Source organism: Tenrec ecaudatus, chromosome 3, assembly GCF_050624435.1.
Source record: "Tenrec ecaudatus isolate mTenEca1 chromosome 3, mTenEca1.hap1, whole genome shotgun sequence".
Lineage (NCBI taxonomy): Eukaryota > Metazoa > Chordata > Mammalia > Afrosoricida > Tenrecidae > Tenrec > Tenrec ecaudatus.
In genome coordinates, this window is record NC_134532.1 from 72,022,718 (window position 1) to 72,311,075 (window position 288,358).

Below are 288,358 nucleotides of genomic sequence, written 5' to 3' on the forward strand. Positions count from 1 at the left end.
CTTGGATAAAATTTTACTTGCATGGTATATCAATGATTTCCATATTCTGCTGGATCATCTTTGTTTGTAATGGCACCTGTTCTAGTTGGCTGACCAGGTATGAACTTAGCACAGATGGGTGGGCACTACCTGGGGCATTCCATCCATTCTAGGAGCCATGTTTTCTGCCAATACCTTCAGTGCAGCTTGGCTTTATCTCCATCAACACCATTGGTTTGTACCATTGGCTACCTCCTGAAATGGTTGACTGTTCTTTTTGGTACTGTGAGTCTTTATATTCCTTGCACCTTCTTGTAATGAAAGCTTACTACATCATTCAACATTTTGCCCTTGTTATTAGGTGCTATCAAGTTGTTTCCGACTCACAGCAGCCCCATGTCCAACAGAAGAAAACACCGTCCAGAGAACTTACCCAAAGAATCCTAAATATAGCAACTAAAGTCAGGAATTGCTTCTTCAGTCCTTTCTGCTTGAGAAATGCCAAGTATGTTTTGCCCTTTGGGTTTTCTAACTCCAGGTCTTCGCACATTTCATTGTAATCCTTGCCCATCTTGAGCTGCCCTTTAAAATCATCTGTTCAACTCTTTCACTCCACCATTTATTTATTCACTAAATTCCATAGGGGAAGTTTCCAAGTCTCTTGTGACATCTATTTCAGTTTTTTCTTTTTTTCTTACGTCTAATTAAATCCCACCACCCACTTTGGTCAATAGTGTTCTATTCTTGCGATGGTCTCTAAATTCTGGTGGGATATACTCAGAATTATCCACTTGTTCTCATGGACTTGTTTTAATTTTACTCAGCTTCGACTTGAATTTTCATATGAGCAGTAGATGTTCTACTCCACAGTTGTCCCTGGCCTTGTTCCAGTGCATGATTGTGAGCTTCCTCATCAGCTCTTTGCACAGATGTGGCTGATTTTATTCCTTTGTATTCCAGGAGAAAGTTGAATTTGAAAAATTCAACTTGAAAAAGGTATTTCCAATAAATAGGTGGGTCTTACAAAATTCTATCATGGGGTCTCTAGTATCATTTCTGTCACCAAAGCTGTATTTTCTAATTACTGATCCTTTTCTTTGTTTCCAACTTGCACATTCTAATCACCAGTAATTCTCAAGGCATTTTGATTGCATATTTGATCTAGTTCAGACTCCAGAAGTAGGGAAAATCTTGAATTTCCTTATCTTTGGCAGTTAGCAACTCAGTGAATATTTGCTTTTTTATGTAAAAACACAGTACTAGATAGCAAAAGAAGAGAGTTGTGGGTTGAATCGTTCCCTAAACCATCGGACACCAAATCCAGAAAGTGCAATTCTCTTGAAAAAGGTGTCATCAAGAAGCAGAACTAACTTTTTTAGTAGACTAATTTAGGCACTCTAAAACACTCTAAACTCATTTTGCTTCCATTTATTACAGAATTAAAGCAATTCTATTTGATAACAAATTTGTATTCTACAGATTGTTATCTGCCATACAGGGTGTTCATCATTTTTGTATTCCCAGGTGCCACATTCAAAAAGGTTTATTTATTCATGAGTTAAGGTTAATGACTACTTTTCTAGCTGTAAGACACCAGGAATTATGTAATGAACTAGAAAATAAATGGAAAGACTAAACACATTGCTAGGCCAATCCCTTGGAATGTACTATGAAACAATGAGCTAAACCTCTTTACCTTCCTAGTGCCTCGACCCTTTTAATACAGTTCTTCATGTTGTGATGACCCCCCCAACTATAAAATTATTTTTGTTGCTACTTCATAACTGTAATTTTGATACTGTATGAATCGGGCAACCACTGTGAAAGGGTCATTCAACCCCCAAAGGGGTCGCGACCCACGGGTTGAGAACCACTGCTCTAAACCAAGAAACCAAATTCCACGAGGTGTTTGGATGTATACATGCAACCTCAACTGGCTCTCTCGCTCGCTCTCGCTCTCCTCATTTTTTAAAAACATATTTTCCAGTTGAACTTACACAGGTACAAAATGTATTGACAGCACTTACAATAGTCAACTATGGGACCCAGCCTTAACCAATGTTATTCTTCCATCCAGGTAAACTGAAACTCCGTACTCCATAAACAATAGACCCCCTTTCCCATCTCTAGGAGCCCGAGTGGTATAATGGTTAAGCATTGGGCTACTCACCACAAAGTCAGCAGTTGGAAACCACCAGCTGTTCTGAGGAAAAAAAGTGAGGCTTTCTACTCCCATAAAGAATTACAGTCTCATAAACTCACAGTGGCAGTTCTACCCTGTCCAAGGGGATTGCTATAAGTCAGAAATGACTCCATGTTTTTTGGACATTAGTTACTATGCCACAAGGTGTGTGTGTGTGTGTGTGTGTGTGTGTGTGTGTGTGTGTGTGTGTGTTTTATGTAGTCATCTGTTTATGAGCATTTAGATTGTCTTCACTTTGGGGCAATGGTGAATAGTAATGTAATGAGCATTAGTGTACAAGTGTGAGAATGGAATTGCTAGGTAACATGGTAGCTCTTGGGTTGGTTGGTTTGTTTCTTTTCATCTCTGATAACCATTAATAAACATTAGTGCTTTATATGTGTGCCTTTCTTATCTTTTATATGAGGGAAGTAATACAATATTTGCCCTTTTGTGACAGACTTATGTCATTCAAACATAATGTCCTGAAAGGAACCCTGTTGACACTATTGGATGCGTGGTAGACTGCTAGCCACAACGTCAGCAGTTTGAATCCACCAGCCACTCTAGAAGAGGGAGAGGAGGCTATCTGTTCAGCAAAGATTTCCAGGCTCTGGAGCCATGTAAAGGGTCCTTTGAGTTGGAATCACCTCTTCAGTGACAGTGGAAATATTTCCAGGTTCTGTCCACTTGTAGAACCTTACCTACTGCTATTGAATCAATTCCAACTCATAACAACCTTATGTGTAGGGTTTCAGAGATTGTAAATCTTTACAGGAACACACAGCCCACTCTTTCTCTTTTTGAGTGACTGGTGGGCTTGGAATTACTATGTATACTCGAGTATAAGCTGACCCAAATATCAGCTGAGGTGCCTAATTTTACCCAAAAAAGCCATTAAAAATGTGGTGAAAATCTCAGCTTATACACGAGTATATATGGTACTAACCTTTTGATTAGCAACCTAATGCCTAGCCCACCAGGCTACCAGGGATCCTTATTCATTTTATAGCACACATCAAGACTTTGCTTCTTCAGTAATATGTGTGTATATATGTGTATGTGATATGTGTGTGTGTCTATTCACAGATATCTAGTGTGACCCTATAGGGCAGGGTAGTACTGCCCCCTTTTGGTTTCTGAGAATGTAACTCTTTATGGGAGTAGAAAGCTCCGATAGAGTTTGGTGATTTTGAACTACTGACCTTTGAGTTAGCAGCCCAACTTATAGCCATTGTGGCACCAGGGTGTGTCTGTGTGTGTGTGTGTGTGCATGTGTGTGATTTATCCATTCATCTATTCATAAGTATTTTGATTGTTTTCTCTTTTTGGTAATTGTGAAGAGTAATATAATGAACATTGGTATAAAAGTGCAATAATGGAACTGCTAGGTCATATTGTAGTTCTATTTTTAGGTTTTTAAGGACACCTCACCCTGTTCTCCCCAATGGTTGTTCCATTTTGCATTCCTACCTGCAATGAATAAGGAATTCAGTTTCCTCACATCCTTGGCAACATTTGATATGTTCTAGTTGTTTTTGTTATTGTTTTCTCAAATTTTACCCACCCATATATCATTGAGTTTTTGATTGGCATTTATTGAGTATATTGTTGTGGTTTTGATTTACATTTATTTATGTTCTTTTTCGTGAGCCCCGGGGGCATTGTGAGGCGCTCTGCGTGGGTAGTGGATAGGGTTGGGCAGCTTGTTGCAAGGTCAGCTGCTCTCCAAAACAAAGACGAGGCTTTCTACTTTCACAGAGAATTACAGTCTGGGAAACCCAGAGAGGCAATTCCACCCATTCCTAAAGCATCGTTATGAGTCAGAAGTGACTTGATGACAGTGAGTTTGTTTTTGTTTTATGTTCTATTTGCCTGGAGAAACAAAGGAAGAAAGAGTCAGCAAGAAGAGGAAGATAAGGAATGGGTCCTTCACTATTTCCATGAACGGCGGTCTCTATTGCATTGAGATCAGAAGAACTGGATGGTTCCCAGCTACTACCATTGCCGAACATTTTGGTCGAGGATTCCATAGAATATCCTGATAAAGAGGGGAAGTTGTGGATCAAGATTTCAAACATTCACAGACTCCAGGCTTTCTGGAGCCATAGAAGCTAAATAAACACCTGAAACTACCCTGAAATAACATCTAAACCTACAAGCACAAATATGCGATAAAGCCTTCTTAAAATCAAATAATAGTTTAGCTTAATAAGTAAAACATGTCTTGAGAATGATGCTCTTCTAAGATCAAATTGAGAAAAGCAACTCAGGGGAACCTATCCTTACAAATCTTAAGGCGCAATGAATTTATGTTAATAGGAAGGGAACCAGAATGAGCAATGTTCCTGAATTACTCATATAGAAACTGTTGAACTAGTGCATGCTTTGATGTATATATTCTTTTTATGTATATATTCTCTTTTTAAATCATTTTATTATGGCTTCATACACCTCTTATCACAATCCATACATGCATCGATTGCGTAAAGCACATTTGTACATTCATTGCCCTCATCATTCTCAAAGCATTTGCTCTCCACCTAAACCCCTAGTATCAGATCCTCATTTTTACCCCTCCCTCCCCACTCCCCTCTCCCTCATGAACACTTGATAATTTATAAATTATTATTTTGTCATATCTTGCCCTGTCCGACGTCTCCCTTCACCCACTTCTCTGTTGCCTGTCACCCAGGGAGGAGGTCACATGTAGATCCTTATAATCTGTCCCCTCTTTCAAACCCACCCTCCCTCCATCCTCCCAGTAACGCCACTCACACCACTGGTCCTGGAGGGATCATCCGTCCTGGATTCCCTGTGTTTCCAGCTCCTATCTGTACCAGTGAACATTCTCTCGTCTAGAGGATGAAGGTAGAATTGGGATCATGATAGTTGGGGAGGAGGAAGCATTTAGGAACTAGAGGAAAAATTTATGTTTCATCATTGCTACATCGCACGCTCATATCCTCCCCGAGACCCTTCTGTAAGGGATGTCCAGTGGCCTACAAATGGGCTTTGGGTCTCCACTCTGCACTCCCCCCTCATTCACTATGATAAGATTTTTTGTTCTGATGATATTTGATACCTGATTCCTTTGACACCTTGTGATCGCACAGGCTGGTGTGCTTCTTCCATGTGGGCTTTGTTGCTTATGAGCGAGATAGCTGCTTGTTTACCTTCAAGCCTTTTAAGACCCCAGATGCTATAGCTTTTGATAGCCGAGCACCATCAGCTTTCTTCACCACATTTGCTTATGCACCCATTTGTCTTCAGTGGTTGTGTCAGGAAGGTGAGCATCATAGAATGCCAATTTAATAGAACAAAGTATTCTTGCATTGAGGGAGTACTTGAGTGGAGGCCCAATGTCCATCTGCTACCTTAATACAAAACCTATAAATATATGCACATAGATCTATTTCTCAATCCTCATATATAAATATATTTGCATATGTACATGCCTTTATCTAGACCTCTATAAATGCCTTTTGCCTCCTAGCTCTTTCCTCTATTTCCTTTGACTTTCCTCTTGTCCCACTATCATGCTCAGCCTTCATTTGGGTTTCAGCAATTCTTCTTGGTTACATTACTCTTGATCACACCCTACCAGGCCTCCTACACCCTCCTCACCAACAATTTGGATCAGTTATTCCCTTGTCTCTGGGTTTGTTAACACCACTACTTCCCCTCCCCCAATGTCCCCCCGGAACTGTCCCGTTGTTTTCTCTTCCAGATTGTTCATCCAGCCTATCTTATTTAGACAGACCTTCAGAGATAATAAAATGCACAAAAAACAAGACAGAGCAAAACAAAGCAACAATATACAACAATATAACAACAACAAACCAATGACAAAAAACACAAGAAAGAAAAGCTTGTAGTTAGTTCAAGGACTATTTGTTGGCCTTTAGGAGTGTTTTCCAGTCCAGTCTGTTGGGGCTATGCCCTGGCCCCAAAGTCCACCTTCAACTTTCCCTGAGGATGCTCCATTACCTTGCTGTTCTGTTGCACCTCTTAGTGTTTTGCCTCGGTGTGGTGGGATCAGATTGGGTGCAAGTCCCACACTGTGTCTCTGGTGTTGTCCCCTGTAGGGCTATGGGTCAGTGAAGGACGTCGTGTCTCATAGTGAGGCCGGCTTGATGTATATATTCTAAGCAACATTAAAATGGATAAAATGTATAAAATTTATTGAGCCAAGTATTTGTTTATGCTGAATTTCAAACAGAAAGAATGTCCTTTGAATGTATATCCTATAAGCTTAAACTAATTAAATGTTTAATTCTTCAATTGAGTTCTGGCAAAATGCCCCCAACCCAACAGAAGTGCCATTTCTGAGTCTAAAAAGAGATATCTAAGAATATATGCTTATCAATATTCTCTCATTTTTCTAAAATGAATTTCCATTATTATTAACTAGTTTTATTTTAAACAATATACCTTCCCCCAAAGGAGATTGTGATAAAGGATGAGTAGGTGATGTCTAGTAATATAAGAAAATGATTAGGGCAAAGAATGTACAGATGTGCTTTATACAATTGATGTATGTATATGTATGGACTGTGATAAGAGTTGTATGAGCCCCTAATAAAACGTTTAAAACAAAAAAACAACAACAAAAAACATTTTAATGTATAGAATAAACATTTCTTTAATGTATTTTTTTCTTTAATGTATTTTTAAGTAGAAATTATTTTTAGTGTATCTTCAGAATATTTATTCAATCTTTACAGTCTTAGGTAGAAATCTTGGGTTCTGGTTTAGAAATCCTAAAATTATTCTTAAGTATATATACGAAAGGATCTGATACCAATTTAATGAAAGTAATTAAAGCAGAAATCACTAAAATTGTCACCCAAAATATCAATTGTCTTTTTTTTAATTTAATCATTTTATTTGGGGCTCATACAACTCTTATCACAATCCATACATACATCCATTGTGTCAAGCATATTTGTACATTTGTTGTCATCATCATTCTCAAAACATTTGCTTTCTACTTGAGCCCTTGGCATCAGCTCCTCATTTTTGTCCCCTCCCTCTCTGCTCCACCCTCCCTCATGAACCCTTCATAATTTATAAATTATTATTATTTTTTCATATCTTACACTGTCTGATGTCTCCCTTCACCCACTTTTCTGTTGTCCACCCCCAAGGGAGCAGGTTATATGTAGATCCTTGTAATTGATTCCCCCATTCCACCCCACCCTCCCTCTACCCTCCTGGTATCGCCACTCTCAGCATTGGTCCTGAAAGGGTCATATGTCCTGGATTCCCTGTGTTTCCAGTTCCTATCTGTACCAGTGTACATCCTCTGGTCTAGCCAGATTTGTAAGGTAGAATTGGGATCATGATAGTGTGTGTGTGGGAAGGGAAGCATTTAGGAACTAGTGGAAGGTTGTATGTTTCATCATTGCCACACTGCACCCTGACTGGCTTGTCTCCTCCCTGCAAGCCTTCTATAAGGGGATGTTCAATTGGGGTCTTGGGTCCCCAATCTGCACTACCCCTCATTCACAATGATTTGATTTTTTGTTTTTTGATAACTGATGCCTTTGGCACCTCATGATCACACAGGCTGGTGTGTTTCTTCCATGTGGGCTTTGTTGCTTATGAGCTAGACAGCCACTTGTTTACCTTCAAGTCTTTAAGACCCTAGAGGCTATATCTTTTGATATCCAGGCTCCATCAGCTTTCCTCACCACATTTGCTTATGCACCTGCTTTGTCTTCAGTGGTTATGTCGGGAAGGTGAGCATCATAGAATGCCAATTTAATAGGACAAAGTATTCTTGCGTTGAAGGAGTACTTGAGTGGAGGCGCAATGTCCTTCTGCTACCTTAATACTAACCATATAAATATATGCACATAGATATATTTCCCCATCCTCATATATAAATATATTTACATATGTACATACTTTTATTTAGATGTCTATGACTACCCTTTGCCTCCTAGTTCTTTCCTCTATTTCCTTTTACTTTCCTCTTGTCCCACTATCATGCTCAGCCTTCATTTGGGTTTCAGTAATTCCTCTCATTTGCATTACTACAATTGTCTTTTTTAAAAAAACAAAAAACTTTTTATTGCCTTACAAGTCAGTAACTAATGAAATTGAATAACTATAAACATCATATTTCTAAATTCTCAAGCATAATGACAATACCAGAATGTGCTCCTCTTCATAAAAAATACCTATTAAAGCTAAAATCTACAACTTCTGCCAAGAGCTTTAATATTCTCAAGCACACTCAGTGCTTGCATAGGCAGAAACCATTTCATATGAGCAGGCTGAAACCCCAGGATAAACAAAGAACTTTAAAAGAACTAAGTCGGAGGCCTGACCTAAAAACCTACCACCTAGCCACAGTGGACAAAATAGCCTGGTACTGTGCAACGATAGATACATAAATCAATGAATCAGAACAGAAAACCCAGACATAAATGCATCAGCCTATAGGCAACTAATTTTTGACAAAGGACCTAGAAATAGCCAACAGGAGACAATCAGCCTCTTCAATAAAATGGTGTTGGACAAACTGGATTACCATATGCAGGAGAATGAAACAAGACCCATATCTTTCCCCAGGCACACACACAATTAAACCTCAACATGGATTAAAGGCCTAAATATAAACCCCAACACTCTCAGGATCATCAAGGAGAGGGCAGGAACAAACTTAAGAACCCCATTGCATTGTACTATCAAGTAAATGGAGGAGGCACACACAGCAGAGGACAAGATAGATGACTGGGATATGCTGAAATTACATCACTTATGCACATCAAAGGACTTCATCAGGAGAGTGAGACAAGAGGCCACAGATTGGGAAAAAAAATGATTACCAACACACATTGGGCAAAGAGCTAATTAGCAAGCTATGCAGAACTCTACAACAGCTCAATTTCACCTAAAAAGGAAGTACAATGGCTAACAGCACATGAAAAAAATGCTCATGATCACTAGCAATCAGGGAGATGCAAATTAAAACTACAGTGAGATGCCACTTTACACCCACAATGCTAACCCAAATAAAAACAGAAAAAACAGCAAAAACTGGAGAGACTAGAAAAATTGGAACTCGTGAACACCGTTGGTGGACTTGTAAATACATGCAGCTACTATGGAAAATGATACGGTGATGCTTAGAGCAACTGGAAATTGAAATCCATATGATCCAGCAATACCACTATTAGGCATTTACCCTAAAGAAATGAGAGATGCAGCAGAAGTGGATGCATGCTTTCCCATGTTCATAGCATCAGAGTTCACAATAGCAAGAAACTGGAAGCAGCCCAAATGCCCAAATGTGGAAGAATGAATAAAGAAGCAATAGTACGTACATACAATGAGCTACTGTGCAGCCCTCAAACACAACGATGAAAGCATGAAACACTGCATGCCATGGAAGGACCTGGAAATCATTGTGCTGAGTGAAATAAGCCGATTACAATAGGGTAAGTATTGAATGAGTCCACTGCTATCAGGAGAAATACCAATTAAACAAATCCAAAGGGACCAATTCCTGAACAAAAGCAGAGAAAGCTACCTCCTGAAACATCCATCACCTCCCTTTTATGCACCTCACAAGAATCACCTTGAAGGAGGAAAGTTCCCATTGTCTGGGGTCACTCCTTCAAGAGGGCAGACCATACAAAGCTATGCACTTGCGACTACACAACACAAAAACAAAGCTGGGATAAATCAATGGGCCCCATAGAAATAAAAGGGGAACCTGCCAGAAAACCAAGCCAAGACCAGGGGACAGGACCATCTGCATTTCACAGGAGACACTGACAGTTCTGTTGGTGAGCTTGGTGGGTGATTAGGGAGAAATAACCTCACAGCAGGAAGGGATTCAAAACAATGATTGTAGGGAACTTAGTAAGACAATGGACCAGATTTTATGTACCTGGGTAGGCATATGATTACATTTCTACCCACCCTTCGTGAATTGAGCCATGGACTAAACACCATGATGACTTTGGATGCTGACCTTGCTGGCAGTGTGGCATAACCCAGGTGCTACACCAGAAGGACTTACCATAGAGGCCTGGCAGAATGAACTGAGCCCTGCCCCAAAGGTGCCTTCACCCTTGCACTGAGGACTGGGGTGCTCAGATGGGAGAGGAAGTAGACAGTGGCAGCCCTGGACCTGTGGAAGTGGTGGTCAAGGGAACTTGGGAGGGGGGAACCCCGGTTTGGTGGGTGTTTAATAGAAAGGGACCCAGAATCACCACATATTTAGTACCTCCAAGCCCCTCTCACAGTGACATGATAGGCTTTGATTTGTTGAACTTGGAAGACTTGATTCAGGAAGTTTCCGCCTGGAACCAACCCCAATACTTAGGATAAACAGAGATCAATTGACTGGGAGATTGAACTGTGGGAAGTAACGACTCAGGGGTAGCTGTGCGCGGTGAACTAAACTTGCATAGACTCCTCATGGCAACAGTGTCCAGAGTGTTGTGTCATTGAAAAACTGATATGTTACAGTGCAATCAGCTGATACTCCAGGGGGATGATTGAAATGTTTTACTGTCTGTTTCTATGAGTTGTTGTTTTTCTGCCTCTCAATGTAAGAAGATCAAGGCAGTGGATCTAGATAAACTACAGTCAGTCTGGTCTGGGACTCAGTGTTCTTCAGCTGGGTTTCTGTAATCAATTATTTCTATATACAAAGGACCGAGTCATCTGAAAAAAAGACAGAAAGCAGATGTGTTTTAAAATTTGAAACCCTACTCTCCATTTGGCAAAGTGTTCTTAAAACAAAGCCAATAAGAAGGCCTTACTAAACCCCTTAATTGTGTTAAGGCTGAATGCAAGAACTTCCTGAGAATCTCTTGAGCCTGCCTTTGCTGTTGGCATATCCTGTATCTTGATAGCAGGGAGAGACCACCACCACCCCACCCCCAGTGGGACTGGACCTCAGGGGGGAAAAAAAAACTGAACATGATACTTAATCACCAGGCTTAAAATACAAAAGGGAGAATGTGAAATAAGATTGATATTCATCCTTTTTTGCTATTTTTATATTCCACCCAGGTCATGGCAACCTGGTGGCATAATGGTTATGCATTGAGCTGCAAACTACAAGGTCAGCAGTTTGAAACCACCAGCCACTCCCCTGGAGAAAGATGAGGCTTTCTGCTCTCATAAAGTTACAGTGTCCAAAATTCACAGCGGCAGTTCTCCAGGGTTGCAGAACAAGATTGCTATGAAGTCGCACCCACTCAATGACAACGTGAGGGACCCAGGTCAGGCTGGGTCAGGCTGGCCAGTTGCGGATATAGAAAGCATCTCAGGAGGCCTCCGGTAGTATCCCAGCAGGCAGTGCAGCCTGGTGTTGCCAAGCATAGTTTAAAATTTCAAAGGGTCCAGGAAAGTTTATGGGAGAGAGCCAGCTCCTGACCCACCCATGGCTCCTGGAAGTAGCCACTGTGTCACCAAATACCTGATTGGAGCTCATTCAAAGTTGAGGCGGGCTTTTGCATTGCACATGCGTGCAACCAAGGAAGGCGGCGTGGGACCTGAGGGAAGGGACAGACTGCAGAAGGAAGCCATTCCGAGGGAGAGGGTGAGGACAACGGGACAAGTACCCCACTTGCCGCTGCGACAACGCTGGCAACTGCTGCTCCAGAAGCTTCGCCAGCAGAGGGGCAAGGGGACTCCAGAGGAGGAACAGCAGGACGGCGGCAGTGAGCCTGGCAGCATTTCCATGGGCCCGCAATCCAACGTCAGTCTCCGGGCTGAAGGAAGGGCCTGATGTCAGTGAAGGAAATGGCTGACATGATGGCTGAAGGCAAAATGCATGCATAAGCTAATGTGAAGAAAGCTGATGATGTCTGGCTATTACAAGATATAGCATTTGGGGTCTTAAGGCTTGAAGTTAAATAAGCGGCCATCTAACGGAATCAACAAAAGCCCCATGGAAGAAGTACACTAACCCATGAGATCACCAGGTATCAATAGGATCAGGTTTCAGGCATCAGAAGACCCAAAGCAGACATTTCGATGCAAACGACCAGCGTTGGAATGGAGACCCAAAGCCCATCTATAGATAATTGGACATCCCCTCACAGAAGAGTCAGAAGGAAGGGACAAGCCAGCCAGGATACAGTTTAGCACCACCGAAATACAAAATTCCTCTAGTTCTTTAATGCTTCCTCTCCCCACTATCATGACCCCAGTTCTACCTTACAAATCCAGCTAGACCAGAGCATGTACACGGGTACAGATAAGAGCTCTCGATACACAGGATCCAGGCCAGATAATCTCCCCAGGACCAATAGTGAGAGTAGTGATACCATGAGAGTAGGAAGAAAAACATGGAACAGATCACAATGAACAACACACAAACCTCCCCTTCTCTCCCCAGGGGGACAAAAAACCAAACATGGGTGAAAAGGGACAGCAGACAGTGTAAAACATGAAGATTAAAATAATGTATAAATTATCAAGGGTTCATGAAGGTGGAGGAGGGAGGGGTAAAAAGAAGCTGATACAAAGGGCTCAAGTAGAAAGAAAATGTTTTGGCAATGATGATGTCAATATATGTACAAATGTGCTTGATACAATTGATGTATGGGTTGTTATAAGAGCGGTAAGAATCCCCCAATAAAATGATTTATTTAAATTAAAACATTTTTGAAAAGGAGATGGCCAAGGACATCGCATATGATGACATCCATCAAAAGTTGGATGCCTCCTTGTTCCATCCTGGGCATGTCTGAAGAGTGGCATTAGGGCATGAGGTAGAAGTACCACTTCCTGGGGGAGGGAGTCAGTAACCCACCACCCATCAAGAGCTTCAAGGAAATGAAGTTCCCTGCAGCCATCCTGAGAGACCTGAAGAAGAAAGGCATCTACCACCCAATGCCCATTCAGATCCACCCAACCCACCATTCTGTCTGCCAGGGACATGATCAGAATTGCCTTCATCGGCTCGGCAAGACCCTGATGTTCACGTGCTGCCCATTGTCATGTTCTGCCTGGAACAAGAGAAGAGGTTGCCTTTCTCCAAGTGGGAGGGACCCAACGGGCTCATCAGACACATGCCCTTTGCGGGAGCTGGCTCAGGAAACACATGGCATCCTGGATTACTGCCGCCTGCTGCAGGAGGACAGCTCCCCGCTGCTGCGCTGAGCACGCTGCTTCGGGTTCATGTCTGTCAGAGAGCAGATGAAGGTCATCCTACATAGAGTGCCACCTCTGGGTGCCTCGTGGATCCGCTATAGAAGAAGATGTCAGCCTCCACATGTCACTACCTGGCCCTGGACAAGGCCAACCCAAGGCTTTGAGGAGGACATCCGCACCATCTTCTCCTACTTCCAGGGCCAGTTGCAGACTGTACTCTTCAGTGCCACCATGCCCAAGAAGATTCAGAACTCTGACAAGAGCGCCTGGTGAAGCCTGCCACCATCAACATGGGCCATACAGGACCGCCAGCCTGGGCATCATTCAGAAGGTGGACTATATGAAGGAAGAAGCCAAACTGGCATACTCGCTTGAGTGCCTGTGGAAGACACCCCCACCCGTGCTCATCTTCACGGAGGAGGCGATGTGGGTGCCATCCATGAGTACCTGCTGCTCAAGGGGTGTGGCCTTCCATGGGGCCAAAGACCAAGAGGAAAAGGCCAAGGCCTTTGGGCATTCCAGGAGGCAAGAAGGATGTCCTCGTGGCCAAGATGTCGCCCCCAAGGTGCTTGGCTTCCGTACCACCCAGCACAACATCAATTGTGACATGCCTGAGGAGATCGAGAACTTTGGGTACCATATCCGCTGCACAGGGCGCTCTGGAAACACTGGTATTGCCACCACCTTCATCAGCAAGGCCTGCGATGAGTCTGAGCTGATGGATCTCAAAGCCTTGCTGCTGAGGGCCAAGCAGAAGGTGCCTCTCATGCTGCAAGGGCTTTGCTGCGGTGAAAAGTCCATGCTGGACACCGGAGGGGAGCGGGGCTATGCTTTCTGTAAGGGTCTGGGCCATCGAATCACCGATCGTCCCAAGCCAGCAGCCATGCAGACCAAGCAGGTCAGCAACATTGGCCAAAAACTCCATGGATTTCTGAGCCATCTGTCTATCGCCCTCCAACAGGCTCCAGTCCCTGGAGCTCCAGCCACCACCACCCCCCCCCCCCCACAAACATACATGCACACATTGGCGGCTGGACAAAAAGCCAGCATCCCTGACTGGCGCCGCTCCAGCTTCATCATCACCAAGGCCAGGGGAAGAGTGAGCAGCTCTTCCATTTTGACGTTCACAATGATGTAAAGCTGCTGAGTGACGCCACAATAGAGAGGAGTCACATGCAGGCGTGGCGGTGCTGCAGAGCTGGGATGAGGGGGTCCCGGCCAGCTGCTGGAGCCGGGTGACTCCTGAGAAGAAGCGGGACAAGTATATCATCCAGTAACTATCCATTTCACAGACTCGGCTCCTCTCGCTTCCCTCGGGAGCCCTGTGGCGCTGCCAGTGCTTTGTTGTTGACAGTAAAGTGCCCCTTTATGGGTTTCAGGAGCAAGGCAAGGGGGCAGGAAGCACTAGAGCCAAATGTGATTACAAAACTCATTTTAAAGGCGATTTAATCATAGGAGGGGGGAAAAGATAATTTTCTAAAAGTGAGTGTGGTAACGATGGCACGATTCTTGATATGATTGGACAACTAGTTGAATGATATGTGGATTATGTGCCCAAAAAACTGTAGAAAAAGAAAAGAAAAAGGTAACATCATAGGTTACCTCTGGAAGGATCTGAAACAAGACAATCCATTTGATACATCAAGATTACGTTGATATCAATACACAAGAAAAAGACTTTACCAAGAGGATGACATTTACGCTTCTTGAAAAAAACTAAAGCAGACTGAATTATAAAACAAATTCACTGAATCAACAAAGGAAATTCTGCCCTTTTTTTAAGCCCCAAAGATGTGTTTTACTTCTGATATGCAACTGGTTAAGAAAACAAAGCAAAACTAGAAAGGAAGCAAAGCACAGTGTTCAGCAAGCAGGCACCCGAACGACTCTAGGAGGCATCGTACTCACCCTCTCTGACAATCACTGCCAGAGCAAGGAGTGAGTCTATCTGTCCACACAAGAAGCTGCCATTAGGACCCGGGGCTCCCCAGGCCTGGCGGGGCGATAAACAGACTTGGAATGATGTATAGAAAGCAGACTGACTTGGAATGTTGTATGGATTTTTTTCTTCTTCTATTTCTCCCCTTCGATCTTTTATTTTCTTTTTGTTCTGTCTTCACTCTTGCAGTTTTGTCTGCCTATATAAGATAGGCATGAGAAGCAAGTCTGAGGAGAAAGCAAGAGGGCTGATAGTTCTGGGGGGACTTGGTGGGAGGAGGAGGCAGCAGGGGGGAAGGGAGCAGTGAGCAAACAATGCCACGGACAGAGGAACTACGAGGGAATTAAAATCAATGGTGGGGGTGGGAGGCACAGGGACCCTGGTGGTGTTGGAGCAACAGTAATCTAGCCGAGAGGAATTATGGAGACAAATGAAAGTTGAACATGATAGTGGGGGCAGGAGGAAGATAAAAGGAAATAGAGGAAAGCTCTAGGAAGCAAAAACATTGATAGAGGTATAAACACAGTTGTGTATATATGTAAATATATGAATTCATAAAAATGGAGGTATTGGCCCTTATACATATATTTATATGGCAATGTATTAAAGAAGCAGACAGACTTGGGGCCTCTTCTCAAGGCCCTCCCTCAATGCAAGAACACTTTGTTCTAATAACCCGGCATTCGGTGATGCTCACCCTCCCAACACGATCACTGAAGATAAAATGGGTACATAAGCAAATGTGGTGAAGAAAGCTGATGGTGCCTGTATCTGGGGTCTTAAAGGCTTTAAGGTCAACAAGCAGCCATCTAGTAGAGAAGCAACAAGTCCACATGGAAGAAGCACACCAGTCTATGTGTTTATGAGGTGTCGATGGGACCAGGTAACAGGCATCAGAAGACCCAAAACAAATCATCATATTGCTGAGAACAAGGGAGATCAGAATGCAGATCCAAAACCCATCTGTAAACAATTGGACTTCCCCTCACAGAAGGGCCACAAGGAAGGGATGTGTGGTATATCACCAATGAAACACACCAAATTCCTCTGGTTTCATGAGGCTTCCTCACCCCCAATATCATGACCCCAGCTCTACCTTACAAATCTGAATAGACTGAATATACTGGTACATATAAGAGCTCTTGACACACGGAATCCAGGACAGATAAAGCCCTTGGGAACAGAAATGGGAGTAGTGATAACACGAGTGGAGTGGGAAGGGGAGGGGGAAAAGGGGGAACCGATCACAATGATCTGATCAACGTATAACCTACCCCCCTCCAAATGGGAAGAACAAGAGAAACGTGGATGAAGGGAGTAGTGGTTGGAGGAAGATATGAAAATAATGAAAATTTACCATTCATCAAGGATTCGTGAGGGTAGGAGGGTGGGGAAGGAGGGAACAAAGAAGACCTAAATACCAGGGCTCAAGCAGAAAGAAAATGTTTAGAAAATTACAATGGCAACATATGTCCAAGTGTGCTTGATACAATCGATGTATGGATTGTTATGAGAGCCGTAAGAACAGATCATCGATCACTTCAACTCTCTTCACATCATACTACAGCCATCAGAGCACTTCCTTCGTTGAAGAAGTGATCGATGATCTTTTCCTCTATGGTTTCAAGAAAGAAATAGCAGCTTCTTTTTTAAAATCATTTTATCGAGACTCTTACAGTTCTTATAACAATCTATACATCAATTGTATCAAGCACACGTGTGCATATGTTGCCATCATCATTTTCTAAACATTTTCATCCATTTGCCTTAGCTACTCTACACCTGGCAGCAAATTTCAGCGTGTCTTCTGACACCTACTTTGATTTCCTTCTTTCCTGTCTTCTTAACGACCTTTCGCTTTCTTCATGTATAATGCCATCCCACAACTCATTAGAGCTTTTATTAGTCGTGTTCAGATCATCAAATCTGTTCTTGAGATGTTCTTGAAATTGCAGTAGGAAATACTAATGTCATTTTGGCTTTCATGGACTTTTTGTTTTCATTTTTTTCAGCTTCAACTTACATTTAATTTTTGAGTAATTTAAGGTCTGTTACACACACACACACACACACACACACACACACAGGGCCTGATGTTAGCTGCTGATCTCAAGCTTCTCCATTGTCTCTTCCCACAAATGTAGTCAATTTGATTTCTGTGTATATATATATATATATATATATATATATATATATATATATATATATATATATATAAATCAATCAATGCTCATGGAAGCAACAGTCAAGCAATCAAGTGATTCATTGCATTAGGTAAATCTGCTGCAGAAAACCTCTTTAAAAAGTTGAAAAAGGGGGAGACCCTTTTCACGAAGATGGCGCCGAAGGCAAAGAAGGAAGCTCCTGCCCCTCCCAAAACGGAAGACAAAGTAAAGGCTTTAAAAGCCAAGAAGGCTGTGCTTAAAGGCGTCCCCAGCCACAAAAAAAAAAAGAAGATCCGCACGTCACCCACCTTCCAGCGGCCCAAGACCTTGAGACTAAGACAGCGGCCCAAATACCCTCAGAAGAGCGCCCCCAGGAGAAATTAGCTGGACCGTTATGCCATCATCAAGTTCCCCTTGACTACAGAGTCTGCCATGAAGAAGATCAAAAAAAACAACACACTTGTGTTCACTGTGGATGTCAAAGCCAACAAACACCAGATCAAACAGGCTGTGAAGAAGCTCTATGACATTGACGTAGCCAAGGTCAACACCTTGATCAGGCCTGACGGGGAGAAGAAGGCGTATGTTCGACTGGCTCCTGACTATGACGCTTTAGATGTTGCCAACAGAATTGGAATCATCTAAAGTGAGCCCAGCTGGCTAATGCTAAATATAAACTTTTTCAATATATAAAATAAATAAATAAATAAAAAGTTGAAAAAAGTTACTTTGAGGGCCAAGGTGTGCTTGACCCAAGCCATGGTATTTTTATTTTGCTCAGATGCATGTGAAAGTTGAACAATGAATAAGGAAGACCGAAGAAAAATGGATGCAATTGTGTTATCGTGTTGATGAAGAATATGGAAAGGACAAACAACTGTCTTGGAGGAAGTACAGCCAGGATGCCCCCAAGAGCCAGGATGTTGAGCCTTTATCTCATGTACTTTGGACATGTCAGGAGAGACCAGTGCCTGGAGAAGGCCATCGGGCTTGATACAGTTGAGGGGCAGCAAAAAAGAGGAAGGCCTTTGATGAGATGCACTGACACAGTATCTGCAATAATGGACTCAAACATAAGAACAACTGAGATTGTTCGGAACGGGGTGGTGTTCCATTGTGTTGTGCATGGGGTCACGATGGGTCAGAGCCAACTCTACAGCACCTAACAACACGCTGGTCAAACTACAAAGGCCTGCTTTTCTCCAAAACAGCCCCAGAGCATTGTGGGGACTAGGTTGCTAAACAAAGTTGTGAGTCAAATGCACCAGTTGTTCCCTGCGAGAAAGAGATGGCGTGTGCTCCCATATGGATTTACAGTCTCAACCACCCCACATAGGGTCTTCATGGGTTGGAATAGACTCCGTGGTCATGGGTTTATTTTCTTTCGAAGACTAATTAAGACTCAATTGCCTTCCAGCGGCTCTGAGTCCTGACAACAGCGTGTGTGTCATGATAGAACAGCACTCTATAGGGTTTTCAATGACTGGGCTTCGTTTTGGCTTTTGCAGAAGTAGATCTCCATGCACTTCTGGGTAGAAATTCCAACCTCTCCATTAACAGCCAAGTATGGTGACTGCTTTGCAAGACTCCTCAGAGACTAATGAAAAGGCTAGACCTAGCAGCTACTCCTGCAATTGGTAGCATAATATACGATTAAGTAATAAAGTAGGAAGAAAAGAATTATGAGGAGCCAAATGGCCAACTATGGTTCTGAACTCACCCAGAAGTGACTTGGAAGAAAGGCCTACTGACCTGGTTCTGGAAGGTCACAGTACTGAAAATGCTATGGAGTACAATTCTTTTTTTTTTCCTTTTTTTTCTGAGTACAATTCTACTCACAAGACATGGGCTGCACTGAGTTGGAACACACTTAACAGCAGCTGGGTCTTTATGAAATAGTAAATAGATCTTGGATGGTGTAAACATTGCACTGCTAATGAAGAGTTTACGCCAAGGCTGAGTCCACTTGCTTTGGTTTGGGTACTAGTCACAGTTTGCCTGATGGTGCTGGCTAAGTACAGGAACTGCCAAAAGAACAAACAAATCTGTCTTGGAAGAAAGTACAAACAGAAGGCTCCTTAGAGGCAAGGCTGGTGAGACATGGTCTCACATACGGTGGGCATGTTTTCAGGAAAGACCCGCTCCCTGGAGAAGGACTCCATGCTTGGTAAAGTGGAGGGGCAGCAAAAACGAGGAAAGCCCTGGACAAGATGCATTGCCACAGTGGCTGCAACAAGGGCCTGGTACATACGAACAATTGTGAGGATGGTGCGGGACTGGGCAGTGTTTCATTCTGTTGTACGTGGGCCGCTATGAATTGGGAGAGACTGGACAGTGCCTAATAGCAACAGCGTTTGGTGGGGTACTGTGGGCAAGCCTGCAGTCTAGTGCAGGCTCTGGAGCTTAGTAGTTAGGTGACTGCAGGCAAATTAGTTGACCTCTTTGAAATCAGTTTCCTCATCTGCAAAATTGGGTTACTATCTGTACATGCGGTGACAAGAATGAAATGAAATGGTTTGTGTAGGATGCTCACTACCATACCTGACATAAATTCAAAGATTTCTTGGGTTTTTCTTTTTCTCATCAACTAAAGAGCCCAACCGTCAGAATCCCATCGGAAATGAGCCTAATGAGTTGTTTTAAAGGAAGAGGGAGGGGATAATGGTGGCTTAAAAAAACAAAAACAAAAACCACTAGGAGTTAAGCGCTTTCCACATAGTCCAGGCAACTGAGTGCTGCAGTATAAAACCAGATATCTCAAGTGTGCAGATCCATACTTTGTGTAACTACAACCCCCTTTGTGGAACTGAGTGTGCTGCTAGAACACTGCACCGTTCTGAAGCAGAAGGGAGCAAAGAGGTATCGCCAGACGATAAAAGATGCCAAGAAGCCAGGGCTCTCAGCTTTTTGGCCTTGAAAGGCAAGAAATAGGAATGAATTTCAATTGTATCAGAGGCAAAGTTTGAAGGCTGCTCCTCTTTTCCTTAAATGTTCATTTTGTTTTGTGAGCATCTAGGAGAATAAAATCTGGCTATGGCTTGAGAGCAATTAAAAATATTGGCTTGTGAGCGCCTAAGAAAAGGGGATCATCAACATTACATACCAATGATCACACCTTCTCACTTGGAGTTCCAACACCTGTGTGTTAGTCTGGGTAGACTAGAGAAACAATTCCAGAGGCATTCATATGTGTAAGACAGAGCTTTGTATCAAAGAGCAATTGTACATTAAGAACACATCCCAGTCCAGATGAAGTCCATATGTCTGATATTACCTCAAAGGTCAAAACTAGCCCATAAATTCCTCTGGACTCACACAGCCATGCAATGATGCCAATTGCAGAAAGATCACAAAACAGTGGGTGGAGGGTCTTGTGGAACCAGTGGTGGTGGAAACATCTCAGCGCAGGCATGGGTTTCCATGTGGCTCCTCCAGTTCCAGGGGTCTAGCTGGATCAGTGTAGCTCCATGTGTCTTGTCGGCAGGAAGACGAAGCAGAGAGTCTGGGTCTGACTTCCAGTGAGCTATTCATCTCCATAGCACCTCCAAATAGGGTCATCAAGCTGCGAAACCCCACCCCATCACTCTTTAATAGTCTCAAGTGGACACCAGATGATGTAACTACCGCAACCTGTCATGTGCTTGTGTAAAAGGATTTCAGTTAGGGAGAAAAGTTATTCTTGAGAAATGGTTAGCACCCCATAACCTCTTTGCCACCAGGGCGCCTCTTGCCTTGCTGATGGGCATGTAAAATGATAGACACTCTAGAAAACAGTTTACTAATTTAATAACAATAAAACTAAGCACATAACTACAATATAACCCAACCATTATACTTTAGGGCAGGAGTCTAAAAACTTTTTAAACAGGGGGCCAGTTCACAGTCCCTCAGACTATTGGAGGGCTGGACTATAGTTCAAAAAAAAAAACTATGAACAAATTCCTATGCATACTGGACGAGTCAGCTGTAAGCAGGACAGGCAGCGGCGGCAAAAACACCCGGCGGGCTGGATAAATGTCCTCGACGGGCTGGCCGCGGGCCATAGTTTGAGGACCCCTGCTTTAGGGTATTTATCCCAGAGAACTGAAGACTTAATTTCACATAAAACCTGCCCTTGCAAGTTCATAACAGCTTGATTTACATATCCTAAAACTGGAACCACCAGACGTCCTTCAACAGGTGACCCGTTCAACAGTGGCACCTACCATGGACCAGTGTGCAGTCTCACTCAGGAACAATGGAGCTCAAGGAGAGCTTTTATAAGTACAGATGCATACGGACGGAGTACTGCGATACTGAAAGGCTCCCGGGTGGCGTCGTGGGTGATACTTCCGGCTGCTCACCACGAGGGCAGCAGCTCGACTCACAGGCATTCCTTGGGAGGAAGACGAGGCGCTCTGCTCTCGAAAGAGTCACAGCCTAGAAACTCATAATGCTACTCTGACCACAGGAGTTTCTATAAAGCAAAACAGAGTCAGTCGCAGGCAAGCTTTGGATTTTTTTTGAAAGTGCTGTTGAAATGGGCGTGTAAATAGAGGTTATAGGTTGTCTTGCATTCCCTGCAACTATATGTTGGAATCTTAACCATTACATATGTGAGCATGATCCCATTTGAAAATGGGGTTTTGTGAGTTATATCAATAAGACCATGTCAGTGTGGGGTATGTCTAAGCCATTAGCTTTTGAGACCTAAAAGAAGCCGATCCGGCATGGAAGAAAGCAGGCAGGAAGAGGGGAAATAGATGCCCTGCCACCAGAAGATAGCCAAGGAACTGAGACACGGAAGTTGGAAACAAAGCCTTTGCTCAGGGCCAATGGAGAAAGCGAGCCCGAAAGCCTTCCCCTGGAGCTGGTCCTCTGAACTGAGATTTCAAGCCTCTTAAACGGTGAGAAAAATCGACTTCTGTTTGTTAAAGCAATGCGCCCGTGGTTTTCTGTTTCAGCGGCACGGACAGGAAGGGGTGTGGCGATAGAGATTGGGAAGAAATAGGGAGCCAACTGATAATGGTGAGCGCAAGAATGAAGAAACAGTTCTAAAACAGGTGGTGGTGGTGATGATGGTACAACGCTTTGTGATGTGATTGAATTACCGGAGTGTCTGATATGTGAATCACATGCCAATAACACTATGGGGGGGTGGGATTTACAGTCTGAATCCTAAGGAACAGAGTTCTATAGGGTAGTCATGAGTGCGAATCAAGTCGATGGCAGGTGTGTGTGTGTGTGTGCATGTGTGTGTGTAATACAAATATTCTATCATAACATCATCATAAAAAGAAATTACAATAGCTTATAAATTCTCAAAGCTTGTTTGTTTTTTTAGTTTCTGACTTATTTCAAAATAGATGCTCTGTACTGTTTTTCTACTTATTTGTGTGTTGGTGGTAAGTGTCCCAGGTTCATGTAAGGGCGGGGCCTTATGCATCTCGGTTGGCACTCTGAAGATTGACTGAATGCATTCTTAGGAAAACAGCACAACTTTCAGATCTGCCAGGAAGAGGAGTACTCACTCCTCCCATGCCTTTAACTGGGGGGAGGAAGTCTCGAATTCAGACAGAAAAGAGATGGACAGAAGCAAGGGCGGTCTCCATTTACTGGTTTCAAAGATAATCAGGAATTAAAGAACTGAGTGACTTTGACAATAAGAACTCCTGTATAAGATTTTATAATCTGTATAAGATTTTCTAATCTGCATAAGATTTTATAATCTATAATGTATGTTACATTCTTCACTCCTTAAACTGAACAGATCTAAATTCCTTTCCACTGAATTCTCTTCTTTTGCAGTTTTAAAAAAATTTTTATTTTAATAAATCATTTTATTGGGGGGATTTTACATCCATTAAGTCAAGCACATTTGTACATATACTGCCATCATCCTTTTCAAAATATTATCTTTCTACTTGAGTCCTTGGTATTGGCTTCTCATTTTGTTCCTCCCTCCCCCACCTTCCCACCTTTGTGAACCCTTGATACATTTAAAATTATTATTATGTTCATACATTACACCGTCCACTCTCTCCCTTCGCCCATGTCTCTGTTGTTGGTCACCTTGGGCCAGGGGGAGATGGGGATCATTGTGATCGGTTCCCCTTTCTCCCCACACCTGTCCTGGATCCCCTGTGAGGAGAGCCCTTATCTGTGCCAGTGCCAGGCTCTTCTTTTGCAGTTCGTACAGTAGTACTGTTCGGGAGTCAGACCTGGCTCGGTGGCACTCAGTGATTTAGGAAGCATGGTGTCTGCAAGTAGATAGAATTTGAATTCCAGATTTATAGGTAAACTCAGAATGAATTAGTTATTTATAGTGATGTGATTTCTTTTATGGTGTCCTAGGGTGGTGTAAACAGTTAACACACTCGCTGCTAATCCCAAGGTTGGAGGTTCGAGACCACCGAGAGGTGCCTGGGAAGAAAGGAAAAGCCATCTACTTCTGAATACAATCAACCACCTCATACCCTGTGCTCTCCCTGGACCTACATAGGGGTCAACATGAGTCAGAATAGACTCAATAATTGATTTGGCTTTTTTGGGTCTGTATTTCCTTTATAAAACTAGTAAATACTAAGCACTTTGGTTTCAAACCAGAACTTGAACATAAAAACAATAATGATACCCTCCCACTTCTTCCACTCACCGCCATGGAGTGGATGCCCACTCATAGCAACCCTATAGGACAGGGTAGAACAGCTTCTGGGGATTTCCAAGACTGCATGTCTTTACAGGGGTAGAAAACGCCATCTTTCTCCTGTGGAGCAGCTGCTGGTTTTGAACTGATGATCTTGCAGATCGCAGACCAATGTGTAACCACTATACCACCAGGGCTCCACTGTCCAGCTCTTTTAGTTTTTCTTTACATATCTAACTTATCAAGGGCTGCTATAGCAGAAATGCCACAAGTGAGTGACTGTAACAAACAGAAATGTGTTTACTTAACAGTGTAGGAGGTAGAAGTTTGAGGTCAGGGTGCCGGTGTGGGCTCTGTAGGGCCCTGTCTCTTCTGAGCTTCTGATGCTGGGCAATGTTCTTATGGTTTGGCATCTCTTTCCCCCATGTTTGCCCGGCTCCCTTGTTTAATCTCCTTTATATCTTTATATTATATCCTTTATATCCAAGAGGCATGGCGCACACATTCTGCTTCATTCACCCATAACAAAAGGAGCTTTGATGGTAGGGTGGGCTACTCCTCTTGGGCTGCTAACCACAGGGTGAGCACTTGGACTTTACCAAGGGCTCCACGGGGGAAAATGAGGCCAGCTCTCCCCAGAAAGTCTCAGAAACCCTAGGGAGCAGCTCGACTCTTTCCTAGAGGCTTGCTCCGTGGCGCACTTGACAAAGAGAACCCAGACCTAAATGGGATTGTAAGCACCTGCATCAGAATTTGCAGCACATATTTTTGGAAGTTGTCATTCAAGCCATACATCATTTCTCAAATTTATCATCTGGAGAATTTTGCTTGCATGTGATATTATTGGCATCGTGTGATAATTTCCACATTCAATTCGACCATCTTTCTTTGAAATGGGCACAATGAAAGATGTTGGCCAGGTAGTGAGTGGCCTTCCACTGCCTGGCAGAGATAGATGCGTGTTCCCGGCATTGCATCCATTTATTGAAGCAGTTCGATTGGCATTCCATAAATGGCAGGAGCCAATGCTTTCAGTGAAATGTCTTCCTTTAGCACCATCAGTTCTTGCTCACAGGCTCCCTTCTGAAGTAGTTGAACACGAACCAATCATTTTCACCGCAGCAACTCTGTTTATTCTTTCCTTCTTCTCTGGATGCTTCCTGCATCCTTCAGTGTTTGCCCATAGAATCCTTCAACGTGGCAACTTGAGGGGTGAACCTTTTCCTCCATTCTTTCAGGAAATTGTTCTGTGCTTATTTTCTGACTCTAAGTCTCTGCACATTGTATCACAATACTGTGTCTAGTCTTCTTGAGCTGCCCTTGGAAGACTACTGCTAAGTGATAAAACAACAACAACAAAACAGCATGACATGTTTGATCTCCTCTGGTTTCCCCACTGCCATGAGGCAAAGCTCAGGCATGCCTCTACCCTCCGTCTTTCTCTACCCATGTGTTCCACAACACTATGTCTATGTTCGGTTTGCTAATTTGTTGCAATGGGGACACAGACGCAAAGACAAAACTCACAATATGGGGATTTATTAGGGGAAGCTAACAGGTCATCACAAGTCAGGATCAGTAAAGAGTAAGGAGACAGTCATTGTTCCACAGCAGCACCTCTTTCCAGCCAGCAACCAAGTTTCTCTCTGGTCCTCAGCACCTCAGTCACATGGTCGGTCCCTTGGCCTAATGCTCTGCCTCTGTCTCACATTCTCAACACTGCTCCTTCTCTCTCTCAGGGTCTCCTTGCCTTGGCCACAGTCTTAGCCTGACTCCTTTGCTTTGTTCCATGGTCTTTGTACTGCAGCCCCTGGTGCCTCTGGGCTTGCCTCCACTACTTTAGACAGAATCACAAGCATGCTCTGCTGGTTGCTTTTCTTCCTTGACTGGTCCCAGGAAGTTCTTTCTCTGAGTTCTTGCTTCCAAGGTGCCTCTAATGAACAGAAGAATGGGTTTGATGGAGGTGCGGTATGTGCCTTTCGGGCAGACTCTCCTCCCAAGGAAACAAAAGGCATGACTTGCTTCACATCCTATGCTAAAATACTGATTTAATCCCACTTTAAACCTGACCATTAAATAGCAGAGAGCTCCCTCCAAAATGGGATTATAGCCACAGGCACAGAGTCCAGAATTTACAATATATCAAAGAAGGAATTATGGCTAGAAGAGCCATGTTAACTGACTACATCTCAAATACATTTCCTTTATCATCATTTCCACTCACTTTAGTTATCATGTGCTCAAGAATAAGTTTAAGAATCTCTTCTGACATCTATTTTGGTCTTTTCTTTCTTTCCAGTATTTTAAATTACCTTTTGTTTTCTTCATGACTGATGTCCTTAATGTCACCCCACAACTTGTCTGGTCTTTGGTCATTGTGTTCAGTGGGTCAAATCTGTTCTTGAGATGGTCTCTAAATCCAGGTGCGATATATTCAGATCATACTTTGGCTCTCACGGACTTGTTTTCATTTTCTTCAGCTTGAACTTGAACTTTCATATGAGTACTGGAGGATTTGTTCTACCGTCAGTCCCGGGCTTATGCTGACTAATAATGAGCTTCTTCGGCATCTCTTTTCAAAACTGTAGTAATTTGATTGCTATGTATTCCGTCCTGTGAGGTCCACATCATCATCTGTGTTGTTCAAAATGGTATTTCTGATGAATAAATTATCGGTCTAAAAGCCCTAACCTGCTGCTACTGACTCATAGTGACCCTGTGTGGGTTTTCTGAGAACATGAATCTTACAGGAACAGATATCCTCATCTTTCTGCTGGATTTGAACCTGAGACCTCATGGTTAGCGGTCTAATGCTTACCTGACTGTGCCACCAGACTTTCATGGTCTAGCAGAATTCTATCATGCCATGTCTGGCATCCTTATTGTCCTCAAAACTATCATCTTTTCCAAGTACTTTTTTTTTCTTGGTTCAAGCTTTTTCATGTTACTCACTGCCATCGAGTCAATGCTGACTCACAGGGACCCCTTACGATTTGGTAGAACTTCCCCCTGTGAGTGTCCAAGACTGTAACTGTTTACATAAGTATAGACGGCCCAATCGTTGGGTGGAAGAAGATGTCAGACAGGGCAAGATATGACAAAATAATAGTTTATAAAATATTGAGGACTCATGAGGAAGAGGGGAGTGGGGAGGGAGGGGAAAAATGAGGAGCTGATGCCAGGGGCTTAAGTGGAGAGCAAATGTTTTGAGAATGATGAGGGCAAAGAATATACAGATGTGGTTTACACAATTGATGCATGTATGGATTGTGACAAGAGTTGTATGAGCCCCGAATAAAACGATTATAAAAAAGAAGGCCCAGTCTTTCTCCCAGGGAGTCGCCAGTGGTTTCAAACTGACAGCCATGCAGGCTGCAGGCCATTGTGTGAATACTTCACTTTAGTCACCGATAATGATCAATGCATTTTGATTGCATACTTGTTTGATCAATTTCAGACTACAGAACCAAACCCCAAACTCAACTCACTGCCAACCCTGTAGGACAGAGTGGCATTGCCTTATGAGTTTCAGAGAAGGTAAATCTCTCTGGGCGTGGAAGGTGTGTCTTTCTCCCTAGAGGGGGTGGTTCGGAATTGTCATTAGCAGCCTAACTTGTAACTCTTCCACCCCAGCACAACTCCAGCAGACTACGGAAGTGGGTATAAACCTTCAATTTCTCCATCTTTGGCATTTTAAAAAATCGTTTTATCGGGGGCTCGTACAACTCTTACCACAACCCATACACACATCCATTGTGTGTCAAGCACATTTGTACATTTGTCGCCCTCATCATTCTCAAAACATTTGCTTTCTACTTGAGCCCTTGGTATCAGCTCCTCATTTTTCCTCTCCTTCCCCGCCCCCCTCCCTCATGAACCCTTGGCAATTTATAAATTATTATTATTATTTTGTCATGCCTTACACTGTCCGACATCTCCCTCCCTTCATCCACTTTTCTGTTGTCCGCCCCCCAGGGAGGGGGTTATATGTAGATTCTTACAATTGGTTCCCCCTTTCTACCCTACCTTCCTTCCACCCTTCCTGATGTCACCACTCTTACCACTGGTCCTGAAGGGATCATCCGCCCTGGATTTCCTGTATTTCCAGTTCGTATCTTTACCAGTGTACATCCTCTGGTCTAGCCTGATATGTAAAGTAGAATCGGGATCATGATAGTTGAGGTTGGGAAGGACGCATTAAAGAACTAGAGCAAAGTTGTATACTTCATTGTTGCTACACTGCACCCTGACTGGCTCGTCTCCTCCCTGCAACCCTTCTGTAAGGGGAGGTCCAGTTGTCCACAGATGGGCTTTGGGTCCCTACTCCGCGCTGCCCTTTGTTTACAATGATTTTTTGTTCTTTGATGTCTGACACCTGATCCCTTCAACACCTCGTGTTCACACAGGCTGGGGTGCTTCTTCCATTGGCATTTTTTTTATTAAATATTTTTATTGGGGGCTCTTACCTCTCTTATCACAATCCATACATTTACCCAGTGTGTCAAGTACATTTGCACAGAATGGCATTTTCTGTTGGTATGTAAATTTAAGCTGTCTTTTACTTACAGGCATATGGATATTAACCTATCACTTTGTACTTCAGGATAAATCTTGAAATGTTCTTCTTGATAAGGAATACCATTGTATTTTTCAATTTGGTGTTCCGGGCAGAGTAGGGCATGATTGTCTGTTCAAATGGCCAATACTAGTTGCTTTAGGACCCTTGGTGGTATAGCGGTTACGAGTTTGGCTGCAATCGACAAGGTCAGCAATTTGAAGCCAGCAGCTGCTCTTTGGGAGAAAGAGGGGCTTTCTACTCCTGTAAAGAGTCACCGTCCCAGGAGATCAAGGGCTGCTCTTGCCTGTCCTGCAGGGTCACTCTGAGTCTGCATGGACTCAATGGCAGCTAAAATTCATGTTACCTTATTAATGGGTCGGATACTGATCTTCGAGAGTTCCATGTAGGTATCTTCTCAGAAATACATACATATATAATATTATATATAAAGAGTTCCATTTAGTCCTTGTGAGGTAACTGAAAAATCCCCTACGTTGTAGAAGGAGAAACGGATATTGAAGCTAAAACACCTTGTACAGCATGGCAGCACAAGGTGTGTTCAATTGATTAAATGAAATTATATAGGATTAAAAGATGAGCCTGAGAGCTTATTATGCATCTGGAAATAAGTGAAGGCTCCTCCAAGGAGAACAGACAGATACTATTCAGAGCCTGCTATAGGCAGGAAGTCCACTGCCCTCATCTGCCTTTGGCCGAGACGGAATGCAGGGGAGTGGGAAGCCTGAGAGTGCTTTGCTCTGATTGGAAGTTGTCCCCTGGGGGAAGCTGGAGGTGGGAAAATTAGAAGAGAAACATATTTTTTTTGGAGAAACATCTTATGTGACTGATTTGGAGGGCATTTTTGACGTTCTCTGACTGGCTCTGTGTTGAAAGGGAGGTGAGCCTACTCACGAACACCCGAGGAAGTGAGCAGGCATTGCATATTGTGAGCTGACTTCTCCAGAGATTCGGGGTGGAATCCTTGGCTGCAGAGGTTGTGAATCAGTGTTGTGATATATGTTATACCCATAGATTATCACTTTATATATTTAATCTCTCAAGAGGAACAAGAAGCCACTCAATGTATCTTAATTCTGGTAATAATAGGTTGCTTATATTTTAAAATAATCTGGATAAACTACGGTCTAAATTGTCTTACTATGTGTAAATACAATGAGGTTCTTTACCATGAAAGCTTAAACATTAAAGCAAGAAAGATGTGTGTATACACACTAGTTCTGAGAAAATTCCAAAGATTAGTAACTGTATTGGTTCCTATATTATCATTGTTACACAAGAAAATCTGTTTCAAAATGTGCAACTATGCGAGACTCACAGTTGTCCTCCAATGATAGGCTCCCATTTAAATCTTATAGAAGGAAAAAGAAGTCATCTCATTGCCTCTATTAGCCTGGCTCCTCTTGGCTTCTATGGCGGCTGAGCTGATTGATGGGCGGGGAGGGGAGGCTGAATTTATGAATGCTCCCATATGTAGTGCAACAGATGGCTTCGTGTGGCTCTTCTAGGCGTAGACTACGCAATTGCCACCAAGCAGCCTTGTCCTGACGGGTCCAGGCAAAACCGTGGGGGAAGATACTGACAGAATCAACTTCAGCTGTGAGTCATTGTTAACAGAGTTCATTGTGATTGCCATCCTGCTGGATACAGCCTGAGCAATCTCAGAAGCCAAACCAAATCAATCTCACTGTCGTTGAGTCAGTTCTGACTTAGTGACCCTATAAAGCAGGATAGAACTGCCCTTGTGGGCTTCTAAGCCTGTAATTCTTTATGGGAGTAGAAAGCCTCTTCTTTCTCCAGGAAACCCCTGCTTGTTTCGAACTGCTGACTTTTCAGAGCTCAGACACAGGAGCGGGACATTTACTACCAGTAAAAGAGAGAATTCAGGAGTGGGACACATAAGACAGCAAGGTCCCTCTGCAGTGATGCTCCTTGATCGGGGAGACCGCATTGGCACCAGAGGCGTGACTGAGGGGCTGCAGGAGTGGAGACAGACCGGACAGTGGGGTTCTCAGCCCACAGGGTAAAGGGAGCTACGTGCTTGGGGGCAGGAGGCTGGTTTGTGAAGTAAAAGTGGACACTTCATTTGAGACATGGGTTTACTGACCCAAGGAGCTAAAGCTAAGTGACTTCAGATTGAGGTTTATAGCAGAGGTGCATGTCTTACAGACGTTCAATTGCAGCCCTAAAAGAGCACTGTAATGTTCCCTGAGAACGGAGAAGCCAGGCCAAGAGGCTGAGGACTAGAACAGGCCTGCCCGGGGCCACAGCAGAGAAGCCATTGCTCTGACTGAAGGATTGTATCCTGAGTATTTCTCACCTGAACGTAATCCGCCAACTTTCCTAATAAGAGCCCTGGTGGCAGAATGGTTTTTCCTTAGGCTGCTAACTGCAAGATCGGCAGTCTGAAACCATTAGCCACTCCACAAGAGAAAGATGGGGCTTTCTACTCCCATTTCAGAAACCACAGGGGCAGTTCTACGCTGTCTAATAGGGTTGCTGAGTCGGCATCGACTTGGTGGTAGTGAGGTTTAATTAGCTTCCCTAAAAAACCCATAACCATAAGCATCATTTCTGAGTTCTCTGTGGCCATTGCAATGGACCCAGCCACATGCAATTGAACCAAGTCATAGAAGTAGTGAGCCGTGGGAGGTATGATCGATGTCAGAATGGTGGTAAGAAGGATGGAGATAACACTGAAGGCACAGTATGGGACTTGTGACCGATCTGACCCCACCACCCTGGGGCGAAACACTCAGGGCTGCCATTACAAGATGGCGCCGGGCAGTCAGGGCGGAGGCCCAGTTAAGTGGTAAACAACCACTTAGAGCATGCGCACTGCTTAGATGACGTAGTCATAACTCCACCCTGGAGTATGCTAATAAAGGTTCTGGCGAACGCACCAATCAATGCACAGCACGTCCCCATAGAGCGCATATAAGCAGCAGTAGTTTGGGGGCTTCGGGGTCTTTTTCTGCATCTGCAAATCGAACCCACATTAAACGCCTGTGGAAGAATCCTGTTGTGGCGCATCCTTGTTGCTGGCGAGACTGAGCGTGCGACAAAAAGATATAGCATCTGGGGTCTTAAAGGCTTGAAGATAAACAGCTACCATCTATCTGAGAAGCAACAAAGCCCACATGGAAGAAGCACACCAGCCTGTGTGATCATGAGGTGTTGATGGGATCAGGTATCAGGCATCAAAGACCCAGAACAAAAAATCATATCGATGTGAATGAGGGGGAGGGTGGAGTGGAGACCCAAAGCCCATCTTTAGACAATCAGACATCCCTTCACAGACGGGTCACAAAGAAGATATGAGTCAGTCAGGGTGCAGTATAGCACCAATGAAACATACAACTTTCCTCTAGTTCAGTGGTTCTCAACCTTCCTAATGCAGAGACCCTTTAATACAATACAGTTCCTCATGTTGTGGTGACCTCCATTCATAAAATTATTTTCATTGTTACTTCATAACTATAATTTTGCTACAGTTATGAATTATAATGTAAATATCTGACATGCGGGATATATTTTCATTGCTACAAATTGAACATTATGAAAGCATAGTGATTCCTCACAAAACAATATGTAATTATATGTTGTGAAATATTTATTTCTAATTACAAATAAATGAAATTGTGTCTTGAAGCATAGTGTAGCATGGGTAACAAACAGTCTTTAACACCAGGTACTCGTATGTGGGCATATCTGCATGTGGGCGGGCCCGCCTGGAGATGGATAGAGGAGCAGTGTCTCAGTTCCTAAGACCATTGGCAATATGTATTTTCTTATGGTCTCAGGAGACCCCTGTGAAAGGGTCGTTTGACCCCCAAAGGGGTCTGGGCCCACAGGTTGAGAACCACTGCTCTAGTTCTTTAATACGTCCCCCCAACCCCCACTCTCATGACCCCAATTCTACCTTACGAATCTGGCTAGACCTGAGCATGCACACTGGTACACATAAAAGCCCATGACACAGGGAATCCAGGACAAACAAACCCTTTGGGACCAGTAATAAGGGTAGTGGTGTGAAGAGAGAAGGGGGTGCATTAGGGGAAAAAGGGGGAATTGATCACCATGATTAACATATAACACACATACACACACCCCAGTGGGATGAACAACAGAAAAGTGGCCGAAGGGAGACAGTGGACATTGTAAGACATGAAAAAAAAAAAGATAAATTATCAAGGGTTCAAGAGGGAAGGAGAGTGTAGAAGGGGGGCGGTGAACTGATATCAAGGGCTCAAGTAGAAAGAAAATGTAGAAAGAAAATGTGTGCTCCCTTCGGCAGCACTTATACTAAAATTGGAACGATACAGAGAAGATTAGCATGGCCCCTGCACAAGGAGGACATGCAAATTCCTGAAGCGTCCCATATTTTTTTAAAAAATTAGAAAGAAAATGTTTTTTAAAGGATGATGGCAACAAATGTACTAACGTGCTTGACACTAATGTAACGGATTGTGATACAAGCTGTACGAGCCCTCAATAACATTATTTTTAAAGAGAAGAAGAAGGATGGAGAGTGGAAGCAAGCCTTGTGAATCAGCTCGGGAGAGGAGCCGAGGTCAGAAGTCACCTCCCTCTAGTTTTCTCCGTAAGCACCAGCTGCAGTGAGAAGGGGGCGCAGAGTTAAGGGATCAGTCGCAAGTGAGGAGAAGCCTTTTCCGCCTGTCGGACTCTGGTGGCTTGCTCCTTGCTGTGACGCCGGAAGATTTGCCACCAGTACTTCTGCAGCCACCAGCAGGCCCCGCTAGCCCACAGTGGCCAGGTTTCAGTAGTGCTTCCAGGCCAGGACAAAGGAAAACAAACGAGTGATCTACTCCCGAAAATTGGCCCATGAAGACCCCTCTGGATCTCAGCGAACTAAATAACACATTGTCCAACATAACGCGACGTCGAGGAAGAAAACCTCATACTTTGTAAGGAGTGAAAGAAATTAAGTTTAGGGGGTTGTTGGTTGTTGTTGTTTTGAGAACTGATACAGCTCCAGTGGGCAGCACTAAGTAAAAATACAAACCCCTCTCACTGCCAAGTGGCTCCCACTCCTGTTATTCCATTGTTCAAGGGGAAGGAGGCGTCTTTAGAGAGAAAATAAGGGAAGTAGAGTTAACATCCATTGTGAAGCTGAGATGACCTTCTATTGAAGTTCTTTGAAATGTAAACAGAGATCACTTGGCTGGGAAAGAGATTTACCACCTGGGTGAATGGTGCCATTTGGTTCAGTTAAACCTAATTGCTGTCAGTCAAGAAGAAAGGGCTCCAAGAAGTTCCTGGGAAAATGGAATTACATGGACTTTTGGAAGTTTTCTCAGACAGGATGGTAGTCATGAACACATTTTTTCCCACATGCCCAGTCTCTTAGGAAATCCCTTTTCCTCGTGGAAAGGCGATGCTTTCTGCTTGACCTAACCTTCCAGGCAAGGCTGGAGAGACTTTGGACTTGTTAGCAAGAGAGACCAGTCCCAGATGAAGGTCACCAGGCTTGGTAAAGCAGAGGGTCAATAAAGGAAAGCAAGACTCTGCAATGCTCCTTCAAGGGCGCAAGAGGGAGGTGGGCTCGGCGGCGAAGGACACCGCATGCTGTGCTGATGGACGTGGGCCCCAGCCCATGACCGCTCACTTGTTCACACGTGTTCTCGGGTTCTCCCTGTTCGTATGGTCGAGAATCTGTGGACTCAATTGTCATAAAGTCGTTAACTAAAATAAAAGAAGGCTCTCAGTGAGATGGAAGACACATTGGCTGGGCAATGGACTCCAACAGGGATGGCAGCCGTCCTTCTGATCTCACTTGCACAGGATCACTGAGTCCCCATCGACTGGACGGCACCGATCAGCATCTGTTAGCGAGCAAGACCCTCACCCAGACCACTCACTGAAACAGAGATGGAAACAGTAAAGCTTTATTCAGACAAATTCGAATCTGGACCCTCACCTGCAACTGAGGCAGGCTCAGTCTGTAAGGCGAGAGCCCCGAACAGCTTCAAAGGGAAGTTATTATACTTCCTTGTGGGGCGTCTTGCCAAGCAAGGGGAGGGGGAAGGCAAGTTCTTGTGTGAAACTGGCAAAGTATTCTCAGGAAGGTGAAACAAAACAGTTTTTAAGTCTAACAAAGTAAGTTCTACATTTAAGGTCAGTTTGTCCCCAGTGATCTGCCAAACGATACTGTAGGTAGGCTAGGCAGCTTCTTGGAGTGTAAACATCCTGGGCTGGGCTACACCTGTTTCAGGCTGCAATTTAAAATTTTTCCATTTCTGACCGGGGGGTGAGCTGCCTGTTACTGTTACAGGGCACCCATTCCTGACCGGTCAGGGGGGTGAGCTGCCTGTTACTGTTACAGGGCACCCATTCCTGACCGGTCAGGGGGGTGAGCTGCCTGTTACTGTTACAGGGCACCATTCCTGACCGGGCAGGAGGTGACCTGCCTGTTACAGGGCACAGTGTCACAGCATCAACACAGGGTTTTCCCTCTAATTGCTTGCATTGTGAATTACATCACTAGAAAGGTGTTTTATTGGCATGTTCCGCTCCTTTCGCTTGTGTTTGTGGGAAAATGAGATTAAAAAAGAAAGGAAGTTTTCCACAGACATTTGAAGCCCTTTTAGAGAGTGAAACGTGATATGGAAGTTCATACAGCATGATTCTGGCATAAATGTGCGATCACCATGAGCTCAGACAGATGCAGTGTATTTCTCTGTAAACGTCAAAACTGAAGTGCTGGCCAACGAATGGAAAATGTGCTTATTTCAGAGCAACTGGCGATAGGAAAAGGGATGAGAAAAACTGTTCACAATTTTAAAATCATGTGAGGTGCCTACAAACTAACAATGCAGAAAGGAGGTGAAGTCCTGAGATTCCTGAGAAACTGGGAAGTGAGGCAGTCATTCACCCTTAGCCTAGTGGGTTGAGTTGTGCTTTGGGCTGCTACTGCAAGGTCAGCAGTTCAAAACTACCAGCTATTCAGCTGCAGAAAGATGAGACTTTCTACTCCTGTAAAGATTTAGTCTCAGAAGCCGCAGGGACTGCCCTTGAGGGTCAGTATGAGTCAGTAGACTGGATGGCAGAGAGCTGTTCTCTGGAGGTATTTGACAATTTGAATGCTTGGAGCGCTCTCATGGAGCAGAAAGGACAAAAACCAGAGTTCAGAGCTACCGAAGAGGACTCTAGTCCTTCAGTTCGGACCTCGGCCAGGGTGATATGGTTAGGTGCTATCAAGTCGGTTCAGGCTGACAGTGACCCAAGGCCTCATCCTTATAATCATTGTTACACTCAATCCCATTGTTATAATTATATATCAATCCATCTGATTGAGTGTCTTCCTTTTTATTTAACTTCTCACACTGACCTTCTGCCAAGCATGATGTTGTTTTCCAGCTATTAGTGACACCTGCTACCATGTCCAAAGCCCACGAGAAGAAGTCTTGCCATCTTCATGTCTAAGGAACATGGTGGTGGTACTTTCTCCAAGATGGAGTTGTTCATTCTTGGGTCAGTCCAGGGTATATTCGGGATTCTTGACCAACACACAAAGACTACACTCTAGGAGAAACATGAATGAGAAATAGATCAGCTCCCACAAAGCCTAAAGACCAGTTTTGAAAGTGCTAAACTCACAGTTAAAGTGTTCTACATCGGCAAAAAGCAAAAATAAATAAATGCGTCTTTTTGGAAGGTGGTATAAACAATCAGGATCTCAAACTATTACCACAGTTTTTAACACAATGTCTGGCATTTTATTATTAAAAATTAGCCATGCTATAGTGAATATTTTAGGCTTTGTGAGCCATGTGTGATTTCTGTTACATTTTTAAAAATTAACTAAGCAAAAATATAACAATATAACAGGCAAAAAAAATCAATAAAACATACAAAAGGGAAGACTAAGAAAAGATTGAGATGTTGATAACATCAGGTATAAACCTTCAAAAATGTAATTGCTATGCTTTAGAAACTAAAGGAAACAATGGCTAATTTCAGCAGAGAAATTGCAAATTATTAAAAAAAACATTCTGTATCTGGGAAAAAACATATAACCAAAATTTTAAATATAATAAAAGTCTTCATCAGCAGACTTGACAGAGTAAAAGAAAGAATGAGTGAACTGAAAAATAGGTGAGAAGATGATAACCTTATTAAGGTACAGAGAAACAAAAGAATGTAAAAGGCAGGTAAGTGCAAATGATCATTATTTTCAAGACCGGACATTTACCAAACATGCTGCTACTCTAGGCCATAAAGCAAGTTTTAGCAGGTTTCACATAATTGGAACTAGAGCACATTCTCTGACCATAGAGGAAATGAACCAAAAATCAGTAATTTAAAAAATCACTAGGCAGATGTAAAAAAAAAAAAAAATCACTAGGAAATCCTTCATGTTTGGAAATTAATCATTGTGATTTTATGTGAACCATAGGTCAAAGAAGTGTAAATGACAACTGAAATATATTTTTAAATGGTAAAAAATATGTGATTGAGGTGGTTATTTTATTGTGCCAACCTGGCCAATAAACACATGTGGGATTAATTGAAGGGCGGAGAGATAAATGGCTCACTGAACCTTACCTTTCTTGTCTCTTGCTCTTTGATCATCAGACCAGTGTTTGGCTGCCTTGCTTGTTCTGTGCCTCAATCTGCAAGCTACACTACCCATAGGACACCTAACCCCATGGACTGTGTTGCTATAATCTGAGGTTCCTTCAAGACCTGCTTCGCCACACCATTGGAATTTATATCTCTTGAGCTGGGGACTGTTAGACTCTGCCATCTGTCTGATTGTTGGTGACCTGCCTTGCTGTTTGCTGCCTGTGGCCGAATAGCCTGAATTGCTCTACAGAGGACTACCTGGCAGCCCTCAAGACTTGAAGGACTGCCAGTGTCTCACAACTGTCTCATGGGAGTGAGTTGCCGCATTGAGCCATTTGTGCTGTTTTAGAATTTAATTAACTGTTTATTTCTTATGTTATACATCTATCGATCTGTATAAATATAAATAAAATTATTAGCATCCTGGTTTTGTTTCTCCAGAGAACCCTGTCTAACACAGTGATATCTCAAGGTTGTGAGCTAAAGCTAAAATTAATTACTCATTCAAGTATTCATCCTGGCAAATTACAGAAATAATAACAACATACAAACCCATAAAAAATAAAAGGAAAGAAATTTTGAAGGTAATAGAGATTAGTGGATTAGAAAAGAGATATAATAGAGAACACAGATAAAGATAAAAGATAGCTCTTTGAGAAGGCTAGAAAATAAGTCTGTGGTTAGGCTGATAAGAAAAGACACAGCACAAATACCGTGGCAGGAATAGAAAAAAGAAGACCACAACAGAATAAGCCGCCCTTTAAAAAGTGATAAAAAAAATCTATTTTAAATGTTTATTTTGCTGTTGTTGACAATATAAAAACAGCAAAACACCAAAAACAATTCAGTAATTTTTACCTGTACAATTCATTCCCCCATTTTTTCTGAGTTGTTTCTTCATGATTAACATAAACTAACTACTCCCCAAGATTCTATGTTATTTTTCAAGTTGTTTTTATCACTTGGATTCCATTTGGATAGGTACTAAGAGAGTATAAGGCAGGCATTTCCTACTAGTTAAGCTAAACTATTTTTTGGTTTCCTGGGGATATTTTTGGTGATTAAAGCTCCCAGGGCAATAGTTTTCAGGGGTTCATTCAACCTTCATGGGTCCAGAAATTCTGGAGAATTCTGCTCTATTTTTTACCTTTGTGGAATCTTTGATCAACATGTTCAGTAATGGTAGCCAGACATCATCTAGGTATTCTGACCTCACGTGGCAAGACGCGGTTGTTCCTGGAGAGACCATTAGTCACACATTCCAATTCTCTCCCTATGCCTGACTCTGCTCTGTTGTTCCAGGCCAATTGATAGTATCCAATTGTCATCTCTTGGATGCCTAATTTCAAACTGTTAAGACACAGTATCCTAGGAAGTAGAGCAGAAGCTTTGAACGTGTTGTTAGGTCAGTTCATTGGGACGGCTTATGAAATGATGATCCAGAGCCTCCGAACCAAAGAATCAAATTCCATGAGGTTTTTGCTTATAACTAAACAGCCTCGGCAGAGCCGTGGTGTCAAAGTGGTTATTGTTAGGCTACTGACCTCAAGGTCATCAGTTCGCTCCTCCAGAGAAAGGTGAGACTTTCTATTCCCATGAAGTTATAGTCCCAGAAGCCCATGGGGCCAGTTATATCTTGCTCTATAGGGTCGCCATGAGTCATAATTGCCTTGATGGCAGTAAGAAGCCCCCTCAGTGGGAGAAAGACAGGGCTTTTTACCAAGGAGTTACAACCTTGGAAATTCACAAGGGCCATCCTGCCCTGTCCTATAAGGTCACTATGAGTTAGTATCGCCTTGATGAGAGTGAGTTTGGCTCTTGGAAGTACTCTCAATATTGTTCTTAGGGACCACCAAGTGGGTTCCAACCCATGGCAATCCTATGCACAACAGGATACACTACCCAGGCCTGTGCCGGCCTCACAACTGTCCCTACGCTTGAACCCATTGTTTCAGCCACTGTGTAATACAGATTGCTGAGGACCTTCTTCTGTTTTGCTGTCCCACTACTGTATCATGCGTGATGTCCTTTTCCAGGGACTGGCCTCTCCTGACAACATGTCTAAAATATGTAAGATGAAGTCTCACTCCTGACTGCTGCTTCCACAAACATTGATTGTGGGTCCAAGCCAAATGAAGCCATAGGCAACCTTTTCCCCATTTATCATGTGTGGGAAACTCACACGGACTATATTCCCTAACTTATAACAAGGAATCTGGAAAGCTAAATTGGAGATGAAGTCCAAGCACGTTATCCCGATTTAAATGTCATTCCCACAGAGTCTCCCCTAACAGCTGTGCTGCCTTAAAGTGAGCACGTGGTTGCTTCTATCTCCCTGTAAGCAGTGGTTCTCAGCCTTCCTAATGCCATGACCCTTTAATACAGTTCCTCATGTTGTGGTGACCCCCAACCATAACATTAGTTTGTTGCTACTTTATAACTGTCATTTTGCTACTGTTATGAATCGTAATGTCAATATCTGATATGCAGGATGTATTTTCATTGCTACAAATTGAACATAATGAAAGCATAGTGATTAATCACAAAAACAATATGTAATTATGCATGTCGTAGGTTGTTAATAAGCCTTTCTCCAATCCTGATGCCACATCCTTCTTCATATCATCCAGCTTCTCTGATGATGTGTTCAGCATCCAGATTGAGTAAGTATGGTGAGAGAATACAACCCTGTCACACACCTTTTCTGATTTTTAACTATGTAATACTCCTTAGTCTCTGTTCTCACAACTGCCTTTTGATCACTGTACAAGCTCTGCATGAGTACAATGATGTGTTATGGAATTTCCATTCTTCTCAGAGTTACCTATGGTTTATTATAATACACACAAGTGAATGCTTTGCATAGTAAATAAAGCACAAGGGAATATCTTCCTGGTATTTCCTGCTTTCAGCCAAGAACCATGGCATCAGCAATGATATTCTTTGTTCCATTTGCATGTGATAACAGTGATATAGTTTTATAATTTGAGCATTTTGTTGGGTCACCGTTCTTTGGAATGGGTACAAATCTGGGTCTCTTCCAGTCAGTTTGCCAAGTAACTGTCTCCCAAATTTCCTGGCACAGATGACTGAGTGGCTATGGTTTCTAACTGTTAACGTTGGGGTTAGCAGCCCAATATATATGCTACCAGGTCTCCTGGCAATGTCCCTAATAAATCCCCATAATGGGAGTTTTGCCCGTAATTCTGTGACCATGGCAACAGATACTGGAACCGAATAGAGAAGAACAGTGTGCTGGGAGGAACCATTGGGATCACCGTAGCTGGAGGTTGGCGGCATGTCGGACTTCCGCACTGTGATAATCCGCCCCGAGCCGGTGTCTGGATGGATCCTCCTTCCCCTCTGTGTAGCCAGAGGAGGACAGATGTGGCCCTCATGCTATTTCCACACCCCCGCTGACAACATCACCTCCTCATAATTATCTGGTTTTCGTTGTTTGTTTGTTTGTTTGTTTATTGAGGTTCTCGTGAGTAAAATGCACAGCATAGAATGGTGCAGCTAATCATTTGCTGAAGCCAGCATTCGCAGATGTCCACTCACAGGTGTTCTATGTTGTGATTCAAAACACTACCACACAGGCGGCTATGGAAACAGAGAAACAGAGATCCAGTCTATGTAAGAACCCACTGATGATGAGTTGTAAGAATGGAACCCTGCAGTCAGTTGAGGACACCTGAATTGGCAAATATAAAGATGGTACATGTAGAAAATCCAGAGAATCTACAGATAAACTATTGTCTTCAGATAAAAGATCTATATTTTAAAAGTAATTGTATTTCTGCACCCAAGACAATAAAAAGTAAAGTGACAAATAATATAAAATTTTGCATTTATAACACATCACTTATTTAATAATATGAGTTTAGGAGACGTTTACCCATAAACCCATTTGAGAAAATAAGTATCTAAATAAATTGATTGGTGACAGTGGAACAGCATAGAATTGGGTAAACAATGGGTCAAGTGGCCTATCCACATTTTAAAAATCCCTGACCTCATTCCCAAATACCAATTCCAGGTGAGTTATAAGTCTAAGCACAAAAGGTAAAATATGATGCTTCTTGTAGACAATGTAAGAGAATATTTTTATGACTTTCAAGTAGGCAAAGTCTTCTTAGATAGCACACACGAAACGCTAAGCACAATATAACAAAGTTATGTTCTGTTTGTGAGCATCAACCACTTGTGATGTTTCCATTTCCATAGCATATAAAATGAACAAGCCACTGCCATCGTGTCAATTCTGACTCAGCGCCACGGTATCTTTTTACAGGAGTTAAACTTCTCACCACGTGGCTGGAAGCCCATTGTGTAACCCATTATACCACCAGGTCAAGTACACATTAGTCCTGAAAGTGACTTCTTTATTTTTCAGTTCTCCCGGGAGTGCCGGGACCCCTGGTGATGCAGTGGTTATGGAGTGGTTGGCCTGCTAACGCCAGCATTGGAAACCACCAGACACTCTGGGAGAATGATGAAACTTTGTACGCCGTAAACTTCAATCGTCTCAGAAACCCAAAGGGGGCAGGTCTACCCTGTCCTCTGGGATCCCTGAGTCCGAGTCAACGTGATGGCTGGGGATTTGCATTTGGTGAGGAGGCTCTCTGTGGCCGACTTGCCCAGTGCGGTACATGGCTTGGTTTCTGGACTGTTCTTTCCAGGGGTGGTGTTGATTGTGAGCATGGAGAGAGCGTGCTTAAGAAATTGATAGAGTTAGGACGTGCCTTTGTCAAGGTCTCAACTTTGTTAGAGAAGATGCTCTCTCAGCCTGCTGGAGGGCAGACGCGTTATCTGGGTTGCACGGACTAGAGCTGACTGATAACTGTGTGGAAAGTGTGTGTATATAATATATATATATGTATATACATGTGTGTATATATAAATATATGTATGTGTGTATATATACATACACATATATGTATGTGTATATATATACATGTATGTGTGTATATATGTATGTGTGTGTATATATATACCAGGCACAGGCAAACTGACAGGGAGTTGGAGTGCACCTATGGGTACAGGCCTACAGTGGACAAGGTTGGCCTTGAAAGTCCTATGGGGAGGTGGATGGCCATGAATCCTGGATCTGGAGCTGTGAGGTCACTGAAGGCTGGGGCACAACGCTGCTGAGCCCCCCCTCCACACGCCTCATACCGACCATCCTGACAACATCAGGAAGCAAAGCCTTTTGAGAAAAAGAAACACCCTTCTTCTGCACGTCCCTTTAGCGCCCTCTACCAACAGTGTCACGTCACGCTGTCAGGTGATGGAGCCCTGGTGATGCAAGGGGTGAGTGCTCAGCTGCTAAGCCAAAGGTAGCCATTTAAACCCACCAGCAGCTCCTTGGGAAAAGAGACCTGGTGATTCGTTCCCAACGAGACGACAATCTTGGAAAGCCAAGGCCTAAGAAATACAGTCCATGTACAACTAATCCAAAGATATGTCGCATTGGGTAAATCTGCTGCATAAGATGATATTGAACAGCAAGGATGATACCTTGAGGACTGAGATGCTCCTGACCCCAGCCATGGTATTTTCATTTCTCGCAGACGCTTGTGAGAGTTGGATACATAAGCAAGACTGAAGAAGAATGGGCACATCTGAATTGTAGTGCCGGTGAAGACCATTGAAAGCACCATGGACTGCTAAAAGGACAAAGAAGTCCGTCTTGGAAGAAGTACGGCCAGAGGGCTCCTTAGACGGCAGGATAGGGCGACTTCATCTAACACACTTTGGGCACGTTGTCAGGAGAGACCAGTCCCTGGAGAAGGACAGCGTGCTTGAGAAAGTCAAGTCGCTGGGTAGAGAAAACGAGGAAGGCCCTCAAGGAGAGGGGTCGATGGACACAGTGGCTGCAGTGGACTCAAGCCTTGGAACAGCGTGAGGACGGTGCAGGGCCGCGCGGGGTTTCGTTCTCTTGTGCGTAGGGTCGCTGTGAGTCAGAACCGACTCAGGGGTTCTTAACAACGACAGCGCAACGACAGCGACGACTACCTACGTGACAGCGCACGTTCAGAAGAGGGTTTGGGGAGCCGAGAGACAATAAGCTGAAAATGGACACGGGGTAGAAGAAAAATCACCAGTAAGGCACGATCCGCTAAAGGAACGTTTCAGGCGCAGAGCTGTTGTCCTTCCGTCCTTCCGAACGATGCAGTCCTCATAAGAATGATAAACTGACTGACTTACTGCTGTGTCGGGCAGTGATGTTCGATGACGGGGCCCTGGGAGCAGTGCAAGGACAGCCTGCATCACTTGGGCTGTAGCTTTACCCGTACTGACGGCCATTGAGTCGATCCTGACTCACAATGGCCTGATGGGACAGAGTAGAAGGGCCCCTACGAGCTTCTGAGCTCTATTTGCAGGAGTGGAGAACCTCATCCCCCCCCACCCCCCCACCCCCCGCCCTCCCCATGGAACTGCTGGGGACTTCTTACTGTGGATTTTGCAGTTTGTCCACCCTGAAACCCACTCTGCTAAGACCTCATAGCTTTAACCTGATAACGAGGGAAAAAGTATGTCCTTGAATGCAAGAGTCCAAAAGGGGAACTGGAGTAGGCTGCAAAGAGTCTAAAATGAAAGGGATGTCCGTGCTTATGGAATGCAGACTCAGGAAAGGAACACCCAGGGGAAATAGCCCCGGAACCTAAACTATGTAAGTCAACATGGAAAACACACGCACACACACATATCAAAGCTAGGGGAGGAATCTGACCTATCAAATGGCTCTATGGATCAGAGAGATAGAAAACGTCCTCTGTGGAAACAGGGCATGTGCTCCACACGGCTGCTCAGAGCGCGATGTCTGGTTGCTCACGTTGTGTACTGCACAAGATTATCGCATGCTTGAGTTCAAGTCACATCACAGGTCTGGTGGTAACCAGTTTCTAATGTGGCCGCCCGTGAACTTGTCCTCGTGGGACTGTGCCCATGTATCATTCCCTCCCACACCAGGCAAAGCTGATTGTGTAACTAACAGGACGTCTTGGAATGACAGAGATAATTGAGAAGTCTACCATCCAAGTACTAACCAGGCCCAACCCTGCTTAGCTTCCGAGATCAGACGAGATCGGGTGCGTTCAGGGTGGTATGACCGTGGATAAGAGAAGTCTGCCTTCTTTGTCAAGTTGATGGAAAGAGAAACCCACTTGGTGAGAAACTGAAGCCTCTGGCCCACAGTCATCTCAGAGAGCCATGTTGGCCATCGATCCTGCAACCCTAGTTAAAGCTTCATATGACAATAGCCATGCCTGATGTCTTGACTGTGATTTTAGTAGAGACTTCAGGCCAACACTACTTACCCAAGCTTCTTCCAAACTCCCGATCCACAAAAAGCGTATACAATATGTGACCATTTTAGGTTGCTCGATTTATTGGGTAATTTTCTAAGGCAGCAACAGATAATTAATACAGACATCTTCATTATTTGGAGTATGTACTATAGTTACAATGGTAATTTTCCAGCATAAGGCATTAATGTATTTTCTTTTAGCAAAATCAGTATATTGTCATTGCCCAACATATGGAAGGAAAGTTATTTTATAACCTGATTGACATGTTGCATTCCCCTTTCTGAAAGAGGGTCAAATTGGATCATAAAAATGTCACTGGCTGCCACCGAGTTAAATGTCAACTCATAATGACCCAACAGGACAGAGTAGAACTGCTGCCACGCTGAGGCTGTCAATCTTGACAGAAGGGGACAGCCTCATCTCTCTCCTGTGGAGCAGCCGGTGGGTTCCAGCTGCTCTCTCTGTGCGTCACCTGCTATGCCACCACTTCTCTGAACACTGAAAGTGGGGTGATAAACAAGGTCTTCCGTTACTAGAGGTTTGCTGTCAGGGCAAAGCAGCCTCAGACAACTGAGGGGTCCGTAGGCACAATTGTCCGGTTATAATATATAAAGGTCATAGTAAAATCATAGAAGATAAAAGAGAAATAAAATAAAGGAGTCAGACACATTCCATAGTAGCATGCTCACCTCCAGGACGGCCATGATCTCAGCAACCAGGTTTGCAATAAAGAGAGAGTCTTTATTGTCTAGGGATATTTGTAGGTATCCACAAGACATGCACATTCAGTAGTTGCATATGTCACAAGGTGGGTGGTAACCACAGTAAAGTCCCTGAACTCACAGGTGACGAAACCTAATACTTGCATTGGGGGAAGGCATAAGGAGGATGGGTGATGCTCCGGGAGGAGGTAACAAGAGAATGTCCACTTCTACAGGGAGATAGAATCAACCACGTGCTCACTTTAAGGCAGCATAGCTGTTAGGGGAGAATCTGTGGGAATGATATTTAACGGAAGCTAATATAAATATACTTGGACTTTATCTCTAACTTACCAACATGGTGGCTTTCCTAGCATGGAATACTAGCTTTCTAGATTTCCTCTGTTATAAGTTAGGGAATATAGTCCTCATCATATTTCCCGCCGTGTTAGTTTCCCACAGTTGGGCCGTTTGAAGCAGTCCTGGAGAGGGAGGAGGAGACTCACTTCCTTCTCTCAGGACCAGGACCTGCAGTGTGTGACAGGACCGCCACGCCACTTGGAAGAACTGGGGAAGTGGTGTCCTCTTTTTATCAAAGTAAAGAGGGAGCAGGGGTGTAGCCAAGGTAAAGTATGGAATGCAGGACAGAAGACCAACATTAATATTTATATTAAATGCCTAGAGAAAGGAAATCTACATAAAAGTAGGAAATAGATTAGTAATTACCCAAGTCTAAACATGGAATGAGGAGAGGGAAAGTGACTTCTAACGTATTTGAGAAATAAAAGAACATTAATAATATGAGCAAAGAGAAAAGACCGAGAGCCATAAACTCGAATGAATAAGAATTGCCATTAAAAGATATCACAGGAAACACTTGGAAAGTATCAATATAGCATTAATATATTTCTATCCGTAATTAGGAATTTCTTTTCCGGGTGATGGAAAGGTTCTAAAGTGTGATTGTTGCACACCTCTGCGAATAGAGCAAGGATCTCTGAGTTGTACATTTTCAATGGGTGAGCTGTATGATATGTCAATTATGTTTCAATAAAAACGATAGTAATAGCTCCTACTCTCTTCTAGTCAAAAGGACTGTGGTTTTGAGGAGAAGTACCAGCCACCCATGAGATCACTGAGGTGAGATAAAAGGACACTCGCTGGAGACCGCCAGGACAGGATAGAAATGGACAAATTTAGTTTTATGGAACATTCGATTTCATACAGAAGAGGGCGCTGTCTACCAAGTAAAGTTTACATTTAGCTACTAAAATTAAGCAAGTACTTGAATCCGTGTGCAAAACAAAAGCACTGTCAAGAACAGCAAAAGTTTGAAAGTCTCTTTAAAATATAAACAATTTAAAAATTAGTGTGAAAAATAAATTAAAAAACTAGTGTGCATTCCATGGACACAGGGTGAGAGGGAGAATTTTTGCTGTAAAATCTTTTATGCTTTTGCATTTTGAATTGTGTTATTGTGATGTTTATTTGAAGTTTTAAATAGAGAAAAATAATACTGGGAAAAGAAAATGAGTTTGTCATTTTTTTCTTGGGATAGGAGGTGGAGCATGACGAGGTCTCGAAGACAAGGGTATGTCCACAAGGACTGCTGTCGGGTCCTCTTCATATATGTGAGGGCTTATTCCAAACAACGCATGTTGAAACACGCCTGTGGTCAATGGATGCCTGCACCCAAGTCCTCTCACTAACACATTTGAGTCTCATTAGGGCGTCTTAAGAACAATTTCATTAAAAAATAATTTTATTGGTGTATGCTTCCCATATCATACAATTGTATTGTTCAATCATATTAAGAAGATAAGTGTAAGGAAACAGAGGAAAGATCCAGGAGTCGAAGCTATGGATAGAGGTCTAAGCATAGGTGTGCACATCTGTAAATACATTAATTCATAAAAATGAGGTATTGGCACATGGACATATATTTATAAGGCAATACACTGAGGTAGTGGATGGACTTCTGGCCTCTGCCCATGCCCTCCCTCAATGCAAGAACACTTTGTTCTAACAACCTGGCATTCTGTGATGCTCACCCTCCAGGCATAATTGCTGAAGGCAAAATGGGTGCGTAAGGTAATGTGGTGAAGAAAGCAGATGGTATCCAGCTATCAAAAGATATAGTGTCTGGGGTCTTAAAGGCTTGAAATTAAGCAAGCGGCCATCTAGCAGAGAAGCAACAGTCCATATGGAAGAAGCACATCAACCTGTGTGATCACGAGGTGTCCACAGGATCGGGTAACAGGCATCAGAAGACCACAAACAAACAAATAAACAAACACCCATTGTTGAGAATGAGGGGATTCAGAGCAGAGACCCCCAAACCTATCTGTAGACAATTGGACATCCCCTCACAGAAGGGTCACAAAGAAGGGATAAGTCAACCAGGGCACATAATAGTACCGATGAAACACACAATATTCCTCTGGTTCTTTGAGGTTTCCTCACCACCACCCCCTCTATCATGACCCCAGCCCTGCTTTCCACTGCAGGCTAGACTGGAGCATGGGCACAGGTACAGATATGAGATAAGAGCTCATGACTCACAGAATCCAGGAACAGCAATGGGAGTAGCGATACCAGGAGGTTAGGGAGAAGGTAGGGAGAGGAGGTGAGCAAGAGGGAACCCAAAGCAATAATCACCACCCCCACACCTCCCAGGAGGATGAACAACAGAAACCATGGGGGAAGGGAGACCACAGTTGGTGTAAGATAAGAAAACAATAATTTATAATTTATCAAGGGGTCATGAGGGTGGGTTGGGGAGGGAGGGGAAAAAGAGAAGCTGATACTAAAAAAGAGAGAGAGAGAGAGAGAGAAGCTGATATCAAGGGCTCAAATAAAAAATAAATGTTTAGAAAATGATGATAGCAACATGTGTACAAATACGCTTGATACAATTGATGTATGGATTGTTCTAAGAGCTGTAAGCATCCCCAATAAAATTATCTTTTAATGCAATAAACATTTTTAAAAAGATCTATGCAGTCATCACCACAATCAATTTCAGAGGCAAAGATGGCAAGGCATCATCTTACCTACTTTGGACATGTATGTTGTCAGGAGACAGCAGTCCCTGGAGAAGGACGCCATGCTTGGTAAAGTGGAGGGACAGTGAAAAAGGGGAAGGCCCTCATGGAGATGGATCTACTCCATGGCTGCATCAATGCGCTCGGGGATAGGAGCGATTGTGAGGCAGGTGCAGGACCAGGCAGAGTTTCCTTCTGTTGGGCATAGGGATGCTATGGGTTGGAACAAACTTGATAGCACTTAACAACTAAGTGCTACTCTTTGACTTCACCTTTCGTCCAGTTACTTTTGCCACTCTATGACTAAGAGCAAGTTTCATAGTCTCTCTGACATCTACCTTGATCTTTCCCTTTGTTCCTGTCTTTTTAATGACCTTTTTCTTGCTTCTCGAATGATGTTCTTGATGTCCTCCCAACAATGCACTGGGTTTTATGTTATTAATCTTCAACGTGTTTAATCTGTTCTTAAGACGTTTTAGAAATTCAGGTCAGAGAGACTCAAGGTCATACTTTGATTTCAATGAACTTATTTTCATTTTTTTCAGCTTTGCCTTGAACTTACATATGAGCAATTGATGGTCTGCTCCACCATTAGCCCCTGGCCTGGCTTTAGCTGCTAATATTGAGCTTCTCCAGTGTCTCTTCCCACAGATGTAGTAGATTTGATTTCTGTGTATTCCATATGGAGAGAGTCCACATATAGTGTCACTTTTCGTAGTGTTGTAGAAAAAAATTTGCTATGCACAATTTGTCTCCACAAAATTCTATTGTGGGAACTCCAGCTTCATTTCTTTCTTTCATTAAAAAAATCATTTTATTGGGGGCTCATACAATTCTTATCACAATCCATACATACATCAATTTTATAAAGCACATTTGTACATTCATTACCCTCATCATTCTCAAAACATTTGCTCTCCACTTAAGCCCCTGGCATCAGCTCTTCATTTTGCCCCTCCCTCTCTGTTCCCCCCTCACTCATGAGCCCTTGATAATTTATAAGTTATTATTTTGTCTTATCTTACACTGTCAACGTCTCCCTTCACGCACTTTTCTGTTGTCCATTCCCCAGGGAGGAGGTTATATGTAGATCCCTGTAATCGGTTCCCCCTTTCTACCCCACCCTCCCTCCAGTATTGCCACTCTCACCACTGGTCCTGACGGGTCATCCATCCTGGATTCCCTGTGTTTCCAGTTCCTATCTGTACCAGTGTACACCCTCTGGTCTAGCCAGATTTGTTAGGTAAACTTGGGATCATGATAGTTGGGGAACGGGGCGTTGGGTGGGAAGCATTTAGGAACTAGAGGAAAGTTATATATTTCATCTTTGCTACACTGCACCCTGACTGGCTTGTCTCTTCCCCATGACCCTTCCATAAGGAGATGTCCAGTTACTTACAGATGGACTTTGGGTCCCCACTCCACACTGCCCCTCATTCACAATGATTTTTGTTCATTGATGTCTAATCCCTGATCCCTTTGATACCTCATGATCACACCGGGTGGTGTGCTTCTTCCATGTGAGCTTTGTTGCTTCTGAGCTAGATGGCCACTTGTTTACCTTCAAATCTTTAAGACCCTAGAGGCTATATCTTTCGATAGCCAGGTTCCATCAGCTTTCTTCACCACACTTGCTTATGCACCTACTTTGTCTTCAACAATCATATGGGGAAGGTGAGCATCATGGAATGTCAGTTTAATAGAACAAAGTATTCTTACATTGAGGGAGTACATGAGTGAAGGCCCCATGTCCATTTGCTGCCTTAATACTAAACCTGTAAATATATCCACATAAAGCTGTTTCCCCACTCTCATATATACATTTACATATGTACATGCCATTACTTAGACCTCTATAAATGCCCTTTGCCTCCTAACTCTTTGCTTTATTTCTTTTACTTTCTTCTTGTCCCACCATCATGCTCAGCCTTCATTGGGTTTCAGTAATTCCTCTCGGTTACATTACCCTTGATCATGCTCTACCAGGCCTCCTACACCCTCCTCACCACCAATTTGGATCACTTGTTGTTCCCTTGTCCCTGGGTTTGTTAACATCACTACCTTTCTCCCCACCTCCCCCTCTCCCATGTCTCCCCGGAACTGTCAGTCCCATTGTTTTCTCCTCTATATTGTTCATCCAGCCTGTCTTATTTAGACAGACCCGTGGAGATAGTAACATGCAAACAGCAAGACAGAGCAAAACTAAGCAACAAAAGACAACAAAATAACAACAAAAGGCTAATGACAAAAACAAACAAAAACCACAACACAACAACAAAAAAGAAAGCTTGTAGTTAGTTCAAGGACTGTTTGTTGGCCTTTAGGAGTGTTTTCTGGTCGAGTCTGATGGGGTGCCAAGTCTTGGCCCCAAAGTCTATTTTTGGTATTCCCTGAGGACTTCGTTGCTCTGTTCCCCTTGCTGTTCTGTTGCATGCCTTTATTGTTTTGCCTTGATGTGTTGGGATCAGATCGGCTGCAATTCCCACACTGTGTCTTCAGTCTTGTCGCCTGTAGGGTTATGGGTTAGATAGAGATGTCGTGTCTCACAGTGGGACTGGCCATATGATATTCTCTGTGAATTGGCTGCTCTGAGTGGGAATCTCGTTGTCAAGGTTTTGGTGGGCCAGGATGTACTCCACTTTCTCTTCTTCCCCCTTCATTTGCTCCCATGTGCTCTGATCAGACATGTCCCTCTCCCTGAACTGCAGCTTCAGCGCTGTTCTCTGAAATAAATTCTTCTGTGGGGAGGGGCAGTTGTCCATGTAGCTGGGATTGGGGCCGGCCCCTTCCAGCTTCATTTCTATCAACAAATATGTATTTTACAGCTACTGTTCCCACCTAGAGGTTCCCCAAAAGTGACCACCTTAGGAATGTAGTTTTATTCAGCACCCATAAGGTTGCATTGAGTCAGAATTTATTTGAAGGCAGCTAACTAGTTTGGTTTGGGGTTTAACGTGGCTCCCACTATGCCTAACTTCAAGTATTTTTGCCCTCCTTACTTGTCTGCAATCCGAGTGGACTGTATAACCCGGAGGGCATAGAGTGTGTACCTTTCAAGACTAGGTCCCAGAGTGCACTGCAGCCTCCACCAGGCCTCTTGTTCCCCCAGCTCTGGGGAGTCCGCTGCTATGCCACGGGGGTTCACAAGCAGTCCTGCAAAGAAGTGAAGCGAACACACCTTGCTAACAGGCAGCAACTCAGAAGACTGCAGTCTGAGCTCATCTGTCTCGTGAGCTCATCTGATGCGTCTCTGAGAGACGCATTGCTAGATGCATTGCCCAGTTAGTGTGCTCTCAAATTACTGACCATGGAAACTGGGAGCTGGAGGGAAGAAGATTGCTACGATGGTGCAAATGGCTAATGCCTTTTGCAACTCACTGAAATGGTGGTGGTTTGATTCCACCCAGAAATAAGTGGCTTGGAAGAAAGGCCTGGTGGCCACTGAAAATTCAGTCACTGCAAACCCTGCGGGAGGATAGCGGCACTCTGTGCACAGGGGCTTACCAAATGAGGCAGGTTGATTGGAAGGTAACTGGTTTTATTAATTGGTCTACAGGTGTTCATTTTCACAAACCAATTGTGTGTAAGGCCAACATTAGGGCTGCTAAGGGCGGGGCCTGGAGGTGGTGTGATGCAGCAGTAAATGCCTCCCGCCACACTCTGGCTTCTGCAGATGCCACAGCGCACACTGATGGGAATGCCCGGGCTCCTGCAACCCTTGGGCAGAACCGCAGTTTGAGGCATTTCTGTTGGGGCAAAGAGCCCTGGGAGTATCATGGAGTGCATGTGGGCTGCCAACCGCAAGGCAGGTAATCCAACCTACCAGGTGCTCCTCGGGAGAAAGATGAGGTTTTCTGTCCCCGTCAAGATTTACAGCCTCAGAAACCCTATAGAGCAGTGGTTCTCAACCTTCCTACCACCGCGACCCTTTCACACAGCTCCTCATGTGGTGGTGACCCCCAACCATAACATGATTTTCATTGCTACTTCATAACTATCATTTTGCTCCTGTTATCAATCAGGTGACCCCTGTGAAAGGGTCGTTTGATCCCCAAAGGGGTCGCGACCCACAGGTTGAGAATTGCTGCTCTATAGGGTTGCCATGAGTTCTGACTGGATAAGTAGTGGGTGGGGTGGTTCATCAGAGGGCGTGGTTTGTATGTCGCTCCCACCCCTCCTCTGCAGGAGTTATATGCAAATACCCAGTCCACCATTAACCACACCAGCTGGGGAAAAGACCAGTAAAGGAGAGGATGTCTTCAAAGCCGACAATCTCATTCTCCATGAACTTCCCACACAGGGATGCAAAATGCTGGTCTGAGTGAGCCACGGGGCAGACTTAAGGCAATTCCTAGGGGTTTATGATTACTGGAGGTGACTGCCAGGTGCTGGTTTGCCGGGTGCTGGTTTGGAGTGGTTTCGAGGTGGGCTGCTGATTGCAAGGTGAGCAGTTCAAAACTGTCACTTGCTCCTCAGCAGAAAGTCACAGGCTTGGAAACTCAACAGAGGCAGTTCGACCCTATCCTATATTAGTCCGATGGCACCGAGTTTGGTTTTGGAGGTGCCCGAAGGGGCTCCGGTGGGTTAAACTGACAAGGGAAAGATGAGTGGGTCTGAACCCCTCAGCCCCAGCAGCTTAGTCAGAGGAAGATGATCCTACGCTTCCAGTGTTCCTTCAGGCGTCCTCAAACTACGGCCCGCACACCACATGCGGCCCGCCGAGGACAGTTATCCGGGGTGTTTTTGCCCCGTTTGTTTTTAACTTCAAAATAAGATATGTGCAGTGTGCATAGGACTTTGTTCATAGTTTTTTTTTTTAAAACTATAGTCTGGCCCTCCAACGTGTCTGAGGGACAGTGAACTGGCCCCGTTAAAAAAAAAAACCTGCATAGTTTCACAAGCCTATGGAGCAGTTCCCGTTCTACAGGATGGCTGAGTCAGACTCAACCGCAGTGGTTTTGAGTTCAGTGATATCAGAATGAGCTCTGGTGATGTGACGGGTTAATCAGTGGGCTACTAATCTGCAAGGTCAGCAGTTCAAACCCATCAGCTGCTCCACGGGAGGGAAAGGAGGCTGTTGTCAAAACCTACAGTCTCGGCAATCGCCTGGAGCTGTTCTATTTTGTCCTACCAGGCTCTGAGTCACTATCGACGTTGTTGTAGCTTAATTTGGGGGGAGATGTCTAAAACTCTCATCGAAATGAAAAAGCCCTGTCCATAAAGTAGGTCGTTTCCCAGGTCATGTTTTACACAGAAACCCGTTTTCTAATGGGGGATGTCAGTTTCTCCCCCAACAAAGCAGTAGCCCGGCAAATGGCGGCCTAAGAACATACGCACGTGGACACACTCATTTCAGCATTGGGTCATGATTCAGCAAGACTTGTACTGCAAAGAACATGCGGCCCTCTGAAAGTGCATTTAAAGGCAGAATTGGGTTTGGCGACTCTTAAGGGTTGAAAATATAAATGTTTATGTACTTGATAGTAGACAATCATAGTATCCATATGGACCATTTAAAGCCTTGAAGCCAAACTTGTTTGAAAAATTTTATTTGGTAGCAGAAAATGTCTACAACCGGATCTTTACAAAAGAATGTATGCAAGAGACAAGAAATAAATTTGTACATCAGGTTTTGCTGTCGGAATTTGGGGTAATTATCAACAATTGATTTAGCTTAGAAGAGTTCACCCAAAGTTGTCTGTAAAGCAAGCAGAAGCTACTGTTATCCCATGACTCAACAGTTTGTTACAACTTGGGTTCGAAACTGCACTGGGCTTCAGGAGCGGCATCTCTATGGGCTAGAAGATGCATGGAGTTATTTCACACTTTAGGACAGCCAAACACACTTAAGATAAACAACAAGGGTCTCAACAAGCATGGCTATGGACTTCTCACCATCTTATCAAGTCCACGATATCGACAACCAACATTCAATCATGGCCTTTTATCTCAGAGTTGGCAGTTTTCAAAAGTACATACATACACATTTACATATACTGTATTAGACATTATTGACAATAATTGTTACCATAGGCCATACGGGGAGTTTCCAAGAGTTTGTGGGAAAATGGAGTTAAGGGATAATGGAATTTCTCCATGAGCTTTTTGAAGCTCTGTGTATTCATCCAGTTGATTTGGTCAAATGCACAGTCTGTCACCAACCCGCCTGCATCTCTCACAGCAGTGGGCAGACCTACTAACAGGACCCCACGATGGAGGAGGACTGTGTCTGCAATCATTCAAAGTACGAATACCAACACCATCAACAGGCCCAGACAAACAGGCACCGAATGGGTCTGGGAACCCCCAGGAATTGCAATGTGTCTGGTATAGGGTACAGGCATAGTTACTATTTTAACAAAATATATATATATATATATAAATCTCATTTTCCAAAGAGGAAAGCAATGCTCATCCCGCAATTAAAAACAAACACTGGTATTCAACTCCCAGGCTAAGAACCTTCATGAAGAATGTGACCCTCCTTAATTAAGTAGTCCAGAAGAAACTGACTTATGATTTAATTATATAAGTGTAACAGTATTTATCAAATGCAGTCTGATTAAATACGATGTTTTAATATGTATATAGACATAAATACACATATTTATATCTACATATATATGTACCTCTAGTACCTTTATGGGATTCTTTAAAATGCACCCAGTAGCTTATCTGATATTGATAAAAATACAGGTACTAAGTTTATAGAGTGTAGATAAAAACACCTTTGCCAGCTTACTTCTGTGTCACCCGTGGGTGAAAATAGCTTATTCATCAAGTTTAAATTTTGATTTCTAAAAGAACTGTGCTTTGGTATCTAAACCTTATAAAAGCTTAGTTTTTCCAAAATAGAGAAAGCAGGGAGTGTCAAACAGGGCCAGGGGTGCAGAAACACCAAACCTGGAAGGTCAAAGCTGTCATGTGATGAACTGGGGACATTCAACAGATGCCTGGCTGTAACAGAGCCTCTGGAAGCCACGTTAGGAGGCATGAAAAAGGTTTGATGCAAAACTTGCTTTTGTAAATATATCTTTTAAAAAGTTGGTTAAATGTGAATGTCAGTGTTTTACAGACCCCCATTTTACAGTCCTGGAGACTAATGGCAATAAAGCCCACTACCAGGATGATTTGTTACTGTATAAGACCCTGTATACAATTGCTTTATGTAAAGAAATGTCCTGAGATGTGTGTGTAAAACCGGTTACTGTTTTTGTACTAGCTTGTATCTGTGCCAAACTTTTCTTAAAAGTATGAAAACACAACAAGGCTTCTGAGTTTTGCCACTTATAATCCTAATTTCATATGCGTTTTATTCAGAAATCTTCGTATTCCGAGTAGTGGGTTAAGATTATAAGTGGACTCATGGTGCTGAGAAATTGTACTTTTCAGGCTTTGCATATCGGGGTCATATTACAATTTTATTATAAGACTCTACTGCTAACAGTTTGGAAAACACTGCTGTGTAAGAATTCATCATTCAATTTAATTTATGAATATAATATTTAGTGAGTTATTTTAAAAGAGCTAATTCTTTTCAATTCCTGAATTATGTTTCATAAAGAGCCAATTTCTATAAATTAAGGTGCTGCATCTCTTCATAAAAAGTAACTTTAAAAGTTGAGAAATGACTCTAAACTTATTCATGATTGCTTGGGTCTCCTCCATAGGCAACTTTAAGTCACAATTCTTATTTTGAATTACTCGGATATTTACTGTTGTGTTTTAAATCTCGAAATATGTTCTTGTGGCAGATAATACACTTTAGTGTCTCCACTGATCAAATATAAGTGTGTGGATTGTTTAGGCATATTTGGACGATTTGATTTGGTCATTTTATTACAAAGCAGCTTGCACACCAAACTCAAACAAATTTTTTATTTATTTAGAAATCAACTTCAAAATTCACTTCTGAGCTTGAGCTTTTGTTTAAAACGGAGACATTTAAAAGCATCGACAGGACAATCCATCTGGTTACATACATTTCTCACACGTGGATCGGAGGAACACGCTCATTACATTGATTAGGCACAGGTCCATGGTCACACACACCAGAAATCAGGGCCCGCTTCTCCTTGGGCAACAGTCGGCAGTCTGAACAGAAGGGGTCACCCTCCGGCTGTGCGTGCTCTCGTCTCTCAGTCCCCTCCCAAAGCAATTAGTAAATCTTACACCAACACAGAAAGAGATGGCATATAACCTAGCTTAAAAACAAAACAAATAACTCTACCTGCTCTCTAAATTACATTGCCAAGGTGAGGCAGGCGAGTTTAAATTGGAGCCTCACTATCATTTGTCGTCTTGATATCCGTGTCACTGGACCCTGTTCTAGGTGAGAGAGAGTTAGGAGATGCCCCCGGCTTGGGAGGGGTGCATGATTATAAGATTTCACATTATTGCAAGTTTCCAACAGTTCTTGAATGGGGGCAGTGAATACGAATCACAGTAGAAAATCCTTAATTCTTTTACTGGAAAAGCTACATACAAGGAATACTTATATCCTTTTTAAAAAATGAAGATATAAAATTTTAATTGCATAGGGATTTAAACATAAGGCCAAGAAGGATAATAAGTAAAAAAAAAAGTTCATATAAAGGGCACTATGGTGTTAAAAGCTAGGAAAGAAATAAGCCTGAATTGCTGCCTAGTTATAAATCACAGTATGTTGCCATAACTAACAGTGAATGTCAACTGCTCCGTTAATTCCACCTCGGAAACCACTATTATTGTTGTGGGGTGTGCTGTTGAGTGGATTCTGACTCCTACTAACCCTACAGCACAGAGCAGAACTACTGCCCCAGAGGGTTTTGCTAGGCTGCAATCTCTACAGAAGTAAGACGGCCACAGCTTTCTTCTGCGGAGCAAGCCGGTGGATTCGAACTGGTCACCTTTCAGTGAGCAGCTAAGCACTGAACCACTGTGCCACCGGGGCTCCTCAAACCAATATTCCAAAAGCACAACTAAAGCTCATTATCCATACCTGATCAGTGTATTAGCACATTAGTGCCTGGCACGTACCTGATTAGTTATATAATCTACATCTGTAACTAACATCAAGTTTAATATATGTTAGCAAGTGTGCGTGCATCGTCACTGCTGGTCACCAGTGATCTGCAGGCTTACTTGACAATGTCAGTATTCCGTCTTTAAGGAGTGTGAGACCCCACTCGGCGGAATCTTCACCCAGTGACCCCCAGACATTGTAATGAACATGAGAGAATAGAATTCCACCATGAACAACTACCTGTCCGTGAGCCAGAGAGCTGGTTCCTGAAACCTGCACAAGCATCATTCCTTAGCATGTTGGAGGGCTCTGGGTGACGAATCCGACTCTCCTCTCTGGATTTCAGCTGAGGGTGATCATCTGAGGTTTCAGGCAGAAAGTTAAATTGTGCATCTATTGCTCACTTTGATGTGGTTCAGCTGTAGTTTCCACAGCAACTTCCAGCTCTAAGTAGCTTAATGAACTTAGTATTGTTATAGAGAGTAGTGTGAGGGAAAACAAGGACTCCCAAAGGAATGACATGCTAAGGTACATTTGGGAAACCCAAACTAATGTTTTAAATGAAAAAGTGCAAAAATACAGTCATCCTACAAGTGTGCTAACTGTGGAACAAGTGTTGTCCGGGAGCTAATCAAGACTATTTCCCCCCAATATTTACACGCTTTTGATTTCTCAGATACCACAAAGCACCGTTCAGGGTGTGAAGTACTTGATAAAGGACTCAGGGTCTTTGGACCCCAGCTCTGCTCACGTTGAGGATCTCCTAGGGCGGAAGGGCAAGCCGACCGCAGTCACCCTACTGCGACGACCGTTTTGCTCCCAGGGTTTCACTTGGCAGCTCAGTTCTCCGCGGTTGGAAAGCTCGAAGGGAGCGCTTTCATTTCATGCCCTTGGTGGGTGTTTCGGATTCCGTGGACTGCCTCCCATCCGTCCAGGCTTCGCGGGTGTTCTTTAGCGCTAGGGTTTTCTGCTGGTCAACCACAACATAGTCCACCCTCTCATCTGCTACACTGCTGCCAGAGCCATTGCTCTTTTGCTAAGAAAATAAAATAATAATTACCTAACACATAATAGAAATATTTCTGAATGAAAATTATTTTCCAGACAGGCGCGCGCGCACACACACACACACACACACACACACACACACACTGTAAATACTCTTAAAGTTCCACTGGGTCACCCACAAAAGTAATCACTTCAGCTCTAACAATGTTGTTTCTTTCCCCCAACTCGGTATCATTTGTTCCTTCGATTTAAAAACGTTGGGGTATCAGAATTCAAACTACTAATGCTCTCAGCTGAGATAAAATTCGGACCCAGTAAGGACATGCACGGCCTTTTCAGACGCTTGGGTGGTGTAGTGGTTAGAAGTTGGGTGTTAACCGCATGGTCAGCAGTTCGAAACCACCAGTAGCTTGGCGGGAGGAAGACAAGGCTTTCCACTTGTCTCAGAAACTAGCAGAAGCGGCTCTAACCCGTCCCACAGGGTTGCCACGAGTTGTAATGGACCTGATGGCAGTGAGTTCTGTGACCTGTTCATCTCAGAGGCACAGCTTGCTTCTCCGTCTAGCATATGCATAATATTTCTTCTTTATATTCTGAGGATTCCCTTTCAGAGGTTAAAAATGTTTGGGGAGAGTAAGCAGCCGGAGGGGTCTTCTTCCCCTTAAAATGCAACTTGATTCCAGCCAACAAATATATGAAGGGGCTTTAAAAAGTTGGTGGACAAATGGAATTGAAAGACAATGCAGATGTCCATGAACTTTTTGAGAAGCCGCCACTTACATATGAAAGCATTGGTGGACTCTGGCAGGAGCCACAGTGGTGTAATGGTTAAGGTGCTCAGCTGCTAAGCAAAAGGGCAGCAGTTTGAGCCCACCAGCTGCTCCACAGTGGAAAGATGAGGGCAGTCTGATTCTGTAGAGATCACAGCCTGGCAAAATCCATGGAGCATTTTTTCTACTCTGGCCTATTGGGTAGTTATGAGTCGAAATAAAATGGATGGCAGTGGATTTGGTTTGTGGTCTGTACTTCCTAGAAAATTGGACAAGCAGGGGGAGCAGTATGTTTCTGAATGGTAAGAGACTAAATGTCCATCTGAGCAGTTCCTCAGGACAATAAGTCTTGGCATCTTAGGAAGCTGGTCCTAGGACCTTCCTGCTAAGTTAAGGATGCAGAAAGGGACAAAAGTGGTCCCAGGACAGTAGCATCTCCTGGTTTCTAGAAGAAGCAATTGCATATTGTTTTGGATAAAACTGAGGCCCCTCGAGGTTTCACACAGATGCTTAAGAAAATGAATACATAATAATATTTACAAAGCACATCAGATAATAAGTCCCAGCACCTGTGAATTAGCATACACAATAAACAAGAGATTGATCGCTCCAGGTTTCAGGTAAATAAGTTATTCTTTACAGAGTGTAACATACACACACACGTAAGTAAGCATTTTAATGGTAATCGCTTTTTAAAAAAAAGTATATAACTTTTATATCATTAGACTGAAAAAGATCTATTTATTAGTCTTCCGAACTGTGTTACTTGTGATTTATCAAATAGCATCAACAATCAACTTTCAACTTAACAGAGCTACGCTTTGCTACTTCACATTCAAATGTAAGCTAACTATACTTCCAGAAGCAAGGTTTTGCTTACCTTCCGTGGTGGGGTGGATTTTCCAGAATCTAAATCTAAATCTAGGTATTCCACTTGCTTGTCCCCTTTGGCTTTGATCATGGGACTGCTTCCTCCATCAAGGCTATTACTGCCAAAGAGACTCTGAAAGGAGAGGACAGAAAAGAAAAGCTGTCAAGCACTTAGGAGACCTGCCGCTCATCGTGTTTGTCACAATCGTGTTCAGGAGAGCATAATGAATAAATGTCTGCTAAAAATTAGACAATCTCTTAAGGGTGGAGGATAAATAATATATATAGATGGAAATAATCTTAAATGGTGCAAGCAGAAAGTAGTTTCAAAGTCAAAAGTGGTTCAAAGTCATATTAGGCCATCAAGCTAAATAGTACATCTAGACTCAATTACATTTCTAACTACAAGATTGAAGTCCTGTTGTTACTACATTCATTAAGAATCTCTTATGTCTCATTGACAGTTTCTCACACTAAACTTAGTCTACAATCAGTAAGTGTTATGAATAATGAGTCCTGGCAAAGCCTACTTTGTCCAGCCATCTGGAATCTCTACCCCTTCATTTCCGGCTTTTCTCCACCTGACCTCTGCCCTTCTCGTAGGAAGTGTATACCAGGAGGGGACCCCTCCATCAATCTAAAAAGATCAAGTGAAAAGAGAGATAGGCACTAGCAATAAGCATGCCCATGAGATAGAAAATTTAAAAGGACATAGACTAACGACCACTTGATGACTTAACGCTAAACAAAAATGAAAGGACAAGCTGAGCTTGCGAAGCCGCAATCGCTCTCGACTTCACTCAGCAGACAGTCTTCTCGAGGAGCGCCAGGTGCTTGTTGCCACGCCCGGCTGCTCTCAGCCCCAGCTAGACATGCTCCTGGGCCCTTGGGGGCCAGCCCCTCTGTTTCAGGACTTTCATCCCTGTGCTCTCTGGCACGTGGACAGCATGTTGCTGTCCACTGACCATCTCAAAAACTTTCGAAGAAAATGATGATGAGGCAGACACGAACATTTTTAAATGGCGCACATCAGTATCTGTTGGTTCCACTTCTCGTTGCTTCAGTTAAATAAGGTACACTGTGTTTGGGAAAGGAATCTGTTAGAACAAGAATGGAGTCTATTCCCTTTGGAGGTAGCAGGGCTGCTGCCACTCCCCATGAAAGGCCCTCCTTGCTCCGGGAGGACCGTGCCCGAGCTGCGAGCAGGACAAGGCCTAAACTTCAAGGACTCACAAACTGTTGTGCAGTCACCCACCTGCCAACTCAATGTTCTGACCCTACTTGGAGGAACAGATTTAAAAACCCAAATTCACAAAGCTAGTACTATTAAAATATTAAAAATATATCTATTGAGGGAAAATAGACAGGGCACCCCAAAGTGCAAGCAAATATGACGCTCAGTTAGTATAGATTCCATCCACCCCTCTCTGACATATCTAAAAAAAAGGAAGCCAAAATTGTAAAGCTTTATTTTTCTGTGAATGACTCCGTATTTTGCTTTCACATAAAAAAATTCAGCAATGAGTATGCGCGTATCTAACTACTTAAAATTCTGTATTTAACTGTGCCAGTGAGATAACACATTCCCAGAAGTTCCCCAACTGAAAATGCTTAGAGGTATTGACAACAGTCTTACAAAATCACAGAAGGAAGCCGTGCATTTATATGATCTACATGCAAAGTCTTATCTAGGCCAGGCACAAAGGATTGCTAGCTATGCTGTTTTATGTAGAAATCATTATGGGGGGGAGGGAGGGAAAAAAAAAAGAGGACCTGATGCAAAGGGCTTAAGTGGAGAGCAAATGCTTTGAGAATGATTGGGGCAGGGAATGTACAGATGTGCTTTATACAATTGATGTATGTATATGTATGGATTGTGATAAGAGTTGTATGAGTCCCTAATAAAATGTAAAAAAAGAAAAGAGGAGAAAAAAAATGATTAGGGCAAAGACTGTACAGATGTGCTTTATACAATTGATGTATGTATATGTATGAACTGTGATAAGAGTTGTATGAGCCCCTAATAAATTGTTAAAAAAAAAAAGAAAACGGAAAAAAAAAAAGTAAAAAAGAAATCACTATGGGAGTTGAACAAAATTTCATTGACAAATTTTGTGTGTCTCCGGTCTCTCTCTCTGCTCTGGACCCACCCTGACTAGGGATAGCGCCTCCGTTGTATCATAAGAGTCCAGAGAAACCCTTTAAGTCTAGGAATCTTAATAAGTGTTCTGTCAACTAACCTACCAACCAACCTACTAGTGCCATCGTTTGTTGAAGATTTAAAAGCATGCAGATCATTCCATGCTTTTGTTCTTCATATGCAGCCAGTGTGTGTCTCCAGCCGTGGGGCGGCAGTAGCTGGATTTCAGGAGGCACCATTAACGGTTCATCTGAGGAATGCCTGCCTTCTGCTCTTTGCGCCAAATCATGGTTTCTATGTGCAGTCTAAGAAACGTGTCCTGATCCAGAATTTCCATTCATAGAATTTAATAATCCTGTATAAATCAGATTTGGTCAGTTTCTCCCAAAGACTTTTACTTTCTTTCTTTTTCTTAAAAGAAACTATCCAACCACATGCCAGGCCATGGTTAAAGTCTATCACTATGTTACGACCCCAAATTCAAGAGGTTAACAAAGTACTGCTGTGATCATCACATTCCTTCCTAAGAGGTGCTGCACCCTGAGGGGACTGGCGCCTGGGGGGGGGGGAAGCCGTGGATCGGTTTGTGGAAGATAGGAGGTTCTCTGCTTCTATAAAGATGGAGTCTCAGAAACTCAACGATGAGTTGGAATTGACTTAATGACAGTGGATTCGGTTTGGGTTTTACCAGAAGAGCCCTGGAAGTCCAGTGCCTGGCAACAATCCCAAGTCAGTGGTAGAAACCCACTACTGCCTTTGTGAGGAGCCCTGGTGGCAGAGTGGTTACACGGTGAGCTGCTAACTGCAAGGTCAGCAGTTCGAAACCACCAGCCACTGCCATGGCAGAAAGGTGAAGCTTGGTATTTCTGTAGACTCGGGAACCCACAGGGCAGTTCCATCCTGTCTTGTAGGGTTGCTACCAGCCAGAAGTGAACCTGAGTCTGAGCTTGTTTTTGATGGGCTCTGTGGGAGAAAAACCTATTGATCAGCTCCTGTCACAATTAGAATCTAGGAGGCCTAGGGGGCACCTCTGGCCAAACTGGGTTGCTATGATTTGGAATCCACTCGGTGGCTCAGAACAACATCACATACCTCTGTTTTGTCGAAAGTTTCTCCGACTTTCTGGTTGTCTTTTAGTTTTTTCCCTTCGCTCCACACTTGTCTGTTATAGATACTCTTTATTACACATTCTTCCTAAGATTTCCATTTCATTTACGCTCTTTGACAAAAGGATATTCTCTAGTATCTCTGAAAACCATTTGATGACTTGTGTAATAACGAAACGCTCATGTGACCACCTGAAGATGAAAACTGGTCGCGAGATCTACTCTGCCATGACATTTAGAATTTACACACTCTTAAGAGAGCATATTTTAATTAATTAGTTTTGTGTTTGGAATCTTCAAATGGGATTGTCTTACGAAAAGAAAGCCACTAAAAATGTTACTCATCAAAATTTTAACATTAGTTATTTGTTCATTCTGGCAGAGACGGGGCCTGGTTGTCCAGTGATGACTCTCCACTTGTCCCAGTGAATGGGGTTTTTGGGTGGGTCCTCTGCTCCTCAGGAGAAAGGCTATATCTCCCAGTCCCTTTTAAGTCTAAGTGGGGCCATGCAGACTACATTCTGATCAATGGTCTAGAGAAGGCAGCTTCTGGGCACCTCCTCTACATGGCAGGTAAGTGGCATCCCTTGCTGCTGCCTCTCCCTTCCCTGCATTTCGCAGCTTGGAATGTGAATCCACGCGCTGGAGCTTCCTTGTGTTAAGGGAGGGCAGATTCGAAAGCCAGAAGCCTGGACCCCAAGGCTTCCACAACAGTCTCTGTCCCAACGGCCTTAGATTCACTCTCTCTGGACTTTCACAAAGGAACCAAGGAAGTGTCTGTGTTTTAAGTCACTTTTTAAAAAGGCCAATAAACAGGACAAGCATTAAAGCTGATGTAAGGAAAAGCAAAAGCAAAATAATATTGCAAAAATTAAAATTGGTTTGGATGGTGACACTTTTTGCAACTACCTAATTTCTGGGAAAGATAATTCTGTTACCCAAATCTTCATGTCTTATGGTAATACAACTAAACTGATACAAATTATGTTTCAAAGTAGGTCTTCTTTAATCCGTAAGCCTATCGAAAGGTGTCACCAGAGAAGCATCATCGAAAGGCCTTCTTTCTCAGGCTCTGTCACCATCAGAGCACCAGGACGTCACAGGCCAGAGTAGCGGCACAGAAAGCGCTGCTGCAGGAGCAATGTCCTGAGTAGTCAGCATCAGACCCAGCACATCCGGAAGGAATTGCCACTGGAAAGCTTCTTGAACATGAAACTAGCTCAACTTACAGATGCGATCTACACTTGGACCTTTCCTTGGGCCCTATGATGCTGTTTTTAACAACGTATCTTTTATTCTTTTTCCTTAAATACATAAAGAAAGACGTAAGGGTAACAAGACGTAAAGACTGATGGCAGGATGCAGCCTGAACATTCTTAAACGGTCACGCAGGAAGAGAGGAGTGTAGATGAATACTTTACATACTGGGTCTTCGCTGGACAGGTTGGGGTTCATGGGGACATAATTCTCTTCGCTGTCATGCGAGTCACTGCTTGAAGTTGTGCTGTGCACAGAATCCGGTCGGGGGGACATGGGAAACCTCGAGGAGCTAATAAGCAGAAATGATCATTACCTACATAAATCCTGATGAAAATTTCAAAACCGCTTCCAAATTAAAAATGCGACCGATGGTTAACATTTTTCTAGAAATAATCATTTATGCATATAACCATATGCATACACATTCACTATAATATAATTAATTTGTTGAACACGATCAGAAGCCCAACCCATGTATGCAGCTAAACTACACAAGTATATTTTTAACAAACACCAAATGATCTTGAGTTAAACAAACAAACAAACAAACAAACAAGGGACATGGAAATAAGTAAAAGTTACATATAAAGATTTAAGAATCCTATTTTGAGAAAAACTCACTGAATGAATATATAAAAATGAACACTTATTAACACACATATTCAACAGAATTGCAACTTTACATTTCATTCCCATTTCTGTATATAAATAAATCTGTATCAATCTGGCTTTCTAAAGTATTCACTTACACCTCCCACCCCTATAGCACCTATAAGAAACACCATATTTTCCAGATCAGTGGTTCTCAAACATTTTTGGTCTCACAAACCCTTTACAGTTTTAAAAAATGATTGAGAACTCCAAGGGAGTCTTGTTTATATTGGTAATATATCTTTTGATATTTCCTATACTAGAGATTAAAATGGAACATTTTGAAACACCATGAGGGGGCTTTGAAAAGTTGGTAGAAAAATTCCATGATCTTTTCCACAAACTTTTAGATGCCTCGTCGCCTCTTAATTACTGTTCCAAGGGAGATGTCATCCGCCATCACGTAGCCTCTGTAAAACTCTACTGTATACTTGTGAAAGAATGACAGTAGAGTATGTAGATAATATTTTGGTTTCTTAATGAAAATGTTTTGAGTTCACAGAACCCTGGAAAACGGGGCTCTGCTGGCCAGCCTTTGAAAACCACTGTTCAGGTAACAAACAATTCCAGAGCGTCGTGTTATTCATATCAACTGTAGACTGTAAATGAAGACTTACTCTCGAGCAAAACTCCTAGTGATGGGAGATCTCACAGGAGCTTGCAACTCTTCCCACTCTGGCAGAGGTTTTATTTCTAATGGTGCTGGTTTGGCTGCATCGAAGAGAAAGGGAGTTTAGTGTTTGGCACTTTGGAAGTTCATTGAAATGCATGGAACTACATCATGCTTCTCTAAGCATTTCATAATGATAAGCACCCAGTAAGAACAAGAGAATAGGAAGCCAGTCCCGTTGCTTGATGTATACTTTGCACTATTAATTTTTAAAGTACTTTTATCCTAAAATATAAGGATCTAATCTAACATGTAAACATGTTCCTGTAACTCAAGATTAAAGCATCACTTATACAATTACAGCTAAAACAAGAATGTAGAAGATATTAAAAACAAAGTTCTGTTAATACAATCTTTTAAGTTCATGCTTCCTACGGAACAAAACAATAATTGTATCTTTAGACTCAAACGCTGTTGGAAAGAAATGAAACAATTACATCAAAAACCTCAGTTTCATTTCTCCATTAAACGGATCCTTTCTTTGACCAAATTAGCTAACCATCGCGCTAACGTGTTCACTAGCTGCAGTGGAGTGGCTACGCCCTATTCTCCCAGTCACCACAGCGCATCACCAGATCAGGGCGGCCCACAGAGCACTCAGGCTTTGCTAAAGCTCGGAAATAGTTTTCAGAAATTTGAAAAGTGAGCAAAATAATCACCATCTGTTAATTTTAGGGCTATTTGTAAATAATATATGAAACTTAATCTGTTATATTTTAGGCTACTTAACATATTAGACGAATCTTTTAGTTGTTCACACCAACATTATAAAGGAAAGCTTTTTGGTTTTGGTTCCCCCCTTCAGCTGTTCGTATTGAATGTACATTTACATCAGTTCTGTTGGCTACCAAACTATAAAATAGGTGGTGGTTTTAGAAGGCTACACAGATTCACTGGAGTTGAAAACTAAGTACTTCTGTCAACTCAAAGCCAAAACTTCAATAAAAATCTGATTTATTATATGTGAATGGATTCTGCTCATTGATATATATTCAAACTAGATATATACCTTAACACATTGTCTTGACTAAAAGCAATTTTCTCATTTTTAATGTCTTTTTTTGAAACTTAAAAGGTGAGCATCGTAAATTTAGCAATCACACCATAGAAACGAGTCTGTATTCTGTCATAGAACAGATTACACACATTTTATGAACTATACAGGCAGAAGACAACTGAAATTCACAAGCCACTGACAAGCTTAAGGAAAATGTACTGATGCTTAAAAACGTAAAGGAACAATGCAAAAGGACAGGGCTATGTTGAATTTTTACATGCTAGTTGTTAATAACATACAAGAAACCTCATTGGGTATTATGGGAAGCATTCACTTTAGAAATAACATGCTGGGAAGCTTTCTTTATAACAGAAGTCATATTCTTCTCCTTCATTGTTTAAGACACACTTTAAAACGAAATAAAATTAATCCCCAATGTCCCATACAGCATGCGGTGCTAAAGTACATACCCTTTCTTCTCGGAGCCAAGTCACCTATGGTTTGTGAATCAGTTCGCTCTAAACCATGGGGTTTGGGTCTTAAATATTTAGGACTTTGACCTAATTGGTAAAAAGAAGACTCTCTTAATATACTGTTATTTTTAACTTGGAAAAGTGGCTCCTGTGGGAAAGCAACAGAGCCCTGTGCAGAAAGGTTACATGGCACAAGCACAAACAAAAAGTTTATGGAGACAATGTTTCAACGTCGCTACATACCATCCATGCTCAGCACAGTGGAGAGGCGGAAGCCGCATGCAACAATGTAAAGAGCAAAATGTTACAACAGAAGGTGGGTTGTTAGTGGGGATGCAACTAGCCAGGTTAGTTGGCATTGCTCCTTCCATGGAGGAAGGAAAACCACGTGCCTGTGGCTTTTCTTTCTTTGTTAACTTCCTTTTATATCCTTCTTTAAAAAAAACCAGCTTTACTGGCATATCATCCACATATTATGCAATTCAATAGTTCAATCACATAGCTTTTCTTTCACCATGCCTCAGAAAATCAGATCATGGTTTCATCTACCAGATCTCCTTGGAGAGTCTCTTAAGAAGCAGCAAGGTCTCCTTCCTAAAAACGTTACCTTCCTAATCTCATAGAGGTGTGTCCAAAAAACACCTTCCTCTGACTGTTCTTCCACCCCCTAACCAGCAATCTTTTAGAGAAACAGGTAAGCAACTCCACATTTGCTAATCCAAGACCAACACTGCTTCTTGCCAGGGGGATAGCCATGGCTGCCATTATGTTGAGGCATTGAATGTCTGTATCTGGGCATTGGGGATTATTTTGCTTCATATTAAGTGCATAAAAATCAAATTTTCATTGCTATCATGCTCCTTTCATTTACCATATATACTCAAGTATAAACTGCCCTATCAGCCGAGGCACCTAATTTTACCACAAAAACTGCATAAAAATTGTGCTGGACAACTCAGTTTATACATGAGTATATACGGTAATCTCTGTCACCTACAAGTTTAGCTGAAAGCCCTCCAAGAGGATTGACGACCAGCAGCTTAGCCTCATGCCTTTCCGCAATGGAAGTCTTCAGTCCAGGGTGGCACTACCATCTGAACCAATCATTCAAACCATTCTTAAGGGCAGGTGCCTTGGGACACACTGCTTACAGGGCGTGGCTGTGAACAGACGGCTGGAAGTCAGCAGCTCCATGGGGGAACGACCTGGTGATTAGCCTGGGAAACCTCAGAAAGCAGGTTTACCTTGCCACGTGGGGTCGCTGGGTCGGAATCAACTCGGTGGCACACAACGTGTTACAGCATCACTTGGTAGTTACAGAGTTGCACCAACATCTCTTTGATAGTAAAATTAGAACTTGCTGGTTAAATGCTGACATCTAGCACTTATCAGCCCTGGTGGCCTAACGGTTCACATGTTGGTCTGTAATCTGAAAGGCCCCGAGTTTGAAACCACTACCCACTCGCCAGGAGGAAACAGGCTTTCTACTCCCGCAAACAGTTCCAGTCTCGGAAACTCCAAGAGGAGTTCTACCCTGTCACATTGACTCCTTCACCTTATCCACCCAAACCTAAGGTTGTCCTAAAATGTGATTTTGTGAGCTTATAAAAAAATGAGAATCCTCTAATTGTCCAACTTTCTAGGTGGGGCAATCAACTCCATTGAGTTTATTCGGAAGTGAATCGGTCCTAGCATAATTCTGGGCCATGACCCATAAAACTCACCAATGCAGTGCCCACCCCAGCAGACTACTGTTTCTAAAATGAAAGAAGAGGGAGGCTTATTCAACACCCCCAAAAAGTCAGTTAGAGGGTAGTTCTAGTGTGAGAACACCACATTTCGTTCAGAGCTCAAAGAGCCTTAGCGATCACATCCAGTGTCTTCAAATTCTGGAACAGCTAGCCTCAGAGAAACAGAGAAGTGAAGGGGTTTGCTTAGGCCAACAACGGACTGATGGAAGGTTTCTGGTGTGGTATGGTATATCCTTTTCTCTTTGGGAAACCCTTTTTGGGAAAGAAGGATTCTTAGAAAACTCAGCATTTCAGAGTAGGAATATTTGTCAGTCTCCACTTCTCTCAGTTTCCAGATTTCCTTGCCTGCTTCTGCTATGATCACAAACTAAGAAACTCAACCAGAGGACATGAATGCACTGATTACGTCTCGTGGACAGCTGGTATTATGCTGAACACCCAGATGTCGTTTGTGGGGGCACTGTATTGACTTGGATGCCATCCATGGAAAATGTGATGATTAGTAATTATAAAATGCTTTTAGAACTACTTTTGGTTTGTTGGAATTTGGGCAATGTGTCCTCAGTCCAAATCTCGTTTGGGTAAGATTCGTTTTCATTTGCTCTTTGGCAAAATTCTGATTTTCTTACTCTGGGTATCCCACAATGGCCGCTTTGTGCATTTCTTAACTTTACAGGTCCCTGCTATCTTAATTATGTTTTCTAGTTTCAAAGGCCTTTCACTTGCTTGACAGTTTATGCCAATTATCCCTCGAATCAGTGAAATCAAACTGCCTATCTAACCTCCAAACCTGTGCCATGTGTCACCTTCCACAGCCCCAGCAATGGCACCATTTCCTGGCTCCTTAGGGTTGTATTATTGTTAATAACCATTTCCTTTGAGCCACTAGATTTGTTCTTCAAAAGCTAAGGATGTACCAAGCGGCAACAAAAAAGCACTTTGACTTTAAGCACTACTATGGAAAGAGCAGACCGCTGCGGTCAATGCCTGTAGGAAAGCCAGCTGCACAACCACAGCCCTGAAGGACCAGGACCTTATGAATAAATAAGGGTCTTTAAAAACCTATGCCCTGAGGAAGAAAAACAGTGCATGAACAAATAGACTTCCTGGGCAGGCGGAGAGAATAATTTTAATAGAAAATGAAGAGCAATTCAACGCCTCTCCTGCTTTAGTCTTCTGCATCCAGGAGAATGCTCTGCAGGCTGAGAGGATCGCAGAAATCACTGTGAGAAGCAATTACAGGCCAGGTTACATCAGAGGAGCACCACGTGGTACCAGGTCATTGCAAATTTCAATGAACTACAATTCAAGACAGTCAGTGATGCTGGTACAGATGTTAACCGAGTCTTCATTCGTAATTTGGAGCAGTCTTGGAAAGCACTGAAGATGCCACGGAGTGAGATACAGATACTTTGGGTTTTTTATATAATTTTCTCCTTCTGAATTGTGCTCTGATCTGGTTAGACCATCCTCTTATCTTTTTCCCACTACAGCTTCTTAAGGAGGCCTGGAGGTGCCCCAGTTATGTGCTTGGTCACTAAGTGAGAGACTGGTGGTTCAAACTCTTCATCTCCTACCCCAGTAGGAGAAAAGATCTGGTGGCTTGCTGTGGTGAGGGCTGTACAGTTCCTCTGACTGAACTATAACAAATTGTATGACATGTGAATTACATGCAAATCAAACTGTTAAAAGGAAAGAAAGAAAAAAGGATTTATATCCCAGGGAAGTGTGTGGGGCAGTTCTACTCTGTCATATAGGGTTGATATGAGTTGGAAATTACTTGACGGCCCACAATTAAGCACATGTTTTCCCCTTTATTCTTTTATCACCAATATACTTAATTTATTCTCTAACCAATGTCTAAAATGTCTACACAAAGCTCAAGCAGGAACACATTCTCAAAAACTTGAGAAATACCACTATACTTAAACAATCAACATCAATTGAGGGCTTATTATATGCTAGGTATTTTAACAACTCATTCAATCCTCATACCAGGTACAATTGAAACAGATTTCGATGATTTTACCTATGACATTGAGACTTGGTGAGGTTATATACCGTATATACTCAAGTATAAGCCGACCTGAATATCAGCCGAGGTACCCAATTTTACCACAAAAACAGCATAAAAAATGTGCTGAAAAAAACTCAGCTGACTTTTCACGAAGATGCCAAAGGCGAAGAAGGAAGCTCCTGCCCTCCCAAAACGGAAGACAAAGTAAAGGCTTTAAAAGCCAAGAAGGCCATGCTGAAAGGCGTCCACAGCCACACAAAAAAGATCCGCACGTCACCCACCTTCCGGCGGCCCAAGACCTTGAGACTAAGAAGGCAGCCCAAATACCCTGGGAAGAGCGTCCCCAGGAGAAATTAGCTGGACCATTATGCCATCATCAAGTTCCCCTTGACTACAGAGTCTGCCATGAAGAAGATCGAAGATAACAACACACTTGTGTTCACTGTGGATGTCAAAGCCAACAAACACCAGATCAACCAGGCTGTGAAGAAGCTCTATGACATTGACGTAGCCAAGGTCAACACCTTGATCAGGCCTGACGGGGAGAAGAAGGCATATGTTCGACTGGCTCCTGCCTATGACGCTTTAGATGTTGCCAACAGAATTGGAATCATCTAAAGTGAGCCCAGCTGGCTAATGCTAAATATAAACTTTTTCAATAAATAAAGACAACAAAAACTCAGCTTATCCTTGAGTATTTATGGTAACTTGCCCTGAGTCACATTGGTAAAGAAAGGAAGAAGTGGAATTTGAACCCAGCCTTCAGGTTCCTGATCTTACCCGCAGATCTTTATTCCTACAATCCTTGTAATTATTCTCAGCAGAGTACTGCCATTGTACTTTTGCATACAGTAAGTTCTCCTACCCAAATTTTAAGGACTTCAAGTTGGAAGATAAAAGATAGCATTTTATCTTGCCTCATCTTACCAAATATGAAGGGGTTTAAAAAAGTTCCTGGAAGAATTAGACGGAGATAATGGAATTTCCCCTTTGAGCTTACTGAAGCCCCTCCTAACAGAGGTTAAGCACAGAGGCAGCCCTCTAAAAAAGCTCCACTGAATCAAATAACTAGCTATGCAAAGTCATGACACGTCCCTGGAGGCTTTCTGGTAGGATCGCTATCTCTTGTTGTTCACCATCAAGATGTAAAATGCCAGTGGTTTTGAGATGTATACAATGTGAATTAAGTGATTTTCAAAGCTGTCACATGATCTCAGGGAGCATCTCCGAGGCAGAATCCGATGTGTGGATCCAGGGGCACGATAATGCAGTGCCTGACAAGTCTTCACAACATTTTCCATAATCATCCTTGTTTAAAAATTTATATTTCCATGGAAAAAAATTTTTTATAATAGCAGTGATCTTTTTAACAGTACATTTATGAAATGTACGTGAACTTCGTACCCTGAGCAAAGCTTAGGGTTGATTTTAGGGCAAGAGTCTCAGCACACAGACTCTGTGCTGAAACGTGTTGTGCTACCTAGGCACTTTGTTAGCTCTGTTTTCCTTAATGTCCGCCAAAACCGAATTCAGCACCTATGTTCCACACAGCATTAAAAGTCAAGCAAAAACAACACTCTACTACAGCATATGAGGAGGGAAACAAAGCCAACGTGCGTAGGATCGTCTTAGTCTTGTCTATTTCTCTAGCATTGCTGTTTGGTGTCCTTGTGTCAGTTTTAACTCAGAGCAACTCTTGGGTACAACAGGATGGAACACTGCCTGGTCCTGTGCCCTCTTCACCACCACTGCTGTGTTTGAGCCCGATGTTGTGGCCACGATGTCAGTCCATCTTGTTGAGGGTCTTCCTCTCTTCTACTTGTCTCTTATTTTAGCAAGTTTGATACTTTTTCCAGAGACCCATCCCTCCTGACAATATGTCCAGGTAGGTGAGGCAATCAGTTTCCTCTTCTCTGTTGTTAGATGCCATTGAGTTCTTTCCGACACAGAGGGACCATATGCACCATTCTCCCCACTGTTCCTATGCTCCAGCCACGTGGCAGACAGTGACAATCACCTTCTTGAGGCCCTCCCTCTCCCTCACTGCCACTCCCCTTTACCCAGCATGGCGTCCTTCTCCAGGGACTGGTCTCTCCTGACAACATGTCCCAAGTAAGAAAGATGAAATCTGCCACCTTGCCACCAAGGAGCCTACGGTTGTACTTCTGACAAGACAGATTAGTTTGTCCTTTTAGCAGTCCATGGTATTTCCAACGTCCTTTTCCCACACCGCAATTCAAATACATCTATTTTTCTTAGGTCTTCCTTACCCATTATCTAACTCTCACATGCGTACAAGGCAATTTAAAATGGACTGGGTGAGACACACCTTGGTCCTCAAAGTAACGTCCTTGCTTTTCAATACTCTAAAGAGGTCTTGGGCAGCAGATTCACCCAATGTAATGTGTCTTTTGATCTAGACTGCTTACTTCCGTGAACACTGACTGTGGATCCCAGCAAGACAAAATCCTTGATAACTTCAACCATTTCTCCAATTATCATGATGTTACCAGACTGGGAGGATTTTGGTCTTTTTACCAGGTATCAGCCATACTGAAGGCTGCAATCCTTGTTCTCCTGGCAGTTTAATATTCTTCACCAACATGATAAATCATCAGTTCTTCTGTTAGGTTTCTCAGGTGGTAAGGAACTCGGTTCTTGGCTTTGCATGAGAAAGAATTCATGCCGAAGCCTGGTTTGTGATCCAAGTGGGTTTTTATAAAGTTTCAGGTTTTATAGTCGCAGAACATGGGCGACTCACAGGACTCACGTGCGACGGCCTCAGGCCAGAGAAAGAGAGAGAGAGAGAGAGAGAGACAGAGAGAGAGAGAGAGAGAGAGAGAGAGAGAGAGAGAGAGAGAGAGATACTGCAGCACGGCCAAGCAGAAAGTGGAGCAGCAGCCAAAAGAGAGGCTGGTGGTCTTCAGGTTCTGACCTTCAGTGCCCTGGACTGGGAGGCGTGGTCCACGGTTCTGGTTGACCCCTTAGGCTGAATTAAGCCCACCTGGGTGTACCGCCTCCCGAGTTCAAGGGCCTGAATTTGGAGCATGCTCAGTAGACACCCCTAGTCCCTGCTCTAGCAACCTAACATTTCTTCAGTCCTTTCTGCTTTATCATGATGCTGCTTATGGGACCAGTGAGGATGCTTATTTTCTTTTATGTGGAGGAGTAATGCATACTGACGGCTGTCGCCTTTGAGCATCAGTAAGTTCTTCAAGTTCTCTGCACTTGTGGCAGGTAAGCTTACATTATCTGCTGACTGCAGGCTAATGAGTCTTTCCCAAATATGAATGCAATATATAGTCCAGCTTCGTGGATGCTTTATTCAACATCCACATTGAGTAAGTAGGTTGCAAGGCCAGGGCACGAGGCGCACTGTTTCATATTTAAACCACACACGGTAACCTCTCTGGGTTCTGTTCTAAGGATTGCCTCTGCTCTAGTGATAATTCTATGTACAGGTTTAGCATGAAAACAATCAAGTGTTCTGCGATGTCCATTCTCTGAAATGTTATGTATAGTTTATTATGATCTATATACCATAGGTTCTCAAACTTAGTTGGCATTGATTTGATCACCAAGGCCCTATTTTTTAACTTGCAATCATTTTTCATTTCTAGCTTCCGCATTCCACCCACCAGTAATTATCAGTGCACGTTGCATGCTTGCTCGATCAACTTCACATTGCAGAACTTGGTAAACATGTTTGCTTTTTTCATCCTCAGCATTTGTGTACATTTGAAGAGTAAGTCATGGTAACTGGTCTCCTTGCGATGGTCCTAGCCCTGTTAGCGCTGTATTTTAGGGTAGCTCTAGATAGCTCTTTTTGAGAATGAATGCAATGCAATGCAACTTATCTAGAACAGCAGACCATGTGGTTATGGCTCAAACAGCCAACACACATCAGTCAATTGATGCTCACAAGAACCTACAATAGCTAGCCTCAAGCAGCCCATGTCATTTTCCACAACTTCTACTTTTCTTACACTCACATGTCGTACATTCTATGTTCTGATTATGCATGGATGTTTACAGTTGTTCTTATCTTGTGCCATGCCTTACCAGCAACTGAGGGCCTCGAAAGCACTGCTCCCTCCACGGCATTAACTGGCGCCGACTCTGAAAAGGCAGCTCTTCTCGTCGAGTGTTGAAGGCCTTTCAACCTGAGGGGCTCGTGCTCTTTGTCCTTGACCAGTTTTGTGGCTATTTATAAGGTTTCTGTGGCTAATGTCTCATCAGTGGAATGCCCATTCCTTCCTCCCCGATATAAAAGAGCTAAGTCCCGGGTTCAAGAACAGTGATCCATCACTAACATGCTCTCATCACAGGAAAATATGGAAAGCAGCCACTGAGCAGTCAAAGAGATAGGTGAGTAATTCAAAGCATCCGTGCCACTTGTATTTTAAACTCTTCAGTGCTCTGTGAACTCAATCATAAACCTACCATGTCCAGACATACCTTTGTACGTTGCATGTAAAAATCAAAGTGACAGATAGGACCAACACATACTGACAGACAAATGAAGATCAAGAGAAAACAGAAGGAGAAAATTGAGCAAGTGAAAAACCAGTGACATGCACCCAAGCTTTCTCTGAGAACGGTCCCTGAATACTGCTTTCTGCCTGGGCTGTCTGGTGGCTGTGGGTGTCACACAGAACTGTCTGCCTAGCGGGTTAGACCAAAGGTAGGTGCCTGACCCAAGAGCAGGCAATCTGTGGCTTGGTCTCCCGTCAATCATGTAGCCTGGTGTGAAAGACAAACTGGGCTAATCAAATTCTCTTGTAGCAATCCGAAACGAGTAAATAATGAATGAGGCAATTAGCGGCAGGTGCCAATGCTGCCTGAGCACACAGAAAGCAGCCACGAGGCTGAACCAAGGCCACAGAGAGGCATCAAAGGCCAGAGCTCTTGGACCAGACGGAAAAAGAGAAGGGACGAAGGAGTATGCAAACTGGCCGTGAGAGATCAAAGTGGATGCAAGGACTTGCCTTGGGGAGCGAAACCCAGACCAAGAGAGGAAATAAGAGAAAGGAGAGAGAACGAGCAGGAGTCCCCTAGAATTTCCTTCGCTCCCCAAGAACTCGGTAGCTTATGTGCTGTGTCGTTTCTCAAAACACAACAGAATCTTTTTTCCTAAGATATTCTGGGTGAGTCTCAGGCTCTGTTCCCCACAATTGGAACATAGTTAGAACCGACAGTAATGATCCAGGTTAATGAGAACTGTGTACAAACAGGACAGGTTCGTCTAAAGCGAATCCAGCACGTGAGACTTTTCAAATGCGGAGGCCCCTGCGGTGAGGCAGAAATTGCGTCACCCTTCGCCCAGGCAGGACACTCATTTACGTGGTTCTCACAAGGGAGCCACGCCAACAGCATGCCACCACATGGCGTGCAGTGTGTGTTTGAACTATTCCAACCCCAACTTTCAACAACCTGGTATGTATTAGCAATGGGTGGAACGTTTCTTTCCCACTGAGTTCTTAACAGAGCATGCTTCTTTAGAACAGACTGTTACTTCAGAAAGCCAGTATGGAAGGAGAGACGAGAAACACTTTTTCAAACCCCGAACTTATTCAAAACTCACTGCCACTGAGTCAATCCCAACTCATAGCGACCCTCTTGGACAGGCTCGCACTAGCCCCTTCGAGTCTCTGAGACTGTAACTCTTTACGGGGCAGAAAGCCTTCTCTTTCTCCCAAGGAGCTGCTGGTGGTTTCCAACTGCTGGCCTCGAGGCGTAGGTGGGACAACTTTAAAGAAGTTGTTAGACTGGCAGGATGGAAAGAATAAACAGGCCCATGTGGTTGGGTGCCACAGAGTCGGTTCCAACTGGTCGTGACCCCGTGTACGACAGAGCAGAGCTCTGCCCCGCTTGGCAGTCCTCTCACGGAACTTAAGCAATCAATCATACATATAAAATGCAAATAGATGACTGCTGTTTAAACCTCGATTCTTTTATTTTCACAAACTATGACCTTATATTTTCACAAACCAACAAAGGACTGGAGGCCAGTAGTTGGTGCCCTGTGTAGATGGGGCAAGTGCCCGTTTCCCCTTAATGTCTCCTGTTGCCCACCAATCCCTGTGGGGCTAGTTTGTAACCTCTGCTCTAGAGATAAAGGACCTAAGCCTCACCTGGGCATCAACCTGTAACACGATCATCGTTAACCTATACATAGCAACACTGGTCTACCCAGGTACTCTGAAATACTTCAGAATCTCTCCCTCCAATGCCAGCCTGGACCTCAGGACATTTACATGTGGTTATCAATGGGCACCCAGATCCTTTCTTGACTCCATGCTCTCCTTACCTTTTCTGTCTGGCTTGAGGTTTCTGTCCACGGGGGGTGGTTCACAGTCTGCCACCGGCACTGGCCTTCTGGGCGGGGTCTTCGGGCTGGACCTGAAGCCCATGTGAGCAGGAGGAGGCACTTGCATCCCGAACGAAGAGAAGTCAAATGTCCCCGGTGTCATGGGCACATAATTGGCTTCCTGACTTGGTTCTGTGAAACTGCTGGAATGTTGCCGCGGAGGGGAGTTGGGATTCATTGGGACGTAATTTTCATCCAGTTCCTCGCTTGATACGCTTCCCACGGTAAACACATTTTTCATTTTCTAAAAACAAACCACCACTGCCGTTAAATGGGCATGCACAAAGGCAAGCCATACCAATTCCCAAGGACAGGAGGGTACGGTTATTTCACGGTCTCCTTTGGTCGCAGGGTGCTAAGAGCAGGTTCTGCCAACAGTAATCTCTTTAGGGTGCCAAAGGAGATTATACTTACAACATGGTTGTGGAAGCCTTCAAGTGAACTACATCGATCACTTGGAAATGTGCGTGGAATATCATAGCAGTCTTGAGAGCTGGCATCTAAAAGAAAGAACAAGCCATCATCGTTGCTTCCATCTTTGTCACGTTTTAGAGTGAGGAAGGAATGACGCCCTCATTTATCCCTCATTTCCCACACACAATAGCTCAATCTCTTTACACACACACACGCACGCACGCACGCACACACTTTAAAACGAACGCTCACAGATCACACAACGGTATCCTCAATTAGTAAATTGAACACAGATACTCCTAAGCTAACCAATACCAGTATCTGATTATAAGAGTGAGTAAATGCATAGGCCTCGAACAAGATAGGGTTATCTGAAGATGGAGAGAAATACCTCTATTTTCTCATCTTTTGCAGAACCTCGGGGGGGAGGGGGGACCCTTCTAACCAAGTTTTTCATGTGCTTCAAGAAGGGAACTAGAAAATAGTAATAAACAGCTAAAGAAGTATCAAGTTCCGTTCATGATCTTAAATCTTCATGTTCCCGAAGATTTCAAAATTGGAAATTATAAAAGAGATCAGGTTGATTAGCTGGACAGAGATTGGTGGGATGTCAAAGGATATGGCCTTCCCCCTTCGGGCCTGAAACTAAACTCGCCTCTGCATCCGAATAACTAACCATTTCAGCTCACAAGGACAGCGTGTGCCCAAGGACAAAGTGTAGAAGGCTAGGAAAGGAGGAGGAATGGAGACAGCACACCCAGAGAGGAAGTGGGAGAAATGATGGCACACTGAAGGGGACTGCAATGCAACAGATGGGTTGAACCAGAATGTGTATGAATTGTTGGATGTAAAACTGAGACCTGCTCTGAAAACTTTTACCTAATTCTTCATAAAACAAACCAAACAAATAAACAAAAAACCCCCCAACAAAACCAACTCCTACCTCCTCCCCAAACAAGCCAATAACAAAACATTTTACATTCTCCTGGATGCGATGATCCTATTGCAAAACACACCAGGAGATTTTAGAGAAAAGTTTTAAAACATTGGCCTTCTCATTTTAGGAATTTAAGAATCTCAGAAAACTAGCCAGACCCAACTGGCTCCTTTCACAGCATGTAACTTTTCGTGGCAGTCTTTGCGAGATGGTAGAGGGAAAGTGCATCCAACTGTAGCAGTTCTAGAAGTGGCTAGAGATAATTGGGAAGGGAGATTCCATGCATAAAACTAAAAGCAAACCGACAAAAAGCATCACGGCCTGGGTGGAACTGAACACTGCTTGTCAGACTCAATGAGAAAACTTCCCTTAGAGGAAGGAAGGAAACAGAACTCGGCAGATGTGACAGAGAGGTGTCCGCATTGACACAGAGATACAGGAAACTGTAACCCAGGGTGCTGGGTGGCTGGTCCATTTCCTGCTCCTCTGCCTCAGCAGGGGTCTACCCATGCAGGAAATGCAGCAAGTGGGAGCAAGGAAGGCATTTCGAAGGCTGTACTTGTGCAGAGGCGACAAAATCCAACTTTTTCCTCTGCAGCAGAGCACGTGCAGGCCTCCATCCTTGCAAGCTCGCCTTCTCTTCCAGAGAGTTGCTGAAACTAGTGGCCTGGTTCTATGAGTAGGTGACTCCGCCATGAGATGGGGAGGGGAGGGGAGGGGAAAGGAAGGGAAGGGAGGGGAGGAGTGTGAGGAGGAGAGGACTATCATTTACCATTACTCTAGACACAGCACAACAAATCCCCAGAAAAACGGATTCCCGGTCGTGACATGTAACAGCGGCTAGCTATGCCAACCAGAGCTGACCTTGCCGTAACCGGTTGAGCTCCACAGTGGAGATGGTATTGCTGCGCGAGGGCTGCGCGCCCGCTGCAGGGATGCAGTAGCTGCTGTCAGTGTCGGAGGCCGTGCGCGTGAGACCGCACGTTTCCACAGGAGACCGGTCACACACGGGATGCGGTTTCGGAGGCCGAGGTGGAGGAATATCTGGAATAGTTTCGAGCTTGGACGTCTGTCCCAAGGCCCCGTCGGGAAACGTTCGTGGAATCTGGTAGGTGTTCCCGGGCGTTGGAGGAATGTCGTAACTGATAGATACATGCCTCAGCTGAGTCTCGATGCTCGACGTCCCAGAGGGGGTATTAAACACGTAGAGTTCTCCGTCGGCTTCAGTACTCGATGGAGACGCCTTTGGTAAGACATCCTGGGAATAACTCCGGGGCATGTTATAAAGGCTGGAGTCTACAGTAACAGACGCAGCACGCGAGGGTGGCGAGTCGTACAGCATCTGCTGCTGGAAAAAGCCATTCACCCCGTGTTTGCTCTGGGAAGAAGCGGGGGCTTTGTGCGAAGGGAACTTGTCATTGCAGTCTGTTTCCAATGAGGAGGGTTTTGCAGTGTCAGCATGGGCTCTGAAATCAAGATGGCCAAAAGGAGAGGGGGGGGAAATTGAGTATGATAAAGATGTTGAGATTGCATTTCAGTAATTGTGTGTATCGCAATCAAGTGTGATCTGTCAGATTCCAAGCACATTTTTTTTGATTTTGCTTTTATGATTATACACCAGACAACATAATTGCTACAACAAAGTCAACAATAATTCCTATCTCCCTAATTCCTATCATCTATCTCTTTATACCCTAAACGCCTCTTATTAAATCCACACTTAAAACTGCCGTACGGCAGGCAGAAACCTAGTGGCAGTCCAATTTCTACATCTGTTTGGATGTTCCCTCTCCCGCCAATGGACACCTCACTGTTCTGTACAATTAAACAACACCACGGTATTAAACCATTTCATGGCGACCTACACGGAGGCGGCAACTTAGTAAGATACATTCCTTTCTACTCATTAAAAAAACAAAATCATTTAGCTTCTATTACAAAGAGGATCAAGACATAAGGCAGATTTGACCAATTTCTAGCAATAATGATTCCTGAGAAATCATCCTGGAGAAGAGTTGATGCTTTGAGTACCTTTTCAACCTTCACATTTCGGGACATCACAAAATTGGGCATACGCCAAAGTGACACGAAAGATATCAGCAACTCATACTTCTTTAATACGAAGATAGCCCCCACTGTCTATGCGTGCTTTTCATAGTCCTGTGAAAATTTAAACTTTCTACTTCTTGAACCATTTTGGTTTCTGAGCGGTATCTGGTGCTGGGCGTAGCCTGCGTTCATTCAACTTGCTCCGGCTGGGATCAGAGGACCCATGCTGTGGTCCTCAGATACCGCCTCTCCCCTCCGGTAGTCCTGTGCCTCAGTTAACTGGCTCTTTCTTTTCTCTTCTGCTGGGTCAGTCCCCAAAGCCTGTCTCACATTTGCTTTAACTTCATCTTCCACTGAAGGACCACAACTCCCTTCTTCACACCAAACTCTTGACTTCTAGATTTTCAAACTGCTTAAAGGGCATTTCTGCTTTGCTTGAAGTGTCCCAACCCAAATTCACTTTACTTCTCCTGCCCAGGTCTTGGTTCCCCTGCCTTATTGCCACCATCACCATCTCATGCTCAGCCCAGTGTCTTTGCTGAGACTTATATAAATTAGTCGACTACATCACATCCCTATTCCTGGTACTATGTATGCTGTTATAAGATCAATATTTTCAAAACAGTTCTCATGTCACTCATCTACTCCGAGACAAACCTATGAAGAGTCCATATAACTAGTGGGGACTACACGAAGGCCACACAGTGCTTCACTTGGTACTGAGACAACTAATCATTCAGTTCCAACTTTGTTGTCTCATCTTATTTCCCACTTTCACAGAAACAAACCCTTTACTCCAAGAAGACTTTTCCCTTGTTATCTAATCCCCATCACCCCATCAAACCCATTCCTACCTCTCCTTTTCAAATTACTAATGGCATTCTCCTGCCTCTGACCAATTGGGCATGAATTCGAAGCCCATTGCTCCTATGACACATTCTCTGTCTTAAAAATACAGGCACCATCTCATCTTGGAGTTCGTAAACCCCCTAGGCATATCTAAATGCTGCACCTCATTTATTCAAACATGCAAGTTAAGAGCGGCTACAGGTATACTGAGTAGTAAGTGCAGAACATAGCTGAGCTGTGACTTTCAGTGCCCTTGCTAGTTTATAATGTAGTGGTGAGCACACAAAAATATCAAGCCATTTCCAATACTCAGATTGAGATGTGGAGGCAATGACCAGCATGCTATGGAAACCTAAACCTACCGCCACTGAGTTAATTCTGACTCACATCCTCTGCAGGGTTCTGAGGCTGCCAATCTTGACAGGAACAGGCAGTCTCATCTTTTCTTTGAGGAGTGGTTGGCAGGCTGAGTTGCAGATCTTGCTTTATTAGCCGAATGCATAAGTAACTTCACTCCCAGGGCTTAAAGCAAGCCTGGGGGTGGGTGGGTGGGTGATGGTTATTCTGTCCTAGGAGTCTGAAGACTGCTTCCTAGAGGGGCACAAGTCTGAGGGGAGTCATGTAGGACGAACAAGAGTTTGCAGGGAAACTCTTATAACAGTTGACTTATTCTATAAATACTTATTTTTGATAGACTTTGACTTCCTAAATTTTTGCTTCTATACTCTGAAGGCAACTTTAGTTGAAGGGATGCTGTCTACTATGAACATAATTAGCTGGGATTCCCATAGCACCTAGCAAAATGGTGGGCCAACAGTAGGTACTTTACAGATATTTCAGAGACTTCGTGGCACGGTGGGTTACATGTTAGGCTGCTAAGCAGAGAGCCAGGAGTTTGAAGCCACCAGTCACTCGGTGGGATGAAGACGAGGCTTTCTTTTCCTGTACAGATTTACAGTCTCAGGAACCCACAGGGGCAGTTCCACTCTGTCCTAGAGCATCTCTGTGAGTTGGAGTCAACTCGATGGCAGTGAGTTTTTGAGTTATAGGTATTTGTTATTCTGTGTTCGCATCTGTAGAACACAGCTCAGCAATGATTTTTAGCATACCATAAATATTCAGGTATAAGCCGAGACTTTTAGCATTTTATGCAGTTTTGCGGTAAAATTAGGCACCTTGGCTGATATTTGGGTCGGCTTCTACTCGAGTGTATGCGGTAATGTCTTCAATTACAACAGAAAAGCTGTGATACCAGTATATCACGGGAAGATATAATACAAAAATTAAAAAGTATCGTGAAAAAATGTCGCTTAGCTGTTGATTTTGAAAAACTGGACATGGAAGGTAATTTCAAGGGTCCATGAAGTAAAAAGTTAGTAGCACATCTTACAGAGTTGCAAGTGTACAGTTTTAAATTACCACAGCACACAGACAAAATCAAGTTAGAATCGGAGATTAACCAGTGATGATTCATGTAATTATTCTTTGTTCTTACAGGTAAAATCCCATTACAGCAAATACCAAAAAGCCCATGTTTGGAATACCTGTGGATCTTAGCAAATTATAAATATATCATTTTGAACAAGTGTTTTGTCTGCACCTAGACCGTGTAACAGTAACTTTTTCTACATGAAAAATAATTGTTTTTCTCATGAAGATAATTTATACCTTACAACCTCCTGCTTAGAAACATCTTTTTCATCTATTAGGCATGTTTATTCTCTCCTGTTTACTCTGGAAAGTCAGATGAAGTACCGGGGTAAACCCCTTGGCCGGTCTCACTGTCACATAGCTGTTGATGGTAGAGGCGGGCTTCTCACTTCTCACACAGTAACATTGCTCTCCAACTCCCTCTTGTCACTTCAAGCATTCAACATTAGATGACAAGAATGACTGACTTAAAATACTGCCTATGTTAGAAGAGGTGGGAATGCGACAACAGGGTGGAAAGTGACAGGAAAACTGAGGATTTGGGAAAGAATTTATGACTCTTCCTGCCAAGCACGGACTTCCCCATACTTACTCTTCCTTAATCCTCTGTGAAAGTAAAACTTGAGTACTTCATTGCTAGGTAGGGAGGCCTGAAAGGCAGCTTTTAGCCATGTATTTCATTTATCAATGTTCATTATCATCAGTAGAGTCCATAGAGTTTGCTATATTGGGATTTTACGTATCTGATTAATTTCTCACACAGATCCAAAACAACACACTCACTGCAATGGGAGCGTTTTGCTTTCAAAATCTTCCAGCAGTAGATAGTCCTCGCCTTCTTCAGAGACCAAAGGTGGCCCTGGGCTGGTTTACAATCACATAAGAAATGGAGCAAGATCACCGTTTAGAAACCAGTGAACTGTGTTAAGCAAGTCATGTCTGTAACAAAGACGAAGCACGTATAGACAGAATTCCCAAGGAGCCTTGTGGATGAAATAGCTCCTTGGTCAGAGATGGCAGAGATTGGATGCTTTCAATAAAAATCCCCCAAATATCAAAAATCATCATGGAGGAATACAAACCAAAAAGATAATCCTATCCAGATGGCTGAAAGTGGGATGCTTAAACTTACACAGACACACACGCATGCACACACACGCACACACGTGATTTACCTCATGGGTTCAGGCTTCTTGCTTTGACAGTTGATTAGCAAGAGGTAGTCTTGCGGATCCTCCTGGATGCCAAGAGGTTCCAGGTGCTGTGGAAGGTTAATTATCTGATAAGGAGGAGGTAGACTAGCAGAAGCTGGCTCCATCAGTGTAGATGGTGGTGCTGTATTTATAGCTAAAGGTAAATCAGCTGCTTGCAAGGACGGGCCAGGTGGCTTCACAGCATCTGCAACAGGAAAGTTAAACTCTGATAGTCTCTCCAATTTCAAGACCTTTTTAAAAACCCAAACCCCCACAAAAAACCACAAAACTTTGGAAGTTTGTAAATAAACCGTTTAAACACAAAAAACCAGAACGTTACACGGTAATGTCACAGTTAAGACAAATTATTAGCTAACTGGCTACCTAGGTCAGAGAAATAATTGAGTCTTGGCACAGAAGATTTGAAGAGTAGGTTCAGTTCTCTATGCTAGATGCTCTTAAAAAAATAAAGCATGGTTAACACTGCCTGGATCAATTTTCTTCTATGATAATAAATAAATGGTTTCCTAAGTCAAACCAAGTTTTCGAGGAGACCCATTTTATTGTGTGGCTTCTATAGCTGCTTGGTGCGGTGGGTACCAGGGTCAATGTTGTATATGTTTTTTTTTTTTTTTTTAATTTTAACAATTTATTAGGGGCTCATACAATTCTTATCACAGTTCATACATATACATACATCAATTGTATAAAGCACATCTGTACAGTCTTTGCCCTAATAATTTTTTCTCTTTTCTTTTTTTACATTTTATTAGGGACTCATACAACTCTTATCACCATCCATACATATACATACATCAATTGTATAAAGCACATCCATACATTCCCTGCCCCAATCATTCTCAAGGCATTTGCTCTCCACTTAAGCCCCTTGCATCAGGTCCTTTTTTTTTTTTTTTCCCTCCATCCCCTTTCCCCCCTCCCTCATGTGCCCTTGGTAATTTATACCTCGTTATTTTGTCATGTCTTGCCCTATCCAGAGTCTCCCTTCTCCCCCTTCTCTGCCGTCCCTCTCCCAGGGAGGAGGTCACATGTGGATCCTTGTAATCAGTTCCCCCTTTCCAACCCACTCACCCTCCACTCTCCCAGCATCGTCCCTCACACCCTTGGTCCTGAAGGTATCATCCACCCTGGATTCCCTGTACCTCCAGCCCTCATATGCACCAGTGTACAGCCTCTGTCCTATCCAGCCCTGCAAGGTAGAATTCGGATCATGGTAGTTGGGGGGAGGAAGCATCCAGGATCTGGGGGAAAGCTGTGTTCTTCATCGGTACTATCTCGCACCCTAATTAACCCATCTCCTCTCCTAAACCCCTCTATGAGGGGCTCTCCATTGGCCGACACTTGGGCCTTGGGTCTCCACTCTGCACTTCCCCCTTCATTTAACATGGTGTATATGTTTATTTTGCTGTTCATTCTTTCACTTTCTACTTCTCAGCAGACTAGGCAGAGCAATACTCAAGTTCAAGGAAAGACTTCACGGCATGACTCTTTCTTTACTCACAGCCACTTTGCCATTCATGGGTTTCTCTAAAATCGTCACTAAAAAGGACTGCCAAATGAAGACAGAGTTATTAAGTATTTACTATGTTCTGAGAAGAGGAGACATTGCTACGTTGTCTATAAAGAAGCAACCTGACAACCTAGACATTAAGTCCCAAATAAAATTATTCTTGGTCACTGATATAACCAATGGCCAGTGATATAACCAAGGGCTTGGTTAGATGACTGACCAAGTATAAGTTGAAGGGCCCAGAGAGAAAACCACTCTGTGATCTAATTAGGAACATAAGGCTATATGTGATACAGAACAAGGGAATGCTTACGTAAGGAAATACAGATTTATTTATTGTTTCTTCATAAGGTAAGATAAGGTTGAACTGAAATGGAGGTTTTTCTTCTCAACAATACATTAAGACCCTAAAACATGGCAAGGGAGTAAGTTCAGAAAACACCAAGGAGGAGCTCTAGACCCTATGAGTCTAAGTGTTTTTGATAAAATTTTAATATCCATTTATATAATACAACAAATTTTGCTTAGCTCATTTTATATCTCTTCATACTAGGCCGGGAAATAAGTACATGCCTTAACTGTAACGCTCAAATACTAACTTCTTAGTATGGCTACATAACACAGACTACCTCCAACTGTTGGTTTTCAAGACAAACAAAAAGGTTTCAGAATGCCCATGTTTCACTAAGACTTGCATGTAGTAAATGTTCAATAAATATTTCAGTCGCCTAGCAGAGAGGCATCAAACACTTTCTCTACATCAAATTCTAAGTAATGAAAGCACTCAAATTTGCAAGGCCCGTTCAAATAAATGTATATGCAGCTTGGAATTTCCTCTACAAGAAATTGGCTAACCATCCTGTTGCTCTTAGCCGCCATCAGTCATTTTTTTTTTTCATCAGTCATTTTTGACTCATGGAGATCCCACGTGTTACATAATCGAACTGCTCCCTAGTGCTTTCTTAAGGAAGCAAACCACCAGGACGTTTCTTTCATGGTACAGTGGGATGATCCTTTAGGTTAGCAATTAAGTATAAACCATTTGCTCTAGCTAGAGACCTTGTGTCCACTACTAAACTCATGGCCATTGAGTCAAATCCGTTTCACAGCGACCCTACAGGATAGAGGAGAACTGCCCCTCTGGGTTTCCAAGGCTGCAAACCTTCCTGGCAGCAGAAAGCCTCGCTTTCCGAGGCTTGGAGACCTTGCTATCAGTGGCCTAATGTGTAATCCACCACACAGCCAGGGCTCCTTTAAGCTCTACTGGACTTGAATTATGTCGGAAAACTTTCAGTTAAGAGAATTTGGTCTCAGTATACAGAAGTTGTGTTAATATTAACCCTTTTACATCTTATGGTACTGCTCCATGCAATGCCAGTCTTCATAACCTTATTCTAGGTGCTAACCAGCTGTTTTATTAAAGTCAGAAGACAACAGAAAAAGGAACTCTCGGATATTACATAACACAATGCCCTAGTGTCAGGAGGTATTCACGAAGCCTTCAATATAAACACAACTTAACATAAAGAAAATTAAAACCCTCACGACTTGACCAATAGGTAACATCACGATAAATGGAGAAATGATTCAAGTAGTCAAGAATTTTCTCTCGCTTGGATCCATAATCAGTGCTCATGGAAACAGCAATCAAGAGATCAAAGGACACACTGCATTAAGTAAATCTACTGCACAAGACTTCTTTTGAATTTTTCATGAAAAGATCACTTTATTGGGGGTTCTTACAACTCTTGTTACAATCCATCCATCAATTATATCAGGCATATTCATACTATGTTGACATCGTTCTTTTCTAGACATGTACTTTCTATTGAACCCTTGGTATCAGCTCCTCTTTTCTTCCCTCCCCCATACTACCCTCATGGCCCTTTAACAGATTATAAATTATTATTATTTTCATATCTCACACAGACTGCCGTCTCCCTTCCATGTTTTCTGCTGTTCTTCCCCCTGGAGAAGGGTGTATGGTTATGTGTCGATCATAGCAATCGGTTCCCTCTTTCTCCCTTCTTCTCCCCACCCTTCCTCCTACCCTCCTGGTATTGCTACTGGTATTGCTACTCCCATTCCTGTTCCGGATTCCGTGTGCTGTGAGCTTTATCTCTTATCTGTACCTGTGCACATGCTCAGTCTAGTCCAGAGTGAGAGGAAGCACTGGGGTCATAAGAGTGGGGGTGAGGAAGCCTCAAGGAACCAGAGGAAGATTATTTGTTCCATCGGTGCTTAACTGCACCCTAGTCGACTCATCCCTTCCCTGTTACCCCTCTGTGAGGGGATGGGATGTACCATTGTCTACAGATGCGCTTTGGGTCTTTGCTTCAATACTACTCGTTCTCAACAAAGTTTTTGCTTGTTTGTTTGTTATGGGTCTTCCGATGCCTATTACCCGGTCCCGATGACACCTCATGACTTCTTTAAAGTGCTGATGAAAAGCAAGGATGTCACTTTGAAGACTAGGTGTGCCTGACCCAAGCCATGGTATCTTCAATCGCCTCACATGTAGGTGAAAGTTGGACAGTGAATCAGGAAGCCCAAAGAATGATCAACGCACTTGGGTGATGGTGCAGATGAAGAATACTGAGAGTACCATGGACTGCCAGAAGAACAAACCAACCTCTTTGGGAAGAAGTACAGCCAGAAAGCTCCTAGAGGAGGCATGCATGGAACGACTTGGTCTCACGTACTTTGAACATGTTGTCAGGAGAGACATTAGGCTTGGTAAAATGGAGGGGCAGCAAAGAAAGAGGAAGCGCATGGACAAGTTGGACTGACCCAGTGGCTCCAACAATGGGCTCAAACCTAAGAGTAACTGTGAAGAAGGCGCAGGACCAGGCAGCATTCCCTTCTGCTGTACATGGGCTCACTGTGGGCCGGAAATGACCCGACATGACCTGATACAACAGAACGAATCCTGTTACATTTCACAAGATCACGGAAAATCCTTCACTTTCGAGCAGAGTTTAAGAAAAAGACAAGCAGCATGCATGAGGGGCGGGCAGAGAGTTCGGGAAGCAGGTAACGAATCCCGCAGGTTGTGCGCTCCAGGTATTTTTTCTGTTCCTCTCTCCCAATCCGGCCCGTGCCTAGTCACCCTGCAAAACGCAGTTCAAGTTTAATTCTGAACCAGACACTGGAAACCCTTCACAGGAGGCAGCAGCAAGAACTCTAGTTTTCTTTTGTAATTCCTAAAATAGCCTTTCCAGCGGGTGGGTTTTAGAGATACACATTTCTTTCTGTATGTTTTCTAACCGTGATAAGGCTAGCCACTAAATGGACTGAGTGATTTGGGGGGTGTGAGGCAGGAAGCGCACCGCAGACCAAGACATGTCTCCAACCTTGTTTTACTAGCACAGTGGGGCGACTGCATATTTAAACCTGCCGTGCCTCCCACCTGCAAAAGGTGAGCGTTTGACCCTCTTCGTAACGGCAAGATTCTTTCATTTTCCTGACTAGTGGCCTTGAGATTCAAAGGTTCCTATTTTTAAAGACAATCTTGCTCACCATCAGGCGCCACCAGCTGTTGGCGATAAGGAGGACATGGCAGTCTGCTGCTGTCCGGATTCACAGCCTGGGAGACCCTCTTGCCCTACAGGGTTGCTATGACTTGGAGTCTCCTAGAAGGCAATGGTTCGCCTCCTGCTCCCTTGTAACAAGCGAGAACCTACGGCCATGCCCAAGAGCAAGAGCTGGAGAAAATTCATCACTTTTTACTAACAAGCCCACGAAAGGAAAGACCATAAAGAGACACCAAAAGAAAGCCCGACTACTCCAAACAACATGGGTAAACAAAGGCTTTAAAAAAGGGATACGTTGTCTCAGATAGTATACTATCTTTAGAGCTATGGTGTTTGGAGTTATTTTACTCATATTAATCTGACTGGCTCCTTAGCTCCGATACCCACCCCCACTGCCAATGAGTCTGCTCCTACTCACAGCGACCCTCAACAACAAGGGAGAGCTGCCCCTGTGGGTTTGCCAGGCTGCAAACCTGGATGGGGCTAGACAACCTTAGTGCAGTTCAAACACACGTAGGCTCGGCTTTATAAAGACACGTGATCGCCTCCTTTCTAAGAGGACAAGGGTCTACTCAGGCTACTTTGTGGTCTATCTTGCTTCGGTTTCTTAGCGCTATTTTTAAGTAACGTTGGCATCAAGTTTCTGAGAACCAAACCGTGGTTTAGGATTGACTTGTGTGTGTAAAATTGTTTCCCATCGCACGGAGAAGAGTATAATTAGCATTCATTAACGGTCTAATAAGTTGCTGGAGCAAATTCTTCGTTAAAATTTACTGAGAACGTGAATAGCTACAGCTCAGGAAAGTCTTCGTGCGCTTTCCGTCAGGGGGTGGTCGGGCCTTCTTTCGGTGTCCATTCAAGAGATGTAGATTATCACAGAAGGTAACGAGGTGAGGAGATTCATAAATAATAAACCGGCCCCATGACCCCCTGGCCTTCTGCATAGTTTTAGTCTGTTTCAGATAATGTCTCCCAGCACTGAAATGGTAGATGAGCTGAAGCCTACGGATGCAGGTCTCCTCTTTCTTATTGGTAAGTAAAGTATTTCTTTCAATGGGGGCAATGGTTTAGTGGTAGAATTCTTGCCTTCCACACAGAAGATGTGGGTTGGAATAATGCAGCATCCCCAAGCTTCTCTGTTAGTGGAAGCCTGTGTGCTGCTGCCCGCATGCTAAACAAGCTTCAGTGGAGTTCCCAGACGAAGACACGGTAGGAAGCAGGTCACCACTGAAGCTGGCATGAGGATCAACTTTGAAAACTCCATGGGCCACAATGGTCCAGTTTACACAGTGGGATGGCGGGCTGGTGCAGGGAGGCACAGTTGGTTTGCTCCTCTGTGTATGGAGTTACCCTGAGCCAGGAGCCCCATGGGCTTGGAGGTACCTACCATAAACTTACAAGGCTGATGTGTGTGCTGCTCTGGCTTAGTAACCATTAACTTTCAGCTTGTGGCAATAAAACTAGCGTTGCCCATTTTCTTGTCAAGAGATAAGCTAGAATTCTTTAAAGATAAGCTACATCTACTCAGAAAGCTTTTTTTTGGTTTCTGTTAGAAAATGGTTTTTTAGCTTTTTGTGTGCAAGCAAAAGTAAAAATAAATCAAGGTTACACCGTTTCTATTGATTTATCTGGCCTCTTATAGAATTTTCTGTGGGAATAGCTAAGCATCTTGAATAGCTACTATGCCTAATTGAATTAATAAATAAGAACTTAGAGAGTTCATGGCGAGCTTGCTGAGTTATAACACCATCTTATGAGCCTACCATCTTTTCCATCTTTTTATGGAATGAGATTTTATAAAGATAAATATAAAATATGAATAAAGGCCAGAAACAGCAGTAATTGCAATTTTCAGTGAAACAACCTGCAGTTTCACCAAGTGATTTAATCAAATACTGGAGACCCTTAATCACAGCTCAGCCTGTTTGTGTTTCGGGAAGGAAAATAATTCTATCTTCTTCCCATTTCTCATGTCCTTCTCCTTACTAGTCAGAGAAAACATTCTTGAAGACTAAAACTGAGTCCTCCGGAAGTTCGAACACATGCTGCGATTCTTATCCAGAAACAGTTTACGGGAATTTTTAGGGATCTAGGTGCTGTGGCCCATAGATTTTGTACTGCTTCTGAAATGATGGCGAGCTTAATACAGAGGTCAAAACTACTGGCAAGAACTGCTCCCAACACTTGGACAGATCTGTTACACCTTGAATTTATCATATGAAAGTGTAGTTAATATGAAATATAAATGACACACGAGAATCAAGACTGGCTGGAACATTTAGAGGGAGCGGGGAGTTTTGGTGGCAGCTATTTGGTCTCAGAGGTGTTCCTCATCAAGCGCTCCCACGTTATTATAAGAGGAACACCTTAGCTATTCACGGAGAACTTAGATGCCACATGAGTGCCTGCTCACAATGAACAGCTGGTGATCCCTTGTGCCTCCAGATGTGCTGACCTAACACAGACACATACACACACACATATCACAGTTTGTTAATAGCCTTCCTCCAATCCTGATGTCACGTTCTTCTTCATATAATCTAGCAATGCCTGTGCAGTATTCTCGTCAGGAATCCACAGCAAGCCAGCAGACAAACCCCACAGGAAGACATTCTATCAAAACAAAGTTCTAATTATTCAAAAGAGCCAGTGCCGTAGACAAAGAACTAAGTTTTGTAGATACACAGTTATATGTGCCGATCTAATGTACTGCTGCAGATTCCTGACTGGAATACTTCACAGGTGCTGCTGTCTGTGGACCTGTTTTAGGACAACCCATTTAGAGGCACACGGAATGGATACATATACATAAGAGAGTGCTTGAGAAAGTTCACAGAAAATTTAAATGACAAGATAACAGAATTCTTCCATGAACTTTTTGAGGCATGCTAGAATATATGTATGTGCAATGCAAATGTCAGATGAGGGGGAAATGCTAACAACAGGTGAAGCTGTACTGTTTACACTGGAAGTTTTGCTAAATTTAAATGGTTTCCGAACAAAATTTTAAAAAGAAGAAGATACATACTAAGAACTACCTACTGCCATCAAGTTAATATGAACTCTGCATCCTGCACGGCAGAACACAATTACCCTGCGGGGTTTCCAAGGCTATAACCGTACGAGAGAGACTGCCACATCATTCTCCCACAGAGCAGCCACCAGGGATCCTCTTGAGATAGGATGTGAGCAAGAACCAAAGATGCTGAAGGAAGAAGTCTCAAAGGACACTGAATACATTATGAGAAAACAAAGTTGCAGCAGTTGACGGGAATCCCCATTGAAATGTTGCAGCAAGCTGAAAAAGCACTGGAAGTGCACCCTATGCCAGGAAATTTGGAAGACAATGAGCTGGCCAACTGACTGGAAGACATCCACATTTGTGTCCATTCCAAAGAAAGGTGACCCAAAGAATGCTCAAACGATGGAATGCTATCATTGATATTGAACGCAAGTAAAATTTTGCTTAAGATCATCCAACAATGGTTGCAGAAGTACATTGACAGGGAACTGCCAGAAGTTCACGTTGGATTCAGAAGAGGATGTGGAACAAGGGATATCATTGCTGATGTCAGATGGAATTTATATACGTGCATACATGCTTGAAGCAGAGAGTACCAGAAAGATGATTTTTCTTGTTTCTTTGACTCTGCAAAGGCATTAGACTCTGTGAAGTAAAATAAATTGTGGATCACATGGAGGAAGCACACCAGCCTGTGTGATCATGAGGTGTTGATGGGATCAGGTATCAGGCATCAAAGAACAAAAAATCATATCATTGTGAACGAGGGGAAGTGCAGATTGGGGACCCAAAGCCCATCTGTAGACAATGGACATCTCCTTACAGACGGGTTGCTAGGAGGAGACGAGCCAGTCAGGGTGCAGTGTAGCAATGATAAAACATACAACTTTTCTCTAGTTCTTTGATGCTTCCTCTCCCAACTATTATGATCCCAATTCTATCTTAAAAATCCAACTAGACAAAAAAAAAATCCAACTAGACCAGAGGATGTACACTGGTACAGATAGGAACTGGAAACACAGCGAATCCAAGATAGACGATCCCTTCAGGACCAGTGGTGAGAGTGGTGATACTGAGAGGGTGGAGGGAAGGTGGGGTCAAAAGAGGCAACTGATTACAAGGATCTCCATATAACTTGCTACACGGGGGACAGACAACAGTAAAGTGGGTGAAGGGAGATGTCAGACAGGGAAAGTTATGACAAAATAATAATAATAATTTATAAATTATCAAGGGCTCATGAGGGAGGGGGTACTAGGGAAAGAGGGGAAAACTACCAAGGGTTCAAGTAGAAAGCAAATGTTTTGAGAATGATGATGGCAACAAATATACAAATGTGCCTGACACAACAGATATATGTATGGATTATGATAAGAGTTGTACGAGCTCCCAATAAAATGATTTTAAAATAAATAGATAAATTGTGGATAATCTTGAGGGGAATGGGCATTCCAGAGCACTTCATGTGCTCATTCAGAACTTGTACATAGATCAAGAGGTAATTGTGCAAACAGAACAAGGGGCTAATACTGCATGGTTTAAAATCAGGAAAGGTGTGTGTCAGGGTTGTGTCCTTGCACCATACTTGTTCAATTTTCATGCTGAGCAAGTCATCAGATTGCTAGATTATATGAAGAAGAATGTGACATCAGGATTGGAGGAAGGCTTATTAACAACCTGTGATATGCAGGTGACACAACCTTGCTTGCGAAGATCAAGGATTGTGGCCTTTGGTTTAGATTACAACTCAATGTAAGGAAGACCAAAATCCTCATAACTGGACCCGGAGGTAACCTTATGATAAATGGTGAAAAGACTGAAGTTGTGGAGGATTTTGTCTTGTTTGGATCCACAATCAACGCTCATGGAAGCAGCAGTCAAGAGATCCACAGACATACTGCATTAGGTCAACCTACTGCATAAGACCCGTTTAGAGGATTGAAGAGCAAGGACGTTACTTCAAGGACCAAGGATGTTACTTCAAGTACCTGACCCAAGCCCTGGTATTCTCCAGACACGCGTGCAAGTTGGGCAATGAATAAGGAAGCCCACAGAAGAACAGATCCATTTGAATTGCGGTGCTGGAGAAGAATACTGAAAGTACCATGGACTGTCAAAAGGACAAACAGATCTGTATTGGAATAAGTAAGGCCAGAGAGCTCCTTAGAGGCCAGGTTGGCAAAACTTCTTCCTACCTTGGATATGTTGTCAGGAGAGGCAAGTCTTTGGAGAAGGATATCATGCTCGGTCCATTGGAAGGGCAGTGAAAGAGGAAGGCCCTCAAGCAGATGGACTGACATGGGGGCTGCATCAGTAGGCTCAGGAATAGGAACAATTGTGAGGATGGCAGAGGGCCATGCAGTGTTTTGTTCTGTTGGGCAGAGGGTGGCTATGGGTGGGAGCTGACTCAGTGGCATACAACAACAACAAGCAGGGCTACTTATATAAAGACTAGCACAATCCCAGTTTCCCATGCCCTTCTCACAGTACCTAGTGTGTGTGTGTGTGTGTGTGTGTGTGTGTGTGTGTGTGTGTCTGCATTAGGGCGCACTTGACCTGCAGTGGGCATATTAAGTCCTAGCCACTGAGGTTCTTTTCATGGTAGTTGTTCTGTTGGGTTCCAAGCAGATTAAGTAAAAGAAAACCAGATGTATCGAACTAATAAGGCAATGATGAGGTTGATATGCTATGATATAAAAAATATGATACCGTTATATTACTAGATTTAACAGAATCTTAACATACACTTTAATTTTTAGAAATTCAATTTATAGCTTCTCTGGATACATAGTTAAGGCACATCCTTAAATCCTTATTATTTACATACGTGGAATAAGAAGACCTGGGATTTTTAGATAGAGATAATAACATCCAGAAGATTCTCAGCCAGACAGACTGACACGTGGCTGCGACAATGGGCTGAAAGACAGCAGCAGTTCTGAGGATCCCACAGGGCCAAGCAGTGTTTTGTTCTGTTGTGTAGGGTCGCTATGAGTCAGAACTGAGTCAATGGCTCTTACGAACAAAAAGAACAAGATGCAAAGAGCCCTGTCCTAATTTCCTTGTCTTGGAGTTTCCCCTCCTGCACACATTTTGGGAAAGATATTTGCAAAAGATGGCCTTCCATTTTTTAACTGTCCACTAAGATGGGCCCGCTATTGTTTTGTTGTCTGGATCCAACTTTCCTGGACTTGTTCCCAAGACAAACAATGGAAGTAGATCAATCACTGGGTCAGAGTACTCATTCTTGAGGGTTACCGCGCTATTTTTAACCCAACTGTCCAGGTAATTCAAAGACAATTGAACTTAATGAGGTACACGAAATAATGGTGATATGATTAAACAAAAATGGTGAAAAGTGGTGTCACCTGGCAATTTTTGCAAGAGGACCAAGTTGGGATAAATAAGCGAACAAGTTAACTATTCTTTTTCACTCAACATTACTGAGGTTCACGGAAGTGGTGCGTTTACTTACTTCACCAAGCACAATGAAGAAGATCAATTTGGAATAGCGGCCTATGTGTGTGGCCACCATGACTTGGACATTTTGAGAAAAGCAACTTAGAAACCACTTTCTAATCTTGTGCTCCGAAATTAGAGCAAAAGAGCCATTTCACTGAGTTAGCTGCACACAGCCCGCAGGCTGCTCCCAGCACTTGTTGAACATATTCAGCCGCTTCCACCCCATTGCAGAAACAAAAATAAATCTGCACCTCTCCAAGAAAAACAAAAGAAATTAGTCCTTCCCCTCAAGTCTACCCACAGTCATAGGGACTGCACGCAGGTCAATGAACTCGGTTTAAAAACAGAGCCAGGCTGCCAGCATTCTGAATACGCAGTAACAGCCACGGTCACCTGGGGCAGCGGAAATAACATGGTAAGGATATTTTGAGAGGTTCCTGGAATCAAAACACAGGTCAGATTTTTCCCCTTTCCTTTTGTTTCCAGGAGAAAATTAGCTATTCTCCTAGGGGTTAGGGTACTTATTTTCTCAGACTGATGCCCAAGCACCGTCTATTTCTTCCTACTTTTAGCTGGCAGCTAGTATAGTGAACATTTTTCTCGTGTTACTTAGCCACTTTTTAAGACAAGTTTGGGAGCATATTCAGTTTTCTGAAATGGGAAGAACACAGGGCTCAGGGGACATATCTCGGCAAAAACAAAAAATACTTATTATTTCGTGATTGGCAGTAAGAGCTATTTGGAAGCAAGAGACTACCAAGCAGAAGCAGGGCTAATGGAAGAACAAAGACATTTTGGCCTTCATCTTGTCATACTAAACTGTATGAATATGATTGTAACAGGGAATAGCAAATATATGCTATTTAGAAGCCAATAAAAAATCTCTAAACACAGGAATTTTAAAAAGGCATTTATCAATGTTGCCTATTACATATGCATCACAAAATACAGTGGGCTGGCTTTACAAGTCTTTTTGCAGTTTTTGATACTGTGTATCATAAGCCAAAATGATAGAGTACAATCAAATGCTTCATGGTTCTTTGGCAATACATCATGAAGGCTTGCTGGTCTCTCACAGATTGACCCGGTGAAGCTCACGTCTTTCACACAGTGCAGTGAGACACATTTCAAACTGGGTAGTTGGGGGAGACAGTCAGAAGAAATCAGTAAGACATTTATGGCAACAAATGTACAAATGTGCTTGACACATGAATGGATGTATGGCTTGGGGTTAGAGCAGTACGAACCCCCAATAAAATGCTTAAAAAAATAAGAACAGAAGCCATGGGGAAAGGGAGACAGTGGCCGGTATAAGATATGAAAATAATAATAATTTATAATTTATCAATGGGGTCACGAGTGCGGGAGGGAGAAGGAGGGAAAAAGAGTTGCTGATACCAAGGGCTCAAATAGAAAGTAAATGTTTATAAAATAATGATGGTGACATATGTATAAATATGCTTGATACAATTAATATATGGATTATTATAAGAGCTCCCAAGAAAATGATCTTTTTTAAAAAAAGGCAATTGTATTTAAACAAAGCTCACAAACTAAATTTAGAAAGAACTGGCAAACTAAAGTTCTCTGGAGCTTGTTGTAACAGATAAAGAACGGTGACTTGTGAGAAGAGCAGCTATTTTGGGGAATCAATGGACAGATCATGTCTTTTAACTTTTGCTCCTCACAGTCTTTGTGCAACTCCGCCTTTGATGGATGCTGTGAAAATCAAGGATTCACACATTCCGTTCTAGTCAACCTAACTGTATTTCTAATCTACTTTAGAAAGACCTGCAACTTCATCCCTTAAAGCCTGCAGCATTAATCTGAGACACTTAAACATTTGTGAAGAGGGTATGCCTCCCTCCCTCCCTTCCTTTTCTAAGTTGCAGTATAAGAAATGTCTCCGTATTTTTCCTTACAACAAGCTGTTAGAACTAACATTTCTCTTATTTTCTCAAGGCCACACACAGCCTTTAAAATTTTTACATTTTATTTTATTGGAGACTTGTACATCTCTTATCACAATCCATCCATCCATCATGTCAAGGACATTTGTACATATGTTGCCATCATCATATTAAAAACATTTTCTTTCTCTTTGAGCCCTTGGTAATCAGCTCATTTTTTCCCCTCTCCCTCTCCTACCTGCCTTACCTCATGAACTCTTGATAATTTATAAATTATTATTTTTCATGTCTTACACTGACTGGTGTCTCCCTCAACCCACTTTTCTGTTGTCTGTCCCCCCTGGGAGGGAGTTATATGTGAATCATTCTGATCTGGTCCCCTTTTCTCCCCCCATCTTCCCCTTACTCTCCTGGTATGGCTACTCTCATTATTGGTTCTGAGGGGTTATCTGCCCTGGATTCCTGTGTTTCCAGCTCTGATCTGTACCAGTCTGGCCGGGTGCTCACACAGCCTGTCTGTGGTACAGAGCTCCCGTGAGGAAAAGGGCACAGCTTGGGCTACACGGCAGTCATGCTGGAATGAGAAAAGTAGCCATGCTCATGTAACCATCTCTCCTTTCACTTCTCTCTTTACTGAGCCTTGGAGATTGCTTTAGTACAGAGTTTTGCCTTTGTGTTGAAGGCTGCTAACTATTAAAACAATCACCAAAAGAGGTTCATATAAGACAGTGGTTCTCAACCTTCCTAATACTGCGACTCTTTAACACAGATCCTCATCTTGTGGTGACCCCCCCAATCATAAAGTTATTTTCGTTGCTACTTCATAACTGTAATTTTGCTACTGTTATCAGGTGGCCCCTGTGAAAGGGTCATTAGATGCCCAAAGGGGTGACCCCACTGGTTGAGAACCACTGATATAAGAAACTAGATTTTAATTGTGTCAGCACCGAGTTTTTTAAACTAGTGTTTTATAATTAAAAATATTTAAAAACATGGAAAGGGAATGGCTCTAAGGTTTTTATTTCAGCCTTTAAAAACAATGAAAAAATTTAAGCAATCTAAATAGTCAGCAATTAGGAAACTGGCGAAATCAATTATGATACATCCAGAGAATGCGAATATGAATGTAGTCACCAAAAATGCCATTATAAAAGAATATTTACTAGCATAAAAAGATACTTATAACGAATGGCTTATTTAAAATGAAAACAAAGGAGATTTCAAGATATTTATAATATAATCATTAAAAAATTACTGTGTAAGCAGAGATTAGCTTGCTTTGGGGGTGGATTAACAATTTATTTCCATTTTGGGGGTATTTACTCTTATTTTCTATAATGTCATATATTTTCTTGTAGTAGGGAAACGAAAAATTAAACATAAAATCCTCAAAAAAAACAAAACAAAAAAACTACTGTTAAAAAAAAACAACAAAAAAAAACTACTGCGTATTTGAGAGTATTCAACTCACCCAAACATCAATGGGCTTCCAAAAATTAGACATTTGTCTCCTTGACTAAAGAATATACACGTTTTCCCACAGGAAATCTGATTTTCTTTGTTAGAAAATGTATATTTTTAAAATGCTTTGCTAGAAAATATTTTGGAGACACAGGAAAGGTAAAAAAGGGACAGAAGAACATCTGCTGGTTTTTAGATCAGATGAACCTACGCAGATAACCAACGGTGTCTGATGTCTGCCCAACACCCCCAAATCCTAAATGTACAAGGTAACAAGCAAAACAAGAAAAGGAAAGAAGAACATAATGAAGACTTAATGATTTTAACTGAAAACCCATCACATGATGAAATATGGCACCTATATTAATATCAATCATTTCTGATTTAATAGCTATTAAAAGAAGAACGATTTCATTTGGCTTCTGCTGAACACAAATACAAACTACATATACAAGAAGGAGCCCTGGTGGTGTTATGGTTACATTGAACGGTTAACCACAAGGCCAGCAGTTCGAAACCACTAGTGCTCAATGGGAGAGAAAACGAGACCTTCTATTCCCATGAAAAATTACAGTCTCAGAAACCCATTCCACCCCGCCCTCCAGAGTCATGGAACCAACTCCATGACAGTGAGTTTGGTTTGAGTTGATAGGAAAGAGGGAGTGTAACTGGAATTTTAAATACTATCTAGTAACTTCACAAAAATAACTGAAGCTTTAATTTTACTTGTAAAATAATTTCTCCAAACTTTCATTCATTAGCGCTCTTTATAAAGACAGCTACTTCATTAGCCACCTTCTGGAATCCCTCCTTCCCTCTTTTAGGATTGTTTCCTAGGGCATTTGAACTCTGGCTCTGATGGGTTTCCTGCAGCTCACCAGGTCAGCCCCAGCCCTGGAAGGCTTTGCCTCTCAGGAGGCTGACCGGCTGCTAGGGAGTGTCATGATTAATCTGCATTACACAGAGATGATGACTGAGTCACTTCCATGCAAATCTTGATTGTTAGTGCATCCCACCCCACCCAGCCCCCAAACAATTCTTCGAATCTGAAGCACTCTAGAGCTGAGTGGTGCCAGTAGTTATGGACAGGCTGTGTGTGAACTGAAAAGTAGGCAGTCTCCCAATCTGCTTCCCAAAGACTGCAGCATCGAAAACCCTACGGGGCAGCTCCACTCTGAGGCAAGTATCAGCCATCAGCAGTTCTGCATTACAGTAAGAGAAACTACAGAAAAGGGCCCAGGCTGTCTGTCCTCTGTCCAAGGAAAATATGTGAGATCCAGAAGAGCAAGGCAGTGGGGGTGAGTTCCAGCCCTCAAAGGTTGTACTGGACTCAACACGCACAGAAAGGGACTTCCAAAAGGGCATCGAATTCCAAGGAAGGGAGGTTTTCCATGAACTCTCTGAAGCATCTTGTATAGGAACTCAATAAACGCTCTGAAATAAAACCTATAAAAAAGCTTCCCCCCGCCCAACTACTTTTAAAAGGTTGCATGTCTTTCCCTCACTAATGTTAAGTTACTATTGTGAAAGTTCAAACAAACTCGAACATCACGTGGCTGAGCAAGCCATGAATTTTAGGTCAGTTCTGGAATATTAGCAGTAAAGGAGTTAAACGGTTACTCAGTTTAGGAGCAAAGTAGTAAACTGTTACTCAAACTGAGTGGCAACAACAAAAAACAACTTACCTTCTTCTGTGGGGTTGAACCCACAGATGTCACAAATACAACGAACCCACTTATTCATCTCCTCCTCGCTGTCTGCTACCAAGTAGAAAATCCGGTCAATAGTGTTGATGTCAAAAATGTAGCTGTTTTCAAATTCTTTTTTGTTAAATGTCAATCCAGCATCGACTTGCTGACATAAATTTAAATCAATAATACGAATAGGCTTCTTGGCATGATCATTCTTGTAGTATTCCAATACATCTGGATCTCCCGTTAAGCGGCCACTGCGTAACACAAACCATCTCCTCTTCCATGCCTGGGGCGAAACAAAAATACAAATTTAGGGTTTAGAATTAATTTGAGAGGAGTTTTTCAAGGAAATACACATTTATCAATCAATTTCATAAATGAACTGCCCAGAAAAAGACAAATTTTTGTTTCTGTAAAATAATCTCTGAAAATGTAACGGCTGTGTGTGTGTGTGGGTGCGCGCGTGCATCCACCACCTGTCCGTCAGTTTCTTGTACTATAGTACTGGCCGGTTGCTAACTTACCAGGAGCTATGCCATCCATATTTCAAATGCCAACAGTGTGGTGTATGGTGGTGGGTAGACATCAGTGGAACCTCAGATAGACCAGGAAGAAAAGCCTGGTGATCTACTTGTAAAACTTTATGGATCACAGTATACTATTATTGATATAATGCTAGGAGATGAGGCTCCTAGGTTGAAAGACACTCAAACACTAAAAATACACAGTAATGGACTCAAGTGTGCTGTTGACCATGAAGATGATGCAGGACCAGGTACGTTTTTGTTCTGTCTGGTTCTACTGTACACGCGGTAGTGATGGCAGGCACCACCAATGGAAGATAAGCCCAAATCAAACCCACTATCATCAAGTTGAGTGTCTCATAATGCTCCCAAGACTACAATCTTTACGGAAGATGGTTGCTATTGCTACATCTTTCTCCTGCCTACATGAAGGGTCTTCAAATAGTTTGCTGAAAACAAACAAACAAACAAAAGGAATTACAATAAAATCTTTGCACGAACTTTTGAAGCCCCCTCATGCAGAGGCCACACAGAATCCTTCAATGTGGCAAATCAAGGCTTGAGTTTTTTCTTCTTCCTTCACTTTGAGATAGGCTGAGCATGTCCCTCCTTTTGGACTTTCTGATACCAGGTCTTTATACATTTGAGAATTTTCACTTTATCTAATGGACTGCTCTTTGTTATGTTCTGTTCAGATATTTTAGTTCATCATGTCTTCTATTTACTCTATATTTAAAAACAAGTTGTTAGGTAGCTTAGCCTAGGGAATTGGGAAGTCCATTTACGCATGCCCAGGAGAGCCAGCAAAGGACAAAAGCTGGATTTTCCAGCCAGGGGGCGCGGATGGGCGTTACACCTGGAGCAGCCCACCTGGGCCAGGTGACTGCAATTAAGCCAATGGGATTGACCTGGGGTCGTTCACCACGCCTCCCCCAGGAACCCTTAAAAAGGCAGGAACGGGGGGGGGGGGGGGGAGAAGGGTCTTGTCTTGGCTTGCTTGTGCAGTCTGGTCGTCTTCGTGGGAGGGGAGAGATCCTTGCATGACCCTGAGCAGTCTCTGCCAGGCCGCAAGGTCAAAGGAATCCTATATAGGTGCCGCGTAAAACCTGATGCTTCTTTGAACTTTCATTAAATTCACTTGGATCACGAGCCCGGCTTCGGCGTGAAATCTTTCTCGCGCAGAGCCAAGGACTGAGGTAGGAATTTAGGCCAGAGAGAGAAACCTAACAAAGTCTCTTTTGTGTCGTTTTTAGTGCTTTTGTTTTTCTTTATGCATGATGTGCGTGATGTCATTCCACAGCACACCCGATCTTTGGTTAGTGTGTTCAATGTGCCAAATCTGTTCTTGAGATGGCCTATGAATTCAGTGGGATATATTCAAGGTCTCTCGTGGACTTAATTTTTCATTCAACTTTATATATGAGGAACCAATGGTGTGTTCTATAGTTGGCCTCTGGCTTTGATTTAGCAGAGGATATTGAGTGCCTCCATCATTTCTTTCCACACATGTAGTCAATTTGATTCTTGAGTATTCTATCTGGCAAGGTTCACGTAGATAGTTGCTGTTTATCATGTTGAAAAAAGATATTTGCAATGAAGACGTCACCGGTCTTCCAATATTCTGTCTTGCACTTTTAGTTTTGTTTGTGCCACTGAGGTCGATTTCCCAACTCCCGAGATCCTTCTTTGTTTCCAGCATTCACATTCCAATCGCCACTAATAAGCGATGCATCTTAATGGCCTATTTGATCAATTTCAGACTAAAGAAGATGGTAACGATCTTTTGTTTCTTTAGCCTTGGCATTTGCGGTTGGCGAATACATTTGAGTACCAGTCACATTAACTGCTCTTCCTTCCAGGATAAGCGTATCATCCTATCACTGACAGTGCTGTACATAAGGAGAGATCTTGGAGTGTTCTGCAGGATGATAGATGCAACACCTTTCCTCTTGAGTATATCATTTCTGGCATTGTCCACGGATCTGGTTCGAAATGTACGTCCAGCAGTAGTCCAGTTCAGCTCAGTAATGTCTATGATACTGGTTTTCAAGAGTGCCATTGTGCCGGCATAATTCATTTATAATGTTTTAAATATATTTTTCTTTCTTTAATCAGTTGCTTTTCTCCCTTCTTATTATACAGGATGTCAAACTTCTTCTTGTCACAAGGACATCCTCCTTCCTAAACCTGGTATCTTCTTTCTTTCAGTCTGCCTGACTAACTCCAGCCTGAAAACCGTCCCCTCTCTGACCATCCTCAACCCATCCACTCCCTCCCCCCAACGTCAAGCAGGGCATATTGCACTGGAAGCGTGATTGCCTCTAGAATGGTTTTTAATAATTTCACCATCCTACCTAGCTTTGTACTTAATTGTTTGGCATCTCACTCCCTAATCAGACTGTAAAGTCTAAGAAGATACTGACCCTGATTTACTGACCGTGACTTACCCAATGCACAGCATGATGTCTTGTACAATATTTGACTGCTCTAGAGGTTGAATAATTTCCCTGAGTTCATGCTATAATTTTTTACAGTATTAGCTAGATGATGACTAGAAATGAGTGGTGCCCAAACCTCTCCCATTTGAGAAAGCCCCGATGATAAACACGTAAATAATAAAGCACACACAACTAAGAAAACTTTACCAAAACACATGCACAAAACACCTTGGGAAAATGGCAAAAACAGAGAAGAACGGAACAAGTCCTTTTGCTACAGCTTATGTCCCGGTGATCAACCTGTGTTTTCTGGCTCCCGCGATCCATTCCCTCGCTTCCCGTTTGCAATAATATTGTGAAAATACAAAAGGCGCTTAGAAACGAAAACAAACAGGCAAGGCATGAGTAGCAACGAGCTGAGGTGTGCTGGATCTTTGGGCTAGTGATAACAAGGGGCGGCGTAGATATGATCCAAGAAAGGCCCCCTCCAAGGGGGAAATTAGAGCACTAAAACACAGAATTGAGCCACCCAGCACCTGCCACTTCTTTATTTTTAACACAGCCCAAATGTGAATGTTTGTCTCAGTCACAAAATGAGTCACTCTCACTGAATCTGGCACAGATCAAACTGGAAAACAAAAGCAATTACATAAACTACACGCTTTAATAAGGCAGATACAAAGGTTCTCTGGGTGATAGTACAAAGCACAATTTAACCATGGAATAAAGCTTGATGCTCGACAAGAGAACTGACATCAGCACCCTTCATAATCACAGCACAAAAGCGTCTCTATGTTTTGTCAAAGCACAAAACGAGCCCACATAAATCAGTCTTTGTTATCTGAAAATATCTGGGATTCTTAACGCGTGTCCTATTTTTATCCTGCTGCAGTGGTGGCGGCAGAGAGAGCAAGCTGTCCACTGCCTGGCCAATCCCACAGAGCAGTCACAGCTAAAGCGAGCGAGTTTTCTAGAAACCTTCAAAACCAAACACTCACAGCAACTTTACATAAAGCATATATGGGAAGCGAGCAAGCAAACAAACAAACACTTTAACAGTGTGGCTTCCATTACAAACAGATTTGCTTGAGAGAAATCTATGCAAAACTTGTATTTTGCAGCTTAAAAGTACCAGACTCGGAGACCAGTGTCTCAAGATTCATTCTGGCTCCTATTTAAAACCTTAAAGGAGGAAAGCAAGTACAAATAAATGGCTCCCAGTGGAAATACACTCAGCTCAGAATGTCTTCAGGTCAGATTGCCTAAGTAAATACCCATAATGCTTGTGGCATTTGCATCAGCTTTTTACCGTGGTCCAATGCTCAGCAACTGCCTCCCTCCTGTGTGGAAGATACCAGGTCCACAATCACTGGCAGGGCACATAGTCCTCTAACTGTGTCCTCCTACTCCCACCGTCTAAACACATATGAAATGCTTGCCTTTACCCTTGATTCTGTGATCCGTCTTGTCTGGACCCTGACACATGCTGCCACCCTTGGATTCAGCTCAGAATGCTTTGAAGCACCAGCTGCCCCCCTCTGAATCCTGCTTCTACTCTGCCCACCGGCATCTCTATATGTGAGTCTCGGAGGGCTGGAGCCACGTCTTCCTCATCTTTCTTTTCCCATTGCCTAACATCAGAAGGTGCTCAAGTCAATGTCTGCTGGAGGAAAATAATTCCTTAGAGGAGGAAAATAGCAAGAGATTATCTCACTAATGTATGTGTTACAGGGACACTAACATGACTGTAATCTGGCCAGCCGCTTTACAATATGGTTGATGGGAGCTGTAAAACAGGAGCACACGTTTATAAATAATAATAAAATAATTCTACAGTTATTTTAAAATTTTATTTTAAAACTACTATCCTTTTAAATACTCTCAGTATTTAAGCAAAATTGCATATGCAAAACTACAGATACATTTTACCATACTCTATGGAGTAATTGGCAAATTGGCAAGAAAGTACAGATAGATTCCCATCCTTTAGTGAAAAGAATTTTTTTTTAAACTGGACAAGCAGTCCAAACCTTTACCTGCAATTATATTAAAGATAGGCATTAAGGGGGCCTGTTGTGCCACTAACAAATGACATTAATTCCATAGAAAAACAAATATACAGTTAACGGTCACACGTTTCTCTTCCAAGTTCTTTGTAGTATAAATGATAGTCCACATGCTTGGTGTGATGACTGCCAAGATGCCTCAATCCCTCTCCTTACTTTTGTCGGAAGAGCTCATCACTGAGGAAATAGCCAAGATGTGGCCAAGCCAAAAAGAAGGGCTGAGAAGCTGATGAAATCTGCAGTTCTCAAGCTTGAAAGCACTCTAGGAACATCTGGAAAACTTAAAACAAAGCGTCGGTGGCTGGACTTCACCCCACACAGACTAAAGCATCCTCTCTCGGGGGTGGGAGTCCAGGTAGAGAGGGTGGGCAGCCCTGGCATAAATATTCAACCAACCAATCAACAAAACAAACCAACCAAGAAAGCCAGCTTCCGTCGAGTTATGACACCCCCATGTAGAACCGTCTTCCCCACCGTGCTTTCTCGGCTGTTATCTTTTGGCAGGAGATCACCAGGCCTTTCCTCTGAGGCATCTCTGCATGGGTAGGGACTGTCAGCATTTTAAGCTAGATATTAGACCAGTGCTTAATCATTTACACATGCGGGGACTTGGGAGTTTGTTTTGCTTTTCAGTTAAACATGGATTATTCTAATGTGATACAAGCGTTGTTGAAACCATGGGAAGAATTATCTGGTTTCTTTAAAAAAAATTCTCTCTCTCTCTTCAGTTTGTTCCTTGCCCTATCATCTCATATCTTTGCACTTGCCAATTCTGTCTACATCTTCCTCCTTGTTCTTGTTCACAATATTTATGCCCCTGATGAATAAATATATCCCTGGATTCATTGGTCCTACTAGAAACCTAACCCATTTTTTCAAATTATCTGTCCAAACTCTCTTCACAGTTCCTTCCCTCTGGACCAATGGTAGGCAGTCACATGCTGCCTGCGACAAGATGTCCTATTACTGTCTACACTCAATCTGCCTCGCTGCCAGCGAGTGGATTCCAAATCCCAGAGACCCTACAAGGTAGAGTAGAACTGTCCCTGTGGGTGTCCAAGACTGTACCTCCTCCTGGGAGTAGAACGACTCACCTTTCTCCCATACATTCCACCTAGATATCAAATTTCTTGAGAAAAGACCGCTTTTCAAAATTTTCTTTTATCGACACAGAGATTTATACATCGGAAACCCTCAAAGTTCATGAGATGCTTTTAACTTTTTATTTTTATTAGATGACAGACAACAGTGAACTTAAAAGAGAGAGAGAGAGAGAGAGAGAGAGAGAGAGAGAGAAAGGAGGTCAGAGTTGGCTATTAGGGCAGAGGTTAAGCTTCCACGGCGTGATGACAAACTGGGTTCTTCCTAAACCACACTTACTTGCTTGACCAATCTCTCACTACCAGATGGACACAGGGAGTATCCTTTGAGAGCTCTCCTCCACAATGTTACAAATTGTTTAATTTAGTTTAAAATGCTCTGTCTTAAAAGGGTGCATAAGGAAATGTGGTGAAGAGAGCTGATGGTACCTGGCTATAAGGTCTTGGGTCTTAAAAGCTTGAGGTAAAACTAGCGGCCATTTAGCAGGGAAGCAACAAAGCCCATGTGGAAGAATCTCACCAACCTATATGAACATGAGGGTCGACAGGATGAGATATCAGGCATCAGAAGACCCATAACAAACAATTGCATAGATGAGAATGAGGGGGGCACAGAGTGGAAACCCAAAGCCCATCTGTAGACAGCGGACATCCCCTCACAGAAGGGTCACAAGAAAGGGACGAGACAGCCAGGGTGCAGTACAGCACCGTTGAAACAACATTCTTCTAGGTCTTTGATGCTTCCTTCCCCCCCACTATCATGACCCCAGTTCTACCTTAGAAATCCGGCTAGACAAGAACAGATACACTGGTACAGATAAGAGCTCTCGACACACAGAATCCAGGACAGATAAACCCCTTAGGGAGAGCAATTGGAGTAGTGATACCATGAGGGGAAGGGGCAGGTGGGGGTAGATGGAAGACAAAGGGGGAACTGATCCCAATGATTAACATATAATGCTCCCTACCTCACCAGATGACAAACAACAGAAACATGGGTGAAGGCAGACAGTGGATGATGTAAGATAGGAAAAATAATAATAATTTATAATTTATCAAGGGCTCATAAGGGAGGGGGAGCTGATACCAAGGGCTCAAGTAGAAAGAAAATGTTTTGAAAAGGATGACTGCAATATATGTCCGAGTGTGCTTGATACAATTGATGTAAGGATTGTTATAAGAGCTGTAAGAGTCCCCAATAAAATGATTTATAAGACAAAGCTTTCTGTCTCCCTCAAACATCCATAAGTAGCCCAGCTCAAGATCTCTTTGAAGCTTCCCTCAGTTTCCCATGGGGTAAGGCCCTTGTTCCTGCTCTTCTGAGCACACACCTCTAACTTACAGGGACACTGATTGGTGCCTATAGGTCTTTTTAGGGGTCTAGGTTGACCATGAGCCAAAGGACAGCACGGTCCATATCCCAAGCCAACGGCCCTTCCACCAGGAAACATAGCCATTATCCTTTTACTTGTCACTCTTGTTGGGTACCACTGAGTTGGCTCTATTTCACAGCTACTGGGTTCACAACAGAGGGAAACATGGTGGTCCCGCGCCACCTTCACAACTGCTGTTATGTCGCACCATTGCCTCGAGGTCTTCCTCTTTTGTCACGGACCCTCTGCTTTTCTGAGCATGACGGCTTATTCCAGGGGCTGCTCTCATCTGATGACATGTGCAGAGCTGGTTAAGACCAAGTAAGGCCATCCTTGCTTCTAAGAGGCATTGTGGCTGTACTTCCTTCAGGACAAATGTGTCTGTTCTTGGGGTCACCCATGGCACATTCAATATTCCTTTGCTATCACCATCGTTCATAGGTATCCATTCTTTGGCGTGGTCTTCTTTATTCACTGCCCTATTTTCACATGCAGATGAGGTGACTGAAAACACCACAGCTTGGGGTCAGGTGCACCTTAGTCCTCAAAATGACATTAGCTTTTTAACACTTAAAAAGCATATTTGCAGAACTTGTAAAAAAATTTAATAAATTATTTTATTATAGGCTTTTTCATCTCTTATCACAATCTATACATTCCTCCATTGTGTCAAGCACATTTGCACATATGCTGCCATCATCATTGTCAAAGCATTCCCTTCCCATTTGAGCCCTTGATAAGTTATAGATTATTATTTTCATATCTTACATCATATGCCATCACCCCTCACCCACTTTTCTGTTGTTTGTCTCCCTGGGAGGGGGGTAATAGGCTGATTCTTGTGATCAATTCTTCCTTTCTCCCCCACCTTCCCCTTATCCTCCTGGTATCTCTACTCTCCTTGTTGGCCCTGAGGGGTTTATCTATCCTGGATTCCCTGTGTTTGGGGCTCTTATCTGTAGCAGTGTGCATGTTCTGGTCTAATCTGATTTGTAAGGTGGAACTGATGTCATGATAGTGGGGGGAAGGAAGCACTAGAAGCAAGTTGAGTTTCATCAGTGCTATTCTGCACCCTGACGGGCTCATCTCTTCCCTGTGACCCCGCAGAACATTTTTCTAATGGTGTTCTAAGCCAGGTCTTTCCGCTCCTGTGAAACGTTACAGTCTTGGATACTCACAGGGGCAGTTCTCCCCTGTCCTCTAGGGTCACTATGAGTGGTCAGAATAAACTTGGTGGCAATGAGTTTGGAATTTTTAAGTTCATGGGTGGCAGGAGAGTTAAGTGGCTGACTATTAACGTGTGGGTCGGTCAGAGCGCACCCAGAGGTTCCTCGGCAGACAGGCCTGGCAATCTGCTTCAGAGCGGCCACAGCCTTGAACGCCCCGTGGAGTGCAGCTCTGCTCTGTACAGAAGACACAGTCCTCAGCTGGAAGAGACTCCCCAGCAATGGGTTGGAAGTAGAGGGGGAGAGATGCAATGGAATATTTTTTTAATTTGGAAATTTCTTAAAAGGTATTTCATAATTGGAACTTAATGAAAGATTACTGCAACTTCTTTAGTGGAATTGAAACTGTGTAATCTCATAACTTGCAAAATGGCTATGGGTCAAAGATGCATGTTTCACAAGATAAAAACACTATTTTTAAAATAAAATAGGTTTTCAGGTAAATTTCACCAGCATGGAAATTGCTAAACACATTATGGTCTATTTATATGAAAATAATCCTAAACTGCCCACAAGATACTGCTAAATGAAAAAAAAAGGAAGCTGCAAAATTTGACAGTACTCCAGCCCCATTTTTCCTGAAATAATTGTGCATTTGTACAACCACAGTATGCATAAGCTGTATCTATTTGTGCGTTTTAAGAACAAGCCTGGAAGGACACATATCAAATTGTAAACTGTGGTTAAGGCCAAGAGTAAGGTTGAAGAGTTCAGACAAGCTTCGTTTTCTTACTGTATCACAAGCCAAGGGGCTTCCATGAACAACTTATACTTACTTATAATTAAAAAGAATATTACTGCATGTTTAAAAAGCTTATGTGCGTACAGAAAGTCTATTTTATTACTTGACAAATAGTGAATGAATGAACCTTTCTTCTAAATATAGAATCTGGAAGGAGTCTTAATCAGGAAGCAACTTGGACAAAGTACAGCTGTTTTGTTTTAAGGACTGGGACTTAGAGGGTTAAAAAAAGAGCAAAAACAAAAACACCCCATGAAAGTTGTGATCCCTTGAAAATAGAGGAAGAGTCTTCTCTTTCCCCTTCCTCCTCAATAGCCTTTGAGAAGTCTGTCAGTAAAAGGCAACACACTAGAGAGTTAAATATCTAAAGTGGCCCGTTGGGCCATTTTATTTTTTATTATTATTTTTCTACCTATTTAAGTATTAGGTTTCCCTAGTCATGTCACCAAGGTACGTACAGTCAAGAAAAACAAATTAACCAAGAAACAGACAAAAGAAAAGTATTTGCTTAAAAATACTTGGGTTGTTTTCCAGGAAGCCCCGTCTCTTTGCAGAAAGCAAAATAAGGAAAAAACAGGCTCGGTGGAAGTTTCCACTCTACTGGCTCTATCATTACCATCATCTGTTCCAAACACACACAAGCCTAAAATTTCCTGTTTTCAAACTATTGTCACCATTTTCTAGTCTTGCGCTGTCTGTGCTAACTTTAGCCTGGCTGTTTAAGCCCACGAGACCACCGCAATAATGCTGAAGGATGGCTAGACGCGGGCTTACAACCGGGACGCGAACCTTTTTCAGTGGTACAGTGTGCATACATTGCCTGGCTGCAAACAAATCAGCAGGCGCTGAAACAGAGAGTAAAACAAACAAACCCCCTCAAAGCTAATTTATACATAATTCAGTGGCTAGAAATTTTTTTCCCAGGAATTTAGAGTTATCAATAATAGTGCAGACTTGTTGAAATTGCTGCTAGCCATCAATCTGACATAAAACAAAACAAAAAATATGAACCTAACAGCTTAATGCTCTAAAAGAGTTCTTACTCCTTTTCTAGGTCCTGGGCGACTTTGAAAACCTGATGAAAGCAATGGAACCTTTTCTCAGAAACAGGCGCATAGACAAAGGCATTGTACAGTTTCTGGGTTTACAGGGCCCCTGCGGCACAGCAAGTGAGAACCTTTGAAGTAGGTCTTTGCTGTAATACTTTTGAATACAGAGATGAATTAAATATTAGGCTGGACTGTCTTCAACCCACCCAGGGTGACTTGGTTACCAAGTGCCAGGAGAGCAGCTCATATAGCGGCAGTGATACCAGCATGGCAGGGCAGGGCTGTTCTTTCTGTTTAGAAGTAGGTAGTTTCTCCCATCATGGCCCCAATTGTCAGAGCCCTGGAATTACATGTCTCCAGAGTTTCCTGGCCCAGGATGGAGAGAAGTCAGAGCCCAGCTAGGAGCAGACCCAAGATAAGCTTGCAACATTCCCAGTAAATGGGGATGAAGGATGGGACTGACAGCACAGCCACTGGGCCAGCGTTGGAAAGAAAGACCGCCTGCCTACTCTGGATTCGTCTGATCTCACTCTCTCAACCACCAGTAAGGATTAATACGTTCAAGTCAGGGTAGGACGAGAGGAAAACAAAGGCAGAGAGTCCAGTTTTCTGGTTTACATTCTTGGCCTAAGCAAAATGTATCTAGAGTTTACATGCAACCAGGTCATATGCGACAGGAGTTGGAGCTGGTAAGAGAGAAAGTATCTGAACGTATCTGGCCCTGTCGTCTGTGCATCTCCCCTAAGAACCCATGGAGGCAGATGTGGTGCAACTGTCCGGGCAGAAGCCTACCAATCTTGCTGAATACAGCCGAAGTACAATTAATTAAAGAGTCCTGGGCATTATCATGCATTCCGATGCTGATAGTAAACCCTGGTGGTTTTGTTGGCCAAGTGTGCTGTTGGCTAACCAGAAGGTTAGCGGTTCAAATCCACCAGCTGCTCAATAGGGGGAAAGTTGAGTCTATGTGCACCTGTACAGATTTACTGGCTCAGAAACTCTGTATAGGGGGTTGCTTTTTGTTGGAATTGACTTGGGGGCAGTGTTTTGGTTCACCTAGAGTAAGAATTTATAATGTACCTACATGCCTAGGCATCAAAATATTCAAAGACATGTCTGAAAAAAAAATTGAAGTATTGAACTGTAAGTACTGTGAGCATTCATCCCAGAATCCCCAGGTTTAAGCACTGTCAGCCGCATGTCCTGGGAAAGCTCTCAGTTCCAGGGAAATCTAGTAAGTGGTCACAGGAATGGTTTGATGAAATAACTTATGTTCCATCCTTCTGAAGTAGTCTTATATAGCCATTAAAAGGTTGCCTGTGGATAGGAATGAAAACATTGTTTTACCCAGGGTCTGTAAGATTTCCCATCTATTGGGACATCATGGTGAGGAACTCATCTTTTCCATGTGGAACCGGATGTGAAGAAATACTTTTCTTCTTTTCTGGTTTCCTGGTCACCTGTCCCAGGACTACACTTGTGCAGACCTGTCAGAGACTTCCCTCTTGGACTTCAATCCATCCTCGTGTACAGCTCCACTTTTCCTCCCCCAAGACGCTGTTTTATTTCTCTTGATTCTGAATGTTTACTACTGTGCATAGCAGGTAAAAGACCTGTTTGGGAACTATTATCTGAATGAATGAAAAAATGGCTGAAAGTCTCCTGGTGACCTTTCTTCTTTTTAATCATTTTATTAGGGGCTCATACAACTTTTATCACAATCCATACATACATCAATTGTGTAAAGCACACTTATACATTCATTGCCCTCATCATTCTCAAAACACTTACTCTCCACTTAAGGCCCTGGCATCAGGTCCTCGTTTTTCCCCTCCCTCCCCACTCCCCCCTTCCTCAAGAACCCTTGATAATTTATGAATTATTATTTAATCATATCTTGCCCTATCTGATATCTCCCTTCACCTACTTTTCTGTTGTCCATCCCCCAGGGAGAAGGTCACATGTAGATTCTTATAATCGGTTCCTCCTTTCTAACCCACCCTCCTTAAACCTCCCAGTATCACCAGTCACATCACTGGTCCTGAAGGGATCATCCGCTGTGGATTCCCTGCATTTCCAGTTCCTATCTGTACCAGTGTACATCCTCTGGTCTAGCCAGATTTGTAAGGTAAAATTGGCATTATGATTGTGGGGAGGAGGAAGCATTTAGAAACTAGAGGAAAATTGCATGTTTCATCGTTGCTACATCGCACCCTGACTGGCTCCTATCCTCCCCGAGACCCTTCTGTAAGGGGGTGTCCAGTGGCCTACAGATGGGCTTTGGGTCTTCACTCTGCAAGCCCCCCCTCATTCACTATGATAAGATTTTTTTGTTCTGATGATGCCTGATACCTGATCTCTTCAACATCTTGTGATCGCACAGGTGGTGTGCTTTGTCCATGTGGGCTTTGTTGCTTCTGAGCTAGAGGGCTGCTTGGTTACCTTCAAGCCTTTAAGACCGCAGATATTATCTCTTTTGATAGCTGGGCACCATCAGCTTTCTTCGCGACATTTGCTTATGCACCCATTTGTCTTCAGCGATCATATCGTGGAGGTGAGCACACAATGATATGATTTTTTTGTTCTTTGATGCCTGATACCTGATCCCTTTGGCACCTTGTGATCACACAGGCTGGTGTGCTTCTTCCATGTGTGTTTTGTTGCTTCTGAGCTAGATGGCCTTGTTTATCTTCAAGCCTTGAAGACCCCAGACGCTGTATCAAAAGTCTTGATTACCTTTCTAATGCTGTCTTTGTTCTTCACCAACTTGGTGCTTAGTTACAATGGTTGTACTCAAGCAAACTGCAGGCCTCCTTATTGCTCATAGAATTCAGCCACAAAGTCTATCAAATCTCCACATCTTTATGGCTCTGTCAATGAAAATTGAAACTAAATGAAGGAACAAGCAGCTATGTATGAGCCCTAGGACTGGATATATAACAATGTAACAGTAGGAGCTTACCACTTCAGATAGTACCTACAGTATTTTGAAGGAGTCCAGAGTTTAGTTATAAAACTTCCTATTAAGCAAATAAGCCCACATGGAAGAAGCACACCGGCCAGTGCGATCACGAGGTGCCCAAGGGACCAGGTATAAGGCATCATGCAAAAAAAAAAAAGATATAAGTGTGTGTATGTATGTGTATATATGTGTATATGTATATGTATATATGTATGTATATATATCTATATATATATCATATTAAATGAAGGGGGAAGTGCAGAGTGGAGACCCAAGGCCCAAGTGTCAACCAATGGAGATCCCCTCATAGAGGGGTTTAGGAGAGGAGATGGGTTAATTAGGGTGTGAGGTAGTATCGATGAAGAACACAGCTTTCCCCCGGATCCTGGATGCTTCCTCCCCCCAACTACCATGATCCGAATTCTGCCTTGCAGGGCTGGATAGGACAGAGGCTGTACACTGGTGCATATGAGGGTTGAAGGTACAGGGAATCCGGGGTGGATGATACCTTCAGGACCAAGGGTGTGAGGGACGATGCTGGGAGAGTGAAGGGTGAGTGGGTTGGAAGGGGGGAACTGATTACAAGGATCCACATGTGACCTCTTCCCTGGGGGAGGGACGGCAGAGAGGGGGGGAAGGGAGACTCCGGATAGGGCAAGATATGACAAAACAACGATGTATAAATTACCAAGGGCTTATGAGGGAGGGGGGAATGGGGAGGGAGGAGGGGAAAAAAAAAAAGAGGACCTGATGCAAGGGGCTTAAGTGGAGAGCAAATGCCTTGAGAATGATTGGGGCAGGGAATGTATGGATGTGCTTTATACAATTGATGTATGTATATGTATGGATTGTGGTAAGAGTTGTATGAGTCCCTAATAAAATGTAAAAGAAGAAAAGAGAAAAAAATGATTAGGGCAAAGACTGTACAGATGTGCTTTATACAATTGATGTATGTATATATATGAACTGTGAAAAGAATTGTATGAGCCCCAATAAATTGTTAAAATTTAAAAATAAAAAAATAAATTAAAAAAAAAGAAGTTCAAATTAAAAAAAAAAAAAACTTCCTATTAGACACTCACTCTCACTGGCATTGAGTGAGTTGATGCCAACTCACAGTGACCTTATAGGACACGGTAGAAGTGCCCCCGAGTTTCTTTATGGGAGTAGAAAGCTCTGTCTCCCGCCTACTATAATGACATAAAAATATATACATACGTATATAGTATAAGTATATAGTATGTGTAGTGTATGGCGTCCCTGGGCGGCACAAACAGTTAAGCACTAGGCTATGAACCAAAAAGGATGAAAGCTAAAATCTACCTACAGGCCCCTCCAAAGAAAGGTCTGGTTATCTGCTTCTGAAAGGTCATAATCTTGAACACCCTACGGAAAGCAGTTCTAATCTGAAACACTTGGGGGTCGCCATGAATCGGAATTGTCTTGCCGGGCAATTGCCACAGTGCCTAGCATCTGTGAGAGGGCTGCAAAAAGTTCATGTAAAAACAGAGTTAAAAGATGATGGAATTTTTCCACAAACTTTCGAAGACCTCCCTCATAGAAGTATGTATATGTATGTACGTGTACATGTGTGTGTATTTGTGCATTTACAGAAGCAGCCCTGGGTGAGACAGGACTGGGTAGTTCAAGAGCTCAGCTGTTCCCCAAAAAAGGTCAGTTGTTTGAATCCACCCACCACTCTTATCAGAAAAGCATGTGGCTGGCTGCTGTAAAACTGTGTAGCATCAGAAACTCTGTAGACAGTTCTACTCTGCCTTGTAGGGTTGCTCTGTGTCAGAATTGACCTGACGGTAGTGTGTATACATGCATATATACTTTTAAAAATGGAGATTATTTTAAAAGCGTAACATTAAGATCTAGCAGGAATTTTTAAAAAACGAAGTTTAAAACAAATAGTTCTCTAAATTCAATTTTGTTGTTGTTAAGCTACCCAATCCAAAATAACTATTTCTGGAGCAGAAGGAATCTTTTGTAGTTTCTTAGCCAATACACTCCAACTTTTCATTTTCCCCTCTCAGTTTCCTATTGGACAATTACCCACAATTTCTAGTCAAGATTACTACTGATATATTAAATTGGATCACACATCAAAACCAAACTCGCATATTAAGAAGCAGAGGAAACACACCCAAGCATCTGGAAAAGAGGTCAATTTTCCACCGTGAGCTAAGTGCACGATGGGGCAAAACAGTCCGTTTCTCTTTGATAGAAAACTCAGTCTGAAGCTCCCAGAACAAAAGAGAGATGTGGCCATGAAAGCTTTCTCAGAGAGGCTTACTTCCAACGAGCGATAAATTACGCATTCTGCAGTCATTGGCTATAAACACATGAAACGCACGAGGCAAGGAAGAATAACCTCATCCAAACCGAACAAAGTGGAATGCAATAGAAAAAGCGCTCTGCTGATAATGAAATCAGGCTCGATGGGGCAGCAAGAAAGCTCAGCATAAGTGCCCTGACTGGACAGGCGAGCAGCGCTCTCCCAGGTGAGGGCCTGCCACCCTTCTGTAAATCAACAGTCTTTGGAGAAAATGCCTCTCCCCTCCTGCACCATGCAGACAATGATCTCATCACACAAGAAAAGCTGTTGACATTTACCTCTCTTTGTTTTCAACAAATTCAAGTGCTATCTTCTCCAGGCTATGGCGGGTCTGCCCAGCTTTCTTTTTCCTGTCTGCTTTCCATCTCCCTTTACACCACCCAGGCCTCATGACCTTTGACCGACAGGAAGTAGACACAATGGACTGAAAATAACAGCGGCCATAAGGGTTTGTGCGTATATGAGTTAATGTTTGGGAACTTGCTTATAGGAAAGGTTGGTGCAAAGAGACAATGACTGGCTACTTGGCTCAGAACACTAACAGTGCTGGTTGGTAGGGCAGGGCTCATCCCAAACCTTAAGCAACACTCTTCCCTAAGCCAAATCGTTCAAAAAGCTTAAAAAGGGGAAGAAAGAAAAAGTACAATAATGCAATCACTGATTGCTATAACGAACAGAAGATCACCTAGCAGCTTTAAGCACATTCGGAACTTGGGAGACAATGAGAATCATTCACAGAGTGCTGCTGGCATCTGGTTACAGAACCGCAATTAAGTGCGTCTGACCTGCCAACTCCGAAGTTCTCGAAAGTCTGTAAACGCTAAAAATAGCCACATAAACATGTTGACAGCATTTTTAAAATACAGGATCCACACTGTCTTCTAAATATAAACCGTGAGTTCGGAGGGCAGCGATGGGCTCTGGTTTTTCAGAGATGTGCCCACAACATCCCACACTTCACCACAGACGTTCCAATTTCAGCATTTTACTTTAAGTATACAATTGCTGGCATTTAACTAGAGGGAAAGAGCCGTGGGTCTGGAATGGGGGAAAGTAAGCAGGAAAGAGAAAGATGGGGCCTCTTTCCCCATTCATTAGAGGGCTTCAGAACACAACAAACACCAACCCTGGTGGAGGGACCGGACCCACATGGGATTCTGAAAGGGGATATCCTGCCTGTATTTTTCCATCCACACATCCACTTTCCAACTCTGGCTGCCCCTGTCCCTTCCTCATTCCTAAGACTGAAGATGCTCCAACATATAAGTATAGAAAGGAAGCCAAGTAGAGCATATACATATACATAAGAGTCCCACATCTCAATTGGTCTATGAATGTAGGCGTGTCGACTAGAACAATTCTAATTCTTTTCTACTCCTGAAAAGTGAGAAATGCTAATTTAAAAAATGTCAAGCTTAAGACCATCAAGTTTACATCAACTGGAATTGGGGAGGTAAGGGGAACAAGAAACATTTTATTAGTGGCTGGGGAACACATCTCTTTGGGCAACATTAAAATAAAGTGAGGTTGTTCCTTAATACATTTTTAAAATTAGAATGGATTAAATTTCACTTACTGCCTTCAATTCCGAGACCCTTTTATCATTTTAGCAGCTATGAAAAAGATAACAAAAACAGACTTAGCCCTATACTTAAGTGTCATAAACTTCAAATATCGCTGCCTCTTGCATTGTGGGACACTCTCTAGCTCCAGAAGTTAATTCAGTGTCCACAGTCTCCTGAATAAGAAGGCATAAACACAAGGGCACTCTTCTCTGAAACAAATTTATCTAACTAATAAACTACTAGCAAACACAAAGTGAGCTGAAAAAATAGGGGGGGGGGATTATATATAGTCCCAATATCATTTAAAAATATTCATATTTTCCCCATATTCTGATAAAATCTTTATTCACACAGTTTTAAATAGATAGCCTTTTAAAAATAAATGAATTTATTTGGTTTAATGGTTTAATGAATGGCACATCTTAGTTAATTTTTCACTTACAGTGACTTTTACCACGTTTTGCTAACAATAAGAGGATTATGGCAGTCAAGACGAAGAGCCCTCATTGAAAATGAAATGCTTTCTAGAGCCCAATAAAGAAATGTATTTAATGACTGTAAAAATACAAGGCATTTATTTACCCTGCTCTTTCTAACTTATCACCCTAGATACAGTTCTAGTAATTAAGATATTTAATTATAGCTCAAGGAATTTCCTGTTACATCATGTACAATTTGGTAGAGTATGCAGTTGGGTCACTAAGTAAATAATGATTAAAACAAATGTGTATAATCCTCCTGACAGAAATGTTATCACTTGCTTACCAATAATTAACCATATTCTCACACTGAATAGAATTATTTATTAAATCGATTAGAGGAAGAATGAAAAAAATCTTGATACTTCAACATATTAGTATTTTGAATTACCTTTTCTACCAGGCAACTTAAATAGTTACCATTTAAAACTCAAAAGATGAAACAACTTATTTAAAGCTGTTTACCATGGGCAAAAACATAGTTCCAAAAATGGAGGGAAAGTAGAAGAGAAACAAAATATCTCTAGTTAAAATTTGAAAACTGGAGCCAGGTGACATAGTCGTCACACATTGGGCGGCAAACCACCAGGCCAGCAGTTCAAAACCACCGTCCACTCCTCCCGGAAAGATAAGGCTTTCCACTTTGCAACGAGTTACTGTGCCGGAAACCCACAGGGGCAGTTCTACTCTGTCCTATCAAGTTGCTTTGAGTAGGAATTGACTCGATGGCAGTGAGTTTGGGTTTTTAAAATTATTTTATTTTTATGCTATCCCAGTAAATTCTGGTTGATTTAATCTCTCTCTTTATTTTATTTTTTCTCCTCTACATTTTTTAGGGGCTCTTACAACTCTTATCACAATCCATACATATACATACATCAATTGTATAAAGCACATCCATACATTCCCTGCCCCAATCATTCTCAAAGCATTTGCTCTCCACTTAAGCCCTTTGCATCAGGTCCTCTTTTTTTTCTCCCTCCCTCCCCGCTCCCTCTCCCTCATGTGCCCTTGCTAATTTATACATTGTTATTTTGTCATATCTTGCCCTATCCGGAGTCTCCCTTCCCCCCCTTCTCTTCCGTCCATCTCCCAGGGAGGAGGTCACATGTGGATCCTTGTAATCAGTTCCCCCTTTCCAACCCACTCACCCTCCACTCTCCCAGCATCGCCCCTCATACCCTTGGTCCTGAAGGTATCATCCACCCTGGATTCCCTGTGCCTCCAGCCCCCATATGTACAACCTCTGCCCTATCCAGCCCTGCAAGGTAGAATTTGGATCATGGTAGTTTGGGGGAGGAAGCATCCAGGATCTGGGGGAAAGCTGTGTTCTTCATTGGTACTACATCGCACCCTTACTGATCCATCTCCTCTTCTAAACCCCTCTATGAGGGGATCTCCAGTGGCCGACAGTGGACCTTGGGTCTCCAATCTGCACTTCGCCCTTCATTCAATATGGTGTGTATATATACATACACACACACACACACACATATATACATATATCTATTTTTTTATTTTGCATTATGCCTTATACCTGATCCCTTTGGCACCTCGTGATCGCACAGGCTGGTGTGCTTCTTCCATGTGGGCTTTGTTGCTTCTGAGCTAGATGGCCGCTTGTTCACCTTCAAGCCTTTAAGACCCTAGACACTATCTCTTTTGATAGCTGGGCACCATCAGCTTTCTTCACCACATTTGCTTATGCACCCATTTGTCTTCAGTGATCCTATCATGGAGGTGTGCAGCCAATGATATGATTTTTTGTTCGATGCCTGATAACTGATCCCTTCAGGACCACTCGATCACACATGCTGGTGTGTTCTTCCATGTGGACTTTGTTGCTTCTGAGCTAGATGGCCGCTTGTTTATCTTCAAGCCTTTAAGACCCCAGTCACTATCTCTTTTGATAGCCGGGCACCATCAGCTTTCTTCACCACATTTACTGTTCACCCACTTTGGCTTCAGCATTGTGTCGGGAGGGTGAGCATCATAGAATGCCAATTTAATAAAAGAAAGTATTCATGCATTGAGGGAGTGTTTGAGTAGAGGCCCAAGGTCCTTCCGCCACCTTAATACTTAACCTATAAATATAGACACATAGATCTATTTCCCCATCCTCCTATATATATTTCCATGTACATGTCTTTGTCTAGACCTCCATAAATGCCCTTTGACTCCTAGCTCTTTCCTCCATCTCCCTTGACTTTCCTCCTGCCCTACTACCATGCTCCGTCACCACCTGGGCTACAGCTATACCTCTTCTCTACGCAACCTTACCCTTGATCATTCCCCACCAGGCCTGCCACTCCCCCCTCTCTACCAATTTGGGTCCCATGTTGTTCCCTTGTCCCTGTGTTTGTTAACACCACTTCCTTACCCCCGACCCCCCCCACCCCAAACTAACTACAAGCTTTTCTTTTGTGAAGTGTTTTGTTCTTTGTCAGTGGCTTGTTTTTGTTGTTTTGTTGTCTGGTTGTATACTGTTGCTTTGTTTTCGTGCATGTTAGTGTCTCCACAGGTCTGTCTGAATAGGACAGGCTGGATGAACTATCTGGACAACTATCTGGAGTTTGGTTTTTAAAGGAAGAAAACTATAAAAACCGACCTGGATATTTAGATGAATAATTGGCCAAGAGAAGGCAAAGAAAAGAGGTTTCCATTCAAAGAATAAACTAAGTTTATGTGACCTAAGGTTGGATGAGAAAAATGACTTTTTGATAACTGGATTAATTCATTGTGGAGCAAGGAAAAAAACTGAAGAATAAACTTACCATTTACCTGTCCCCTGTAGATAGGGGATTCTAATGATCTCAGTTTGGAAAAGTGAATCAGAAATAAACACTACATTGCAGCCATAAAGAATCCCTCTTAGGTGGGAAAGGAAAATAGATAATAATAAAGAAATGGGCATTGGGGGCACAGGGCACTAACCCACCCAAGGGGAGGGTATTGTTTATATCTCCTCAGGGAAAGAAGGTCCAGTCTTCAACCCAGTGCTCCAAGATATGAATGCACAATGTCGGCATGGAGTAGGGAACCAGTAGAGAGGTCTGGGGGGCTGGCCCCCATCCCAGCAGCTAAGTGGACACCTGCCTCTTGCCCCAAAAGAATTTATTTCAAAGGAAGACATTGAATCTGCAGCTCCAGGAGAGAGACATATCTGATCAGAGCACACAGGTGTAGATGAAGGGAGAGGAGGAGTGGAGCACATCCTGGCCCACCAGGCCATGAGGGTGATGTTCCCAATTAGGGCAGCCAGTCCACAGAGAGGACCACATGGCCAGCCCCACTATGAGACATGACGCCCTTCGGTGACACATAGCCCTACAGGAGACAACACCAAAGACACAAGTGTGGAAATTTTGTGTTTTGCAGTATATGGTTGCTTGGTTTTGCTCTGCCTTGTTTTTGTGCATGTGTTATCTCCGCAGGTCTGTCTAAATAAAATAAGCTGGATGAACAATCTGGGGGAGAAAACAACGGGACCGACAGTTCCAGGGGGACATGGGAGAGGGGGAGTTGGGAGGAAAGGTAATGGTGTTAACAAACCCAGGGAAAAGGGAACAACAAGTGACCCAAATCGGTGGTGAGGAGGGTGTGGGAGGCCTGGTAGGGCATGATCAAGGGTACTGTAACCAAGAGGAATTGCTGAAACCCTGGTGGGAACTGAGCATGATAGTGGGACAGGAGGAAAGTGACAGGAAACAGAGGAAAGAGCTGGGAGGCAAAGGGCATTTATAGAGGTCTAGATAAAGACATGTACCTATGTAAATATATTTATATATTAGGATAGGGAAATAGATCTATGTGCATATATTTATAGGTTTAGTATTAGGTAGCAGAAGTACATTGGGCCTCCACTCAAGTGCTCCCCCAATGCAAGAATACTTTCTTCTATTAAACTGACATTCTATGATGCTCACCTTCCTGACACCACCGCTGAAGACAAAGCGGGTGCATAAGCAAATGTGGTGAAGAAAGCTGATGGTACCCGGCTATCAAAAGAGATAGCATCTGGGGTCTCAGAGACTTGAAGGTAAACAAGTGGTCATCTAGCTCAGAAGCAATAAAGCCCACATGGAAGAAGCATGCCAGCCTGCATACTCACGAGGTGCCGAAGGGATCATTTATTGGGCATCAAAGAACACAAAATCACATCATTGTGTGCCATCTCCATGAAAAGATCACTGAAGACAAATGGGTGCATAAGCAAATGTGGTGAAGAAAGCTGATGGTGCCTGGCTATCAAAAGATATAGCCTCTGGGGTCTTAAAGGCTTGAAGGTAACCAAGCGGCCATCTAGCTGAGAAGCAACAAAGCCCACAATGAAGAAGAACACCAGCCGGTGCGATCACGAGGTGTTAAAAGGATCAGTTATCAGGCATCATCCGAACAAAAATTCTTACCATAGTGAATGAGCGGGGGAGCGGAGGGGAGGCCCAAAGCCCATTTGTAGGCCACTGGACACCCCCTTACAGAAGGGTCTCGGAGAGGAGATGAGCCAGTCAGGGTGCAGTGTAGCAACGATGAGAAATACAACTTTCCTCTGGTTCCTAAATGCTTCCCCTCCACCCCCATCATGATCCCAATTCTATCTTACAAATCTGGCTAGACCAGAGGATGGACACTGGTACAGATAGGAACTGGGAACACAGGGAATCCAGGGTGGATAGTGCCTTCAGGACCAGTGGTGTGACTGACGATACTGGGAGGTTAGAGGGTGAGTGGGTTGGAAAGGGGGAACCAATTACAAGGATCTGCATGTGACCTCCTCCCTGGGGGACGGACAATAGAAAAGTGGGCAAAGGGAGATGTCGGACAGGGAAAGATATGAAAAAATAATAATTTATGAATTATTGAGGGTTTATGAGGGAGGGGGGAGTGGGAAGAGAGGGGGAAAATTAGGACCCAATGCCAGGGGCTTAAGTGGAGAGCAAATGTTTTGAGAATGATGAGGCAATGAATGTACAGATGTGCTTTACACAATTGATTTATGTATGGATTGTGATAAGAGTTGCATGAGCCCCTAAGAAAACAATTTAAAAAAAGAATCCCCCCTAGTTCTTTTTAAACCTCACACACGAGGAGGGGAGCCCATGTGGCTTAGGGGGTTGAGCTGCTATTCGTGAGTGCAGTAGTCTGGAATCGTGAGAAAGAGGAAGCTTTTCACGCCTGTAAGGATTTCTAGCCTTGGAAGCTCACCAGGCTACTCAGTAATAGAGGGTCACTACAGCTCAGAAAGGACTCAGTGGCAGTCAGTTTGGTTTTAGTTTGAATACACAATGTCTGATAAAAATTTCTTCTGTGGCCTTTTTAAATATTCACGGTGGTCTTTTCTTTCGTACTCATTATTTATATTTTATCTTTGTATTATTATTATATTTTCCTTATGACTTTTGTGTTGTTTTTTTTTACTGTTTCTGTTGGGGTTTCCACTTTGTGAAGCACAGAAGCAGTAGATGCATACAGAGAAGAACTGATGCAAACGTTTATAGGGGACGTAGGGGTGGGAGGGTGGGAGACAGGAAGGGGGAGGAAGGAGGGAGTGGGGAGGGAAAACTAGGACTGATGCTGATTACAGAACTCATTTTAAAAGTGATTTAACTATGGGGGGAGAGAGAGTTTTCTAATATTGATTGTGATAATGATTGTGCAACTCTGATTGAGATGAATAAACTATTGAATTGTGTGATATGTGCACTCAGTGCCAATAAAATTTTTAAAAATGGAACAAATACATTGTAAAAATATATTTTCAAAAAATTAAGGGCTCATTTATGCATACATGGGTCACTAAGAGATTTGATATAATGGCAACTAGCAGTAATTTAAGGTAGTCAAAAAGTGGAAATGAAAATATCCATCAACTGAATAAACTAAATGTGATGTGGCCATAGGGTGGAATATTATTCACCAGTGAAAAAGAATCGGGAGTACTGATTACATACTGAAATGTAGATGAAACTTGTAAACATCATGCTAAGTGAAAAGAGTCAGTTAAGAAAGATTATATAATAAATTATTCCTTTCATATAAAATTTCCAGAATATGAAAACTGATCAGAAAGAGATGTTGCACTGCAAGGCTTGTGGTTCCAACGCATCTGCCATTCCACCATAGAAAGATGAGGCTGTGTGCTCCTGTCAAGATCAACAGCTTTGAGAACCCGATGCAGGGTTGCTATGAGTTGGATTTAACCCGTGGCAGTGTTTAAAAAAGTTTTTTAGGAATGAAGTGATTTTCCACGGTTGGAAGGATGAAGAGTTGGGAGTGATGGATAAATGAACTGGAGTTTCTTTAGGGGCTTAAAAATTAAAAAGAAGTTAATTGTGGTGATCATGACACAGTGTTTTAGTATACTAACGACCACTTGGTTGTGTACTTTCGATGGGTGAATTGTGTGGTATGTTAATTATATCTCAATAAAGCTAGTCCGTTTTTCCACAGGTAGGGTTCAGTAGATGGTGAATGAAGGAATGAGTCCTGATACACAATGCCTGGTGAGCATCATCAGGACCCTTGATATCACCAGGCTTTAAGTATTGGGCTGCTAGCCTAAAGGTTTGGAGTTTGAACCCCCAAACTGCTGGGGGGGAGAATGACACGGCTGCCGTAACAGCCTTGGAAACCTCAGGGGGTAGGTAGTGCTACTCTGCCCTTTCTCTTGATGGTGCTTACCGGGCTCACCATTACAATCACCTAGGAACACTTACTGTGTCCGCCGGTCCATTACCAATTAGAACCTTATGAAATGTTCATCCATGTTTTCATGATAGAAACATAGCAGAAAAGTAAAATGAATACTTTGACAATGCATTAATGGAAAGAATTGCTCTTGTTGGTGAGTTTTCAATTACGTAATACATTGACATCATATTTTTACTCCTGCATGAATACACTTACCTTCTCCTCATAGAAGCAAGCGTAGGGCATAAAGGTACAAGGCAGTTCCAAAGAGTCCGCAGAAAAGTGAAAAGATAAAGCAATGTTTCCACTACCTTTTTGAAACCCCTCACATATTGAATGCCAGGCCTTATTTTTTTTTTGGGGGGGGGGTGGCTCCTTTCTACTCCATTCTTTGGCCTGCCCCCTAGTGGTGTGCTTCTGAACAACAAAAACAAAACGGCAGGAACTACAAAACATCAGCAAAAATAAACACAACGAAACAAAAACCAAACCTCAAACAGCTCTGCACATCCAGAAACCAGTCACTTCAGAACAGGAAGTTAAGGTGTGTATTCACATTAAACGTCTTTGCCACAGAGGGCAAGTGTGTGGGTCAACTTACGCAAGTTAACTATTTCCTGTGCACTTTTAAGAAAAAATTCCACATTTCTAGATTGCATATGGCTTTCCCTGGAGACAGAGAATTCACTGCTGCAAGTTTCTAGGTTGACGTGGCCTGGCCACTTTATTTTGGGGAGTTCTTGACACGAGTGACTAAAATAAAATCATCCCAAAAGGATGACTTTGGAAACACAAGGGTTGGTGCTCACAGCCCTCAAGTCAGAGAACAGGTAAAGTGAAAACGAGGCTCTGGCTGGCACCGCGGTGCCAGGCGTGGCTGAGTGACTCGTCCAGGGAAGCATGCTTATCTTCACGGGGATCTTTCTGTGTGGGTTTCGGCTGTGACCTCATCACCGGCAAAAGCCGACTCTTCTCTAAGCTGGCTGCCTGTTCTATCCTGGCGTTTCACACTGACATAACCAAAAAGAAATGAATCGTGTTGTCATCACGTCAATGCTAAGGCACTGCGGCCCCGCGGAACCGAGTGCAGCTCATTACAGAGGCAGGCCGGCACATCTTTCTCTCGTGAGGCAGCTAGTGCGTGAGAAGCATTGCCTTTTTGGTTAATAGCCTTGCATTTAACCAGTGCCCCATCAAGGCAGGCTCCATACCCTAACACATCCAAACCAAAACCCACTGCCACTGAGTCAGTTCTGACTCATAGCAACGCTCTATGGACTTTCTGAAAATGTAAATAAATCTTCATGGGAGCAGACAACCTCATATTTCTCCCGTGAAGCCAGCTGGTGGGTTTAAACTTCTGACCTTGCGGTATCAGCCCTACATCTAACACACCAGGGCTCCCTAGATAGTTGTTTAAATGCAACTACTACTGACTTAAGTAAACACCTCACCTTTATGACTAGTGACACATATTTGCAAAACAGCCAGTCCGAAGCCAGCTACAAGCCACAGTGAATGAAGACCAAAAAAGGTTCCCTGAAAGCGACTTACAAACATCTAACCCAGTTTCTGGGCTCTGGGGGTCCTTGTAGTTCCGTGTCTCATTCTCAGGAACAGGTGGAATATACCATACATCAAAATGAGAACACACAGATCTATTGCTAGAGAGCTGATTCTATGCTTTCCTTCCAGATGTGAATACGTGAACAAACATTAGAAACTCCCAAATCAGCAGGAATTCTACTTCCCAGAACCGCATACAAATCAAATAAGAAAACCCAGACATACAGAAACTTTATTCTGAGCGAATAAAGGCATTAAAATAAACAGAGCTTACTTAATTACCATTTTTAACATCCTTTATAGAGAGCATTTGTAAGGCGATTCTGGCAGGACCTAAAAGCAGTTAGCTTTCAGTGATTTATGACTCCATCTTAAATGTATGCAGCGTCAGCCCAGTTCCCTCCCACCTGATTTCACTGGTTAGCTAGAGAGGCCGCCTCAGGAATATTAATTAAATGCTCAGGGCACAGGAACACAGGCAGTGCAGGTTTTATGTCCCCAGATATTGTCTAGGGACTAAGTCACAAAGGTTATAACAGGTGGTATGGATAGACAGCCCATACTAACCTTTTCCTTGTGGACTAAACTCTTCAACAGAGATTATCAAAGCAGACAATGAATACAAGCCCTGTCCTTATAGAACTGGTCCCAACTTCTCTGTCATTGCTTATAATATTTAATAGAAAGCAAGCAAAGCCATTTCAAAAAGCCTTAGTTCAATCATCAAGGATCATGTGTTATCCTGTCTACGTGGATATGGATCCTTGGGTTAAATTTTTATCCCTATTTTTCTCGTTATTTCTAGATAGTAAAACTGCTCAAATAATCATCTTTCTTAATGGTTGCTATACTTAGACAGTGATATCACTGCTAAATTTTAAAATATACTAACATGATGTCACTGCTAAAGCATGCTCATACATCTAATTTAATATTCTGGAGTCTCTTCAAATGATTCCTGAAAATGAGTATCAAATGAACAAAACAAAGAAGAGGCAGCTGTTCATTTGGATGTGATTTGCAGCATGTCATGTATTTATAGCTAAATAGAGCAAAACAGGCTATTCAAGACAGAATGGTTCCCATTCCCAACTAATTAATTACATTAAAAAATTAGTAGTCTATCATTAAAGAATTATATTTACTCAAAAACCACACTTGTGTGTGCTGTGAAATTAACCTTACAGCATTAAGTCTAAAATCGCACTGATTTTTAATTTACTTTTTTTGCTTGTTTGCTTAGCATCCTGTGTCCTCCTTCTAAGCGATTAGCAACTTGAGGGCAGGGGCCGTGTGTGACTGGGTCACTAGCCAACAGCACCACCTCATATTCAAAATAAACACTTACATGTGACATAACTTTTAGACACTTCTATTTACAGTGTCTAAATTCTATTTTCGGCCCTATCCGGGCAAGTACTATCGTCTTGATAGTCACTTTCTCTCCACATTGTTGCCTGGCTCCCTCCTTCTTCCTAGTGTGGAGATAGTCCAACAGTTTCAGTCCCTCAGCTCTGCACACTCAAGTTGCGAGGAGGCAGCACCAATTTCACGGCACCTACCAACAATAGAAAACTCATCGTTTTATCTGTTAAATGTACTTCATTGAGACTTAAAAAAAATCACTAACACCAAGATAAATCAAATGCTATCACTTACAACCTACGTGTACTTCAGGAAAACGTTAAGTGAATGCATTCACTCATTCAAAGCCATTGAGCACCTCCAAGTGCCACTGTCAAGGTGCTCAAGGACTACGAAGCGTTTCAAGAGAACAAAAACCCATCTACCTCCAGGAACTTAGTGGAGGGAGAAATAATTTTTAATAGACTTTTTAATTCTATAATTGCTACAAAGGAAACCCCAAGTTGACCTGAAAGTTCTACCCTTACCTACAAATGCCAAGGATGTGGGAAGTTGTTAAAAACACTCTCATAAGAAAAAAATGATTAGGGCAAAGACTGTACAGATGTGCTTTATACAATTGATGTATGTATATGTATGGACTGTGATAAGAATTGTATGAGCCCCTAATAAATTGTTAAAATTATTAAAAAAAAACACTCTCATAAAAGTATTGTCATACACTCCCCCCACCAAGCAAGCAAACGAACAAAACAACAACACAATGCCATCAGGTCCTCTGACTCATGTGGACTCTATGGGACAGAACAGACCCGAGCCTGTGGGTCTCCAGCGCAGTCAATCTGTATGGGAGTAGGAAGCCTCATCTTTCTGCCACGATGCAGTTGGTGGTTTCAAACTGCAGATCTTGCAGGGCCAGAATCCACTATGCCACCAGAACATCAAAGGTGAAGAAAGTTATTTAAGAACCCAATGAATGTTTAATGGTGGTGATAGCAACTACGACAAAAAAGGCAAGGGACTAAAGGGACGAATCACTAGTCCTGAAAGGCAAGTGCATACCACATGACGCTTCTGCACATGTGTGACAGGTTTTTGAGCAAACACGTGTGTTCAGTAACTGACTTGAGACTGAAAACTTATTCCTGCAATGGGAATTCAGCAAGAAAAAGGAATGATCTTGAAATGGGAAAAGGTGATTTGATCAATGTGGTGGGATCCCAAAAGAGGGAGGGAGGAAGGGCAAGAGCAGATGAGGTCCTTGGGGTGAGAAGTCCCCAGTGTTCTTCTCAGTCTTTCTGCTGACCATCAGGCTTACTCCTGTTCTGCTCTGCTTCCCTTTAGTTCTCTAACCACCAGCCTCTCCTCTTTCCCATTTCCTTCTTCTTGCCCAGTTGTGCGCTTTTTAAAGTTCCACATCTAAAATATTCGTCTGGCTGGTCTTCACTTAAAAAGCAGTTATCACATTTTATGTTGTAAGCATCGTTTTAACATTTGAAGGAGCCCTGATGGCATTAAGGGATAAGCATTGGCCCGGCAGTTCAAAGCCTGTCAGTTATTGCTCAGGGCAGGAGGAGGCTTTCTGCTCCCATCAAGATTTACAGCCTTGGAGAACGTAGGGATGGTTCTACTCAGCACTAGAGGATGGCTTTGAGACAGAATTAACGGAGCAGCAGTGGGGTTTTTGTTTTTTTTTCTTTCAGTAATAAGCAGAGAACATATTTATTATTAAGCTGAGACTGACAGGTTTTTTATACTAATAATATTGACATTTTACATGGATATTTTTAAGCATTAAATAGTTTTTATCACAAAATGGTGTTTAGAAAATAAGCACAGGCATTTAAGCATCTTAATCAAGGTTTCAGAGCTCGTATGTAGAGACGGTTAAACTTAATCTGGTCACAAAACCTGCACTGTGCTACCTATATCTTTTTGTGCTTCCCCGCGGCACCCCTTCCCCCCCCCCCCCCGATCTTTTGATGCTATAAACATCATGTGTAAACTGACACATCCTTAGGACTCATGCTATTAGGGAGCAATCCCTACAAACAGTCGATGATCACATCGATCATTTATTGACAAGCTTTGCCTTATCTCAGTGAGATGGAAAATGAGGGATAAGGCGTTGGCGGAGGTATTACCTCAATCCTGTTCTTACTTCTACAAGAAGCTGTCACTCCCACCGCCGGCTTTCTGTGTACTGTCTTGCCCTGTGCGCATTTCCTGCAGCAGGTCCACCGTCACCATTCAGGCGATCCTTTTCACTGTTAACTGTCTTCGCCTCAAGCACAGAATGTTCAATTTGTGCAAAAACGAACAAACAAAAAAACATAACTTGTCTCTTTAGGAGGGGTTTGGTTTCTTATATTTGAATATCCGTTTGCCTTGACTTTTTTAAATGTTTTTTTTCTTTTCTGGTAAAACACTAAAAAGAAAATGATCCTTCATTCTTGATATAGAAAAGTGGCCGTGGATAATTTGGACATTCATAAACCGAATGCAAGATCTGGCTTAGATGGAATCTCAACACTTTCCCCATTGTGATAACCTTCATCACAATAATCATGGTCATCGACATTTATTGAGCACTTAGCCCTGCTGACGTCGTGGTGACATGCTGGGTTGCTAACCATAAGGTCAGCAGTTTGAAGCCACCAGAGGCTCTGTGGGAGAAAGATAAGGGCTTCTACTCCCAAAAAGACTTATAGTCTCTCCTGGGGTGAGGACCAGGCAGTATGGCAGGAGCCAGACCAACTCCAGAGATACATACGGTAGCCAACTAAAAAGGAGGGGAGGAATGGGGGAAAAAAATGAAAAGAAATGGGTAGCGGGGGCACAGAAGACTAACCCACCCAAGGGGAGGGTATTGTTTTATCTCCACAGGAAAGAGGGACCAGACTTCAACCCCGTGCTCCAAGATGTGAATGCAACATGCTGGCATGGAGTAGGGAACCAGTGGAGAGGTCTGAGGGGCCGGCCCCAATCCCAACTCCATAGACACGTGCCCCACTCCCCAGAAGAGTTTATTTCAGAGGACAGCACTGAATCTGCAGCTCCGGGGGAGGGACATGTCTGATCAGAGCACACGGGAGCAAATGGAGGGGGAGGAAGAGAGAGTGGAGCACATCCTGATCCACCAAGCCTTGAGTCGATATTTCCGCTCAGAGCAGCCAATCCACAGAGAGGACCAGATGGCCGGGCCCACTATGAGATATGACATCCCTCACTGACCCATAACCCTACAGGAGACAACACTGGAGACACAGGGTCTGAATTCCGCCTGATTGATCCCACAACACCGAGGCAAAACACTGAGGGCGAGCAACAGAACAGCAAGGGGTACAGAGCAATGAACTCCCCAGGGAATACCAAAAATAGACTTTGGGGCCAGGGCTTGGCGCCTCAATAGACTCGACTAGAAAATACACCTAAAGACCAACAAGACAGCAGATGGGCATTGGGCCTCCACTCAAGAACTCCCTCAATGCAAGAATACTTGTTTCTATTAAACTAGCATTCCATTATGCTCACCTTCCTGACATGACCCAATTGCTGAAGACAAAGCGGGTAAATAAGCAAATGTGGTGAAGAAAACTGATGGTGCCTGGCAATCAAAAGATATAGCATCTGGGGTCTTAAAGGCTTGAAGGTAAACAAGCGGCCATCGAGCTCAGAAGCAACAAAACCCACATGGAAGAAGCGCACCAGCCTGTGTGATCACGAGGTGTCGAAGGGATCAGGCATTAGGCAGCATCAGAACAAAAAAATCATATCATTGTGAAGGAGCAGGGAAGTGCGGGGTGGAGACCCAAAGCCCATCTGTAGGCAATTGGACATCCCCTTCGGAAGGGTTGTGGGGAGATGAGCCAGTCAGGGTGCAGTGTAGCAACAATGAAACATACATCTTTCCTCTAGTTCTTTAATGCTTCACCACCCCTCCCCCACTATCATGATCCCAATTCCACCTTACAAATTTGGCTAAACCAGAGGATGTACACTGGTACAGATAGGAAATGGAAACACAGGGAATCCAGAGCGGATGATCCCTTCAGGACCAGTGGTGAGAGTGGTGATACCGGGAGGGTGGAGTGGAAAGGGGGAACCGATTACAAGGATCTACATGTGATCTCCTCCCTGGGGGATGGACAATAGAAAAGTGGGTGAAGGGAGTCGTCAGACAGGGTAAGATATGACAAAATAATAATTTAAAAATTATCAAGGGTTCAGGAGGGAGGGAGGAGCGGGAGGGAGGGGTAAAATGAGGAGCTGATGCCAGGGGCTTAAGTGGAGAGCAAATGTTTTGAGAATGATGAGGGCAATGAATGTGCTTTACACAATTGATGTATGTACTGAATTATCTGGGCTAAGAGTTGTATGAGCTCCTAATAAAATTATTTAAAAAAAAAGAATTATAGTCTCGGAAACCCAGAGGAGCAGTGCAAACTTGTCCTGTGGGGGTCACTAAGGGACAGAATCAAGTCAAGAGAGTGAGTTTATTTGCTTAAAAATTCTTTTTGGGAGTACTCTGTATATAACGTGGTCCTCACCATAACCCTATGTAGTAGGATTGCAACACTGTCATTCATAATGGAGAAAATAAGTCACAGGGAGATTAAGGAGCTTCCTTAAGGTCACACTGTATTGGGAAACACAGAATTGGAATCACAGGAGTCTGACTCCTAAATCCAAGCCTCTGAACCACATGACATTATAATTTTCATCCAGGACCAAGGGTAGAAAACTTGTTCTCTAAAGGATCAGACAGTAAATTAAACATTTAGAGTTTGCAGCTACACCGTTTTTTTTGTTCCATATTCTGTGTTTAGAAAATGTAAAGAATATTTTCAGACAAAATCAAGCCCATGGGCTGTAGTTTGCAGACCTCTGGTATATAAATTTGTTATTTCATCAGATATCTCAGTACTTCTGTTTGTTAGTATAGACAGGTTCCTTCAGAAGCAGATACCCAAAATTCCACATAGTAGCTAAGCTTAACAATCCACAGCCCACACATGCTCCGTGGCAATCATGGGTAGCCACTGAAGAGGAAAGAAAAGGAAAACCCAACATCACAGAATTAGAGAAGACACATTAGCCATGCAAGGACATAGAGCTCATAGGCATGAGTCAGGTGTAGCTATCTCATTTAAATTAATACAAATCCCAAAACGTGTGAGCCCTAACACCCAGTACTTCTCCAGGAGAAAACTCTGGGCACGCACCTTCTTTACCTTATCAGGTAGCTAGAGCAACTATCATGATTTTCATATTACATAGATGTCTTCTTCAAAATCCCTAAAAAAAATACGAATTCACGGTTGCATTAAGGAAATATTTATGTTCCCAAACAGATTGTGGTGATGACTGTAAAACACTTCTTATGGCAACTGGACTATTGAATTGTATGACATGTAAATTATATGCCAATAAAACAATTTTTTAAAAGAAAAAAAATAAGAGTTGTATGAGCCCCTAATAAAATGTAAAAAAAAAAATCATGACTCTCAGTGTCAGAAACTGAAAAAGAATAGCTTATTAGGTCCTGGCTCAAAATACCTGAGGAATTTGGGAGATATTAATCATGAACTTCAACAGATATTCCATAAGGGCAGGACCCTTAAGAAGCATATAAAATATTAACATGTTCGCCACTTACCATTTCCTTAAGATTTCAGAACCTCTAAACTATTGTAGGAATCACATATTTTACATTTTTTCTTTTAAAATTATAAAGCTCTACTTCAGCAATCATTTTGATAAAGGCATCTGAAAGAATTTAAGCAATTTTTATTGGCTTTTGACACTGAACCAAAAAAAAAAAAATCCTTGTCTCTTAAAAAATTACCCCTTAGAAGAATTTAGCATTTAGATAAAAATTTGTTTCCATTATGTGGACATACACGCCTTATTTTATACAAAACATACATGTTATATGTTTTTGCATAACAGGTAAAAGATTGTAATATTTTCATGAGTGTGCTGTGCAATGATTCTTACAAATATGTAGCTGACTCCAGTTCTATTTCCTCTGTTGAACAGATTTAAGGTTAAGGTGTCACCTTGGTGTCTGTTCACACAGAAGCTTGGTTTCCAGCAGCAGGCCCTCACTAGCCCACTCTTTTGACTTTATTTTTTTAAATCATTGTATTGGGGGCTCGTACAACTCTTATCACAATGCATCCATCCATCCATTGTGTCAAGCACATTTGTACATTTGTTGCCATCGTTCTCAAAACATTTTCTTTCTACTTGAGCCCTTGGTATCAGCTCCTCATTTTCCCCCCTCCCACCCTCCCTCCCTCACGAACCCTTGATACATTTTTTTCATGTCTTACAATGTCTGATGTCTCCCTTCACCCACTTTTCTGTTGTTCATCCCCCAGGGAGGGGGTTATATGTAGATCACTGTGATCAGTTCCCCATTTCTCCCCTATCTTCCCTTTCCCCTCCTGATATCTCTACTGTCATTATTGGTCCCGAGGGATTTATCTGTCCTGGATTCCCTGTGTTTCCAGCTCTGATCTGTACCAGTGTACATCCTCTGGTCTAGTTGGATTTGTAAGATAGAATTGGGATCATGACAATGGAGGGGGGCGCATTAAAGAAGTAGAGGTAAGTTGTATGTCTCATCGTTGCTATACTGCACCATGACTGACTCATCTCCTCCCCTCTCTTCCTTGCTTTCTAAATGGTTTTCTGCCACCTGGCTTCCTGTGAAGTGAGACCAGCACCCAGGGAATCTGGTGTGCTCGAGTGTCAGCGAGCACCTGCTGTGAGATCCGTCAGTGCTAAGACTGGGTAGACCCTCAGTCAGTCTTCCAGCGTCTCCAGGTACAGCCCAGGTATAAGGAACTCCACTGCTCTAAGACTGGGTCAGGAACTTCCCACCCCCGGCAAGCACACAGTTTCAGCTACCTCTTTTACAATTACTGGAATATCACTACACTGATTCCTTGATCATGGCTTGTATCTTTAATGCATACTCAAATGTAGGATTTGGGAAATACTGAAAGAGAACTGAATGTGGCTGAAATTCACCTTTGGAAATGTCACGAGACATGTGTGGTGTATGCATGGGCAGACTGTGCCAGAATATTTTAATATAATTTTTGTCATTTCTGCACATTATATACATGTAGGTGCGTGTTATTCATGTGGGTGTGCTTTTTGTGAAAAATATGGTAGTACTGTTATTTTTTCTCTCTCTCTCCCCATTTTGGTGCAGGGGGAGGGTGAGCGGAAATAAAATTGAGAAACAGATTCACTGCGAATTTCTTCCTATCAACTTTGGACCATCTGTTTAAAATAACTAAAGTTATTTTCAGCAGCCAGGCAACGGGTTACTTTTAAAATCAAAACCAGATGCCTCCCATTAAACATCACCCCGTTATCAAACAGATGAGCATCGCTTGCATAGGGGAGAATCTGGTGGGCATTGGTTGCCAAGACTGACATAGCAGGAGATTGTTCTGAATGCCATGCGGCAGCTCAGGACATGAAGTAATTCCTCTCTGTGTTTTCAGCAGCTGCTAAATGAAGTAGAGAGAATAAAGTAACTTGGAGAGGGGATTTTTATAAGGATGTGGGGCTATTTGCTATCACACTGAATATAATTTGGTTGTTGTTAAGAATCTGTGTGTTTCTTGTGCTAGGAAAAGGTGCTTTAAATTCATTTTTTCCCCTCCAAACATAGAAACAAATGTAGATCACCTTTGATTTTCCTTTGTCAAGTACAATGTGTTTTAAGGAGACAAACTGAGATGAATGTTTTCCCTGGGCTATGCACTCTTCCCCTGAGTTCTTGTCTGTGCTTTGAAATCATGACCTTGCTCCCACAAAAAGCGTCTCTGAGTCGAGGGCACTTTGTCCTGGCCAGACCAGATAAGGGGCTACGTTTAATTTGCAGAACAGAGCTTTCTTGATAGAGGCTGAGAGGAAAGTGCTTCTGGGCAAACTCGAACCTCTACAATCTTCTGGATGAGCTGCCCAGTACTTTAACTGCTTATGCGTTTGGACATTTCTTCACTACTGAAGGGACCCACTGAACAGCACCTTAAGGAAAGCATATTCTCTGTCACAGAAGTTCATTCTTCTCCTCGCTGACTCGGAATAAAGAACAGTCACATCGACTGAGCATTGTGGTGCACATTGATCGATGCTCATCCAAATCCTTTCACAGCCAAATGTGGCCCTGAGGTGACCTCTCCCCAGTGGAGAGAGTGTGCCTCCTGTGGGTCCAGAGGCACTGGACAGACTGACACCACACACTTTCCATGCCCTTCCCTCCAAGTGGGACTCCATGTCTGTGACCTAGATAGGGACTGCTCAGGTGGAATCCGGGATGGAGGGAGGGCTCACCTGCCTTGCAAGCCTGCAAGGGCTTACCTTGTGATCTGACCAATGAAGGCGTCACCTCCAGTTCACTGGACGCTGGGTCTCTTTGTCCCAGCAGCAGACACTAGTGTACTGCTGGGCCCGATACATTAGTTATCTTACTACGTGAGCCTCTGAGGAAAGCACTATTCTTCCCGTTTTCTACATGAAGACGCTGAGAGTGGTTTTCCAAAGGCTCCACATGTTAGCCAGGAGAGAGACACTACGATGGCCACCGGCGCTGTGAGGCAAGGCTCACACCCTGCCCCGCTCCAAACGCTTCGGCGCCGCTCACGAGAAAACTGCCTGAGCTGCGCCTCCGGTGCCTTCTCTGCCGCTGCCTGCCTTGAGTAGGGCCCCGAGTGTGCAAACAGCTAAGTGCTTTACGACTCACCAAAAGTTTGATGGTGTGAACCCACCCAGAGGCACTTTGGGTGAGAGGCCGGCCTAGCAATCTGCTTGGGACAGCTCACAGCCTTGAAAATGCTACGGAGCCACGGATCTCTGCAGACCCAGGGTCACCATGAGGTGGAACTGACTGAAGGGCCGTCACCAACAATCACTTACCTGTTTAGAACATTTATAATATGAGCTGAGAAAGTAAGGGCATTTCCCCCTCGTTTCCTTAAACTGGATTTGAGGTGCCCTGACAGGACAGTGGTTACATGCCGGGCTGCTGCTAGTCACAAGGTCTGCAGTTCAACTCTACCAGTGACTCCCTGGGAACAAGATGGAGTTCTCTGCTGCCTTAAAGCAAGACAACCCTTGGTGAGAATGATGATGGCAACAAATGTACAAATGTGCTTGACACGATGGATGGATGCATGGATGGATGGATGGATGGTGATAAGAGTTGTACGAGGCCCCAATAAAATGATAAAAAATCCAAAAAATAATGTGTGTGTATATATGTATATAAAATGATGACCCCAGAAACCTAGTGGGCAGTTTTACTCTATTCTCTAGGGTCCCTAGATTTGGGGATCCATTCGATGGCAGTGGGCTTTATAAGTAATCAAATGCAGACTGGTGTGTGGAATGAAGTTTTCCACTCCTCTGGGTAAATATGTAGAACCGTGGCAGCTAGATTGTGTAATAAGCCTATATTTAGCTTTGTAAACAAAACAACATGGCTTGACTGACTCGCAAACTGGTTGTACTGTTCTATTCTGCATTCCCACCGAGAGAGAATAAGAGTTCTGGTTGCTCCGTATCCTTGCCAGCCTTTGTTGGTGTTGGTGATTTAAACTCTAATAGCAGTGTTTAACAGTGGTACTTCATTGTTGTTTTACTTTGAAGTTCCCAACTCGTGATGTTAAGCACCTTTCTACATGCTTATTTGCTATATGTAGGACATAAACTATTTTTGGTTTGTTTACAAATACCCTTGGCTCTACTGTTAGCTAAAGAACTAAATTTATATAAAACCCTCCATATTTGAAGGGATCAAGACAGCAGGTCAATCACCACCACCACCACCACCACCACCAAAAGAATAGGTTTCTGTAGAAACTTTGACTCCATTTTTAAAATCCCATCATATTACACACAAGGACTAGATCTGTGCCTCGATTCAGCACCATGAGACAAAAGAATGATTCATTCAAAATGAACTCACTCTGGCTGCACCTGATATTATGTTTATTATGAAAGAGCCCATGACACACTGTTACACAACAATGGGGATTTCCTTTTAGTAATATAAGCCTACACACCTTCAGTCCTCACAAATTTACAAAGAACACCAGCCAAAGAGGTGTGTATTGAACGGGCTGGAGGGGATGAAGAGAGCAGAGGAAATGAAAAGATAAACTTCTGTCTTTCATCCCCTAAAATTTTTACATAAGAATCTATTCAATCTTCCAGAAGGCTTTTAAAATTAAGTGCCAGGATCTAGTTATTCATTCAACAAATATGTACTGAGCGCTTATATTTACCATGAGCCTTGTGCCTACTGGCAGAGTGGTTTCACAGTGGGCAGCTAGCTGCAAGGGCAGCAGTTTGGAACTACCAGCCTCCCACCCCTCACCCCTCCCCTGCCCCCGAGGGAGGAAAATGAGGCTTTCTGCTTCCACAAAGAGTAACAGTCTCAGAAACCCACTGGGGCAGTTCTACCCAGTCCTATAGACTTGCCTTGAGTTGGAACAGAATTGAACGTGGGGCGTTTGCTGTTTTAATTTTACTTTGGGTGCCAGACATTGGACGTGGAAGAGTTAACAAAGACAGGAGAAAATCAGTGACTACTCTATCATGGTAATGTGATTTATACTAAGCTAATCTACCGCTCAGAGTCAATTCCAACTCAGAGCCATCTTAGAATAGGCTTTCTAAAACTAAATCCTTCCAGGAGTAGCCAATTTCATCTCTCTGCGGCGAAGCCCATCCCATCGGTCCAAGGCCTACCAACCACAGTACAACCAGTACTTCCTATACTGCCCTAAGCTCAAGTAAAAATTCCCAAATAAGTGATTTTATTCTGTAATAAGTATTAAATACACAGACCCCAAGAAAAGAGGGCTGTTCTCTTTCTCTTCTTACTTATTTGTATTTGTTAAGCACCAATTCTAATTATTCTTCAAGCATCAGTTACCAGAGTCCCAAGTCAAGCCCTACTACTCTGTCTAGGATTTACCTTCCCAACCAAACCCTGCAGGAAGTCTGAATATCCAGCGTCAGCTCATGCCAATGTTGTCGCCAGTATTGTCGCCAGCATCACTGGGTTTCAATTACTGGGAGATGAATGATCATCATGCATTCTTTGCCAGCATAAGCAGGTATTTCATTACTTAGATTGGTCTCCTAATTCTATGCTTGCTTAACAAGACAGACAGAAAGAGGGCTGGCACTCCAGGGTAAATCATTTCTATAAAAATAAAAGGAAAAACGCTCCTATACATTTGATTGCTACGTGTGGAAAGATGAAGCTGGGAGAAGACTACTGCCTTCAGTGAGTGCACTGTGAGGCTCCTGGAGGCTCTATCTGACCTCGTTTGGCTACACAAAGAGGAGGAGAATCCAGCTCCTCACCAGCTCAAGGCCCACTGCCATGAGCCAGAGGCCAGACATGCCTCCTCTCTCTGTCCTTCTTTTCCTCTCATGACACCAAACTTTCCTCCTGACTCTCCTTTTCTGCCCGGTTCAAGAATCCATTGCAAAGTCTCACAGACAACACCCATGACAAAGGGGGTTACTAGGAGAGTTTCCGGTCCACCAAAAGCCAGGATCAGAGTACATTAGGGAAACAGTCATTGGTCTACTACGCTACCTCTCCTCAGCCAGCAGCCTAGTCTCTTTCCAGTCCTCAGCCTCTCAGCCATGTGGTCCCTTGGTCTCTATGGGCCTGGAAGTCATCTGTGTTAGACAGGGTTCTCTAGAGAGACAAAACCAGATTGCTAGTATAGATATATCACAAGAAATGAACTGTTAAAATTATATACAGATTGATAGATATATAACACAAGAAATGAACAGTTAAATTATAAAGCAGTACAAATAGCTCAGTGCAACTCACTCCCGTGAGCGAGTTGTGAGACACTGACAGTCCTTTAAGTTTTGAAGGCTGCCAGGTAGTCCTCTGTAGAGAGAGCTAGGCTATCCCAGCACAGGTAGCAAACAGCAAGGCAGGCCATCCAACCGTCAGACCCCAGCTAAAGAGATGTACATTCCAATCATGTGGTCTTAAAGGAACCTCAACTTACAGCGACACAGTCCACAGGCTAGGCGTCCCACAGGTAGTATAACCTCTAAATTGAGGCACGGAACAAGCAAGGCAGCCGCACACTGGTCCCATGATCAAAGAATGAGAGACAAGAAAGGCGAGGCTCACCGAGCCACTTATCTCTCCGCCCTTCAATTAATCCCACTTGTGTTTATTGACCAGGCTGGCACAATAAACTATCTCACCATCCCACTGCTCTGCCTAACAATCTTATAATCCCAGTCCCGCTTCTCTGCTCTGTCTTGCAGTCTCCTGGCCTCGGCCTCTGGTCTTGGCCTCCCACCATTCCAGAAGGGAACCTTAAAAGTGCTCATCTTCCTTGATTGTCCTTGGGCTTCTCTTTGTTCCTGTTTCTGAGATGGCTTATACTTACAGGAGGCAAGAGGCCGCCAAACCTGACTGATCCTTTCGCTATCAGTGTCACACACGCCCTACTTACACAGCCCCACCCCATTATTTGGTGAGTGTTACAAAGACATGGATAGAAGAGCCATATTAAGGAATTCCACTCCACTGCAGGACGTTGATCTGTGCTGAGTTTCAACACAATCAACACAAATTGCATTTGCAGTAACCCTAGTGGCGTGGTGGTTGCACACTTGGCTGCAAGCCAAGTGGTCAGTAGTTTCTAACCCACCGAGGTGGGAGAAACACTGTGGCAGACATGGTCCTCTGCTTCTGTAAAGACTGCAGCCTTGGAAGCCCTCTGGGGGCAGCTGTACTCTGTCCTACAGGCTTTACCATGAGCTGAGATGGCTCTAGCGGCAACAGGTCTGGTTTGATCTTTTGGGTTTTCATTCGCTTCTTCCAGATAATACGTTTAAAATGTACTGAGAGACACAAATTTACAGATGATATTGTTTGTGTGGAGGGCATTACTGTAGCACTGATCAACAAAATGCTCTCTGAATACTAACTACATGAAAGTAACGGCTTCCCATGTCCAACACATCTGGATCCAGCAGAGGCACAAAGTGTGTGTTGCGGGAAGGGGGAGGCATGGTAAACAAAGGGGGGACTTGTCCATGGTGTGCGTCTAAGGAATACAGACAAGCCACGTAATGATGTTCTGAAGGGCCACAAGTGTGAAAGTCAGCTGCCTGAGGCAGCCAGAGGGCTTTCTGCTGATCAATATCTATTCACCTAGACATTGGTGTGTGTGTGTGCGCGTGTGTGTACTTGTTATCCCTGCCATGCCCTCTGAGATCGGGCCTCAGAGACTTTCTCTGTAGGGAGATTAGCAATATACATTGAATGACTATAGAAACCACGCAGAAAATACTGAATGCCACAAGACATATAAACAAAACCCTTGAGCCACCCCCCTGCTTGGGCTGGAGGCAGCAGCCTGGTGAAACAGAACATAAGGTTGTAGGAAGCCGCAAAAGGCAATCTGCAGCCCTGTCTTCTCCTGCGGTCCGTGTGCCTCACGTACCGACCACGCCTACGCCACATACACGGACAGGGCAAACTGCTGTGATATCCGAGTCCAGAGTGTGTGAAACACACAAACGAACAAACCAGCCAAAAAACACAAGTGCAGATTGGTGACCTTGCATGACAGAGCAAGACACATGCACTTCATTCATGAGGTAATGGGGACAAGGAGACTAACAGAAGAGCCACATGTTGAGGACAGGTACTTGGGAGAGTCTGGAGGAAGCCGAGCCCCCGCGCAGAGAGCCAGTGGGAGGGTAAGGTGTGCAGAGGAAGAACTCGTGTCAGTAGCAGCAGTGGGAATCAAGCAACACTCAAGGTAAGACGGTGCAGTAGACAGCAAGAAGAAATAAAAGAATTCACTTTTTTAATCTATCATTTTTATTGGGGTCTCTTACTGATATTATCACAATCCATAAATCATTTCTATCCAGCGAACTTATACAGATGCTGCCATCATTTTCAAAACATTTTCTTTCTACTTGAGCCCTTTGATATCAGACCTACACTATTTCTTCCCTCCCTCCCTCCCTCACCTTACCACTCTGGTGGACCCTTAACACATTATTATTTCATATCTTACTCCATCCGATGTATCCCTTCCCCCACGGCTCTGTTATTCATCCCCCTCGAGGGGGGGGGTGAAAGAATTGAACTTTGAACCTGGAGCCTGCAGGGCTGGAAAGACGGGAGTGTCGCGAACAGGCCTGGGGACACAGAAGGACGAGTGGACAGATCATAAATGCAAGCTTAACTTAGGGAGTGCCAGGTGACTGTTGACCACGAAAGGGGATCTGAAAGAAAGGACCTCTTCGAATTACACAAATCAAGGCTTATTTTTGCTTCACTGCTTTTTCAGTTATCAAGCATCACACACACACACACATACATGCACACACCATTTCTTACCTGACTTTTTGAACAGTAAGTAGGATTTCCTAAAACAAGCTCTAACACGTAGCCCAGGCTTTGAACTGGTTCAGTCGTGGTCGGTGCCTTGAAATTGGAACGGATCTGAATCTGCAAAATGTGGGTGTGCTGGCACGATACCCGAACCGGGAGCCTCAGGAGAGTGACCCCTTCTTAGGAGCTTGGTGTGGGAGACTCGATTAGTGCCAGTATCGTGGCGAGCAACACACACCCAGAGCAGCATCCTTGGCGCCATCTTTGAGTGGGACACCGCCGTCAATAGTTTTGGTAGCTGTGAAACGTGCAAGCTTGTTTTCTAAGAGGCAAAGGATGTTTCTAGCAGGGCATCAACTTGTAATATCTCCCATTTCGCTAATCGGTGTGGTACACTCACATTTTGCCACTTCGGATTGTTCCCATTGCATCGCAGGATTGGGAACGGTGAACTGAGCTTGGCTGACCCCCCAGCTGTTCCGTGGGTGAAAAACAGCAGTGAGCCCCTAAAGGGGAAGTTCGCCTCTAGCCTATACGGCTGCTGTGAGTTGCAATCAATTCAAAGTTAACAGGTTTGGTTTCGGCTCATTATTTTCGTAATTGAAAACGAAAGGACAGCAGAGAAATAGTACTTGCACTATGGTGCTGCATTGTAAGGCTGGAATCTCTTCAGTGAGCAATCGCTTCTACCCTTTCCTTCCACACCCACCAGGCCGCTTCATGTCTCCCTCCCTTACACCGAGCCCCAAGCATTACTTCTTCTTCCAAAACTACTCACTCCCTCACAGGATACTAACCTTTATTAGGGCAAAGTCTTAACTCAAATTTCCAAGGCAGTGTCTTTCCTTGCCTACTAGATCTCCTCCTGGTCAAAGACTCCTAGCAATTCCCATCATATCCACTTCTCCTACAGAAAGGATCTGCAAACTTCTGTAAAGGCGTAGGGCAGCATAACCCTTCTTTTGCCTTTACCCAGCATCACTAGGAGCTAGAGGCAAGAGCATCTTACAACAACACGGCGCTGTACTGTTTTCTGTAGCAACGACTTGCTCTGGAAAGCAGCCCTCAAGAGCCCATGGTAAATAAGTGGGTGTGCTTGTGTTCCAATACAACTCTCCCTGTGCATACAGGTGGATGGCTGATTTATCCCTGGAGCAATGCTTGCTCATTCGCATTACATAACAAAAGCCTTCACAGAGCATGGGGCTCACTAAAGACTACATTTCCCAGCCTCCTTTGCAGCTAATTGTGTCCTTGTAGCAAATGACTATACAAATGTTAGGTCATCTTCTCTCTCTTGAGATGACATGGGATCTGGGTAAGCCACCTTCAGCTGTGAAGGTGAGAACCACACTGAAGGGATGGCAGAAAAATAAGAAGGCAGGAATTTGTCTATAGAAGCACCTTATTAGTTCTTTATCACTTACAGGGAATTGTTCAAAGATCAAGAAAGAAGGAAAAAGTACCAAAGCAAAACAAACAAATATTCAACTTGGTTAAGACACTGTATTTGAGCATCTTTTTGTCATGTGTTGCATGATCAAGTCTAACTCAGTGCACGAGGTTGAATTCAGAAGAGGAAATGACTTTGTCGTAAGGCTACAGATAAGAATCCAGAGCCCCAATGACCAATCACAAACACCCAGGGACCAGATGGTCCTGCATAAACTTATCACTGTCCCAGAATCAGCATCTTTTATAAGAACAAATATCTATTAAGGGCTTACACTGGAGCACTAAATATTGCATGTACAAGGTACAAGCTCTCACTTAACTCGAAAGCAATTATTACGGCCTAATTTACAAATGAGGAGAGCAAGCGGGGGAGGGAGGGGAAAGAAATGGGGACCTGATATCAGGGGCTCAAGAGGGAAGAGAATGCTTTGAAAATGATGATGGCGGCATATGTGCAAATGTGCTTGACACATGGAGGAATGTATGGATTGTGAGATTTGTAAGAGCCCCCAAATAAAACTATTTAAAACAAAAGAAATATGCCCCAAATCATATTGCCACTGAGTAAGCTGTGCAGATATGAGGGGATTTCAAGAAATTTGTGGAAAACTAAAGTGAAAATTTCCCTGAAGACTTTGAAGCCCTCTTGTACAACAGCAGGGGCTTAAGACATCTAGACTGGCTCTTTCTAAAAATCAACACGTGGAGTCAAGGACAAGCCGCATTCTATTCTAGAGTGTCAAATTCTGTGGTCATATCCAGAGAAGCCTCAACGACTCCAGGTTTTAGTCCTCAAAGTGAAAACTGCCATTACCACGCACTGACTGATGGCTCCATTTGGTTTAATTAATACCTGCCTTAAGAGCCAAGTAACCCAACATGACCCAAGGTTAAATGACTTACCCGGAGTCCTTTGAAAGACCGCGAGAATGCCAGAATGTGGCCTTCATGAGACAGCCAGGGCGGCTGCCAACTCTTCCTCCTCTGCTGCCACGTTAACTGTCTGGACACTTGCTACACCACAGAGCTTGAAAAAGTACTTTCCAATACACTCCCTGAAGGGAAGATCTGCTTTCTTCCCAAGAATGGGGAGCAACCTCATGGGTACTTGCTGTTGCCGTGAGTCTGTCAGGTGTAGCAGCTGTCTCTGTGAGGGGCGTGGCACTCACCATGGTTTTGCTTCTCTGAACACCCCAGTCTTTCCAGCCGAGATAATCTAGAAGTTCGAGGAGTTGAGTCCACATTGCGATGGGTTATGCTTCACAGCACAGCCAATGCCCCAACCCACAACTTAACTGCCAAGACCTGTAGCTTGACTTCTAATTTAAAGGAAAGAACTCATTCCAAATAAGTTTGATTTTTTAACTAGGATAAAAGCTCAGATTTTAAAACTTTATGCATTCTGGCCGGTGAACCCAAAATCCAATCCCAAAAGGCATTAGCTTTACTTTTAATTTAAAGGAATGAACTCTTTCAAAATGAGTTTGATTCTTTAATAGAATTAAAGCTGAGTTTCTAAAACCTTATTAGTTTACTTATGGATGCTCAGTTAAAAATATTTATTATGATCAATTTTATTATACTAAGGATAATAAAGCGAAAATGTTTGTATTGTTGCAGAAATGTAGCAAAGACAAGTTAAATGCAACCAAGTCTATTTTGAGTAAGGAACCCTAGTGGAGTAGAGGTTAAAGCACTTGACTACTAACCGAAAGATGTTTTCTTTTTTTTAAAATCATTTTATTGGGGCTCATACAACTCTTATCACAATCCATACATATGTCAATTGTGTAAAGCACATTTATACATTCGTTACCCTCATCATTCTCAAAACACTCGCTTTCCACTTGGGCCCTGGAATCTGCTCATTTTTTCTTTTTTTCCCCACTCCTTCTCTATTCCCCCCTCCCTTATAAACCCTTGATAATTTATAAATTGTTATTTTATCACATCTTATACTGCCCAATGTCTCCCTTCACCCACTTTTCTGTTGTCCATTCCCCAGGGATGTTATATGTAGATCCTTGTAATCGGTTCCCCCTTTTTACCCCCACTCACTCCTCCCCCCTCCTGTATCACCACTCTCACCACTGGTCCTGAGGGCATCATCTGTCCCGGATTCCCTGTGTTTCCAGTTCCTATCTGCACCACTGTGTATCCTCTGGTCTAACCAGGTTTGTAAGGTATAACTGGGATCATGATAGTGGGGGGGAGGGGAGAAAGCGTTTAAGAACTAGAGGAAAGTTGTGTGTATCATCAATGCTACACTGCACCCTCAATGACTCATCTCCTCCCCACCCCCACTCTGCAAGAGATATCCAGTTGTCTACAGATGGGTATTGGGTCCTCATCCCACACTCCCTGTCATTCATGATGATAGGATTTTTTTGTTCTTTGGTGCTTCATACCTGGTCCCTTCAACCCCTTGTGATCACATAGACTGGTGTGCTTCTTCCATGTGGGCTTTGTTGCTTCTGGGCTAACCTGTAGATCGGTGGTTCAAGACCACTAGTCACTCTACAGGGAAAAGTAGAGGCTGTCTGCTCCCATACAGATTTACGGTCTCGGAAACCCGAGGGAGCAGTGCTACATTGCTCTATGAGTTCAGTATAATAGACCCCATGTCAGTAGGTTTGACTTTTGTATATTGTTATCCTCACAAAAAGGCAGGTTTCAAAATGGTTTGATGTTATTTTAAAAAGTCCTCCATATCTATATAAGCACACATGGAAAGTAATTCTGGAAGTCAATAGTTCAAGATTTTAGTAGCTGCTTTTCTATGAGTGGTAGAATCACAAATTACGTATATATATATATATATATATATATATATATATATACACACACACACACACACACACACACACCATATATACTCGAGTAAAAGCCAATCTGAATATCAGCCAAGGCACCTAAATTTACCACAAAAACAGCATGAAAAATGTGCTGAGAAACTCGGCTTATACACAAGTATATACGGTAATTTGCTTCTTTATATTTCTCAGCATTTTCAAAACCTATAATGCCTCATAAAGATAAGAGACCCACGCTAGATGAAGAACATGATGACGCTAACAGTGAAATTTCTGTTTTCACTCCCTTCTGTCGAGAGGATGAGAAAGGCAGTGTGGGGACGGCCACAAGCGATTGTGCGGTCCCTACCACATGCAGTGACCCAGAAACTCACCAAGCGAAAGGCCCATCCCCTCCCACTGATCTGATAGTGGACGCTCCAGAAAGATCAAATGGAGATTCTGAGCCCCTGGGGAGAAGATACAGACTCATTAGAACACACAGCTATTATCGGTACTTTATCTCCACTAAACTGACATGGCCAATGGAGAGGGGAGTGCGTGTAGCACTCAAACATCTGTGACATATTGTTATGGGGGCAGAATGTTTCCAGGAATTCTAAGTCACAATTACTGCTTTTAAATCGAGGCCGCAGCAGAATACAGCTGCGACATTAAAAGGCAACATGAGCCTGTCACGGATTAGCGGAGGGTAAAACGAGCTAAGAAACCAGTCACGATTTTACATTAAGAGTTATCCTAAGCGTGGAAAATCCCAAAGATGGGCACCATCAGAAGGGCGTTTAAAGCTGAAGCATGAACATCCATCCTCTGGTTACAGGGCACAACAGAGCGGGATGCCAAGTATGTATTTCAGAACCCGAACCGAATGGCAGCAACAACCATCCTGAGCTGTTCCAGCGCAGAAATCCTGCCCTTTGTTTCATTCTGATGGTCATGTGATCCTCCGAGCGCTGGACCCGCTCGCCTTATCTTCCTCTCACAAACATCTCTTCTTTCACAAAGTCCACAGAGAACCAAAAAGGTCGAAACTAACCAAGCGTCCTTCCTTTTAAACCTCTTGAAAACAGCCATGCTGCACTTTGAAGCGCTACATATTTCTGGAAAGGGAAAGGTTGGGAGTTTCAGGAACAGGTCTGATAAAATTCTGTGGCTTTTTCAAAAACAACAGAAACATAGTTCTCCAAAGTCCAAAAACAACAAACAAACAACCAAACAAACCACACAGTGGGGGGGGGGGGGGGGGAAGGGAAAGGCTACGTTCTCCAAGAACAGCCATCCCTGTGGGATATACGCTTTCATTTGCTTTTTCAATGACTAAAAGCGCCCTCCTCTCCCCTCCCAGGTTATTTTATTTACAAAGATAAAAAAGCCCACCACAATACAGACTGGGGAATATCCTCAGCCGCCTTCATAGACATAGCCCCCATAGAAAAATACAGTTCTATGAAGAAATGCTTAGTTGACTGAATTATAGTGGGGGCTCAAGAATGAAACAACAATCGAGAGAGACATCTGTCCAACCAGAGGAAAAAGCAAAATGCCAGCCCAAATAAGCAGAGGTACGAGGAAAATAAGCAATGAGAAACGAAGGAAGACCCTGTGCCACCAGCATATGATAAAGAAAACAAACACACCTTTCACACAGGCTGCCTAACAGGACAGCTTCCTTGTGCCTCTGACTCCATCATTCTGTTCATGACCAGAGTCTAGAAAAGTAATGTATGCCCACAGTAGTGTTGGCCTGGCCTGCACCCAAGTCAGTGACCTCAACTGCTCATTAATAACAAAAGCAATACAGGGTGGACATGCAGGGGAAATGGAAGAGATTAAAGACTGCCACCAACTTCTAAGAGAAGCTATCTGATTCAAGAAATTGCCCCAAGTACTCTAGTAAGCAACAGCCTCCAGAACTGAAAATATTGCCTCTCTTTGCAAATTGATTTGGGGGAAGAAAAAAAGCCTGCATTAAACTCTAACAACAACATAGTTCCCATTGTAATGGACAGCAACTAACACTGGCAGAAACTTGCCCTGTGCCAGGGACCGTTCTGAGCACGTCACACGAAACTAATACACACGACCTCCAAGCACCCAATGAGGCCAATGGTATCAGCCATGGTTTACAGATTGGGAAACCGAGGCAGTGGAGTTCTCCAAAATCACCCAGCTGGTACAGTTGGCTCCAGGGAGCCAGGGCTGACCATTGCATCCTGCTACACTCCCCAGGCTGCTATAAGTTACTTATGCTGCCGTCTGCTTCACCCTCTCAGCAATCTTGGGTGCTGTGGTAGCTACATAATCTGGTGCCATCTTGAGACTGTCAATCAGTCACTGCTTGATGACCTCATTTGGAGGCACTAAAGAGATAAAGCGCTCCCTGAAGGCGGGACACACACTCTGCTTTGTGTTCCTGATGACAGAGCTGCACAGAGCTCTGCTAGAGGAGCTGGAGGAGCCACGTGAGACCCATGTCAGCGCTAAGGTGGCTTCCACCTCCACTGGATCCACAACTACTGGCCTGCGATCTTCCTGCATTTGGCGGTCACTGCATGTGCTGCGTGAGTCTGAAGAGGAAATTATAAACAGGCATGGACATATGGGCTAATATCAAACTTATGGACTGGGTTGGGATATTTTCTCAATATTCAGTTGCTCTTGTATACAAAGCTCTGGCTTATACACATGCGTATCTATGAATTTGTTTCTCTAGTCTACCCAGACTACTACAACACTGCTGCTCAGAGAGCTACAACTTTGCTGCTACTTCATGCCTTTCCCCTGCACTTAAGAGCAGGGAGCTAACTCTCATGGTGTAAGTACTCTGAGTCAGTCCCTTCCGGGAAGATAAATGTTCTCCTCCATCATGTGATAATGAGCCTCACTGTTACTCCCCTTTCACAGATTAAAACAAACAAACAAACAAACACTTGAGATTGGGGGTGGGGATGGGCGTGGCATACTGTTAAGTAATTTATATGAACACAAGTGAGTTGTTGGAATCCTAGTGGCACAATGGTTAAGGCACTTGGCTGTGAACGAAAACATTGGCAGCTCAAACCCCCACCCCCACTCTGTGCCAGCTCCACAAAACACAGGGCAATCTGCTCTTGTGAGGTTCTGGTCTAGACACCCTCATCAGGGCAGTTCTACTCTGCCACACGAGTGCACTGAGTCCTCACTGTGAGGGCAACGGGCTGGACAGCACACAGTAACCGTGAGAAGTGGGGCTGGCATCTCTGAACTGAACCTGTCCGGGACCAGCGTTCCTCAGAGGACCAAAAGCATCTACCTCTCCAGGCCCAGGCTCTTCTAAAAGGGCAACTCATCCAGCAGGCAAGTCGATAGCCCACATTGAGCTAATCATTTTACAAATAAGCACTTGGGCTACTGGAAGGACAGGAAAGTGAAGAAAGGCAGGTGAGTAAAATTCTGACAACGAAACCCCTTTAAACTACAGAAAATGCTCACAATGAGGGAACAGAGCGTGAACTATAGCACGCGTGTGCTATGCAATTCTGCAGAGAACCATGGACAGTAAAGGCACATACACAGCTTCGAAAAGCTCATGAAAAAATCAAGTATCTCTTAATTCCATTATTTCACACTTTTTGAAGTCTCTTTATAGATATGGGTATCTGGTGTGAAACCTGAAATTCTGCAAATCACCTTACATCTCAAGGGCATGAGAGATATACATCACTGGAGAGTTGTGTGGTTAAGTCCTCTTGACCTTCCATAAAGGTAAAATCTGTTTTATAATAATCATCTTCTTATTCACTTTCTAAGACGGAATTTTCACAAGCAGAAGTTTCCATTTTAGGCAAATCTTGTATGGTGTGTCAGGTGACCAAGTGGTGCTAATAGTTTATGTCCAACTACTCAACTAAAGGTCGGTGATGTAAACCTATCTAGCGGCACCATGGCACTGGTGGGTTAAGCATTGGGCTGCTAACTACAAGGTTGGTGCTTTAAGTCCACCAGCCACTCCCTGGGAGAAAGATGAGGCCAACTGCTGCTATAGATATACAGTCTCAGGAACCATATATAGGGTTGCTATGAGTCACAATGGACTCACTGGCAGTGGTTTTGGTTTGGGGTTAGTGGCACTGTGGAAGAAAGGCCTGGCTGCCTGCTTCCATAAAGCTTACAGCCAAGAAAGCTCTACAGGGAAGTTCTGCTCTATAGCCTACAGGGTTGTCACGAGGCAGAATCAACTCAACAGCAATGAGTTTTGATGTGGCATATGCAGTAACTTGGCAATTTAAGGTAGCAGCCCTGGTGGCATAGTGGTTAAGTGTTGAGCTGTGAACTGAAAGATCAGCAGTTCGAAACCATCAGCCGCTCTATGGGGAAAAGATGGGACTTTCTATTCCCGTGAACAGTTAAAGTTTCGGAAACTCACACGGGGTAGTTCTACCCTGTCCTATAAGGTCATTATGAATCGGCATCGACTTCATGGCAGTAAGTGAATGGCAATTTAAACACAACCATCTTCTAACTAAAAGACTGGCAGCAGTTCAAGTTCACTCAGAGGAGCTCAGAAGAAAGGTCCCCAAAATTAGTCAGTAAAAATCCTACAAAGCACAGTTCTACTTACTCGGACACCTTGAGGGTTCCATTGGAATCAACTCAACAGCAACTTGTGTGACGTGTATATCACAATCTAAATGAAAATGAGTTCAACATGAACTTCATAATTACTTCGGCCTAAAATCGGAGAGATGAACCATTGTGCAGCTCCAGGTTCTTTGTAGTCTGTGGTTCTGTGGACTGCTATATTGTCCAGCACAGCAGCTGGTACATTAATCAGCTTGTACAGCCTGGCCAAGCAATTCTTGAAATAAAATCAAAAGCCTGATAACAAAACAGAGTTATCATGAAACTGCCACACAGCTCAAAGTGCATCGGGGTGCACGCGCTTCATCCCATGAATGAGAAAAGCGAGGCCCAAGATTTTCAAGGACCGCTCTAATTCTTAACCATCTTGCGTCAGAGGCAACAAGACAGCCGCTGATAGCCACTGCACGGGCCCAAACCGGCTCCCTCTGATGGTGTAACACAAGATAGCATTGTAACCTCTCAAAGAGCAGAAACTGTGTCATATTTCTAGATGCCTGTACAGCTCCTACAAACTGCTTAACAGACATGGCTAATTCTCCCTGGGGGGGATGAGGGAGTCGCAGGTGATGACGATGGCAAGTGGCTGCTCCTACTTCACTGCTGAACTCTGTAGACCAGTGGTTCTCAACCTTCCTAACGCCGTGGCCCTTTCATAGTTCCTCATGTGGTGGCGAGTCCCCAACCATAAAAGTATTTTCGCTGCTACTTCATAACTGTCATTTTGCTACTGTTATGAATCGGGTGACCCCCGTGAAAGGGTTGTTCAACTCCCAAGCGGTCGTGATCCACAGGTTGAGAACCACTGCTGTAGACTGTTAGGCAGAATGTATTGTCTCAACACACAAAATCAGTGTCAAGTGCCCAGAGAATGAAGAGGTGTCCTGAGGACTTCAGATCACAAGACAGGGAACATTGGGAAATCATTTAACCTGTCTGACTTCATATTCTGGTCTTTAAAAACTAAGGTGGTACACTTCCTGGATCTCTTAATGGTTCCATCCAGCATCAAATGGAATCATTTTGCTTGTTATTTAATTTTTAGCACGAACATAAAATTAATACCTTAATAAGTACCTTTTAATGCGCCTCCTTGGGGGGACTCTGGACAAGAGTCCTATGCCTGTTGTCCCAATGAATGATATGCTCCCCCAAAACAAACAAAAAATTCTCACTCATTCTTAGTGAGTGGATGCCGACTCATAGTGACACTAAAAGACATGGAAGAACTGTCCCTGTGAGTTTCTGACACTAGTTTTTTTTTTAAAGGAGTAGAAAGCCCGGTCTTTCTCTCATGGAGCAGTTAATGGTTTCGAACCACTGACCTTGCAGCTAGCAGCTTGGTGCATAACCACTTTGAGCTGCAACAAACATTAGAACTTCCTCTCCTTTCCTTAAGGAAAGAAACTTCTTCAAAAGTAACTTCTCAGCTTGGGGGCACTGGACCCATAGCATTTCTAGTTTTATTCTGATTAGTGCCCCACATTAGGGCTCTAGCAGGAGAGGGCCTGAGCTGGTCAACCAGGGTCCAGTGGTGTGGAGCTAGTTGGAGACTAGAGGCACAAGGTCAGAGAGAGGCCAGGGCCACTGAGAGAGGCCAGGGCCTGCACTCTGAGTTTTGCTGCGTAACCTGAGACTTAATAAGGTGATTAAGACAGAGATTCAGACAAAAAATGAGAGATTTGATGACCAAAAAATGAGAATATGAGGTGAGAGAGATTACTTTGGAGGTTCCAACTGACTGCTTTTAAAAAACAAATGTAACTGTCTCCCAAGTGCTCAAACAGCACACACTTATTTTATCTGAGAGTTAAGAGGGCCCTTTCTTCATTGTTAGCACAAGAGCTGTGCACGGCGCTGCACGCGTCAAGCAAAAGGAAGCTCATGGGATTTTCGTAAGGAAACAAGCAGAACTTGTATTTTATACTTGCATCGGAGTTTGCAGTTTACAAAATGCTTTCACGTGTGTATCTGCTCCGCTCCTCACAACAAACCCATCCCATGTGAGAAAACGAAGGTTCCAGGGATGGATTTACATGTCCAAGATGTCTACACGCCTCATCAGCGTCTTTCAGGACCTCCTGGGGGCCCTCCACCACAACAGAAGAGTTTGGCGCCAAGTCTTTTAAAAGGCATCAATCTCAAAACCCACCTTTCCAGACACTTACTCCCTATTCATTTGTATATTCTTCCATGTCATAGAATTGAAGACACGCCCGTGAGAGCCCGCTGTCAGCGGTTTGACAGTGCTTCAAGCCGCTACTCATCATCCTCACTTGGACCTCAAGGCACGTCACTTACAGGATGGGTAAAAAAAGCACGCTTTGTGGGCCAATCTGGAAACTTCACTACCACGCAGACTATTGTTTCTATGGGAAGCTCCATTCCAAGTTCCAATCAACTGACTTAAAAGGATCCTCTGGAACAAATGTACATGCCTAAATATAGCCACCACGGCGAACTGAAGAAATGCCTTGGGTTTCACGTTTCTTCTTCATTTTATTCAACGTACAGAGGTATGCAGAGCCTGTTTCCTCCGAGCAGCCCAGGGAGCAGGAAAGGCTAAGCAACTCACTGTAAGCGAAGAAATTTTATGAAGCTCCCACAGACTGTGACTGTGGGTTACACAAAGAAGTGGGAAAGTCCCCTTCTACCCCAAACAGTGCCAAGACATGTGACATGCTCACGTCTGCCAGGGCTCGACAGCTAGTCAACTCCCAGTCCCCCCCCCTTTTTTAAAGATAAAGCAGCGTAATATCGCAGTGATCCAAAAAAGTTCAAAAAGGAACTTCTTGGCAGAATGATTAACTTGAGGTCCCTCGAGAGATTTGCTCTGAGGAAAGTGTCTCCCTGCCAAGGGATTTCAAATACTAAGCACGGTTACAGGTTTTCGGCTATGAACTTTCAGCAACATGCATGGTTAGGAAGTTTTTCGCTGAGAAGAGAGGCAGAGCCTCAATGAAGGCTGAAGAAGCTGTCTGTGTGGGTTTCACGCAGCTTCTTAAAGAGAGACTCGAGGCATGATTATGGCGAACGTGTCTCTTAAAAGGAATAGGTGAGCAGGATTTTAAGATAAATTCTATTGGCCAGTTTCCCTGGAGTTTCTTATGGTACAGACTTTATTTAAAATGGATTCGCTCACAACTTTTTGCGAACACTCTTAATGTGTAAGTTCTGGCATACCTGTATCATGCTTGAACCAAGCCAAACCATGAGTAACACATCAGACAGAATCAAATATTTTACTGTATTAATTAACCTCTAAAAATACAACAAAACGAAACCCGTGCATCGGGTTTCAGTTTACCTCAGGGAGCAGGTATTATCCAGACCCAGTGACTCGGGATCCTGACCTTTACTCCCGTGCCCTCATGCAGGGTGATCCTTCTAGCAGAACCTTGAGAAAGGGAGACTGAGGACAGGGATCGCACAAGCAGCTTACGTGCCTGAGACACCCAACTGTTCAATTCCAGTCCCAAGGCGTCTCAGTCTGCAGAGGCTCCGTGTTTCTGGATGATGTGCCACCTACACCTGTTGAGAGCTGTTTGCAATCCAAAGGTACAGAGTGGGAGAACGGAATCGTCTTGCTTATTGAGACAAGTCTTAAAATAACCACAAGTGGCTAATATTTAATTTGGTGTTCTTGCCTTGATGTGAGAATTCTTAAACACAGCTTCACCTACGGTAGAACTATCTCATCAGGTAGATGATTATCTCCTCTATTGTCTAGCTATAAAAAGCAAGTTACTTTTCTAAAAGGGCAAATTACTGTTCCTTTAAATACTCTTCTCTCTCTCTTTTTAGATACTTGTGCTGAAAATAGACCAAAGTGGAGACTGCGCCACTCCCACAGGGCTGTGCCAAGCACCCACCCATTTTCTAGGGAGTCTTCTCTGTCATGAGAAAAATGTTCGATATACCCCCAGGTTCTTTTTCAGTGGTGCTGAGCATTAATGGATCTGCCATAGAAGTGCAGGCCTCTCACCTGCATATTTCTATAAGGTAATCGTTCCTCATCTTCAACTGTGAGAAGAAAAGTGATACACTACCCTGACCTATAAAGTAAGCATAAATCCCAATATGGTATTACTCCATATCCTTGTGACTTTTCTTTTTCATGTTCCCTAATCCCCCTGGGTCACAGCTTCCTTAGGTTTAAAAGGGTGCTGTGTTAGGTGGGGCCCATCCAGGGAGCCACGATGGTAGATGATTTCTAAGCTTCCCTGCACATTTCTGTAGCTTGGTGCCCCACTTAGCTGAGACACGACCTCTTGCAACACAGAGCAGTGTTTCTCAGCTGAGGGCTCTTCTCCCTCCTCGGGTATTTGGCTGAAGACTGTGATGGTCACAAATGCAGTGAGGGGCGGTATTGGCATCTAGTGGCTACAGAACTGGATGTTGCTAAATATACAATGAAGCCCAAGACAGTCCCCATGCCCTTTCTCTCCCACCCCCTGAGACCAAGACTCATGCTAGCCAAAACGCTTTATAAGGGGGAAGTGGAAAAAGCCCCGCCATTAAAGTAACGAGCTTGGGAAATGTCAGAATATTTAGCTTGTCATTTTGAGAAAACTGTAGAGGTGTTTTCTTAAACTGTTTTACATGTACTACCTGTCTTATTCTTAGAGCAGATAGCTCAAGGGCTTCAACCCCTAAACAGGGATCCAGAAGCAATAGGGTGTCCTCACAGCTCTTTCTCTCTGTAACTCCCTGCTGCTCTCAGCCATCCCCATCGGTGAAGAAGGTCAGAGGACTCAGATCACGGTCACCACCTTCTACATGCCGTCATCTCAAGACCCTCCCCAGGACGGACTGACACAGCGACGGCAGCAATGGGCTCAGACATAACCTCTTTGAGAATGACACAGGCCTAAGTCATGTCCCCTTCTGCTGTACAGACGGTCATCGCTAGGACTCGACTGCACGTAACAGCAGGAACAACATTTAGGGAAGGCGTGAGAAAAGCCAATGGTGGTCGGAGAAGACAAGGGGCAATGGGGCTTTTATAAAGGCCAGAGCAAAAAAAGTTCAGTTGGGGAGTTGACCCGGCTGCACGGTGAGCCATGTCGGAGTGGATCTATGCTCCAAAGGGTGTTCAGTGCCTGGTTTTTGGAAATTAGAACTCATGAGGCTTCTTCTGAGGCACCTCTGGAGTCGAACCTCCAACCTGTTAGTTAGTAGCACAATGCATTGATAGCTTGTACCACTCACGGATTCTTACACCCCAAATTCACAGGTTCCTTAAAAAATCCATCGGGTATTAAAACTGCAACGACCAACAAATAAATACTAAAGCAGCCTCCATGGGTTTCAAATTCATCAACTCAGCTGGGGAAGTATTAAAAGTGTTTTCAATCTACCAAACTGAAAGTTGTTCCTCAGCCATGAATACCATTTCAATCTCTCCAAAGACGTATGAGATCAAATTCTCCATCAAGGAGACTAACAGTATGCCAGAGACCGCCAGGTACCTATCTGTCCCCACAAGTCATTCTGGATTCTTTTTGTAGGGAAAGGGGAGTAACGAAGGCTCAGAGGTCAGAGCAGCGACTCCGTGGTGGGGCCCATTCGCTTTCTAGGATGTCACAGGGGAACCAGAGAGTCGATCGTCCAAACCAAGAGCCAAACATGGGTAGAAACCAAGGCATGAGTTCACAGAGCACGACGGCTGTGGCAGCTCTTCTACAATAACCTCAGGGCAACAGGCCACTGGTGAACCTTCTACTAGCGGCAGGCACTAAAGCAAAAGCACGATGGCTACTTTGGAATCCGCTCAAAACCAGTTGTATGGATTCAACACATCCCGTACAAAATCAACGAAGAGCACACTCAAGTAAATACCCAAACCGAAAAGCTTGAACATACTCTGTTTATTAATCTAAATGATAAGATTTCTACAATAGTGTACACCAGATGGGACTTAGCCTTTTCTCTGTAGCACATAAATAGCGCATACACACACACACACACACACACACACATACACACACACACAAAATACCAAGGGCTCAAGTAGAAATCAAATTTTGAGAATGATGAGGGCAACAAATGTACTTGACACAATGGATGTATATATGGATTGTGATAAGAGTTGTACAGGCCTCCAATAAAATGATTTTTTTTAAGTTAAACAGCTTCTTTTCTTTATACTTAACTTGAGAGCTTCAAAAGTAGGTGAGGAAAATCCGTGATCTTTTTTAATTCCACCTTTCCATGAACTTTCTGTAGCCCCCTCATTTCTGAAGTCCTAAACCAGTACAAGCACACATGTGAAGTTTTTGGTCAATGCAGTGCCTTCGTGTAAAGTCAATTGACTTTACAGATATGGCATGTTTAACCATATTGCGTACTGGCAGATCCAGAGTGCCATCAAGAAGTATGGGTCCTTGGACATTTCAGCAAACATATTATACATTTAATATAGAAAATTCTAGCACACAGGATACCCAAGTCCTTGAAGAACAAAATTATTCCAAAAAGGCATACCAACACACGTCTTAATCCAAACTCATAAACCTACCTTTAAAACCCACTGCCATCAAGTTGAGTCTAACTCGTAGTGACCCGACACAGGATTTCCAAGTGTAAATCTTTAAGGAAGTAGAGCTTCATCTTTTTCCTGTAGAGAGGCTGGTGTGTTTGAACAGCTACCCGTGAACTCAGCAGCCCAAGGCCTATCCTATTTTGGAAGTGTCAAAAAGAAGGCACTGTAGTCTAAAGGGAGCTTGATAATTTAACTCAAACCACAAATGTGTACTAATGTATGCCTGTGCAGTAACTAACATATAGTAACTGAGACTGAATGCAGGAGACCTCACTACTTGCAAGAACCAGAAAGCTAGATCTAGAGCCTACAAAGATCTCAAGTACACTCAGCAGCAGCAACCATGACAATAAATTCCGGAGAAGATGGTACAACTTCCACAAAAGCCAGAAGGTAGAACTGTTCAACTTCTGTTAGACCTCAATGTCCTAAACCTGGTCAAGCAATAGACCTACAACTAGAAATGGCAGAGTCGGCATCTACTCCATGGCAGTGGGCTTAGGTTTTGGTTTTCAGTATCAGGAACTGCAGGAGCAGGTAGGAAGTGCTTCAGGGAGCACGACTGGCAAGCCCTCTGGAGTCACACTCGAGGGAAGAGGTTCCAAGGGGCATTACCAACAAGGGTAAACCCTAGACGGTAAATGGTATAAAGTCAAACAAAGTCCTACCTTGCATTTTTAAGCAGACAAAGTATGATGGGGGCTAGGGAATGTAAAAGGGTGGCAATTGCCTTCTGTATTTTAAATGCAACGTCAAGTAGTTTTTGATACGTGTGGTCTCAGTCAGAAACGCCCTGAACAGAAGGTGTCTTCATTTCTAAACAACAGTTGGGATAAAATGAGGAGGGAGGATATGATGGGTAAACCGAGTTAACGGTGTTCTCAGTTGGCTGAGATGCCATTGTAAAACAGGATTAAATATCCAGCTCAAGGAATGTTCAGGTGTCACTATTCTTGCCTAATTAAGCGATTCCACCAATCACGTAGATGAAGGTTGAAAATAAGCCCACTTATTCTGTAGGATCTGAAGAAGACAGACTCAAAGGTTCTTCACAAGGTTGAATATTGGATGAGCAGCAATGGAATGACATTTTAACAGAGATCAAGTCAAATGCTATAATTAAGTATAAACATAAATTGTACAAAGCAGAAATGCTGGAGACCTAGCTTAGCACTATGTCAATATTGTGAGTCAGAAACAATACTAATAAAGGAGCGCCTGATATGTAAATTACGTGCCAATAAAACAGTTAAAAAATAAAATAAAGGAGGGCATTACTAAAATTAAGTAACCAGGTCAAGGGCTGGAAGCGTCTAGTTGCCATCACCCAGACCGAAGTCACATCTGGAGAACTACGTTAAATCCTAGTAGCAATACCTTAAGAGGAAGTGATGTAGAGAAAGATCAAGAGAGTTAAGAGTCTGGAAATCACATCACCCGAGAAACCGTTGACAAACCTGGGATGGTCTGACATAGAAAACACTCCCTGAGGATATGATGGCTTTCGGTAAGTATTTAAAAGAGTATCTTGTGAACAAAAGACAAAGAGCAAGAGCCCTGCTCGGGGTAGCTACAAAGGAGAGAACGAGTAGGACTGGATGTAAGGAAAACCTTCCTAAGAATTATAGTCATTCAAACAGAGCGAGGGGCCTCCTGAAATAACAACTTTTGTGCTCCCTAACAGAAAACATTAAACCAGATGTTGGATGAATAGTAAATGTGCCTTTTCTGGATGGCTGAACTGGGTAACCTCAATGGTTTTTGAGAGTCAATGATTTTTCAAGATATAGCTGTTCACGGTTGTGTTAACTTACGGAAACTGAAAGCAGGCTGTGTTCTTCTTCAAAAGATTGTATGATCAACAAATAGCACGTTCATAGATTCTCAAGGTGTTTCTGATATCTCCTAAGCCCTGGTGAGGGTGTGGGGGGATGGGGGAGTTAGTAGTTTTGCGAAGTATGGTGGGAGCTGTTCTCTGTCCAGTAGAGTTGCCAATAATATGTTGCAAGTGGGGGGGGGAGCGGTGAGGGAGGGGGAAAAAGAGGACCTGATGCACAGGCTTAAGTGGAAAGCAAATGCTTTGAAAATGATTAGGGCAAAGAATGTACAGATGCGCTTTATACAATTGATGTATGTATATGTATGGATTGTGATAAGAGTTGTATGAGCCCCTAATAAAATGTTTAAAAAAAAAAGATGTTGCAAGTGAAATGAGCCTCTGACTTATCAATGAGAATGATCAGTATATCCCACTCCATACAGGAATCTCTTCTACAATATCTGTGCTGGACAGCTGCTAGCTCCTCCTCCATATCTACTCTCTACCAAGTGCTAGCTTGCTCTGAGCCTGGAGAAGCTCAACTATTAAGAACAGCATCAATCCTTGTTGGCTAGCTTTTCGTTAGGCTTGGCCAATGGGGAACAGTGGCAGAAGATCAGAGGATGGGGAGGCTGAGGTTGGGGACTGATCTCTCTGGCGGTTTCCTTGTGGGGGTCATCTCATTTGGTGGCCTAATCCCTTGGCGGAAGACCTAAGTTCTATGGGATGGCAATTCCTACAATGCTCTCTTGATGTTTGGCAATGTTCGCTTTTGTTGGTTGGTTTGTTGGCTTTTAGGTATAGGTAGTGGACGTTGGCCCAGCCCTCGTATTTCCCTGGTCGTCTCCCTGCATCACATTTTTGTAAGAAGTGCTTCATTAAATGGACACCACCATTTTGAAGGTGCCATTAGCTTCCCACCAGGACCTGGACCAGTGCACCATTGAAACAAGTGCTCGCCTAGCTTGTCTGGACCCTTCACCGCTGAGATGCTGGCCTTTTTGACACTTACTAGAACACCAGGATATTTTCCTTTTTTTTTTAACCAACAGATAAATTAACTTATTGAAATAGTTGATTTAAGCCTCTGCAATGGTGACTTCAACCTCTACTCCAGGCTCAATACTGATGGAAGTGATCTGCTTCACGATCTCAGACCGACTGTGCAAGTCAATGAGACGCTTGTGGATCCTCATCTGGAATCGATCCCAGGTCTTAGAACCTTCCCCATAGGAGTTTTCCTGGTCGTAATTCTCAGAGTCTTGGCAGGCATCCTAACTGGTCCCTTCCCTTCCAGGTTCTTCTCCTTAGCCGCGTCTTCCTCAAAGAGCGAGCACCAGGATATTTTCACCTTTGATTTCTATCTTATAAAAACATATAAGGCGAGAAAAGATTCTCTTGTCTCTGCATAGGCAGCGTGGTATCAAATAAACTATTGAGAACAGGTTGGTATTTCATTAGAAAGTTCATGGGAAAATAGAATAGAGAGATAATAGGATTTTTACACCAAATTTTCGAAGCCCTTTCTTATGGCCCAAGTGTCACCATAAGCATTAAGCAAACAGAAGTTAATGTGAACATAACAGTTTATGTGCATTTACACATAAAATCAAGTGGAATTTAAACAATGGGGGGGAGTCCACTTTATAAGTTATTATAAAATAATTAGGCATTTTTTGAAAATTGGGCAACACCCCCCAAAAAATGTCTGTAGGAATCAAACGCCAAGAACAACTGCTGATGTGTCACCACTAAAATATTGCGAAAATGCCACACTGTTATGCAAATTAGGCATACCCACCCGCGGTGACTTCTAAGTTTAAAATACAACCCACAAGCCCCCAACACTTCAGAGGAGTAGAAACGGAAGAGGAAAGTGAAGGCCACTTAAATAATTTCACTGCAACAACTTAAAATATCGAAATCCTATGCGGTCACAGCAACAAGCACTGGCTATTCTTAAAGAACAACAAACTTCCAGCACAGTCCAGTAAACGTGCCACTCGCCAAGTAAAAACAGAAACACCTGCATCTGGTACTGACCTCCCTCACAGCTCGCTGCAGCCCTGCCCAGGACTGCCCTCTCCACCTCTGGCCACTAACTGTTGTGTGCTCTTGGGGTGATTCCCGTCCACAGTGACCCTGTGTGATGCAGAGCAGAAGTGCCCCAGGAGGCTTCCTAAGGCTGCTTCTTCATAGGAGCAGATGGCAGGTCCAAACCACCAACCTTCCAGTTTGCAGGTGAATATTTAATCATTCTACCACACACAAAAAAAAAAAAGCCCCACTCAAGTTAATTCCAACCCATAGTGACCCTATGAGTTTCCAAGACTGTACATCTTCATAGGGGCAGACCACCTCCTCTTCTCCTGCAGACCGCTGGTGGGTTCTGAAACGCCAACCTTGTCGTTATCAGCTAAAGACTAACCTACAGCGGCAGCAGGGCTTCTTATTTTGCCACTGGGGTTTCTGAAAGTGATCATCAAACACTGTCATATAAGATTCTTCGGCTTGCTGGTATAGGCCCCTGTTCACACGTCTTTTTTTTTCTCTAAAAAAAAACACAGTACGTCTAAATACTCCCCTTCCAAAGACATGTGAATGTATGCAGCTAATGCGTCCCTACCTGCACCCAAGAAGACCACTCTGTGTAGAGTCTCACGATCAGAACCGAAAAACTCATTTACACGTGCAGTTCTACCTCAGACATAAAGTTGGTCCAAACACGTCTTTAAAGATGCTGGAGATGTGCATTTAGGGTAGAACTTATCAGTCTATTTATTAAGGTTTCAGTGCTAAGTGGAAGTTCTTTGAAGTAGAAACGAAAAAGTCCAGCATTGACTGGCATATCCAAAATACGCCATCCCCGGTACAGAAATTGAAAGCTGCTTTGAGGATTGTTATAAAGAGGTATCTTTCAAACATCGTCCTTGTTTGTATCCTCCCCACCCCCTAACACGCTTCAACAGTTTCTTTTCCTTAAATTCGAATGTCCAAACATATTTATTTTAAATAATAATTTTCTTTTCAGAAACACTGAAAACTTCTCCATCACTGCACCAGATACAGGGGCCAGTTCAACAAACGTATTGAGTTTCAATTGTGCACCAGACACTAAGTCACTGCAGTAATAGCAGGGATATAAACATTGCCCCCCAAAAGTAATTCTTTTCTTTGATGCCTGAGATACAATTTACAACATCTCAACTAGATATAATGAGTCATTATCAATCCTCAGAAGCCCCGTGGTACAATGGGTTAAGTAGTGGACTGCTAACAGCAAGAGGAGCAGTTGTGTCCACCAGGACAAATAGGAGTCTATCTGCTCCCATGAAGATTGACAGTCTCAGAAGCCCTATGGAATAGTTCTTTCCTGTCCTACAGGGTAGCCGTGAATTGGAATTTACTTAATGGCCAAATGGGCTTGGTTTTTCAATTATAAATTACTCAGGTGATCTTCTATGACCTCATTCATTAGCTTAAAATCTATTGATTGCTGGCAATTTGCAAGGCTGTTTCTAATAGGAACAGAGCCGTCTCTGTGAATGGAGAAGCTGATAAGAGAGGTTAAATATATCACTGACCAAAAGTAGAGCACAGCACTGTGGCATGAACAATGTTCTGTGAGAATGCGAAGAACAGAGCATTACTTATCACTCAGAGGACCAAGGGGCAAAACATTCTGAAAGGAGGTAACACTTGAGACAGTCTTTTTTAAAAGGAATGAAGACACATCATTGAGCTGTCAGACATGGGCAGAGAGAGGTGAAACACATGAATCTAGGGCAGCGGTTCTCAACCTGTGGGTTGCGAACCCTTTGGGATCGCCCGATTCATCACAGTAGCAAAATAGCACTTGTGAAGTAGCAACGAAAATAATTTTATGGTTGTGGGGGTCACCAGACCATGAGGAACTGTATGGAAGGGTCGTGACACCGAGAAGGTTGAGAAGCACCGATTTAGGGTCTTAAAGCAATAAAGGTTTTAATTCAAAACTAAATTCATTCTGGACACACAAAATACGTACCCTTATTTAGCAATAAACATAAATGAGGTAGAGGGAGAAATGGAGGCACCACTAGAAAAGTCTCCAGGGCGTCACATTGGAAGTCTCGGTGCAAAGTGGTGAGGGATGAGCCCAGAGGGGCCAGAGACTTCAGCAAGGAGACCGGGAGACAAGCACAGGAGCAGCGCCAGGCTGTGGGGCGGAACAACAGGTGGGCGTCCTGGCCGTGGAGGCAGAAGTCAAGGGACTACAGGGCTGCAAGGCTGAGAGCACTGGCTGCTGGCTGCTATGGACACATGGCTGTATCCTTAATGATTTCTGACCCTGACCTGTTAACTGCCATAATACTAAAAATACAGACTTACTGCCATCGAGTTGCTGCCCACTCATAGTGCCCCTATAGGGCAGGGGAGAATTGCCTGTGTGAGTTCTGTAACTCTCCATGGGAGCAGAGAGCCCCATCCTTCTCCCGAGGAGCAGCTGGTCATTTCAGAATGCTGACCTTTTTATCACAGACCAACACATAGCCACTCCTCCACCAGGGCTCCGCTCAGTTACCCTCATACTCCCCCTGAATCCAGGAGATTCTCTGGGAGTTCTCTGGGGCCACTGCAACGGATTATAGGCATCGGGCCCAGCATAGAAGTGGAGTGTTGTGGGAAGAACAGTTGGTGTGAGAGCAGGTAAAAAAAAAACGGAGGGTGGCAGCCTGTCTGACCTCTGCCTTTTAGCACCAGGGAAGGTCAGAGAAGGGCACCCCTACACCATTTTCACAAATGGCGAAAGAAGTCGGGGATTCTTTGCTGTGGCTCTGGACTAATGGGGACATGGGCTCTAAAAAGAACCACAGGGCCTTGGGAAGTGACCATTTGGATTGGACAATTTCTTTGGTTGTTCTTACCTGAAATGGCTGAATGGAATAGAGGAGGTGTTAAAATGCATCTGGGGTGGGGGAAGAAAAGTTGATTCTGGAGTGGGCCAGGGGCGCTCTAGCCTGCTTAAACAAAAGGGCTGATAGAAGGCCAAGGCTGGCTGAATATGTCCTGCTACAGGCCCAAGGCCACATGCATATGACTGGGACAATCTAGAGCAGTGGTTCTCAACCTTCCTAAAGCCACGACCCTTTAGTACAGTTCCTCATGTTGTGGGGACCCTACCACAACCATAAAATTATTTTCATTGCTACTTCATCACTGTAATTTTGCTACTGTGGTGAATCAGGTGACCCCTGTAAAAGGGTCGTCCTACCCCCAAAGGGGTCGTGACCCACAGGTTGATAACCGGTGAACTAAAGAAAGAAGATTGAATTTGAGTCTTGTAAAAAAGATTATTTCTCTTACTATACTTATTTCTCCAACCTAGTATTATAGACAGGAGTCATGGTGACATAATAGTCACAAGGTCAGCAGTGTGAAACCACTAGTTGCTCAGAGGAAGAAAGATGGGGTGGGTTTCTACTCCATAAAGAGTCAAACTCCGAAACTCACAGGTGCAGTTCTCCCCTATCCTAGGGGGTTGAGATGAATCCATATCTACTCAGTGGCAGTGGGTTGAGGATGGATGCCATGCTCAAAGTTTCAACTGGTATGTCAGGTGTTCAGATCAAAGAACCCCCCTGTCTCCTCAGAGTACTGGGTTGTTAGAATTTGGGTAATCAAAAGGGGGAAGTTCAAGGCACAAAGGAACTGGTTTATAAGCTCTATAGTATATTTAGTCACAAAATAAGTAAAACAAGGGAGGATTCGCACTGGAAAGCTTTTTTTTTTCTGCTGGGTCAGGGGAAGAGAAGGTTGGGGATGATGCTTAGCAGATTATATGATTCAGTCATGACTGTCAACAGGGCTAACAAAAACACTTCTCACGATTTAAATTTGATTCATAAGACTGCAATAGTCTCATTTTCTCCTCAAATGGAAACTTAAGTTAAAAACAATCTTCCAAAACATGTATAAAAGTATCTCTACTGACACAATGAATGTATGTATGGATTGAGATAAGCGTTGCATGAGCCCCCAATAAAATGATTTTTAAAAAATACTAGGTAAAACACAGGTGAATGTTTTCTTTTTAAAAAAAGTATCTCTACTTAAATTTCTGCAAAAGTGGAACAATAGTATTGTTGTTTGTTGGCATTAAAATTGTCAAATCATAGCAACCTCTCTATTGCAGGAGAAAACAGCTGCTTAGGTTTTCCAGGTTGTGACCTTCTTCTACCTGTGGCCAGGTAGATCACCAGGCCTTTCTTCCTAGGCCCCCCTGGGTGAGTTCACAGTGCTCATCTCTCAGCTAGTAGCTGAGTGCCACTGTCTGTGTCAGTCAGGGTCTTACAACAAAAACTCACCGAGCCAATTCTAAAGCACAGTGACCCTATAGGACAGGGTGAAACTGAGATGGTAACTTTTTACAAGAGTAGAAAGCATCTCCTTTCTCCCTTGGAGTGGCTGGTGATTTGAACTGCAGACATTTTATAATTCAGTGGTTCTCAGCCTTCCTAATGCCGCGACTCTTTAATACAGTTCCTTGTGTTGTGGTGACCCCCAACCATAACACTATTTTCGTTGCTACTTCATCACTGTCATTTTGCTACAGTTATAAATCGGGTGACCCTGTGAAAGGGTCGTTCTACCCCCAAAGGGGTCATGACCTACAGGTTGAGAACTGCTGCTTTGCTTAGCAGTCCCTTACATAACCTCTACAGCACCTGGGCTCCTTAAAAAAAAAGACATTATGATTCAAGGTTCTTCCCAACATGAGATAATGTCCTTTTTTGTCAACAGAAAGGCTGTGATGTATACCTGCAGGAGTTGTCATTCTGTATTAAAGACAACAGCAAAGAATACTTAACAGGGCACAGATGCAGATTACTGAATCATTGTCTATTGTGCATTCACTCAATGTCCCACAATGATGGGAACCAGACTCTAACCAAAGCTTCATTTTTTTACATTAAAATAAGCTGCTAAAATGATAGGTACAAATCCATCAAGGCACGAAAATACGCAGTTTACCACTTGCTATTTGAGAGGAAAAAAGACCTCTTTAAATGCTATTTGTAGATCCAAGTGTCAGCCTGTTTCTGGATTGCTTTGTGTGGACACTGCCACTGATTGGAAAGCTCGGACCCCGAAACAGTACACGTACAACACTAATTTCTAGGAAGAGGAAAAACACTTAACAAATTACACAAATTATGGACTTCAATTAAAAATAAAGAGAGCCACCAACTGGGAAAGGCACACACCTCACTGAAAAGTTCATACTCTTCTAAAGACATAATGGGCGCCTGGGGTAGATGCATCATCTGGTGTCAATTTGGGACTTGAGAGGATTAAGAGTGATGGGGTGGAGTCTAGTCTGTCAATCAGGTCATATCGTCAATGAGGCCTGTGAGGAGGCATGGCCTTCTCCTAAGAATTCTGGGAAATCCAGTATTTCCTCCTTGGAGGCGGGAGACATCTCTCTCTCTCTGCTCACTCCCTGGGAGATATTGCAGCTGACAAAACACATGGATGTGTGCTAGTGCCCTGAGCTGGAGAAACCACATGGACCTACCCTGATGCAATCAGACCTGTGAAGCCAGAGAAGCCACGTAGAGACTCCTGCCAGCGCGGAGATGCTTATAACGTCACTGGATCCCAAGACTTTCAACCCACTGGCCTATGATCGTCCTGCATTTGGTGTCATTGCATGTATTTCATGAGTCTGAAGAAGGATTTTTTATATTGGTATGGGACATTATGGACCTGTAGTAGACTTATGGGCTTAGACTGGACTGGGTTGGGATGCTTTATTAATGTACAATTACCCTTTATATAAAACTCTCTCGTATACACAGATGCGTGTTTATGAATTTGTTTCTCTAGTGTACCTGGACTAACACAGCAACCGTGTGTTCATGTGGTTGATGGTGGTGATGAGGGTACCCATACTTGCTGAGCAAGTCAGAAAATTATAGAAAATAAAAAACAATTTCTAATCTCAACACTTGGATCCAATCTCTGTGGAACCTTTAGAACAAAGCCCTGCCTTTCATTTTTATGACAATTTCAATGGTGTATCTGTTTGTTCTTATATTTTTATCTGAGGATTAAATGGCTTGTGCCTGCAAGTTTTCCTTCTCCAAAATAAAGCCAAGTTTACAGTTATTTAAAAGGACTAAAGGTGGGTGGTTGCTGTCATTATTACTCATGGACATCCAATTCTAAAAAAAAGAGATACTTATTAAATTAATATCTAAAACTAAATTTTATGCTAGACTCCCATTTGAAAAGAAAAACGAGGCAAATGAACAGAGCAATTCAAAACCACAGAATTCCTGGATTCCCAAGCTGGGCGGGACCTATGGACTGAGCACAATTCCTATTCCAATGGACACCTGACCCTGACCCTGCCGGGTGAGGGTTCCTATCTTATTCATGTGTGTGACTCCTATGCACAGCTCCGCACGTGCTGGGCACTTGATAAATACATTTGAAATAAACTACTACTGTCTGTTGGATGAATGAAATTCATTCTAATGTAACAATTTATAATCTCAGAAGGGAAGACTTCTGGCCCTGGCCCCTCTGCAAATAAATGGTTTATTGTTCATTTATATATTAGAAATGAACAAAAGCCTCAATGGGAGGACACTAACGGCCATCCCCAACTAACAGAAAGGTTGAAATCCAAAAATGTGTGTGTAAATAGATTCACTTCAGCTTGGAATACATTTTCCCAGAGAAAAAAATGTCACACGTTATGATTTCCTTCTCTGGCCCAACTGATAGGAACCACGAAGCAGGACCTTTCAAGGTTTGAACTGGGTGACATTCCAACTGGGCAGCGTAAGGAAGGGGCTGAGGAAAGGGAAGTAAGAATAATGTGGTCAGGAGCAAAATGGTAGCCTGCTTGCCTTCCTCGCCACATTCGTTCACCAAACAAGCATGTTTTGGGTGGCAGGCACTGAGTGACACAGCAGAAATGCAAACAGATATCAGGGTCTGTATCCTTCCTAAGCGTATGGTCTATCCAGACAGCCATTCTTGGGCTACCAGGGGGAATGGGGAGAGGAGGGGACGGGAGGAGGGAGGATAAGGAGGAGGAGATGGTAGAGGGATACAATGAACAGAAGAGGGAAATATCAAGGTATTAAATACCATTTTCTCCTTTTCTACTCACTTTATTGTTCATGTGAGAGGCAATGAGAGAGAAACAAAGACCTGAAAAATCAGACGAAAGTGTGCTTTTATTTTCACCTCCCCTATTCTTGCCTCTCTTTTACAGACCTCGACACCAACTAGGCAGGGCGATAATGAGCACTGGAGATTACAGGTGGGGAGGCGGGAGGGAAAGAAAACACAGTGACCAGAAAAAATAAGAGAGGAGGGGATACCCATCTTCCAGAAGAAAGAGATATGAAGAGAAGGCTTCAAAGTTCATGGACAAATCACACGATCTCTTAAGGCCATTTTCCCATTAACTTTCAATATGAAACTTTCTATGAAGAAGCCCTGAGATCAGATATGCAGAACATGAGACTGGGCCTCAACCAGGAGAAAGGTGCTTGGACATGACCTTAGAGGCAACAATGAAACCTACTTCAGTTGCTATCCAATTCCTCCATCATTTCGACAACCCATTTAGGGCTGCTTTTTATTCTTAGGTGAAACTATATTTTTACCCATATATCTATACATATTTGTATCCATAGAAGACATAAAATACAGTGACATGTCAGAATATAGGCCTTTAACTGATAAAAGTAGACAGTTAAACAGTTTAATCACATCCTTTCCGAAGTTTAAACACAACAATGCTTTCGTGTGCCCGTTGGATTCTTTGATTTGAAAAATAATAAATAAATAATCTAATAGCACCAGTGGTTGAAAGATTCCCCCAGGCTGTGTGAGTCGGGGCAACAAGGCAGCATAGCATCAGTGTGAGCAGATGAGGGGGGATAGGTGTAAGACACAGTTGAAGGATGAAGGCATCTGATCCAGCAAGTGTGGCTCTGGAAGGAGATGTAGCACTCATGGTGTGCATCTCGACTGTCCAATATGTAGGCGTGGCCTCAAAGACCGCCAAACCCACAACAATATTCAACATGCATGTATAATGGGAACATAAAACATATATGTTCATTGTGGAAGCAAACCTAAAGTACAGTGTGCTACTTCTACCAAGGCGCTTCACAGTGGGATTTACCAGGAAAGGTGAGGACTCAGCAACCAGAACCATTTAAACAACAAACAAACAAACCAAGCTCACTGCCATCGAGTTGCTTCTGACAGACAGGGAGGAAAGAGTCAGAGAACGTTCTTCCAAACCACAAGCTGCCACCTTCACTTCTTGCTCAGCCAGTTCAATCTCATGTCCTATTTTCGGCCTCATCCAATTTTGATTCCTGTAGCAACTGGCTCCCAACCATACCCTTCATCTTCAGCTCTGCTTGCTCGTGCCGTTCCCGACAGGTCCCTGTGCTGGCTCTGCGTCCACAGTCAGAACAGCTCGGTCTTTGGGAGCTGCTCTCTCCTCACCAGTATTCGGTCAGGTTCTCGCATTTCCCCTCTGACATTACAGACCCTCCAAAAAGAGCTCACTGATGCCCTCCCCGGGTGTCCTCGCCTCCTCCGACTCCAGAAGCTGGAGCCCTGGCTGTACTTGCCGCACTGAGCCTGGGAGAGCTCGGACATCACAGGGAAAGCACGCAATAGCTGCTACTGACACTCCCCCTCGGGGCTCCTCCTTGGGCTCCAGGGTGTAACTGTGCTCCAGAGTGCTTCAAAAGCTGCCTTTCCTACGTACATCACAAGTCCTTTCCTCCCCAAGGTTCCTCCAGCGAGGGTCCAGTCTCCGACCTTTTGATGACAACTGAGCTACCATCTGCAACACCCATGGAAACGATACCAAAAAAGCACTCGCAACACAAGCTTAAAAACTAGGGAAGACCCTTTCTTAGCATTTCTGTGAGAGGGACGTCAAGAACGACAGAGAGAACGCCAGGTTTTGCAGCCAAGCGAGGTGGCTCTCCACACACCTCTGTGTGATTTGGGTAAGAAGTTTACTCTGTGCCACGGTTTCTTTAGTGTTCAGGGCAACAATGTCTTCTTTTCAAGACTGTTGGGTGAACTTGCGACACAGTAACATTTTAAACCATCAACCCAACAGGCATAAAAAATTGTTAAATAGAATCCCAGTTCTTGTGTCAGTCAACGCCACCGTTATAAGATTTTGAGAAGTCATGACTTTTATGATGACATTCCATCTCCTATTTTTAGCAGATGGGTTACGTACTGTGATTAGGTATCTGTAGCCTTTTTCCATACCTCTACTTCCAATATACCCAGTATTGTTAGGTGCTCTCGCATCGGCTGCTACTCACAGGGACCTTACGTACAACGACACGACCCACGCCATCCTCACAATTGTTGTAGTATTTGAGGCCATTGCTGCAACCACTGTGTCAATCCATCTCCTTGAGTGTCTTCCTCTTTTTGTACCCGACCATCTACTTTAACGAGCATGATGCCTTTCCCAGGGACCGGGGTTTCCCTGACAACAAGCCCAAAGGATGTGAGATCATCCTCGCCACCTTCCCTTCTTCCAAGGAGCATTCTGGTTGGACTTCTTCCAAGACATATGTTTGTTCTGCTAGCAGTCCAAGGTACATTCAATTTTCTAAACCAACATCAGAATCCGAAAGCATCAATTCTTCTGCGGTCCTCTCTATTAATTGACCTCAAAGTGAGTTTTTTTTCAGTTTTTAAAATAATTGATTCCACTTTATTTCCCCATTATTATTATTAGTTGGGATTTAATACAGATCACATATCATTCCATATTGCAATCACATGACATCTTTACCTATTTACGTGATTCTTTTAAGTTGTCCAGCAAATGAACCTCTATGTTTGGACAATCAGTAACCATCACACTACATAAGCCGAAGTTTCCAGGTATGTTCTGCTACAGACACATGAGCAGGTACACAGGCGTATCAAGTTGCTGAAGCTGTCAATCTGTCACAGAGGAGGTGGTGAGTCTGACCCGCCAGTCTTGGGATTAGTAGTGCAATGCTGGCTTACCTGAGCTTGCCCCACCTGAGCTTGGATGGGGAATGCTACTTCTGGAGACAGTGGCCGCAGGGTCCAACATCAGTGGTGTAAGTAGTACGAGATGTCTTCAGGGCAGCGCTAGTGGGCTGTTAGGCAGAGGGACAGTTGTGATATATCCGCTGGACCAGGGCGGGATTATTTTTGTTGGTGAAAGTTTCCAAGCAAAGATCTCAGCTCTCTGAGCGCTTGTTGGCTACCAAATGGCCTTCGATGAATCCTTTTCTAATTAAATGAGCCAGAAGTTTCTGTTGCTTGCAGTGAAGAATTATGAGCAATACACCAAGTGAGGTAAGATTTTATTGCTATTGGTCAAAGGCCACTGTGATTTACAGAACAAGTAGTACAGCACGATCCTCTTAAGTGAGCAAATAGGTTATTTAGCATTTCTGAAATCATTCCTTAAAATAATCGGATGCCTATATCATCGTGCTGATTTAACAGTATCTAACAGGTATTTATTTTTCCTTTCAGACTGTATACAGGAAAACAGTGGCAAGTCCCTGAAAAGTAGTACTTTCTCACATGCACCTGGGCAAGCTTTCCCATCATTCAGGAAGTTCAATGGCTCTCTCCAAAGACGGTGAATTTTAGCTCCCTGTTTAATTATTTCAATAAACTGTGGTGCTCATTCCATTCTGCTACTTTGTAAACGCATCCATTCTTCTGCGGTCCTCTTTGCACTGTAGGTTAAGTGTTGAACAGCTAACTGCAAGGTTGGATGTTCAAACCCACAAGCTGCTCTTCAAGAGAACGGTGACACATTCTGCTCCCACAACGATATACAATCCAAAACCCCCCCAGGAGCAGTTCTAGTCGGTCTCTAAAAGGTCACTCTGAGTCACAAGCAACTCAATGGCAGTGGGTTCGGTTCAATCTGTGTTCATCTGCTAAAGAAGTCCTAACAATATATGTCCTGGGCCAGGGGGTGAGGGGCGATACTGAGAGGGTAGAGGGTGAGTGGTTTAGAAAGGGGGAACCGATTACAAGGATCTACATGTGACCTCCTCCCTGGGGGACGGACAACAGAAAGGGGGGTGAAGGGAGACTCCGGATAGGGCAAGATATGACAAAATAATAATTTATAAATGATCAAGGGCTCATGGGGGAGGGGGGAACGGGGATGGAGGGGGGAAAAGAGGATCTGATGCAAAGGGCTTAAGTGGAGAGCAAATGCTTTGAAAATGATTAGGGCAAAGAATGTACAGATGTGCTTTATACAATTGATGTATGTATATGTATGGATTGTGATAAGAGTTGTATGAGCCCCTAATACAATGTTGAAAAAAGAAAAAAAGCAATGAAATAAGGAATTGAAAAAATATATATACATCCTGGGGAGAAAGACCAGGCAGGCACTGAAAAATGTAACTTTAAAAACTGGAAATAAGCACTCATACTTCATTTGGATGGAACAGTTAAATTATTCTAGAATAGCTTCAATCACCACAGATAATACACCTAATTTCTACTGTCACTCTAACTAGATTCCATAGAAGTCCTTGTTAAATTTTCCTTTTGGCTTACTGCCAATAACTCCTAGCACTGTACTTTAAACAAAAATATTTTCTCTGAAACCCACATTGCTACAGAAATCACATGAAAACTTTGGCACAGAAAAACAAATTATTAGCAGCAAGCAGAATTCCGAGGAAAAAAATTTACTGACAAGAAAACTTTTTTAGCACGATGGCAAAGATTAGGGGAAAGGGAACTTACAGGAAGAGAGTGTGTGTTGTCACTTCTTCATTCTTCCCCGGCCCCCAACTAGTTGTATAATGTCCAAGTAGCATTCCTGATCCTAACCCTAACTTTACTCCTAGAAAGGCCTCACAATCTTCTGGTTATAAATACTAAGCGTTGTCCACTGAAAAGAATGTAGTCCATGGAGATGGACTTTTGAAGCTTCCCAAATGCCAGCACCTAGAAACCAGACTGTACCTGCTCCTTACTTATTAGCTATCTCATTATCAACACTATCTGCAATAGTACAAACTCTAAAAACAACCAACAAAATCTACTGACTATTTTGCATACTAACAGCACATGCTGGTATGTAAGGTAGGAGTAATAGGGAGAGGTGATGACTGAGGCTATGTGTTAACGTGGGCCAGATTTCCCAGTGGTCTAGAGGTTAAGGATTGATGTAGCCATCTTCCATTTGTGTGTGATGTCTGCATAATGCCAACTTTTGCATAATAACCTGGTCTTTGGGACCTAACCAGGTTTGCTTGTTTGTGTGTTCTTCTAACCAGGTTTTAAGTGAGGAGTGGCTGCAGGGAAAAATGATTTTTGGATTGCCAAAAAATAAAAGCAAACTTAAAAGAGCAAAAACTACTGCTGGAGAAAAAAGAATGTGCGCTTTTGGAAAAACATCTTAGTTCTGATTTTTAAAAATTAGTGTTAAATGAGATTATTCTCTCTCACATTATTTCAGACTGTGTCAGAGTGGTGAATCTACTCAGGAAGCTCTGTCTTTAAGCTAGGATACATATGAACTAGGCCATCTGCACAAGGCCATACAGTTTCGTGCAATGTTCATTCAAGAGCGATTTCCTCTTCTTTCTAAAATAATTATAAACCAAAGACATACAATAAAAGAATCAAACAAGCTGCAAGCTGCCTGCCCTAAAGAAATAAGAAACCCTTTTAGGATTATTTTGAGCTAAAAGTGACTCAAGGGAAAATTTTAGGTTACTGTTAAATTGAGATATTCTAAACTGGGGACCCCCCAGTATCTTTGCATCGTATAGTCTAAGCTTGTAGTACTAAGGCTGAAGGAGCCCTAGTAGCACTGTTAGGAAAGCATTAGACTGTTAACCACAAGGTTGGTTGTTCAAACCCACCAGCTGCTCCTTGGGAGAAAGATGAGGATATCTGTTCCAGTACAGATTTATAGCTTTGGAGATCCTGTATCATGACTATGAGTTGCAACTGAGTAAAAGGCAGGGAGTCTTAGTGGAGTGGGGAGCTGAGAGACTTGAGTAGTGATGGAGGGGAGCAGGGTAGGGCAACATCATCATGGTAAATTTAAGAACATCCTTTGATACTGGACAGCTCTACAAATCTCAAAGAAGCCCTGTATATAAATGTGTTTCCCACAAGTCTTCAACATTTACCATTACATCCCAGTTTCTAGCAGGGATAGGAGTGATACAAGGACAAACGCACCCTACAGAGGGTTGAGGGCACCCACAGATCAACAAGGCACACCTTTTCTCAGATCTACAGACAAGCAAAACGAGTGCTTTGACAAATCCAATCATCCTACCCAAGGAGTCCTGGTGGCACCGTGAGTTACACAGTGAGTTACTAACCACAAGGCCAGTGATTCAAATCCACCAGTCACTCCCCAATTGAAAAACAAAGCTGTCTACTCCCAAGAAGTCTCAGAAATCCACGGGGCAATCCTATCGTGAGCCTATGGGACATGGTAGTGAGTGAGTCAAGATCCATGGCAGTGAGTCACAGACTCTGGATGGAGGAAGAGTCATCTGGGCAGGCTTTCCTATGGTTTCATGTCGATTCCCTGCTGCTCAGGGAAACCCGTTTCAGAGGGGCGAGTTCTGCACCACGGCCATCAAGAATGCTCATCACAAAGCCACAGAGAAAGCTTTTCTCCTTACTCGCTGAGGCAGGAGGGCAATGACAGGACAAGGTGCTGTCAAAGAGTGGATTTCAACTCACGGCGACTTCACGTGTGCTGCCGAGTCCAATCGCTCCACGGGGCTTTCAAGGACACGACTCAGAAGAAGACCACCACTTTTTCCTTCCGAGGCCTAGTAGAGCACTTAACTATCTGCGCCACCCAAGGACCTGAGGCAAACAGGACTCGTCTAGCGACCTCCCAAGGTCCCAGAATAGGAGAATGCTTTCTGCTCCCTACCTGACTAAAAAGCTAGTGGTCTGCAGCTTCCCCCACCATGCAGCGGAAAGAAAGGGCTGAGGCCTGCGTCTGTCAAGTTGATGGCCAAGAAACCCCATGAAGAGAGTGTGGTAGTTACACAATCCGGTGTCAACTTGGGACTTGAGAGGATTCAGAGGGAAGGGGTGGAGTCTAGTCTGTCCAATGGTTTATAACCAATGAGGCCTCTGGGTGGGCATGGCTTTCCCCTGAAGATTCTGGGAATCCCTGTATTTCCTCCTTGGAGGCAAGAGACTCTTTCTTTCTCTGCGCACTCCCTGAGAGATGCTCTACGGACAAGACACATGGCACTACGCTGATAGACCCCATACCCTGGGAACTAGAGAAACCATGTGGAGACCCTGCCAGCACTGAGATGCTTCTACTGCCACTGGATCCACAAAACTTTGTACCCACTGGCCTGTGATTGTCCTGCATTCGGCATCATTGCATGTGTTTTGTGACTCTGAAGAGGGCTTTATAGCTTGGTATCGGATATATGGACTAATATCAGACTTATGGACTTGATCTGAACTGGGCTGGGAGGTTTTCTCAATATTCAACTGCTGTTGTATATAAACCTCTTTCTTATACACCTATGAATGTCTATGGATTTGTTTCTCTATTTTACCCGGACTAACACACAGAGTCACCAGGAGGTGGACTATGCTCCACAGTAATGGGCTGGGTTGGGTTTAGGTTTTTAGATACCTTCCTCCTTCCTATGGAGACAGATGAAAACATTCCACCCAGTTTTGCTTGTAGGCTTCTAGCTAACATCCACAACTCATTGAAGGCCTTGTTTAAGATCTATTGTCCTTATCAGACATGGTGTGTGGATAAAGGAGTTATCTGGCCATCCTTGACGATGATTTCATGTTCGTTTCCTGCTACTCAAGAGAACACAGAAATGACCTGTATGGAAGCCAAATTCAGAGCACCTGACAGCTGGGGGTTTCCTGCTACCCAAGAGAACACAGAAATGACCCCTAGGGAGGCCAAACTCAGAGCACCTGACAGCTGGGGCCGTCTGTTTATGACTTCACTCCTCAAAACACTGGGGAAATTCGAATGCCATTAAGAATGTTATCACACATCTATTTAGCTCCAAAGTTTATTACAAACCTACCAAACGAGACAAGCCAGTGTGCCTTATACAATATGTAAACGAGCCCAGCACAAGCTGAAACAACAGTTAAATGAGCTAAATCTCAGTACACCTGAAAGCAGCCTCTTCTTCCACCACTTTATAACTAAAACGTAGAGCACAAAACCAACTGGCTATTTTCTGTGTCTCTACAACTATCCTCTAGTAAGGTCCTAAAATTAATTAAAAGGGACAGAAAAGTCAATATTTAAACTTCCTTTAGTTCTTTTTTCCCCCTTCTCTCCCAAATAGAAGTCTATCCACTGAGTAACTCATTTGGATATAAAAATACTAACATATTCTAAAGAGATTATCAGTCATTTCTTCCCACAGGAAGTCATGCTATCAGCTTAAAAGTGGGCCTTGTGCCAGAACGAGGGTTGGTGATGAGTGTTGCTTTATGATTTGAATAAATTGTTTCCGTTTCATGCCTGTACTTGTCTGAACGGCTGATTTTATATTTACCATCACAAGATGTTGAGGATGTAGTAAATAGTGAGACTGACAAAATTTCATACATATTCCAGTAAGACAGAAGCTGACACAATCAACCACAAGTATTTAGCATTTCATAATAAAGGGGGAAAACACAAATCAAAGATATCCATGAATTCTACATTGCTTCATGAAGATTATTATCTCTAAATTGTACTCTTAAGTAGTTACACATCAGTGAGGAGGAAAGGGAGATGAAGAATCCAAATTGCATACAATTAGCAAAGAGTGGCTGGTGGTCCTAGAAACAAGACAATTGCATAAAATATTGAGACAACGCTAAGGAAATCGTGGGAATTCAACCACCTTGGGAATCCCTGCCATGCAGCTGATTCTGACTCAAATCAACCCTAAAAGAACAGACTACAACTGCCCCTGTTGGATTTCCAAGATGGTAAATATTTATAGGAGCAGAAAATCTCATCTTTCTCCTTCAAAACCAATGGCAGGTGGCAGGTTTAACCGTTAACCTTGCATAATGTGTAACTGAATAGGCTACCAGAAACATCATCGACTCATAGTGACCCTAGAGGAGGGAGTAGAAACTATACCAGCGGGTTTTCTGAGACTCTTCCCAGGAGGAACAAAAGCAAGTCGGAGTTTAGTAATTCCAATCAAGAAATTTAGAAATACATCTAATATGTACTTCATACACACAACAGGTATGTAAAATATATATATGTATGGTCATTAAAACATGTGTTCAATGTGCTAGAGTTCTCAATGTTAAAGTTTTGTTTTTTTTTTAATTTTTAATAGCTATAATCACAAGGAGCCCTGATTATGGTGTAGTGGTTATGTGTTGGGATGCTACTCATAAGGTTGCTGGTTTGAAACCACTAGCTGCTCTGAGAGAAAAAGATGAGGCTTCTTACGCCTATAAAGAGTTAGCATCTCCGAAACCCACAGGAACAGTTCTACCCTGTCCTATAGGGCCGCTACCAGTCAAAGTTGACTTGATGGCAGTGAGTTTGGTTTGGATAATCACACTGGTTCTGTCCTGTTTCTAAAACTCCATATTTCTTATCTGAAAATAATAAATGTTAACCACTTTTGAAAAAAAAGTAGGGTATGTATGGATTGTGATAAGCATTGTATGAGCTCCCCCATAAAATGATTTTTTAAAAAAATACTAATAAAAAAAGAAAAGAAAAAAGTAGGGGGTAAAAAGGAAGCCCTACGGTAGAGGAAAACAATCTCTTCTGACCACCCCACTGCTGACTGGCAAAGACCTGGAAATAGTAAGGACTGCCATGTTTTAACTTATTATTTCTAAATCGTTGACAGCAGTGAGAGTTCACCCACAGTACCTTTCCATTTCCAAACAGTGAGCACGAGGCAGGGATAGGATGCAGCCAGAAGTGTGGACATGACCACACTGTGACCATGACCACCATCCACAGCTGGTGCCGATTTCTAGAGTCAAATGCTGCCACCTCACTGCACTCCCGTCCCTATCCATCTGTGCTAATCTGGGTAAACCAGGGAAACAAATCCACAGAAACTCATATGTATAAGGGTGTTTTCTATAAAGGGAAAGTATACCTTAGGAAAGCATCCCAACCCAGTGCTGGCCAAGCCCATAAGTCCAACATTAACCCATTTGTCCAACAGCAATCCACAAAGTCCTCCTCCATCTCACAAAACACACGCAATGATTCCGACTGCAGGAGGAAAGCTTTATCAGTGAAACTGTAAGCATCTCAGTGCTGGCAGGGGTCTCCACACGGCTGCTCCAGCACCCAGGGCTGCATTGGGGTAGGTCCAGGTGGCTTCTCCTCAGGGATGTCTTGCAGGAAGTCAGCCTTGCCAGCTGAAGCAGGGAACTGGCTAAGCCAGCTGCACCCTGGTTCGACCATCAAAAAAGCAAGAGACCCAAGAACTAGAAAGGCAAGGCTCACTGAGCCATTTAATCTCTCCACCCTTCAATTAATCCCACATGTGTTTATTGGCCAGGTTGGAACAATAAACCTTAACTATCTCACCATCCTTCACCACAATGGGTAAACATAGGCAGAAAAAAAATCACAGTGAGTGATTTTTGCATGAATTTACCTGGTGATACTCTGACTTACCCGCACACAAAAAAGAATAAGGATCAGAGCATTAAGCGTACGCTGCCCCATCTTTTCACCCATAAGGTCCTGTACACCAAAAATGTTTGTGAGAACCTTTGCCTGGTTTCAGAGCCCCTCGCTGTGGTTTCAGCCAGACAGCTGAGGGCTGAAAGACAGTGTTGATGACTAGCCAAAAAAGCATTTCTAGACAGATACAGATTCAGGCCACAAAACTGAAGTCCTGCAAAGACAGTTTCTCTACTGGACAGAGTGGAACCATGCTGCCACCGTCACGACCCGAACATCCACTCGGCAGGAATTGACTCCACATACGCCCTTGTCTAGCTTGTCCATCCAGTTCCAACCATCGCGGTGTTCTCATGATACACTTGTAGTCAGTGAGGGCTTGGGGACCAATCCTACAAACACAAACTCAAATTCATCCAGGATAGGGTACTAAAGCTGTTTCTCAGACATGCCCTTCACACACACACACACACACACACACACACACACTTTATAGAAAGGTGATGGAAAGATAAGAGCTGGAATTCCTGTAGAATTACAGTTGTTCTCAAAGTTGCAATCATGAAAGAGTCCAGGTGTGTGGGTCAGGCAGAGGCACCCTCCGTCACCTTCAGGTCTGGACCTGAACTCATCTCCACGTCCAATGACTCAACCGCAGAAGACGGAAAGGGCAGCAGGTAGCGAGGACAGAGTTCTTACCAGAGAGAATGGAAGCAGGAAGCACAAGGAGGAAGTGGGAAGAGTGATGGTACTTTGAGGGGCTCCGCAACGAGTGAGTTTGAAACGAAATGCCTAGGAACTGTCCAATGTAAAACTGATGGTCTACTCTGTAAAACTTGACCCATTCACAGGCAAAGATTTAAAAGCATGTTTTTCGAGTGTTCAGTAAGCGAGGGCGAGGAGAACATCCTACAGGATCTTCTGATAAAGCTTTCTCCTCCAAGAAAGGGAAGTACAAATTTTACGGGCTTAAATCTCCCCGGTCCCCTCAGCAAATCCCATGGCTCATATGGCAGGCCTCCAAATGGCCTGGCTTAGCTGGCAACGATTTACATAGAATTATTCACAATATGTTAATGAGGCTAACGTGGCACTTGCATCACTTAGCCACACCCTCCCTTTCTTTGTGGGAACTGAACCTGTGCAGGTTAAAACAGGTGTGCCAAACACTTGCTAAGTGAGATTGCTGACTGGTGGCTGAACATCGGCCAAAGTAAAATAAACATTTAGGAGGGGGAACTGTATGCTCTGTTTAATAATAAACACAGGCTTTCCTTCTGAGGTTCAAGTCACTCCCCCATTCTTCTATCAGCTCCACCACAGGAGCATTAAGAATTTGCATTCTTCAAGTACTGCATGCAAAGCACACTCCCTTCAAATTCCCAAGATAATTTTTTTAAATCCTTTTCAAATCGTTTCCCAGTGAACTATTTTTGATTCGACACGTAAAGATTTGGACGTGGCAGCTAAGTATGGTCTATAAAACACTGGAATCACTACCAGAACTCAGTTATTTTAACCGCTGATTCCTCTTTAGCCCAATACTAAGCATAATACTTCTTTTGTGTAAGACAATGGTAAGACAAAACTGGTTCCTAATTTTGGTGTACACATCTTCTAAAAATCTCAAAAATCCCGCCACAAAAGCTAGACTCTCTTGACTGCTCATTCCTCTTTCTCCCTGCTTCATCCACACAGCCCTTCCTCACACACTCTGGATTTCACAAGTTAGGTCATCAGTTTCACTGCCAAAGTTCTGGTTCCCAAAAACACTCGACACTTCCCAGTCCTTCAATTAGTCCTCAACTCACCCGACCTTGTGCAGGAGATCAGAATCCAGTACTTTAAGTTTGGAAAATCAGAGGTGGGTTGTAAAGGAAGGTATAAATTTGGGATTACATACTTAACCATGGTGACTCATTCTCACATGCCCAAGATTAAACTGAGCACGAATCTAGGATCAGGAAAGAATTTTCCTCTAGGGCAGAAAAGGGTGTGGGATTTCCAATGGTGCACTGCAGTAGGATCACCTGTGTGGATCAGGTGAGTAAATCCCACATAATTAACTTCCTATTACTGTGAAGGAGCAACCCTAGTTGGGTACCCGCCTTCTCCAAGGTGTTTTGTTAAGGCCCCTTCAGATGTTGCTAATGTTACAGAGTTCAAGTGGAGAACCAAGAGAGATTGAGTGATTTTTTTAAAAACAATATTGCTACTGCTGGGCGTGGCAAATGTTCCTGAAATGTGAAAGGCATTGAATTTCCAGGTGTCCTCAAACTATGGCCTCAGGGCCACATGCGGCCCTCCAAGGACATTTAACTGGACCGCCGCAGGGCATTTTTACCCCGTTTGTTTTTTTACTTCAAAATAAGATATGTGCAGTGTGCATAGGAATTTGTTCATAGGTTTTTTTAAAACTATAGTCTAGCCCTCCAATGGGTCTGAGGGACAGTGAACTGGTCCCCTGTTTAAAAAGTTTGAGGACCCTTGGATTACATTAACCCACTGAAGATGGTGGTGCATATGGCGGATTGGGAATAGCAGAAGTTGGTGCTTTGATCTTTGCACTGCCTACTAAAACCTTGGACTTAGGGCATCTCCCTACGTCTACATTCTCTAGGAAGAAACCCTGGTGCCGCCAGGGTTCAGCATTCGGTTGCCAACTCCAAGATGAAACCCACCAGCCCCTCCAGGGAAGAAAGACGTGGCAGTCGCCATCTGTAAAAGTTACAGCCTTGGAAACCCGATGGGGCCAGGTCTGCTCTGTCCTACAGGGTCACCAGGAGTGGGAATGAACCCGATTTCCTAAAGGTGTCACACCACCACCCATTCCCTAAAGGAGTCCCTCAAACAAAAACCAAAATCAAACTCACTGCCATCTGGTCGAATCCAACTCACGGTGAGCCTTTAGGATAGACTGGCACTGTGGGTTTCTGAGGCTGCAACTCTTGAATGTAGGGACACCCCATCTTTCTCCTACACAACAGCTAGCAGTTTTGTGGTTAGCAGTCCAACGAGGGACCCACTCCATCTCCAGAGATACAAATAGTTAAAGCCTTTGGCTGTTAACCCAAAGGCTGGGAGTTCAAGTCCAACCACAGGTCCTTCAGAAAAAGGTCTGGTGCAGACCTGACAATCCCTGTGGGGCACAGTGCCACTCTGACACACATGCCACCACCACGAGTTGAGTTCCCTCAAAGCCACCAAACTCACTGCCACGGAGTCAATGCTCGATCATAGCGACCCCCCACCCCCCAACCCGGGGTCTCCGAGACTGTAACTGGAGTTCCCTAGGGCCTCGCTCTTCTCCTTCCAATAGGAAGACTCGCATTTTCCTCCTTTCCCTGCTTGAAGAATCAATGGCCTTATCTTCCTGGAGTCATTTTCTTCTCCTTTAAGAATTACAATAAAAACCCTGGGTTTAGTAATGGATTTTGCTTTCAAAATATGTAGTTTACAAACAGAATACATTCTATTGGGAAGCAGATATAGGTATTTTCCAAGATATAACTTTTATCCAAAGATGAAGTAAATTTCAATATCTTTGTTCTGATTTTTCTTAGGAGAAGCTAGGACTTTTCAACACAAACTTCATTGACTAACCAAATGTTTTTCAGCTGCTTAAGAATCATAAGGAAAAAAAAGAAACCTAAGAAAAAGGAAATAGGTATTAAAGGTTTAAATATGTACTAAAAAGTATAATTTAACAATACTCTGTGTCACCTACCAATACTCACTGCCATTGAGTCGATTCTGACTCAGAGCCACACCTGACAGGGCAGGGCAGAGCTGCCCCTTTGAGATGCTAAGACCCTCTCTCTTTATGGTAGTAGAAAGTGATCTTCCTCCCAACATCGAATGATAGGAATAATACAAACCACTAACATACCATAAAAATGTAAGTCAATCTATGTACATTTTCTATTCAAATAATATGTATATCTAAAAATAGCATCGGCTAGCTATCTATATGATACTTTAATGATAAGCCTTATACAATAAGTTCTTCAACACAGTTCCCCCTTAACAACTTATGCAAAGGACCCAAAATCAGCTTGAGTAATATTTTTTAACCCTTATTTTTTTTCTGAGTTAAATCCCAAAGTGGGCACTTGAAGTTAAAATACTCCCACTGAAAATGTATAAGCTATTTTTTTTAATCTGCACTCGAATGGCTACTTAAGTTATGCTTCTCATTAAGAACATTTAAACTTGCTTTCAGCAAATACAATACTGGTATTCTTTGGAAACCTCCACAACTATGATAAACAATCTATGGATTATCAGAAAGTATAGAAAGACACTCTAAAAAAGGGTATTTATAAATATTAGGAGGCTCATAAAAAAAGAGATCTACCAAGTGTACAGTTTAAAAAACACAAGGAAATAGGTGACCTGAAATGAAGGGTGTCCATCCTGAGTGTAGCCTTCAATTCTTAGTGCAGGGCAGAAGCCTTGGATCCCAGAGTTAAAGAGAGAAGCTAGTGTTGGAGGCTCCACCACCATCTGGCAGCAGTCCTTGGATTCTCTCTGAGCTGTAAGTGATCTATCTACGAAGCAAACTTACTTGGTCTCTCCCCAGTGCAATGAGAGGGTGTGGTGGACACGGTCATACAATAATAATGAGGATACTAACCACTCACAGTGCAGATATGAAGATTCTATGCGGTCTTGTGGGCAGATGGGCAAGATACCTGAGATGCTGAAGCATTCCTGAGAAAGTAAATGGGAGAGAGAGAAGCAGGAAAGACGGTGAGTAAAAGGAGCTCAGGGACAAAGGAGCAAGGAGAGGTGATGAGGGGAAGGAGAGAAGGAGCAGGCGGGCACACTGGTTAATGGTACTACAGTGACGAGAGCTTCCACGGTGCCGTGCCTGGCATGTGTGTATGGAACAAGAATACTTAGAAGTAAATACTGTTAGAGTAAGGAGATAAATGTATCCAACATATGCTGGTGAGGCTCATTATTTTACAAGTAATTCCCCTAAGTCAGTGGTTCTCAACCTGTGGGTCACGACCCCTTTGGGTGCCAAACAACCCTTTCACGGGAGTCACCAGATTCGCAACAGTAGCAAAATTACAGTTATGAAGTAACAACGAAAATAATTTTATGGTTGTGGGTTACCACAACATGAGGAACTGTATTAAGGGGTCACGGCGTTAGGAAGGCTGAGAACCACTGCCCTGTCATTTTTATTGTTATGATTTGTTTTGTCCACATCTTTATTCCACTAAAATTCCTTGAAGAAAGTTCTTCTAGGGAAATAAGAGCATCTACAATTGACACACACAGAAACATTCAAAAACAATAAGAGAATTCCAGTTCCTTCTGGTGCAGGGTGTTCTGTATTAGGCTGCTATCCACAAGGTTAGCAGTTCAAACTCAACAACTGCTCTGAGGGAGAAAGATGAGGCTGTCTTTCTTCCAAAAAGATTTAGAGCCAAAGGAGCAGTTTTGCTGTGTCCTATAGGATGGCTATGAAATATAATTGATGAGGATGGCAGTGGATTTCTTTCATGAATTAGAACTGTTTGAATGTACTCTTTTTTTTCTTTTCTTTTTTTACCTTTTATTAGGGACTCATACAACTCTTATCGCCATCCATACATATACATACATCAATTGTATAAAGCACATCCATACATTCCCTGCCCCAATCATTCTCAAGGCATTTGCTCTCCACTTAAGCCCCTTGCATCAGGTCCTCTTTTTTCCCCTCCCTCCCCTTTCGCCCCTCCCTCATGTGCCCTTGGTAATTTATACCTCGTTATTTTGTCATATCTTGCCCTATCCGGAGTCTCCCTTCCCCCCTTCTCTGCTGTCCCTCTCCCAGGGAAAAGGTCACATGTGGATCCTTGTAATCAGTTCCCCCTTTCCAACCCACTCACCCTCCACTCTCCCAGCATCGTCCCTCACACCCTTGGTCCTGAAGGTATCATCCACCCTGGATTCCCTGTACCTCCAGCCCTCATATGTACCAGTGTACAGCCTCTGTCCTATCCAGCCCTGCCAGGTGAATGTACTCTTATAAATACATCACATCTCAACTGAAAACTAGAGCAAACCAGACATATATTATAAAGAAAATGTGGATAAAAGGGGAGGGGAAAGAAAATGCGAAATATTTTGAATTAGAACTATTCTAAGACATCTACTAGGTTATACTTTAATAATACGCTCTTAAATCTATAACCAGAATAACCAGAACTTCTGGGAAAGAGCTCATCTCTCCTCTTCATCTTTAAGCCACTCTCAAATGCTTGCTTCAGGAATGTACCTTTTTTTCTTTCCTTTCTTCAAAATCAGCACTCACATGCTTTCCTTGACTTAGTAAATTATTGTGAGCTTTCTCAAGATGATTGGTGCTTATCAGATTCAAACCTTTCTAAACATTCCCTTTCCCTTTCATCATTCTTTGAACAGATCCTCTTTGTAGGACAGAGCGTAATCACTGCCAGAAAAAAAACTACCCTACGATCATATTGTTCCAAGTATCACAGTGTATTCCCCTTACATCACAGAAAAGAGGTTAAAGGCTGCTCTCTTTTTCTCACGCTTTAAAAGTTCTACTTCTATTGGATTTTCTTCCTTTTTTCTAGTCCTTCCTCAAAGTAAGAGCTCCTCAAGTGTAATCCGAGGGCAGTGGGGGCTCAGTGCCTGCTTCAATTCCTGGACAACACACCTCTGATGTACAGCTGGCACCAAAGTGCCAGTGGAAACTTGTGTTCCTGAGTAGGTTTCAGTGGCACTTCCAGACTTAAGACATGCTAAGAAAAAATGGCCTGGAAATCTGAAAATCAGTCCATGGAAATGCTCCCATCCCATTCCAACCTGTCAAGAGGATAAGTCACCCTGCTGTGCATGGGGCATCCACCCAATGGCAACTAACAACAGCAACAACAAACGATAACGGAAGTACCGCTTATATCAGAATCAACAGAGGTTCCAGTTAGAAAATGCAATTTCCTGGGCCCTTCCTAAGACTTAGCAAAAACATCTGAAAGGGAATAGGGCCCAGCAATCTTCATTTTAAGACGTTGCCCAGGTATTCATTGTTCCCAAAGCCAAGGGTACAGGCTATAATTAGTCCCTTCAGAGGATCTGAGAGGACACGGGCAGGGTGGCAGTTCTCGCCTCACCTTCCTTTGAAAAGATAGATGGCAGCGAAAATACAGAGGCCAGAAAGGGTGGAGAGTGGAACTTGTCGTGAATGTGAGACATCAGCAGAAATGCAGACCCGTCAGCCCTGCTCTGTGGCTACTGCCAATTACAGTAGCCAGACCTGAAAGAGAACTGATTACATGTAATTTCTAAAAAGTCAACAAGCCGGGCGGCTTGTGAACAATGAATGGTGATATTCAAGCCAAGAGGTAATAAAAAAGCATGAATAAATGACTCAGCATCCCCCCTCCCCCTGCCCGAGACAACAATTGGGTATACTCTTGCTGGGATTAACAAAGAAAAAAAACCACTAACCATGACTAAACCCACTGTCAAAGTCCAGTAGAGTCTTACTTATGGCAGCCCTATCCCACGGGGCAAAACTGCCCCAGAGGGTTCCTCAGGCTGCAGATCTTGACAGAGACAGACTGCCACCTCATTCTCCCAAACAGTGGTTGGTGGGTTTGAACCACCGGACCTTTCGTTATCATCCCAGTATTCATCCATTGTGTCATCGGGGCTCCTTACCTTCCTAGGATTTGCGAGGACAGAAAGAATATTTTGGTAGACTTAAGCAACAACAAATTGCTTGAGAGAAGCTTTTTGTCTACCACATAGCCCTTCCAGAAGGGTCACACAGCTCCAACTTCTGGTGTTCAGAAGTTCAATCTTCTTACTACCAGCTTCTCTGGCTTCAGAGGTCTGGTTGCATCAGGGTGAGTTCATGTGGCTTCTCCAGCTCTCAGGGCCTAGCTCCATGTGTCTTGTCAGTAGTGCATCTCTCAGGGAGGGAGCAGAGAGAGAAACGTGTCTCCCACCTTCATGGAGGAAAATACAGGAGTTCCCAGAATTCTCAGGAGAAGGGCATGCCCACTCAGAGGCCTCATTGGCTATGACCTGATTGACACACTAGACTCTACCCCTTAACTCTTAATCCTCTCAAATTGACAAATGATTATATAACTAACACACACACACACACACACACACACGGACGCACACGGTTAGTTTTGCCTTCAAGTTACCCTGAACTCACCGTTAGCCTAGAGGACAGAGTAAAATGATGCTATAATCTTTTCTTTTTTAAAATTATTGTCTTTGGGGGTCTTACAGCCCTTATAACACTCCATACATCAATTGTATCAAGCACATTTTTGAGAGTCAGTCACTGGATCATTTCTCCTGAGCAGCCACTTGACCAACCATTCTATCAGTTAACAGCTGAAGGCTTAACCATGGCACCAACAGAGCGCCTCTCTATATAGAGAGAAAAAAATAAAGGAAGGAATAACAAATAAAAGAAATATATCTTTTAAATATGTTCTATTTACAGAATTCTTCTAAAAGTACAAGTGCCATAAACATTCTATTACAGCTACTAAAATGCAAAAAAAAATGAATACAAAATCTTAATGTGGCTTTATTGAGCTATAAAGATTAAAAAGTGTTGCATAACAAAATAGGAGAGTGGGTTTTGCTAGTCCACAGCAGCTGCCATTTACCTGTCAACATCACCTCAAAAGTATTTGTATGTCATAAGACAGGGCCGACCTATTCACCAGGTACCAAAGGTATAGTGCCTTAGGGATTCACAAACATGTTTTCATTTTAGTTTCTTTCAAAATCAAAATGAATATTGAATATAGTAATGTACAGTAACATCAATGTAAAATGGTGGGGGCACTGAGTCTCTTTTGGACTCCTGATGACCTATAAGACAGAGTAGAATTGCCCCTTAGGGTTTTCTAGGCTGCCATCTTTGAGGAAAACCCTACAGAAATAACAGAAGGAGCTCTCGAGGTGCAGTGGGTAAGTATCCAGCTGCCAAGTGGAAAGTCAGTAGTTCAAATCTATCATCCACCCCGAGAAAGAAAGATGGAAACCTTCCAAAAAGATTTACAGCCTTGAGACCCTTCCTAGCACGTTCTAACCTATCCTACAGGGTCACTCTGAGTTGGAATCAACTGGAGGGCATTGTGTTTAATCTTTATAGGAGCCGATTACCCATTTCCCCCCATAAAACTGCTAGGTAGGTTTAAACGGCCAACCTTTTTCGTTAGCAGCTAAGCACTTAATTACTGCACATCCAAATTACTGCAAGTCAAGAACTCCTTAATATAAGACAAAATTACTCCAAATTTTTATGTAGGAAGGGCCCACTAAACAGTACCCAAGGCTTACCAAAGGAACCGCGTGGCCTTGCCATGTAAAGGTCAAATAAGCAATGAAATAAGCGAGTACAACCAAGTGTGATATGAGTGCTAAGTCATAGGAAAGACAGAACATTACAGGTCAACACAAGTACTCGTGGACCACCTCATTGGTATATATAGTTTATAATTGTGATGGGTAGTCACAGAAAGGTCTTCCAGAAGGAAGACAAGCAGAAATTAGTCTGGTTGAGGAGAGAGAGAAGGGAGGGCCAAGAATGTGCAAAGGCCTAGAGAAAGAGAGAGAGAGAGAGAGAGAGAGAGAGAGAGAACACATTGGCAATGTGGGCAATTCAGTACAGGGCAGGTGAGGAAGAAAACTCCGACCCAAATCCACTGCCAATGAGTGGATTACAACTCACACCATGTCTTTACCAGGTTTCTACAGATGTAAATCTTTATGGGAGCAAGGTGGCCTCAACTTTCTCCCATGGAGTGGCTGATGGGGAATATAAGTGAAGCAGGGGCAGCCGGGACTACTACAGAGATGGGTAGGCACCACATCACAAGGAGAATTGTCAGCCAAGAGGAAAGGCTTGAGCACTCCGTAGGGCAAAAGAACTCTGCCAAACAGCTTCACGCTGGGGGATGGCATCAAGGGATATGCATTTCAGGAAAGTCATTCTGGCTCCCGTCATCAAGTTTGAAGGGAGCCAAGACAAGAAGCAAGGGCACCAATAGCCGACTGAAGCAATCCAGAATAAATGGAAAGATAGCTTGAGCCACTGAGGGGCTAGTAAATCACGAGTTATTTAGGAGGTTAAAACTGAGACTTGGTCGCTGGGTGCAGACGGTGAGGGAGGGAGCGTCAGGGAAAAACCTTCTGTGGTAAAGCACTAAATTGTGGTGTGATTGACTGAGCGAGGAGAGCAGTTAAGAAGACCAGGTGCAGAGAGAGGAGATTAAGACTTGGTGTGGACACACTGCCTCTGAGTTGATGCATGGTAGCTCCGAAGGGAACCCAGAAATGTGCGATAGGATGTGGGCTAGGCCAGACTTTGAATCCTCGGCATAAAACCCGAGGGCTTTCCGATCCTTTTCAGAAGAAAGGTGGGACAGACAGCTGCGGTGAGGGCTTTCGGAAACCCGATGGGCCAATCCTACTCTGTCCTACAGGCTTTTAGGAGGCAGAATTGACTCCGTGCAGAGGGTCTGGGTTTTTTGTGATTCGTTTAAAAACAACAAAACCCCAGCTGCTGTGGAATGGATTCTGCTGCTTAGTATTGCTGAATAGAACTCCGTTCTATAGGGTTTTCAACGACTGTGGTCCCTCTTCTGAGGTGGACAAGCTGGACTCACCTGGACGGCGATTTCTTTGATTATTCAAGACACCTAGATGGCTTTGAAAAATCAGAAAGCATGCACAGCTACAACGTTCTTCTTCAAGCTTGCAAGCATTTCTTTGGAAATTACACAGCGCTTTTACCAAATTATCAAATTAGCATATGTAACCTCTCAAGGGATAAAGCACCACTCACAATAATGGCTACAGAGCCCCCCACGAGCTAGCCCTGGCACCCCAGGGATGTTAACGTGTAAAAGGAGTAGAGCACGTGTCAAGTAGGGACAGGAAGGCGTGTTCAGAAAAGGATTGGTCAACTCCAACACTATAGTCCAGGGTGCCATGAAAAATGAGAACTAAAAAGTGTCCACATCGTTTGGCAAAATACAGATGTCTCTGGGGCCCTTAATGGGTGCTCTTGAGAGATGAGTGGGAGGGAAAAAGAGCCAGCTGTACTCCATTAAGGAACAAGGCAGGTGGGGAGGAGAACCCAAACCTCAATTCACTGCCAACCGGTCCATTCCGACGCACAATGAGCCTATGCATTCTGAGGCTGTAAACCTTTAGGGTCTCAACTTTCTTCCATGGAGTGGCTGGTGGGTTTGAACCAGTGACCTGCAGTTAGCAGTTCAACACGTAACCAACAGCACCATCAGGGTTCCTTCTTAAAAAAGAACAAACGTCAATCACTGTGCTGGTACAGACTCGGGACCCTAGAGAACGAAGGTGGAATTGCCCTGTGGGCATTAACTTTTTGTGGGAGTAGAAAGCTTCCTGCTATGTATCCCCGAGAGCAACTAATGGCTTCGCACGGCTTACCCAGTGGCTGGTTAGTAATCCAACAGCTAATGTGCTATATCATGAGGGATCCCTTCCAGGGCTCCTGTAGGTGAAGGAAACGGAGGCAAACAAGTGGGCATTTCACACCAAAAAGTGTGACGGTAAATGTGAATCAAACTCTGATCTCACCCCCGTCCTACTATTTAGAGTCAAATCTATGTCTTAGAGTCTTGGTAAAACTCTCTCTTGCCACCCCCATGAAGCCTTCACAGGATTCCCAAATGAACCTTTCTCCGCTGAATTCAAGAGCGCTGTCTTGTGTGCACTACTAATCAGAATAAAAGTTGTAGTTCTGAGGAAATTCCATGTCCATTCACTCACTCACAGTCACCCAGTCAATTCAGATTCATAGCAACCCTATAGAACAGCCTAGAATGACCCCTGTGGGTTTCCAAGACTCTCATTCTTCATGGGAGTAGAAAGACCAGGAGAACCTCACGGTTTCAAACTGCTATCCTCGTGGTTTGTACGGCTGTACAAACTCGGGGCCTGTAAACTCTTAAAGGGCAGAGCTGGTGCCCTCTTCGTCCTCTTTTAAATTCCTCACAGGGCCGTCTTCACAGCAGGCATTCAGACTCCGTTGGAGGACCTCAGACAAATCAATTATCTCTCTCAGGCTAATTTCCATCGCCTGTAAAACGAGGCGGTATACAAGTTCGGTGGAAAAGGAGATTATGTGTAATTTGAACAGCGATCGTGAAAATAGTTGATTTTTTAAATGCAATTTAGAGAAAAACTGGATGAAAGCTAGTTGACACTCAGAAGAGTTCGACAAACACTGGGCTATATGATTTAGAATTCCAGGCTCAAAAGTCAACCATTATTTGGACAAGCTGTTCAAGAGATTGCGTGCTATACACATCCCACTGTACATCTTAGACACAGAGAGCAAACACTATCTTGGTCTTGTTGAACCAAGAAAGATAAAGCCATAACTTTCTTTAAGCGCAGATAATTTGTATCTTCTGTGCGCACAGTGAGTCATTGTGAAAATCACCTACACAATATATTTAGTAAGCTTGTTTTTATTCTGACTGGAGCATTAACTGTGTATAAAATTTGACCCTCAACTACCTGACTGCTTTTAAGGAATAAGAGAGATAAAAACACTGCTCAATGGCATCGGTCGGGTTAGCTGGTGCCCTTTCCTCAGCCATAAATGGCACAGCCAGCAGAAATCTCACAGAACGCTTTTCAGTAACAGCATCACCAGAAACAAATTGCCTTTCCAAATACCTTACTTCGTACCAATTCAGGATTGCCTTTTCTCAACACTACAAATATTTAAACCCGAAACAGCCTGAGAGAATGTGCAAAAGTCTAATACTCCTACACAATTTGGGGATCAATTATAACTTTGCCAGAGGGTTGGGGGTTCAAATAATACCTCCCAACGTGAATGAGGTAATCATTCCTCCACAACTCTACACAATGCAATTGGAATTCAAAACACTGAAGGTAGCACTTTACCCATCCAAAGGTCCAAGATTAAAGAGCTTTTCTCCTGCTAATTGCTAACTAAGTGGTCATCCCTGGAACCAGAAACACTTTAATCTTGGCTACCACAATTTTCGGCCTAGGCACTGATGGACCTGTGTTATGGACCAGGGCTGAGGAGGCACACCAGGCACTTAATTCTCTAATCAGGAGGCATCTTGGGGAGGAGTTATGCTAATCAGAAGTGGCCTGGCCACATTTCCCAAGCCAGTAGTAGTTTAAAATCAGAAGAGAAAAACAGTCCCCAACTTGTGTGGAATTTAGTTACCCCTATTCTCAATGCCCATTTGAACAGTAACATAAATAGACTCTCCTTAGAGAAAAGGTGAAAGAAACGTGTGTAAAGTTTTTGATACAGATTTTTTTCCATGCTGGCGGTCAGGCCTGTACTACAGACAAGTAAGTAGAAACAAACAGAAACAGAAGGAAAGGGTAAGAACTGATCCAAAAATTTTCCTTTCTCCTTAAAAACACCAGCCAATATGGAGAGAGGGAGGTGGGGGAAAGAAAGGGACAGCCAACAAACCCAGGGACAAGGGAACAACAACTGATCTAAAACCAATGTTGAAGAGGGTGTAGAATGCCTGTTGGGTCTGATCATGTGCAAAGAGGAATTAATGAAAGCTGAATGAAGGCAGACCATGATAGTGGGACAAGAGGAAAGTAAAAGGAAATAGAGGAAAGAACTAGGAGGCAAAGGGCATTTATAGAAGTCTAAATACAGACATGTACATATGTAAATATATTTCTATATAACTATAGGGAAACAGATCTATGTATATTAACTTATATGTTGAGTATTAAGGTAGCACTCCCTCAACACAAGAACACTTGGTTCTAATAACTGGGCATCTGTGCTGCTCACCTTCCCGACACAATCACTGAAGACAAAATGGGTACATAATCAAATGTGGTGAAGAAAGCTGATGGTGCCCGGATATCAAAAGAGATAGTGACTGGGGTCTTAAAGGTTTGAAGATAAACAAGCAGCCATATCTAGCTGAGAAGCAACAAAGCCCACATGGATGAAGCACACCAGCCTGTGCGATCACGAGGTGCCAATGAGAACAAGTATCAGGCATCAAGGCCCCAGAACAATCATATCAATGTGAATGAGGGAGAAGGGGGAGTGGAGACTTATTGTCCATCTGTAGATAACTGGACATCCCCTCACAGAAGGGTCAAAAGAAAGAGACCAGCCAGTGAGAGTGCAGTATAGCACTGAAGAAACATACAACTTTCCTCTAGTTCTTTAATGCTTCCTTCCCCCATCAGGACCCCAATTCTATCTTACAAATCCGGCTAGACTATAGAGCATGTACATTGGTACAGATAAGAGCTCCTAACACAGGGAATCCAGGACAGATAACCCCCTTGGGACCAATAATGAGAGTAGCAATACCAGGAGTGTAGGGGAGACAGGGGGAGCCAATTACAGTAATCAACATATAACATCCCTCCCCCAGACCAGGGGGACAAACAACAGAAAAGTGGGTGAAGGCAGACAGCAGTCGGTGTAAGACATGAAAAAAAATTATAAACTAAAGGTTCATAGGGGAGGGTGGGGAAAAAATGAGGAGCTGATACCAAGGACTCAAATAGAAAGAAAATGTTTTGAAAATGATGATGGCAACATATGTACAAATGTGTTCCGTCCTTCCCAAAGGATGGAAGTATGGATTGTGATAAGAGCTGTAAGACCCCCCCAATAAAATGATTTTTAAGTCAGTTAATAAAATTAAAATGGGCTCACTGCTGCATTAAACAACGATAAAAACAATTAAAATAGGCTGACTTCTGAAGCTTCTCCTGATGCTACTGTCTTGACTTTTTTTTTTTCCCTTCATGAAAAACAGGCCTCCTCAGTAAAATGATACTAAACCTGATGTTTAACAGATCACGATCTCTGGGCAATAATAACAAAACTCAATTCAACCAAGCAGCATGGAGAGAACCATCAAACCCACGGTCATGGAGTGGATGCCCATACTCACAGTGGCCCTGGAGGATAAGGGAGAACTGCCCTGTGGGTTTGCAAGACGGTCCCTATCAATGTTCTCCCACGGAGCGGCTAGTTTCACACTGCTGGCCCCCCCGTTGGCAGGTCAATGCATAACCACTATACCACCAGGGTTTCCAGCAGCAAGACAGCACATGACTGAACTTGTGGACACTCTCCCCTCCTTCAGAAGACAGCTTCCTCTCATTTCCCTTGAAATGTAAAATGGAATTTTGAGTCCCCCCTACCCCCCACCACCATGTGTGATGTTCTTGAAAAAAGTCTAAAAAGGTTTGCTTCTGGGTTTTTTTTGTTTTAATATTCAACTAATGAGTCAGAGGAAAGGAAAATACGAAAGAGAAAGGAAAAATGGTGAACAGGATAATTAATGCAAAGTTTAGTATTCTTCCTTACAAAGATTTTCACATGGAAAAAACAAAGCTTGGACTTTCAGTTGATTTGGTTGTAATTCACAGAGCAATGTCTATGCTGTTAGGGCACTGCTCTGTGAGCAGTTACTAGGCCAAATACAAATATGAAGTAAAAGGCCGAGAGGGAAATAAAACAAAACAAAACACTACCACCAAATGGAAACCTCTTGGGCTAGGTGAAGTTGCCATTCTTTCTAGTAGATATAAAACAAAAACAAAACAATTTTTAAAAAACCCCAACTTTAGATGTAAGTTAATTTCTGAGGCAAACACAAATAGGTAAGAAAGTAACTGTTGCATGGTAGGAAAAAAATATATATATATAACTCACATTTCCCCAGAAGCTCTATTCCTGTACCGCTTACATCTTCATGTGCAGTTTGCCTGAAGTAGCTCTGCTAAAGACAGCCACATGGAAGGCTTTTGTTGCAGATAACACTGCAGGACAGGGTTGGCGGCCACGAGTTGTAATCGGAAAGCTGCAAGAGCTAATGGAACAGAGATAACAACGCACCAAGCACAGTCTTAGCCATTCTGTATAAAGCCGGCTGGGAGTGTCAAAAGCTGTTAAAGAGGTTATAGTTTAACACGCAGGCAGCAATGTGAGCTGTTCTCTCCAACGAGGGAAAATTTTACTTCTCCGAAAAAAATACACTGCTTGAAAGATAAAATACTAAATACTCCTACCACTTACTGGGCTCACCTATATGCAAGCCTGAAATAGTAACTTCAAGTTCATAAAAGAACTTTCACCAACAATACTACAGGCCCAAGTTGCCGTCAACAATTTGTTAAGTTATGCAGTTGGCAAGTGAAGAAGCGAGTGACTTAGTTAATAAATGCGGAACTCCACAGTACAAAGAGCCACGTTCCCCCCAGGAGTACTAAGACAGAGGGAAACAATGCTAGATTTACTTATGCTTGTCGTGGGGGAAAATCTAAAGACTTGGACTTACTAATATTGTTTTCTGTACTCAGCTGACAACCTGAGATAAAAGGAGTTCCCAGAGACCTTGTGATTTCTCATCCAAGTGCAAATGGCAAAATTCAGAGGAGGCCGGTGTAAAGTAAGCCATCATTCTGATGCAAGGAATGTGAGATGAGAGAAACCCCCCATCCACAGCCAGAAGGGGTTCAATGGGATCCAGTGTAATTATTCTGCTTCCTCCAACACTAGCTGGCACACACTCAGAGCTGGGCTAAGTGAGATGGCTTCCCAAGTCCAAAATAAAGACGCTAGCCCAAGGCAGCCCTGGCCCTCCCACTGGAACTCAGAAGCAAATGAATCAAAGGCTCTTTTATTCTCCCTCCCACCAGAACACGCTCCTCCTCTGTTGTAAACCGAATGCTTGCCAGAATGATTTAGCTCAAAACAGACATAAGGAAATCTTAAATAACACATGTCCCTTGGAATTTTAATAAGCTCAGGTGACCGAGTTGTTTTGTTGCTTGGATTCTGGTTTGATATGGAAAACGCACTCGTGGTCAGGTTTCCATCGGGAGCATGAGGTCACGGCAGAAACACAACTTCTCAAACTGGGAGGCTGGCTGGCATCCAAGCGCGGTGCTATGCAGGCAACGGAGGTGCTCGGCTCTTTGCACTGGGCTCGCTGAACTCCACACACAGTCAGCCTTCTTCTTCCTCTAAACCCAGTTCTCCCTGAAGGTTTTGCTAGTTCTGCCTCCAGACCCTCTTCTGAGAAGACAATTTGAAATCCATGCCTGAAGTCTTCCCCAGCCTGATAACCTATCTCTAGTAAAAGAATGCCAATGCCCATGTGTTTCCTGCCTATCTTCACAAATAGATCAGAAACTCCTTAAGGGTTGGGAGTGGGTCTTTTCTGCCATTGTAATCTATGCACTGCACATCACAAAAGCCCTAGAAATCCCTGTTTATTTTTCAATCAACAAGCATATGTGGCCAGGGGTGGATTACCCAAGAAGCAAGGTAACCACTGGGACCTGTTGGGTAAGCATTAGACTGCTAGGCCAAAAGGTGGTGGTTCAAACCCACTAGGCACTCCGAGGGAGAAAGATGGGACACGGTGACATAAAGATTTATAACCTCAGAAAACCACAGGGCTGCTATGAGTTGGAATCAATGAGATGGCAGGGAATGTGTCAAAACTGACTTTTGTTTAAGGAATCTTTGTTGCGTTCTGATGTGCACAGGGTCCCTATGGGTCTGAGCCCACTCAATGGCACAACAACAACACATCAGCAAAATAAGGGCACAGGCACTCCAATGCAAAGACCTACACATGCGAAGCAGACAGGACACAGCAAAAGTGAGGGCTGCAGGAGAGGACTGTCGGGGTAATAAATTAAATCGATACAGAAAATGGAAATGTACAGGCCAGAAACAAAGTCCACACAGGGTCATGAGGGCACCACTTTGGTGTTCAATTCCTAATAATAAAACCAAGCCAAATCAAACCCACTGCCACTGGGTCCATTCTGACTGTGACCTTATCCAGGTTTTCCAAGAGTTTACATGTCTTTACAGGAACAGCCACTGTGTTGGAACCCCTGACCTTGCATTACCAGACATATACATACACATACCTACTCCTCAAATCAATTTTCTCCCTACCCAACATTTCACCCTGATAACAGCTGGTAAAAAAAGCTACTGTCTGATGATTTTGCACCTTTAAAAACACACGTGTGGCAGAAGCAGGTAAGAGTAATGCTGGCTGTGATGGTTAAGGTTATGTGTCAACCTGGCTGGGTCAGCAATCTCAGTGTTTGGCAATTGTGTAATTTGGAAATTATGTAAGGAGGTAGTCATCCTCCATTTTGTGATGTGACGTGGTCATTCTCCAGTTTTGCGTTTAACGCCGATTTTCAGACACTGAGCTGCTCTTTGGAACCTAACCATGTCAGTAACTAAGGCATGAGTGTCTATAAATGTGCATTAACTCACATTTCCTATTGGAGTGAGCAAACAGGCACAGGAAGAGGCATCAAAGATCATATGTGTAGGCCCATCTCATACCTTCATCTATCCTTGCTTGATGAGCTTCTACTCTAAATGAGACAGACACGGCACCCAGCATAGTGAACAAGTCCCTCAAGGGCACTCTGCTGAAGGAGCTTGCCTTCTGTTAAGAGTACTAGACCATCCCCCAAAGAACTATGCCCTGGCATACAGAGCCTATCCTACTGAAGATGAACAATTAACTAAATTTACTTTCCCCAAAGGAAGGCCTATTAAGAAGCACTCCTTCCACAAAAGAACATGACTGCAAAGCTGCAAAAGAGCAGAGGCTCTTAGACCTACGTGCTACTCCCCATCTCTTCTTCCAGACAGTCGCTGATGGTCTGAAATGGGCTAAATGGCCCGTGTGGGTGGTGGCAAGGCCAAATAGAACCCAGAGACCCTGACAGTTAACCTGGAGCTCCAACAACTTGAGGGTAAAAAAATCTTTCAAAATAAAGCAGCAGTCTATCTTTTTAGACTCCGTAAGAACAACAGATGTACAAGAATATTTTTACTCTATCACTTCTTCAATGTTCTCAAACCACAAAGGAACAAGGCTTAAGTCCATATTTTTAATGTCAATTCCAAAATACAGGTTTTTATTTCAAAGTCAAAAAAACAGTTTTTTTCCTTGCACCTCTGAGTAACCACCGCCACAATGGTGGCGAAACACACTGAAATAACCAATTTCACGGTCAACCACATTGCCCGTGCGTACTTCTTGCCATATAGTTTTTAAATCATTTTACTGGGGCCTCCTACCACTCTTATCTCAATCCATGCATCCATCCATGGTGTCGAGCACATTTGTACATTTGTTGCCATCATCATTCTCAAAACATTTGCTTTCTACTGGAGCCCTTGGTGGTATAGCTCAGGGGTAGAGCATTTGACTTCCGGCCATATTTTAAAGAGAATCTTTCAAAGTTCATGAAAAACAGAAGTTAAACCCTCCCTTTAAGCTGACACACCTTCCCAGAGGAAACAATCAGCTTTAGGGATTCAGCATGTTTGACGTGCAGAGTTTTAAACTTACCATTAAGCCCAAGCACAACAAAAGAATTAACTATCATGAACTGTCATAAAGGCTTAATGTCATTGCCAGTTGATGATCTTCGGTAACAGAAACAATGTTCCCGTTACCCTTGAAAAGGTAGAATGGAAAGGGTATAAAATTGAATAGGATGTCTACTAACATGAGTACCAGAAAAATTTCCTCAGACTCAGTATGCTCCTTCTAATAACTGTAAATAAAAGGTTCAAAATCTGTAGCTGGCTCCTGGTTGGTATTCCCCAGAAAATGAGCAGGAAGAGCTTCCGGACATCTCAGCTTTCTGTGGCGTCGTGGCACTAGTAAGCACGGACCCAGGAACACTTGCAAACTCTTGGGTTATGCTTGAAGCAGGACACTCCGACCCCCTGCCTGCCCAACCTCCTCCTATCAGATGTCAGGTGCCCACCTAGTGAGAGCGGTCACTTCTGTTGCTCGGCCCATTTCCAGGACCAGGAGTGCAGACAAAGAACTGGCCCATTCGTTGACAGCTGCAGAGCGGACAGAGCCCAAGCTGGGTGCAGATTAGGCATTCAAGACTTGCTTCCAGACTGGCTTTCAACTAACAGGGGAACCTGCTCCAGCCTCAGAAGCAGCTTCACCTGCTGAGATTTCGCCCCTGCCCAGCATTGACTTCCAGGCCACGGAGGAACACAAACTCGACACGCAGGCTAGAAACAGCCCACGGGGAAGCTTCCCCTTGCAGAGCTGTGGTGGTGGTCGGATAGCTTCAAGCAGTCCTTTGTTTGGGGACTTCCATTTTCTCTCAGCTAAAATTCCAAGTCCCAGTGAAAAAACCCACCATTATTTCAAACTGGGTTTGTCTTTAATTTGAGTACCTTTAATTTGCGTAGTGAGGGTCCACTACCCAAACTTCACTCATTTTCTGTCACCCTCCTGACAGAGATCCTCCTGGGATTCCATTCAGGGGCCACTCCACAGGAGAAAACCAGTTGCTTAATATAAACCCACAGAGAAAACCAGCAACGCAGTGTTCGAAAACCACAACGGAATATGAGGTTCCTCCTCACATCGAGTGCTCTTTTTGAAAATGCAGAGAGAGACCGAGGCACGTGCAAGAGATTTTTGATCTTCTGCAAAGAAATGCAGGAATATTTTCCAAAGAAAAGGGTGACACTTTGCTGTATAAAGAAAAATAAACTTAAAGTCTCACTCTCTTCAGGAAGCTCAAGAGGGGCTTAAAGATAAGCTCACCTCCTATGTGAAGAAAACAATGCTGCTTGAGTAATCATGAGAAGTAGCAAACAAACCAGAGGGGGGAAAAAAGAGTTGAAAGAGTTGGAGCTGGAATACACTGAGCGCCTTTAAAGCTAAAGTGCAAACAATTCTGCATGACTTAAAGGCCCTCACGGATCATCCTAATCAGAGCTTGCACTACCTTTGAAAGACTGTCAACAGTAAGACAACTGTCCCAGGGGTTCCATGTTTCCCTGCAGATCACACTACTCAAACTCCCTGAAGTCTCATTTACTAATTACAGTACCATGCAGTCCAGATATTGTTTCACAGCAAACCCATTCATTAAAAACCACCAGAGAGCAACATCTTGCCTCCTGGATGGCTGGACACTGTTGCCTTTCATCCAGAAAATAAAGATCATACATGAAAAGAAGACAGGCATAGAAAATACATGTATATATATTTACAGTTTTAATGATCCAAAGCAGATTTAGCAAAAGCCACCTCGATTGGACACCCAAGCGAAATAATAATCTTGGAATAGTAAAACTTTCTGGGCAATCAGTTTCACAGCAAAATAATAATAATAAATAATATAAGCCGCCGTGAACTATTAACACTTCACCTCATCCTCTCAGCCACCTCAGCTCTGAGAGCTACTCTACCCACTGTCACCCTGGGCTATTTTCAGTGCTTTCCATCAACATGTAAGGAAAATATACTAGAGTCCCACTGGTCATGAGGAGCCTTGGTGGTGTAGTGGTTACGGGTTGGGCTGTGGCCTGCAAGGTCAGCAGTTCAAAACCATCAGCAGCTTCTCTGGAGAAAAACTGGGCTTTCTAGTCCCATAAAGTTACAGTCTCAGAAACCCTTAAGGGGTCACTATGAAGCAGCATTGGCTTGATGGCAGTGAGTTTGGTTTTTGGTTTCCCGATGAGCAAGAAAAAACCATCCTTCTAGGCATATTCTTCCCTCTGTTGATAACACCACTATTGTCGCTCTAGATTTCTATACTTGGCCCACTGGTACCTTTCCAGGAAAAAAAAAGTTGCTCAGTACCCTTCCTGGCAATTAAAAAATTCTGAACTATCACCCATGATCCAGGATAAAGTGTAGGTATCTGCTTTTGCAGCTCCCCTGGACTGTTCACACACCCTCCAGGGGGCAGTCTCTTCCACTTTGAGAAACTGCTCCAAAGTCTTCTGTGGCCACAGACCACATTGATCTTGTTCCTTAAACATCTGTGAAGTGTCCATACCACTCAACTTGGGCACACAAGATACTCTGCCCTGGTGGCTCAGTTTTCACATATGCTCATCTCCTTTTCCTAAAGACTGAAAATGCTGTTTGGTGGCAACAGAACAGGGCAGATACTTCTTTTGCATAACACATCTGACCCACAGCCTACTCCTTTCTGGCGTTCTGAACTAATATTCACAGACTCATCGAAGGTTACAATCTGAAAGGACCTTTAGAGACGCTCTAGTCCAAGGCCCACATTTGAACTGAACTAGAGGAGAGGAATCTTTTATAGCGCAGTGAGTCAGGAAAACCTGGGTTCAAGTCCTGCCTCTGGCATGTTCTGGTTTTGTAAACTGTTTACTCATCTGTACAGCAGGGAGATACCTACCTCATAAAATAAGGATCTAAGGTGAAGAAAAATGCATATATATGTATATATGATATGCACACACATTTTTGGTTTGGTTTTGCTGGTCTTGTTAACATAGTCTTTTTGGTCGATTTACTTTTTGGTTTATACGAAATTAAATTGCAAGCCCAAGAGGCAGGGCTCTTCTTGCCACCCCCAACTGTATTTTCTAACCATAGGGCACCTCATAGAATGCCTAGCATCTTTTGAAATGCTGCAGGTAACCATGTAAAAAGAATTCATTAAACATACCTCTATTATCAGTGCCTAGGTTTCCCAAGAATTAAGCACTTAGATCTGACATGCTAGATAAACAGCCTACAGTTTGGTGGTGAGGACCTACTGAGATAATGCCTCAGAAGACAGGCCTGGGTTATCTAATTCTAAAAGGTCACTTTCCCTAAATTCCCATGGCAACGTTCTACTCCGAAGGAAAGGAATGCTGATTCTCTTGAATCGAAATCAACTCTAAGCAACGAGCAATAGCTTTAGCTGAAACTCTCCTCCCAACAAATAGGAATCTCTCTAGCTCCCTATTTTCTATCCTATGGGGTCACTATGCATAGAAATGCCCCTGCATTTAGGAAACTCCCTCTCCAGGGCCCACTCTCACACACCTTTCCCTTTAGAACTAAGCTGAGAGTGGAGGGGGAAGCCACTGCCTCTCCATATTTTTGGAATAGTTAGTATCTTTACCAGGTTATTCAACAAAATGATAGACGGTGGAGTAACAGAATTTGGAAGGATTTAAAGCTCCTTGGAGAACTTTGTTAGGATGTGCGGCACCCAGACCAGAAATGAGAATTACTTGTCTGTAACAAATTCTGGCAAAAGTAAACCAGAACTGACTGATGAGCTGTCAGTGAAGTTAAATATTGCATTCTCTTCCATGCAAGCAAACAGTGACTAATAGGATCAACGTGAACTCTAATAGTAGATGTAGATAGTCTCCAACAAGGAACAGGTTCAATAAGTACAAGTGTCAGGCCCCAAGTAGAAAAATTCCTATTTGAGGGAATGAAAACTTTGCTTTTACATACATACATACATACATACATACATACATACATACATACATACATACATACATACATATATATATATATTTCCACGTGCAGAATAAAAGTCTCATTTCTTTCCCTTGCTGGAGGCAACGACATAAAAAGTTGGGGTGGGGTGCGGTGAAGTGGGGGGGCGCCCCGAAGAAGAACGAACTCAGATTCCTGAAGTGGACGCAGCTTTCCACTACAGTTGGTTCTTTCCAGGAACTTGATTTTTTCTTTTTCTTTCTAGCAGCTAAAACGGTTAAACACAGAGCCAGCATCTTGCATCAAATACACAAATACCAGTTAAGCCTGGGAAAGAGTCACAATACACAAAACTCCCTTCTGGCTTCAGCTGTCCCCCTCCCGCGGGGCTTGACAGCGCGCCCAAGGCGCCCAAACACCAGCCACCAGGCTCCCCCCAGCGCCTTCCTCTCACAACAAATCGCCAGGGCTCTCGGGCCAAACTCCAAGGTCCCTCCAAAACCGCGAAAATGTGAACCCTGCTGGGTGAACGGTCGGGCGCGTTCAGAACTTTTGTTTCTTTCCTTTTTCCCGCGGGGATGGAAAAAAAAAAGTCTCGAGCACCAATTTCTTCTCCCCACCGTCCCTTCCGCGGAAACCCACCTCCAGGGGAGGTGAGCGGGAACCGGGACCAGATACCCGAGGGCTGCCGGTCCCGGTCCCGGTCCGGTCCGGGGTCCCCAGCCCCCGGCGAGTTCTACCAGCCCATCCGCTTCCCCGCCGCCGGCTCCGAGAGGAGGGGGCGACGATGGAGACGGGGCGCGGCGCCTGTCCCACCTGGCCGCCCCCCGGGGCGGCGAGCGGGATGAGCACGCGCTGCGGGCGTCCAGCGGGACCCGGGCCCGTCCTCCCGGGCCCGCCCCGCGCGCCGTCCGCAGGCTGGAGGCAGAAAGTTGCCAAAGTGCAGTGTAAGCAAGGGTGCGAAAGCTCGGCGCTCCGTCCCGCGCCCGGTGGGGGAAGGGGCCGCCAGAGGGGACCCGCTGAGCGCCCGGGGGCCGCCGGGGGCCGCGCTGGCCGGGGAGGGGTGCCGCCCGCCCGCGGACCCTCGACTTACGTAACGCTTCAACTTCTTCTCCGGGGGGGACTTGCGGAGCCAGCCCGAGTAGACCACCTCGCCGCCGCTCATGATGCGCGCCTCGCGGGCCCCGGGCCGGGCGGCGGACGGACAGGCGCGGGGGCTCCCGAACAGTCGGTGCCGGGCGCGCCGAGGGCCGGCTTCTCCACCGACGGGGCGGGCGCGCGCGCGCGAGCCTGCTCCCCGCAGCTTCCCGAGGGAGGGGCGAGGCGGGGGGCTCGTCCGCCGCGCACAGCGCTGGGCAGCGACCGCCGTGGGGCCGCGGGCGGGCGGCCGGCCTCCGTCAGGGCGCCCGCCTTACCGCCAGGCGCGCCGTCGCTCGGGCTCCGCTGGGCCCGCGTCTTCCCGGGACTCTGTCTGGACACGGCGCGGAGCCGGGCCGCTGGCGCTCCGCCCCCTCGGGCGAGCCACCCCGGGCGCCGACGGAGACAGCGCGCTGCGCGCACACACAATGCCCCGTGCGGTGCCCGCTCCCGGGACCCCCTCCTCCGCCCCTCCGGGGAGGACGGGCCACTTCTCCACCGCGCCCGGGAAGCCCGCAGAGAGCGGCTGCCCGCGCCCGGGCGCTCCCCGGAGCACCAGGCAGCTCCCGGGTCGGGGCGCGCGGGGAGCCGCCCAGGCGGCTGAGAGGCGCGGGTCGTGGGGCGAGAGGCCCGCCGGCCGGTGGGTCCGCTCTCGCCGAGGGTGGAGAGGGCGGGCCACGGCGGAGGAGCGAGGCGCTGGGCTGCGAAGCGTCGGGGAGGGAGCCCCTGTCCTGTCCCCTGGCGCTCCTCCCTCGCCGCCTCCCCCACCCCGGGGTGCTCAGCAGGTTCTGGGCGGCCCAGTCCCGATCCCTCCCTCTCTGGGCCTCCGAGCAGCTCTTCCTCCCGTCCCTCCTCCCCTTCCCAGTTCAGGCCCAGCTCCGGTTTCTGCCCAGACTTTCTCTGAAACTCCACGGGAGCAGCCTTCCAGCCAAAACAACAAGAGCTAGGGGAGGAGGGAAGAGACGAGCGAAGGAGGGAGGGAGGGAAGGAGGGACGGAGGGAGGGAGCCAGAGTCCGAGTGGCACCCTGGGATCTGTAGTTCCGAGAGCCAAAGCGGGCAGAGCCCCAGGGTCTCTGAGACCAGGAAAGCACCGAAGGCCGAACCCCTGGACGAGGGCCACCCTGCCCGGGGAGGGCAAGCGGAGGACCGGGAATAGGGTTCGCTATCTAGACTTAGCCCGGGTGGCAATCCTGCGTGTGTCTGTGCGCCAGACCAAGAGGGCTTTTGGGGGGAGGGGGCGGGGGGGCGGGGCAGGGGTCTCTATTCGACAACCCAGAAAAAAAACCCACTTGGTGGGTAGCTGTCACCCCACCAGTTCCCTCTGCTATTCCTAAGCGCTGGGACAAGAAGAGCGAGAGAACAAGGAACAAGGAAGTTCCTTTGGGACATGTAAGGCCCCGTGGGATGCTTCCTCGCTGCTCTTTGACCTTGAGGTTTGATTGTGTCCACCTCTGAGACCTTTCTAAAGGCTTACCTGCAGCCCGTTTGTTATCAGTGTCTTCCACTTTCTCTTGCTTTTGCTTAAAATTAGTCTCTGCCCAGGTATGTTGGTCTGGAGCGTTCCTATAGATTCTGTTCAACTTTCAGTATGTGTGTGTATGTGTGTGTGTGTTAAATTACCTGGTCCAGAGTTTGACATGAACCTGTAATATAAATATAACGGGTTTCTGAATTTCTTTAGAATTTCGAGAGCTCCAAAACATATCTGAAAAGGTTGTGGTTGTTTGCCTTCAAAGTTGATTGGATTCATGGCGACCATGTGCGGACCATTGCTTCTGGCTCTTGAGTGCATTCCAATAGGCAAACTTTATCGCTCAGTTAGCCGTAGCCCTTTATGCACCTCAGGGACTCCCATGATACAGATAATCAGATACACTTAAAATATGAGGAAATGAGTGAATACTTTTGGAAAACATAACTGTCATTTTCTTAATACATAACAGCCATATTCAGGAGATTTTCTGAGTCTGAAAGTGTACAAGTGATAAAACTTTTGACCAGGAAGGTGGCATGTCCCCTGGGTGGCTGTGAGGATAGGTTTTATTTCAACTCGGCTGGGCCAGGATTCTCCTGTGATGTGCTCTGATATAGTGTGGTCAATGCCGTGATGGGATTTTCTGCGAAGCAGTCAAGAAGTTGTGAGAGGAATCAGGTCGAGTGCCACCTCCTTAGCCAGATCACAGCCTCGATGCAGTTGAGGGGCGGTTGTATTCTTTATAGAAATTGACACTATCAGGAAGCTCGCTCCTTTGCCTGATGGATCCTGCCTCAGGTTCATCAGACTCCTCTCATATTGCCTGCCAATCCCAGGAGCTAGCGAGTGGACCACAGATCATGGATTCTTCCAGCCGGTGTTGGATTCGTTTGACTCTGCATCCGCCAGTCTGTGTCTTCCTGCTTCCTGGTTTCTCTGCCCTAGCAGCAGGAGAGGCCTCGAGCTTACCATCAGACCAACAAACAAACTGGACTGGATTTAACCACTTCTACAGCTGTGTAAGGCATTTCTTTATATAAATCTTCTAAATAGAAACACAGACAACGGTCCCTCATTTTGTTTCTCAAGAGAACCCAACCTAACACATTTGGTATTGAAAGTAGTTCGGGGAGGGGGGGCAATCATGCACAAATGAGTCTTCTAAATTGGTTCTCAAGTCTGATGAGGCCTAAAGGCACCAAGAACTAAGCCTCTGGCTCTGTTAGTATGATTAAGCCTGGGTACGTCTGTCACTGTTAGTAAATCCGTGGCATGAGTACACCTTCTGTAAACAGTGTTGGTGAGAAGTTAGGCTCTGAGTGTTTGAAAGGTTTTTGCAATTTTTTCAGGATGGGACATATAAGCAACTGGGTTGGTTAGCCAACAGACAAACTAGTAAAAGAAAGCGTTGAGCTCAGCGTTTCAGCAATGCCACATAAAAGACCTCAAAGCCCCACTTGGGCTGTGAAAGATAGCCTTTTATACTAACAGTGCTGATATTGCTGGGAGAAAAAAGCAATAACAAAAACCCAGAGTCGTATCATACAAGGAGCTGAACTACAAGGCCAACTTAATTCTCAACCTAGAATGGAATCTGATGTTAAAGTGAAGGCATTGGTTGGGAAGAAATGGGATGCTGGAACTTGAGAAGGGGCTCTGTGGGCTGATACCCCAGACGATGGAAGCACTGAGCCCGTCTATTGAACAGCACCCGTCACCAGCACCACTGCTTTCCTCTGGAAAGATTAATCCTCTCTTTAGTAAAACCATTATCCCCTCCACCCACACTTGAGATGAGCCCAAGTACACCTCATCACAATCCATCCATCCATCCATTGTGTCATGCACATTTGTACGTTTGTTGCCATTCATCTTTCTCAAAACATTTGTTGTCTGCTTGAGCCCTTGGTAGGATGTCATGTTGTTAATGGAGCTTTGGCTCAGGTTAATCTGACAATGGGGCCTAGTCACTAGACCCTGAACCCATTCTGTAGTAATTTCCCCTTTTCCAGAATTCATCATTGGAATACTCAACAATTCAATACCCCATATTGAATCCTGGAAGTGTAAAGTAAGGGAAATTGTAGTAGGAAAAGCCCGTGGAAGCCATCAAAACTGCCTCTACCTAGGAAAATAGTAAACCCAAAACTATACTGCATTCCCACAGGGATTTCCAAGATTGGTGCCACCATCAAGGACTTGAAGGATACAGGGGTGATGAGTCCCACCAAATCCCCATCTAACTCAACTAATTTGACTTGTGCAAGAAAATAGATGGAGTTTTAGAAGATGATTTGAGATTATTATAAGCATAACTGGGTGGTGGCTCCAATTGTAGCCACTGTGGTAGATGTGGTTCTTGAGCAAACTAGTACCTCTCCTGCTACAGGTATTCAGCTATTGATTTGGCCAATGAGTTTTTCTCCCCTCCAATTTCAACAGACCACCAGAAGCAGTTTTCCTTCAGCTGGCAAGAACAACAGTATACTTTCACAATCCTCCTTTAGAATTACAACTTACCAGCCCTGTGCCATAATTTAACCTACAGGGATCTTTATTGCCTTCCCGTCCACAAAATAGCACACTGGTCAGTTACATGATGGCATTATGCTGATTGGACCAAATAGGAAGATGTATCCAGGAGGATTAGAGGAGGGAGTGGGGAGAAAGGGGAATCCATCACAAGGATCAACCTAGAGCCACCTCCCAGGGGGATGAATAATGGAAAAGTGGGTGAGGAGCAACAGGATGATGTAAGATATGGAAAAAATAATCTACAACTTATTAAGGGTTTGTGAGGGAGGTCGAGTAGGGTAGGGTAGGGGAAGAAATGGGGAGCTGATATCGGGGGCTCAAGGGGGAAGAGAACGCTTTGAAGATGATGATGGTGGCATATGTGCAAATGTGCTTGACACACTGGAGGAATGTATGGATTGTGATGAGATGTAAGTGCCCCAATAAAAGTTGTTTTTTTTTAAATAGGAGAAAATGGTGAATTAAAACTAGAGTGATAAAAACATAGATTAGACTTTTCTAAATTGAATCATAAAAGAATGGATCTGGATGGATGGATTATAGATGGTAAAGCTATAAGGGACATTTGATATGAAATATTCTTATACAATTTATTTGTTTTCAAATGTAGGTTATAAGAAATAATGGTGAGATACTAGTATCGATGATTTAAAAATTGAGAAAAAATCTAAAAATTGAAAAACTGACATTGAGTTAATTCTGACTCATGATGGTCCCATAGATTACAGAGTGGAACTCTCATTCCATAAGATTTCCTTGTCAGAGCTTTCTTCTGAAGTGCAACTGGGTGAGTTTGAACTGCCAATCATTAGGTTGTCAGTCAAGTATAAATTATTTTATACTGCATCATCTATAATTTCACATATTTCAAACAACATGCTTTTACTGTGTTTAATTTGAAACCTTGATATACATCTTCAAAATATATTAGAACTTTTATGTTAATAAATCATAGTTAATTAGCATGAATAAATAATTATATTTTAGTGCTTTAAAAAAAAGGAAGATATATCAACAACTCTAGACATTTTGGTAAAACATCTTCATTAGTGAGGGTGGGAAATTAGCCCAACAAAAGTTGAGCTACCTGGGACAAGTGATCCAAAATCAGTAGCAAGGAGAGTGTAAGAGGCTTGGTAGAACTTGATCAAGGGCAATGTGACCGAGAGGAATTACTGGAACCCAAGTGAAGGCTGAGCATGATAGTGGGACAAGAGGAAAGTAAAAGTAAATAGAGGAAAGAGCTGGGAGGCAAAGGGCATTTATAGAGATCTAATTACAGGCATGTACAAATGTAAATATATATTTTGATGGAGAAATATATCTATGTGCATATATTTATAGGTTTAGTATTAAGGTCACAGATGGACATTAGGCCTCCACTCAAGTGCTCCCTCAATACAAGAACACATTGTTCTATTAAACTGGCATTCCATGATGCTCACCTTCCCGCCATGATCACTGAAGACAAAGCGGGTACATTAGCAAATGTGAAAAAACTGATCGTGCCTGGCTATCAAAAGATATAGATAGCATCTGGGGTCTTATAGGCTTAAAAGTAAACAAGTGACCTTCTAGCTCAGAAGCAACAAAGCCCACATGGAAACACGCCAGCCCGTGTGTTCACAAGGTGTCGAACGGATCAGGTATCAGACATCAAAGAACAAAAAATATATAATTGAGAATGAGGAACAATGCAGAGTGGGGACCCAAAGCCCATCTGTAGACAACTGGACATCCCCTTACAGATGGGTCGTGGGGAAGAGATGAGACAGTCAGGATGGGTGCAGTGTAGCAACAATGAAACACAACTTTCCTCTAGTTCCTAAATGCTTCCTCCCCCCAAGCCCCCTTCCAACCCCCACTATCATGATCCCAATTCTACCTTACAAGTCTGGCTAGACCAGAGGATGTTCACTGGTACAGATAGGAACTGGAAACACACGAAATCCAGGACAGATGATCCCTTTAGGACCAGTGGTGAGAATAGTGATACCAGGAAGGTAGAGGGAAGGTAGGGTAGAAAGGGGGGACTAATTACAAGGATCCACATATAAACTCCTCCCTGGGGGACAGACAACAGAAAAGTGGGTAAAGGGAGACATCAGACAGTATAAGACATGACAAAATAAAATAATTTATAAATTATCAAGGGTTCAAGAGAGAGGGGGAGCAGGAGCGGGGAGGGGGGGGGGAATGATGAGCAGATACAAAGGGCTCAAGTAGAAAGCAAATGTTTTGAGAATGATAAAGACAAAAAATGTACAAATGTGCTTGGCACAATGGATGGATGTATGGATCATGATAAGAGTTGTATGAGCCCCCAATAAAATTATTTTTTTTTTAAGTGGAGCTACTTGCAGTTATTTGATGTGGCTCTTCTAGGCAAAATCTCTAACCAACATCCAATGACTTTTCAATGTATGCATCTAGTAGTACAGAAGAGAAAGATATTATTAAGATTCATCTGTGAATTATTGCAAACAGGATTCTCTGGAATACCATAAAATGGGTCATCTAAAACATAGGAAGAGGAATCTCATTATCAGCAGGATCCCAGAATGGAGCACATCCTCTGGACCTGAGATACATGCACAGTGAACCTCCTGGATCCAGAGGTAACTACAACATCAGAGGGCAGCAGCAGAACCAGGAGCCAGAGCATTTAACAGAGTCATGGAATTCACAACCACAGAGCAAGTAAAGATGAGTGTGTTGGGCAGGAGGATGGCTTGTGGAATGGGAAGCCTCTGGTCACTTGATTGGGGAAGTGGGTCTTTTGCTGACACATGGAAATGGAGCTGTGTGTCTTCAGGCCAAGGTTTACTGGAATAGGGTGCCTCTGGGCATTTAGCTCAGTGAGCTGGATTTGCTGCCCAAATTGAGTTTAAGCCGAATGGCTTTGGGCTGAGGCTTATAGCAGAGTGGTATGCCCTTTGGACGTTTTTTTGACAACTTGAGAGAACTTTGTAGCTCCGTCCTGAGCATTTCTCACTGACATTACAACTTGTTCACCCTCCTTAGTAAACCCTTTAATCACGAATTTCTGCATAGCCATTGCAATGGATATTAGAACCTATATGTCAAACAAACAAACAAAAACCCTATATGTAAATTACAGAACATTAATTTAATCAAGGCAGCACCTTCCACCTCTGTGACATTTCTGGGGCCCAGTGGTGTGGGGCCCAGATATCCTTACTAAAGTGAATGATAAGTTATTGTATCTGGTCCCTCCCATGATTAAAAAGGAGGCACAACATCTGGTGGACCAATATGGATTCTGAAGGCAACATATCCCTCATTGAGCTGAGCTACTCCAGCCTATATCAAATAACTGAAAAGCTACTAGTTTTACATGGGACCCAGAACAAGGGAAGGGCTCAGCTACAGGATCAAGCTTCCATGCCAGCAGCTCTGCCATTTGGACCATGTGATCCAGCTGATCCAGTGATACCTGAGGTGTCAGTAACAGAGAAATATAGTTTGGAGTCTATGACAGGCTTCTATTGGTGAATCATAGTGCAGACCCTTAGCATTTGGGGGCAAAGTTCTATCATCGTCTGCAGACAATGACTCTCCCTTTGAAAGAGACCTACTGGCCTGTTACTGGGACTCAGTGGAGACTGAATGCCTCACCAGGAGTCACCATGCAGCCTGAGCTGCCCAGCATGAACTGGGTGTTGTCTGACCCACGGAGTCAAACGTTGGATGTGCACCACAGGCCTACATCATTCAATGAACATGGTATATATGAGACCAGACTAGAGAGACCCTGAAGGTACAAGTAAGCTGCCTGAAGAAGTGACCTAAATGCCTAGAGTCTCTGCTCCTGCCACCATGCTATCTGTCTCCCAGTCTGTTGCTGCGGCCTCTAATGGGGAGTTCCTCATAATCAATTGACTAAGAAAGAGAAAAACCACGTTTGGTTTATTGATGTTTCTGTACCATATGCAGGTATCACTTGAAAGGGGGCAGCAGCAGCACTACAGTCCTCTTCTGAGACCTCTCTGAAGGACAGGGGTGAAGGGAAACCCTCCCTGTGGGCAGAACTTTGAGCAGTACATCTGGTTGTTTGTTTTGCTTGGAAGGCAAATGGCTAAATATGTGACTGTACACTAATTCACGGGCTGTGGAAAATGGTTTAACTGGATGGTCAAGGGTTTGGAAGGAGCATGATTGGAAAATAGGTGACAAAAAGGCTTGGGGGAAGAGGAATGTGGATACAACTCTAAATGGGTGTTAAAAAAGTGAAGATATTTCTGTCTTTTTTTTTAAACAATTTATTGGGGCTGATACAATTCTTTTCACAGTTCATACATATACATACATCAATTGTATATAGCACATCTGTACAGTCTTTGCCCTAATCATTTTTTTCTCTTTTCTTCTTTTACATTTTATTAGGGACTCAAACAACTCTTACCACAATCCATACATATACATACATCAATTGTATAAAGCACATCCATACATTCCCTGCCCCAATCATTCTCAAGGCATTATGTGAATGCTCACCGAAGGGTTACTTCTGCAGATGAGGGTTTAGTCAAGTGAACAGGATAACATTCTTTGGAAGTATCTTTGGAAACCAGACATCCTCTTTCTCAAGATACTCCTGCATTGCCCAGTGGTTGGCCGTGGTGGCAGAGATGGAGGCTACGCATGGGCTCAGCAGCATGCACTTCCACTCACCAAGGCTGACTTGGTTACTGCCACTGCTGAGTGACCAGTCCTCCAGCAGCCGACACCAACTCTGAGCCCAAGATAATATGAGACCATTTCTCGAAGAGATTCGCCAGCAATTTGGTGGCAGGTTGATTACAAAGGACCAGTTCCATCAAGGGAAGGGTAGCAGTTTGTTCTTCTTAGAACAGACACTAACTCTGGATTTTCCTTTCCTTCACACAATGCTTCTGTCAAAATTACCATTCATGGACTTCCATAATATCTTGCCCACTGGCGTAGTATCCTGTACAGCATCACCTTGGAACAAGAGCCTCGCTTCACAGCAAATGAAGTGCAGCGGTGGGTACATGCTTAGGGAAGCATTCCACTGGTCTTACCATGTTCCCCCAACTGAAGCAGGCTCAAGTAGACCTTTTTATTTGTCTTTGTTGGAGATTATGTATTGTTTAAGGAGATATGTACAGGTGCCAAGTTGACATCGGGGTAGACCATGATTAGGTTTTCTGTCAAGTTGGCTGGGCCAGGATTCTCTTTGGATGTGACCCAACATAGTTTGTTCAATTAATTGTGTTTCCTTGACTATACAAAGACATTCAACTGTGTAGACCACACTAAACTGTGAGTAACCTGGAAAAAATGGGAATTTCAGAGCACTTCATTGTGTTTATTCAGAAATTGTACATGGGTCAAGAAGTAGTTGTGTGAACTGAACAAGGGAATACTGCGTAGTTTAAATCAGGAAAGGTGTGCATAAGGGTTGTATCCTCTCATATTCAATCTATATACTAAGCAAATAATCAAAGAGGAAGAATGTGGCTTTAGGACTGGAGGAAGGCTTATTAACAACCTTAGACATGCAGATGACACAATTTTGCTTGCTGAAAATGAGGAAGACTTACGACGAAGCACTTACTGGATGACAACCTTCAGTATGGATTTCAACTCAATGTAAAGACCGAAGTCCTTATAATTTTATTAATAAGTAATATCATGAGGAATGGAGAAAAATTTGAAATTATCAAGGATTTTGTCTTGCTTGGATCCACAGTGCTCGAAGAAGCATCAGGCAAGCGATCAAAAGACCAGTTGCAAGGTGTGTTAGTCGCGGTAGACGAGAGAAACAAATTCATAGGTGCTCATATGTGTTTAAGAAAGAGCTTTATATACAAGAGCACTTGAATATTGAGAAAACATCTTGGCCCTGTCCAGATCAAGTCCATAAGTTTGATAATAGCCCATATGTCTAATCCCAATCTATAAATTACTTTCAGACTCATGAAACACATGCAATGATGCCAAATGCAGGAAGATCACAGGCTAGTGGGTGCAAAGTTTTGTAGATCCAGTGGTGGTGTAAGCATCTTTGTGCTGGCATGGGTCTCTATGCGGCTCCTGCAGCTCCAGGACTCTAGCGTAGCTCATGTGTCCTGTCAGCAGGAAAGACAAAGCAGAGAGAGTCTGTCTGTATCTGGCCTCCAGTGAGCTATATCTCCATGGTGCCTCCAAATGAAGCCATCAAGCTGCGACCTGAGTGACAGGCTAGATTCCACCCCTTCACAAGTTTACACCAGATTATATAACTACCTTACACGGGCTATCACTAATGGTTGTACAACACAAAGGGTATAATCAGTGACACTGAATTTTACATGGAGAAATTGTTAAATTGGAGAATGATGTGTATATTTTTGTCAAACTTGAAGAAAAATTACATGAATAGCAATGAGTACAAGGAAGAAGAAACTATTCTAAAATTGATGTGGTAAAGATGGTACAATTCTTGATATGATTGAACTATTGAATAGTGTGATATGTGGGTAAAATGCCAATAAAACTGTTAAAAAACAAAAAAAGACAAGTTGTATTTGGTAAATCTGCTGCACAAGACCGCTTTAGAATATTGGAAAGTAAGTATGTTGCTTTGAGACTTAAAGTGCACCTGACCCAAGCCATGGTATTTTCAACTGCCTCATATGCAAAGAAAGTTGAACAAAGTTGAATATAAAGAAGACCGAAGAAAAATCGATGCATTTGAATTGCAGTGCCAAAGAAGAATATTGAAAATACCATAGATAAGCCAATCTATCTTTGAAGAAGTACAGCCAGAATGTTCTTTACAGGCAAGGATGGCATATTTTGAGCATGTTATCAGGAGAGACCAGTCCCTGCAGAAAGACTTCAGGCTTGGTCAGGAGAGGGGCATCAAAAAGGGGGGTAGGCCCTCAAAGAGAGGGCGTGACACCTTGGCTGCAACAATGGGCTCAGGCATAGGAACAATTGTGAGGGTGGTGCAGGGACATGTCATGTTTTCTTCTGCTGTGTATAGGGTTGCTATGGGTCCGACGTGACTCAAAGGTACCTAACTACAATAACAACAACAACAACAACAAACAACAACTAGATGAGCCATTTCTTGATGTAAACCTATATTTATATACACATAGGAATGACGTTGGTTTTCTCTAGAGGACATAGTGGCATAGAATAGTAAACACAAAGTGTCAACATAAGAACAGATAGTTCTAAATGTCCTGCTCTAAAAGAAATAAGCACAAGCGAAAGAACTGTGGGTGGGACTAGATCAGACAGGATCGGAAGAAACCTGAGGTATTTATCCAAACACTTGAAAGATTTTATGGAGAAAGAAAGTAGAATCAGATTTGGTTTCTGGAAGAACAGAAAAGATAACTATAAAGAACAAGCAAAGTGTTGACTTAGTTGAGAATGTAAAAGAAGACAGTTGTCATTAGTTAATTCTGACTCTTGTCAATTCCATGTTGGTTAGAGAAGAACTGTGCTCCATTGGCTACTCAGTGGCTTGCTTTGTTAGACATAAATCACAGTTTTTCTTCTGAGTGCGTCTGAGTGGACTTGAAACCCTGGCCTTTTCGACTTCAAGAACTGCATATCACTTGATAATGAGCCCGCCTGGAGCTCCTAAGTCATCTGGAAGTGGGGATAAGGAAGGGCTCTAAGTTAGAAGCAGGAAGGCTGATGAACTGCGCAAGCCCCCATTCCAGACTCCTGAGCTGGGACGCTGATAGATGACACTACCTTTACATAAGCATGAATGACATCATCATTCAGTAACTCTCACGTTATTATCTTGCCTGCTGTAATTCATATCAGAAAGTAGAATTAATGTATTTAACCTAGAAAGTAAGTTAAGGAATCTGGTGGTCTAGTGGGTTATGTGCTGAGCTGTTTAAACCCATAGCCACCCAATGTGAAAAAAAGATTTATAACTTCGGGAACTCACAGTGGCAGTTTTTCTCTGTCGGATAGGGTTGCTATGAATCAGAATTGAGTCAGTGACCATGAGTTTGGTTTGAGTGAGTTAATCAGAAAGTAAAGCTGGTGTTCTTATCCTATCTTCAGTTTATACAAAGTTATATACAGTTATTAATTTAAAAAAGGAAAATCAGAAGCGGTCTAGTTCCATTGAGGTTTAGAATCTTTTGTTAGGGACTTTCAGTGTTACAAGGGCTTCGCTTATAGATGGAGATTCACTTTTTCACGTCATCTATTTATTTCAAGTCATGATCTTTAGTAAATTATAGTGTCTCTGAGCTGCAGTTTCCTGATTTGTGAAATGCAATGATAATACTGACAGAATTTTTTCTTAACGAATTGGCAATAACAAAATATTGCATGTCTGGCACAAAGATAGATGTTGAAGGTTTTGTTATTTGTTGTTAATTTTCTTAAGTCTTAAAAGACATTTTAGAATATAACTGGGGCTAGTTTTCCTAACAGTCAATAAACCAGAGCCATTTTTAAATGTGTGAGCATAGATTTTGCACAATTCCTCCAGAGGGGAAAAAAAACATTTTATTTGTTTTCCATTTCTCCATAGGCACTATATATTCTTGTACAAGGGAACTTCAGAAAAGTTTTGAAATAATATTATCTTTCCAGGAACTTTTTGAAGCCCCCTTATACACTGAGTCAAAAGAAATTATGAATAATACAGGAACAGCAACTCTACTATTGACTATTAGCAAATTTACCACTCCTAACTATCAAGCCTTTTTTAATTGAGAAACTATAATACATCTTCTCCCATTTAGCTTTTGGATGTTTCAACTTTTTTTTCTTATTTCAAATAAAAAACCAAATCCACTGCTATCAAGTTGATTATGACCCACAGAACCCTATAGGACCGAGTAGAACTGCTTCTTAGAGGGTGTGAACATGGCGTGGCGGTAAGGCACATATGACCTCCTCTGACTACACAAGGAAAAAGGGAATCCAAGCCCTCACCAGTCCATAAGATATACCTATACACTCGTGTATAAGCCCACCTGAACATCAGCCGAGGCACCTAATTTTACAAAAAAACTGCATTAAAAATGTATGGAAAAACAGCTTATACACAAGTATATACGGTACATTCACCCTCTGAGATAGTTAAGGTTTATTGTGCCAACCTGACCGATAAACACATGTTGAATTAATTGAAGGGCAGAGAGATTAATGGCTTGGTGAGCCACACCTTTCTTGTTCTTGGGTCTCTTGCTCTCTAATGATTGGACCAGAGTGCAGTTGCCTTAGCCAGATCCCTGCTTCAGCTGGCAAGGCTCACTTCCTGCAAGACATACCTGAGGAGAAGCCTCATGGACCTACCCCAATGTACCCCAATGTAGCCCCTGCCAAATCTGTGATGCTTACACACTCACTGATTTGGCTTTCCTCCTGCAGTTGACGTCATTGTGTGTGTTTTGTGAGATTGAGGAGGACTTTGTAAATCAGTGTTAGACATATGGGCTAATGTTGGACTTATGGGCTTGGACAGCACTGGGTTGGGATGCTTTCTTTTCTTTTTTTTTTTAATTTTAACAATTTATTAGGGGCTCATACAATTCTTATCACAGTTCATACATATACATACATCAATTGTATAAAGCACATCTGTACAGTCCCTGCCCTAATAATTTTTTTCTCCTCTTTTCTTTTTTTACATTTTATTAGGGACCCATACAACTCTTATCACCATCCATATATATACATACATCAATTGTATAAAGCACATCCATACATTCCCTGCCCCAATCATTCTCAAAGCATTTGCTCTCCACTTAAGCCCCTTGCATCAGGTCCTCTTTTTTTTCCCCCTCCCTCCCCTTTCCCCCCTCCTTCATGTGCCCTTGGTAATTTATACCTCGTTATTTTGTCATATCTTGCCCTTTCCGGAGTCTCCCTTCCCCCTTCTCTGCTGTCCCTCTCCCAGGGAAGAGGTCACATGTGGATCCTTGCAATCAGTTCCCCCTTTCCAACCCACTCACCCTCCACTCTCCCAGCATCGTCCCTCACACCCTTGGTCCTGAAGGTATCATCCACCCTGGATTCCCTGTACCTCCAGCCTTCATATGCACCAGTGTACAGCCTCTGTCCTATCCAGGCCTGCAAGGTAGAATTCGGATCATGGTAGTTGGGGGGAGGAAGCATCCAGGATCCGGGGGAAAGCTGTGTTCCCCATTGGTACTACCTCGCACCCTAATTAACCCATCTCCTCTCCTAAACGCCTCTATGAGGGGCTCTCCATTGGCCGACACTTGGGCCTTGGGTCTCCACTCTGCACTTCCCCCTTCATTTAATATGGTATATATATACATATACATATACACATATATACACACACTTATATCGTTGTTGTTTTTTTTTGCATGATGCCTTATACCTGGTCCCTTGGCACCTCGTGATCGCACTGGCTGGTGTGCTTCTTCCATGTGGGCTTTTTTGCTTCTGAGCTAGATGGCCGCTTGTTTATCTTCAAGCCTTTAAGACCCCAGTCACTATCTCTTTTGATAGCCGGGCACCATCAGCTTTCTTCACCACATTTACTTGTTCACCCACTTTGGCTCCAGCCGTTGTGTCGGGAGAGTGAGCATCATAGAGTTCCAATTTAATAAAAGAAGGTATTCATGCATTGAGGGAGTGTTTGAGTAGAGGCCCAAGGTCCTTCCGCCACCTTAATACTTGACCTATAAATCTAGACACATAGATCTATTTCCCCATCCTCCTATATATATTTGCATGTACATGTCTTTGTCTAGACCTCCATGAATGCCCTTTGACTCCTAGCTCTTTCCTCCATCTCCCTTGACTTTCCTCCTGCCCTACTACCATGCTTCATGGCCACCTGGGCTAGAGTATACCTCTTCTCTAAGCAACCTTACCCTTGATCATTTCCCACCATGCCTGCCACTCCCCCTTCTCTACCATTTGGGGTCCCATGTTTTTCCCTTGTCCCTGGGTTTGTTAACACCACTTCCTTACCCCCCCACCCCAAGTCCCCCGAAACTGTCGGTCCCCTTGTTTTTCCTCCAGATAGTTCATCCAGCCTGTCTTATTCAGACAGACCTGTGGAGTCACTAACATGCACGAAAACAAGACAGAGGAAAACAAAGCAACAGTATACATCCAGACAACAAAACAATAAAAACAAACCGCTGACAAAGAACAAAACAAAACACTTCACAAAAGAAAGGCTTGTAGTTCATTCAAGGATCGTTTGCTGGCCCTTAGGAGCGTTTTCCAGTCCAGTCTGTTGGGGCACCACGCCCTGGCCCCAAAGTCCACTTTCAGCATTCCCTGGGGACCTTGCCACTCCATTCCCTTGCTGTTCCGCTGCACTCCCCCAGTGATTTGCCTCGGTGTGGTGGGATCAGGTCAGGTGCAATTCCCACACTGTGTCTCCGGTGCTGTCCCCTGTATCGCCCTTAGTCACTGAGGGGCATCATGTCTCATAGTAGGGCCAGCCATGTTGTTCTCTCTGTGGACTGGCTGCTCTACTCAGGAACATCATCATCACGGCCTGGTGGGCCAGGCTGTGCTCCATTCTCTCCTCCTGCCCCTTCATCTGCTCCCGTGTGCTCTGATCAGATATGTCCATCTCCCGGAGCTGCAGAGTCAATGTCCTTTGGAACAAATTCTTTTCGGGGAAGGGCAGGAATCCACTTAATTTATGGTGCTGGGGCCAGCCTCCCAGACCTCTCCACTGGTTCCCTCCTCCACGCCGGGATATTGCATTCACACCTTGCGACACTGGGTTGAAGTCTTGTCCCACTTTCCCTGTGGAGATATAAACAATACCCTCCCCTTGGGTGGATTAATGCCCCATGACCCCACTACCCTTTTCTTCCTTGTATTCATCCTTTTGTTTTCCTTTCCCCACCTCCTCCACCATTGTCTACCATGTACATCCCTGGTTTTGGTCTGGTCTCTTCCATACTACACCGTCTTCACCCCTAAGGGATGCTTTCTTAATGTATACTTACCCTTTATATGAAACTCTCTCTTGTGTATATATGAGTTTCCATGGATTTTGTTTCTCTAGTTATACCCAGATTAACCCTTCATCTTGTTTTTTACCCTCCTCTGACATCAACCATTCCTCACATGATACTCTACTTTTCTGTTGGGTTTGATAAGAAATCACAAAGGGTACATAGATAATGTCACCGATAATATTCATTCATTTTATTAGGGAAGCTCCGAGGTAATCACAAGCCAGATCAGAAAACATTAGGGAGACTGTCAGTGGTCCTTAGCCACCAACCAGGTCTCTCCTTGGTCCTCAGCCTTTCATCCATGTTCTCTTTGGCCTCTGTCTCCATAGGCCAGGAAGCCCACCAGATGCTCTGCTTCACAGTCTCATAGTCTCAGAACAGCTTATGGTCCAATGCCTTGGTCTCCAGTCTCTGTCCCCTGGTCTTGGCCTCCACCAGTTCAGAAAGAAATGTTGAATGTGCGACACTGGTGGCTCTTCTTGGATGGTCCTGGGATTTCTCTCTGTCCTGCTTCTGAGATGGCTCATCCTTATAGCCAGGGGAGTGGGAACTTTAAGCAATCCCCTCTATTAGTGCCACATAGTTCCTATTTGTATAGTCCCACCCAATCATTTCATGAAAGTTACAGGAACATGGATAGAGGAACCATATTAAGAATTTTCATTTTGCCACAAAAGGGCAGATGACCTAATTTTCCTCCCAACGAGCAGCTGTGGGTTTGAACAGACAACTATGCAGTTAGTGACCCAACACTTAACTCACTGCACCACCAGCACTCCCTCATTTCAAATAAATATCAATTATTTCACTACTATGTAAGAAATCTTAAAATACTTCCCCTTATTTTTTTCCTATGTTAATTCTAGTTTCTTTTACTCCATTATGATTGAAAGTTGAAGTCTCTAGTGAAGTTGAGTCAGTTCCCAACACATAAGCCACCTTATAAGTAACAATGAAATGTATGTTCCTATGTATTCTTCCTGATTGTTCCTAGAGTGAGTCCATTGTTTGGTTATCTTTTCCATCAGTCTTACTGAAGCATTCACTCATTTTTGCTCTCAACCTTACCAACAATGATGTACTTTTCCAAATGACTGCTTTTCCTGATGATGGATCCAAGAAAAGTGAGCTGAAGTCTCATCATTCTCTCACCCACAGAAAATTGTTGTGGAATGTCTTCTAAAACAGAATTGTTTCTTATGGTAGTTGCTGGTAGACAGCATGCAATATTCTTTGTCCAGCATCACAGTTTAAATCCATCAATTCTTGTCTTCCTTTTTACATTGTCTAGCATTTGCATGCAGATAGCATGGTCAGAAGACGATGGCTTGGGTCAGGCCCATTTTAGTCATCAAAGTAACTTCTTTGCTGTTAAAAACCCTCGAGGTCTTTTATGGCAGTTTTACCCAATGCAATGTATCATTTGCGATCTTGACGATCATGAACATTAATTGTTGATCTAAGTAGTGTGAAATTACTGACAATGTCAGTTTCTTCCTTATTTGGAATTGAATGTAGATTGGTTGTTGTGTGTTGAATACGTAGCAATAGGAGATTACAAGTTTGATAAAGATCACTCAAGCACTAATGAAGGCAGGCCCACTTCAAGAGACATAATATATGTGGGACTAGAGTCCCCAGATGGGCTGGAATAGAACTACAAAAAGGATGATGAGTGAAAATTATCCAAATATGTAAACAACCCATAAACTCACAGATTAAAGATACATTGCTAGGAATAATTAAAGAAGATTTAAATGGAGATACAAAGTTCATGAACTAAAAGCAATATTTTAAGATGTCAGTTTTCCCCAAAATTAGTCTATAAATTTATTGCAATATCAATCGATATCTCACTACTCAGCCCCCAATAAAATGATTAAATAAAAAATGTATATATATATTTATATATATATCACTACTCCAGCAAGCTCCCACCACCAAAAAAAATTAGCAAACCAATTCTAAAATGTGAAAATACAAAGGACCTTCAGTAGTTAACACAACTGTCAAGAAAGAGCAAAGTTGGAGAACTTAACATTATCTAACCTCAAAACTTATTATAAGGCTACACTAATGACACTGTAAGTAATATTTGCATAAAAATAGACAAATGGATAAAGAGTCCAGAAATTGATCCACATACATATTGTCAATTGGTTTTTGACAAAGATGCAAAGGCAATTCAAAGGAGAAAGAATGGTCTTCTTGATAATGAGACTGAAATAATTGGCTATCTATGCAAATGAAGAGGAACTTCAATCCATGCCGTATACTTTCAGTATATATTCCATAGCTATCCTCACCATACATCAGAGACCTAAATGTAAAGTCTGATAAAACTTCCCAAAGGATAAAGATCTGTGTGTCTTTGCATTAGACAAAGGTTCTCTTAAATACAATACTCAAAGTATGATCCATAAAAGATTGATAAAGTGGGAGGGGGGAGGGGGGAGGGAGGGGAAAAAAAGAGGACCTGATGCAAAGGCTTAAGTGGAGAGCAAATGCTTTGAGAATGATTGGGGCAGGGAATGTGCGGATGTGCTTTATACAATTGATGTATGTATATGTATGGATTGCGATAAGAGTTGTATGAGCCCCTAATAAAATGTAAAAACCGAAAAGAAGAGAAAAAAATGATTAGGGCAAAGAATGTACAGATGTGCTTTATACAATTGATGTATGTATATGTATGGATTGTGATAAGAGTTGTATGAGCCCCTAATAAAATGTTTTTTAAAAAAGATTGATAAAGTGATGTCAACAAATGTACAAATGTGTGATAAGAGTTGTACGAGCACCCAATAAAATAATGGAAAAAATATTGATAAATTGAAAACATATTGATAAACTTGACTTTACCAAATATAAGAGTAGCTGTTCTTCAAAAAATAGTGTTCAGAGAATTAAAAGATAAACCATAACCGAGAGATGGGAATAACCTAATTATCAGACAGAACATATTGGAGAGACAACTATAGTAGATTAAAATGATAAACCTGACTTGAAAAAAAAATAATCCGCAGGCTGGGAAAATATTTGCATATCACAAATCTGATAAAGGGCTTGTATTTAAGATATATCAAGAATTATTCAAAACTCAATAATCAAAACAAATAATGCACTTTAAAAATTAGCACTAAGAGAAACATGAGCAGAATACATATATATACCCTTAACGAAAAAGGACATGCAGATGGCAAATAAGCACATCTAAAGATGTGCTCAATGTCATTAGTCATTATGAAAACTCAAAACAAAGCCCACTGCTGTTCACCCATTGTGCTACAGAGTAGAACTGCTCCCTAGGGCTTTCTTGGCTGTAATGTCTATAGAAGCAAATGGTGAGGTTTTTGAAAGACCAGTGGGTGGGCTCAAACCATCAAGCTTTAGATTATTAGTCAAGCACAACCTGAGCCACCTTGGATACTTGATACATCTATTAGAATGTCTGAAATTAAATACCTTAACAAGTATTACTGAGGATAATAATATATGCAACAGATTCTCGTGGCTTGTGGGCACGTATAAGAGGTTTTGTGGTCAGTTTCTCCTAAAAAGTGCTGCACGAGATCTCTTCAGATTGTTGAAAAACAAGGATGTTGTTTTGAGGACTTAGGTGAGCATGACCCAAGCCATGGTATTTTCAATTGCTTCATATGTGTGTGAAAGTTGGACATTGACTAGGAAAACCAAAGGAGAATTGAAGCATAGGAATTGTGGTGCTGGGGAAGAAAATTGAAAGAACCAGAGACTGCCCAAAGGACAAACCAATCTGTTTTGGAGGAAGTATGGCCAGAGTGTTCCTTAGAGGCAAGGAAGGCAAGACTTCATCTTACATACCTTTTGGACATGTTGTCAGGAGAGACCGGCCCTCTGGAGAAGGACACCCTGGAGGGGCAGCAAAAACTGAGGAAAGCCTTTGTCAAGATGGATCGACACTGTGGCGGCAACACTGATATCAAGCATAGGAACAATTGTGAGGATGCCATAGAGCTGGGCAGGGTTTCCTTCTGTTGTGCATAAGGTTGCAATAGATCAGAACTGACTCTGTGACACCTAACAATAACAACAAGAGCAACCATGTAGTCCAAACATCCCACTCCAAAATATTTTGTTGTGCGAGTTTGAGTCAGTCTAGAGTCATAGCAACCCGATCCACAGCAGAACAAGACACCTCCTGGTTCTTTGCTGCCCTCACAATCCTAGTCATATTGAAGTAGACACCACCTCAGTTCATTTCATTGAGGGTCTCCTTTTTTGCTGATTTCATTTATTTACCCTAGATTAAATGAAAGCATCTATCCATACAAAAATTTGCTCATAAATGTTTATGCAGCTTTATTTGAAATGGGCAAAAACCAGGAACAATTAAAAAACCCGGCAGCAGGTGAATGAATAAAGCCTGGATAAACCAAGTATTGGATAGTTGCACAATGAGACATTACAAAGGATCAAACAGATCCCAAACCGAAAAACCCATTGCTGTGGCTTGGGCTCTGACTCATGGACACTCTGTAAATGTCAGAGTAGAACTGTGCTTCACAGGGTTTCTGTGGACTGATCTTTCAGGAGACTCGAAGGCCTTTCATCCATGCCACTGCTGGGTGGACTTGAACATCTAACATTTCAGTTAGCAGCTGAGCAAGTTATCTGTATAGATTACCCTGGGACTCCAAAGGGGGGGGGGGAGAGAGAGAGAGAGAGAGAGAGAGAGAGAGAGAGAGAGAGAGAGAGAGAGAGAGAGAGAGAGAGAGAGAGAGAATGAATTAGTGATACACAACACAATGTAGATGAATCTCAAAATAATTATGCATGTAAAAGAGGCATGATAAAAAAAAGGAGGACCTGATGCAAAGGGCTTAAGTGGAGAGCAAATGCTTTGAAAATGATTAGGGCAAAGTGTTAGGGTCTCGTCCAGCAAGACCCTCACACGGTGACCCGGAGGGGCGACGAACCTGGATGGAAGAAAGACACAGAGACATGGGGCAAGACAAGTGCTGATCAAGCCCGTTTATTTTGCCAAAACTCGGGGTATATATTCACAACAGAGAAGGAAGTGGGAGGCACATATTCCAATGAAGCACACTGTGTAACAACCGCACACTGTACAACAACCAATCAGCCACATGTTCCCAATAAGGTACAAAGGGTGCGCAACAGTACTCAAAGACGTCCGTGGTGACGTACGGGTGAACTTATCACTATGTTCCCAATATGGTATACCTGCAGTTCAATGGGTGCTCAGTACTTTGACTAATGGCAACAAGGTCAGTTATCGGAACTGCCCATACTACAGTAGCTTGGAATGTGGGGGCGAAGTCGGGCAGGAAACAAAGCCTTGCTGTTAGAAAGTGGCTACGTGTCTGAGGCCAGGTCTTAATGGCTATCGGCTCCCAACAGCAAAGAATGTACAGATGTGCTTTATACAATTGATGTATGTATATGTATGGATTGTGATAAGAGTTGTATGAGCCCCTAATAAAATGTTTTAAAAAAATAATAAATAAAAGAAGAGAAATTTTTAAAAAGAGGAATGATAAAAATAAGGGTATACTACATTATGTTAGACAGGGTTCTCTAGAGAAACAAAACCAGAATGCTAATAATTTTTTATATATTTATACAGATAAATAGATAACATAAGAAATAAACAGTTAATTAAATTATAAAGCAGTACAAATGGCTCAGTGCAACTCACTCCCGTGAGACAGCTGTGAGACACTGGCAGTCCTTCAAGTCTTGAGGGCCGCTGGGTAGTCCTCTGAAGAGCAATTCAGGCTATACGGCCACAGGCAGCAAACAGCAAGGCAGGTAAGTCCCCAACACTCAGCCAGAGGACAGGGTCCAACAGTCCCCAGCTCAGAAAATGTATATTTCAATAGGGTGGTGAAGCAGGTTTAGAAGGAACCACAAATCACAGTGACACAGTCCACAGGTAGTGTAGCTTGCAAATTGAGGCACAGAACTAGCAATGATCAAAGAGTGAGAGACCAGAAAGGCGAGGCTCGCTGGACCATTTATCTCTCCGCCCTTCAATTAATCCCACATGTGTTCATTGACCATGTTGGCACAATAAATGTCAACTATTTCATATATGATCCACTTATATAAAGTCAACAAAAAGCAATCTAAACTTTAGGAACAGAATGCCTAGGGCAGCTATTTGTAACAATATAGTTGAAGGGAAAGGAGGATGCATATATTTATTATCTTGATGGATATAGCTTCGTTCCCTGGAAAGAAAGCATCATGTGGGGAGGGATCAACTTGACATATTTACACAACTCTTTAGCCATACATAATTTAAAACAAAACAATAATAAAATCATATCTGGACCTCACAGGATAAAACTAAAATGCATGCCACACCATATGTGCCCAAACCTCATTTAAACATAATATTCTATAAGTGAACAACACAATAATATTCTATGCCTAACAATTATAGGTAAGTTAATACCTACACCATATTTTATAATCCTATCACTATATTCCCCCACCTATGAAAGTTTGTAAACCAGCTACTCCTATTTTTGTTCCTTTTTCGGTTACTGTTCTTGAGGAGTTTATCATCCACTCTTACCTCTACCAGTGTACGTGCTCTGGTCTAGTTGGAGGGCAGACTGGGGTCATGATAGTGGGGGGGGGCGGGGTAAGGAAGCCTCAAAGAACCAGAGGAGTATTGTGTGTTTCATCGGTACTATACTGTACCCTGGTTGGCTCATCCCTCCCTGTGACCCTTCTGTGAGAGGGATGGCCTATTGTCTAGAGATGGGTTTGGGGTCTGTGCTCCAACTCCCCTTGTTCTCAACAATATGTGTTTTGATGGTTTTGTTTTGGGTCTTCTTGGAACCTATGCTTTGTAAGATTCCAGACTGTAAATCCTCCCAGGAACCCTTAGCCTTATCTTGCTCCTGAGAGTCGCAGGTGAGCTTTGAACCACCGACCGTAGGGCTGCAGTCTAACGCTTACCTGACTGGCCTGCTCTATCTGCTAGGGTTACGGTGTTACTCGGAATCAACTTCACAGCAGTGGGTTTGGTTTTTGGCTTATGTGTATTTTGAATTTATAGAAAGCGACATAAATAAGATTGTTTTGCTCATTAGTAATCACAGTGCTACTGATTATATTATATATTCCCTCACTCACTCAGTGCCATTGTGTTGATTTCAACTCATAGCAACCCTGTAGGGCAGAGTAGAACTGCCTTGTGAATTTTTGTGACGGAAACTTTAGGGAGTAAAAAGTCTCATCTTACTCCTACAAAACTGCTGGGGGACTCAAACTACTGACTTTGTGGCTAGCAGCCCAACATGTAACCCACTACACCACCGGGGCTCTTTGTATATACACTAGTTAAGAAAATTCCCAACACTTAGACAAGTTGCCACTGTAAAGCAATTATTGATCCCAAGGTGGAAGAGAGGACTGTAAGAAAGTACACAGTCTCAGATAAATTACAATTCAGGGCATGGAAAACTTTGCCGATGACAATATGTTGCTGCAGGAATGCTGGCAATCATGATGGATATCCAAACATAGGACAGAAACAGCTGTGGTATTAATTTTCGAAACATGATCTAGTCACTGTAAAGGATTATTAAAGTGGAATGTGTCAATTTACTAAAAAATTTAGAAAGTGAGGAAAGATGACCTAAGAGCTACATTGATTTTCTTATAAGATTGTTTGGGAGATAGCTTTGATATCATGTGGACTTCAGTTCAGGGTTGGATATGCCTGTGGAAAAGTTAGAGAAATGGAATCATGCCTATGATAATGAAAGACAACCACGCGAAGCAATATGGGCTGGCATAGATTTATGAATGTAGCCATATCCTGATCTTTAGTCACCTTACCCTTTGACCTTCTCTTGGTCCAAATTCTTATCAAACAGTGAGGTCAGTGGAGGCAGTTGTGATCATTCACGCACTTTCCAAAGAATCCCCTATCTATGTAACTTGTTTTCTCACTCTGTCCTGATCCTTATAACCATGCCCTGGATTACTAAAATCCACAAATGCAGTTGCCCCCAATATGGATTAATCCATTTGATTTGCAATTCTGCTTTGATCCTGACCTGCAGATTTCTGACATTTCCTAAAGCCCAGGTCAGTGCCTTCTCAAGAATGCCTGTTGCCAACTCAGCTGTTTGACCACAATCCAGTCTTCCAGATATTGGGCAAGATCTGATGCCCCATTGAGACTCCTGTCACTGACTGGGCATGCCCCTGGACAGGTTTCAGACAAGTCTAATCATGCTAGCTAACACGCAACAGAGCAATATTTTCAAGTCTGTGGGTGACACGAAGCTAGGAAGAATAGCTAATGTGATGGAGCCATTGACCAGGGCTTGAGACGTTGGAAGCCTGGTTCAAGAGTAATGAAATCAAATTAACAGCTCTGAGTTTGGGCTCCAAACAGCATTTCATAAATCAAAGCATAGGGGAAAAATGGGTTGACTATTTTATAGGAAAAGACGTGGGTGCTTTTGTTGATCACAAGGTCAGTGTAATATGACTTAGCTGTTCTAAAGGCTAATCCTCTTGTGGGCTGTATTAATAGGACAGTGTCCGATCATGAAAGGCAATAATCTCACTAGAGTTATCTTTAACTGGTCAAGCAACATATGACATTAAAAGCCATAGACAGCTCAAGGGAATGAGACTAAGATGGGTGGGGAGAGTGTGGACTCTGTTACCTGGAGAATTATGGGGATTACTGTTTTGCCAGAGCAGTAGCATTATATCAGTTAAGAATCTATTGGCTCAACAGAAAAGTCATCTGGTTTAGGCAAATAATCCCCAAACCAAATGCAATCAAATTTATTCTGAATCATACAGCCCCTAAGTAGAGTTTCCAAGACTTCATATCTTTTTTTAAAAGTTATTTTATTAGGGGCTCATACAACTCTTATCACAATCCATACATATATCAATTATGTAAAGCACATTTGTACATTAATTGCCTTCATCATTTTCAAAACATTTGCTCTCTACTTAAGCCCCTGGCATCAGCTCCTCATTTTCCTCCTCCCTCCCTGCTCCCCAACTCCCTCATGAACCCTTGATGATTTATGAATTATTATTTTGTCATATCTTACACTGTCCAACATCTCCCTTCACCCACTTTTCTGTTGCCCATTCCCCAGGGTCACATTTACATCTTTGTAATCGGTTCCTTCCCCCTTTTAACCCCACCCTCCTTTTACCCTCCCAGTATTGCCATTCTCACCACTGGTCCTGATGGGAGCATCTGCCTTGGATTCCCTGTGTTTCCTATCTGTATCAGTGTACATCCTCTGGTCAAGCCTGATTTGTAAGGTGGAATTGGGGTCACGATTGTGCTGGGGGAGGAAGCATTTAGGAACTAGAGGAAAGTTGTACGTTTCCTCATTGTTACACTGCACCCTGACTGGTTTGTCTCCTTCCCGCGACCCTCCATAGGGGTTGTCTAATTGCCTACTGATGGGCTTCAGGTCTCCACTCCACACTCCCCCTCGTTCACAATGATATGATTTTTTGTTCTGATGATGCCTGATACCTAATCCCTTTGACACCTCGTGATCTCACAGGCTGGTGTACTTCTTCCATGTGGGGCTTTGTTGCTTCTGAGCTAGATGGTCACTTGCTTACCTTCAAGCCTTTAAGACCCCAGATGCTATATCTGTTGATAGCTGGGCACCATCAGCTTTCTTCACCACATTTGCTTGTTCACCCACTTTGTCTTCAGGGATTGTGTAGGGAAGGTGAGCATCATGGAATGCCAGTTTAATAGAACAAAGTATTCTTGCATTGCAGGAGTACTTGAGTGGAGGCCCAATGTCCATCTGCTACCTTAATACTAAACCTATACATATATGCACATAAATCTATTTCCCCATCCTCATGTATAAATATATTTGCATATGTACATGCCTTTATTTAGACCTCTGTAAATGCCCTTTGCCTCCTAACTCTTTTCTCAATTTCCTTTGACTTTCCTCTTGTCCCACTATCATGTTCAGCCTTCATTGGGGTTTCAGTAATTCTGCTCGCTTACATTAACCTTGGTCACGCCCTACCAGGCTTCCTACACCCTCCTCGCCACCAATTTGGATCACTTGCTGTTCCCTTGTCCCTGGGTTTGTTAACACTACTTCCTTTCCCCCCACCTGCCCCCTCTCCCATGTCCCCACCCTCCAGAACTGTCAGTCCCATTGTTTTCTCGTTCAGATTGTTCATCTCAGCCTATCTTATTTAGACAGACCTGCGGAGATAATAACACGCACAAAAACAAGACAAAGCAAAACCAAGCAACAAAATAAAACAAAACAACAACAATAACACCAACAAGCCAATGACAAAAAAGAAAACAAACCACAACAAGAAAGAAAAGCTTGTAGTTAGTTCAAGGTCTGTTTGTTGGCCTTTAGGAGTGTTTTCCGGTCAAGTCTGATGGGGCGCCAAGCCCTGGCCCCAAAGTCTATTTTTGGTATTCCCTGGGGACTTCTTTACTCTGTTCCCTATGCTATTCTGTTGCACTTCCTTAGTGTTTTGCCTCGGTGTGATGGGATCAGATCGGGCAGAATTCCTGCACTGTGTCTCCAGTGTTGTCTCCTGTAGGGCTATGGGTCAGTAAGGGATGTTGTGTCTCATAGTGGGACCAGCCATATGATCTTCTCTGTGGATTGGCTGCTCTGAGCATGAATAGCGTCCTCAAGACTTGGTGGGCCAGGATGTGCTCTACTCACTCTTCCTCCCCCTTCGTTTGCTCCTGCGTGCCCTGATCAGACATGACCCTCTCCCTGAGCTGCAGCTTCAGTGCTGTCCTCTGACATAAACTCTACTGGGGGGTGGGGCAGGTGTCCGCATAGTTGGGATTGGGACTGGCCCCTAAGACTACATATCTTTAATGGGAGTGGACACTCTTGTCTTTCTACTGCAGGACAGCCACTGATTTCAACTGTTGACTTTGCAGTTAGCAGTTCAGTGTCTAATTCACAGCACCACCAGGGACACTTGATTTAGCTAAATAAACTAAAAAATTCCCAACAAACTCACTGCCATGGTGTCGATTCAAACTCATAGCGAACCTATAGGGCAGTAGTTCTCCACCTTCCAATGCCTCGACCCTTTAATACAGTTCCTCGTATTGTGGTCACCCCCAACCATAAAATTATTTTTGTTGCTACTTCCTAACGGTAATTTGCTACTGTTATGAATTGTAATATAAATATCTGATATGCAGGATGTGTTTTCATCGTTGCAAATTGAACATAATTAAAGCATAGTGATTAATCACAAAACAACATGTAATTATATATTGCGAAATATTTGTGTTTTCCAATGGTCTTAGGTGACCCCTGTGAAAGGATCGTTTGACCCCCAAACGGGTCGCAACCCACAAGTTGAGAACCACTGCTATAGGACGAGGTAGAACTGCCATTGTGGGTTTCCGAGACTGTAAATCTTTACTGGAGTAAAAGGTCTCCTCTTTCCCCTGTGGAATAACTGGAGTTTCCACACTACAGACCTTGCAGCTAGCGCCCAACATATAACAACTGCGCCACCATAGGGGGCATCAATTGTAGTGAGGTGGGCAGGATTGCCATTCTGAGGAGATGCAGAGTTTTACGTAGTGGCTTGTGTAGCCCAAAATATGTGTCAATGTGGCTAGGCTGTGATTTTCAGTATTATGAAATAATCCCCCCTTTTGTGATGTGATGTAATCATCCCATGTTTTAGAAACACTAACCTCTATGATGTTAATGCTACCACTTACCTATTGTTACATTGTAATAGCTTGTGTGATGCTGTGATTCTGAGGCTACATCACTGGTGTTTTAAAAACCAGCAGTGTCACCCAAAGTGAACAGTTTCCAGCATAGCTTCCAGACTAAGAGTAGACTACCAAGAAGGAATTAATCACTGAAAACCTTATGAATAGCAGCTGAACATCTTCCAATACTGAAAATCTCATGAATACATTAGAATATTGTCAGATATAGTACCAGAAGATAAGCCCCTCAGGTTAGAAGGTAATCAAAATATGCTGAGGAAGAGCTGCCTTTTTCAAATAGATTCAACCATAATGACATGGATGGAGTAAAACCTTCAGGACCTGGATTTGCTGATGAGGTATGACTCAAACTGAGAAGAATCAGCCGCAGATATAATTAATAATTGGAACTTGGAATAGATGAAGTGTGAATCTAGGAAAATTAGAAGTGATCTAAAATTTTTTTAAATGCACGAGGATTGCTATGTAAGGCATTAGTGAGCTGAAGTGGACTGGTTGGTAGTGGCCTGTTTGAATCAGTCTTATGGCTTCTTATGCCAGAAATGACAAATTCAAAAGAGATGGCACTGCATTTATCACCAAAAAGGATGCTTTAATATGTATCTTGAAGTACAATGCTATCTGTGAAAAGATAATATCTATTGGCATACAAGAAAATCCAATGAATACAACTGTGGTTCAAACGTCTTCACCAACCACCAAAGCCAGTAATGAAGAAATTGAAGAATTCTACCAGCATCTTCAGGCTGAAATGCACACGCAAAAGTTGGAAACCAAGAGGAAGGTATAGTAGTTGGTGATAGAAATGAATCTGAAGATCGCATGATAGACTTTTGCAAGACCAACAACTTATTCATTGCAAATACCCCTTTTTAAAACAACAGAAATGAGAACTATACAAGTGGACTTCTCTAGAGAGATACTCAGAAATCAATCAACTACGTCTGTGGGAAGAGAAAATGAAGAAGCTCAATGTCAGCAGCCAAAATCAGGACAGACGCTGACTGTTGAGCCATACCATCAATGCAAGTTTAAGTTGATGCAGAAGAAAAAGAAAACAAGTCAATGAGAGCTTAAATATCACCGTGAGTATATCCCATCTAAATTTTAAGAGCAGCGTTTCAAGAACAGATTCGATGCACTGAGTACTAATGACAGAAGACCTGATGAGCTGTGGGAGGACATCAAGAACATCACACACGAAGAAAGCAAAAGGTCATTAAAAAGACAGGGGGGAGAAAGAGATCAAAGTGAATATCAGAAGAGACGTTAAAACTTGTTCTTAATCATAAGAGTAGCTAAGGCAAGTGGGAGACATGATGAAGTCACAGAGCCGATCAGAAAATGTCATAAAGCAGCTTGGGAAGTCAAAGCACAGTACTATATTGAAATGTGCATGACCCTAAAGTTAGAAAACCAAAGAGAACTCAATCAGCCTATCAAGAAAAATTCAAGCTCGAGTAGCAATATTGAAAGATTCCATGGACAACATATTGAAAATGAAGAACGCATCCAAAGAAGATGGAAGGAATACAAAAAGAGCTAGTCAACATTCAGCCATTTGAAATCTGCTAAGTGCAAGGTCAGCAGTTCAAGACCACCAGCTCTGCTGAAGGAGAAAGATGAGGCCTTCTTCTCTAGTAAAAAGAGTTTCGGAATCCCCCAGGGGCCATTCTGTGTCCTAAAGGGTCACTATTAGTCAGCATGGACTCAATGGTAGTGAGTTCAGCATCGAGATGAACTGCCAAAAGACTCAGTGGCTGCCACAGTAGGCTCAAACATTAGAACAAATGTGAGGATTGTGCAGGAGCTGAGCTGTGTTCAATGAGACAGACTGACTTGACAGTACCTAACACCATGATGCTAATAAGCCAGGATACAATCTACAGGATTAGGTTGCATTTTGAGTCAATTTCCTTTGAAATGTAAGAGAGATTAAACAAGTGAGAAGAGATGGTGCCCAGCTATCAAAAGATATAGCATCTTGGCTCTTAAAGGATTGAAGATAAACAAGCAGCCATCTAGCTGGGAAGTAACACAGTCCACATGGAAGAAGCATACCAGCCTGTGTGATCACGAGGTGTCGATGGGATCAGGTATCAGGCATCAAAACCAAAAAATCATATCCTTGTAAATGAGCGGGAGTGTGGAGTGGGGACCCAAAGCCCATCTCTAGACAACTGGACATCCCCTTACAGAAGGGTTGTGGGGAGGAGACAAGCCAGTCAGGATGCAGTGTAGCAATGATGAGACACACAACTTTCCCCTGGTTCTTAAATGCTTCCTCCCACCAACTGTCATGATCCCAATTCTGCCTCACAAATCTGGCTAGACCAGAGTATGTACACTGGTACAGATAGGAACTGGAAACACAGAGAATACAGGGGCAGATGATCCCTTCAAGACCAGGGTATGAGTGGCGATACTGGGAGGGTAGGGGGAAGAGGGGTTGGAAAGAGGGAACCGATTACAAAGAGCTACATATAACCCTCTCCCTGGAGGACAGACAACAGAAGTGGGTGAAGGGAGACGTCAGACAGTGTAAGACATGACAAAATAATAATTTATAAAATATCAAGGTTTCATAAGGGAGTGGGGAGCAGGGCGGGAGGGGTACAATGAGGAGCTGATACCAAGGGCTCAAGTAGAAAGCAAATGTTTTGAGAATGATGATGGCAACAAATGTACAAATGTACTTGACACAATGGATGGATGGTTGGATTGTGATAAAACTTGTATGAGCCCCCAATAAAATGATTTTAAAAATAAATTAAATTAAACAAAAGCAAGTGAGCAGAAATTGAGAAATCCTGTACCACCATGAAGAAAGAAAGAACCAGGAGTGGAAATAATTATTTTTAACTGCCGCCATCTGCTCTTAGTCTTTGGCTCCCCCACCGTACTAGCTTTACGTATTTTGAATATCACCCCTGGAAACAGAAATATCCTAGAATCCAAAGTAGGAACCCAACTGAACTTTTTGATGGTCTAGAGCCGTGGTCCTCAACCTTCCTTATGCCGTGACCCTTTAACACAGTTCCTCATGTTGTGGTGACCCCCCCAACCATAAAATTATTTTCGTTGCTACTTCATAACTGTTATTTTGCTACTGTCATGAATTGGGCGATCTGGGTGGAAGGGTCATTCAACCCCCCAAAGGGTCGTGAGCCACAAGTTGAGAACCACTGGTCTAGAGCCAGAAATGGAATGTCATTGAGAAGCCTGGCTGTAATGGCTCCCCATCTTTTTTTTTTTTTGTCTGTGAGTTTGTTTGGCTCTTTGTCTGTGATAAACATATTTCTCCAGTCCCTAGACAACTTGCCAGAATCTGGTTTTCTCTGAATCCCAGTTCCATTTTCTCAGTAAACAAGATTCAGCTTGGCTTAGCTACTAGGTCAAGTACTCATCCAATGCCTGTCAATTGTGGCGAAGTGCACTAGACAAATCTGACTTCCAGGACCCGGCTTCTGTGAACTGAGATGGGAATGATTAATGAAATCAGTCCATGACAGGAAAATACACGAGGAGTTTTTATATATTTTTATATAATTTTCTCTATCTTCTTTGGTATTATAAGCTGAAACTTACATTTTCTTTCCATAAAAAAGTATAACACAATTTGGTTTACACTTTCAAGAGTTTTCTGTTGTGGTGTTCATTAGGTGCCATTGAGTCAGTTCTGATTCACAGTGACCCTATCGCAACAGAAGGAAACATTGCCTGTTCCTGCCACATTTTCACAACTGTTTGCATGCTTGAGCCTTCTCTTGCAGTCCAATGGCAATCCATCTTGTGGAGAGTCTTCCCCCTCTTTTGCTGCCCTTCTATTTTACCGAGGAGCCTGGGTGGTATAGTGGTTACGCGTTGGTAAGCAGTTTGAAACCACCAGCCACCTCCTCAGGAGAAAGATGGGGGCTTTCTATTCCCATAAAAAGTTAGTCTTGGAAACTCACAGGGGCAGTACTACCCTGTCCTATAGGGTCACTCTGAGTCAGAATCAGCTCCATGGCAGTGAGTTTCTACTTCAGCAAAGCAATCTTGGCGGTGTTCTGGCTTATACATAGGTTAGCAGTTTCAAGCAGCCACTCATGGGGAAAACGAGAGGCTTTCCAATCTTATAAAGAGCGACAGCCTCAAAGACCCACCGTGGGTGTTCTATCCTGCCCTATTAGGGTTGCTATGGGTTGGAATTGGCTCCATGGCTGCGTTTTGGTTCTCTTCTTTATCAAGCATGTCCTTTTCCAGGGACTGGTGCCCCCTGATAACACGTCAAAGTACTCCAGATGCAGTCCCATCCTTGCGTTCACAAGCATTCTGGCCGTACTTCTTCCAAGTCAGATTTGTGCGTTTTCCTGGCAGTCAGTCCATGGTACTTTCAATATTCGTCCTCAGTACCATAATTCAAATGCTTTCATGATTCTTCAGTCTTCTTTATCCAATGTTCAACTTTCACATACATATGAGGCAATTTAAAATACCATGGCTTAAAAAAAATGAGCTGCTACCAAGGGCTCAAGTAGAAAGAAAATGTTTTGAAAATGATGGCAACATATGTACAAATGTGCTTAACACAATGGATATATGTATGGATTGTGATCAGAGCTATACAATCCCCCAATAAAATGATTTTTTAAAGAATATAATTGATATAAAAAGATACCCTGGCTTGGTTCAAGAGCATCTTAGTCCTCAAACATCCTTGCTATTCATCACTTTACAAAGGTTTTGTGCAGCAGATCTTGACTGCTGAGTCCGTGAGTGTTGCTCGTGGATCCAAGCAAGCTGGACTCTTGACGACTTCAATCTCTGTGGATCACGATGTTACCCACCGGTAAGAATGATGGCGGTTTGCTAATGCCTTCAGTGCAGGAGTTTCCCAGAAACTTAAATTGTGTTCACTGATGTGTCCGAGGTGAGCAGCCATGATTTAGAGAATGAAATACCTGTAGGACATATTAACATCTGCTCTAAATTAGCTGAAGAATTGTTTTTGAAAGATATGAAGAGATGTAGATATATAGGAGAACTGTACTTTAAATAAAAACATGAGTCTTTCTAGAGTTTTATAAATAGTCCTGATGTTTACGTTTTATGAAAAATGTATCTCTTTTTAGAGGAAAGTAAACATTTGAACTGCTTCACAGAGTTTGGATCCATGGAGGAAAGTGGCAAGGACATGGATTTGGACTCAGTGGTCCGGTTGCATTAACAGTAATTGCTACTCACGCCCTCCCTCTAGTCTGTTCTCATATCAGAAGCTAGAGTGAGTGTGTTAACACCGAAGTCAGAGTGTCGTCCTCTGCTTAGAACTCTGGTATAATTTCCCACCGAATTGAGGGTATGTACCAAAGTCCTAGCAATAGCCTATAAGTCATAGCTTCTCTTACGCCTTGAGCCTCATCTCTTGAAACTCCCCTCTGCTCGTTCTGTTTCTGTTTTTAAACTCTCTCCATCCTTAAAACCAAACCCATGACAATAGAGTCAATTCTGGCTTATAGTAATCTTCCATAGGCCTTCTAAAATCATAAAACTTTACAAAAGCATAAAGTCTCATCTTTCTTCATCAGAGGGCTGGTGGACTTGCAACCTTGTGGTTAGCAGCCTAACCCATACAGCCACTAGGAAATAGTAAGTTTTCAGTGAGGCTTATGCTATTTCAAATTGCATCCCCTTTCTTTGACCCCTATTTTTACTCTCAATAGTACTCCCTTGTAGGACTCATCCTCCCACCCAAGTCTTATCATCTTCTAATACACTATGGAATTTACTTTTTAAATGTTCTTGTTTGTTATCTGTTTTTCCATTTTTCAATGCAATTTCTAAAAAACAGGGTTTTGTCTTATTTGTTTTTGTGCAGTTTGCTTAATCTCAAGAGCCTAGAGCACAGGCTGGCTGTAGTAGACACACACTATTCATTTACTGGAGGCAAAGGAGGGGAGGGGAAGGAAGAAGAGGGTGGGAGAAAGCAAGGACAGAAGAAAGAAAGCCTGAAAATGGTCAAGCAGAGACTAAGAGGCTCTCTCATCAAAGGAACTCCTGCAAGAGAGGAAAGTCTTGACTTGGAAAACTTTGAGTTTCATTGCAAATCTAAGTACCTACCAGGACAAGACTCTTCCCTTCTTCACAACCCAGATTTTTACTTAAAATTTATTACTTTCAATTGTCAGTCAGGAAACATTTGAATGGAAAGAAAAGCATCCACTCAGATTATGTTAAATGTGTTTATTTATTAAGTAAACAGGGAGGTTTTTATTTAGTTTTTGGAATTGTTTACATTCCAAATGAGAATGCCTGGGGCAGATTTCCAGATGGCCCCTTCGGAGACTGATGCTAGGACAAGACCACTCTGCCTTTCTGCTGCCTGATGCGCACTCGTAGCTCTTTGTTGCAGAAGATAATTTTACCCCCTTACAAAGAATTACTGATTATGGATAGCAAAGTCTGAGTGAAACATGATGGGATGATAAATTATAGGTAATATTGGGGTAAAAAAGGTGGGTGGGTGGAAACACTTCATTGGGTTCTCACAAAATTTGTATGTGGACCAAGAGACAGCTGTTGGAATAGAATAAGGGAACAAAGGAACACTTGAACTCAAACTTTAATTCACTGCCATTGAGTAAATCCTGACTTTAGTGTCTCTAAAGGACAGGGTAGAACTACCCTTGTGGGTTTTTTAGACTGCAAATCCTTATGAGATTAGAAAGTCTCATCTGTAAAGTCTTTCAGTCCTTAAGGGAATAGAAGGTAGCTGGTGGTTTTGAACTGCTGACCTTGGGGTTAGCAGCCCAACTCATAACCACTATGCCAGGACTCCAAAGGAATAAGACATGGGTTGAAATCAAGAAAGGTGTACATCGAGGTTATATCCTTTACCATCTTTATTCAATCTGTATGCTGAGCAAATAATTTGAGAAGCTGTATTAAGAAGAACAAGACATCTGGATTTGAGGAAGGCTTATTAACCTGCACTCTGCAGATGGCACGACATTCTTGGCTGAAAGTGAGGAGGACTGGAAGGATTTACTGATGAAAATCAGAGATTACAGGCTTCAGTATGTATTTAGCTCAGTGTAAAGAAACCGGAATTCTCCCAACTGGACTGATAGAGAGGAGATTAAAGTTGTGTCCAGAATTTCATTTTTCTTGCTCCCACAATAAGTGCTCATGAAAACAGTACGCAAGAGATGAAGTGGCATATTGTTTGAGTAAATCTGTCGCACAGGACCTCTCTAAAGAATGGAAGGGCAAGGCTGTCATTTTGAGGTCTAAGGCGCACCTGATATTTTCAATCATTTCAAAAACAGGATATGAATAAAGCTGCAGAAGAGTTAGTAAATTAGGATTATAGTGATGGAGAAGAATGTTGACAATACCATGGATTTTCAGAAGTACAGCAGAATGCCCCTAGAAGGGAGGATGGCAAGACTTCATCTCACGTACTTTGGACATGTTATTCTGATAGGTCAGTCCCTGGAAAAGAATATCATGCTAAGTAAAAAGAAATGCTTTGGAAATGATGATGGCAACATAGGTACAAATGTGCTTGATACAATTGGTTGTTATTAGAGCTCCAAGAGCCCCCAATAAAATGATTTATTAAAATTGCTTAAAAAAAGAATATCATGCTTAAAACAAAAGTAGTTTGTTGTTGTTAGGTGTCAATGAGTTGGTCTCAACTCATAGCAACCCTGTGTGCAGCAGAAACAGAGGGCCCGTGAAAAAGGAGATTCTTAAGAGAGATTTACATAGAGGCTGCAACAATGGGCTCAAACATAGAAATGATTGGGAGGATGGTACATTACCAAGCAATATATCCTTCTGTTGTGCAGGGTCACTGTAAGTTGGAACAGAAGCAACAGCACCTAACAACAACAGAGAGCTACGAGCCCACCCAGCTCCCCAAACCACCACTAACAACCGAGGGTCCCTGTCCCAATTGCAAGTCCTGTCGAATGAATCTGACTGGCGAAGCCCAGTTCTTAATCATTTTTCCAGAGGTCAAGAATAGACAGCAGCATCAGGGAATGCAACCATGACTGAAGAATTCTATGGTGGAATTGGGAAATAGACAATTCTCTGGGAAATACCTGGGCTGAATAAGCAGATTTACTGGCAGAAGACCCCCCCACACACACTGGAATCTAACTGCATTAATATGTTGGAAAATTTTATTTGGTTTCCAAAGATATTTCTTATCTGAATGAGAGTGCTCATGTATTTGAAGCTAAAATCGGTACTTCTCTCTGTTATAAAAGTAATAAACAACTTTCTGAGAAACTTCTGAGGAAACTTCCCACCACCTGGAAAAGCACAGGGACAAGGTTCATCTCCCCAAATAGTAGAGAAGTAGAGATTACCCTGAAACAGATACCCCCAACCTGATGTAACATTCTGTACTGTGATCATAGATGTAGATAAAATTATCTTAATTTTATGGTAACCTTTTTATTGAAATATAAAATGTACATATAAATGTGTTATGCTAGGCAGGGTTCTCTAAAGAAACAAAACTAGAATGCTAAGAATTATATATATATTTATATAGATAGACATAAAACATAAGAAATAAACAGTTAATTAATCTATAAATCAGTACAAATGGCTCAGTGCAATTCACTCCCGTGAGACAGCTGTGAAACACTGGCAGTCCTTCAAGTCTTGAGGGCCGCAGGGTAGTCCTCTGTAGAGTAATTCAGGCTGTTAGGGCAAGGCAGCAAACAGCAAGGCAGGTCACCAACAGTCAGCCAGATGACAGGGTTCAACAGTCCCCAGCCCAAGAGATGTAAATTCCAACAGTGTGGTGAAGCAGGTCTTGAAAAAACCTCAAATTACAGTGACACAGTCCACAGGTTAGGTGTCCCCCAGGTAGTGTATATTGCCAATTGAGCACAGAACAAGCAAGGCAGCCGCACACTGGTCCGATGATCAAAGAGCAAGAGACAAGAAAGACAAGGCTCGCTGACCCATTTATCTCTCTGCCCTTCAATCAATCCCACATGTGTTCATTGGCCATGTTGGCATGATAAACGTTAACTATCTCATATGTTGAAACCACGTGTTCCGCTGAATGAACTCCCCAAATCAGCAAGTGATGAGCATTTCCAGTGTACAGTGTAAGCATAATGGTTTTAGAATGATTTACTCACATTTGTTTGTGAGTATAAATCTCTACAAACTAGAGTACCGTGCCTACAGATAGTTTCTTTTTTTTTCCTTCTTTTTTTAAAAACATTTTATTAGGGGCTCATACAACTCTTATCACAATCCACGCATATACATACATCAGTTGTATAAAGCACATCTGTACATTCTTTGCCCTAATCACTCTCCAAGCATTTGCTCTCCACTTAAGCCCTCTGCATCAGGTCCTCTTTTCTTTTTCCCCCTTCCTCCCCGCTCCCCTTACAGATAGTTTCTGATGCCTTTAGTTTGACAGTCTCCACTCATTTCCAAAGTTAGATCGCTGCCTCTTTCCCTGTAGCCCAATCAGCGAGGCCTGATCTGATATGGCAATACAATTAAATTCTCTTCTCAGCAGCTGGACTCCATCCTGAGAGCCTCCAACCTCCTAGTTGACTTTGTAATTTACATATATTGAATTACACTTGCAGTAATGTGAAGTTCTATGAGTTTGGATAAATATATAATGCCAGATATCTACTACTACTGAGTCAGATGGGGTTTGTTGTCTAGAGAAACAAATCCAGTGGCATTCATCTATGTGTAAGAAAGAGCTTTATATCAACAACTAATTGTATATCAGGAAAACAGCCCAGCCCAGACCAACTCAAGTCCATAAGTCCGATCCTAGTCCATAAGCCCTTCAGCTTCATCGAGCCACTTGCAATGATGCAGAATGCAGGAATATCACTGGCCAGTTGTGGGGTGCAATGTCTCTTGCATCCAATGGTGGAGGAAGCATCTCCAGGGCTCTGGCAGGTCTCAGAGGGGGTCGTCAGCAGGAAGGTGAAGACAGAGAGGGGGCAGGGAGGTTCCCAGGGACCTCCTTATGAGAAGGCCATGCCCACAAGGAGTCACCATCATGCTCCACCCCTACACGTTTATATATCCTCAAGTTGACATGAAATTATGTTAACTACCACAACTACTGTATTATACAGAATACTCCCTACCTAACCTAAAAACATCTATTTTTCACTTAGTTACCCTTATCCCTTACGTAAGTCCTTAGCCAACATCGATCTCTTTTCCATCCCTGTGATAGTTTGGTTTTGTGTCCCCTTGGTTGGACCAGGAATCTCTGTAGTCTGGCAGTTGAAACCTCCCCAATAATGTGAGGTACCATAATGTAAACAAGTCTCCGGTGGGATTGCTGGGAGTAGCCAAGAAGTTGTGGGAAGATAAGGGTGGAGTATATCTCCTTACTCATGCCATTTAGTGGAGGGTCTGATCTGTGTCATTTATAAGTAGATGCTGTGAAGGATCCTTGTGGTGTTGCTTCTTTCTTCTGGCCGGGGTCCTGCATCTGGCATCTCGGGACTTGGACTGGTGACCTGCCATGTTGCTTGCTGACCTAGGGAACTGTCAGCAGCCTGTCCCATTGCCTGCTAAGCTGGGATTCCTGGTTCATCTTCCTCCTTCCTACTTCCCTATCCCTGTGAGATATGAATCAGGACAAGCCTCCAGCTTAACATCTGACACATGGACTTCAGCCAGACTGGACTTAACTGTTCTTAAAAACTCTGAGTCATTTTTTCTTGTATAAACTTCTTTATATACATCTATAAGTGTCAGTGTTTTGCTTCTCTAGGGAACTGAGCCTTACACAATCCCTATAGTTTTTTTTAAGCAGTTTAAAAAAAAGCAGTTTTATTGGAACATAATCCACATATTATACAATTCAATAGTTCATTCATGTCAAGAAGAATTGTACAATCATAACCACTATCAATTTTAGAGCATTTTATTCTTTCTTGTACTCCTTGTTATTAGCTCCCCATTTCCTCCCAACCTCCCCCGCCAGACCCCCAAGAAACCATGAATCCAGTTACTGTCTATAGATTCACCCATCCTGGATTTCATATACCAAAAAATATGTGACAACCATAAAGAAACAAAAAAAGCGAAAAACAACCATATAAAATAGAGAAAACCTCAATCGAAAAGAAAGCAGAAAATACTAAAAACTGGGACTTTATAATGGATCAAAAAGGTGATCAAATTATAATTAAAAGACATTTTATTCTGAGTGTTAGGGTGGTAAGGACTGATGTTTACATGAACCATTAGTCAATATATCAATAACTGTTTTCATATGTCTTGAATGTTATCAGTTTCCTCTGGATGGGGAGAGATCTTAAATGATGCCGAGTTTTTAAGATCTTTCTCACTATTCATAGGAATGGACTGTAGAACTTTGTGTTTGTGAACTGCTATAATGCCAATAGATCTTGCTGTCCTCTGAGACTCTGGTATTGATCTCCTATGTCCAGAGAATCATTCTCTCACGGAGTTTGGTTCTATCTAGAAAGTATCCATCACTTTGACCCTTGTGTGCTCTACTACCTTCGTGGGTATATTTTCAGCAAAGATAAACACACACACACAAATATTCTCATTCGTATGCTCCTATTCTCCCTCCCACACCTGTTCCGCATGCCTGTCTATCTATGCATCTGCTCGCTCATAGATTAGGATTGTGTACATAAGTGCTTTTCTATTATGCCTTTGACTCGCTCACACCTCCCAATGCTTTGTCCTGCATCCATCATTTTTTATCAGCTTCCTTCTGTGAGATACAGAAAGGTTTTTCTTTCAGGTTGTTCCCTCCATATTATATGACACACGGTAAATGACTGTACACTTCGAGACCAGCTGCTTGGAGGTTATCTCCCTGCGGGTATCAGCCATCTGGAGCAATCAGACACTATAGTCTGTCCCACCCTAAGTAGGGCCCATCCCTGCTGATGAGGATAGTGGATTGGCCCCCTAAGGAGAGCTTAAAGACCAGGTCAAGCCAGCTCAAGGAGGACCAAGGTTAGGCTGCCATCTTGAATCTAGGGTCCGCCCATCTTGCCACATGTGTACCCCTAGTGCCTCCCCTTCCAACTGCATGTACATCCCCAGCTCATCCCCTTCCTGTCGTGCATATGGCTATTGTACAGCTCCTTCCTGTTATGTATGTGGTTACCTGTAATCAGGGGGGTTTGCACATCCCTTAAATGTATATAAGCCAGGATTGGAAATATATTCTCTCTCTCTCTCTGCATGGACGTGGCTGCTGAGATCATGGCCATCCAGGAGTTAAGCAATTGCATGCCTTATATTGTCTGATTTCTCTCTAATTTTACCCTTCAATTATACAACCGCCCCTTGGACCCATTCAATTGTGGGGGCTGGTACCCTACATCCTTCCTGTTGTATATTGTATGTATAGGTAGATCACTTTAGGTGATATTGACATTTTCACAATGTTATATATTGCTGTCCATGAGCATGGCATGTTCTTCCACTTAGGTAGGTCTCTTGGTTTCTTGTATTATTATTTTTCAGTTTTCTTTGTATAGATCTTTTATTTCTCTGGTTAAGTGTATTCATAAGTATTTCTTCTTGGGGGATAGACAACAGAAAAGTGGGTGAAGGGAGACATTGGTCAGTGTAAGACATGAAATAATAATTTATAAATTATCAAGGGTTCATGAGGGAGGGAAAAAATTAGAGGCTGATACCAAGGGCTAAGCAGAAAGAAAATGTTTTGAGAATGATGATGGCAACAAATGTACAAATGTGCTTGACACAATGGATGTATGCATGAATTGTAGTAAGAGTTGTACGAGACCCCAATAAAATGATTTTTTAACAGTATTTCTTTTTTTGGATGGCTATTTTAAATGGTACTATTTTCCTGATTTCTTTCTCAGAGCTCTCTTAGTTCATAAGGATTCTGACTGCTTTTTGTATATTTATCCCTTACACTGCCATGCTGCTGAATATTTCAGTTAGTTACAATAATTTTTGTGATAAGTCTTTAGGATTTTATAGGTATAGCATCATGCCTAAAAGAAGGTTTTACTTCTCCTTTGCTAATTTGGATGCCTTTTATTTTGCTTTGTTGTGTGATAGCTCTGGCTAAGACTTTCAGCACAATATTGAATAAGAGGGGTGAGAAAGGGCACCTTTGAATAGTTCTCATTTGGAAGAAGTATGCTTTCTTTTTTAAATTTATTTTTATTAAGAAGAATGCTTTCAGTTCATTGAGCAATGTTGGCTTTTGGATTTATATGTATCCCCTTTATTATGTTGAGGAATTTCCCTTCAATTCCTATATTTTTGAGTGTTGTTTTTTTTATATAAAAAATGGTGTTGGAGTGCAATGTATCCATAGGAATTCATGATTACTGAATGGAGGGTGAGCATGATAGTGGAATAGGAGGAAGGACAAAGGAAATAGAGGAAAGATGTAGGAGTCAAAAGCTATTTATAGAGGTTTAACTATAGGTATCTATATATGTAAATGTATTAATTTATAATGAAAGGGATAGATGCCAATGTACATATATTTATATGTTAAGTATTAAGATAGCAGAAGGACTTTTGGCCTCTACTCAAGGCCTCCCGTAACACAAGAATACTTTGTTCTAGTAACCCGGCATTCTTTGATAGTCACCTTCCTTCAAGATCACTGAAGACAAAATGGGTGCATAAGCAAACGTGGTGAAGAAAGTGGAGGGTGCCCAGATATCAAAAGATGTAGCATCGGGGGTCTTAATGGCCTGAAGTTAAACAAGCAGCCATCTAACAGGGAAGCAAATAAGCCCACATGGAAGAAGCACATCAGCCGGTGTGATCATGAGGTGTTGATGGCAGCAGGCATCAGATATCAAAGATCCCAAACAAACAATTATATCGATGTGAAAGAGGAGGGTTGAAGTACAGACCCAAAGTCCATCTATAGACAATTGGACATCCCCCACAGAAGGGTTACAATTCAAGGAATAATTCAACCAGGGTGCAGCATAGCATCCACGAAACACACATCATTCCTCTAGTTTCTGAACACTTCCTTCCCCCCCACACACACCCACTACCATGACTCAGTTCTACCTTACAAATCTGGCTAGACCGGAGTGCACACATTGGTACAGATAAGAGCTCTGGACACATGGAATTGAGGATAGATACAACCCTAAGGAACAGTAGTGGGAGTAGCAATATCATGAGGATGGGGGATGGTAGATGTGGGGGTGAAGAGGGAGAAGGAGGGAGTTCATCACAAGGTTGGAAATAGAGCCCCCAGGAGGTCAAATAACAGAAAAGTTAGTGAAGTGAGAAAACGGACAGTGTAAGACACAAAATAAAAATAGTAATATATATAATTGATCAAGGGTTCGTGAGGGCGGGAGGGCGGGGAGGGAGGGGGAAAGAAGAGGAGCTGATACCAAGGGCTCAACTAGAAAGAAATTGTTCTGGAAATGTTGATGGCAACATCTATACAAGTGTGCTTAATACCATTAAATGTTATAGGATTCGTAAGAGCCCCCCAATAAAATAATTAATGTTTTAAAGGGTGTTGGGTGAAAATGCTTTTTTGGGGTATCAATTGACATGATCACATCACTATTTTTCTTTGTTTTATTTATATAATGGAATTTATGTAATGAAATACTACATTGAGAGTTTTTCCACTTGGTCACGTGTGTGTGTGTGTGTGTGTGTGTGTGTGTGTTACATTCTTGAATTCTATTGGCTAGGATTTTGCTGACAATTTTTTTGTGTCTATGCTCATGAGAGAATTGGTCTATAATCTTATTTTCTCGTGATCTTTTTGTCTGGGTTTGGCATCAGAGTTATGCTCCCTTCATAAAATGAATCCTTCATCATATGTGGCCTAACCTATGGTCCCTTATGAAAAATGCTCCATTCTTTCCTGTGGAATAGTTTGAGTAGAATTGGTCTCAGTTCTTTTCTGAGTATTTGGTAGAATTCCCCAAGGAAGCCATCCAGGCCTATACTCTTTTTTGTTGGGAATTTCTTAATGAGCTGATTAAAAAAAAATTTTTTTTTTTTTGCTGTGGGTCTTATCAGGGTTTCTACATTAGTCTGTGGTAATTTAGCTAGTGTTTCTAGTCTTCTAGTTTCTAGAAGTTCTTTCATTGCTTATAGGTTTTCAAATTTGTTAGCGTATAGTTCTCCCGTGTAGTTGTTCAGTTCTTTATTTCAATGGATTCTGTGGTGATGTTACCCATTTAATCTTATTCATGTCATTTGCACTTCCTCCTTCTTTTCCTTGGTTAGATTTTCCAGTGGCTTGTCAATTTTGCTTATTCTTTCAAAGAACCAACTCCTTGTCTTGTTAATTCTTTCTATTGTTTTTCTGCTTTCGATTTCATTTATTTCTGCTCTAATCTTCATTCTAGCTTTTCTTCAGGTGGCTGTAGTTTTGTTTTACTTCTTTTTCCCCTAATTAGTGGAGATACTTGGCTCAGGTGTTGATTGTGGTGTTCTTCTTTTTGATGTATGCGTTTGCCATAAATTATGGTCTGAGGACTGCTTTTACTGTGTCCCAAAGGTATGATGCATATTTATTTTGATTCAAGGAATCGTTAATTCATTTTTTCTTTTATTACTATTAGTTTTTAAGCAAAGTATAACTCCATTTCCATGTATTTCTCTCATGCTCTTTATGTTATCAATTTTTTTATTTTATAGTCTTATGAACTGAGAAGATGCTTTGTAATGTTTTGGTGTTTTTACATTTGTGAGGCTTGCTTTGTGGGCTAGCATATGGTCTGTTATGGAAAATGTTCCAGGTAAGCAGGAAACCAGGGCTTTGTGTGCAGTTGTTGGAGAGATGTTCTATAAATGTCTATGAGGCCAGCTTGGTTGACTGTGTTGTTTGGGTCTTCTGTGTTTAGTTGTGCTTTGGTTCTTTTGTGTCTTTGTTGAGTTTCTTCCTAGTTATTTTACCACTCACTGACAATAATTTGTTAAAATCTATTATTGTTGTAGAATTGCATATTTTTCACTCCAACCCCCTAAGAGTTTGATTAATGCATATCTGAGGTTCTTTCATTGGGTGCATACATATTTATTATGGTTATGTCCTCTTGTTCAATTGACCCTTACAAGATATAATGATATAATTCCCTTCCTTGCCTCTTATGCTGGATTTTGCCTTAAAGTCTTATTTATCAGAGACTAATATTACCCTCTTATTCTTTTTAAAATTTCCATTGGCTTGATATATATTACTCCATCCTTTGAATTTTAATCTATTTTGTTGTCTTTGTGTCTAAGAAGTGTGTCTTGTAGGCAGCCTATTGAGAAGTCACATTTTCTTATCCATTGATTTATAAATCTAATCAACTTACATTTCATGTAAATATTTCTAGGTATAAATTTATTGCTATTATTTTACTGTTTGCAATTTTTGTGGTGCTCCAGGTTTCTGTGCTGAGTTCATTTTATTCATGGGTTTTCTTGTCATTGTATTCATTGCTTTTGTTTCATTCAATTGTTTTTCATATGTCTGAAATAACTGTGTGGCACTAAGACTCCAAGTGCATTTCAGATTTATTTTTCCTCTTTTTAAAGATTCTGTGCCTTCACTCTCATATTTTTTGAGGGCGGGGGCTTGAAAGAAGCATGCTGTATACAGCGACGCAGCCCATCTGAACAAATGAAACCAGTAACCACATCCTGTTAACCCCCCACCCCCGGAAGAGTGGCTCTTCTCCTTTACCCCTGCCAGCTCTGCAGTAGGTGTCATGTTTCTAAATCTTATGATTTCTTCTTTTATTTTCTTGAGGCTTATTCATTTTAGTTGATTATTAATTTATTGATTTGGTTGACTCAATTTCATTTATTTAACTTACTTGACATTCATTCCTATAATTTATTTATGTCTTCCCAAGTTTAAAACAGTCTGTTATATCTTGAAATGTACATGACTTCCTCTCCATTTGAAAGTTCTGTAACTACACTGTTTTTTCTCTAATTGTCTGTATTACAAATTTATTTCTATTGTTCCTTATGTTCAGTTCTGTATGTTTATTTTACTGTGGTTACTTCTGTATCTGGGTATTATATGCTTTTCGATCTCAGGTTATTATCTATTGTTGGTGATTATTCAAGGAATTCCCCTCTTTTTCTGTAAGTTTTATTTAAACAAATGCCACTAATTTCTATTTATCTGGGAAGTTCTAATTTCACCATCATACTTGTATACCCAGGGAGAATTTGAGGGAGAATTTTCTGGGCATATGAATCCTGGTTAGCAATTTTTCCTTTCAGAATTTTATATATGTCATCCCATTTCCTTTTTATGTGCATAGTCGGATTCTGCTGCTAAATCAGAGCTTAGTCTTATTGGCCCCTCTTATTGGTAGTAACTTCTCATTTTCTCAATAAATCTGTCTTGGAAAAGTATAGACAGAATGCTCCTTAAAGTTAAGGATGGCCAGATTTTGTTTCATGTAGTTTGGACATGTTGTCAGGAGAGACTGGCCTGGTGAAGGCCATCATGCGCAGTAAAGTAGAGGGGCAGAAAAAGAGGAAGGTCCTGGGTAATGGATTGACAAGTGGCTGCAACAATGGGCTCAGACATAAGACCAATTGTTAGGATGGTGTGGGACTGGGCAGAATCTTGTTCTGTTGTGCATAGGGACATTATTATTCAGAATTGACTCTCTGGCATCTAACAACAATGGTTCTCAGGATTATTTCCCGAGCTTTAGTTTTAGAAAGTTTTATTTTGATATATGTTATGGAGCTTTTCGTTTCAGGGTCTAACATGTTTGGGATTTGTTCTTGAATGCATCTTATCTTTAATGAGTCCCCCTGTACTTTCCTTGATTTTTCCTGTTGCTTTATTGATGGTCTCTATCTGTTCGAAGTGTCTAAATACCATACTTTTGAATTCCTTTTAAGGTAGTTGCAATGCTTTTTATTTCTCAGAAAAATCTTTGGTTCTGTACATTGATCACTGTTTGAGCTACTCTGTTTTGTTTGTTTGTGTGAATTAAAATGGACTTTTGTTTATGAGACACTGTGGTGATGTTATATTTGTGTTCAATCAATGAACAGGTGATGTAAGGGTTGGCCCTTGCCCAGTAGACATAGCTGATGAATATTGGGTGTGACAGGGTTGTATGGGTACAGTTATTGTCTCTCATCAAGTGGCGACTAAATAGAAAGATGATGAAGAAGAACATAATAATTCATTGCAAAAAAAAAGCTTAAGTAAGCAATTTCTGAAAAAGAAAATGCATTTTAAAAACTGAAAATTAAAAAGTAGGAGATAACTGACAAAGAACAGCATGAAAAAAAGCATTAATAACTAAAAAAATATAAAAAGCAATGTAAAAACAAGGTTAGACCAAAAATAAAATAAAATAAGCAAAACTAGGAGGAGGGGGAGTGTAGTAACAAAAAAAATTAAGAGAAAGAATGGAAGGGGAAAGTAATGAAGTAAATAAGAGAAAATAGGAAAGCAGAGAAAGAAAGGATTAACAAACAAGGAAAGGAAAAGAAAACAAGGGAAAAGTGAAAACCGGGCCAGGAGCCCAGGACCCAGAGAGAAGAGAATTGTGGGGGCTGTCAGGTCGCTTGCTCCCAGAAAGGAAGGCCTTTGTTCCCTGAGAGCAGTTGGGAGCAAGGCAGGTGATTAAAGAAGGACTTCTTGCTCACCCAGGGTGGCCTGCAGTCGGCCACTTGTGTGACACTGGACTCTGCTACTCTAGTGCAGTAGAGTTCATGCACTGCTGGGCGTGGTTATGGGTACCTACCGGGAACTGATCCACAAGGATACAAATCTGATAGCACATGGGATATACAAGGTAACTCACTGCTGGGTGGTTGAGGGCGGGGGTTAGCCTCTCCTCTAGTCACCAGAAGGATGTGGGGAACAGGTCGATCCCACCCTTCTCATCACAGGGGGTCCAGAGCAAGTGGAGCTTCTTATGGCTGTATCTTGTCTCAGGCCAGCTGATATAACTCACCGGTCTGTTTCCTGTCCAGGAACCTGATGATGTAGTGGTTATGCATCAGGCTGCGATCTACAAGGTCATCAATTCGAAACCACTGGCCGCTCCATGAGTGAAAGATGGGGCTTTTTACTCCCATAAACAATTCCAGTCTCAGAAATGCACACGGGCAGTTCTACCTTATCCTTTAAGATTGCTGTGGATAAGCAGTGACTCAATGGGAGTGAAGGCACTCTTGATCTAGCCCAGTGGTTCTCAGCCTTCCTACTGCCGTGACTCTTTAATACGGTTCCTCATGTTGGGGCGACCCCCAAGCATAAAATTATTTTCGTTGCTACTTCACAACTGTCATTTTACTACTGTTATGAATTGGGGGACCCCCGTGGGAGGGGCGTTCGACCCCCAAAGGGGTCATGACACACAGGTTGAGAACCACTGATCTTGCTGTACATTCTTTCCCTGTTGATAATTAACTCCCCTCTCTATCTCTGAAGCTCAGGTTTCCAAGATTCTTATCAGCAACTGTTTTCTCGCATCTTTCCATCGCAGTCTGTCCATTGCTGTGTGTCTGTTTACTCCGTCATCTTGCTGGATGTCCATCCCCATAGTTTTGATTTTCTAGAATTTGAAATAATGACATTCCAGCTTGGCTTCCTTCACTTATCAAAATAGATTTAAGATTTGTCTACACGGTCTACAGTGTTGGTTGAGTGAATAGCTCATTCCTTTAACTTCAGAACAATTTGTTTTCCTTTGTGGTTTATTTCATTATAATTGTATGACCTTTTGTGAATTGGATAAAGGTTTACGGAGCAGATAATCAGTTTTACACTCAATCATCCCCACACAATTTGTTTCATCTCATTCATTGCAATCCCCTCAATGTAAAGTATCTTATTCCCCTTTTCCTCTCTGTTTTCTATTTCTATTCCTTACTTTCCTAACCACTATGAACTTTGTCCTTGGGTGGAAGCTGCTCTTTTGCTCTCAAATGGTTGTGAGATTATTCTGTATTGTGCATATCTCATTAATACTATTCTTCCTCTTATAGACCTGTTAATTATTTGGCTGAAAACTGAGCCTGGGGAGTGAGTTCCGTCCCACATCTCAAGGGTGATGAATTAAGGTCATGGTGTCAAGGGTTCTGTTAGGGAGCTAGCGCAGGGGCTGGGGTGTCCATTGCACATACTCAGAGGTTTGAGCTTCCGTCCAGGAAGGGGTGGTACACGTAGGTGGGCGTTTCACCTGGATTGGCCCATCTGGGACAGGTGAATTCAATTCAGTCAACCAATAGGGTCAACCAGGATTGTCAAACATGCCTCCCGGCGGAGCAACTGAAAAGGCCGGATCCCGGGCTCACCATGTCTTTTTTTCCCCCATCTCTCAAGCAGCAACTAAGCTGGCTGTGCAGGACATGGGAGTGATGGAGTGGGGGGCGAGGGGGGCGGGCAGGGTAGGGAGGAGAGAGGGACCCTGAGGGTGCCTGTGTAAACCTGAAACTTCTTCTATCTTTCATAAAACTCACTTGGATTACAATCCAGGCTTTGGAGTGAATTCTTTCTCTTGCAAAGCCAAGGTCCAAGGTATTTCTCCCACGAGAGAGATCTGACAGGTTCCACCAGTCTCCTGAACAGTATTCTCTTTTATCAATGATCTACAATTTATCAATTTTCCTGTTGGATAACCTCTGAGTGGCCTACATTTTTGATGATTATGAGTAAAGCTGCTACACACATTTGTATACAGGTTTCTGTGTGGAAACACACATTTCCAGACCGGTTGGGTAAATATCCAGGTGCACAGTTGCTGAGTCACAGGGTAAATCTACATTTAACTTTACAAGACACTGCTAAATTGCCTTCTGCAGCGAAGGCGCTATTTTGTAGTTCCATCAACACTGAACACAATTTCTGTTGCCCTGCATCCGTGTCCACATTGGATATTGTCGGGGGTTGGTTTTCTTCTTTAGCCTCTTAGGTGTCGCACAAACTTGATGTGACCTGCCAGCTGAAAGACAGGAGGTCCGTGTTCACTCAGATATGACTGGAAAGAAAGCCCAGGCCATCTACTCCCCAAAACCCAGCCATCGAAAACACCGTGAAGCAGTTCCACTCTGACGCACACGGGAGGTCTCAATGAGTCTGAATCGGCTGAATGGCAACTGGTTTTATAAAACAGTGTGTAGCAACTGCCTTACTGCTGTCATCTTGTTTTAATTTGTTTTTTAATTATTGCTTTAATTTGTTGACTCATGATATAGAGCATTTATTTTTATGTTTATTAGCAGTTGAGTAATCATCTTTGTATAGCTCTGGTTTGTCTTCCTACTTTTTCTCTATTGGGTTGGCTACCTTTTCTCTTTAAAGAAATTTTATTAAGGTGCAATTGGCATGCAATAGCTACATATATCTACAACAATGTGCAATTGAATGCATTTTGATATATGCACACCAGGAAATTAAGTTGATTCTGATTCATGATGACTCCATGTGTGTCAGAGTAAGTCCTGAGTCACAGGATTGTCAATAGCTAATTTTTGAAAATAGATTGTCAGCCCTTTCTTTTGAAAACTCCTCTGGGTAGATGTAAACTTCCAACTATTTGGAGAGCACCCAGGTACGTGAACCTTTTGCACCGCCCTGGGACTAAGTGTCAGTACACCATGAACTCATTACCACACACATCTCCGCAAAGGTCACCGGGTCTCAACTCCAGACTGCATCTGAGAAACTTTTACAGCTTCTCTTTTTTATTCTCCCTGTGAATAGTTCTGCTTTCACTAGTATTCCTCTTCTCTCAAGTAGCGGTATAATGCTATTGATTGCTCTTAGGGAGACAGAAGCTGGCGAAGGGAGAAGAGATGGTAATGGGCGGAATCCCACAGAACTTGTAACAGAAAGGAGATGTGGAGACCCGCTTCCCCAGCACACCTCTCCAGCACAAAGGAAGGCTGAAGGACAGATAAGAAACATTTTCTTATCAATGGAAGAGACCAGAGATAGTGAAAAGGCTGGATGGAGAAAGATAAGATATTCATCCTGCTGCTGCAATGACTTAGGTTTGGGGTCTGAGATAAGAGTACCTCGTGAAGTCTGGGGTGCCGGGATGCAGGTGCCTGGAAAAGAGGGGGTACACTGCAGAAAACCTGCCAACTGCAGAAAGCCAGCCTCTGGGGGGAAGTCTGTCATTAGCAGGCCCCATAAGGACCCTTTGGACTTCTTTTTCAAGGTATCCCCTTCAATAAACTCACTTTTTGTGTTCAAACCTTTTCTTTGAGTCTGGTTGAATTTGGTCCCTCTCCTGAATGGGACAAGAATTGAGGATTGGAGAGGCTTAAAACATTGAGCTACCTCCTGGTAACATTTTGATTCAGCTGGACAAATATACCCTTGGTCCTAGTTTTGTTCCTCAGATAATATAATCACTAAGTCATCTTGACCGGACACTTTCTCAAAAGCCTTTGTGTTTGTCTGGGTACATTAGAAAAACAAATCCACAGAAACTCATATGTATAAGGGGGAGTTTTATATAAAAGGTAAGTGAAAATCAAGAAAACATCCCAACCCAGTGCTGCCCAAACCCATAAGTCCAACTTAGCCCATTTGGCTGACACCAATCCACAAAGTCCTTTTTCATCTCACAGAACACATGCAATGATGTCAACTGCAGGAGGAAAGCCGAATCAGTGAATGTGTAAGCATCTCAGCACCGACAGGGGTCTACACACAGATGCTCCAGCACCCAGGGCTGCATTCAGGTAGGTTCATGTGTTTCTCCTCAGGGATGTCTTGGAGGAAGTGAGCCTTTCAGCTGAAGCAGGGAACTGGCTAAGGCAGCTGCACCCCAGTTGAACCATCAGAAAGCAAAAGACCCGAGAACTTGAAAGGCGAGGCTCACTGAGCGATTTATCTCTCTGCCCTTCAATTAACTTCACATGCATTTATTGGCCAAGTTGGCACAATAAACGTTAGCTATCTCAGTCTTTAATCACGCATTACCAATGAGCTACACCTACAGTTGCTTAGGGTTAGCCATTTTGGGTGGTGGGAGGGTGTTCATCGTATGGAATTGCTTGGGATAGGCCTTAAAGGGTGGCATGAGATTTTGACAGGCAGAAATAAGGATCTGAGCATACTCTAAGGAAAAAAAACACAATGTAAGAAATGCTGTCAACACCCTGATCCTGTCTCAGTTCCTCTTGGTAACTGGTAGGTTGTATAAACCCTCAACTCAAACCACACCCAATGGGTCTCCAGAGGGAGAATTGGGCAGGCTGCCTCATCCCACATGGGATTACTGATGGGTAATCATGAGTGTGTGCCAACAAATGCTCAAGAAATTCAATCTGTACCCACTTAGTGAGAATGGGGCTTTATTGGTCCATTTTACAAAATCGGGCCCCAAGCCTCAGAAAACAAAATGGGCAGCAAAATGCACAGCAGATATCTTGGAAGCACTGTATTCCCGAATTTGAGAGGCCCTCCCCTGGTTCATCATTGACTAAATACTATGGGGTGAACAATGGGTTCCAGTCTCCGCCAAATACCGTCATTTAGAATTTCTACCTCCAGGGCAGATTGCCTTCCCCACCCCTCCCTTGATTAATCCGAGTTACATAATACCATTTCCCAGGTGCCTGGGTTCTCGTGATTGTGTCAGGAGCCATCAACTTGTGCTTGGGCTAGTAGGTCACTTCTAGGCCCTTTGTTCCTTTACCTGCTGAAGATGGAGCAGTTAGGGATTTATTCCTTATGCACAAGAAATTGAACTTGTGGAAAATGGAGAGCAGGCCAGTTTGGTTGGAGCAGAACCAAGTATTGTATCGGTGTTAGGAGCACTGGTGGCAGAATGGTTACGCATCGGCCTGCTATCTTCAAGGTCAGCAGCTTGAAGCCACTAGCCCCTGCTTGGTAGAAAGATGAACCTTTCTACTCCCATAAAGAATTATAGTATAGGATGCCCACAGAGGGATTTCAAACTTATCCAATTGGATGGATAAAGTATAGATGATTCTCCTCTCATTTTTTAAAAGCCCTATCTTTAGAAATTTAAATTTAAAAATCCGTTGATAATGGAAGTGCATATGTTGCCACCAACACAGATCAAGAACACGCAATGAAGGAATGTAGCACATTCCTCTGGTGCCCTTGAGAGATGCGGGAACCCTGCTCCACAGCTGCAAAGAGCTCCAGTGCCTACTGTGCACGGTGAAGGCACCACCATGACGCCCACTTACCCCCCTGTCCCCAAAGTTCCCTCATGGGGCTTGTTGACACTGATACAAACTTTCTTTTCCACTGGAGAATGAAGTGTTTCTTTCTTCCTGTGTTTCTAGATGCAGCTTTATTGGATCGTCTCCAAGTTTGAGACCTGGAACTTCCTTCTAAGAAGTGCGACTTTTGGGAACCATCCACTTTCACGTACAACAGGGAGAATTCTGAGGGAAGTGAGAGAAAGGAGAAGAGTCATCTACAAAGGTAAGCTCAGATTTCTCAGCAGAAATTGTAAAGGCAAGAAGACAGTGGAGTGATATATGTAAACCTCTGAACAAAAATTCTGCTAGCCAAGAATACTATAACTAGCAAAATTATCCAAAAAATATGAAGAAGAAATAAATGTTTTTTCCAGACAAAGATAAACTAAAGGAATTCATAAAAACAAGACTAACATTGCAAAAATTATTAACTGGATCACTATGTACAGAGACTCAACACCAACAGCAGATAAACCTGAGCGCAGCAGACAAGGCAACACCACCCAGAAACAAATATGATGAAAGCAGCAAACAAACCACACAGAAATAGAGGAGGAAGAACAAAGACACTAATTTAAAAATCACACACACACAAAATAACGAGGAAAAATAAACTATATGCACAGTAAAATGACAGTATCAAACCCATATACATCAATAATGACTGAATGTCAATGGAAACTGTACAAATCAAAAGACAGAAAGTAGCTGATTGGATTAGAAAGTAAGACCCATCTATATGCTCCTACAAGAGATGCATCTTAAACCTAAAGACAAAAATAGACTGAAAAATCAGAGGATGGTCAAAAATCTACCAAACCAATAATAGCAACCATAAAAGATAGGAATAGTAATATTAACTTCTGATAATATAGAATTCAAGGTAAATAACCTAAGGAGAGACAAGAATGGGCACTACCTAATGACTAAAGAAGCAATATACCACAAACATAAAGCCTTAATAAACTTATGTGCACCCATAAGACTTAACATACATCCATCAAATACTCACAGAATGGCTAATAAACACATAAGGAAATGCTTATGATCACTAGCCATCTGGAAGATGCAAATCAAAACAATGATGAGATATCATCTCACACCCACAATGATAGCCCAATTCAAAAAAATAAAGAACAACAAATGCTGGACTCTTACACCCTGCTGCGGGTGGACTTGTAAGTATGTAGAACCATTGCGGAAATCACAATGGTAATAGCTAAAACAACTGGCAATAGAAATATCATACAACTCAGCAATGCTTTTGCTAGGCATATATCCCAAATAAATAAGAGACAAAACATAAACAGATATATGTTCTCCCAAGTTCATTGCAACACAATTCACAATAATAAGCAACTGGAAACAGCCCAAAGACCCATCAGTAAAAGAATGGATTAAAAAAAAACCCTCTGGTACATACACACAATGGAATACTATTCATTCCTAAAAAGCAACAATGAAACTAAGAAGCACCACATGACAGGGAGGGACTCGGAAACCATTATGCTGAGTGAAGTTAGTCAATCACAAAAGTATAAGTATTGTGAGTCCACTATTTTAAGGATAATACCAAGATGAGGGAAAGCTTCTGCTCCCAGGTCATGTAATCTAACTTGGGCTACTAAGCAATACCACAGAGAGCCTGCCTAGCGTCTATGAACTGTATCATACCCTTTATGTGTACATCTTAAAAAGCACATTGATAGAGGAGACTGCACCTCAGCTGGGGTCAGTTTTTCAAGATATGAGGTGAGGGAGTTGATTCTTCAGTTGTTGCCATAGATCTTCACCTGTGCTAAGGTCACTCCAAATCAATAGCGTACCTACCAGAGTGGTAAGTGCACCTTACTGGAAAGGCAAGTCACGATGGGGAGAGGGGACCACGTATGTCTTGGAGAAGATGAGTACATTTCTTTTGGTGGTAAAATAGAGGGGGAACCGCGCACCAGGGGAAATGCTTAACAATATGTGTATAGATTCCAAGGAGGAGATGTGCCCGGTACTGTTTCTAATTGGACACTTTTAACCTAGTTTCTATCTAGAACAGTGGTTCTCAACCTGTGAGTCACAACCCCTTTGGGGGGTCAAAGGACCCTTTCACAGGGGTTGCCCGATTCACAACAGTAGCAAAATTACACTTACGAAGTAGCAATGAAAATAATTTTATGGTTGGGGGTCACCACAACGTGAGGAACTATACTAAAGGGTCACAGCATTAGGAAGGTTGAGAACCACTGCTCTAGACCTTGGTGACCCAGCCATGTGCTAAAGACGACTGAGACTTTGGACTATACTTTCAAGGCACACACCTCCCTTCATAGGCCAACCAGAAGGACTTGATGTGAAAACCCTACTAAGTGAATTGGGATTTTCCCTCAATTCTCCTGTAACCCTTGGACTTCAGACTGAAATGCCCTAGTGTGAAAAGAAGCAGGCGACTGCTAGCCCAACGATATAGAATTGATGTCACTGGAGTTCGGTTTGGATCTCTTGCCTTGAGAGTACCCAATGAATGATGGGCCAGGACTATCATATACTTACTATTTTAATGCCCTCTTTACTTTATCATGATGTGTATTAATCTGATAGGTGTGGGTTTGTCACTGGCAATGAATATTAGGGAAAGTTTTGCCCTATCACCAACCCCCATTGTTTGTGTAAATAGTGTCAGGTCCATGTCACATTGAGTTTAATCTGTACCAGTCAACAATTCATATATTGCAGTTCATTAAAAATAAGAAATACAATATATTTGGTTGCCTATTTGCCTACCATACTTGTAGCAGTTAGGGAGGAATTTCAGAATATCTTTTCCATCAAAGAGTTTACTGTTTAGTGAGGATGATCTCGATTGCCTAAATTATCAAACTCAAAACTCAAACCCAAAATCAACTCTCATCTAGTTGATGCCAACTCATAATGGGACGGAGTAGAATTGCTTCTGTGGGTTTATAACACTGTAAATCTTTGCAGGGGTAGAAAGACTTCTCTTTCTCCTGTGGATGGGCTGGTGGTTTTGAACTGCCTGCTTTGTGTTTACCACCACCTCCCAAAGCGTGCATAGCAACAAGACTGTGGTAAAGGGCTCATCGGTTCCATCTGAGTGATTTGTCTGTGAAGCATCTGCACTGCTCTGGTTATCTTTGCATATAAATTACCACTAAAATGGCTTTCACTCATAAAAGGTCCATGTGGCCCTTTTAGGACATGTAACTACATCCTAGGTTATGCCTGAAGAACCATTCTGTTGCCTTCTTGTCAAGTTGAAGTCCATTTGTGATGTTTATGTCCTAATGTCTTAGATAATCTCTAAGGGATCTTGCTATCTCCCTGGAGCCCTGTTCAGTGAGTATCCACGAAGAAGCCCATTGCTTCTAGGCCCTCCATCTGTCCTTACTAGGCCTCTCTGGGATTCTGCCCCGAAGCGGGTTGTGGAGTTCTCGCTAGGATCCACTACTAGCTCAGGACCTTTCTTCCTCAGCTTCCCGCTCTCCCATCCTGTGTGGGGAACCTTGTTAGTCTCTCCCTGAGGTAGAGTCACGATGAGTTGAAATCAATTTGATGGTAGTGAGTTTGGCTTTAGTTTTGGTGATGGTTTGAAACCATTGAGCATGAGAAAGAATAGATGGTCTGCCCCTGTCAAGATCTCAGTCAAGAAGGTTCTATGGCCTGTTCTTCTCTTTCATACGAGATTGACTATGAAACAAAAATTGACTCATTGGTACCTAACAACAACCCTCCCTGCTATCTAATTCTTTAAATCACCCTAGATAAATAGACTTGTGGGAGAGAAAAAGACATATATATTCACATGTATTTCTACTTCATTCCCTGCGGTCACACTCAGGCTGGACTCTGTACTTAAGATGGGCGAGGAGTGAAAAGGGAGGGAGTCTAGAGGTTAAGGAGGGATGGATGTCCACTACAGTTGAGAAATAAAGTTCTCCATAACCGTAAAACAAGACCAGAAACACTGGATGCTGAATGACTGGTAGAGACTTTTAGTGCTAAAACCTGCAAAAGCTAGAATCTGGGGAAGGGACAAGCCTATCAGAGAGGGAAAATTCAAATATCTTCCCCTAAAAGGAGCAGTAGAAGTGGTAGGATTGAACTCTGTAGAGGTGAAAACCCTGTGAGACCTTGAAAATCAAGGCAGTATTTATGAGTTCCAGCTCTCACAGGTTTCTCTGCATATGCAGGACTCAGAGTAGAGGGCCACTAGTATCAGTATTAGAAGAAGTATTAGAACATGATCTGGGCTTTGATTTTTCTATTTGCACAGGTGGGTTCATTTTGAGAAGATAAGAGATCAGGATCTAACATTCTAGGCGGCGAGACTAAAGTTCTCAAACGTCCAAGTGTAGGAAGGTGAAAGAAACAGAGACTATTCATAAAGCTAGGAAGATGATATTTATTTATTTAAAAAAATCATATTATTGGGGGCTCATACAACTCTTATCACAACCCATCCATCCATCCATTGTGTCAAGCACATTTGTACATTTGTTGCCCTCATCATTCTCAAAACATTTGCTTTCTACATGAGCCCTTGATATCCGCTCCTCATTTTCCCCCTTCCTCCCCACTTCCCCCTCCCTCATGAACCCTTGATAATTTATAAATTATTATTATTTTGTCATATCTCATACTGTCCGGTGTCTCCCTTCACCGCTTTTCTGTTGTCCAGCTGGAGAGATCTTAGACAGCCTTGAATCCTAGGTGAATCAGCCAGTCTTTAGATACGGAACTGTATTTCATAAAGTGAACTTCCTTGTTAGTTGCCATCAAAATGGCTCTGACGTATGGTGACCCCATGCACAACAAAACTAAGTGCTACCTGGTCCTGGACCATCTTCAGAGTCCATTGTCATGGTCACGGTGTATTTTGAGTTTCTTCCCACCTGGGATCTCATCTCCCCAAACTGTACACAGTACTGTGTTGTGATCCATAGGGTTGTTGGTTTTTTTTTTGGCATTAGGGCATTTATTCATAAAAGTTTTATCTCTTATAGATAATTGCTAATTATTTTAGGGATAAAATGTTAGCTTGAACTTGCTTTAAAATAACTTGAGTGTTAGGAGATGGACATGGCTGGCGTTGTAGATAAAATAATGTTAGTCAGGAATTGATATTTATTAAAATAGGATGCTATGTATACAGGGGAGTCAATTAAACTGTTAGCTCTACATTTGTTGAAAAGTGGCCAAAATAAATAAAATTGATAAAAAGTAAAATTAGACGCAGCAAAGAAACAACATAACACTCACACCACCATCCCAAAAAGGATGCTAAAAGCTCATAAAGAAAAGAAAAATTATTTAAAAGAAAAATAAATTAACCCATAGGTGACTTTCTCAGTGACAAATATGGAAGCCAGAGTATTGTACAGTAATATATTCAGTGTATTAAGAGACAATAACTGTGAAGTCAATTTTTATATCTAGTAAAACACTTCAACAAATAAGAAGAAATATATTTTTGACAAATATTAGAAAATGTGCTAAAAAATAAAAACACTTGTAAGAAATTCTTAAGAATGCATATTAGAAATATTAGTTTACTCAAAATTAGAACACCTATAAGAAATTCTTAAAAATACACTTTGGGCAAAAGGAAAATTATTCCAACTGAAAAATGTATTTTTTTTTCCTACCTCGCACCCTGACTGGCCCATCTCCTCTCCTAAACCCCTCTATGAGGGGATCTCCAGTGGCCAACACTTGGGCCTTGGTCATAGGCTTTTTATTGGCTGATTGTCACCTATTGATCACCAACCTTTCCTTCCCAGTTTTTCTTACTCTGAAATCTCGGCTGAGCCCTACATAACATCGGTGACTTTACTGGCATTTGAAATGCTGTTGAAATAGCTTCCAATATCATAGCAATGCACGCACCACCAGAGTATGAAAAGTTGACAGATGGGGGAGGTTCCATGTATCTAAATATTTGTACATGCATAAACGCATATGTAAAAGCAGGCTAATGTAGTCAAATTAGTTCAGACAAATTCATGCATATTTAAGCATATGTAACAAATGTTTCTTAAGTGCCTAGTACATGATGGGCTTTTTGTTGGGGGGGGGGCATCTATAGCAGTGAAGCAGGGATACAGTTCCTACTGGAGTGAGGGAGAGAAGTTACACTACACTGAAGTCATTAGCGGAAAACATGGTTCCCAGAATTGACTAAATACCATCTGAAATGTTTCAATAAGCAGATGAAGGAAGCACTGGAAGTAGTCACTCATCTATGCCAAGAATTTTGGAGACAGCTATCTGGCCAAATGACTACAAGAAACTTATCTTTGTTTCTATTCCAAAGGAAAGGGATACAACAGTGTGGAAATTACTGAACAATATCATAAATATCGCATGTAAGTAAAATTTTGCTGAAGCACATTTAAAAAATATTTACAGCAATACATTGAGAGGGAATTTCCAGAAATCCAAGCTCAGTTCAGAAGAGGACGTGGCACAAGGGATATCACTGCAGATGTCAGATGGATCTTGCCTAAGGCGGAGAACGCCAGAATGATGCTTACTTGTGCTTTATCAACTATGCACAATCATTCGACTGTGCGAGTCATAACAAAAACCATTGACAACATTGAGAAGAAAGGGAATTCACTGTGCTCATGGGGAAGCTGTATATTGACCAAGAGGCAATTCGAATAGAGCAAGGGAGTACTGCTTGGTTTAAAATCAGGAAATGTGTGTGTCAGGATTGTATCCATTCATTACACTTATTCAATCTGAATACTGAGCAGATATTCTGAAAAGCTGGACCATATGAAGAAGAGTGTGACATCAGGATTAGAGGAAATCTTATTAACAAGCTGTGGCAGTTACATCAACTTGTGTAGGGGTGGAGCCCTGTCAATTTGTGTAGGGGTGGAGCCTAGCCTGTCAATCAGGTCATAGCCAATGAGGCCTCTGTGTGGGCATGGCCTTCTCCTGAGGATTCTGGGAACTCTGTCTTCCTCCCTGGAGGCAGGATGCATACTTTCTCTCTGCTTTTGCTCCCTGTGAGACATTCCTGTTGACAAGCCACATGGAGCTATGCTGATGACAGCCAGAGTCTTGCAGCTGGAGGAGCCACATGTGGAGACTCACACCAGTACTAAGATGCTTCCACTACCACTGGATCCACAAGACTCTCCACCCACTGGCCTGTGATCTTCCTGAACTTGGCATCATTGCATGTGTTGCATGAGTCTGAAGAGAAATTTAGACTGGTATCTGGCATATGGGCTAATATCGGACTTATGGACTTGATCTGGACTGGGCTGGGGTATTTTTTTAATATAAATTACTTTTTTATATAAAGCTCTTTCTTATACACATGTGGATTTGTTTCTCTAGTCCACCCAGCCTAATACACCTCCTTAAAGTGATGAAGAACAAGGATGTGATTGAGGAGTAAGGTTCACCTGACCCATTTCTCTTAGTCCCTTTGCCTTCCTGCATACGGGGACTTTGAGAGCTGTCAGTAACCTGCTAGGTTTCCACCGACCTTGGACCGACATAACTCTGTACCACTGGCCTGTAACCTCCCTGAGTCCTGCTTAACCTTTCTGCATCATTGCCCGCAGAGTTGTGAGTCTGAAGACAGCCCCAGGTAGCATCAGACTGGTAGCCTTGAGTTGGACTGCGCTGGGCACCTTGTGATGGAAAGTTGCTTCTTGACATAAATCTCTTCCTTGCACATCCATGCGTATCACTGCCCTGTTTCTCTACACAACCCAGCCTAAAGCACTGCTTCACCTTTCTGTGTCATCAGCCTGCAGCTACATGAGCCTGGAGAGGCCTTTGGCTGGCATTCGGCCGTGGGCTTAAGTTAGACTGGGCTGCGATGCCTTCTTGATATGCGACTGCTTCTTAACACAAAGCTCTTTCTGACGCAGATGTGAGTGTCGCTGGTTTTCCTATCTCGAGACAACCCAGTTTTACACACTTGTCTTTCAGCACTTTAAACAGGTCCTTGCAGCACACCTGCAATAAGTTATTTGATTTCCGAATCGCTGCTTCTGCGGGTGTTGATTGTGGGTCCAAGGGAAATGAGATCTTTGATAACGTCAACCTTTTTCTCTGTTTATCGTGGTGTTGCTTATTGCCTTGGTTGCTGCTTTGCCCAGCTATAAAAAGAGATGAAGTCTTGCCATAACTCGTTGAAGTTATTATGTGGGTGTAATAAGCCAATCATGAAAGGACACATATCATACGATTTCACTTGTATGAAACAGGCAAATTTGTAAAAACCCAAGTTAATCAGTGGCTACCAGGGGTGAAAAGTGTGTGTGTGTGTTTGTGCGTGTATGGAGGAGCAGGGGGCTCAGTGGAATAAAGAAGTTGCAGGGTAGGGGACACAGAATGTATGTGAATGATGATGGTATAATGTTTAAAAGGATAGTGATGATGGTTGCACAATATCAAGATTATGATCAATGCCGCTGAATTAAACATATGAATCTTGAATTGGCAAATGCCTTGTTAACATAGAAGTATCTGTACCACACTTGCACACAAATATTGTTTCTTTTTCCCTTCCTCCCTCAAGGAGAGTGACTTATTCAAAATGACACACGGAGGGGAGAGTTGAGCCAGTGCTCAGAAGCAGGTGCCCCTGTCCAGGGTTCATTTGGCAGGACCTGCTGTCCCGGTGACAGAAACTGCAGGGAGCAGAGATACTGAGACTTACTCAACTCCTACTCTCTCAAATCATGAGAAGCCCCTAACAAGAGCTAGATGAGGAGGTACCGCCACCCCCACCCCAAATTAAAAACAAACAAACCCGAGGCTCATTTGTTTTTTGTTTTTGCTACGAGGGAGATACTGCATTTGGAGTTCATTCTACCAGGCCAGACTGTTAATCAAACTTTCTCTTTCGAGGTGGCTCTTGCAGCTCTTATAATAATCCATCCATAAATTGCAAAAGCACATTTGTACATATGTTGCCATCATCCTTTCCAATTCTAAGGGACAGCTGCTGGCCTAACTGCTTGGTCTAGAAGCGGTCTTTGTGAATAAGCAATAGATTGTTTACTAGATGGCAGAGAATCACTTGACACACATATGAATCCTCAGAGCTAGCCATTACTACCTTCATTTTATAGACGGGAAAATGAGGTTATGAGACTTGCTCAAGGTTAGACAGCCAGTCCTAAACAGAGCTGTCATTTAAATCTAATCTCTCTGATTCTAATGCTCATGTTTACAATCAGCACAACCAGGGTACACTACCCTGCCATTACCCTGATTTCCTATCTCCCAGTAAAGGGGCTGTGTGTAGTTATATACTGTACATAATTAAGTATAAGCCAACCCGAAAATCAGCCAAGGAACCTAATTTTACCACAAAAACTGCATTTAAAATGTGCTGAAAACTCAGCTTATACGCAAGTATATACAGTAATATATTGTCAATTTGAGACTTATGAGTGAAGGTGTGGAGTTTGACTTGCCAATCAGGTCACAGCTTGAAGACCTTGCTTGGAGGCGCTAAAGAGATAAAGAGCCGATAGAGGTGGGACACATGCTCAATCTCTGCAAGACATTCTTGTTGACAAGCCACATGGGACAGACTGATCGCAGACAGAGCCTCAGAGCTGAGAAACCACATGGAGACCCCTGCCAGCCCTGAGATGCTCACACCACCATTGGATCACTGCCTGTGATTGTCCTACATTCAGCATCATTGCATATGTTTCATGAGTCTCAAGAGGAATTTATAGATTGGTATCAGACATATAGGCTGATACTGAACTTATGGACCTGATCTGGACTAGGCTGGGATGCTTTCTCAATATTCAATTGCTCTTGTATATAAACCTCTTTCTTATACACCTATGAGTGTCTATGAATTTGTCTCTCTAGTCTACCCAGACTAACACAGGCTGACTGTGGAATAGACCATTAATTGCTCACAATATAAGTTCAGGTTGAAGTGAAAGACAATTCAAACAAGTCCAGGTGAGCCAAATACAAACTTGAGTCTATCCCACCTGAATTTAGAGGACATGTAAAGAACAGATTTGACTCCTTGAACACCAATGACAGAAGACTTGATGAGCTGTAGGAGGACATCAAGAATAAATATATGAAGAAAGCGAAAGTCACTACAAAGTTACAAAAGTAAGAAAAGATTAGTGCGGTTGTCAGAAGAGACTCTGAAACCTGATCTTAATCATAGACTAGCTAAGGCACATGGAAGAAATGATGAAGTCAAAGAGCTAAACAGAAAATTTCAAAGGGCAGCTCAAGAAGATTAAGTTAAATATTATAATGACATGTTCACAGAGCTAGAGTTAGAAAACCAAAAAGGAAGAAAACACTCAGCAGATATTAAACTGAAAGAACTCAAGAAAAAAATTTCAAGCCTTGAGTTTTTATATTGCAAGATTCTATTAGCTAAATAATGAATGATGCAAGAAACATCCAAAGAAGATGGAAAGAATACACAGCCACTGTACCAAAACAGCCCAGTCAACATTCAACCATCTCAAGATGTAGCATGTGAGCAGGAACTATGGTACTGAAGGAAGTCCAAGCTGAAAACATTAGCTCTAGGAATTGATGGAATACGATTGAAATCTTTCAACAAGCAGATGAAACATTGGAAACACCCATTTGTCTGTGCCAGGAAATTTTGAAGACTAGTTTGCCCAACTGACTGGAAGAAATTCATATTTGTATCAATTCCAAAGGAAGATGACCCAACAGAATGTTCAAATTATAGAACAATATATATTTTTTTAAAAATCTCTTAGTGGAAGCTTTTACATCTCTTGTCACAATCCATATATTCTTCCAATGTGTCAAGCACATTTACACATATTCCACCATCATCATTTTCAAAGCATTCTCTTCCCAATTTCTACCCCCTCTCCCCGCCACCCACCCTCCCGCACGAACCCTTGATAAGTTATTGATTATTTTTCCTTATCTTACATCATCCTCTGTCACCCCTCACCCACTTTTCTGTTGTTAGTCCCCCAGAGAGGGGGGGTTATAGGTTGATCCTTGTGATTGATTTCCCTTTTCTCCCCCCTCCCTCCCCTAATGCTCCTGGTATCTCTACTGTCCTTGTTGGCCCTGAGGGGTTTATCCATCCTGGATTCCCTGTGTTACAGGCTCTTATCTGTAGCAGCATGCAGGCTTGGGTCTGATCTAATTTGTAAGGTAGAATTGAGGTCATGATAGTGGGGTGAAAGAAGCACCAAAGACCTAGAAGAAAGTTGTGTGTTTCATCAGTGCTACACTGCACTCTGACTGGTTCATCTCTTCCCTGTGACCCCTCTGTGAGGAGATGTCCAATTGTCTACAGATATTGGGTCTCCACTCCACGCCCAGCCTTGGGTCAGATTTTATTCTGGGTCTTAGATGCCTGATACCTGATCCCATCAACACCTCATGGTCACACAGGCTGGTGTGCTTCTTCCATGTGGGTTTTGTTGCTTCTGAGCTAGATGGCCACTTGTGTATCTTCAAGCCTTTAAAACCTCAGATGCTATATCTTTTGATAGCTGGGCACCATCAGCTTTCTTCACCACATTTCCTATGCACCCATTTTGTCATCTGTGATCATGTTGGGAAGGTGAGCATCACAGAATGCCAAGGTATTAGAACAGAGTGTTCTTGCTTTTGAGGGAGTACTTGTATAGAGGCCCATTGTCCGCTACCTTGATAGTTAACAAAAATATATGTACATTGATCTAGTTCCCTATCATTATATATAAATATCTTTACCATGTATACATGCCTATATTTAGACCTCTATAAAAATTTTAAAAACATTTTATTAGGGGCTCATACAACTCTTATCACAAATCCATACATATACATACATCAATTGTATAAAGCACATCTGTACATTCTTTGCTCTAATCATTTTCTTTTTTTCTCCTCTTTTCCTTTTTTACATTTTATTAGGGGCTCATAAAACTCTTTTCACAATCCATACATATAAATACATCAATTGTATAAAGCACATCTGCACATTCCCTGCCCCAATCATTCTCCAAGCATTTGCTCTCCACTTAAGCCCTTTGCATCAGGTCCTCTTTTTTGTTTCCCCTCCCTCCCCGCTCCCCCCTCCCTCATGTGGACCTCCATAAATTTACCAAGCCTTTCTTTTCATTCCATCTCTGGACAGCAATGCCCAGATTTTTCTTTTTTCTGTTCTCTTGTGTTGGGGCAAAAGGACTGTGGGTACAAAGTTAAGTAGCAACCTAAGCTCTGGGCTAAAACATGGTTATGAAATGAAAATGAAACCCTTTGTTTTGGAATAACAGATTTTCAAGAAAGTCAAGGGCTGGGCCAGAGGCCCCAGCCACCCTTCCAAGGATGCTTCAGCTAGCGGGAGCTGTCCCTGATGGTGGAGTGTGAGGGGAGACACAGTGTGAAGGCAGGCGACATGGGGTGGTTGTGCAAGTCACTACTCTGGGAGAGCCTACATGGTGAACTCAGGAGATGACTGGAGTAAGAAGAGCTGTGGGTGCCACACAGGCATGGACAGAGCTTTGGACTCAGGTCGACAGAGGATGAAACCTCCGGGGGAGAAGAGCAGATGAAAATGCACAGTAAGAGAACTGAGGGGAAAGGCCAGGAAGTCTTGGGAAAATACGAAGAGTTGTTGAATTCACAAAGCTCAGAGTTCAAACCAAGTTTAGTTAAATCTCTGAGGGGGGTGTGGAGGAAGCCCTCCTGTGAGATCTGGCTGCCTGGGAACAGGAAGAGGCAAGGACACTGCATTCCAGAAGGGAACACCCGTTTTGATGGAGCTGTGAGAAGCTTCACACTGTGGGGTGGAGGCTCAGTTTACAATATCATTTCCAAGTTTTCTAATATTGATATTAAAGTGTCTTTTAGCAGCCACCGGGAAACATTAATCAAACATGTAATTTTTGCACTGTGCTGCAACATCCTAACAGAGTAATGAAGAGGGGTGTAGCTGAAATAGTTGTACTTTTCCAAAGGACTCTTGGAAAAAGAGATGTGATGTGATGTGTGTGTGTACACGTGTGTGTAGTGGGTAGCATTGGGCTGTGATCCTCCAGGTCCACAGTTTGAAACCACCAGCTGCCCCTTGGGAGAAAGACAGAGCTTCCTATTCCCATAAACTATTAAAAGTCTCAGAAACTCACAGGGGCAGTTGTACCTTGTCCTATAGGGTTGCTATGAGTTGGCATCGACTCGATGGCAGGGAGTTTGATTTTTTGGGTTAGCTACGGTAGAAACAAGCCGTGGTGGTGTAGTGGAATGAGCATTGGGTTACTAATTACAAGGTAAGAGGGTCAATCTCACCACTTGTCAATGGGGAGAAAGAGAAGGCTGTCTGCTTCTGTAATGATTTACAGCCTCAGAAAGAGTAGGGAGACGCTCTACTCTGGCCAATAGGGTCCTTGTGAGTCAACATTAACTCGATGACAATGGGTTTGGGTTTTGGTTTATATCAAGACAGGACCCCTGGTAATGTAACAGTTAAGAACTCAATTGCTGACTGAGAGGTTCATGATTCAAGCCCACCCAATAGTTCTGTAGGAGACTTGACCATCTCTCCCATAAAGATTATGCCCAAGAAAGCACTGTGGAAGCAGCTCTATTGGGTCACATGGAGTACCTGTGACTTGCAATAGTTTGGATGGCTCATAACATCAAAGTTAGATGGTGGTGATCCTAGATTAACCCAAAGAAACAAAGCTCACTGCCATCGAGTTGATGTAGACTCACAGATTTAAAGCTAGAGCATGGGTCTGTAAAATGTGGCTCTGTTAGGTAGCTTAGCCTAGGGAACAGGGAAGTCCATTTACGCATGCCCAGGAGAGCCAGCAAAGGACAAAAGCTGGATTTTCCCATGGGTGGGCCCAGATGGGCGTTACACCTGGAGCAGCCCACCTGGGCCGGGTGATTGCAATTCAGCCAATGGAATTGACCTGGGGTCGTTCACCACACCTCCCCCGGGAACCCTTGAAAAGGCAGGGACCGGAAGGGAGAGGTGCGCTTGGGCGCCTGGGCGCTTGGTCTTTTGTCTTGTCTTGCTTGGGCGGTCTGGTCGTCTTCGTGGGAGGAGAGAGATCCTTGCGTGTCCCGGAGCAGTCTCTGCCAGGCCGCATGGTCAAAGGAATCCTATGGGTGCCGAGTAAAACCTGATGCTTCTTTGAACTTTCATTAAATTCACTTGGATCACGAGCCCGGCTTCGGCGTGAAATCTTTCTCGCGTGGAGCTAAGGACCGAGGCTGAGATTTAGGCCGGAGAGAGAAACCTAACAGCTCCTGAGCCATATATACAGCTCCTTGGGGATGTCCATGCGGTGCTGAAGTAAAGTCAAGAAATAAAACAAAACTATCATAGTTCCATTTATAACAAAATTAAAGGATATCATCTAGATAATGGTGATGTCATTTGTTTGCAAAAATATGTTTATGACTCTCTAATAATATATTTCAATTGTTGAGGGACAGGATTGTCTCTTCTGTATCAAAAGTTTGCCAACCCCTAATCCAGATAAAGTCTCAGGTAATCACCTCCAATGGAAATGGTTAGTTCTACTCCAATGTTTCCTGCCTCCTCTTGTCCCCTCCTCCCCCAAACCTACTGCCATTGAGTAGATTCTGACTCATAACACCCAATGTAGAGTTTTTGAGGCTGCATATAAGTACGGGAGAAGAGAGCCTCATTTTTCTCCCCAGGAGTGATCGGTTGATTTGAACAAGCCACCCTTGTAGTTCGTAGCTCAACTCTAGACACACCACCAGGTCTCAGTGATCCTGAAATTAGCCACCTGCGCTTGCTTACTGCCTTGCCGTCTTCTGTGCCTAATCTGTTCTTTTTCATCTCAAACGCGATTGATTTGAAATGGCCCTGACATTGACATGGCCCTTTAACATGACAATGAAATCCAAAAAGGATTACAACCATAGGTTTGGTGTCGCTGTGAACTCTAGGAATGGACCCTATCACAAGGTGACCTACATGTTTTTGATGAACAAAATTCCATCCATAACACTTCCTCACTCCATGGTTATTCTGCCCAGTTGGAAGAACAGTACATCGATTTTGGTTTTTGTTTTGAGTCCTCCGCCAGCCTGTCTGTTTAATCCTCTAATTCTGGTGGAAGCTCTGTCATCTGGCCTTGCAAGGGCTATTTCCTCTGTCCCAGAGAACCATGGGGTCAGCATAAATTGAAATTGATTTGAGGGCAGCTAACCAGGAACCCTGGTGGTGCTGTTAGGTAAGGAAGGGTTGGGCTGCTAACCCAAGGCTGATGGTTCAAACCCACCTGCTGCTCTGTGTGGAAAAGATGGGACCTTCAGTACCCCTAAGGACAGATAGCTTCAGAAACTCCTTATAAAGTTGCTATGAGATGGAATCAACTCGATGTAAGTAGGTTTGGGGTTCACAATAATAGTGGCTGAGATTATGTGAGCTGTGGAAACACTGGCCTCTCAGATGCCCATGACTTTGTGCCTAGAGTGTTCTAGCCCAAAGGTCAGCAAATTTCTGTAAAGGGCCAGAATTCAAACAGTTTAGTCTTTGAGGGTGTGTGAGGCCGGGTTGACTAGAGAAACAAATCCAGTGGCACTCATATATGTGTAAGAAAGTGCTTTAAATCCAGAAGTAATTACCATATATACTCGAGTATAAGCCGACCCGAATATCAGCCGAGGAACCTAATTTTACCACAAAACTGCATTAAAAATGTGCTGAAAAACTAGGTCTATACACAAGTATATATGGTATATATCTAGAAAACATCCCAGCCCAGTCCAACTCAAGTCCATAAATCCAAAACTAGTCCATAAATCGTTCTTCAAATTTACATAGTCACATGCAACGATGCAGCATGCAGGCAGATCACAGGCCGGTGGGTACAAAGTCGTGTGGATCCAAGGTCGGTGGTAAATGTGACAGGGCCCTGGCAGCTCTCAGGGCGCCCAGCAAGCAGCAAGATTCAGGCAGAGAGAGAGTTCCTGAGGCCTCCTTAGGAGAAGCCACTCCCACAAGGAGGCAACACCCCTACACTTTTATAGATCATAAGTTGACCTAAAATCATGTAACAGAGGGCCATCTAAGCAATTATTTCACTTTATGAAAGAAGTCATAGGTAATATGTCAGTGAATGGTCAGAGCTGTGTTCCAAAACAGCCAACGGGCCAATGGGGGCCCCCAGCAGTCATCTGGTAACCCTGGTCAAGTTTACAATGTCTCTTGTCATCTAGATTATCCTCATTTACTCCCACCTCCTTAAACTTTATCCTCTTCTCCCATTCTGTTGAGAATTAGGCATGGGCCTTAATATAAAATCCTAAAATTGGACACCAATTAAACCAGTTGTCTGTGAGTCAATTCTGACTCATGGCCAGCCCATATGTGTCAGAATAAAATTGTGCTTTGTAGGGTTTCCAATGGCTGCTTTTTTCAGAAGTAGATTGGTAGGCCTTTCTTCCAAGGCAGCTTTGGGTGGACTTGAACTTCCAACCTTTTGGTTAGCAGCCAACTGCATTAACCATTTGCACACCGAGAGACTTCTGGATGCTAGTCGTGATTGATTAAGCAAAAAGAAATTAGTGTGTGTGCTTGAATAACAAGTCAATATCAATGTTCAGTAGGCCTTTTAAAAATGAGATTATTTTATTTTATTTATTGAATAGTTTTATTGACATATAATTCATGTGCCATACAATTCCATGGTTTAACTGTATTAATAAGAGTTGTATAGTCATTAACACAATTAGTATTAGGACATTTTCTTCATTCTTGTATCCATTATTATTAGCCCTCCAATACTACCCAACCTCCCTGCTATAACTGTAAGGAACTATTAATCGAGTTACTGTCTTTGGATATGCTTATTCGGAATTTCATATAAAGAAAATCATACCCCCCAAAATCCCAACAATGACAACAAAATAAAACACGGAAAAATCTCAATCTGAGAGAAAGCAGAAGATAATAGAAAGGAGAACAGATTTTGAATAAGATAAAAGGAAAAACAATAGCGGTTCTCAATTGTGAGTTGCGACCCCCTTTGGACCGGAATGACCCTTTCACGGGGGTCGCCCAATTCATCACAGTAGCAAAATTACAGGTACGAAAATAATTTTATGGTGGGGGGGGTCACCACAACATGAGGAACTGTATTAAAGGGTGACGGCTTTAGGAAGGTTGAGAACCACTGCACTAGATAATGTGTTAAATTTTAACCTAACTCTTACCTGCAGTAATCCACTTTCCAATGCACTGTGTCTTTGGGCTAGACTATTCACATCCCTGGTCAATGGCGGCTTAATCTCCTCCGCTAGAATTCTGCAAATGGGTTCTGGGAATTCACTGGGCTAGCGGTAGCCTTCTGCAAACTGGGGGTTGTGGAACCCTTTTAGAGGAACCTCAATTATGAGGGTCCCCATGCAAATGCTTTTGTCAGCTGCCTTTTAGGTAGTTTCTGCTGTTTCGGCAGTGAGAGTTTAGGTAGGGTAAAGATTGCCAAGCGAAATGTCTAACTTTGTACCAATGGTGGGATAGGGGTTGACAGGGGAGGTTGAGGGGGAGGGGGCATTGGGTGGATAATTCTCAGGTCTAGTCTGGCTTCCCTTGGACTTGTGCCCTGGGGCAGAGTGAGTAATCACCTTCAGTTGCCTTAACCAAAGCCTTTTCTGTCTTATTCCTTATTTAAGAACGCTGAGTTTAGTTCAGCTGTCCCAAAGTATGCTCAGGGAGGGCATGTCCCTCACTAACCGGGGGAATGTAATTTGGCCTAGCCTCGATGTTAGATTGTATTGAGATCCAGTTCTGGACAAGAGTTCTGGGGTTAGTAGTCTCCGCGGGGCTTATGGAAATCCGTTTTCTCCACGAACAGCAAGAAACACAAGCCGAAAAGCCAGTTTCTTTCTTCTTGCTTGAGAAGAATTCGCATAGCTGCTGGACCCGCCTGGCAACCAGGAGGGGAGACACATGAAGCCCTGATGTGGCAAAGGGAATAAAATGGAGTCTGTGGACAATAAGGCGCTTCCCTGTCCTTTCTGGATGTATAGCATGTGTACATGTCAACTTACCAAAAAGAAAAATCTGAAAACTTTTCGATTCTGGTTTATAGGGCTTTTAAGAATTGCCCTCAAACCTGTGCTGCTATGTGTATCTGTGTCGGATAACAAGCCCCCACAGCGAGGAGGGAATGCGGGGCTGCGGCAGCGTGTGGGTGGCGGTGGTGCTGAAAGCGACGCCACTGTCACTTGGGGATCACCCGGGAGAAGAGGTCTCCGCGAAGCGTCCAGACGAAAAGGCTAGGAAGAAGAGCCTGCTCATCTACTTCTAGAAGGGGCCAGTGAGACCTGCTCTCTAGTCGTAGAGCAGTGCAGGAGGGAGTACGGGAAGCTGAGCCTCTCCTCCGCCCTCTCCACGATGGTGAGGACGGCACAGGACCCAGCTGGGTTCCAGGGCTCCTCGGGGGACCCCCATGCATGGGGCCGATTTGACAACAGCAACAACAACAGGAGTGAATACTCTCTCATGCTCCAGAAAAAGCATATTTTCCAGATTCTTTGTGTAAGCGGTGGATGCGCTTCTTTTGCCAACGGAAAGGTTGGCAGTTCAAATCCACCCAGGGAGCGCGCCGCTGGGAAGTCTGCTTTAGAAACGTCAGCCGTTGAAAACCCCATGGAGTTGAGTTCGGTTCTGACTCACAAGGGGTCCCCCTGAGTCCAGCTGGATGGCCTCTATCTGCGCTTTCAAACGAAGAAGCAGCCCTGCCTCTGTTCGCCACCTCCCGAGGTCTCCGCCGCCTTGAATTCAAGAATATAAACGAAGACAAATGCGCCTCGCGGTTTCCGTGGTATATACTGGTTTGTAAGAAGCACTAGCTGAGGGTCTCTTTCTTCACAATATCCTGGCAGAACACAGCGCAGCAATGTGGACCCCGAGACGCGTTCTCGCTCGCGGTGCGAACGCCCTCTGAAACGGACAATGTTTGAAAAATGTGCCTTCGCACGTTTCGCAGAAGCTTCTCCTTTCAATAAATCCCCCCGTTTTATAACGAAAGCCCCTCGATTGGCTAACGAAATCGCTTTCCTGCTTTCAAAGCGCCCCTGGTGGTGCAGCAGTGGACTGAGCGCGGTGCTGCTGACCGCAACGCCAAAGGTTCCAACCTACCAGCTGCTCCCTGAAAGATGCAGCTGTTCGCTCCTCCCGTAACGATCGACAGTCTTGAAACCCAAGGGCCAGTTCTGCTCTGTCCGAGAGGGTGGGTGTGAGTCAGGATTCACTCGGTGTTGGTGCATTTAAGTAAAATGTATTGCCACCGAGAGTCCAGTTCCTGCAAGCATGGGCTTATTCCAAACAGCCTGTGTTTAGACTTGACTCTTGGGGGCCGACAGGTTTTCGCAGAAATAGGTGAATAATTTGTGTTCTTCTCGTAAGGGTGCTTTCAGAACGAAGGTGGCTTCTTAGGGCATCTGTTGGGTCAGCTCGGAAGGTTAGGACGACCGTCACTTTTATGGGTGTGAGTTCAAAGGAGGTAATCGGAATCGATTTTCTCCAAAGGCACCGGGCAATGATCGCAGCTTATTTGGCAGAAGTTTTAAGAAAATGAAAGCTGCATTGGTGAGAAACAGGCTGGGAAAGTTGCACTAAGGAATTTTGCCCCATCATGACAATAAACCTGCTCATTTTCCAAGAATAGCAAGGCTGCCTTATGAAAATATTATTGGGAAGCCCTGCCCTATCCACCCTCTAGCCCCGATCTTGTCTCTTCAGATTTATCCTCATTTCCAGAATCCAAAGGACATTTCACAAGCACACCATCTGAGTCCTTTGAGGATGTCCAATGTGCTGTTTGACACGGTGACCATCTGAGGGCCAGCCTTCTTCAAAGGATGGGACATTGGCTTGGGGTGGAGGTTGAGAGATGGAAATACCTCCCACAGAAGTGTCTAACCCTAGATAGAGGAGATGTCCAGGAGCCATGGTATCACGTTTTGATATTTTTGTTGAATCAAGGTTCCTATGATTTTTCTAGCAATACTTTTTAACTTACCCTCGAACTTTGGGTGGCCCGCAACACACATCTAAAGCGTGGTAAATTGCATCTTGGAAGTGCAAGCATTCTGGAAATGTCTACATCAGGACTCTGGGGGATGTAAATGCAGAGGGATTTGCAAGGGTTGCATTTTTCATTCATTAAGGCAGTGCTGCTGCCAAGGTTCTCTTCCCTGTAGTCATAGGCCAGGAGAGCTCAGCACAGTGGGCTGGTCGTAAATTACTGTGCGGCTCAGAGCAGCCAGAGTATAATATCAAGGGAACCATAGATCTTATCGCAAGGTTTGCGAATAATTTCTGAGAAATCCACAGATAATGAAAAGTCACATGGTTACAGAGGAAACGAAGATTCGGTCTCTCTTTAAATTCAGCAAGCAAGAATTAAGCGTGTCCTTTAAACCAGTGTGAGAAGCCCAAGATTAAATGACAGAATGAGATGGCATAGAGAAATTACTGATATCAAAAGGTCCTTTAGTCTTGATTGTGACGCTTACGTTTTTCTGTTTGTTAGTTTGCGTTTCGGGGAATTTATAGGAAGCTCTGGATCATCTGACCCAAATTGTCACACGATCGTGCCCCCCTCCCACACATAGTTGGGCACATCGTTTCAGAAAGTTCCATGTTGCGCAACGGCTCATCCACAACTCTGAGGTTAAGAACCCTTGATCTTTATACTAGAAGTTTCTTGACGGAGCCAATTATGTCTAATTACTTCTAATCTGCGTAGCAGATCTCCTGAATGTGTCCCGTGTTCCATTCCACACTCGGAAAGTCTAATGTGTGTTTCCTGACGTGAACTTACAGCAATAAAGTTCCTTTCTATTTTTAGTGTGCTCTTCAAAAAAGAGTCCGAGGTGTTTATTTGATCACAAATAGATTGTCTTTTAAGTTCCACCAAATTCCATTCAATTTGTGGGGACCAAATTCATACTCAGCCAAGATTGAAAATGCAATCATCGTTGCTGGGAATTGCTCACTGGCTGGATAACTTCTGCTTCCTGGGACTTCTTAAAGGCCTTCACCTTTATTTGAACCTCTCTCGGTCCTCAGTACAGCATCCCTGTAGGCATCGCACTGAGCCCCAGGAGAACTTCACATGTTCCCGTGCAGACCCAAGTCCTCACCTAACACTGCAAACAACTGTTATTGTTAAATCCCTACCCTGCCCGAAACTTGTAGGGTATACACAGTACATCACAAGTTAGATCTTTTCTTCATTATTTACTTGAAGAAAAGAGGCCAAGAAAGCTAAAGTAGCTCACATCCATACAGCCTGTAAGCAGAGTCACAATTTGAACCCAGGTTTTTTTTTACTACACAACTCTGTGCTGAGATTCTACTCTCAACCTCTTCTCGCAGATTCGAATATGTGCCAAACACAGTCAAAGTAGAAAAGCAGATAGAAAAAGAGGTCTGTTATCTTTTCTCTGAGCCCAGGGAAAAATGACCAGGAAGTGGTATCTGAGGGTGCGCCCGGTGTGCAGTTTGAACTACACGCAGCTCCCTGGGAGAAAGACTGGGCTTTCCACTTCTGCAAACAGTTACAGTCAGTGAGTTGCTATGAGTCAGCATGGACTGGGTGGCAGTGAGTTGTTTTTGTTTTTTGTTTGTTTGGACATTTCTATGGGTATTAGTGTGTGACCTGATTTGCATGTGTGTGACCTCTGAACATAGCCTTCATTTATCAGAGAAGAACTGAAGATCAACCGTTGCTGTCACTACGGTCAGTGTCACCCAGTGCAGTAATTCCCGGTGTCCCTGCCTCCCCCCTGGCTCCTCCTCCCACATCACACCATGCAGAGTCCTTAATAATACTTATTACCACTTTGAATTATAGAATAATATGTAACTAATATAGTTGCAAATTGCCTAACTGTAGTCTTTCTTAGATTCTAAGAACACTAACACTGTAATTGTTTTGTAAAATCGTTCCACATTGAACTACAACATTGTTAGTCACCCAGAGGAAGCTTTAAAAATTTTTTTCTCCCTCTCTTCATTTAATTACTACTCCACTCCCAAAGAGGAATTGATATAGCTGCACGACTACTAATTACCACCTTATTGTAACTAAAACAACGAAAACTTTTGACAAAATCGGAGATACCGAAACCTCGACAGGAACAAAACAACAGCACATTCTTGTAACGTGTCCTGATGAAACCAGGTACCCCAAAGCACCTTGTAATTGGGTAATAATGCCGGTTCTGCTTGTCTGAATCGACCCCCTTAGAAGGTTCAAAGAGTAAATTAATGTAGAGTTTCAACGTTGTAGGTAGATCAGCACATGTAATGTCTACTTGAAGATGTATAATAGCATGGGGTGGTATTTAACCTGTTAATCAGGACACAGCCTGATGGGGACTCCTTGTGGGCATGGCCTTCTCATCAGGAGGGGCCTGGGAACCTCCCCTCTTTCTCTTCCTTCACTTTCCTGCTTGTGAGCCACCCTGAGACATGTCAGAGCCCTGTTATGCTTCTACCACCCCTGAACTTTTCACCCACTGGCCTATGATCTCCCTGCCTCCTGCATCATTGCTTGTGACAGCGTGAGTCTGAGAGGGAATTATGGACTAGTATCAGACTTATGGACTTGAGTCGGACTGGGCTGAGATGTTTCTTGATACATCACTACTTCTTGATATAAGCTCTTTGTTACACATACAGGTGTGTCGCAGGATTTGTTTCTCTCGTTAACCTGGTCTAACACACTGGGCTTACAAAAATGTTTTTGTTATTTAAACCAGCCACAGGGATACTGTTATTAAGAACAATAAATTTCTGGTGAAACTGCACACAAACATTTATAGACAAGTCCTTTTGGTGACATCCTTCTGACGCATTCCCTTAGTGACGATCTCTATATAGAGTGTCCCTAGGACAAACTCGGAAGCCAGTCAACATTGTCTTGAGTTCCCTTCACTTCTGTTCCACCCTCCTCACACCTTAATACCCACACCGTAGTCACAGAGACACTGATGTTAGGAGTTTGATGTTTGCTCATGAGCCTATTAGAAAGTGGCCAAATGTGATGAACTGGCCCTGGGCCCACCAGAAAAGTGTGCCGTACCGGTTTAAAGGCCATGTGGGAAGAGGTTCTCATGGTGGATATTGAGGTTGGGGAGTCAGTACCGGAGATTGGTCCATGCCCATACTAACAGCACACATGAGTGTGTGTGTGGTAGAGTTGAGAGGATACAGCAGAGGCACATGTGCAAGTTAGGGAAAAGGAACCTGTTTCTCTTTTGTCTTCTCTGGTTAATCCACAAAGAGCTGTTGAGTAAGACTTTTAAGAAGAGGATTCATGTTCTTCTGAGAGCATTAACCATACCACCCAGGTCTCTCCTCTCCTCTCTGCTCTTGGAGCCTCCAACTGGCCCATTCCTTGGGAAAACCAAGATGTTGAAGGTAACGTCCAAATCTGAATTAGTGAGTAAAGATGCCGAAGAAGACACTATTCAGTTTTACCATTTCTTACGAGGTTTTTAAAAATTTTTTTTAATTTTAACAATTTATTAGGGGCTCATACAATTCTTATCACAGTTCATACATATACACACATCAATTGTATAAAGCACATCTGTACAGTCTTTGCCCTAATCATTTTTTTCTCCTCTTTTCTTTTTTTTACATTTTATTAGGGACTCATACAACTCTTATCATAATCCATACATATACATACATCAATTGTATAAAGCACATCCATACATTCCCTGCCCCAATCATTCTCAAGGCATTTGCGCTCCACTTATCTTACAAGGTTTTATTGTTGTGTTGTTGTTAGGTGCCTTTGAGTAGGTTCTGATCCATAGTGACCCTGGGCCCAACAGACCAGGACACTCCCTGGTCCTGCACCATCCTCACAATTATTCCTACGTTTGAGCCCACTGTCGCAGCCACTGTGTCAGTACTCTTCTGGAGGGCCTTCCTAAGGCGTTACATAAAGAAATGACCTAGACACTTCTGCTCCAAGAGCTGCAACAGCATCAGAAAGTAATCTCACTGGAGGGAAGACTGACAGAGTGCACAGGGTGGTGAAGGGAAAGAAGAGGCAGGTTGTCTTCGATGATAGTTCCCAGCAATTTCCAAGGCAGATGCCTGGGAGCCAAGGGCAAGTCTTTCCCTAATCTCATGTTACCCCTGGAGGGGAGCCAATGTCTCTAGGAAAGTGAGCCATGGCTCTGTGGAAATTGGGCATCCCTCACTGTCAACAGTGGAGGCCATTTGGAAATAGTAGCCCTTTGTGTACAGAAAGAGAAATCCCGGAACCCATGGGCAGTGGTGTGGGAAGTACGGCCTCAATAGCAGTAGTTGAGTGAGGCTGGCTGGTAGTGAGGCTGGACCCTTGAAAAGGCTCTTACTCAGAAGCAAGATCAACATTACCTGAGGTTGATTACAAAAGACAGCACCTAAAAACTGAATATGGAATCATTCTCGATTGCTACCCAAGCCCACATTTTGATGGGAGTTATAAAAGAATGTATAGTCTGGTCCTTATAATTTCACCGAGGGCTATAGAGCCCCAGGGCATGGCATCCTGTCGTTGAAAGGCCGCAGAGGTGGAAGAAGTCCCAAGTAAGATAACTGTAATTTTTGTTTGGGATTAAATATAAAGGCTTCATACAGAGATTGTGGAAGGTCAACAATTCCTGGTTATTGAAGTTCTGCTATGATGTCATTTTCTAAATGGTAAGCAGCAGACTATGTCTCATCTTCTAAATGAGGATTCTCAGCTCTGGATAGGATCATAACTGAAAAGCCGGGGAAGAGAGCGGCACAATGCGAAGAGCTTACGTATTACTCTGCTCTCCTGTCTTCCTCTGTCTATCAATTTATTCTTAAGTCTATTTTACAAACATACAAATCTAAACTCTTTCATGCTCAAGATACTGTGCCGAGCACTAAAAGTACCACAAGGAGAGTTCAAGTCGGGGGATAGGACCAGTATTGAACTCAGATAACTAAACCAGAATCCCATTTCACAAGAAGAGAGGCAGTGTTTGCCGGGCTCCAGCAGGGAGGATTGTGCTCCTGTTGGGAAGAATCCGCAGAGCCAGCTTCCAGAAAGCAATGTTGGAAATGAGCCCGGAGAAAGGAGTCACATTTACTTAGTGGCAGAAAGACTTGAGGGTTGGATGAGCATAAAGTTGAAGGCAGGCCCAAGGGCCGATGATTGAGAAATCGCGAGGAGGAGGCTTTAGGAGTGGGGTGTGCAGCATGTGTTACAGTGGAGCAATATTCTGCAAGAATCTGATCTTCTGAGGCTATTGATATAACCTGCCACTGGAGCAGGTGCCCTAAGAGCCAGTGATTAGACAGGGCACCACTTAGGAGACATGAGCCGATGACAGTTCTCTAATTTCCTCCGCCCTGCTATTCATATTCTCACCTCCATTTCCAACAAATCATAGGAAGCAAGGTTATAGTCTGCCACGCCAGAAAAGGATTCTCCCATCCATTCTGCTTTGGAAAATATAATACTGAATTTCTAAATACACAAGGCATCAAAATCCTAAAGAGAAAACTTTAGGCAACTTTCAGTTTGTAAGTTAATACCCAGTTTGACATTTTCAGTTTCCAAAAATTGCTGTGGCTATAATTGTATATACTCTACAGCTAAGTAAGACAGGACTGACCAGCTGGTCGACAATCCTAAGTAAGTAGCATGTCTGGACAAATATTTTCACCACTTTACCATAAAGAAAACAGAATGAAAAAGAAAACTTTGACAAAGTTTTCTGATATATTTTCTTGAGTGACCTATCTTGAGAAGACCGACATCATACAATTCTTCTGAAAGTTGAAAAAGTCACACGTGTTTTTCAACGCCAGTGGGTTTTATTGCCATCACTCCATTGCTGGGTGGAAGATTATTCATGAAGAGGTAAAGTACCTCTTTATGGAGACGAAGCCATGAAGTTCACCAAGTCAAAATCTGAGCATGCTAGATAAGGTTTTGGCTAACTTTCACAAGCAGAAACCAAAGTCCCTGCCATTGAGTTGATTGTGACTGACAGTGACCCTATAGGACAGGGTAGTGAGGGGAAGAGAGAGACAGCCTGCAGGCAGAGGGAAGGAGACGAGGTCCCTGGGGAAGTATTGGCAGAGGCAAGAAATCTGCAGAGGTGACTTCAACAGTCCAGGACAATCGAACTCTTAAGACTGTAGGCATCAGACCCCTAGACTGCTTTTAAATTCCAAAGTCAGGAAACCCAAGATTCCCTTTGCTGACCCGTTGTGCTTACTTCCCTGTCCACACCTGTGGGAGGGCATGGCCCGGTTCATGATTGGACCTGAGAAATCTGGCCAGACCTGGGCTTGGTCTGTTCATAATCCAGAGACACAGACAGGCCAAGTATCTGACCTCTGATAAAGGTCTCTAGACACAGTCCATCCAGCGGCAACTCACTGGAGTCCCCACGTGCTCTCTTTCCTTTCCAGGTCCACCTTGCCTTTTGCCTGCCGGCCGTTTGGGGCCTGTGAGCCCCTTCTTCTTTTTGCCGGACCACAAGCCTCTGGACACGTTCGAGCACTTGCGCCCTTAGAACTGGCCAGCGGTGGGATGTAAATGATTTAACAACCAGTTTGCTGCCCAAATGACCACTTTCCGTATATTAAAAGAGCAAACCTGAATGGTAGTTTATTATGTCAATGTGATATCAGAACAGCGCTGTTGCATAAATGAACGTGAAAAAAAAGACTAGGGAAGATACATTTGTGCTTTCTGTATTGGGCGGCTGCCCAGCTACCCACCTTTGAGAGAACCCTGATAACAAGCATCATTTTAACAAGCAGTTGCCAAACTCAAAAAAATCACGTATGGGTTCTGCTGCGCCGGCTGAACCCCACCCCTGGAACTGTCCCTGTGAGTTTCGGAGACTCTAAGTTGTGACTGGAATAGAAAGCCATGAGGAGCGTCTGGGGGGGTTCGAACTGCTGACCTGTCGTTAGCAGCCCCATGTGTAACCACTATCACCCCAGAGATCCCTTAAAACTTTCACGTGAAGACTGCTGAGTCACCATTAGGCCCCTGACCCATAGAAGAAGGAGGGCGAAAAGGGATTGTGTCAGAAGGAAATACACCTAGGGAAACCTTCTAGCCCCCAATATTCCCCGCATAGCAATAGAAGTTCGCCAAACATTCTTCTTGTTAGGTACAGATGATCTCTCCCAAGAGCGGACCTCATCTGTCATTCAAGTTCTGATGGACATTACTTTACTCAGTTAACGGCTACCTCTTGTTTTCACCAATCGTGTTCGGGTAAATGAAGTATTGGATGCAGGGAAGAGAAAGGCTTATTTTCGAAGCAAGGGGGGTTGGTCTTCGCCGCCATTGTTAGATGGCTTTCTGCTTTTAGAGAAGAGAGGTCACTGGTACAGCCACATGTCGATGGATGATGGAGCATCTAGGGAAAGCTGCAGCAGCGGGAGGGGAGCTCCGAGGCCCTGGCCGAGAGGGTAATGCTGTCTCTGGGTGATAAGAGAGATGAATGAGGTGGATGCTTTGTAAACCCAACATCCCCGGCTTGCTATGTGTCCAAGGACCTGGTGATGGAAATCACTCTTTGACATTGAGGGAAACCTGTATAGAACATCTTCTCCATTCAGTGCCCGTTCTAAATAAATACAGGACTGGCTTGAAATAAATAAAATAATTCTAGAATTGTTGTGAGCCGCCCCTACTTTCTGGGACTAATTAGAATGAGGCCGTGAGAAGATGTTACTTTAGAGAAGAAGTGCATTTGAATTATGGTGTTGACAACCTTCAAAGCCCCACAGACTGCCAAAAGGAGTGTGTGAGTCCGGGTACTTTAGAGAAGCAAATCCACAGTAACTCATATGTGTATAAGAGAGAGTTTTATGTAAAGGGTAAGAACACATCAAGAAAACATCCCGACCCAGTGCTGTCCAAACCCACAAGTTCAACATTAACCTATATGTCCGACACCAGTCCACAAAGTCCTCCTCCAGCTCACAAACACATGCAATGATGCCGACTGCAGAAGGAAAGCCGAGTCAGTGAGCGTGTAAGCATCTCAGTGCTGGCAGGGTCTCCACACGGCTGCTCCAGCACCCAGCACTGCATTGGGGTAAGTCCATGCGGCTTCTCCTCAGGGACGTCTTGCAGGAAGTGAGCCTTGCCAGCTGAATCAGGGAACTGGCTAAGGCAGCTGCACCCTGGGCCTACCATCAGAAAGCAAGAGACCCAGAACCAGAAAGGCGAGGCTCACTGAGCCATTTATCTCTCCGCCCTTCAATGAACCCCACATGTGTTTATTGGCCAGGTTGGTGCAATGAACTAATAAACAACCTCAAGGAGAAACAAATCAGTCTTGCAAGAAGTACAATCAGAATGCTCCTTAGAAGCAAGGAGGGCAAGACTTCACCTCATGCACTCCGGAAACGCTGTCAGGAGAGACCAGGTCCTGGAGAAGGGCACTGCGCTTGCGTAAGTAGACAGGCAGCAAAAAAGCGAGGAAGATCCGCCACAAAATGAATTGCCACATAAGAACCATTGTGAGGATGGTGCGGGACAGGGAGGTGTTTCCTTCGGTTGTCCACAGGGTTGCTTTGAGTTGGAACTGACTCGATGGCACCTACCACCCACAGCAAGACGAAAGAAAAGCCTGGCTACCTGCTTCGGCGAGCTCAGCCTTGACATTCCTGGGAAGCAGGGTTCTGTGCTGCCACAAACGGGGTTGCCGGGAGACGGAGCTGACTAGACCGCCATTGATTTGTTCGTTTGCTATGACGCATTCAAAACCCTGTCACTGAAGGGTTCCGTGTTCCTCCTCTGTTCAACGAGAGGTGGGGAACTATAGGCTGTAGGTCGAATCCAAATGGTTTCTACATTTGTTAAACCAAAAAAAAAAAACAAAACAAAAACAAAACAAGACTTTGTAAGAGAGAATTGGTGGTTCACTCACCTTGGGAAAGAAAACGATCGGACATTCATAGCCAAGTTGAAAGTGCAAAGGGAAATAGGAAAAGCAAGCGATAGATGAGCATGATTAAAATGAAAGTGAAGTAGGCACTGCTCATGACCCTGGTCCTTCCACAAAAGCCACGTGTATCACTTAATCTCCTTAAGCATCCTTGCCCCACCCCCTGCTTATCTCCTGTGTAATACAGAAGGCAGTAATATTTGTCTTGCAGATTTGCCGTGAGGACGATCGAGGGTACTTTTTTTAAAAACATTTTATTAGGGGCTCATACAACTCTGATCACAATCCATACATACATCAATTGTGTAAAACACATCTGTACGTTCTTTGCCCTCATCAATTTCAGAGCATTTGCTCTCCACGTAAGGAGGGTACTTTTTTAAAAGCTCAGCACGACACATGCAGTAAGTACTAGAGTTCTTTCTCAGAATGCTTCGTTCCGTTTTTTGATTCTGGGAAGACAGATGCAGTCGTGCACAGCAGCCCCTTGGGGACATCTCTGAAAGGGCCCTCCTGTTCTCTGCTGCAGCTCATACTTCCCAGGCCCGGAAACCGCCTTGTTCTCTAGCAGGATCAGAGAGCAGAAGAAATGGACTTTGGTTTACTGCCAACTGGAGCAGAACGTCTCCAGAGCAGGCCCAAGCCTAAGGCGTTTCCCTGAAACTAGACGAGCCATGAAGGGAGGAGGGCTGGCTTGGGTGGATTTGGCATGGTTTGGAGTTTCCGAAGAAGCCTGCCAGGGTTCTGCCAGAAGTGAGCTGCTGTTCCCGTTTTTCCCTCAGCGCTGTTGATGCTAATTCCCCAGGGCACTGGGAGCAGCAGTTTGACATGCAGACGGCTTTTCCCACAAGCATGCCAGCCTTTAACACATCTTCCAAGCTGAAAATGTTTCATGTGTTCTACCGCCTGAACTTTATAAATTACCGTGTCAGCTCAAAGTGGTGATGGTTTGTACATGTTCTTTAATGGAATGTCACTTGAGGTGGAAAAAAAATCAATAATTATTTCAGCCATCTTCTAATGCAGCGTAGAATTAATTGCCACTGCCCGAATTTGCCTGGATAAAAGCACTTTCAGGAACCATAAAGCTAAAGAAAAATAATTAGGAGGTCACTGTGTGGCTATGAAATTCACTTTTGTGATGGTCAGATAAAAATTAGGGAGATATAGATACATGTGTATGTGTATGTATATGTGTATATAGATTTTTTTTTTCCCTTTGACTACTATTTAGATTTGAGGGTTAAGGAATCTGGAAGGACTTTTTGTTCATTTGTTTCTTTTTCGAGAAACATGATGTAGGTATTTACACAATCCATCTTAAGAAATGAAATCAACAACAGTATGCTCAGCTACTGAACCCCCATCTATGTGGTTAGCGATAAAAGAAAGTGATTAGGGAATCATATTTGTATTAGATTGCCAAGGGGAAAACAGCATGATGGTGAATACTTTTGGCAAGTGTCATGTACCCGGCAAAGCATGTGACTGTAAGCCATCAAGGGCTCATCTGCGCTACATGGGCGCAAAGCCCCCTTCAGAGGGACCTTCTGTGGCAGAGTGGACCTGCCCGTGGGTTTCGGAGTGGAAGGCCGTCGTTCTCTCGTGGATGAGCTGGGGGTTTCAAACTGCTGAGTTTGTGGTTAGCGTTCTATCGTGTAACCCACCAGGACACCAGGGCTCCTCAGGTCTAGACAGTAATTCCCACAGGGTGATAGGCTGATTAGTTGCAGCTGTGTCAATGGGGCAGTTGTAAAGAAATGCGACATCTTGGCCTTACCCCAGATCCAAGGTTCCCTGCTGCTGTTGAGTAAGCAAGCATCTCACTGCTAACTGCAAAGTAAGCTGCTCCCATAAGGATTTACACCCTTGGAAACGCCACAGGGCAGTGTTGCTTTGTCGGGTAGGATCGCTAGCTATGAGCTGAAGGGAATTTGGGGCAGTGGGTTTGTGGGGTTTTTATTCGGTGTGTATATGTGATATAATCACAATTTCTACCTTCTAAGTTAGAGTTAATGCGATCAACACTGAATGGTAGCATTTAATATCAGTATTAATAAAGTAACAGACCCAAACTTAGCTAGTACAACTTTTCTGTTTGACTTGGACTGAAGTGCTCATCTTGATGTTGCCCCCCACCCTGGTGTTATTTTTGTAGTGTCCTGTGTTTTGTGCCAATATGAATATTACGCTCCAGTCAATGGGCACATATATTGATGTGAAGGTTACCTGAACATGCTGTTAGCTGACAAGGTATTATGTAGGATAATTGAACCAAAATCTTAAACTGTTTTTAATCATACTTGGAGAAAGAAGGAAAACCCTGTCATCTTACTCTGTGGTTTGTTTTATTAGGATGGGGAATATTTTAGCAAAGGCAGTAAGATTGAAGAATCTCAGTACTGGCACCTACCAATTGTATATAACCTAGAGCAAGTTTCTTAACCTCTGAGGCTAATTTTCATCATTTTTAAAAGTAGACTAATAGTTTATAGCCATGTTGTAAGGTTAGAGAGTCTAGGCAATCCCAATTACCCGCCTTAAGAAAGGAGCGTCACTGATAATCCAAAGAGAATGAATTTCTCATTGACTTTAGAGCAGTGGGTCTCGACCTTCCTAATGCCACAACCCTTCAATACAGTTGCTTATGTGGTGGTGATCCCCCCAACCATCAGATTTTCATTGCTACTTCATAACTGTCATTTTGCTACTGTTATGAATCGGGCGACCTCTGTGAAAGGGTCATTCGACCCCCAAAGTGGTCACGATCCACAGATTGAGAACCACTGCTTTAGAGATATGTTATTATTTCTCCCCTTCCTCCATATTTATCTTCCTAATTCTTCTCTGATTAGGGCAAGGTGAATATATATATATATATATATATATATATATATATATATATATATATATATATATATATAAAACAGTGATATATTGTCTTGCTATAGAGTTGGTTGTGACTGTGCACAACAGAATGAAACACTGTCTGATCTTGTGTCATCCTCACAATTATTCCTGTGCCTCAGCTTATGACTGCAGCCACTGTGTCAATGCATGTCCTGGAGGGCTCTCCTCTTCTCTGCCCCTCTGTTTTCCAAGCATGATGTCCTTCTCCAAGGACTCATCTCTCTTAATGTGTCCAAAGTATGTAAGGTGAAGTTTTGTCATCCTTGCATTTAAGGAGCATTCTGGCTCTACTTCTTCCAAGATAGATTTGT

General features: G+C 43.1%; 1 protein-coding gene, 1 non-coding gene and 1 pseudogene across 5 annotated transcripts; 2 read left to right on the top strand and 1 right to left on the bottom strand.

Annotated features, from left to right (window-relative positions):
• Positions 1-12,801: 12,801 nt before the first annotated feature.
• On the top strand, positions 12,802-14,429 carry LOC142442282 (putative ATP-dependent RNA helicase DDX41 pseudogene; annotated as a pseudogene).
• Positions 14,430-32,877: 18,448 nt separating this feature from the next.
• LOC142443975 (U6 spliceosomal RNA) lies at positions 32,878-32,984 on the top strand. The gene has a single exon (XR_012783672.1). It is a non-coding gene; the product is annotated as a U6 spliceosomal RNA (small nuclear RNA).
• A 20,831-nt stretch (positions 32,985-53,815) lies between these two features.
• On the bottom strand, positions 53,816-204,969 carry GAB1 (GRB2 associated binding protein 1). Of its 4 annotated transcripts, none has more exons than XM_075543748.1 (11): positions 204,143-204,969; positions 100,808-101,102; positions 84,186-84,408; positions 79,546-80,147; positions 77,745-77,830; positions 77,271-77,574; positions 67,190-67,279; positions 65,670-65,763; positions 64,567-64,690; positions 59,906-60,028; positions 53,816-58,283 (listed from the first exon to the last, which is right to left on the bottom strand). In XM_075543748.1, exons 1-11 carry the CDS (start codon positions 204,212-204,214, stop codon positions 58,125-58,127), a joined length of 2,172 nt encoding a protein of 723 aa, XP_075399863.1. In that variant the 5' UTR covers positions 204,215-204,969; the 3' UTR covers positions 53,816-58,124. The 4 variants fall into 4 exon arrangements, with proteins under 4 accessions (XP_075399863.1, XP_075399862.1, XP_075399865.1 ...); XM_075543747.1 differs by lacking the exon at positions 204,143-204,969 and adding an exon at positions 184,112-184,240; XM_075543750.1 differs by lacking the exon at positions 67,190-67,279 and having other exon boundaries at positions 204,143-204,962.
• Between the last annotated feature and the right edge of the window lie 83,389 nt (positions 204,970-288,358).

Coding starts and splice junctions, on each gene's coding strand:
- GAB1 (XM_075543747.1), bottom strand. CDS start 184,222: ATGGTGGTGGAGCCTCCAACACTAGCTTCTCTCTTTAACTCTGGGATC. Junction 84,409..100,807: donor GTTCAACCCCACAGAAGAAG/GTAAGTTGTTTT, acceptor TTCCTGTTGCAG/ATGCTGTGAAGCCACCTGGC. Junction 80,148..84,185: donor AAGAAGCCTGAACCCATGAG/GTAAATCACGTG, acceptor TCTTGATTTCAG/AGCCCATGCTGACACTGCAA.